The 288,358-nt window shown below is 42.4% G+C and overlaps 4 protein-coding genes across 16 annotated transcripts; 2 read left to right on the forward strand and 2 right to left on the reverse strand.

Annotated features, from left to right (window-relative positions):
• Nucleotides 1-86,514: 86,514 nt before the first annotated feature.
• On the forward strand, nt 86,515-132,265 carry RFFL (ring finger and FYVE like domain containing E3 ubiquitin protein ligase; the record flags this gene model as incomplete). 3 transcript variants are annotated; one of them, XM_084236800.1, is made up of 7 exons in its annotated part: nt 86,515-86,611; nt 116,710-116,897; nt 123,985-124,398; nt 127,230-127,313; nt 128,226-128,436; nt 129,618-129,641; nt 132,084-132,265. In XM_084236800.1, 7 exons carry the CDS (start codon nt 86,515-86,517, stop codon nt 132,263-132,265), a joined length of 1,200 nt encoding a protein of 399 aa, XP_084092926.1. The 3 variants fall into 3 exon arrangements, with proteins under 3 accessions (XP_084092926.1, XP_084092927.1, XP_084092928.1); XM_084236801.1 differs by lacking the exons at nt 86,515-86,611; nt 127,230-127,313 and having other exon boundaries at nt 116,718-116,897; nt 123,982-124,398; XM_084236802.1 differs by lacking the exons at nt 86,515-86,611; nt 127,230-127,313 and having other exon boundaries at nt 116,718-116,897.
• Nucleotides 132,266-137,506: 5,241 nt separating this feature from the next.
• Nucleotides 137,507-155,233, reverse strand: LIG3 (DNA ligase 3; the record flags this gene model as incomplete). Of its 10 annotated transcripts, none has more annotated exons than XM_084237650.1 (19): nt 137,507-137,833; nt 138,887-139,011; nt 139,407-139,599; nt 140,090-140,236; nt 140,682-140,756; nt 141,069-141,211; nt 141,758-141,881; nt 142,172-142,249; nt 142,614-142,701; nt 143,939-144,018; nt 144,303-144,434; nt 145,918-146,073; nt 148,013-148,175; nt 148,626-148,703; nt 149,002-149,168; nt 149,841-149,992; nt 150,614-150,811; nt 152,300-152,443; nt 154,672-155,233. In XM_084237650.1, 19 exons carry the CDS (start codon nt 155,216-155,218, stop codon nt 137,600-137,602), a joined length of 3,024 nt encoding a protein of 1,007 aa, XP_084093776.1. The 10 variants fall into 10 exon arrangements, with proteins under 10 accessions (XP_084093776.1, XP_084093781.1, XP_084093780.1 ...); XM_084237655.1 differs by having other exon boundaries at nt 138,893-139,011; nt 144,366-144,434; nt 154,672-155,218; XM_084237654.1 differs by having other exon boundaries at nt 138,893-138,969; nt 154,672-155,218.
• A 15,728-nt stretch (nt 155,234-170,961) lies between these two features.
• Nucleotides 170,962-172,357, reverse strand: ZNF830 (zinc finger protein 830; the record flags this gene model as incomplete). Its single annotated transcript, XM_084237183.1, has 1 exon — nt 170,962-172,357. One exon carries the CDS (start codon nt 172,355-172,357, stop codon nt 171,248-171,250), a length of 1,110 nt encoding a protein of 369 aa, XP_084093309.1. The 3' UTR covers nt 170,962-171,247.
• A 178-nt stretch (nt 172,358-172,535) lies between these two features.
• CCT6B (chaperonin containing TCP1 subunit 6B) lies at nt 172,536-196,757 on the forward strand (the record flags this gene model as incomplete). Of its 2 annotated transcripts, XM_084238778.1 has the most annotated exons (14): nt 172,536-172,672; nt 174,486-174,549; nt 175,102-175,236; nt 181,303-181,476; nt 183,663-183,766; nt 188,573-188,683; nt 188,829-188,988; nt 190,782-190,864; nt 191,255-191,351; nt 191,645-191,792; nt 193,404-193,537; nt 194,077-194,179; nt 196,146-196,218; nt 196,685-196,757. In XM_084238778.1, 14 exons carry the CDS (start codon nt 172,536-172,538, stop codon nt 196,755-196,757), a joined length of 1,596 nt encoding a protein of 531 aa, XP_084094904.1. The 2 variants fall into 2 exon arrangements, with proteins under 2 accessions (XP_084094904.1, XP_084094905.1); XM_084238779.1 differs by lacking the exon at nt 175,102-175,236.
• Nucleotides 196,758-288,358: the final 91,601 nt, after the last annotated feature.

Consider the following 288,358-nt stretch of genomic DNA (forward strand, 5'->3'; position numbering starts at 1 on the left):
TGGTATGCAATATTATATAGGTTTCAGATGAACATCATTATAAATCAAATATGTATGCTACATAATGTTCACCACTAAAAATCCAATTACATCCTTCACCATACAGTTGACCCCTTTTACCTGATTTTCCCGCCCCCTTAGCCACCCATTAGGTCTTACATCCAATTTAATCTAATCTAGCTTGTTTGGGGTTTTGTTGTTGAATTGTTGCTGCCAGTTCTTGTGTACTCCAGCATCTAACATTGCTTCAACTCCCTTAGGCCATGAGCACAAGTTCTGGGTGGGACACAGTCCTGGGCAAAAGTATAAGCCCACACCCTGCCCTCACCCTCCACACCCTCACCTGGTGACCTCATCTGTTTACAGAAGACATTAGAGTAGGCAGTTCCTAAAAGTGAGCAAACTTAGACAAGTGCCTCAATGAATGCGCAGTTCTGAGTTCTCCAGCACTCTGAGGAACACTCCCAAGTCTTGTGGGCCTTGCCTGTGCAGGATCACTCAGGACCCGCCCCCCCCCAAACCCTAAGGAGCCCCTCTGGGCCTGACTCTGACCCTCTGGGTCTGGAGAACCAACTCCCAAGGTTGTGAGAATCTGTACCTCACTGCTAAGGAGGAGGAGAGTGAAGACTAAACAGCCAGCCTGGGAGCCTGCAGAGAACCTGCATCCACCACTGACAAGGACAATGGCTCAGGGTGAGGAGCACACTCCCTCCCCGTCACTGACAGAGCTTTCCAGCCTGACCTGAGGTGGTGTCCTAGCCCCGTGGCCAGTGACCCCCACAGTCAGGGAAGGACAGCGCCTTTGCTTGTCCCTATTCAGGGAAATGGCACTTGGAACCTGACTTGTTGACTAGTTTTAAATTTTATAAGTAAAATAATTACATCAAATTCCCACAGACTTGTCATAGACAACTATACTTTCTCTAAAGGAATAAACGCCATAAAAAATGTCTTTGAGTTTTGGGTTGTTTTAAAAGAAAAAATACAAGTAAATGAGTGCAAATAAAATCTGCTCAGACAAAAGAATTTTTGAGTTTGCTGTGACAGAAAAACGATACTAACCTGACAGAACCTTTTGCTGTTTTGACATGTCATTTTACCATTTCTGATAGTCTAACCAACTTTGTGAATGTTGATTGCCTAGAAAAAATGAATTAATCAATTTATTAAGTTCTTTGCTACTTTTTCAGTGGCTAAGAAAGAAATATATGTGGAAATATCAAAGGTTGTCGTGACAAAGGTCATAATTTTTCCTAAGATTTATATATGGTGTATATACACAAATATGTATTTCTTGATGTTATAAAGCACTGAATTCTCCTTGAATATAGGTTTTTATGTACTTGACATACATTATACAACTTATTTGAAACCAAAAATATTAAGTATTATTAAAGAATGGATAACTCTTACTGAATAATTTACCTTTATGCTTTTGTCCTGAATATGTGTCATATTTGGTCTCTGGAAGGGAGTAAATTTAACATGGTTAAATTCTAAAGCACCCAATTCTACAAAATTTCTATTTGATTTTTCACTTTATAAAGTCTCAGCAGGCCCTAGCACAGCTCTGCACTGTCACACTGCCACCTAGTGGCCACATAGCTTCATCACAAAGTAACCGAAAATAATAAGTTCATCATAGTCATAGATCTTTTTACAATCGTGACAACCATTAAAGTTATTGGATGCATATATGTAATCTACAAGAAAAGATACAAAGAGTTGGATGTTTATATCCTTCGCACACATAAAATACATTTTAATATTTTGTGATGTTTGTATCTTTACATTTCTCAACTATCTAAAATACTACATTTTCTGATGTTAAATTCTGAGGGGTTTATAAAAGAAATCAAGTCACATAGAAAAGTATGAAATACCACCTCTTAATCTTCCAACTAATTTGACCTTCTCAGTAATCACCTAAGGTAGTATATGTCTGTGTGTGTGTGTCTTAATGACTGTTGTTTATTATTTTTATATATATGTATGTTTTCATTTTAAAACACTTAGAAATTACAGAATTTTGATCTTCTCATTCCAAACCCACCAGACACATTTCCTGTGTCAGCAGTGGTGAGGAGGGATGATTTCAGTGTCCAGGACACTGGGTCTCTTTCTTTGTGTGGGTCACAAGACCCTGACAGACCCACAGCGCCCTCCCAGCTCCCCTCCAACAACCCCCCTGCACCTATGCCTGGACTGGGCTATCAGTAAATGAGAAAGGAGGGTGGCTCCACAATAGAGAGCAGGGGTTACTTCACCTGTCAACCCTAAACTTTGGGGCAGTTCAGACCTACGCAAGACAAGGAATCCAATTCACTAGATATGTGCTGAGGTTCTTACAAAATGCCTGGCATTTTGTCTGGAGGGGTAACACATTTGTGTCCTTTTTTTATTAAGGATTCCACTGGCTGTGCATAGTCTTTTGTGGTTCCATCCTTGAAAAACTTATTGAAATTTTGATAGGGATTGCGTTGAATCTATGCATATGTCTTTCGGTAAAAAGCCCTTTAAACAGTGTTAATTCTTCCATTTAGAACTTTGACTTCCTTCATCAGAGTTATGTATTTTCTCTTAGAGATTTTTATATACAGTTTATTAGATTTATGCCTAAGCAGTTCATTTTTATCCTGATATAAATAATATTGATTTCAGTTTTAAATTCTAATAATTTATTTCATTATATAAGGAAATAATTGACTTTTTAAAATATTTTTATTAAAGTAACATAGGTTTGTAACATTATATAAGTTCTGATACCTGTATATTCTACATTATACTCATGATATTACATCATGATCACCACCAAAATTCTAGTTTCCATCCACCACCTTACAATCAATCCCCTTTTCTTGCTTCAACCATGACTAGCTCTTTCCTCCCTGGTGACTAGCTGTCTGTTCTCTGTATCTAAATATTTGTTTTTGTTTTACATTTTTTTGTTCACTTGGTTTAGTTATTTTATATTCCACATGTGAGTGAAATCATATATATATATATATATATATATATATATATATATATATATATATCAACTTTGCTTCCTGCAACCTTGACACACCACTTATTAGGTCCAGGAGATTTTTGGTTTCTTCTTAATTTGGGGAGGATTTGCTCCATAGACAAACATATTATTTGTGAATAAAGGTAGTTTTATTTACTATTTCCAATCTGTATACCTTTTATCTCCTTATGTCTTACTACAGTTGATATTTTTATTGCATTTTTGTTGTCATTGCATTTTATCAAATGATTTTTGCTGCCACTATGGGTTTTATCACAGAATTTTTCTTCCCTAGTTTATTGATGTCGTTGATTACATTAATTGAATTTTGAATGTTGAACCAGTCAGAAAGTTGGAGAGACCCACACATCTGTGCTCTGGAGATGGGTGGGTTGGGGCTAATGGAATTGTTGGAGTTAAAGCCAGGGAGATAGTGGGACTAGCAGGCCAGAAGGGAGACGACATAAACAACTTGGACACCCACCCCCTAGACTCCAATGATGCCTAGTGTGGTAAAGGAGGAAAAGCTTGCCATGCAGACAAGGTCCTTGTGGGCCTATCGGCTTGGCAGCAGTGAATGGGACTACAATCCCTTCTTCCATTCTTCCCATCATAAGGAAGTCTGTGCTCCATACAGAATCAGTGGCCCACCACACAGACCCGAAGTTCTGAAGCAGGAAGAAACCACAAAAGCTGTGTGCACAGAATTAAAACGGGCAAGTATTCATAGGAAGAAGGGGTATCATGGTGGCTGTATACTTGTGGCAGCCCAGTATGTTCCGATTGGAAAAAGAGAAACCTAAAAGTAAAGCAACAGTGTCACCTACTGGGCAAATACGAAAGGCACCGATTTACTCATTTAGTATTAGATAAGCAAGTGCATAGCAGGAGAGCATATTATCAAATAATCTGTAAAAAATCACAGCAACATGGAATAATAAAAAAAAAGAATGATAAAGCTCCAGAAATAAAACTTAAACACATAGAATTTTGTGGATGTAGAATTCAAAATAGCTATCATAAAGAAATGCAACAAACTAGAAAACAAAAAATAAAACCAGAAAAGCAACTCAATGGGCTTAGGAAGGTAATTAAGGAGTGTTAACAGACCTTGACCAAGGATACTGAGTCTATTTTTAAAAATACTTAATATGATAATTTTACATGTATTTCACCACAATAAAAAAAATAATGACTACTTTCAGATACTGATATCAGATTAATAATGAAGTTACATTCTGTGACTGAAAATAATTAAAGGTATAAATTAGTGCCCCCCCAAAAGAAAATAACTGCATTCTATAAAATAACAATGAACATGCAGAAACCAGAATTTAAAACATAACACCATGTACAAATACTACAGAATAATTACTTAGGTACATATACTTTATATATATGTATATACGTGTGTGTATATGTAGGGTAAGGAAAAATGTCAGGCTTTTCTGCCCTCTCGCCATCAGTATAGATGATGGATCCTTGTGGTCCTGAATGCATGCCTGATGGCGGGCACCTGGAGTAGAGTGTGGGCATCGGTAGATGGGATTCACCTGGGCTGAGACTGGGCCTGTAAGGGAGGCATCATGGGGATGCCAGCAGAAGCCAAAAGAGAAGCCAAGAAAGAAGTGGCAGAAGCCAAGAGAGAGGAAAGAGAAGCAGAAGCCGAAAGAAGGCTGGAGAGCCCAGAGTGAAGACTTGTTGGGGGCTGGGCGGCCTGCCAGCCTCCCGGCCCCCCAGCACCCCTGCCTGCTGTGTACCTGGTAATCCCAATAAAAGACCTGCAAAAGCCACTAAAGACTCTGATTCCTCCTTTACCTGGTCTGCTGGATCATAGGAAACCTGCACTGTGTCCATTACTGGCCTCTTACAATATGTATATACATGTGTGTATATATAGATACACACACACAGAAGCTATATGCTGAAAGTTACAAAAGAAATGGGAGACATACCTTGTTCATTAATGGGAGGTGTCAGCATGTTAAAGTTGTCAGTTCTTCACAAATTAACACCACTTCACCAATAAAGAACAGAGAAACCAGTTAGGAAGGTATGTAGGTATCTCAGGGAACAGGAGCTTAAGGAAAAATAGATTCCTTATGAGCACACCCCCTCTCATCACAACCTACACCACCTCGATTCTTTCTTTGCTGTAAAAACTCCAGAAGCTTGTCACTTTTCCTGCATCCAGAGAAGAATGTCAGTTCTCAGCAATGTCAGCAAACCTCCAGCCATGAAATATGGGGAATGGGGGTTTAATGTGGTTAGATCCTTAATCTAGCACTATCAGATGCACATGTTAAGTCCCAGGAGTACAATTAGTGGGTGTCAACTGAGAAATAATCAAGTTATTAAATAATCAACAAAGTGTTCGTTCAACACTAAGCATCATGATCTGGGTTCACCACCAAGGGGCAGCCCTAAGATGTGTTCTACAAGGGGCAAGAAGGGGGATTTAAAAGTAAGGAGTTCGTCTAAACTTAAGTCAACTGCTTTGAATTTTTTGGGTTGGTTCTTGGTAGACAATAGTCTTCAGACAGAAGGCTGCAGCCTGTGGAAACTATTGTCAGATGATGTCCTGTTTCTTTTGTAGTCACCAATGAAGGAAAAAACAGCCAATTGCTGGGTTAGGCAATTCACCCAGGACTCAACACGGCAGCTGGAGACAAGGTGGAGTCTGTTTGATTCAAAATAAGTTCTACATGGTCAGGGCATGGGAGAGGGGGATCACTTTAACTAGTGGAGAATTTCATGGAATTCCTTCTAAATTGAATGTCTGACTTCAAGTGAATAAGAATCAAAATCCAGGCTTTTTGTTATTAGTTTAAGACATAACCATGAGTTTACTATTAAAATAAAATCTCCATTGACTGTCACTTTCACAGAAATCTCCCAAAATAAACTAGTTTTTGTCAGATAAGACATTAAAAGATTTTGATCATTAGTGATTTTTTTTAAAGATTTTTAAAGATTTATTTATTTACTTACTTATACAAGCACAGTCAGAAGCAAGGGAGGGTGAGAGAATTCACCAGAGCCAGAGCAGGGAGCAGAACAGGCAGACTGACTGAAATGCACTGCTGAGGGGAGCAGCTGGCAAGACAGGAGAGGTCTGTCGCGCCATGTGGAACCCTCCCCGGGGGCCGGGGATCAAACTGGCACTGCAGAGGCTGAGGGCAACTTCGCAGCCCAGCGTTCAACCACTGCACCACCAGGGGAGGCCCTATTTTTATTAGACAAAACTAGAATTTTTTAGAAAAAAAATCAAAAGCAACTCAATGCATTCTGTACACAGAAATACCTCAGCATAAAATATGTGCCCGGAACAAAGTAGATTTTTCAGTTCTTCGGCATGAGAACAGATAAGTCTTAGGCAGGGTTGTCATCTCTGACTCTGATTCTTCTTTAAAGCAAAGAGGGAAGAACAGGAGAAAAGCAAATTAGAAGAATATTTCATAATCTCATGCTTGAAATTAAAACACCTCTGCTTCACCTTGGAAATTTTATTTTGCTGAAAATTACTAGTTTAGATGTTAAAAAGTAACTATGCTACTATAATTACTTTTGAAAGGCAAAGAATTATATTGGTAACTTTCAAGGTAGTTGATTCATTATGTCCAGTTATAAACTTCGTGAAGAGAGAAAAATAGTTATTAAATTCCTTGCAGGTTTTAAAAGTATTATGGGGGGGGGAGCAACATGGCGGCGAGGAGACGCTGCGAGTAAGATCTCCCATTAAAAAAAGTTAATAGGGGGCCTCCCCGGTGGCGCAGCGGTTGAGCGCTGGGTTGCGAAGCTGCCAAGGCCTCTGCGGTGCCAGTTCGATCCCCGGCTGCTCCCAGGCCACCGGAGGAGGGTCCCACATGGTGCGCAGACCTCTCCTGCGGCCCGCTGCTCCCCTCAGCAGTGTGCTTCGGTCCTTCTGCCTGCTCTGCTCCCCACTCTGGCTCTGGTGAATTCTCTCACCCTCCCGCGCTTCTGACTGTACCCAGTGCTTGTATAAGTAAATAAATAAATCAATCTTAAAAAAAAAAAGAATTAAAAAAAATAAATAAATAAAAAAAAATAAAAAAAGTTAATAGGGAGGAAAAGCGGCAGGTCCCAGTGAGAACTGGGACACGGAAGATAAACGGACGACTCCTGCAAACTGCCCAAAGAAGAAACTTGCCATAAAAGAGGACCAGAAGGGAGGAAAGCGCAGAACCCTGCTCCCCTCCCCTGCCCACAAAGTCGGCACTCTCCAACCAGCAGAGAGGAGGGAAACAACAAACCAAAACGGCCAACAAGAACAAACAAGATGCAGCAAGCGGGACTGTGAGTGGAAAGGAACTATTGAAGCCACCACACCCCCTGAACGGGAGCTGAGGCGAACCCTGCAAGATTCGCCGCGGCGGTGAGCGAACGGCTCCGGGCGCCATTAGAGAAGAACAAAGACCCCGGGAGACGCACACACAGCCCGGGCTGCCGGTAAGCTGGCACAGAAAAGCGGCGCGCTGGGCACGTGACGCGGCTGCCCAGGTCCCCGTGCCTGCGACCTAAGCTTGCGGGGAGACTCGCGGAGGTCCTCACTGAGGTGAAGGTCCCTCCCTGAGTAAGCAGGAACCAGGCACCCAGGCACGGGAGCGGTGCAAAAGGCGCCATTCCCGCGCCACTGAACTGGGCTACAGCCCGCGTCCTGGAACTGAGGGCTTTGAACTGAGACCCGGGGCACGAAAATTCGGGGTGTGGGTTCTCCACGACGGTGGGGCACAAGGCAGACACAGCACCCCAAAGCTGTTGAGGTGTACCCTACCATTCCCGCTCTGTTCCCTGTCCCACGGGGTGGGAGGAGGCGAAAAACAGCCCCCCAAGGACAATAGGAGAGATCTCTGGCGCCACCTAGCGACCAGGAAAAAAAAAGTCACTAACACCCCATAGAACAGGAAATTTCTTAAGACTGCTTGAAAAGGGCAGAAGGCTTCTGGAGGACCCAGTGGCCAGCCGGGAAGTTATTCCACACCAGGCCCCTTCCCACCAGCAGTCTGAGCCCAGAGAGGGAGCAGGCACCCACGTCCGGGGCACACCGGGTGCGCAGAAGAGTGTGCCTGAAACCGGAGGCGCAGGGACTGCATCCCGCTTCGCCATTTTCTTCAGTAAAAACTGCCTAAAACCAGCAGAAAGCTCCCCCAGAAGACAGAGATGGCTCCTGGAAGAGCCAGAGGGGAGCGGAGAAGGTCACCCAAGATGCCAGTCAGTCCAAGCAACACAGTGTCCCAATGCATACGACAAATTAGAAAACAGACAGTAGGGAGTAGAAGAACCACATGCAAACTAACAACTCCTCAGGAAAGAAGCACACCACAAAAAGAAAACCACTCCCCAGATTGCAACGACAGCAACTTGGAAGAACTTCTGAGCCTTCCAGAAAGAGAATTTAAAATTGCCATGATTAAAAAAGTGATAGATCAGAAGAATGAAATTGAGTCCCTAAAGAGGGAAGTAAAAGAAATGCAGGAAATCAAAGAATTAATGGAGGAACTAAAGAACTCCGGGAAAAGCAAGGAAAGCAGAATAGATGAAATGGAAGAACGAATAAGTTCTCTTGAAGACACAGAAATAAAAAGAACCAAAACAGAAAAGGAAAGAGAAGTACGAAGGAAAAAGAATGAAGAAAGACTTCGGGAACTATCTGACTCCATGAGGAAAGGAAATATAAGAGTTATAGGAATTCCAGAAGGAGAGGAGAGAGATGTAGGAACAGAGAAAATATTCCAGGAGATAATTGAAGAGAACTTCCCAAATGCAAAGGAGCTGAAAATAGATATACAAGAAGCAAGAAGAACACCAAACTTCCACGATGAAAGGAAAAACACAGCAAGACACATAATAGTAAAGCTCCCAAGAATCCAGGACAAGGAAAAAATAATGAAGCTGACAAGAGGGAAGAAACAGATAACATTCAAAGGAAAACCAATCAGGCTGACATCAGACTTCTCTGAAGAAACACTACGGGCAAGGAGAGAGTGGAGGGACATAGTCAACAGACTCCAAGAAAACAGATGCCAACCAAGAATACTCTATCCCGCAAAGCTCTCTTTCCTCCATGAAGAAAGAATATGGACCTTCCCAGACAAAGAGAAACTCCGGAATTTCATTGCAACTAAACCCCCACTCCAAAAAATACTACAAGGAGTCCTAAAGCCAGAACCTCAGAGGGACGAATAACAACGAAAGAAAACCAAAAAAAAAAAAAAAGTTATTAAAAGAATAAATAAAATCAAAGGAAAGACAAACATAATGGCAAATACAGATGCTAACATATCAATATTAACTCTAAATGTAAATGGACTAAACTCTTCAATAAAAAGACACAGAGTTGCAGCCTGGATTAAGAAACAAAACCCAACCTTTTGCTGTCTCCAGGAAACACATTTAGCTACAAAAGATAAAAATAGGCTCAAAGTCAAAGGATGGAAAACAATCCTACAAGCAAATGAGCCAAAAAAGAAAGCAGGAACAGCTATACTTATATCAGATAAAACAGACTTCAAACTCAAAAAAATAAAAAGAGACCCCAATGGTCACTACATTATGATTAAGGGGACAATACTTCAAGAAGAAATAACACTCATTAACATATACTCACCAAACGAAAGAGCACCAAAATATATCAGACAACTGTTGTCTTCTCTGAAAACAGACATCAGAGAAAACACATACGTAGTGGGAGACTTCAACACACCACTATCAACAATGGATAGATCAACAAGACAAAAAATAAGTAAAGAAACTAAAGCTCTAAATAAGGACCTAGAGCATTTGGGCTTAACAGACATCTATAGAACACTAAACCCAAAAAAAACGGAGTACACATTTTTCTCAAGCGCACACGGATCATTCTCCAGGATCGATCACATACCGGGGCACAAGACAAACATCAACAGATACACCAAGATTGAAATCATACCAACCATCTTTTCTGACCACGAAGGCATCAAACTAGAAATAAATCATAAAAAGAAGGCAAGGAACTATCCTACCTCATGGAGATTAAAAGCCACACTACTGGAAGACCACTGGACTAACGAGGAGATCAAAGAAGAAATTAAAAAATTCTTTGAATTGAATGACAAGGAGGACACCAATATCCTAAATGTATGGGATGCAGCAAAAGCAGTAATAAGAGGAAAATATATAGCAATAGAAGCTCACATCAAGAAACAAGAAAGAACTCAAAGAAACAACCTAATCTCGAAGCTCAAAGATCTAGAAAAAGAACAACAAAAAAACCCCAAAACCAGTAGAAGAAAAGAAATAATAAAAACCAAAGCAGAAATAAATGAAATTGAAACTAAAAAAACAATCCAAAAGATCAATGAAACCAAGAGCTGGTTCTTTGAAAAAATAAATAAAATAGACAAACCCCTAGCCAGGCTCACAAAGGAAAAAAGGAAGAAAGCACAAATACACAGGATCATAAATGAAAGAGGAGAAATCACAACGGACACAGCAGAAATCAAAAGAATAATCAGTAACTACTATGAACAGTTATATGGAAACAAGTTCAACAATCTAGAGGAGATGGACAAATTCCTACAACTCTACAATCACCCAAAGCTAGATAAAGAAGAAATAGAACACCTAAACAGACCAATTACAAGCAGCGAAATTGAAATGGTAATCAAAAACCTCCCCAAAAACAAAAGCCCAGGACCTGATGGATTTACAAATGAATTCTACCAAACATTCAGAGACAAATTAGTGCCTATCCTTCACAAACTCTTCCAAAAAATTGAGAAGGAAGGGACAATACCAAACACGTTCTATGAAGCCAATATTACACTAATACCAAAACCGAATAAGGACAACACAAAAAAGGAAAACTATAGGCCAATCTCCCTAATGAACACTGATGCAAAAATCCTCAATAAAATTTTAGCTATCAGAATCCAACAATGTATCCATAAGATAGTTCACCACGACCAAGTTGGATTCATTCCAGGGGCACAAGGATGGTTTAACATCCGAAAATCAATCAACGTTATCCAACACATCAACAAAAAGAAATATAAAAACCATATGATAATATCAATAGATGCTGAGAAAGCTTTCGACAAAGTGCAACACCCATTCATGATAAAAGCCCTTGAAATTCTTGGGATACAAGGAACATACCTCAACATCATAAAGGCCATCTATGACAAGCCAACAGCCAGTATCATCTCAATGGTGAAAAGCTGAAAGCAATTCCATTAAGATCTGGAACAAGACAAGGATGTCCTCTCTCACCACTGCTTTTCAATATAATACTGGAAGTCCTAGCCAGAGCAGTAAGACAAGAGAAAGACATCCAAGGAATCTAAATAGGAAAAGAAGAAGTCAAACTATCACTATTTGCAGATGATATGATAATATACATAGAGAACCCCAAAATCTCCACAGAAAAACTAATTCAACTCATCAATCAATTCAGTAAAGTGGCAGGATACAAAATCAACACGCAAAAGTCAGTAGCCTTCCTATACACAAACAATAAATCTGAAGAAGAAGAAATCAAAAAAACCACCCATTTTATTATCAAAACAAAAAAAATCAAATATTTGGGAATAAATCTAACAAAAGTGGTAAAGGACCTATACAAAGAAAACTATAAAACACTGTTAAAAGAAATAGAAGACGACACAAAGAAATGGAAAGACATCCCCTGCTCATGGATTGGAAGAATAAACATTATTAAAATGGCCATCCTACCAAAAGCAATATACAGATTCAATGCTATTCCAATCAAAATCTCAATGGCATTCTTCAAAGAAATAGAACAATTATTGATGAAATTCATATGGAATCACCAAAAACCCCGAATAGCCAAAGCTCTCCTGAAAAAAAAAGAAGGAAATGGAGGCATCACACTCCCAGACTTCAAACTATACTACAAAGCCATAATCATCAAAACTGCATGGTATTGGAACAAGAACAGACCAATGGAATCGAATAGAAAATACAGAAATAAACCCACAGATTTATGGTCAACTAATCTTTGACAAAGGAGCAAAGACTATGCATTGGAGCAAAGAAAGTTTGTTCAATAAATGGTGCTGGGAAAACTGGGTCGCTACATGCAAAAGAATGAAGCTTGACCACTACCTCACGCCATACACAAAAATCAACTCAAAATGGATTAAAGAACTAGACATAAGACCTGAAACCATAAAATCCATAGAAGGAAATATAGGCGAAACACTACGGGATTTGCACATCAAAGACATCTTTACAGACACATCACCCAAAGCAGTGATAGTGAAGACAAAGATCAACAGCTGGGACTACATCAAATTAAAGAGCTTCTGCACAGCAAAAGAGACAATAACAAAAACAAAGAGAAACCCCACCAACTGGGAGAACATTTTTGCACCCAACACTAATGATAAAGGACTGATCACAAAAATCTGCAAAGAGCTGATGAGACTCAGCAACAACAAAGAAAATAATCCAGTCAAAAAATGGGCAGAAGAGCTAAAAAGAAACTTCTCTGAAGAGGAAATGCAAATGGCCAACAGACATATGAAAAAATGTTCAACATCACTTGTAATCAGGGAAATGCAAATCAAAACTACCATGAGATACCATCTCACACCAGTGAGAATGGCACATATTAAAAAAACTAGCAACAACAAATGTTGGCGAGGGTGTGGAGAAAAAGGAACTCTTCTGCACTGTTGGTGGGAGTGCAAACTGGTCCAACCACTATGGAGAGCTGTGTGGAGATTTCTGGACCTACTAAACATAGAGCTTCCATATGATCCAGCAATTCCACTCCTAGGTATTTACCCAAAGGACACAGAAACATCAATTCCAAAGAGCACCTGCACCCCTATGTTTATAGCAGCACTATTTACAATAGCTAAGCTTTGGAAACAGCCCAGATGCCCAAAAATAGATGACTGGATCAAGAAGATGTGGTACATATATACCATGGAATATTACTCAGCATTCAAAAAAGATAAACACATGCAATTTGCAGCAACATGGATGGCGCTGGAAGAGATCATGCTCAGCGAAATAAGCCAGAAAGAAAAAGAAAAATACCGGATGGTCTCACTCATAGCAGGAATCTAGAAATCTTAAATAAGGGACCAGGAAATTGAATAACTATAAGAAAGTGAAAATCAACAAAAATTATGAACCAGAGACACTTTTTGTGGGGTGGGGGGAGGGAGGGGAGGGATTGGGGTCAGAATGGAGGGGTTGAAATTGTATGGGGAATATAAAAATAAAATTTATTATTAAAAAAATAATAAAAAAAATTAAAAAAAAATAAGGGGGTTGCAATTGTGTGGGGAATATAACAATAAAATTTAAAAAAATAAATGAAGAACAAACTTCAAAAAAAAGATTTATTTATTCATGCATACAAGAACTGGGGTACAGACCAGGTGCACAGGAGGGTGAGAGGAATCACCAGAGATAGAGTGGGGAACAGAACAGGCAGACTGACTGAATACACTGCTGAGAGGAGCAGTGGGTGAGACAGGAGAGGTCTGCCGCGCCAGGTGGGTTACTTGCCGGCTGGCCAGGATGGAACCCATGTTGCAGAGGCTGCGGACAGCTCCACAATGCTCTGCTCAACCACCTGCGCCACCAGGGGAGGCCCTTTATGATAGTTCTTTAATCCATTTGGAGTTGGCTTTTGTGCATGGTGTGAGGTAGTAAAGCTTCATTCTTTTGCATGTAGCAACCCAGTTTTCCCAGCACCACTTATTTAACAAATTTTCTTTGCTCCATTGCATATTATTGACTGTAAATCTGTGGGTTTATTTCTGGATTTTCCATTTGGTTCCATTGTCCCATGTGTCTGTTCTTGTTCCAATACCATGCAGTTTTGATTATAATGGCTTTGCAGTATAGTGTGAAGTCTGGGCGTATGATGCCTCCATTCCCTTTTTTTTTTTTCAGGAGAACTTTGGCTATTCAGGGTTTTTGGTGGCTTCATATGAATTTCATCAGTATTTCTTCTATTTCTTTGAAAAATATCATTGAAATTTTTATTGTAATAGCACTGAATCTGTAAATTGCTTTTGGTAGGATGGCCATTTTGATAATGTTAATTCTTCCAATCCATGAGCAGGGGATGTCTTTCCATTTCTTTGTGTCTTCCTCTATTTCTTTTAACAGTGTTTTATAGTTTTCTTTGTATAGGTCCTTTAACATTTTTGTTAGGTTTATTCCCAAGTATTTGGTTTTTTTGTTTCGATAATAAAAGGGATGGCTTTCTTGATTTCTTCTTCTTCTGATTGATTGTGTATAGGAAGGTTACTGATTTTGCGTGTTGATTTTGTATCCTGCCACTTTACTAAACTGATTGATTAGTTTGATTAGTTTTTCTGTGGAGTTTTTGGAGTTCTCTATGTATACTATCATATCATCTACAAATAGTGATAGTTTTACTTCTTCCTTCCGTATTTGGATTCCTTGTATGTCTTTCTCTTGTCTTATTGCTATGGCCAGGACTTTCAGTATTATATTGAAAAGCAGTGGTGAGAGTGGACATTCTTGTCTTGTTCCAGATCTTCATGGAATTGCTTTCAGCTTTTCACCATTGAGAATGATATTGGCTATGGGCTTGTCATATATGGCCTGTTATGATATTGAAGAGTGTTCCTTGTATCCCGAGAGTTTCAAGGGCCTTTATCATAAATGGGCGTTGTACTTTGTTGAAAGCTTTCTTAGCATCTATTGACATTATCATATGGTTTTTATATTTCTTTTTGTTGGTGTATTGGATTACACTGATTGATTTTTGGATGTTGAACCATCCTTGTGTCCCTCGAATCAATCCTACTGGGTCATGGTGAATTATCTTATGGATACATTGTTGGATTCTGATAGCTAAAATCTTATTGAGGATTTTTGCATCAGTGTTCATCAGAGATATTGGCCTATAGGTTTCTTTTTTGTGTGTTGTCCTTGTTCGGTTTTGGTATTAGTGTAATGCTGACTTCATAGAATGTGTTTGCTATTATCCCTTCCTTCTCAATTTTTTGAGAGTTTGTGAAGGATAGGCACTAGTTTGTTTCTGAGTGTTTGGTAGAATTCATTTGTAAATCCATCTGGTCCTGAGCTTTAGTTTTTGGGGAGGGTTTTGATGACCATTTCAATATCACTGCTTGTAACTTGGCTGTTTAGGTGTCCTATTTCTTCTTTATCTAGCTTTGGGTGATTGTAGAGTTGTAGGAATTTGTCCATCTCTTCTAGATTGTTGTGCTTATTTGCATATAACTGTTCATAGTAATGTCTGATTATAATTTTGATTTCTGTTGTGTGTGTTGTGATTGCTCCTCTTTCATTTGTGATCCTGTTTATTTGTGCTTTCTCCCATTTTTCTTTTGTGAGTCTGGCTAGGGGCTTGTCTATTTTATTTATTTTTTTTGAAGAACCATCTTTTGGTTTCAGTGATCTTTTTTTTTTTTTTTAGTTTCTATTTCATTTACTACTGCTTTGATTTTTATTATTTCCTTTCTTCTACTGGTTTTAGGGTTTTTTGTTGTTCTTTTTCTAGTTCCTTGATGTGTGAGATAGGTTGTCTCTTTGTGTTCTTTCTTGTTTCTTGATGTGAGTCTGCATTGCTATATATTTTCCTCTTATTATTTTGCTGCATCCCATACATTTAGGAAATTGGTGTCCTCCTTGTTGTTAAATTCAAAGTATTTTTTAATTTCTTCTTTGATCTCCTCATTGGTCCAGTGGTCTTCCAGTAGTGTGGGTTTCAGTCTCCATGAGGTAGGGGGGTTCCTTGCCTTCTTTTCATGGTTTATTTCTAGTTTGATGCCTTCATTGTCAGAGAAGATAGTTGGTATGATTTCGGTCTTGGTGTATCTGTTGATATTTGTGTTGTGTCCCAGTATGTGACCAATCCTTGAGAATGATCCATGTAAACTTAAGAAAAATGTGTACTCAGATTTTTTTGGGGTATAGTTTTCTATAGATGTCTGTTAAGCCCAAGAGGTCTAGATCCTTGCTTAGAGCTTTAGTGTCCTTACTTAATTTTTGGGTCATTGATCTATCCATTGTTGATAGTGGTGTGTTGAAGTCTCCTACTACATATGTATTTTTTCTGATGTCTGTTGTCAGAGATGATAATAGTTTTCTGATGTATTTTGGTGCCCCTTTATTTGGTGAGTATATATTAATGAGTGCTATGTCTTCTTGATGAATTGTCCCCTTGATCATAATGTAGTGACCGTCTGGGTCTCTTTTTACCTTTTTGAGTTTGAAATCTGTTTTTGCTGATATAAATATAGCTGTTGCTGCCTTCTTTTTTGGTTCATTTGCTTGTAGGATTGTTTTCCGTCCATTTACTTTCAGTCTATTTTTATCTTTTGTAGTTAAATGTGTTTCCTGGAGACACCAAACAGTTGGGTTTTGTTTCTTTTTTTTTAAGATTTATTTTATTTATACAAGAACTGAGGTACGGGACAGATGCGCGGGAGGGCAAGAGGATTCACCAGAGACAGAGTGAGGAACAGAACAGGCAGACTGACAAAATACACTGCTGAGGGGAGCAGCAGGCTAGACAGGAGAGGTCTGCTCTCCATGTGGGTTGCTCTGAGGCTGGCAGGGATTGAACTGCACTGTAGAGCTGCGGACAGCTTCATAGCACTGCACTCACCCACCTGTGCCACCAGGGAAGCCTGGGTTTTGATTCTTAATCCAGTCTGTGACTCTGTCTTTTTATTGAGGAGTTTAGTCTGCTTACATTTAGAGTTAATACTGATATGTTAGCATCTGTATTTGCCATTTTGTTTGTCTTTTCTGTGGTTTTATTTTTTGTCTTGTTTCATTCTTATTCATTTCTCTGTTGGTTCTGGTTTTATCACTCCTTGTAGTATTTTTTGGAGTGGGGATTTAGTCGCAATGAAATTCTGCAGTTTCTGTTTGTCCTTATTCTGAAGGTCCTTATTCTTTCTTCATAGAGGAAGGAACACTTTGCAAGATAAAGTATTCTTGTTGGCATTTGTTGTCTTGGAGTTTGTTGACTATGTCCCTCCACTCACTTCTTGCCCATAGTGTTTCTCTGGAGAAGTCTGATGTCACTGTGATTGGTTTTCCTTAGTATGTTATCTGTTTCTTCCTTCTTGTCAGTTTCATTATTTTTTCCCTGTCTTGAATTCTTGGAAGCTTTACTGTTATATGTCTTGCTGTATTTTTCCTTTCATCATGGAAGTTTGGTGTTCTTCTTGCTTCTTGTATGTCTATTTTCAGCTCCTTCTTCATGCTTGGGAAGTTATCTTTGATTATCTCCTTGAATATTTTTTCTGTTCCTGTCTCTCTCCTCTCCTTCTGGGATCTCTATAACTCTTATATTTCCTTTCCTCATGGAGTCAGATAGTTCCCGAAGTCTTTCTTTATTCCTTTTCCTTCGTACTTCTCTTTCCTTTTCTGTTTTGGTTCTTTTATTCCTGTGTCTTCCAGAGAACTTATTCATTCTTCCATTTCATCTATTCTGCTTTCATTGTTTTTTCCAGAGTTCTTCAGCTCCTCCATTAATCCTTTGATCTCCTGCATTTCTTTCATTTCCCTCTTTAGGGACTCAATTTCATTCTTCTAGTCGTTGATTATTTTTCCCATATCATTTTCAACTTCTTTCAGTTTTTTAATCATGGCGATTTTAAATTCTCTCTTGGGAAGGTGCCGAAGTTCTTCCAAGTCGCTGTTGTTGCAGTCTGGTGGTTGATTTTCTTTTTGTGGTGTGTCCTTTCCCTGAGGACTTGCTTGGTTGCTTGTAGGTTTTCTTCTCCCTGCTGCTTGTTTTCTGATTTGTCCTATGCATTGGGACACTATGTCACTGGTACTGGCTGGTATCTCTTTGGTGAGCTCTATCTGGGTTATCGGAAGCTCTGACTTTGGGGACAGCCCTTTCTCAGTTCCACACAGTTTTGGTGAGGTCTGGATGCGAAGCTCCCTGTCTTAAAGATGATGCATCTGGGAGGCACTCCCCTGCACCCTCAGTCTGCTCCAGCTGTGGCCGGATCAAACGTTGGGCTCCAGCTTGTGGCCAGTCCCAGGGCCTACCTTTGGACAGCAGATTTTTGTGCACTGATTTATACTAAACACACACAAACATTCTGTACACACACACACACACACACATAAACATAAAAACACAGAGCAAGAAAATAAACAATTGACTAAAAAATGTCTTAATAAACATCACATTGAATTGGATAAAGAGGTGGTGTTGCAAACTTTAGATAAAAACCTTCTATTCTGAAATTCATATGGCAATGGAGAAAATTAGGAAATTAACATACTCAAATTTAAATGACAACAGCATTTTAAAAAATCAGAAACCATATTATTCCCATATTTGCTTGATAAAAAGTATTCTCCCTTTGAAAAGTTTACCTCATGTCTATCACTTGGCTCACAACAACATTGGGTTTCAAGTCTTTTTCTTCATCCAGTTCATACAGGAAGATCTTGAAGTCACAAACAATAGCCAATGCTCTCTGCCACCCTCTTTTCACTCCTGCTTTCTTTGGGATCTTTTGTTTTGGTTTTTTAAAAACAAATAAAAGCAATTCAAGATGAAACATCCAATTCTACCCATATGCCAAAATAATCAAATTAGGACAATTTGTTATAAATCTATCATTTACCTTGTTAGGGATATGAGTAGAAAGATAATAGAATGAAATTACAAGAACAGGCAAGGCTGCAAGGGACGAATGACTCATATTTTGGAAATAAGATTTAAGTGTTAAGTTTCAATTAACACTTAACAATTCATTAAGATGACAATTACAACTTGATCTCTCTGCATATTAAATTGAAATTTGGTAGCATCATGCCTCAAATTTAATGTAGATTTTAAACATTTCTTAAGAAGATGTTTTCATTTTTAGTCTCACACATTATTACTGACTGGAAGTCAAAGTTGTATCATTAATGGGGGTTTCTCTTTTTTAATTAAATTTTTTTATTTTCTTACATTGTTTATTTTTGTACAATATTTGATTTCTCCCCTCAGATGTAGTCCCCATAAATCTCTCACCACGACATTACCTGTGAACCGTTCTTATGCTTTTCCATCCCATTTTGACCCATCTCCCTCCCCGACCCCTGCTGTGTGGCTCAGACCTATAGTTTGCCTACAAGTTTTGCCTCTCTTTTTTTTTTATAAATGCCCAAAAGCAAGTGAATGGGTCAAAAAGATGTGGTATATATGCACAATGGAATTCTATTCAGCAATCAAAAAAGATAAACCCATGCCACTTGCAGCAACATAGGTGGAATAAGTCAGAAGGAAAAGGAAAAATGTCAGGTGGTTTCATTTTATCAGAGGAATATAGGGAAGTCAAACATAGGGTCAAAAAAAATGAGTTTGGCTTTCAATATATGGTCATCACAAAAGGTCTAAATAGGCTTTGGGACATTTCAAAATATTTGGAAGACAGTTAATTTTCTTTTTCTTTCTTTTTTTTTTTTTTTTTAGCCCAATCACTTACTTTTATTTATTTTTTATTTTATATATATTTTACATCATTCTTCATTTTTGTAACAATGTATGCTTTCTACTGTCAGGTGTAGTCCCCAGAAAATTCCTACCACCAATTGACCAGTGCACCATCACCATAGTCCCTTGTGCTCTTTCCTCCCCTGTTTTCATCCCTCTCCATCCCCTTCCCCTGCAGAACATCTCTTATTTAGAGTTGTCTGTTGATTTTGTTTTTTAACTTATTACAATTACTTTTTCCAGATCCCTTATTTGGTTCCCCCATATTTCTCCTATAAGTAAAACCATCAATATTTTTCTTTTTCTTTCTGGCTTATTTCACTGAGCATGATCCCTTCCAGCTCCATCCATGTTGCTGCGAATGGCATGAGTTTATCCTTTTTTGATTGCTGAGTAATATTCCATTGTTTATATATACCAATAATCTATTTTTGGGCATTTGGGTTGTTTCCAAGTTTTACCTACTATAACTAGTGCTGCAATAAACATAGGGGTGCAGGTATCCTTTTGAATTAATATTTTTGTGGAGGACAGTTAAATTTTGTTTTTAAGAAGAAATATTCTTCTTAAGATGGAACAAAAATTTTCAATTTTTGTAATTTGTATAGCATGCTATATATATCTGTATATATGCATAGATATGTACATATATGTATATATCTTTCTTGCAAATACAATTTGTGTTGACAGATTGAGAGGTAATAAATTCTCTAAGAGTGTATTTAACCCCAATATATTGACACTTACCCTGATGTGGCCTTCATAGGCTATCCCCATGCCTTCCTGAGATTCTAGACAGAGCACACCTTTCTTCTGTTGAGAAGGCACTGGACAAGCCCTTGGAACTTTTTCTACACAGGTTGTGTGATATGAGAACCCACATGGTTTTTGAAAAAAAATAAAGAGAGATGATTGTGCTGGAGACACTGGTTTGACTCCCTTTATCCTCTTTACAATTCTGTCTACTCTTGTGGAGATTAAAATGTTAAAAACTCTTTTCCTTAGACTGCCTTGCACTGTTTCAGAGCTGCTTTTGTAACAGGGTGGTCCCCAGGAAAGGGGGAGGTTCCCTGCCCCACCCAAGGGAGGGTGGAGCTGAGCAGGAAGAGGAGAAGCTGCAGAAGAGACTGAGGAAGGAAGCAGGATGGAGCCAGGAGACCTGGAAGAGGCGCATGGAGCCTAGAGACACGTGAAGAAACTGTGCTTGTATTTTGGTCGTGGACTGGGTGACACAGATGTGGGTGAGACCCATGGGGAGGTGACAATGGCAGCTTTTATCTTGATGTTGATTTTGCTCTTTTCCTTCCGGGCTTGTCTGGTTGTTTGTGACCCTTTTCTGTGGGTCCCCACTGGAAGATGCTTTAGACTTGTGGCAGGCTTTGGGGCCTTGTTCTGGGCCGATCCCATTTGGGGATGGGTAACTTTGGGTGCTTCATTTAGAAACTAGACTCTTTGCCTTACCTGTATTGTTTCCTAGTTTTATTAAAGTTCCTTCCCATTAAAGTCTCATGTTTTGTGTTGATGCGGCAGATGGCAGAACCCATTTAGAATAGGCAGGTTTGGGGGGTTTGGGCTGCCCCTCTCCCTGTCCTATAACACTTTAACTTCCACTAATGATAAGACTTGTGCTGAGCCATGCTGGGAGAGAAGCAGATGAGAGCCACACGCTAAAATCCCTACTGCGACAAGCTGGAAGATAATATAATCTGTATTGCTGGTGGCGATCCTGACAGAGGGATTTGAGGTCGCAGATGCAGAGACAGCTTCCAGGTTTATAGGGGAGTTCTCTAAACTTTCAGGTAATGTCCTAATTCTGCAGACTCTGCAAGAGCAAGGTCTTGTCTGATCCCAGCAGAAGCAGCATATACTGAGGCTTGGGCTTATAGTAATGGTGGTAACTTCCTGTGATACGTAACTTCCGTTCTGTGACATGGGATGCAGCTGTCCCAGCTCAGCAGAGACCACAGTGCTGGGGTCAGGAGATGCTCTCAGGAACTCAGCTCAGAGTCAGTCTCAGCAACCCTAGGACTTTTATAAGCACTTAATTCCTCATTTTTTTTTAGAAGATTTATTTATACAAGCACTAGGCACAGTCAGAAGCACGGGAGGGCGAGAGAATTCACCAGAGTCAGAGCAGAGAGCAGAGCAGGCAGACTGATGAAATACACTGCTGAGGGGAGCAGCGGGCAGCAGGAGAGGTCTGCGCGCCATGTGGGACCCTCGCCCAGCGGCCAGGGATTGAGCCGGTGCTGCAGAGGCTGCGGGCAGCTTCACAACCCAGCGCACAACCGCTGCGCCACCGGGGAGGCCCTAATTCCTCATTTTTAATCCTGTTTTGTTTAGTGTGTTAGCACACATTTTTGCTAAGGATATCCAGCTGTCACCACTCTGAGGCAGGAAAGTTGTCTTGTTCAGCGTCATGTCCCCAGTGAGCACTCAGCACAACAGGATGAGAAAACCAATGAGTCGAAAGACTACTCTCTAAGCTGAGGAATGAGATTGTGCAGCACAGTGGTCCACTGGTATTTCAAAAATATATTGTTTTCTTTCAACAACAGTTACCGTGATAAGTGAAATGGGGGAGAAGGGCAGGAAAGTATTACAACCCAAAGATAGCAATTCATTTTCCTGTCACAAAAGCTACTGGACTTGATCTTCACCCTCGACTAGTGCTATAGACAACAAAATGTATAAAGAACATTTTCTTCATAAATGTGCCCCTGCCAGCAGACTAGCAAAGACTGGCTCCCAGAGACCTGATTCACATAGACTGGGAGGGGATAAGACTATGCAGTTGGAGCCCCCAAAATGTTCCCAGTGACCACTCTTTCCAATATGAATCAGATTCAGCAACACTTTCATTAATGTGATCAGTCACACTTCTGTAATTCAAAGACACGAAAATCTGTGAAATGTTGAAATCAAAACCCCCAATATGACAGTACACAGAGGGTGGGCCTTAGGGATACACTGAGGTATGGGATTAGTGCCCTTATAACCAATACCACAGAGCCTATTCCCCTTTTGCCATTTGAAGACACAGTGAAGACAACTATCTGAACCAAGAAGGGCACTCTCACCAGACACTGAAGCTGGTTCCTGGATCTCAGACTCCCGAGCTCCAGAAATAGGAGAAATAAATTTCTGTGTTTACCAGCCACCCAGTTTATTAGAGCACTTTTTTTTTTAATAATAAATTTTATTTTTATATTCCCCCATACAACTGCACATGCCCCATTCTGACCCCAAACCATCCCCTCCCGGCCCCCACCCCCCAAAAAGTGTCTCTGGCTCATAGTTTTTTGTTGATTTTGATTTTCACTTTCTTATAGTTATTCATTTTCCTGATCCCTTATTTAAGTTTTCTAGATTCCTGCTATGAGTGAGACCATCCGGTATTTTTCTTTTTCTTTCTGGCTTATTTCGCTGAGCATGATCCCTTCCAGCGCCATCCATGTTGCTGCAAATTGCATGTGTTTATCTTTTTTGAATGCTGAGTAATATTCCATGGTATATATGGACCACATCTTCTTGATCCAGTCATCTATTTCTGGGCATTTGGGCTGTTTCCAAAGCTTAGCTATTGTAAATAGTGCTGCTATAAACATAGGGGTGCAGGTGTTCTTTGGAATTGATGTTTCTGTGTCCTTTGGGTAAATACCTAGGAGTGGAATTGCTGGATCATATGGAAGCTCTATGTTTAGTAGGTCCAGAAATCTCCACACAGCTCTCTATAGTGGTTGGACCAGTTTGCACTCCCACCAACAGTGCAGGAGAGTTCCTTTTTCTCCACACCCTCGCCAACATTTGTTGTTGCTAGTTTTTTTAATATGTGCCATTCTCACTGGTGTAAGATGGTATCTCATGGTAGTTTTGATTTGCATTTCCCTGATTACAAATGATGTTGAACATTTTTTCATATGTCTGTTGGCCATTTGCATTTCCTCTAGAGCACTTTTTTATGATAGCCCATGCAAGCAAAGGTATAAAGATACAGTTCTAACTCCACATAACCCTCCTCGGGTCTTACCATCACAGATGCAGCCCTGCCTTATCAAACCCAGCATCAGAGACGTGCATTGGTGACACTTGGTGGGAGCAGTAAAGGACGTGAGGAAAAACTGGTGGGTCTTATTCTACAAATCAGAAAGACCAAAGACGCATAAATGGTTAAATGACTGAATAGGTGGTTCTGGTGATTCCTTCAAGCCATCCTGCACAAAATATTTTATAGATGAGGAGAAGGAGCTCGCCTGCTTTACCACTGACATTTAAGATTCATGTCCCTTAATTTCTTTATAATTGGGAAATATTGAGCAAGAGATCCCAACAACTAAGAAGAAAAGAGTGAGGAGGTGGGGGGGATTAAGTTGTAATCAAATATTGACTAATATTATTTGGAAGCAATTACATAAAGCATGTGCTTTATTTGTCCTTATACTGCTGAACTTTTGAAAAGATTCTTTCTAGATTAGGAAATTCTTCAAATGGTTCTTTAACAGTGGATGGAGTGAGGACAATTGTCATGTATACATATTTTTATTGGGGATCGGTAACAAAATATAATGTGGCTTTATGCCTTCTTTGTAAAGAAAGAATAATTTCAATTATATTTCATCTTTATGGCAAATTATGAATTACTTTTTTTTTATATAGAGGCATGTTTTCTTTCTTTATTTGTTTGTTTTTGTTTATACATGCACTGGGTACAGTCAGAAGCGCGGGAGGGTGAGAGAATTCACCAGAGCCAGAGCGGAGAACAGAGCAGGCAGAAGGACCGAAGAACACTGCTGAGGGGAGCAGCGGGCGGCAGGAGAGGTCTGCGCGCCATGTGGGACCCTCCTCCGGTGGCCGGGGAGCAGCCGCGGATCGAACCGGCGCCGCAGAGGCCACGGGCAGCTTTTGCAACCCAGCACTCAACCGCTGCGCCACCGGGGAGGCCCATGAATTACATTTTTATTGATACTTTATATTTCCATCAGTAAAAGATAATATGCCTTATGGGTCAGGACCTTCTATGAAGCAGACCATATTACACTCAAGACAAAGGACATCCTGAAATTTCTGACTGAAACCCCAATAACTAAAACTGAAAATGTCACAAAATTATAAACAACCTGATATTCCACTATGGATTTTCAAGTTCTTAATCCTGTCTCTTTCCCTCAAAATTATTGTTGTCATAAATTACCAATATGCAAATTGTAACAAAAAGCTGACTTTACCAAACACTAGTTGGCAAATATTCTCACATCTTTGTGTCTGTTTTCTTATCTGTGAAGTGGGTAGTGAAATGGGGATCTCCTATGGGCATTATGTGTGTCAGGCTACTCTTTCCTTGTATAGATCTTCAATGTATCCTGTTTTTAGCACTACACAGCCCCTCTGCCCCCTGAGGGACCTGGGAACTCTAATCCCTATGTCCTTATGGGCTTTCGAGATGCTGACTGTCTCATGACTTTGGCAAATCCTCTCTAAGTCAGGATTCTCAGCTCCACTGTCCCCTTGCTCAGGCCTTCCATCTTACCAAATGTGTTCACATTTGCCTGTTTTTTTTTTCTTTCTTTACTGTATTTCATTAGAAAGCAGAAATGTATGCATTTTTCAATCCACAGTGCTTAACCAGAAGTCCCCAAGAAAAAAGGTTAGGGAGAAAAAAGAATGAGGGAGAGAGGAGTGGAGGAAGGAAGGAATAAAGGAAGGAAGCACTTGAGGTTATAGCATCTTATAATCATACATTATTTTTGACAAGATAGAATGTTTATTATGTGTGTTTTCTTCATTTTCTTTAACATATGTTTTTATTGATCTTGGTGTATAAATATTTTCTTATTTCTTTTCTGAGTATTCATTATATGATAGAAATAGCATTCATTATTTTATATATTTATTTATATCCAAATTATCTTATTAATTCTAGCAATGTTTTTAAAAGCATCAATCATATTATGAAATAGTGTCATGTTCCAATGTTTATTAAAATCATTTACTTTCCACTTTGCACATCTTAAAATAGTCAAGAAATTGCTGAATAAGATAGTGATATTTGATAATTTTATACCAGTCCTGTTTTTAAAAGTTTTAATATTTCATCATTTAGAAAAATATTTGATACTAGATTTGAGAAAACAGGCTTTATTTTACTTGTCACTTTTCTTTTATTTCATTTCTTTTACTTAAGTGTTTTCAACTTTACATTTAAAGTGTCTTTAGAATTTATCTGGGGGTCAATTATGAGCTAAAGACTCCTCAAGTTGATATCGGAGAAAAAGTTGTTAGTTCACCACCATCTATAAATTTGAAATAGCACTTGTAGAGACAGGCTCAATTTGATAGTGGTGAATAGTAACAGATATTTGGTAGTACATGTGGTGTGACATACACATGCATTAAGCTGTGAAATTATACCCCCGAAACTTACATAATTTTGTAAATCAACATTAAATCAATTAAAAGGGAAAAAATAGATAGAAAAATATCAACAGGGCCTCCCTGGTGGCATAAGGGGTTAAGCACCGCACTATGAAGCAATCTACAGACTCAGTAGCACAAGTTCAACTTCTGGACAGCCAGAGAGAAACCCACATGGCAAAGCAGACCTCTCCTGTCTCGCTTACTGCTCCCCTCAGCAGTGTGTTTCAGTCAGTCTGCCTGTTCTGTTCCCCACTCTGTCTCTGGTGAATCCTCTCACCTCCCACATCTCTGGCCTGTACCCCAGCTCTTGTATGCATAAATAAATAAATCTTAAAAAAATAAAGAAGGAAAAATATCAATAAAAAACAAATTTCCTGAAATTGTCACTAAATATTTGACTCTTATTTTGGCTGTATTCCAACTCTAAGAAATATTTACAGTAGGATATTCTGTTGTGGTTTTCTTTAATTAATGTAAATGCAAAAAATTTTTGCTAAATGTCAAGGTAATAACAAAGAGCAAAAACAATTCATTCTTATTTATTAAGGAATTTTCTAACTAAATCAAGTACCTTAGTTGGAAAAAGGATTCTACTATGATAATCCTTTCTCTTTATTGTTGGTGTGTGAACTGGGAAATGAGCAGAATCTACAATCTGAACCAAAGAGATAAAAATAAATGAAAACAAGTCACATTTATCTCTAAAATATCAAGAAGTAATTTCTCAAATAAAGGAAAAGAACTATACTTATTAATAATAAAAGCACATTAAAACTAAGATATTCAAGTTCTCCCTGGTGACCCAAAGGGTTAAGTCTCAGCACAATGAAGCTATTGGCAGCCACTGCAGCAGGAGTTCGGTCCTTGGCCAGGGAGCTACTCACATGGCACAGCAGACCTCTCCTGTCTTGCCCATTGCTCCCCTCAGCAGTGTATTTCAGTAAATCCACCTATTCTGCTCCCCACTCTATCTCTGGTGAATCCTCTCTCTCTCACACACACACACACCCACCTCTGGTCTACACCCCAGTTCTATGCAAAAAGAAAGACCAAAAAAAGAAGTTCACAGTGCTGAAAATATACTTAGCTAATTTTAAAATTTGCCTGCATTTTCTCAAAAAAAATGCACATTTCAATTTAGTATTTTAAAATAGTACTTCATAGCATTTAGATTACATTTTAAAAAGAAAAGTAGTCATAAATGTATCTAAAGGAGACATTTTAATAATTAGATCTGTGATAAGAATCTTCAAAATATTTTTGAGCTACTTATTTTATAAGTTAGAAAGAATTTTATGGTTTAAAAATATGTAGAAACATGTTAATATTAATTGTAAAGGATTCAACAAGATTTGTGAGTACTAATAATCTAAAAGTAAACCCAGGTAATTTACATTACCTTCATGTAATTGAACTTCAGCAATTATATAAAATTTAGCTGTTTATATGAAATAAAACTTTTCTTTCCTGGGAACTAGCAGACAACATTTTTTTAATGGAAATCAGTGAATTCTAATAGATGTTACTGGGCAATAAAGTTTGATTTTAAGTAAGATGTTAAGCACTTGAACAGAACATATAATTGTACAGACTTGGAAAATGTCTTATATTCCAGGGTCCTAAATACCATGGAAGAAGAATACAAAAAAAAAAAAAAAAAAAAAAAGCTGACAGTAAATGCAGAAGATTGAGGACATTGGCTAAATTTACAAATAAATTCTTAAAAGTTGATGGCATTTTGTTGCAATATTACTCTGCATCCTAACAAATAAACTTTTCATACAAACATATAAAAATGAATATAACAAAGATTCTTTCTTAGGAATCTTAGATTGTATTCATTCATGATTTAACTCCAATTTTAGTTTTATTTGTTGCATTTACAACATTTCTTTATTTTCTTTAAAAGTCTTTTTATTTCAAAAAAGCCTTATTTAAAAAGACTTCAGGCTGAAGAAGAAAAATCACATAATCATATCAATTGGTACAGAAAAAAATTTGACAAAATTCAACATCCATTCATTATAAAACTTTCAACAAACTAGGAATAGAAAAACTTCTTCAACCTAAAATCTTCTGCTGGGCCTCCCTGGTGGCACAAGGGGTTAAGCACAGCACTATGAAACTATCTGCAGCCTCTACAGCCCAAGTTTGATCCCCGCTGGGCAGGGATCTACCCACATGATACAGCAGACCTCTCCTGTTGTGCCTGCTGCTCCCCTCAGCAGTGCATTTCAGTCAGTCTGCCTGTTCTGTTCCCCACTCTGGTGAATCCTCTCACCCCCCCACACACACACCTCAGCCTGTACCCCAGTTCTTGTATGCATAAATAAATCTTTAAAAAAAGGCCTCTACAAAAATAAACAAAGACACACAAATATTAACGTGAAGAACTAAATTCCTTCTCCTAATAATGGAAAAAAGACAAAATGTCTACTATCAAGCACTCCTATTCAATATCAGATGGAAAGTCTTAGCCAGTGTGGCAGGTAGAATAAGAACTAATAAGCATTCAGAGGAGAAAGGTAGAAATCAAACCATCCTATTTCAGATGTCATGATTATATAGAAAATTATCAGGGATGTTTACATAGTATTCCATGTTATACACCATATCTTTTTTATTCCTTCATTCCTTGAATGACATTTAAGTTGTTTCCATCCTAGCTGTTGTAAATGATCCTGCTGTAAATATTGTAGAAAATAAGGGTTTTTCTATTTATGGTTTCATATTCCTTGGGTAAATGCCCAAGAGAGAGATTGCCCATCTCATGAAGCATTTTTAATTTTTTTAAGGTAAACACAGATCAGATTGCTTTAAATAATGGTTTTACCAGTTCAAACTACCACTAACAATACAATAGTGTTCCTTTTTCTCCACATCCTCATAGGAGTTGAAGGAACTGAACAACAAAAATTATAACACATGTGTTAAAGTAGAAAAAGAAAGAAGAAAGAAAAAGATACAAGTAATGGAAAATTATTCCCTCATCATAGATTGGAAAAATTTACATTGCTAAGATGGCCTTCTTAATTGAAGCAATATACAGATACAATGTAATCTATAACAAAGGAGTCAAGGGTATACATTGGAGAAAAGAAAAGTTCTTAAATAAATGGTGTTGGGGAGGGCCTCTCTGGTGGAGCAAGGGGTTAAGACCCAACCTATGAAGATATCCACAACCATTGCAGCACAAGTTTGATCCCCCCACGGGGAGCTACCACATGGCACGGCAGACCTCTCCTGACTCACCCAGTGCTCCCCTTAGCAGTGTATTTCAGTCATTCTGCCTGTTCTGTTCCCCATTCTGTCTCTGGTAAATCCTCTCACCTCCTGCACCTCTGGCTTATACCCCAATTCTTGTATGCTTGAATAAATAAATCTTTATAAATACATAAATAAATAAATAAATAAATAAATAAATAAATAGTGTTGGGGAAGCCGGACAGTCACATGAAAAGAATGAAACTAGACCATGATCTCACACCATGTACCAAAATCGATTCAAAATGGATAAAAGACTTGGATGTAAAACCTGCAATTGTAAAATAGAAGAAAATATAGGCAAATCATTCCAGGACATAGACTTTAGTGATGTTTTTGTGAATTTGTCTCCAAGAGCAAAAGAAACAAGAGAATATAAAAAATTGGGCCTGTATCAAACTAAAAAGCTTCCACACCGAAAAAGAAACTATCACTAAAACAAAAAGACACCCTATTGAATGGGGAAAAAATATTTGCATACAATACATCTGACAAGAAATTGACATCTAAGATTTAACAAAGAAATACAATTCAACTAAAATGATCTAATTTTAAAAAGGACAAAAGAATAATATAGTCATTTCAACATGACTATACAAAAGAGCACACAAGCACTTGAAAAAATTTCTCATCATCCATTATCATCAGGGAAATGAAAACCAAAACCTCAATGAAATATTACTAAATGCCTGGAGAGACTGGTCCTTCTTAAAAAAATCAACACACAACAATCAGCCTTCCTATATACGACAATCAATCTGAAGGAGTTATCAAGAAAACCAGTCCTTTTATAACTGAAACAAAAAAAAAATCAAATACTTGGGAATAAACCTAAAAAAAGAGCTGAAGGACCTACACAAAGGAAATTATAAAACACTGTTAAAAGAAATAGAAGAAGACACAAAGAAACAGAAAGACATCACCTGCTCATGGATTAGAAAAATTAACATTATTAAAATGACCATCCTACCAAAGCAATTTACATTCAACACTATTCCAATAAAAATCTCAATGACATTCTTCAGAGAAATAGAACAAATATTGATGACATTCATATGGAGCCACTAAAAACCTCAAATAGTTAAAGCCCTTCTGATGAAAACAAGGGAGAATGGAGGTATCACACTTCCAGATTTCACTATACTACAAAGCCATAATAATTAAAACAGTGTGGTAAATGGAACAAAAACAGACACACAGACCAATGGAACCAAGTAGGAAGTCCAGAAATAAAGCTGCACATATATGGACAACTAATCTTTGACAAAGCAGCAAAGAATATGTAATGGACCTGGATAGTTTGTTCAATAAATGATGCTGGGAAAATTGGACCAACATAAGCAAAAGAATGAAACTAGGCTACTACCTCACACCATGCACAAAAATCAACTCAAAATGGATGAAAGATCTGAACATAAGACCTGAAGCCATAAAGTATATGGAAGAAAATATAGGTAAAACACTACAAGACATACAATGCAGTGCCATCTTTAAAGACTCATCCCCTAAAGCAATGAAAGTGAAGGAAAAGATAAACACCTGGGATTACATCAAACTAAAAAGCTTCTGCACAGCAAAAGAGACATTAACCAAAACAAAGAGACACCCTACTGATTTGGGAAAAAACTTTTGTATACCATACAACTGATAAGGGACTGGTCACAAAGATCTACAAAGAACTCATATGACTCAACAAAAACAAAGTAAATAAATTAGTCAAGAAATGGGCAGAAAAACTTAAGAGATGCTTCTGCAAAGAGGAAATGCAAACGGCCAACAGGCATATGAAAAAATGTTCAACATCCCTTATCATAAGGGAAATGCAACTTAAAACCACATTGCGATACCACCTTACACCAGTAGAATAGCACATATTAAAAAAAAAAAAAAACAACTAGCAACAACAAATGTTGGCAAGGATATGGTGAAAAAGAAACTCTCCTACATTGCTGGTGGGAATGCAAACTAATCCAACCACTATGGAAAGCTGTATGGAGATTCCTCAGACTACTAAAAATGGAGATACCATATGACCCAGAAATTCCACTCCAAAGGACACAAAAACAATGATTCAAAAGAATACCTGTACCCCTATATTTATTGCAGCACTAGTTATAGTAGGTAAAACTTGGAAACAACCCAAATGTCCAAAAATAGATGGATCAAGAAGATGCAGTATATATGCACAATGGAATACTGTTCAGCAATCAAAAAAGATAAACTCATGCCTTTTGCAGCAACATGGATGGAACTAGAAGGAATTATGCTCAGTGAAATAAGTCAGAAAGAAAAAGAAAAATATCAATGGTTTTACTTACAGGAGAAATACAGGGGACCCAAATAAGGCATCAGGATAAAAATAACAATAAAAAACACAACACAACAAAACAAAAATAAACAGACAACTATAAACCAGAAACATTCTGGTTTACAGGGGAGGGAGAAGGATCGGAACGAGGGAGGAAAGAGCATAGGGGACTGTGGTGATGATTTGGTGGTAGAAATTCTTTGAAGACTACACCTGAGAAAAGAAAGCAAACACTGTTTCAAAATGAACAATGATGTAAAATATATATAAATTTTTTAAAAATGACCAGACACAAGTGTTTCAAGGATGTGGTCCAGCCCCTATGGAAAACAATACAGAGATTTCTCAAAATATTAAAAACAGATCTACCATGTGTTGCAGCAATTCCACTATTACATATCTACCTGAAGAATGTAAATGTGCTATTTGAAGGGACATACAAACTCTTGTTTATTGCAGCACTATTTATAATAGCAAAGCTATGGAACAATCTAAATGCAAAAAAGAGCAGAAATGACATCAAAAATTATTAGGAAAATGATAGTCAGTAGATGTTACTGGGACAACTAACTCTCATGGCATTAAAAAATAGATTCCTATTTCAAAGAAAACAAAAATATAATCATCTGTTGATGCAACAACCTGTGAAAAGTAAAACTTTATATCTTTTAGGAACTTTTAAAATAGGATAGGAATGGATTTCTTGGAGTCAGTCAAAAAGTGCAAGCAATAAAAGACTTATGGATTTGGGTGTGTTATAATCAAAAACCTCTGCATAACAAAATGAGAGCAATAATTAGATATCAACTCAAATCTGTTAGAATTGCAAAATTTCAAATATTAGTAGCAGCAGATGTCAACATGGATATAAGGAAAAGAGAACTGTTTACATCTGCAAAATAAGTGTGGAAATATTTTAATTGTATTTTTTTTTCATTCCTAGTCTGGATGAGAAGAGTGTGCACATTAAGGCAAGGCTAGGATTTTGACACCAAGACTAAGTAGTGTGAGAAGGCATTGGTTACCTATAGGAATGAGAGATTAATTACAGAGAATAGAACTGAGAAAAAAAAAAAAAGGCAAGTTTCTCACTGTAACAGAAGGGAGTTACAAATATGGAATGAGGAAACTAGCACGAATCCTATGTTGCTGGATTCAGACATATCGTAGTGTCTGAATTCATAAAAAAGATAGATTTATTTTTACAGATATATCTATAGATATGTATATAAGTAGATACACAGATGATTGTCGATAAATACATAGAAGAGAGAGAGACATTTCAGTAGATTGACATAAAAACATATATTTTTCTCTAGTCTGTCCAATAAAATGACTTCAAATAATGGCACTCCAATAGCAATGAGCACACCTAATACCCAGATCTTAACTTCTAACTACCATTCCCCACTAAAAACATCTATTTGAGTCCATGAATAGTACAATACAAATGAGCTCATATTCTTGTTCTGCCAGACAGAAACAAAGCGCTAAAAGAATCATGGAGATATGTCAAAAAAATACAGAAGCAAACCCCAGGATTGTAATGTGGGCAGCACAGAACCCTAGCCCAGATTAATCAGGGTGAGTAAGATGCAGAAAAAGAAGGAAGAGGGAGAAGGTAAGCTGAGAGATAACCAACACTTAGACTTCTCATATTAACATAAAGGGCCAATAAAGTCTTGTCTTACGTGGAAGATAGAAAATTATGCCCAATTTAATAAGTTCAGTCACAAATGTATTTTTATACCTTATTAATTATATGTAACACTAGACCTGACATTGTGATAATTATATGCCTATATGAAGTGTTTCTGCTATAAATAACTTCTTAATATTAATTAAAGCAATGTACATAATGATGGTCCAGACTGCCAAACCCATGTCCTCCTGGCCTACACCGTAATTCTATCAACCATTTCATAATTCACACAACTGTGCTTTCTTTGAAACTGAAGCCCCCCTCACAAATCTCACAAACTGCAGGGCATCACCAGCTCCCCCACCCCCAGCCTGTGGTCATTCCCTTTCCCCCAATGCCAGCTGATTTGTTTGCCGAGTCCCTGAGGCTCCTGCAGGGTCTGCCTGAGCAGCAGTGAGTGGGCATTTCCCCATCTGCCATCCTTACAATGCAGCCCTGGGGCTCCAGCTGCAGGTCTGAGAACACTGCAGGTCTGAGAATGCACACACACTCTGAAAGCAGCCTGCAGAGGTGGCAAGCAACAGTGGTACCCCTACCCTACCGCCCCAGGGCTGCATGCCCTCTGGCAGCAGAGACTGCCCTAAGCCCTGCAGGTTTGGGGTTGCACAGAGGAGTGTTTGGCCCCACTAGGGCAGCTCCAGTGCTGCTATTTCCCAGAATCACAGGTGGTAGAGGCCCCAGAGTGCCAGGCCAACATGTTGGGCTCCCAGCAGAGCCCACCCTGCAGCAACTGGGACCCATGACCCAGTGCTGCTGCAGGTCCCCCTCTCCTCTTTGCATTGTTACACCTGACCCTGCTGAAGGGGCAGAGGTAGTGTGCTTCTGGTTCCACGGAAGCCAGCTCCAGCTATGGCTCTCCAGAACCCACTGGCCCAGAGCCTATCCTGACCTCAATACAGGTTGGATTTGGGCAAGCACTGGGGTTTTCCCTTTTCTATCGGTGCCAGGATCATAAATAGACCAGTCAGGTTTGAGGTCTCCAGCTGTCAGTCAAGGGCTTAACCTCATTATGCAGATTGAAAAGTCAACAAATTGATTGGTGCTTAATGACACTATCAAACACTTGGGATCAAAAAAAACTGGGGTGGGGGACCCTGAAGAGAATATAAGGCAGGACAGAAGTCAGCTTGATTCAATCAGCAGATGGCCTCAGAAGAGCCAATACATATTCAACAGATGGCCTCCAAAGAAGCTGCAATGAGTCGAAGATTCCCATGAGATTTAGCCAAACTTCACAGACTCCAAGACCTCTGCAGAACTGAAGACCTGAGTAAACTTCCAGACCTCTGCAGACCTTCGCAGAGACCTGGCCACTGCACTGCCTATAGCCCTGCCTCTGACATCATATGAAAGGAGCACCATCAGCTTCAGCCCAGTGTCTCAAAGAGTTGTTGACTATTAGTTCATATCAACAGCTCAAAGAGAGCTGCAACACTGGTGTCTGTGACACTACCTCCTGGTGAGTACTGACCAGTTACAGTCACTCTGTGTGTGGACACCTTTGAAAGCTTTCCACCTCTTCTTCAGCATCACCTCCCAGTTCTTTTGCCTCTATTGCTGTCTGGTCTGGCATGCAGTGCTATCCATCCTGGTCTTCAGACTGTTGCTATGGGCTGCTGCAGTGCTACCTCAGCAGACCCACATGTGAGCACCTCCAGCTGCCACCATAAGTTGGATCCTGGTCTACTCCTTATACCAGTCCCAGGCCCTCATTGATGGGACAGCACTGTCTTTCATGAGAGGGCTTTGGAACTACTGGAAACTGTAGACACAGTCTGGGGTGAGACAGCCAGTCATTTGTGGCCTTAGAAACTCTTGTTTCCCCAAGCTCATTTTTATTTAAAAAAAAATTATAAATAGTCGCATCATAAGCCTGAGTAGTCTCACAATTGTTAACACACAGGTGAGATCCCACAGAGAGTGACCTGTCCTCACCTTGGCACTGTCCTTTGGCACTGATTTAGTTCTGCTTTAAGCACTGTTCTTAGCGCCATTTTATCTGCTCTTTCAACTCCTTGCTTCATCATACCCACCACCATTAATCTCATTGCTCAAGTGCAGAGAGGATTTTTATCTTCTTTCATTGATTTTCAAGAAGGGTGTTCTCATTTGAATTTCAAATCTTCCTGTGTTAACAGTTAAACTTATTTTCTAATAGACTGCCTAACTGAGGAAAGTATTTAATTAGGGGTGAAATATCCCTCTGTTTCTAAATGGAATCCATTCCCCCTTTAATCATAGGAGGCCAAAGATACCCCAGCCAGGTACCTTAACTGGATCAGCTTCATCTCCATTGTGTGAGGATAGAGAAGTGGATCCAGAACTAATGTAAAACTTGATCTTCAGATTCTGCTCAAGTATGCTCTCAACTGGATCAGTATAGAAAAGTAAGTTAGGGAAAACAAAAATTCAAAATATCACTGTAGAGAATTCACATTTCCTAGTTTAAGTCATGAACATTGCAATATTTCTCAGTAATAGGTAACAAGACTATTTAATATTTTTGTTAGACACATTCCAACATACTTAGCACATTGCTCCACCATGGGCAGAGACAATGCAAGGAGAGCCCCTTTGGCATGCACTGAGCACTCCAGGTGGATGTGCCATGACCTCAAAGGAAATTCAGCATAAAATTCTCCCCATCTGGCCTCCCTGGTGGCGCAAGGGGTTAAGCACTGCACTATGAAGCAATCCGAAGCCTCTGCAGCACAAGTTCAATCCCCGGCCGGCGCAGCAGACCTGACTCGCCTGCTGCTCCCCTCAGCAGTGTATTTCAGTCCATCTGCCTGTTCTGCTCCCCACTCTGTCTCTGGTGAATCCTCTCACCCCCTGCATCTCTGGCCTGTACCCCAGCTCTTGTATGCATAAATAAATCTTTTTTTTTTAATAATAAATTTTATTGTTATATTCCCCATACAATTGCAGCCCCCCCATTCTGACCCCAATCCCTCCCCTCCCGCCCCCGCCCCCCTAAAAGTGTCTCTGGTTCATAGTTTTTTGTTGATTTTGATTTTCACTTTCTTATAGTTATTCATTTTCCTGGTCCCTTATTTAAGTTTTCTAGATTCCTGCTATGAGTGAGACCATCCGGTATTTTTCTTTTTCTTTTTGGCTTATTTCGCTGAGCATGATCCCTTCCAGCGCCATCCATGTTGCTGCAAATTGCATGTGTTTATCTTTTTTGAATGCTGAGTAATATTCCATGGTATATATGGACCACATCTTCTTGATCCAGTCATCTATTTTTGGGCATTTGGGTTGTTTCCAAAGCTTAGCTATTGTAAACAGTGCTGCTATAAACATAGGGGTGCAGGTGTTCTTTGGAATTGATGTTTCTGTGTCCTTTGGGTAAATACCTAGGAGTGGAATTGCTGGATCATATGGAAGCTCTATGTTTAGTAGGTCCAGAAATCTCCACACAGCTTTCCACAGTGGCTGGACCAGTTTGCACTCCCACCAACAGTGCAGAAGAGTTCCTTTTTCTCCACACCCTCGCCAGCATTTGTTGTTGCTAGTTTTTTTAATATGTGCCATTTTCACTGGTGTAAGATGGTATCTCATGGTAGTTTTGATTTGCATTTCCCTGATGGCAAGTGATGTTGAACATTTTTTCATATGCCTGTTGGCCATTTGCATTTCCTCTTCAGAGAAGTTTCTTTTTAGCTCTTCTGCCCATTTTTTGACTGGATTCTTTTCTTTGTTGTTGTTGAGTCTCATCAGCTCTTTGCAGATTTTTGTGATCAGTCCTTTATCATTAGTGTTGGGTGCAAAAATGTTCTCCCAGTTGGTGGGGTTTCTCTTTGTTTTTGTTATTGTCTCTTTTGCTGTGCAGAAGCTCTTTAATTTGATGTAGTCCCAGCTGTTTATCTTTGCCTTCACTATCACTGCTTTGGGTGATGTGTCTGTAAAGATGTCTTTGATGTGCAAATCACGTAGTGTTTCGCCTATATTTCCTTCTATATATTTTATGGTTTCAGGTCTTATGTCTAGTTCTTTAATCCATTTTGAGTTGATTTTTGTGTATGGTGTGAGGTAGTGGTCAAGCTTCATTCTTTTGCATGTAGCGACCCAGTTTTCCCAGCACCATTTATTGAACAAACTTTCTTTGCTCCAATGCATAGTCTTTTCTCCTTTGTCAAAGATTAGTTGACCATAAATCTGTGGGTTTATTTCTGGATTTTCTATTCGATTCCATTGGTCTGTATGTCTGTTCTTGTTCCAATACCATGCAGTTTTGATGATTATGGCTTTGTAGTATAGTTTGAAGTCTGGGAGTGTGATGCCTCCATTCCCTTCTTTTTTTTTCAGGAGAGCTTTGGCTATTCGGGGTTTTTTGTGATTCCATATGAATTTCATCAATAATTGTTCTATTTCTTTGAAGAATGACATTGAAATTTTGATTGGAATAGCATTGAATCTGTATATTGCTTTTGGAAGGATGGCCATTTTAATAATGTTTATTCTTCCAATCCACGAGCAGGGGATGTCTCTCCATTTCTTTGTGTCTTCTTCTATTTCTTTTAACAGTGTTTTATAGTTTTCTTTGTATAGGTCCTTTACCTCTTTTGTTAGATTTATTCCCAAATATTTGATTTTTTTTGTTTCAATAACAAAAGGGATGGTCTTTTTGATTTCTTCTTCTTCAGATTTATTGTTTGTGTATAGGAAGGCTACTGACTTTTGTGTGTTGATTTTGTATCCTGCCACTTTACTGAACTGATTGATGAGTTGAATTAGCTTTTCTGTGGAGTTTTTGGGGTTCTCTATGTATAATATCATATCGTCTGCAAATAGTGATAGTTTGACTTCTTCTTTTCCTATTTGGATTCCTTGGATGTCTTTCTCTTGTCTTATTGCCCTGGCTAGGACTTCCAGTATTATATTGAAAAGCAGTGGTGAGAGTGGACATCCTTGTCTTGTTCCAGATCTTAATGGAATTGCTTTCAGCTTTTCACCATTGAGAATGATACTGGCTGTTGGCTTGTCATAGATGGCCTTTATGATGTTGAGGTATGTTCCTTGTATCCCAAGAATTTCAAGGGCTTTTATCATGAATGGGTGTTGCACTTTGTCCAAAGCTTTCTCACCATCTATTGATATTATCATATGGTTTTTATATTTTTTTTTGTTGATGTGTTGGATAACGTTGATTGATTTTCGGATGTTAAACCATCCTTGTGCCCCTGGAATGAATCCTACTTGGTCGTGGTGAATTATCTTATGGATACATTGTTGGATTCTGATGGCTAAAATTTTATTGAGGATTTTTGCATCAGTGTTCATTAGGGAGATTGGCCTGTAGTTTTCCTTTTTTGTGTTGTCCTTGTTCGGTTTTGGTATTAGTGTAATGTTGGCTTCATAGAACGTGTTTGGTATTGTCCCTTCCTTCTCAATTTTTTGGAAGAGTTTGTGAAGGATAGGCACTAATTCGTCTCTGAATGTTTGGTAGAATTCATTTGTAAATCCATCAGGTCCTGGGCTTTTGTTTTTGGGGAGGTTTTTGATTACCATTTCAATTTCGCTAATTGTAATTGGTCTGTTTAGGTGTTCTATTTCTTCTTTATCTAGCTTTGGGTGATTGTAGAGTTGTAGGAATTTGTCCAATATCTAGATTGTTAAACTTGTTTCCATATAACTGTTCATAGTAGTTACTGATTATTCTTTTGATTTCTGCTGTGTCCGTTGTGATTTCTCCTCTTTCATTGATGATCCTGTTTATTTGTGCTTTCTCCCTTTTTTCCTTTGTGAGCCTGGCTATGGGTTTGTCTATTTTATTGATTTTTTCAAAGAACCAGCTCTTGGTTTCATTGATCTTTTGGATTGTTTTTTTAGTTTCAATTTCATTTATTTATGCTTTGGTTTTTATTATTTCTTTTCTTCTACTGGTTTTGGGGTTTTTTTGTTGTTCTTTTTCTAGATCTTTGAGCTTCGAGATTAGGTTGTTTCTTTGAGTTCTTTCTTGTTTCTTGATGTGAGCTTCTATTGCTATATATTTTCCTCTTATTACTGCTTTTGCTGCATCCCATACATTTAGGATATTGGTGTCCTCCTTGTCGTTCAATTCAAAAAATTTTTTAATTTCCTCTTTGATCTCCACATTAGTCCAGTGGTCTTCCAGTAGTGTGGTTTTTAATCTCCATGAGGTAGGAAAGTTCCTTGCCTTCTTTTTATGGTTTATTTCTAGTTTGATGCCTTCATGGTCAGAAAAGATGGTTGATATGATTTCAATCTTGGTGTATCTGTTGATGTTTGTCTTGTGCCCCAGTATGTGATCGATCCTGGAGAATGATCCGTGTGCGCTTGAGAAAAATGTGTACTCCGTTTTTTTGGGGTTTAGTGTTCTATAGATGTCTGTTAAGCCCAAATGCTCTAGGTCCTTATTTAGAGCTTTGGTTTCTTTACTTATTTTTTGTCTTGTTGATCTATCCATTGTTGATAGTGGTGTGTTGAAGTCTCCCACTACGTATGTGTTTTCTCTGATGTCTGTTTTCAGAGAGGACAACAGTTGTCTGATATATTTTGGTGCTCCTTCGTTTGGTGCTTATATGTTAATGAGTGTTATTTCTTCTTGAAGTATTGTCCCGTTGATCATAATGTAGTGACCACTGGGGTCTCTTTTTATCTTTTTGAGTTTGAAGTCTGTTTTATCTGATATAAGTATAGCTGTTCCTGCTTTCTTTTTTGGTCCATTTGCTTGTAGGATTGTTTTCCATCCTTTAACTTTGAGCCTATTTTTATCTTTTGTAGCTAAATGTGTTTCCTGGAGACAGCAAAAGGTTGGGTTTTGTTTCTTAATCCAGGCTGCAACTCTGTGTCTTTTTATTGAAGAGTTTAGTCCATTTACATTTAGAGTTAATATTGATATGTTAACATCTGTATTTGCCATTGTGTTTGTCTTTCCTTTGATTTTATTTATTTATTCTTTTAATAACTTTTTTTTTTTTGTTTTGGCCTTCTTTCATTGTTATTCGTCCCTCTGAGGTTCTGGCTTTAGGACTCCTTGTAGTATTTTTTGGAGTGGGGGTTTAGTTGCAATGAAATTCCGGAGTTTCTGTTTGTCTGGGAAGGTCCATATTCTTTCTTCAAAGAGGAAGGAGAGCTTTGCGGGATAGAGTATTCTTGGTTGGCATCTGTTTTCTTGGAGTCTGTTGACTATGTCCCTCCACTCTCTCCTTGCCCGTAGTGTTTCTTCGGAGAAGTCTGATGTCAGCCTGATTGGCTTTCCTTTGAATGTTATCTGTTTCTTCCCTCTTGCCAGCTTCATTATTTTTTCCTTGTCCTGGATTCTTGGGAGCTTTACTATTATGTGTCTTGCTGTATTTTTTCTTTCGTCGTGGAAGTTTGGTGTTCTTCTTGCTTCTTGTATATCAATTTTCAGCTCCTTCTTCACATTTGGGAAGTTCTCTTCAATTATCTCTTTGAATATTTTCTCTGTTCCTACTTCTCTCTCCTCTCCTCTTGGTATTCCTATAACTCTTATATTTCCTTTCCTCATGGAGTCAGATAGTTCCCGAAGTCTTTCTTCATTCTTTTTCCTTCGTACTTCTCTTTCCTTTTCTGTTTTGGTTCTTTTTATTTCTGTGTCTTCAAGAGCACTTATTCGTTCTTCCATTTCATCAATTCTGCTTTCATTGCTTTTCCCAGAATTCTTTAGTTCTTCCACTAATTCTTTGATCTCCTGCATTTCTTTTACTTCCCTCTTTAGGGACTCAATTTCATTCTTCTGATCGTTGATTATTTTTCCCTTATCATTGTTTTCCTTTATGACTTCTGTCAGTTTTTTAATCACGGCAATTTTAAATTCTCTTTCTGGAAGGCTCAGAAGTTCTTCCAAGTTACTGTCGTTGCAATCTGAGGGCTGGTTTTCTTTTTGTGGTGTGCTTTTTCTCTGGAGAGTTGGTAGGTTGCGTGTGGTTCTTCTCCTCCCTACTGTCTGTTTTCTAATTTGCCGTATGCGTTGGGACACTGTGTAGTTGGGACTGGCCGGCATCTTGGGTGAGCTTCTCTGCTCCCCTCTGGTTCCTCCAGGAGTCATCAGTCAGTTTCAAGCAGTCTTTATTGGAGAAAGGTCCCTGTCCTAAAATGTCGATGTGGGGACACACTCCCCTGTGCGCCTGGTCTGCCCCGGCGGTGGGTTCCTGCTCCCCCTCTGGGCTTGGACTGCAGGCCAGAGGGGGTCTGGCGTGGGCGAACTTCCCCCGCTCACCTCTGGCTCCTGAGGAAGCCTTCTGCAGGTAGTCTTTACTGAAGAAATGTCCCTGTTCTAAAATGGTGATGTGGGACACACTCCCTGCGCGTACGGTGTCAGGCACACTCTTCTGCGTGCCTGGTCTGCCCCGGCTGTGGGTGCTCGCTCTCCCTGTGGGCTCAGACTACTTGTTCGGAAGGGGCCGGGTGTGGGCTAACTCCCCAGCTGGCCACTAGCTCCTTCAGGAGCCTGTGCTGGCTTCAAGTCGCTAGGTGGCGCCAGAGATCTCTCCTAGAGCCCTTGGGGAGCTGATTTTCCACCCCGTGGGACAGGGAGCAGAGCGGGGATGGTAGGGTACACCTCAACGGCTTTGGGGTGCTGTGTCTGCCTTGTGCCCCACCGTCGTGGGGAACCCACGCCCCTAATTTCGTGCCCCGGGTCTCAGTTCCAAAGCCCTCAGTTCCAGGACGCGGGCTGTAGCCCAGTTCAGTGGCGCGGGAATGGCGCCTTTTGCACCGCTCCCGTGCCTGGGTGCCTGGTTCCTGCTTACTCAGGGAGGGACCTTCACCTCAGTGAGGACCTCCGAGCGTCTCCCCGCAAGCCTAGGTCGTCTCCCAAGTCTAGGTCGAAGGCGCGGGGACCTGGGCAGCCGCGATCCTGGTCTGCACTTGCTTTTCAAGCGAGCAGAGCGCGCCACTTTCTGCGCAAGCTTACCGGCAGCCAGGGCTGTGTGCGCGTCTCCCGGGGTCTTTGTTCTTCTCTAATGGCGCCCGGAGCCGTTCGTTCACCGCCGCGGCGAATCCTGCAGGGTTCGCCTCAGCTCCCGTTCACGGGGTGTGGTGGCTGCAATAGTTCCTTTCCACTCACAGTCCCACTTGCTGCGTCCGTTTTTCTTGGTGGCCGTTTTGGTTTGTTGTTTCCCTCGTCTCTGCCGGTGGGAGAGTGCCGCCTCTGTGGGCGGGGGAGGGGAGCAGGGTTCTGCGCTTCCCTCCCTTCTCCTCCTCTTTTATGGCAACTTTCTTCTTCGGGCAGTTTGCTGGAGTCGTCCGTTTATCTTCCGTGTCCCAGTTCTCACTGGGACCTGCCGCTTTTCCTCCCTATTAACTTTTTTTAATGGGAGATCTTACTCGCAGCGTCTCCTCGCCGCCATGTTGCTCCGCCCCTGCATAAATAAATCTTTAAAAAAAAATTCTCCCCATCCAGAGTGGATAAACTAGAAACTAAAGATAAGACTCCTGTTCCTGAGGTAAGGGTTCAGAATATGTCACCCCAAAATATGTCCCTTTGTATTTTGATTACAGTTGACTCTTGAAAAAGCTGGGAGCTAAAACTCTGACCCGTTTGTTGAAAATCCACATATAACTTATAGTTGACTCTCCTTATACACAGATTCTGCATGCATGAACACACCAACTAACATCCATGATTGGTTAACTTCATGAATATATAGAACCCATGGACAGAAACAATTCTACATATAGGTGGACCATTTTGATCTGAAAAGATGCTTGGTATCATTTTTATTTTCATCTATTTTCTGAGGCATGTTTTGTGTTCCAGCCTATGCTCTATATTTTGAGAATGTTCCATATGCACTTGAGAAAAAAGTATATTCATTTCTTTGGGGACAGAAATCTCTGTAAATGGCCATTAATTCGATCTGGTCCAACACTTCAGTTAGAGCTTTTATTTTCTTGTTAATTTTCTGTCCAGATGATCTATCCATTCACATCAGTGGTGTGATGAAGGCTCTGATAATAATTGTATTTTTGTCAATATGTTGTGTTTTAAGTCTGTTAATGGTTGCTTTGTATAACGAGGTGCCCCTGTGTTCAGTGCATAAATATTAATAATAGTTATAGTGTCTTGATGAACTGCTCCCTGGATCATTATGTAGTGTTCATCTTTGTCCCTGATTATCTTTCTTTTGCAAAAATCTAATTTATTGGATATGAGAATAGCAGTTACTGCCTTTCTCTTTTCATTATCTGCTTAAAGCACCTGCTTCAACCTTTCAGCTTAAGTTTATTTTTGTCTTTTGTTTTTATATGTGTGTCTTCCAAACAAAGATAGATAAAACTTTTAACCCAAATATTTCATTCTGTGTCTTTTATTTCGTGTATTCAGACCATTGCATTTTTGGTGATTATTGATATATGGTGCTTATCTACTGTCATGCTGGTTTTTGTGTGGTTTCTTTTTCCATTTGTTTCTCTCTGCTGTTTTATTTGGATGACCTTCCCAAGTATGGCTTTCTTTCACTTTTTCTCTTTTGTTTCTTCTTCTGTGTGCCTCTACTCTAGACTTTTGGTTAGTGACTACCAATGGGGTTACACCAAATTTACTACCAAACTTGCTATGTATAAAAAGCTCCTTTTGGGGCCTCCCTGGTGGCACAGGGGTTAAGTCTCAGCACTATGAAGCTACCTGCAGCCACTGCAGCACAGGTTCAATCCCTGGCTAGGGAGGTGACTCACAAGGTGCAGCAGACCTCTCCTGTCTTCTCCTGTATTCTTCTTTATACTTCTGATTTTGAATCTTTTTTTTTCAGATTTTTTTATATTTTATTTGTTTATGTACACAAGAGCTGGGGTATAGGCCAGAAGTGTGGGGAGGGTGAGAGGATTCACCAGAGACAGAGTGGGGAACAGAACAGGTGGATCTACTGAAATACACCTCTGAGGGGAGCCGTGGGCGAGACAGGAGAGGTCTGCTGTGCCAATGGGTAGCTCCCTGGCCAGGAATTGAACTTGTGCTGCAGAGGCTGCAGATGGCTTCATAGTGCTGAGACTTAACTCCTTGTGCCACCCAGGAGGCCCCTGACTTTGAATTTTTATTATCACTTTGTTCAGGGCTCATGTTTTGGTTTTTCCTTTCCTGTGGTCAGCTACTTTCAACATAGGCCAACTCTGGTGTTGATAAAGTCCATTAGCTTCTGTTTGTCTGAGAAAAGCCTTTATTTTGCCTTCATATTTGAATGATAATTTTGCAGGTCAGAATATTCTTGGCTAGCAATCCCTGTCAATATTTCATTCCACTTTTTTCTTGCCTGGAGAGTGACTGCAGCAAAAGCAAAGTCTAACTTGTATGTCTTTGCAAATCACCTCCTTTTTCTGGGGTTCATATAAAAAATTTCCTTTTCTTTCATTTTGGAAATTTTAACAATGATGTGTCTTGGTGTAAGTTGTTTTGTATTTGGAAATTTGAGTGTCCTCTAGCCTCCCTAGTAATTCATGCTATTTCTTTCCTTAGATCTGGGAAATTCTCAGCAGTTATTTCTCTGAATAGGCTCTCTACTGTCTTCTCATTCTTCACCCTCTGGAATTATACGTGGGTATATTCTAATTGAGTCTGATATTTCTGATAGAGTTTTTCTTAAGTCTTTTTTCTCTCTCTCTTTCATCTTGGGTGGTTTGTACATGTAAGTCTTCTGTTTCAGAAATTCCCCTTTCTGCCAGTTTAATTCTATTTAAAGCACTGTATTTTTCTTCATTTCACTCAGACCCTTTTTGTGTCATTTTAACACTTTCGAACTCACTGATGAATTACTCTTTTTGTTCCTAGATCTCCTTTCTAAGATCTTACACCTGCCTATTTGTCTTTGACTGAAACACCTTCCACTTGCTTATCTAGCATTTTTCATATTACTGTTTTAAAGTCTTTGTCTGATAGGTCCACTGTTTCTGTATCCTCTATGTGTCCTAGAATTTCTAGTCTTCTCTTTTTGTTTTTCCATTCTGCATTCAGATGCCCCTTGCTTCCTAGACATATGTTTTGCCTTGTTTGTTTTTTTGTGGTTGGGGATCTATGGATTTAGTTTTGCCTGTTTTTTATTTTTTTTCTGTTTACTTTCGTGTGAGATGTCAGCAAGAGTAGAGGCTGGTCTAAATACCCAGTCTCAGTCTTGTTGAGGAGTGAGGGCAGTCAGCTCTGCCTCCTTTCCTCCTGTTCTCTCCACAGCAAGCTCCATTCAATGCCTCAGCTGTCCCACCTTCCTGCCCTTCAACCTTGCTGTTCAGTTCTGCTGTAGGTCACTGTCCACCAAATTTGCATCTCAGCAATGGAGCTAAGCATGGTCCACAGATCTTGGGCTCCAGAACTCAGCTGTCCCTGGCAGCCAGGCGACACCTGAGTAAGTTGTGTCCTTTTGCCCAGCAATGCAATGGCTGTAGACTGTCAACTCTGCCACCCTGCACACTGAGGAAACTGGACTGCAAGCATTGCACATCCACTTGATTTTTTGGAAAAGAGAGATGAGATCTCTCTCTCTCTCTCTCTCTCTCTCTCTCTCTCTCTCTCTCTCTCTCTCTCGTTCTTCCCTCTGCTATTTACTCAAGTCTTTGCCTGCACAGGCTGCGGACTACAAGAGACCTAGGTAAGACGTGTGCCCAAGTGTAACAATACTCCCGTTCCAAAAAATCCCTCAGTGACATTCACCATGCCCCAATGCACCCTGTCAGGACATTGAAGGCCAGCTCCCAGCCTGTTCTGCCAGCTGGTTTCTGCATCCTGCATCCTGCATGTTCCTCTGCACTTCCTTTCTCTCCTCTCCTGAAGCAAGATACTTGCCTTAGTGCAAGTCATCTGTGGAAAAATCCTTGGACTCTGTTGAGGAGCTTCCTATTCTTCCTTTGAGCAAATATTTTTTATTGTTGTTTTTGGAAGAGAAGGTGACCCCAAACTCTCTATTCCACCACGAAGTGTGTGGAGTGGCACATTTTCAAATCTTTGCGTTATCCTCTGTGCTTGCCCCAGGACATAGTATCACTTTTGCTCTACTATCAGTTTTCCCTTGCTGAATAAAAAGATGACCACACACCTGGCATCCTAAAATAGTGTCCATTTATTATCTCCCAGTTCTTCATGTGAGAAGTTGAGCTCAGCTGCGTGCTCTGCCCAGGGTCCTCTGGACACAGACTGCTGGGTCTGCTGCCTCACAAACTGAAGTCAATGTGTTGGAAAGGTCTGCAATCTTACCTGAGGCTTGGGCTCTTCTTTGAAACTTTCCTGGTTACTAGCGTAATTCATTTCCTTGCAGATCTAAAATTCATGTTTGGGAGGGGGCATCTTCAACAGATGTGCTCAACAGATGTGTCTGACCCTCAACCACTTATAAAGAGTTCACCTGATTAGGGCAGGTACACCTTTTAATTAACTCAACGTTAATTGATTAGTTACCTAACCGTAGTCTACCTAATGATAGTCTACCTAATTGTCAGTGATCTGGATCACACTTAAGGGGTTTGAGATTTTACAGGATGTGTACACTGGGTGGCAGGGATCTTAAGAGTCGCTTAAAATTCCACCTAGCAAACTGTCCTAGAGTGGAGATTTTAGGACCTTATTTGGTTCTTCCTCCCACAAGATACTTCCCTCCTCAGTCCATGAACGTCATGAATGGCTCATTTCAGTTTTTGAGTATGTTTATTCCTTTATATTTAATAACCATGGAATTTGTCGCAGATTAGGTCCATGAACACACGGGTTCACTGAGATAGTTACAGGGGAAACTATCATTTACCACCATGTGTGATATAATCCCAAGCTGACTAGAGAACAATAGTGGGATCTGAGGGTCCCAGGAATTAGCATCCCTGATGGGCCAGTATTTACAATCTCTGAAGTGTCTGTTTTTTTTTCTCCTGCCCAGTGTACAGTGACAGTGACTTTCATTGCCTGCAGTGTCCTCCCTCTTCGCAGGACCTGCCTGGCCTGGTCTGCTGTTTCCTCCTGCACCCCACGATGGCACATCAGAGATCTGGCATTCCCCTCTACCAAGGTGGGATCCTGAAGTCCTTCCCCTTAGTTTTGTTTCTCAAGCCCCCAATGTGGTGGCTGCTCTTTCCAGTTGCTGCCTCTGCATTAAAACTGTTTTTTGCTCCTACAGTCCTCCAATGGTTGTATAACCAATTCTCTGTTTTGAAATGCTTCTAGTATGGGTGAACTTGGAAGACACGCTAAGTGAAAGACCCCTGTCAGAGAAGGACAAGCAGGGCATGATTCCTCTTACATGAGACATCTAAAACAGCAACCATCAGAGAATCACAGAGTGAACTGGTGGCTGCCAGGGAGCTGGGGGAGAAGGAAACGGGGAGATGTCAGTCAATGGGCATAAAGTTTCAAGTATGCTAGAGGAACACACCCTGTAGACCTGCTGGACAACAGCGCTTATAGTTAACAACAGTGCCTTATGCACTTAAAAGTTTGTTAAGGTTTAGCTCACATCAAATGTCCTTACAACAAAGAGGCACAAGGAAATACTTGGAGGAATTGGTTATATCTATTGCCCGTAGGGTAGTGATGGTTTCATGACTGTGTGCGTATGACCAATGTTATGAAATATAACACATTAAACATGCAAAATTTCTTATATAGCAATTGCACCTCAATAAAGCTTTAACTTTTAAAAGCTTTTTAAAAATTAACTGAAGGGCCTAGGGGGTAAGTCACAGCACTCTGACAGCTAAGGCTGACGTTTGATCCTGGCCAAGGAGCTACACACAATGTGCAGCAGACCTCTCCTTTCTTGTCCGCTGCTCCCCTAAGCAGTGTATTTCAGTAGATCTGCCTGTTCTGCTCCCCACTCTGTCTCTGGTGAATCCTCTCACCCCCTGCACTTCTGGCCTGTACCCCAGTTCTTTTATGCAAAAATAAAAAAATTAATTGACAATCTTTATTAAAATAACTGGTATAGGACCTCCCTGGGGGCGCAGGGGTAAAGACACAGCGCTATCAAGCTGTTGCCAGCCACTGAAGTACAGTTTCAATCCCTGGCTGGCCAGAGAGCTGGTCCAAGTGGCACAGCAGACCTGCTGCTCCCCTCAGCAGTGTGTTTCAGTAGGTCTGCCTGTTCTGCTCCCTACTCTGCTGAATCCTCTCACCCCTGCACCTCTGGCTTACTCCCCAGTTCTTGTATGCATAAATAAATAAATCTTTAAAAAAAAGAGTATCTGAGGAAACCCTTTTTAAAAAAATAAAAAATTAAATGAAAAATAAAATAAGTGGTTTTATTTTTTTCTGTTTTTCTTACTGGAGCCAGACACATACCCAAAGTTTCCTCAACAACAGGTAAAAATAAATACAGTATATTCATATCATGAAAAATTATAAAGATATACAACTGAATGAATGAAATATGAATGAAACTCATAGAGGACATTGTGACACAAACATACGCAAGATGATTCCACTGACACACTGAAACTAAAACCTACAATTCAGGGATAACTGTAACAAGTATAAAATCATCACAAACAGCAAGAAAGGCAGGACCATGAGCAGCAGGTTAGCAGCTGTGCCAGGGAGAGGGAGGCTTGCTTTCAGAGGGAAGGGCAGACTGTGGGTACCAGGATGTTTTGATCTCCACTGAATGGAGGTTACCCAGGTGTTTGATTGGCTTTCCTGTATACGTGACATAGCTCACAGTGCATAGTATTTTGTTAGCTATTTTAGCTTTAATAGAGATGATTTTACAACTCATATAAATGTTCAGCTTTGTTCCTTTCCTATGTGTTTCTGTCAGTCCCTCAGTTTTCTCACATGTAGTTAACAAAACAGGTTTTTCCCCCTGTTGCATTTTAACTTTATTTTTTTGCTATTTTTTTGTTTATATATATTTTTACATCATTTTTCATTTTTGCACAATGCATGCATTTTCATCTTATAGTCCCCATACAATTCCCACCACCCTTGTTTTGATCCTACTCTCTTCCCCCCTACGCCCGTAGTGTGTCTCTAGTTTATAGTTGCTTGTTGGTTTTGATTTTTATTTTATTATAATTAGTCTTTTTCCTGGTCCCTTATTTAGGTTTTCTAAATTCCTGCTATAAGTGAGACCATCCGGTATTTTTCTTTATCTTTCTGGTTTATTTCACGAGCATGATCCCTTCCAGCTCCATCCATGTTTTAATGCAAGAGGAAAGTGATGTTTTGAGAAGATCAGCGACTTCTGAAGTGGCTTAGAACAAACTCCAGAAGCACAGTACTTATGTCATGCTGAGTCACAGCGTTGGTGGTGGTATTAAAAAGCACCAAGGAAAATGAACTTGGGTCTTGTTGCATGATACCTAGAAGACAAAGGCAGACATTTTTAAGTCAGAAAATTGAAACTTGTAGTTGTGTCTTTTTAGGTTTTTTTAATCTGTTTAAGATTGTTTTCAGACCCTATTTCACAGATTCTGATTTATCATGTATACACATTTATATCAAAATAAGTTTATGAATATATTTAATACATCTTAGCATTCTGCATGTCGAAAGAAACTTTTTTTTTGTGGGACCCTCGCCAGAGGCAGGGGAAATGAACCAGCGCTGCAGAGGCTGCAGGCAGCCTTGCAGCCCAGCACTCAACCGCTGAGCCACCAGGGGAAGCCCTCAAAAGAAACTATTTTGAGAAATTAATGTAAACTTATAATGGAAGCATATAAATAAGTTACAAAATATTTCATGAATTATTTATCTCCTATTTGTCAGATCATTGCTGTTATTTCCCCACTAGCATTTCATTTAAATAAAACTTGAAACATTTTTGGAAGATCCAAAAGAATTATAGAAAACATAATCATGTAAACAAAGGCTGATTTTTCTATACCAGTCTGTCCCACACTAGGATTCAATTTAAAATTACTCCTTCCAGGTACCTATTATGTACTTCTTAGCCTAACTTACATGTGATAAAAAATAAATAAACACATAAAAGGCAAATATATTTAATTTTACCAAAGACTTTTATCTTCTTAAAAGTTAACATTTATTTAGACAGAATAAAGTATCTGGTCACAGTGTTGTTCCCTCAGAAAAATTTTAAAGAAATTCCATACTTTGTAATCTAGTAATTCAAATATATGGTATTCAAAATAGAATCTTGAAGTATGATTATAATTTTATTCAAATATTAAAAAAAGCAGAGATAGTTTCTATATATCCCACATGTAAGTGAACCATCCAGTATTTCTCTTTCTCCTTCTGACTTATTTCACTTAGCACAATCCCTTCCAGCTCCACCCATGTTGCCACAAATGGCGTGAGTTTATGTCTTTGCTGCAGATTATTTGATCTTAAATATGTGGTTTTATTTTGGGCCCTCAATCCTATTCTATCGTTCTCAATATGATGTCTGTTTCTGTTCCAGTACCATGCTGTTTGAAGTCTGGAAGTGTAATACCATTGCTCCCCTTTTTAGTTAGGAAAGATTAGCTATTTGAGGTTTTTGAGGTTCCAATTGAATTTCAGTAACATTTGTTCCATTTCTTTGGAGAATGAATGCATTGATATTTCTATTGGGATTGCATTGAATCTGCAAATTGCTTTGGTAAGGTGGCCATTTTTGACAATGTTTATTTTTTCAATCCATGAGTAGGGACTGTCTTTCCACTTCCTTGTATCTTCAATTTCTTTCAATGTTTTATAATTGTCCTTGTATAGGTCTTTCACCTCCTTTGTTAGGTTTCATCCCAGGTATTTATATCTTTCTTGTGAGATTAAATGGAATGCCTTTCTTAAATTCTATTTCTTCTAGCTCACTGTTTGCCTACATTAAAGCAACTGATTTTTGTGTGTTGATTTTGTATCTTGTCACTCTGCTAAACTGGTTTACCATTGCATTAGTTTTTCTGTGGAGTCTTTGGGATTCTCTATAAATATTATCATATCATCTGCAAATAATGATCGTTTTACCTCTTTCCCAATTTTGATTTCTTTTATTGCTTTCTCTTACCTAACTGCTCTAGGTAGGACTTCTAATATGATGTTGAAAAATACTGGTGAGAGTGGATATCCTTGTCTTGTACTTGTACAAGATCTTAGTGGAAAGACTTTCAGTTTTTCACCATTGAGAACGATACCAGTCGTGGATTTGTCATATATGGCTTTAATTATGTTAAGGTATGTTTCATTTATCCCTGGTTTTTCAAGGGTTTTCATTATAAATGGGTGCTGAATCTTATCAAATGCTTTCTCAGCATCTATTGACATAATCATATGGTTTTCATTTTCTTTTTTCTTTATGTGGTGAATTACATTGTTTGAGTTTTGGATGTTGAATCATGTTTGTGTTCCTGATAGAAATACCATTTAGTCATGCATGTCAAAATCTTTTTAATGCATTGTTGCACTCAGTTTGCTAAGATTTTATTGAGAATTTTTGCATCTGTGTTCATTAGGGTGATTGATCTGTAGTTTTCTTCCTTTGTGTTGCCTTTATTTGGTTTTTGCACTCATCTAATGTTGGCCTTATAAAATGTTTGGAAGTCTGCCTTCTTTCTCAATTTCTTGAAAGTGTTGAGCAGGATATTATTTAGTTCATCTTTGAAAGTTTGGTAGAAATTGCTTGTGCAGCCATCTGGTCCTGGACTTTTGTTTTATAGGAGAGTTTTGATTACTGTTTCAATAACTTTGCTTATGATTGGTTTGTTCAGGCTTTCAATTTTTCCCTTTTCAGTATTGGATGATTATATAATTCTAAAAACCTGTCTATGTTATCTAGATTATTGAACTTGTTTGCATATAAGTATCCATAGTAATCTCTTATTATCCTCTGAATTTCTGCAGCATTTGTTGTAACCTCTCCCCTCTTGTTGTTCATCCTATTTGAGTTTTCTCCCTTTTTTTCTCAGTAAGCCTACCTAGAGTTTTTTCTATTTTACTTTTCAAAGAACCAGCTTTTTGTTTCTATGTTCTTTTGGGTTATCTTTTTGATTTATATTTCTTTGTCATCTAATTTTTATTTTTTCCTTCCTTCTACTGCCTTTTGGAATTTTTTGTTCTTTTTCTAGTTCCTCCAGATGAGAAACAATGTTGTTTATTTGGGCTGTTTCTTGTAACTTGCTGTAGGCCTATGTTGCTATATACATCCTTCTTAGTACTGTTTTTGCCCATTATTATGAAAGGTTGTGCTCTCATTGTCATGTGTCTCGAGGTATTTTGTGATTTGTTCTTTTGTTTCCTCATTGACCCAGAGATCTTCCAGTAGTGTGTTTTTCAGTCTCTGCATATTAGATGTTTTCCCTGCTGTCCTTTTGGAGTTGACTTTTTAGTTTGACACCTTTATGGTCTAAGAAGATATTTTGTAAGTGTTCATTTCCTGAATTTGTTAATATTTGTCTGTGACTCAATATGTGGTCAATCTTGGTGAATATTCCATATGCACTTGAAAAAAAATGTATATTCTGTGTTTTGGAGGGTTTTAGAGCCCTATAGATGTCCATATGATTGAAATCTTTCTTTAAAGCTATTAGGTCTCCATTCACTTTTTTGTCTCATTGATTTGCCCATCAGTGAGAATGGGGTGTAAAACCTCCTACCACAATGTGTTTTTCCCAATGTTTGTTTTCTGAGTTGATGATATGTTGGAGCTCCTTCATTTGGTGAGTATATGTTAAAAATTGTTATGTCCTCCAACACAAAAAAAAGGAAACTACAGGCCATTATCTCTAATGAACACTGATGCAAAAATCCTCAATAAAATTTTGGCTAACAGAATCCAAAAATGTATACATAAGATAATTCACCATGACCAAGTAGGATTTATTCCAGGGACACAAGGATGGTTCAACATCCAAAAATCAATCAATGTAAATCCAACACATCAACAAAAAGAAATATAAAAACCATATGATAATATCAATAGATGCTGAAAAAGCTTTCAACAAAGTACAACACCCATTTATGATAAAGTCCCATGAAACTTTTGGGATACAAGGAAAATACCTCAACATCATAAAGTCCATATATGACAAGCTCACAGCCAATATCATTCTCAATGGTGAAAAGCTGAAAGCATTTCCATTAAGATCTGGAACAAGACAAGGATGTCCACTCTCACCACTACTTTTCAATATAACACTGGAAGTCCTAGCCAGAGCAATCAGACAAGAGAAAGACATGTAAGGAATCCAAATAGGCAAGGAAGAAGTCAAAGTATCACTATTCACAGATGATATGATAATACAAGTAGAGATCCCAAAAACTCCACAGAAAAACTAAGCAAACTAATCAATCAGTTTAGTAAAGTGGCAGGATACAAAATCAACACACAAAATGAGTAGCCTTCCTATACACAAACAAGCAATCTGAAGAAGAAATCAAGAAAACATCCCTTTTATTATTGAAGCAAAAAAAAAATCAAATACTTGAGAATAAACTTAAGAGGTAAAGGACCTGTACAAAGAAAACTATACAACACTGTTAAAAGAAATAGAAAAAGACACAAAGAAAGGGAAAGACATCCCCTGCTCATGGATTGGAAGAATTAACATTATCAAAATGGCCATCCTACCAAAATCAATTTACAGATTCAATGCTATTCCAGTAAAAATTTCAATGTCATTCTTCAAAGAAATAGACCAAATATTGATGAAATTCACATGGAGCCACCAAAAACCCTGAATAGCCAAAACCCTCCTGGGTTTTGGAGGGAATGGAGGGAATGGAGGCATCACACTCCCAGATTTCAAACTATACTACAAAGCCATAACAATCAAAACTTCATGGTATTGGTACAAGAAAGACCCATGGACCAATGGAACTGAATAGAAAACCCAGAAATAAACGCTCAGATTTATGGTCAACTAATCTTCAACAAAGGAGCAAAGAGTATGCACTGGAGCAAAGAAAGTTTGTTCAATAAATGGTGCTGGGGAAAACTGGGTCGCTACATGCAAAAGAATGAAGCTTGACTACTCCCTCACACTATGCACAAAAACCAACTCAAAATGGATTAAAGAACTAGACATAAGACCTGAAACCATAAAATATTTAGAAGGAAATAGAGGCGAAACAATACATAACAGGCACCTCAAAGACTTCTTTACAGACACATCGCCCAAAGCAGTGATAGTGAAGGCAAAGATAAACAGCTGGGACTACATCAAATTAAAGAGCTTCTGCACAGCAAAAGAGACAATAACCAAAACAAGAGAAACCCCAATGACTGGGAGAAAATTTTTGCACACAGCACTAATGATAAAGGACTGATCACAAAAATCTGCAAAGAGCTGATGAGACTCAACAAAAACAAAGAAAATAATCCAGTCAAAAAATGGGCAGAAGAGCTAAAAAGAAACTTCTCTAAAGAGGAAATGCAAATGGCCAACAAGCATATGAAAAAATGTTCAACATCACTAGCAATCAGGGAAATGCAAATCAAAACTACAATGAGATACTATCTTACACCAGTGAGAATGGCACATATTAAAAAAAACTAGCAACAACAAATATTGGTGAGGATGTGGAGAAAAAGGAACTCTCCTGCACTGCTGGTAGGAGTGCAATCTGGTCCAACCACTATGGAGAGCTGTGTGGAGATTCCTCAACCTACTAAAGATAGAGCTTCCATATGATCCAGCAATTCCACTCCTAGATATTTACCCAAATGACAGAGAAACATTAATTCAAAAGGGCACCTGCACCCCTATATTTATAGCAGCACTATTTATAATAGCTAATCTTTGAAAACAGCCCAAATGCCCCAAAATAGATGACTGGATCAAGAAGATGTGGTACATATACATAGTGGAATATTACTCAGCAATCAAAAAAGATAAACTCATGCAATTTGCAGCAACATGGATGGAGCTGGAAGGGATCATGCTCAGCAAAATAAGCCAGAAAGAAAAAGAAAAATACCGGATGGTCTCATTCATAGCAGGAATTTAGAAAACTGAAATAAGGGACCAGGAAAAGGAATAACTATAATAAAGAAATTTTAAAAAGGGTGTGGAGAAAAAGGAACTCTTCTGCACTGTTGGTGGGAGTGTAAACTGGTCCAACCACTGTGGAAAGCTGTGTGGAGATTTCTGGACCTACTAAACATAGAGCTTCCATATGATCCAGCAATTCCACTCCTAGGTATTTACCCAAAGGACACAGAAACATCAATTCCAAAGAACACCTGCACCCCTATGTTTATAGCAGCACTGTTTACAATAGCTAAGCTTTGGAAACAACCCAAATGCCCAAAAATAGATGACTGGATCAAGAAGATGTGGTACATATATACCATGGAATATTACTCAGCATTCCAAAAAGATAAACACATGCAATTTGCAGCAACATGGATGGCGCTGGAAGGGATCATGCTCAGCGAAATAAGCCAAAAAGAAAAAGAAAAATACCGGATGGTCTCACTCATAGCAGGAATCTAGAAAACTTAAATAAGGGACCAGGAAAATGAATAACTGTAAGAAAGTGAAAATCAAAATCAACAAAAAACTATGAACCAGAGACACTTTTAGGGGGGCGGGGGCGGGAGGGGAGGGATTGGGGTCAGAATGGGGGTACTGCAGTTGTATGCGGAATATAACAATAAAATTTATTATCTAAAATAAATAAATAAATAATTAAATAATTAAAAAAAAATCAACAAGCAACTATAAACCAGAGACACACTATGGGGAGGGGGAGGGGGAGGAGAGGAGGGACTGGGGTCAAAATAAGGGGGGTGCTATGATATGGGGAATATAACCAAGATGAAAATGCATACATTGTGCAAAAATGAAAAATGATGTAAGAAATATATGACATAAAAAAATTGTTATGTCCTTCCGATGTATTCTTGTCTTAATCATTATATAGTGTCCATCCCTGCCTCTTGTTATTTTTTTTTTTAAGGGTGATATAAGTGTGGCTGTCTGTGACTTCCTTTTGGTCCTATTCCCTTGTAGGACTATTTTTCAACACTTTACCTTGAGTCTATATTTATATCTGGAGCTCAGATGGACAGACACAATTTTTTGCTTTCTCTCTATTCTTTGTATTTCCTGTAAACTAATAGAGCTAGATTTTTAAAAAATTGCCTTTCTCTGAGAAGCATGACCTTAGTAAGTGATATTTCCAGAAACATGAGTTTTCAAATATAAATCACTCCCTTGATTGCTCAATGGCCAAGAAAGAAAGTGTGTTCAGAAATGCCACATCATGCTCTTAAGGATTTATTGCTCTGCAGTGCTCAAAGAGAAAAGCATGGTAAAAAAAATAAAATTGTGTTAAAGTGCTAATTTGTAAATCCGTGCAATAATATATGGGCTTTCTCTTTTAGGTTCCTTCTTAAAAAATGTCGTCTATTAGTACTCCCCTTCAATCAATTTTTGGGACCCAATGTACTCCATCCACAGGTGTTTTATGGTGAGCGATGCTCTGGTCTAGGCTTCTTGTCAGAACATCTGCCTCTAGATCCACAGCCATCCGAGTGCTCTGTATATCTTATCCTCCATTTAGTGCCATCTTACATCTTTTTTGAATTAGAACTTGTCTTTTTTTTTTCATTTTCAGAAAGGAACTTGCACTCTCTTCAACTGTTGCTTCTATCCTCCAAGAAAATCTCCACCCATCCTTATTAGACAGCTGGTATTTTCTGGAGTTTGCCTATCCTGACTGCCTTGTTTTCCCATCCTCCGCCTTCCAGAATATTCCTCAGGTGGTGAATGCCCACCCCACTCAGATGCAGTCCAATGTGAGCCACAGCAATAAGAATGAAAAGAAAGGGGAATCCAGACACAGAGAAGATGACTCACTAACTAATTTATAATTAATTATTGGCCTCTGTAAATAGAATACTCCTTAGTTTAGAAGATAACATTCACAGTTTATTTTATTTAATAAATTAATAAATAAAATTAATAAATGACACTTAATAAATTTAAGTGTCATTATTAATACCCTAATAATGAAAGAAGACTTAAGAAATTAATGTATTAGGAAGTATGGCCCTATCGTAGCTTTCAGATTCATGGGAAAATGTTGAAGAACTCTTGTTGGGAAAAGGAAAATTAACTAAGTAGTTGAAAATGACGTAAAGTAGGAAATCCAAGCATTGAAAGTGGAAGGTGTTCATCATCATGCCAGTGTGACTCTGAGTACTGAGTCTCCACCACTGAACAGCATTGCTGTGAAGCCCCCTCGTTGCTCTCTGGGGCCAGGGCAGCAGGCAGCCCCCAACACACAGATACATCCCCTCGGCCTCATTCAGTTTGAACAGCAGCGAGCGGACTTCCACCATCACCAGGGTGGCTTTGTCTCATGCCGTGACACAGGGACCATCCAAAACTGAAGTGACTGGGGTAAGAAACACATTTTTCTAAATGAGAAAAATGTCTTTATGAAATGTATCATGATACTCAAATAGGTGGTTATACTTTAAAATTTTTGCTTTCACTAGGATAGAAAAGTATCTAAATTATGTAAAACAAAACCAAACAAAATGGATCTTCAAATAGTTTGACAAATAAGAGTAGACACCGCACACACACACACACACACACACACACACACAAACACAGACACACTAACCCTGGGCTCCAGGCTGCCTTATAAGAGTTATTCTCATACTTGTAGAAAATTGGCTGAAGGTAATTGTGGCTAACTGGACCCACATAACCGGGGTGCACAAGTCCTTATTTATTTTTTTATTTTTTTAAAGTCCAAGTAGGCAGAGGCATTTTATTTTTTATTTATTTATTTTTAAAGATTTATTTATTTATTTATACAAGCACTGGGTACAGTCAGAAGCGCGGGAGGGTGAGAGAATTCACCAGAGCCAGAGCGGGGAGCAGAGCAGGCAGAAGGACCGAAGTACACTGCTGAGGGGAGCAGCGGGCGGCAGGAGAGGTCTGCGCACCATGTGGGACCCTCCTTCGGTGGCCGGGGAGCAGCCGGGGATGGAACCGGCACTGCAGAGGCTTCGGCAGCTTCGCAAGCCAGCGCTCAACCGCTGCGCCACCGGGGAGGCCCACAAGTCCTTATTTAGACAACTATTAACCCACACCATTTTGTGTCTGAGCTCCTCACCCTTATTCAAGTGTTCAATTTCTAACCACAGGTCGGATTGGTACTTCTTTTTGGCTTTCAGTTTACTAAAAGAGACAGAAAGAAGGGAAGATATCATTAAGCATTAAAGTGTAGGAGATTGACCTATAATCAACCCCACATTACTCGACTGTGGGGCTAATGGCATTAGAATCCTCGTTCAAGCAGAATTTCATATTTAAAATATCCTGAATAAAAGAGAGTTGACAACTGCAATAGGGGTTGTTACACAGGGAACCAAAAAAGTACAGCTGACAATATATATACCTTTTCATCTGATTCACATGTTGGCTTTTGAGCAAATGTGCTAACTAAGATGCCCTGATGATAGGATGAAATCACATGCTTTTTTTCTGAAAGATTAGATGGATTTTATTCAATAGCGCTTCACACCATATCATTCACATAGTGAAAAATGTCTTTTCCTGTTCACATTAATAAAGTATACTGCCCTCATACTTGGATCATTTGCATCGTATAAAACTTTTGGCATTAAGTACTTCAACTTCTTGCACTGAAGTTGGTCTAAATGCTAGCAGTAATTATAATTAGTGAATAAGACTTTACACACCAAAAGTGGCCCTCACTTATTTTTCTTCTCATATCACTAAATTACTCTTTTGAAGCACATTTATGTAAGAAACATATGTCACCTCTATTTTCACCCTGACTTGAATTTTTCTGGTTTTTTTTTTCCCTTTTATTCTCCAATAGTACAGCATCTCGCCTACACTGGCTCATTCATTAGCCACAATCATTGTCTGTATGATCTTGTTATTCACATTGTTGGAGTTTACTTCACTGTAAGTGCTTTGTCACCAGCTTACAAATCACACTGAAAATGTTATTAGTCGGGCTTGCCAATCTACAATGACTGGAGAGACCTCTGGGAGGGTCTGTCTGGAAATTTGCTCTCGGTCCAGTGCCGACTCCAATTTAAGCATAGCTGACATGTCCAGTTTATCAAATGGCTCCACTGCCCCCAGCATTCTCTACAAAATCATGTAAGTAGGTTTTCATTTCCATCTTGTATTTGTAACACTTTAAATCACATCCAGAAAAACTTGAGAGGTACCAGAGACCATTACATTTCTTGAATAGTAAATTGAAATTTTCTCTTTAAACTGTATTATTTTTCATTCAATTGAGGATAATATTAAAAATTCATAAAAATGGCCTTATTTTTATACTTGTCACCTTGATAGCTGCCGGTTCCAAAGGAGGACTGACTTCTTATGAAATGACTTTCCATAGGTTGAGACCTAGATAACCTGATGTAATTTGGCAACACTATTTTCATAGTTTCAGCTTTTCTGTTTTCCAATCTATAAGCCTTCTGAAATTGTGGTTGACACTCACTCTTGCTCCTGTCACCAAGTTGGAATTTCTTAAAGACTCCACTTCTTTGGTTATTTCTAAAGTCAAGCCCTGTGCATTCTTTTCACTAGAATATAAAAGTAAAAGACAGACATATAATGCAATGCAAAAGAATTAAATCAACCTAAATAAGGATCTAATAAGATACACGTAAGACAGTATAAAGGGTCATAAATGAAAATGTGTAGACCTGATTTTCACAAAGTTCTGGGAAAGTGTGAACATCTCAGACACGTTGGGCAGGAGTAGAAATAAAAGACCATGTAGTTGAAGAAATCAACAATTCTTACAAGGCAAAAACAGTTTTATGGACTTAGGAGAGTTCACTATTCCAGAACTTTTTATCTCAGAGATCAATTAAAAATTCCTGTAAACAATGAAATTCAGCATGATGCTCCTTAGTGAAACTGTTTTCTGGCAAGTGTTATGTATAATGCACACTACTTATTAATGTGACAGCAGTAAGCCTGCTCCCAGGAGAGTCACCTAGACACAGGGAACGTTTGCCCCATCACTCCTTAGCAAGCACCGAGGCTGGCAAATGAAAATTCAGATGTAACAGCAAGCCAAACACAATTTCAGACAGAGATAGCAACGGCACTACACACAGACTTTTCTGAGAGAATTCTGGAAGAATTCTAGTACACACGAGAAACAAACTCAAACAAGAGGGACATGTAGGATTGAAGAATTGTGGCATGAATTATAGTTAAATCTAAAATACTAACAGTAAGTAATAATATAGATCTAAAAGTCCCAGTGTTAGAACTGGGGTGGATCTATCAGAGTTCTTGACCAAACCAGGTAGACTATAAGAACCCTGCTCTCAATGCCTCCAGGGCCATGTGCTCTTTGAGAAGGCAGTAGTCCTGGGAGGACAGTGGCTCTTCTGTATCAAAACCAACTCCTGCCATGAAATAAGCAAATTTCTTGAGCACCTTAGAAAAGCTGTGCCACACAGAAACCAATTGCACAATTTTAAGTATTTTCCTTTTTTTTTTTTAAGACTTATTTATTCATTCACACAAGAACTAGGATACAGGCCAGATGTGAAGGAGGGTGAGAGGATTCACCAGAGACAGAGCGGGAAACAGAATAGGCAGAGTGACTGAAATACACTGCTGAGGGGAGCAGCAGACAAGACAGGAGAGGTCTGCCACACCATGTGGGTATCTTCCCGGCCGGGCCAGATGGAACCTGCACTGCAGAGGCTGCGGACAGCTTCACAGCGCAGCACTCAACCACCTGCGCCACCAGGGAGGCCCAATTTTGAGTATTTTCATTTCTAATATAAACATAGAGCAACTTGTGTCCTTACCAGAAGGGGAAATATCACAGATTCTCATATAATTGAATGCAACACACTTGGAAAATATATTTATTCAAATCTCATCTATAGAAACATTGTTGGACTGTTATGATGTTTTTATGTTATATGCAGTTGTGGTGGAATTTGTTGAAATGGGCTGCATCTAAAATATACTTAGATGTGACACATGATATGAAGCGTTTGGGGGAGAAAAGTATTTCTAGTGTGGGCTTTCCCATATGTTAATAATCAAAGATGAAAACTGGGATACAATTCTTGAAAAAAAATTCTTGTGGGAAGTTAAAGAAAATAAGTGCATACAATAAGTAGCAGTCAGATAAGACAAACACAAGCCAAATTGTCTATGGGGGGGGGAATAACAGTAAATTCATTGTGCAAACCTTGGGTCACAGAGTCCCAGGGACCAATGCATTTCTTGCTCCTAGGAATCCTGTAGCCTAGGTATGTCACAAAGCATCTCAGGACCGAAAGGGTGAAACGGAACTAATACATATTTAACTGCTGGAGTAGTTCAAAGTTTCCAAAAGATACTTGTACATACATCATGTGTGTATGTGTTTGTGGGAACACACATCAGGAAATGACATGTGTATCCTCAGATGACTGCTGTGGGCACAAAAAATTTTTTGCTGTGAGATACACAACAAAAAGGAGTTAGTTTACAGAAATTGTTATGATTTCAAACCTCTATGACAACCTCAATCTTGATAAACCAGGAAAACAAGCTGGAGAATGTTTATGAACATTAAACCCAGTTAATATCCTAATTCATTACCTTAATGTATTTTAAACATAGTGCTACCTGTGTTTCCTGAAAAAATATAAACTTATCTTAACAATAAAGAAATATTTGTTTGAAAACAGGAACTCTGAGACCTAGCTATAAGTACAGACACTATCTATTACATACTTAAAAAGCATACTTGTATTGTTATTGGTAAGTTATAAGAGAAGTAACGGAGGGCCTCCCCAGTGGAGCAGCGGGTTGAGCACAGGGCTGTGAAGATGTCCACAGCCTCTGCAGCATGGTTCGATTCCCGGTCTGCCAGAGAGATACCCACATGGCTCAGCAGACCTCTCCTGTCTCGCCCACTGGTCCCCTCAGCAGTGTTTTTGGTCTTTCTGCCTGTTCTGCTCCCTGCTCTGTCTCCAGTGAATTCACTCACCCTCCTGTGCCTCTGGCCTGTACCCCAGTTCTTGTAAAATAAATAAATCTTTAAAAAAAAAAGAAGTAACGAGGTTGTGGGATCCTGTACCTTCCTGAGATATACTGCAGAATAAGGATCCTGTACCTTCCTGAGATATACTACAGAATAAGGGAGTTGTCTTTGCTCATAACTGCATGAACACTTCAAGGGTTTTTTTTTTTTTCCAGGCAGGAAAAAGATCCCAGTGTCCAGAAGGCCTGAAAGTCTGGTTCCTGGTGCTCCTGAAGTCTAAAGGAGCTGCTAGTGTTAGACCAACTGCCGCTCCTGGGCTGGAAGGGTCCTGCCACAGGATTCCAAAGATAGCTCTGACCAAGTGGCATTTAAAGCAAAGAGGCAACCATGCAGATGCAACCATGCAAACCCTTCCCTGGATGGTAGGGCGGGGAGAAATAAGAAAGGGCCTTCCGACGATGGAATTGACACATGATCACTGAATGCAGTCTTTGAATTATGGACTTTCACATATGTAGCTAACACTTCGCAGCCTCTAATTCGACGCAGCTATTGGACCCTGAACAAGCTGCGAACCCTGATGGACCTGGGTGTCCTCGATTGTAATTTGGGCAACCATCACCTGCTCATAGCATTGCTGTGAGGATCAACAAGGAAGTGGGCTATCTTTCAAACTTTCGTTACGAGTTCAGAGGTGGTAAGGGATTCGCTCAAGGCCACCAGATTGGATCACAACCCAGTTAAGTCCCCGACTTGGAGCATCCACGCCTCCAGCTCAATTGAGTAAACAAGACCACGACCAGCAGGGGGCGCCCTAACACCAGGGAACCGACTCTCGCGGGCGTGCAAGCTCCGCTGGCTCCGCCGCCGGCGGCCTCGGCTCCGCCAGGGGGCGCGCGCGGGAGCCGCGCTCTACCCCGCCGCGCGCCTCGTTCCTCTCTATGGTGGCTCGTGCGCCGCGAGCGCGCGCTCCCGAGGGCGGGCGGGGCCGCGCGGGGGGCGGGGCCGCGCGGGGGGCGGGAGCGGCGGGGCCGGCGAGCTGGGCATGGGTGGGGGGGCCAACTTCCTGGGGCCGCCGGTGAGGATGTCGCGACCGCCCCCCGGTACCCCTCAGCCCCGGAGACGCCGCCGCGGCGGAACCCGCAGCCCCTCAGCCTAAGGCGTCCGCGGCCCGGATCCGGCCCCTCCCTGCCCTCCCAGGTGCGGGCTGGGCGGGAGGCCGCGGCAGGTGAGGAGGCGACGGCGCCGCGGGGGTCCGCGGGGCGCGGGGCCGGGGCGGGCACCTGGAGGGCACCTGGGGAGGCCGGCGGGCGGCGCGCCGCGCGGCCTCCAGTCCTGCCAGCTCTCGGTGTGGCGGCAACTCCGTGCCGGGCGCGGCCTGGGGCTCCCTTTGCCCCCCTCGTGGAATGGGGGAGGACTCAGTGAGGTGCCCGCACCTGTCCCGGGGAAAGTCCCCTCAAAGAGAGCATTTCCCCCGCGGGGGCAGCAGCAGGAAATGTGTGTCCTCAGGTGGCTTTCCACTTCGTAGGGGCCGGCAGATCCAGCTGGTTTGTGGGGGAAAGACTGCTTCTACCGCAGAGGAAACTGAGGCAGGACGTGGCGGCCTGCTCCCCCCTTCGAAGGAACTAACCTGCCCCTGCTGCCTCGTGGACGGGGCTGCGGGCTTCTGGGAGGAGGGAGGCGGCTGGAGTTTGGAGGCTGGAGGGAGAAGTTTGGGAATGTGGTTCTTCGCCCTGCCTCCACTAGTCCCTCTTCAGGGAGTTGTCTGTGTTCATTTGAAGTGGTGTGTGTGAGGTCGCTGCCGTGCTGCAGCTGCCCCGAGGGAGCGGGAGTGGGCCCTCTTTGGTTGGGTGCCCAGGAGACACATGCCCAGGTTAGGGGCAGTCTGGCTACACTGGGGAGCCAGGGCCTCCCTGGCATCTGTCTGCTCAGAGCTTGATTTCGGGCTGGCTGAAAGTATAAACAGCAGCATACTTTCTCCTTTTTGTTGTTCTGTCTTCTATTCCAGGGAGAAAAGACCTGTTTGTGTAATCAAGGAAGAGTGTAGCATGCTTCTTCCAGCCTACCCCAGGGAAGGATTATTGTTAGCTTGGAAATAGGACTTTGCCCACAACTGGCACTTCTCACTGGCAAGAGGCCACGGCAACCTGATGAACAAACATACCCAGGTGCATTTGGCCTTCTAAGAAAGCAAAGTTCTTCTACATCCTTTTACAGGTGGTTTGAAGAACAGAGAAGATTTCTGTCACCCCTGTTGCTGTATCTATTTAGGGAGTCTTGTGGTTTATCCAGTAACAAAGTCGCTGATGTGGTCAAGACTGTCCAGACTGACCATTTATTGTACCATTTTTCTACAGAATTCTAGGCTTGGCTGCCGGCAGGGATACTTCTATGCATTCAGGGGATTTCAGGTTTTACAACTTCTTGACCCTTTTTCCTGGTTGCATTCCCTTCACATTGAAGGAAATAAATGATGACAAATGTTTCTGGAACTTTATGGCAAATTTCGTAATGGTTCTGGACTTCAGAATACAGTTCAGAAGTTTTAGTTTATTTAGAGTAGTTATTTCCCTAAGTTTGAAAACTGTAACACGATTGTGGATTGATGTGGCTACACTAGTATTTTGATGGTGCTTGAAGAAAATTTCTGTGCAGTCAAGGCCATACACATTTAATGTCTATGTCTAATTACGAAGACCAGCCCACTAAAAACTTTCATATTGATCAGGTAGGCAGCTATTACTCTATTTACATTGGGACCAGGGGTTGTAAATCCTCTAAATTGACTTAATTAACCAGTTGGTAAAATAATACACACAAAAAGAGACAGCTGTTCTCAGAAAATTTAGAAATTGGTTTTTAAAACTTTTTTACAGCCACATCAGTAAAGAGTAACTGTGCTTTGCACCATCTAATAGGAATTTCTCTTTAAGACTCTTCAAATAGCAGTGAAAAGAGGATTTTTCAGTTACCAGCATTTGAAGAAGACAAAACAAACAGCAACAATAACAAAAGAGGGCACAGTTCTGTCTTAATAACATGGTCACTGTAGTGTTTAATACCCATCTCTGGGAGTGTTGTGCCTCAGACTTTCTGAAAATACCTACATAAACCTAAGTGTTACAGGAATTAGCTCAGGACATCCTTTCCCCCTAACATAAGGACTGTTAGACTAATTCAATTCTTCCGTGTAGATTAGAGAGTTATATCAAACTTGTACTGACTCTACTTTTTGTGTTTTGGGAGGAAAGATTTAACCCCTGTATTACCAGAACTAAAATAAGATTTAGAGTTTAATACGAAGTCTACATTGCTGTTGGTGAAATCTCAAGGGATGAACTGCTTTATTACTGTTGTTGCTGTTAGGTAGTGGTTAGTGATTTGATCGTGGTCGCTGGTTATTTTTGTTCAGTTGCCTGTTACTGGTAATGGTTACTTGTGTTCATGCAAAATATTGTCAATTGTCAGGACACATCCAAACATGTAACCCTTGATTTCTTCAATAGGGAGATGGACGGGTTGCCTACCTATTTACTGACTTTATTATTCTTGGAGTTTTAAAAATCCTAAAACTAGTTGGGCTCTTAATAAGATATCCTGTTAGATCCCACTTGAAAGCTCTCCCAGGTAGGTAGGGATCATTGGCCTCAAGAATTGACAGAAATCTGCTTGTCCTGTATCTAGGATTTAAGTTTCTGTGGTCAGTAGTTTTATCTAATCTGGTAATGCCATTCTTCGTTTAAGCCCACCATCCTCCTTTCACTTCACTAAGATTGTTGGGTTGAATATTCCATGTTTGATGCATTTGGGCCTCGAAACAGTTGCTAAGTGTCCCACTGATATTCTTAAACAATGTCCTTTTACAAAGCAAGCAGAAAATCTTTGTTTCATGGGGGGTGGGGTGGGGGGCAGGGAAATCAGCTCTTTGAATCCTATAGAAAAACAAAAGCTGGTTTTTCCAGCTTTCTACCAATACAAAATCTTCTTAACCTTTCCTTATTTTCTGGTTTGACTAGTGCAGTCACTGGGGACTCGTAGTAGTAATTGATGAACCAGAGGTTTGGGGAGATCCTGGAAGTCTCCTGAATCATCAGAAGGAGATCACATTGTTTTCAGTGCAGCCTTAGCTTTCTTCGTGTGCTCTATTGCAAGGAGTTCCCCCAAACCAATTACTACTTGAAAGGTGGGGCACCTGATAGTTTGCTACTGAGTCATGGAGGTATTCTTTGGGAATACAGAGTTCCCAGTCCCACCTCCTGGAGGCTTTGATTGAGTGGATAAGTGATGAGCGAAATCTGCATTTAAAGAAACCGCCCTGGCATCCCTTTCCAAAAAATCTCCCCATGTGATTCTTCTATGCAGCCCGGTTTGGGAACTGCCATTCTATTGCTTTGAAATTCTTTATAAATTGGTAGTCCCTTTAAAAGCATCCTTCTGTTACCCAGGATGTTTGACTTGCTGAAATTGCCCATTTCCTAGTCCTGTCAGATAACAAAGAGCTTTTATAACTTTAATGTAAATTACAGAGCGCCTCCTCCCCATCTGCCCCCCTCCCTTTGCCCCCCGGCTGTATTATCTATCTGGAGTCATGAGGGAGGGTTGGTGAGAGAGTAGCTTCTTTTATTTCCTGAGTGGACAAATAATGGACAAATGAATGATAATGTGGAAACCACTGGAGGTCTGAATAGGGCAATCCAATGTAGTTATGATCAGTGTTGGATGGGAAAGAATTCTCTGTATGTAGGATTTAAAAATAAAGCCAACTTGCCAGATGTTTCTTTTCTACAAAGCTGAAGCACTTCTTAAAATAATGGATTCTCGGTAGTCAACAGAATTTGGCCAGGTCCTTTGCTGATTTCATGGAAGGAAGAAAAATGGCTGCGATACAGAACCACTGGGGTTAAAACATAATCAGGGCCCTAGAAGTGTTAATGAGGTAATTAAACTTGGAAAAGTCTAAGATTTAGGAAATAGGCAAACCTGGTTTTGAATCCCAACTTCTCTACTGCTTGGCCTTGCTACCTCAGACAAGTTTGTTAGCCTCTGTGAGCTTCATTTGCAGAACGAAAGTAACATCTGGTAGGATGTTTAAGTGGATTGAAAGAGAAAATACGACGTTTGTACATTGTAGGTAACTGTGAATTTCTCTTCTCCCACTTTCTCATAGGATTTTTATTCTGTAGACTTCATATGTCTTTCTAAATCTGGCCTTCTCTGTATCTCTTTCTGGGAATATCTGTCAGTTTTTTTAGGAAATGTGTGAATGAGTGAGGACTAAAGTTAAGAACTAGAGGATATGTGTAAGAAGAATGAGTCATGGGATGCTTAAAACTTTTTTTTTTTTTTTTTTTTTTAAGAATGAGTAGAGTGTGGGCATATACCCAGAGTTAATGTCTGTGGTAATAAATTTTGCCTTATGTTTTGGGGTGGTAACCCAGGAGCTCAAATTAGGCTAGGCAGCTTTGAGGGTGGCCCATTAAGTAGCACCTGACATCCATTTCTTTCCTCATCTGTGTTTCAGTCTCTTTTGTTTCTATTCTCTGTTCTCTCCTTCCCTCTTTCATGCTGCCCTTCCTTTAGACTTGCCAGTCATGCCACAGTAGTCCTGGAACTCTGGACCAAAAGGGGTTTCTAACACCTGTCTCCCAGTCAAATAAATAGGTTCTTTTGTGGGCTGGATGTTAAAAACGCTGATTAGTACAATGCTGCTGATTAAGGGACCCATTAATGACATAGCATATGTAAATCACAGAGTGATTTAAAGCCATTTCTACATATATTTTTTTATATTGAACTATGATGTTGTTTAAGATTTTGACTTCTAAACCATGAATCTCTTTATTGTCCAAACAGACTAATTTCAGTCATATTGATTGGGAATCTTTTATATTCTAAAGAAGCTTCAACCCTTAAGGGCCTTTGCATTGTTCTGCAATTGTCTAACTAATGTGTAATACAATTAAAGTTTTGTTCACTGCCCTGCTGACATAATTAGTTTAATTTCTCCTTATATATTTCTGTTGGCAGCTGGGAAATTAAAATACTAGATGTTGCATAAAACTGCTTTACTGAGGGGTGATTTTATTGTCAGTTGAATGGACTTAGGCCCCAGGGTACATTTTTTAAGATGTCTTATTCAACTTTCCTGTAATAGTCTCTTTCTCTCTATAGAATTAATGTATTAAGACACATAATTGGCTATTTAAGCATTGAAAAGAGACAATGTTTGGCCTTTACCCCATGATTATATTTTTCCCTACATCTCTTTTCAGGAATGGAAACTCCTAAGTATATTACAGTTACATGATGAGCACGTGAACTCTTGCAAAGACTAGAGAATGGAGTGGTTTTCTCTGATAAGCTGTAATATTTAATTCTCTCCCCAAATTGGTGCTCTGTTCTTTTTAGATCATAGCATTTGCAAACCTAATGTAAAGTGGAAAAGCCAGGATGTCTGGCAAATCCTCTTCACAACGTTACAATGATATGTTTCATTGAAATGACTCAAGTCTTCAGGTACCAGGAGTTGTGCACAAGGAGACTCTACATTTAATTATTCTACTCCACACTTAATTTCTGACAGGATTCTTGGAGAGAGTCTCACCAGGCTGCTGATTTCATAGAGTTATGACCTATACAGGTTTTTATCTGTTAAGGCTGCCCTAATCTTTTTTTTTTTTTCCCTTAATGGAAAATGACATTAGTCTGGTATCCTTTGTCCTCTCCTCTGAAAAGATACAGCAAAACCTTCTTGCTCTCACAGCAAGACTATTCCCATGTGTTGAACTTAAAAATTTTTTTTTTGTTGTTGAGCTAGTGTTACTTGGCTTTTTAAAGTTGCCCCTCTCTTAGTTTGACATTCACATGCCTTTTCTAGAATAACATATAAAGATATGGTTTCATTATCTCTGGGTTGTGGAGTGGTCAGGGTGCCCTGTGACATTCAGTCTGAATTGTAGGCAGTGCTTGCACCCAATTCTGAACTATTTGGAGCCAGTTTCATTTGCTGAGACATTTTTATTGTCTTTGTCTTCCTTAAAGAAATGCTGCCTAGTCATCCTGAAATTTAGCGGGAAGTTAAGCCAACTGGAGCCTCTGCAGGCCTCCAAGTGGGTAAATGTAATTTGTTTGTAATCAGCACCATTGTTTATTTGCAACTGCTGGATTATGTTAAAAAGACTTGGGGAAAAAAGCTTTTCTTAAGTAAATGGAGCATTCTCCTTTCCTATCCTATCCCCTTCTTTGTTACTCCTTTTCATTACTTTGTTAAATCTTTCCAGTCTTAGCTTAGTGGCACACAAATCCACATATTTGATCCTAAAATACATAGGAAAGAATGTTGTTCCGCCAGCATTTTCTGAGAATCTTCCTATTTTTTTTACTTTCATAATGGGAAATAATCAAGCCTCATCCTTTTTTGATTTCTAACCTTTCCATAGATCTTGAATCAGTGGGTCATAGCCTATTAATGATAACCCCCCCTTTGGCCATGCTGAATTACTGTTGTACATGTATGGAAGGAGGTTTAATAAAGGTGCTTAAGCCTTTATTAGAAATGCTGAGTAAAGGAGAATTCTAATTTGGGAAAAGAGGAAGAAGTGTCTTCTAGGGCCTGAAGTTAGCTAGTTTGAAGAATCCTTATGTTATAGGACAGGGAGAGGGGCAGCCCAAACCCCGCAAACCTGCCTATTCTACATGGGTTCTGCCATCCGCCGCATCAACACAAAACATAGGAGACTTTACTGGGAAGGAACTTTAATAAAACTAGGAAACAATACAGGTAAGGCAAAGAGTCTAGTTTCTAAATGAAGCACCCAAAGTTACCCGTCCCCTCGTGGGTAAAAGTCCATCCAAATGGGATTGGCCCAGAGCAAAGCCCCAAAGCCTGCCACAAGTCTAAAGCATCTTCCAGTGGGGACCCACAGAAAGGGGTCAGAAATAACCAGACAAGCCCGGAAGGAAAAGAGCAAAATCAACATCAAGATAAAAACTGCCATTGTCACCTCCCCACGGGTCTCACCCACATCTGTGTCACCCAGTCCACGACCAAAAGACAAGCACAGTTTCTTTACGTGTCTCTAGGCTCCATGCGCCTCCTCCAGGTCTCCTTCTCCATCCTGCTTCCTTCCTCAGTCTCTTCTGCAGCTTCTCCTCTTCCTGCTCAGCTCCACCCTCCCTTGGGTGGGGCAGGGAACCTCCCCCTTTCCTGGGGACCACCCTGTTGCAATCCCCCCTTTTAATTTTTATTCCACCATATCTATGGTGGCACAGATCTCATGGTGTAATCTTAGGAGACAGTCTTTTTTTTTTTAGGGTTACAATGTTTCTCCTCTTCCTGCTCAGCTCCACCCTCCCTTGGGTGGGGCAGGGAACCTCCCCCTTTCCTGGGGACCACCCTGTTGCACTTAGTCAAGGGTGATACTCTGGGAGAGTGGGGGATTGTTTCGGAATTAGCAGTTTGTGTTGGGGCTCAGATTTTTATGTAGGGACAAAGAGGAACATTTTGGGGTTCAAATGTTGTGCTGGGGCATGGGTGGGTAGGAATAGCTTCAGGGAGTAGGATTTGCCCAGTCCACAGTGGGTTCTACTGTAATAGGGTGGTCCCTAGGACAGGGGGAGGTTCTCTATTTCTAACTTTTGGGCATGACTAGATTCAGGTCCCATTCTTGGTCAATTTGTCTAGTAGTGATGGAAGAGTTTGCACAATCATCCTTTGTCAGAGGCATAGGTACCTCTGAGTTACTTAGCCAGTTTTCCTGCAGAATGGGTGGGGAGGGTGGCGCCAGAGTATCCCCAGAGGTTGGCAATGAGCCTGACACATTCCCTGCTCTGGCCACATGGTTGAACCAAGTGCCCCAGGTGACTCTGAATCATCACAATGCCTGTTGATCTAATTCAGTGTTTTCTAGCTCTTTTAACTGTTGCTACAATTGCAGACCAACAGTTTGAGGAAGAGTGAAGTGAACCAACCAGTAGTTCTCAGCTTCATTTCCAGATGATCGTCATCAGCTTCCTAACATTTATTATTTAATAAAATGCCCTATATAGCACATCAGAATGTCTTTCGTACTACCAAACCTAATTGTGAAAATGAAAGTATGTTGATAAGTACATCTGATAGGTTTTTATTTGAGATATAAACTGTCCATATCTGTACTTCTCTTTGTGGAAATGTTCACAATGGCAGCCGAGATTGTTCTCCTTGTCTCATGTTTCTAGAAACAACACAAACATAAAAATGAGTTACCAGGCTTTATTTTTAAAAAAGATTTATTTTATTTATTTATGCATACAAGAACTTGGGTGAAGGCCAGAGGTGTGGGGGGGATAAAAGGAGGCCAGAGGTGTGTAGGGGTATGAAAGGAGTCACCGGAGACCAAGTGGGAAGCAGAACAGGCAGATCTACTGAAATACACTGCTTAGGGGAGCAGCGGGTGAGACAGGAGAGGTCTACTGTACCATATGGATAGCTCACTGGCTGGGGATAGAACTGGTGCTACAGAGGCTGCTGACAGCTTCATAGAGGTCTGTGCTTAACCCCTTGTGCCTCCAGGGAGGCTCCACATCATTTTTAAAAATGGGGAAAGGTTGGAATTTTTTGTTACACATTATAGAAAGCTTATTGAAATTTGCTTTCTGTAAGTTTTAATATACTTTTTTTTTTTTAAAGATTTATTTATTTATTTATGCAAGCATAGGGTACAGTCAGAAAGCGAGGGAGGGTGAGAGAATTCACCAGAGCCAGAGCGGAGACCAGAACAGGCAGACTGACGAAGTACACTGCTGAGGGGAGCAGCGGGCAGCAGGAGAGGTCTGTGCGCCATGTGGGACCCTCGCCTGGCGGCCAGGGATTGAACCGGTGCTGCAGAGGCTGCGGGCAGCTTTGCAACCCAGCGCTCAACCGCTGTGCCACCGGGGAGGCCCCAGTTTTAATATACTTTTATAATAATTTTTTCTGAAGTAATTTAGTGAGGATTATACAATTGTGACTTTTTTTTTTCATTCCTAAAGGCAACAGGTATCAGATTTTAGTATGCATCGTAGTCCCCTGGGTGCTTATGAGAAATTCAAATTCCTGCTTCCTAGCCCAGACTTACAGACCTCACCCAGAGTCTCCAACTAGTTAGTTGACTTGCTACAGATCATAAGGCCTTCTGTTTCCTAGTGAGGTTTTCGTTCCATTAGATTACCTCACAGATCCTCCATTGGTTTTTCTAGTTAATCTTCAAATCAGGAGCTATAGGACAGTGAGGGCGAAGGTACTTTGATTCCCTCAAAACAATAAATGACTGAATTGGCACTTCATAATGTGAAAGCATAGTGCATCTCAAATTAGCCATGGTGAGGAACCTGCTTTGGTCTTCCCTGGTGGCCTGGGGGTTAAGTCTCAGTGCTGTCACCACTGTGGCCTGAGTTTGATCCCTGTCTCTCCTGTCTTGCCTACTGCTCTCTATATTTCAGTAGACACGCCTGTTCTGCTCACCACTCTGTCTCTGATGAATCTTCTCATATCCCGCACATACATCTGGCCTATTACCCCAGTTCTTCTATGCAAAAATAAATAAATTTTAAAAGATCCAGTTTTGTAAATGTTCTCCCAATCTGTTACCAACTAATACTTCGGTCAAGTACAAAAAATAAATAATTATCAGGAGAATCAGGCACTTGCGTGTCCCAGCAGTGCCAGCGTGTATACCCCTTCCTACACCCTTGCTATGAGTCATTATGTTTATCTTGACTTGGACTTCCACCAAGAATCTGCAACTACACCCTTTGAATAGCACTGGGGGTTCTGAGAACATCTTAGCAACTTGATATCAGAGGTCCTTGATCATTTTCTTAAGCTACTTGTAACTGAACCAGCTGAGAATTTCCGTTCCTGCCAAGGGGGAGAAGTTCCGTCACTGGATGATTTGCTAAGATCACAACCGCAATGTAATTCTTGATTGTTAATACTTAACCTTTGTTTTAGAATACATTGAAAGAACTTGAGTTTGTTCCCGTATCAAGAGGGATAGTTATCTCTTTAATTTTTATATAATTTATATATATATATATATATTTTTTACATCAATGGTCATTTTTGTACAATGTTTGCTTTCTCCTCTCTGATGTAGTCCCCATAATTCCCACCACCAATTCACTTGTGCACCATTGCTATAGACCCTTTTTATCGCTCTTGATTACGCACTAGGGGGAAAATTTCAACTTTAGGCCTATAACTTTACTCACAGTTAAATATAGTCAAAGGGCCAAGGAGCAAGGCAGAAAATAAAATTTGGGGGTATAGTTTCTTTGAGGCATTTCAGCTTGTGTTTGCTTGTTAGAAGCCTTTTTATACATAGTCTAGGTGCAAACATTAGTTTTTGTGGCTATAATTTCAAAGTAAGTGTTGATTTGGGCAGAGAAAAAAAATCTTACTGTTCATGCTTTGCATCCTTCGTTGGATGAAATGTCAATATTAATAGATTATTGAAGCTGTTATTTTGGTGGTTAAACAGTAATGAAACCATTTGGGTGTTATCAAGGAACTGTTTTGTGTCTGGACTTTGCTCTGGAGGAGGTTTCAATTATTCAGAAGCACTGCTAGTTTAACAAATGCAGCTTCTGTAACTCCTAGCACGGCTGTCTAAATTACTAGTTATGTTGGAACCTTGGGCAAGCATTGTTTAAAACTTTTGGAAAACTTTTGGAAATTTGTGTTTCTGATTCTGAAATGTCTTTGGTTGTTCCCTAAAATAGTTGGGAAACTTAGAAATGGGAGAAAGTTATTACATGTATCTAGATTATTCAAGTCAAGCTTTTTTTCGTTACACATCTCCAGAGCAAACTCCAGCTTTGTAACTGGATCCAGGCTAGAGGAGGTTTTTCAAGCACTGTTGTTGGTTTACCAGGCCTTTTCTAGTTAATGACTGTTTGGTAGGATAACAGTGTTGTCAGATTGTGTGCCAGCTGTCACCAGACTTGGGTATTACAACCTTGATTAGGAAAGAAGGATGGGGGGCGTGAGTGGGTGTACAGGTGTGTTTGAAAGCCTCTCTGCCTGCTTTGCAAAGTTTTGACTTTTTACTTTGAATATTTCATTTGGTGAACGATGTTATAAAATTGTCTTTACAAGAGAGATCCCCTTCCTACTGAGATATGTTGCCCATAAGAGCTTGGAAAATGAGGTATGTCCCAGCAGGATTTGTTCTACTTACTGCACTATGTAAGAAGTTTGCTTAATGATCCTTTTTTCTGAATGAAATTGTGTGGGTACTTTGGTGGGAATTAAGAGAAGGCTTATATTTGTCCGTAAGTTTGGGAGAATTTTATGTAAGACTGAACAAAAGACAGACATTTCTTTTATTGTGTGAAACTGTGCCATGTTTTGCCTGCATGAACAGCTAACCAATGCTTTAACTGTATGTCAGGGACTTTAATCATCTCAACAATGCTGTGAGATATAGGTACTCTTATCTATGTTCCACGGATGCAATAAAGGCTGCACAGAAATGTTGACGTACAATCCAAGGGCACAGGGGTTTGAATCCTACTTGTCTGGTTAGAGATGCCCAGCTCTCAGCCACCAGGCTATGGCTTCTTCACATTCCGTCAACTCATCTATTACTTTTATTTTTCAGAGTAGGACTTTAGAACTAGGTTCCATTTCATACAATGTGGGCTTAAAATGATCTGTGGGCTTCCTCGTGCAGAATGTGATTTAAAAATGGGCCTCCCTGGTGGCACAAGGGTAAAACTCTGCATTATGAAGCTTTGGCAGCCACTGCAGCACAAGTTCGATCCCCAGCCAGGGAGCTAATCCAGATGGTGCAGCAGACTTCTCTTGCCTCGCCTACTGCTCCCCTCAGCAGTGTATTTTTTTTTTATAATAAATTTTATTTTTATATTCCCCATACAATTGCAACCCCCTTATTTTGACCCCAATCCCTCCCCTCCCACCCCCCTACCCCCCATAGAGTGTCTCTGGTTCATAGTTTTTTGTTGATTTTGATTTTCACTTTCTTATAGTTATTCATTTTCCTGGTCCCTTATTTAAGTTTTCTAGATTCCTGCTATGAGTGAGACCATCCGGCATTTTTCTTTTTCTTTCTGGCTTAATTCGCTGAGCATGATCCCTTCCAGCGCCATCCATGTTGCTGCAAATTGCATGTGTTTATCTTTTTTGAATGCTGAGTAATATTCCATGGTGTATATGTACCACATCTTCTTGAACCAGTCATCTATTTTTGGGCATTTGGGCTGTTTCCAAAGCTTAGCTATTGTAAATAGTGCTGCTATAAACATAGGGGTGCAGGTGTTCTTTGGAATTGATGTTTCTGTGTCCTTTAGGTAAATACCTAGGAGTGGAATTGCTGGACCATATGGAAGCTCTATGTTTAGTAGGTCCAGAAATCTCCACACAGCTCTCCATAGTGGTTGGACCAGTTTGCATTCCCACCAACAGTGCAGAAGAGTTCCTTTTTCTCCACACCCTCGCCAACATTTGTTGTTGCTAGTTTTTTTAATATGTGCCATTCTCACTGGTGTAAGATGGTATCTCATGGTAGTTTTGATTTGCATTTCCCTGATTGCAAGTGATGTTGAACATTTTTTCATATGCCTGTTGGCCATTTGCATTTCCTCTTCAGAGAAGTTTCTTTTTAGCTCTTCTGCCCATTTTTTGACTGGATTATTTTCTTTGTTGTTGTTGAGTCTCATCAGCTCTTTGCAGATTTTTGTGATCAGTCCTTTATCATTAGTGTTGTGTGCAAAAATGTTCTCCCAGTTGGTGGGGTTTCTCTTTGTTTTTGTTATTGTCTCTTTTGCTGTGCAGAAGCTCTTTAATTTGATGTAGTCCCAGCTGTTTATCTTTGCCTTCACTATCACTTCAGCAGTGTATTTCAGTAGCTCCGCCTGTTCTGCTCCTTACTCTGTCTCTGATGAATCCTTTCACCCCTCTGCACCTCTGGCCTGCACCCTGGCTCCTGTGTGCATAAGTAAATAAATCTTTAAAAAAATAAAAAAATTAAAATAGTCGGGGCCTCCCTCGTGGCACAGGGGTTAAGTCTCAGTGCTGGCACTGCTATGACCTGAGTTCATCCCCAGCCAGGGAGCTAACCCACAGGGCACAGCAGACCACTCCTGTCTCACCTGCTGCTCCTCTCAGCAGTGTATTTCAGTAGATCCTCCTGTTCTGCTCCCCACTCGGTCTCTGGCAAATTCTCTCACCACCCCCATACCTCTCTGGCCTACACCTCAGATCTTGTATGCATACATAAATTTAAAAATAAAAGCTTTTTTTTTTTTGTTAAAGATTTATTTATTTATTTGTTTGTTTATTTATTTATACAAGCACTGGGTACAGTCAGAAGCGCGGGAGGGTGAGAGAATTCACCAGAGCCAGAGTGGGAAACAGTACAGGCAGACTGATGGTACACTGTTGAGGGGAGCAGCGGGCGGCAGGAGAGGTCTGCGCGCCATGTGGGACCCTCACTGGAGGCCAGGGATCGAACCGGCGCTTTAGAGGCTGCGGACAGCTTCGCAACCCAGCACTCAACTACTGCGCCACCAGGGGAGGCCCCTAAAATAAAAATAAAATCTTTTTTAAAAAATGGTGTTAGTAATACTTGATACTTGTTTTAGTTGTGTTAGCAGTTACTAATTCTAAAATTGTAAGTAAGTGTATTTAATGTATAAGCAAGTTACTTTAGAATCTTTGACTAAATAGCTAAAGCATTGGGGAAGAAGAGAATTTATCGGTGATATTGTTTGTTTGTTTGGTATTTCCTATTTGTCAATAGGCCTTTCCAATAAATTGGCTTCTACATAAGATGGGTAAGTGTTGATGTCCCACAGCGCCACCACACACCCCCTTTCCCGCTCCCCCCGAAGCCCTGATTTAAGCCCTGATTTACAGCTTTGTAATCTAGGTTTGAGACAAGGTACATGTATGGCCCTGCAAGGACTGCCTTGCAGGATCACAGAGGAAGCATCATTTTTTTTTTTTTAAGATTTATTTATTTATGCACACAAGAACTGGGGTGTAGGCCAGAGGTGTGGGGGGTGAGAAGATTCACCAGAGACAGAGTGGGAAGCAGAACAGGCAGATCCACTGAAATACACTGCTGAGAGGAGCAGCGGTAGAGACAGGAGAGGTCTGCTGAGCCATGTGGGTTAGCTCCTTGGCTGGGGATCAAACTCAGGCCGTGGTGGTGATAGCTTGATGGCACTGAGACGTTAACCCCAGAGCCACCAGGGAGACCCATCATTTTAATTTTTTCCATCAACATTTCTCCCACGTTTTGGAGACTACTACCTAAACTTTTGTAAGAAATGCTGTTTGCAGCAAGCCTGACACATGTGAGGTGCCCAACCTGGAAGCCACATATTTTATAGTTTTTCTGATTGCTGCAGTTTTAAGATGTTTTTTGTATCAAACAGGACACTTTTGGCTGAAAGATGAGCTGAAATTGCAGTGAGAGTTCATTCTGTATGTGTTACTTCGGCTGCGTTCCTATTCATTCCTCATGGCTCTGGGCGAGCTCTGACACAAGTGCCAAAAGGGATGGGGCACAGGTTAACACTTGAAATGTATTTCTGTTGATTAGGCCAGGACTCGATCCATGCTTCAAGAATTCTTTTTTCCTTAGAATAAGTCTCCATTGATTTATAATGATGTACACCTGAAACTTATATAATATTAAGTGCAAAGTCACTCCAATAAAAATATACTTAAAAATTTAAAATACACACAAAAACATTAAAAACAAAGACTCTTTGTTTCTGATATAGTGGGAACTGTGAAATAATATGAAATGTGCTCTAATTTGTAAATTTTTCACCTTCCTTAGTTCCCCATAGTGGTTGGACAAAGGAATGAATAATTACACTTTTAGAATTACGCACATCCACATCTCTGCCATCATCTGTTCCCTATAATTTTATCATTTTTTAAATGTTTTGGATGCAGAATCATACCTGTGTGTCCTTCTGATACTTGGCATTTCTTATTCAGCATGATGCCCTCTATCCAAGTTGTATGTAGTGCTAATCCATTCTTTCTTGTGACCAAATAGTATTCCATGGTATGGGTGTATCACAGTTTTGTTTTGTTTAGCCATTGATCCATTATATTAAAGGACATCTAGGTTGTTTCCAGTTTGAGCTATTTCACATAAAGTTTGGTGTTTTTTTTTTTATTTAAATTTCATTTTTATATTCCCCATACAATTACAGCCCCCTTATTTTGACCCTAATCCCTCCTTTCCCCACCCCCCACCCCCCATAGAGTGTCTCTGGTTCATAGTTGTTTGTTGATTTTGATATATTCTTTCTTATAGTTATTCTTTTTCCTGGTCCCTTATTTAAGTTTTCTAGATTCCTGCTATGAGTGAGACCATCCGGCATTTTTCTTTTTCTTTCTGGCTTATTTCGCTGAGCATGATCCCTTCCAGCGCCATCCATGTTGCTGCAAATTGCATGTGTTTATCCTTTTTGAATGCTGAGTAATATTCCATGGTGTATAAGTACCACATCTTCTTGATCCAGTCATCTATTTTTGGGCATTTGGGTTGTTTCCAAAGCTTAGCTATTGTAAACAGTGCTGCTATAAACATAGGGGTGCAGGTGTTCTTTGGAATTGATGTTTCTGTGTCCTTTGGGTAAATACCTAGGAGTGGAATTGCTGGATCATATGGAAACTCTATGTTTAGTAGGTCCAGAAATCTCCACACAGCTCTCCATAGTGGTTGGACCAGTTTGCACTCCCACCAACAGTGCAGAAGAGTTCCTTTTTCTCCACACCCTCGCCAACATTTGTTGTTGCTAGTTTTTTTAATATGTGCCATTCTCACTGGTGTAAGATGGTATCTCATGGTAGTTTTGATTTGCATTTCCCTGATTGCAAGAGATGTTGAACATTTTTTCATATGCCTGTTGGCCATTTGCATTTCCTCTTCAGAGAAGTTTCTTTTTAGCTCTTCTGCCCATTTTTTGACTGGATTATTTTCTTTGTTGTTGTTGAGTCTCATCAGCTCTTTGCAGATTTTTGTGATCAGTCCTTTATCATTAGTGTTGTGTGCAAAAATGTTCTCCCAGTTGGTGGGGTTTCTCTTTGTTTTTGTTATTGTCTCTTTTGCTGTGCAGAAGCTCTTTAATTTGATGTAGTCCCAGCTGTTTATCTTTGCCTTCACTATCACTGCTTTGGGTGATGTGTCTGTAAAGATGTCTTTGATGTGCATATCATGTAGTGTTTCGCCTGTATTTCCTTCTTTCACATAAAGTCTTCATGAACATTTGTGTACAGGCACTTGTATGGACACACGTTGTAACCTGTCGGGGTGTGTGCCCAAGTATACAGACTGGACCATTTTGCAGTCTCACTAGCAATGTGGGAAAATCAGTTTCTCTGCATCCTTGCCACCATTTGTTATTGTCACCATTTTTTATTTAAGCTTTTCTAACAGGTGGTGTCTGTTTTGTTTTTTTTTGTTTTTTTGTTTTTTTGTTTTTTTGTTCATCAGATTAGTGATCATCAGTAAGACTGGTTTGACTAACAGTGATCAGAGATTTTTGAGACATGTGCAAGTTAGCCCTTCATGGGCTGCCTCCACAGTGTTCAGAGGTTTGGCTTTTTTTTTCTTCCACTTTTTAAGCACCCTCTCCTTGCCCTCCACTACCATCTCCTTTAGAGGAGGAAGACTAAGACTAACCTTGGTACGGGCAAGAATTATGAGCGTGAAGACTCTTACCTGCCAGTACCTAGTACAACACAACCTCCAGTGCTGCCAGTGCTAGTGAACAAATGGACTAACAGCACCATTCCCAAAATGGAATTTGCTGTTAATTCTTTATAAATTTGCCCCAATGGATAGAATTTGGCTCAGAATGGCCCTGAAAACTTGTTGCTTTTTGTCAGGTAACCTTGGGTGCTTTTTTTCTGACATTAATTAGCTTACACTGTTCATTTGAACACACTAAAAAAGCACAAGAGCATATATAAAACAGGAGATGAAACCTCCATCCCTTCCAGAAGTAACCACTATTAAGTGTTTTTTGACTTTTAAACGATCCATTTATATCTCTAGCGCTCCATATGTGTATATGTGTATGTTCTGTGTGCATACTTTACCTACTCTTCTGCAGTGCTTATTTTTCAATTGATAATGAATTTTTTCCTGAGACTTTTTTTAAAGATTTATTTTTTATTTATACAAGAGCTGAGGTATAGGCCAGAGGCACGTGAGGGTGAGAGGATTCACCAGAGACAGAGTGGGGAGCAGAACAGGCAGGAGGACCGAAAACACCGCTGAGAGGAGCAGCGGGCACGACAGGAGAGGTCTGCCTTGCCATGTGGGAATCTCCCAGGCCGCCGGGAATTGAACCCACGCTGCAGAGGCTGTGGACAGCTTCACAGCGCTGTGCTCAACCTGTTGAGCCACCAGGGAGGTCCGAGATGATTTTTTTTTTTTTTTTTTAAAGCATGAATGCCTAGGGCAGAACTTTTGGTTTCTCTAACCCTTTTTTGTTTTCATATAAAAGGAATAATAGAGATCTTTTTGAAAGGCCTAAATTGTATTTTATTCCTGTTACATAGACTTGGGTAGATATAAGGTTGTAGTTTTATTTGCAAGTAAATCAGTAGAATTCTGATTGTTAGGGAGTATCTATCCATTTTATTATAAATAATGCAAATCTGATTATGATGTGATCTCTTGCAGAACCTTGAGGGAAGCAAGAACTGTGAGCACAATAATCTTTAGAGAATGTGCAGTCCTTTGGGTATTTGTCTACTCATCAGCTGCTTTAGTCAGATGGAGTGTTTTCTTAAGTGCTACTGAAATGTACAGTTCAGTCTTTAGTTTGAAATCTCTCCTTCTGTCTTCTTTCCCTTTTCCATTACTTTGATTACCTTGATGGGACATTCAAGCTGTGCAGTCCCATCCTTTTATTTCCATAGTCTACAGAAGTCAGTTTGAAGATTAACTGTAGATGAACAGCTAACCTTACCTACTTGGCTAGAAATCACCCATCAAGATGGTAATACATGTCACAAAGGCCTCCTATAGTTGTGTGGAGATAATCTTGTATTTTTAGAGGAAACAATAGTGAAAATGTGGGAAGTTTGACATACTAAAGGCAGGGCTTGAGAGTTAAATTGGGGGGGGGGGTCATGGAGAAGGGAGAAATAATCTGGGAGGAAGAAAAATCCAGAGATATCAATATACAGTAAAGAATTATAAATTCAGGAAATTATTCAGGGTCGAATTTACAAAATATTTTTTCTGAGAGGGTTGTTACCAAGGCGTAGAACACTTACTGGTCCTATAAAGCTACTGGAGTTGTTTCGGTGATGGAATTTGATGACAAGGGCCTTTCCCCTGACCTGCTTCTGTATTAGCAGCTCAGGGGAGGGAGGGGAAATGAAGAAATAGCTTTGTGCAGAAAATTACACATGGGGTGGTCCCAAGATTTCTATTGCCAGGTTTCTAAAGTGATCATGTCACTGACTTCCTTTCTCCCAGTCTTGTCATCAAGGCCTCAGACTGTCCTCTCAACTTTGGAGTCGGCTTTCCCTATAAGCTTATTCGTTTTAAAATTCCTGACATTTAGGAACCTAGTATTTCATTGTGCCTGAAGTAGGCAGTTGCTGTGCTCTTGATATTGGATACCTCTCTGAACTATGAAGTTTTACACCGGAGAGGATAACAAAGCACCCACAATTACATTATACAACAGTCTGGTAACTGCACCTGCGGCACAGGCTCAGTTCGCATGCCTTCATCAGCCTATGGGTTGTGGGCCAGTGGAGTACAGTGAAGTGGGTTGAGCTTAATGCAGTGCCAGTCCCTACATCTGAACATGAAAGTAGCTCGTAAAAGATTAAAGGGACGGACTGCCTGGTCCTTCTGGCCCCGAGATGGAATGATCTCTGCCATGGCGACAGCCTTTGTCTCCCAGGAGAGACCATTTTATACAGCTGGTTGTGCTTCCAAATGTTACAGTAAGCTTGCATTGGCTGATGCCGTGGTGATAAGCTGGCATTCGGGCACTCTCCGGATACATGAGCTGCACAGCATCCCATGGTTTGAATTTCTGAGCAGAACTGCCTCATCAGGAAGTCAGAAGTCTCTGCTGTAACTTGTGCCTGGTTGGGGGCAGCGAGAAGAGGGAAGGGTTTTTTCCTTTGTTTTATTTGACTGTCGAGTCAAGCGAACTTTAATGTTCATAGTCATATAAATTCCATTCTGCTCCTTGTACTGCATCCCAGGTGTGAAACTGTGTCAGTGTAACAAGTCTGTGGGTGACAGCTGAAATCTTTTAGAATACTTAAGGTAATTATCTCTGGAGGCTTGAAGAAAGTAATGGTCCAACCAACAAAATACAGTTCAGTCGTCATATTCTTGCCAGTTGAGTGTGAAGGGACTGATGTCTAAGACCTTCTCTGTGACTGTTCAGTTTGGGGAACTTTGAAGAAACTTCTTTATTTTACTGTGGACAGTGGTTGGGACCATAGCTATGCCCTCTCTCAGAACATTATCTAAGGCACATCAGTATCAGAATCACTTGGGAGAGGGAGATGCTTATAAAAAATGCAGATACTGGGGCTTCCCTCCACTTCTGCTAATTCAGAGTTTCTGAGGGACTGGGTGAGAGGTGATCATATTCAGTAAGCATTGCTGTTGATTCTTGAATATTCTAAAGTTTACTGCATGGTCTTTTTTTTTTTTTTTGGTGTGTTTTTTGCTTAGTTTCTGTGATTTATTAGATGGTGTTTGGTTGACACTCATTGTCTATTTTGGAAGTATATATACTTCAGTTTAAAAAAGGTTTTAAGATCTTTGAACACTAAAGATTAGAATTTGGCTATGTCTTGAGTTACCACCAAGGTGAGATGGCCTCTAGTTCCTGGAAATTTGGGTTTATCAATTTACCATCTGCAGTGTCAGGATAGGCCAGAGCAGGATTTCTTGAACCTATGCAGACAGGTAAAGAGAGTCCTGGAGCCCTTGGTGTCTTTTTCAGGCTTTTATTTGGATTTTACCAGGTACAAGGCAGGCAGGGGGGCGGGGCAGGGTAGGGTTAGGGGTGCGGGGCCAGGAGGCTGGCGGGCCTCCGAGCACCTGGTGAATCTTCACTCTTTCTGGGCTCTCCAGCATTCTCTTATGGTGTCTGCTTCTTCTGCTTGTTCCCCGTGATGCCACTCTTATGAGCCCAGTCTCTCAGCCCAGGTGTACCCACCTACGAATGCCCCCACCCCACTCCAGGTGCCCACCATCAGGCATGCATTGAGGACCGCAGGGATCCATCATTAATCCTAATGGTGGGAGGGCAGAAAAGTCTGATAATCACTTACCCTGCGTCATCTTTTCAATCAGAAAAAAGCATGTGGATGTAAGATACATTTTGTTGAAAAGAAGAAATGAGGGCTTCCGTGGTGGCGCAAGGGGTTTTAAGATGCAACCTATGAAGCTATCTGCAGCCACTGCAGCATGAGTTCAATCCTCAGTCAGGGAGCTACCCACATGGTGCCACATACCTCTCCTCTCTCACCCGCTGCTCCGCTCAGCAATGTATTTCAATCTGCCTGTTTTGTTCCCCACACTGTCTCTGGTGAATCCTCTCAACCCCCACACTTCTGGCCTGTACCCCAATTCTTGTATGTATAAATAAATAAATCCTTGAAAAAAGAAATGAGCAGTGTCATTTAGGGTGTTGTGTTGTGAATGGGAAAGTGGGTAAGAGAGGTGTTGAGGAAACAGTGAGGAGAAAAGATTAAAGCTTATTAAAAGTAAAGTATTTTAAACTTGAACCAAATTTTAAATTACCAATATTTGAACATACCTTTGTTGTAAAGAAAATTCAAATACTAATAAAGCCAAAAATACCTCCTTATTCTGCTCCGATTGCAGTTCTCTCCCTATTTTGTATATCCCTCCATATTTTGGTATGTGTTTGGTAATTTTCTTTGGTTTTGAAAGACTGCAGAATCCTGAGAAATGAATATTTTTATTCCTCTTTTGACACCTGCTACCTACTTATTGTTTATGATGTTAAGATCTGTTGCAAAAAACAAAAATGAAAAAAAAAGTGTGGGCTATAAAATGCATGGCATACTTCTGTTCAAGTAAAACAATGGATGTGGGTGTATGCAAATCACATACATGCATACGTGATACATAGACATAGTAAATGAGTGTCATGACTACCCATAAAAAATAAACCTATAAATAACTTTGGGCGGTAACTTACTTGTCTGAGTTTTGAAATGATGTATTGAACTACCTTGAGCCCAAGCCCACAATTACTTTCTCATTTCTCACAGTCTCATGTTCTCATAGTTTTCATGCAATCTTGTAAAACCTTAAGTGCCTAAAGCCATTCGTTCAAATTTAGCATTTTTTTTTTAAGATTGATTTATTTATACAAGCACTGGGTACAGTCAGAAGCGCGGGAGGGTGAGAGAATTCACCAGAGCCAGAGTGGGGAACAGAACAGGCAGACCGACAAAATACACTGCTGAGGGGAGCAGTGGACGTGGCAGGAGAGGTCTGCACGCCATGTGGGACCCTCGCCGGTGGCCGGGAATCGAACTGGCGGCGCTGCAGAGGCTGTGGCAGCTTCGCAGCCCAGCACTCAACCACTGCGCCACCAGGGGAGGCCCCAAATTTAGCATCTTTTATAAGCTCTAAATGTGCAAACCATCAGCTTTGCTGGTCTAAAAGAAAGAAACTAGGGTGGAGTATGGTCATATTTTGGGAAAAGTCTTGGAAACTATACAAAATCCTAATAGAGAAGTGATAACCTGTGATAGCTCTCCTCACCTGCTAAATAGTACTTACTTCAGCATAATTAGGAAGTCCTGATACTTCTGGCTCTCTTGTTACTCTTCATGTAATTTACATTTATATCTTGTGCACAGTACCATCTGGATTTTCTCTTCTTTAAAGTTTTCTAATGCAGAATAAACCAACAACTTCTGATAGAGCTCCATACTGTACCTTATGGAGAGTTGTTCCATATTAGAATGCTTGTGACTTATCATCAACTACAGAAATATTTTTTTAAAGTGTGGTCCATGAGATAATGGTTGTCAACTGCTGTAAAAATGCTTTCATCATTTGAAAAGGACTAATTAACACATACTGTAGGACAATGTCTTTAAACACACAGCTATTTTCTGCAAAAGAAAACACTGAAGGGGAATAAAAGAGGGAACATTTTATAAAACCTTATTAAAATAAAGCTTAGTGTAATTATCCAAGGTGTGGTTAATATAATTGTGAAGGATTAAGTGAGTTGGATAAATAACATTTTAAAACTAGTCCCTGGAAAAGGAATATAATTTTTTAGATGCAAGTTCTGATGGTCTGCTCATGTATTTTAATTAACCTAATATTTATTGAATGGCAAACTAAGTTGACAGCTATATCTGGAGATCATGCTATGTGAGGCCTACCTTGAAGGATGGACAAGAAGGTGGCCTCAAATGCTCTTGCTGAGAAGAAGCTGATGTGGCTGTGGGAAATTTTAAGTTGCGATCAGGAGGATTTGCTGTGAAGTTTAGTTTCTTTCTTGTCAAGTGAAAGCTTATAGACAGCAAGGACTTGATCTTTTGTTGTTTTTGTATAGCACCAGTGCCAGCTCTAGTGTGTCAGGACAAACTCAGTAATAATAGCTGTTGATGAGCCAATGATTCTAGAATTGACTTTTTAATAAGCTGTCCAACAAATGAGAAACAATATAAATTTAGGGCTTTTTCTTTTAAAAGCAAGTGTTACTGTGTTTTTTAACAGACTCCTTTATTTCTTAAGCATCTAGTAGGTGTAGTGATGGATAATTTTAGCGTTAGCATGGAGAATATGGCAGCAGATTAAACAAAAAAAGCTTCCAGCATTTCTGTGTTAACTAGCAAACCAGAGCTAAGAACATAAAGAGATCTGAGAAGGCCTCCTAGAAAAAAAGATCAGTGAGTGTGTTCTCCCTAATATTTTGGCCAGCTAGCTAGCAACAACTAGGCAAAATCCCTGAGTGCTCTGACCCCAATATTGTAATTTGTAAATGGAAAGTGACTTCTTTATCACCCTCTTGAGGAAATCTTCTGAGCTCTGAACCCCCGCCTTCAGAAATCTTGCTGCCCTGAGCCCCAGGTTGTTCTCAGATGAAATTTCAGAAAGTGACCCATGGAGATTTCCAGGTAAGGGCTGCAGTGGCCACTGAGTAACCAACAGTAAGGGAATGAGGTTTACCTGTCCCAAGTAGACAGCCCTCAGTTTAAAAAAATCAATGGAGCGCCTCTTCCAGGTCACAGTTGACTGCAGTTGGCTCTGGCAGAGTTGTTTGGGAAATTCGAGTTTTGCCTAGCATGAGTCAGCACTGCCCTGGGTAAACTGCCTGCTCTGTTGCAATCTTGCTTACCAAAGATACGTCCCCAGGCGGCACCATTCACTCTGCCTGAAAGCCGCCAGTGTTGGTTACTGAGATGATCTCATCTGAATATGGCTCCAAGGACCTCAGCGGCAGGAACTGGAGGCAGCTTGCTTTCTGCCATGGCCATGTTTTGAAACAGGCAAAATCAGGTAACCCCAGACTATTATCTCTCAGCTTCATTAGCTAGACTGAGCTGCAGTAGACACTGGGAAGAGCCTTAGTTTTCAGAGTGAGTCAATGCCTCATCAATTAGCTATCTTAAAGTTAGTCCTCAGCTCTTTGGAGGGGGTTTTAAGGGGAAAGGTTTCATTTCTTTTGGAATCTGAATGTGGCTTTACACCTAATTAGACTGTTTATTGTATAAATCTTAGCGAAACGTTTAGAGCTTTACACATCTTTTGCTTTTGCTTATTTTTGGCCCTTACTGTGTCTTGTGAGACATAGTTTAGAGCAAACAATTGTTAAGGGAAGAGAAAGAGGCAAGCATATTTGCTTATCTACCTAATAATTGTGAACATTGAATTGTACATAGCACTGTCTCACCAGCGAGTTTACCTCCCCTCGTCCCTAATTCTGTTCAGGTTACTACCTTCTCTCAAACTTTTTAACTTCAGATTCAGTTTGCTAGGTAGTTGCCCCCCTCAAAGTTTGCTCTGCTGCTTTCACTTATCCCCAGGTAGTCCATGGTCTCTTTCGCCTCAGGACATTGCACAAAAGAGCCTTCTCTGAAATACCCCACCCTGGCTTAACCTGGCCAACTGGCTTCACTTACTCCATGAAGTCACTGCTTACTCAACCAAGACTGGAGGAGTGCTCAGGAGAGCCCTGTGTTTATTCTAATCATAGGCTGTATTGAGAGTCAGCATCTGTTATGTTGAAATTGTATCCATGATACCTGGCACATTGTAGCTTCTCAGTAATGATAGAATCAGGAACAGTACTTCTCAACCCTGATTCTCTTATCAACCCTTTGTTATTTTGGCTTCTACCCCCAATTACCTTTCTAGTGTTTTCCTGAAGATTACAAGTAGGCTCCTAATTACCTAACTCAATGTCCTGGTTTCAGCTTCCATCTTACTTAATCTCTGCCCAGTGTCTGGCACGGGTGAACCATTCCCTTCCTGACCACCCGCCAAACAGCCTCGTTATTTAGCTATTGAGGTGACCTTGTCTCTTCTGAATTTCCAGAGTAGCCTTCCTTTATTTCTTCTCATATTTTTCTATCATAAGTGTTGAGATGCTCCAAGACTTTGCTTTAGATATCTTTTTACTCTCACTCTTCCTTCTTCTCCAAGGATCTCAAATATGCCCATTAATTAAACTATCTTCAGTGTGTATTACCAGCCTGTCTTCTTAAGAAACTTCGGGTCCTTATTTCCAACTTGACAACTATCAATAAGCTTTGTCAGAATTGACAAGCCTACCAGGGTGTTTGAAAAGTCATCTTAGGGCCTCCCCGGTGGCGCAGCGGTTGAGCGCTGGGTTGTGAAGCTGCCCGCGGCCTATACCCCGGCTGCTCCCCGCCACTGGAGGAGGGTCCCACATGGCGCGCAGACCTCTCCTGCCGCCCGCTGCTCCCCTCAGCAGTGTACTTCGGTCCTTCTGCCTGCTCTGCTCCCTGCTCTGGTGAATTCTCTCACCCTCCCGCGCTTCTGACTGTACCCAGTGCGTGTATAAACAAACAAACAAATAAATAACATGCCTCTATAAAAAAATAAAAATAAAATAAAAAAAAAGAAAAGTCATCTTAAGTTCAACATGTACCCGTGTACACAACTCATTATCTCCCCCACTCAGTATCTGTTATCGCTTGTATTGCTGTATGTTTGAACTCTGTTAATTATAGCTACCAAATCTTCCTATTCATTCTTTTTATGCCTCATATCCTCTAAATATGCTTTATTTATAGCTGCTAAACCCTTCTGATGTATGGGAGTACTATTTCATGTGGTTTTTCTTCATTCCCACTGTATTGCCTTAACTTTCCAGATGTATAAAACAAGACATCAAATCAATCTATAGCTCAAAATTTTGTGTGCATTCCTTTTAGATAGGGCCAGCATTCTTCAAAAATTACAAATACTACCATTCATCAAAGTGTTACTCACAAAAGATGACACATTTTACCTGTTTTGCCTACAGGAATTTGATTGGTACCTTATGGTTCCAAACCTTAATCAAAACTTTGACTAGGCTTCTCCACTATCTGTCTGTGCTTCAACTTTTTCCATATTGTTGCCAAAGTTATCTTACAAAAGTCCACATCTACTCTTTTTAATTTTAGATTTTCAGAGTGCCATTGGTTCCCTGTTTCCTACTTAAAGTTCTTCATAATTTGACCCTGTCCTACCTATTGTTACCTCCCTTTATCTCACTCTCCTATCTCCAGCCATTTCTTTCCTCTTCGACCTTACTGGACTCATTTTTCCATGAGTTTTATGAGTCAGCACATAACTCCCTTGTTATGCCATGTCCTTTTAAGACCACGTGCCTATTCTTAGTTGTCCCCCTATCTCTGACCAGCACAGTCCTCATCCCCCAAAGACTTAGTTCTTGTGTTAAACCTCCTCTGACTTCCTTAGGTAGTGTTATTTTTCCTTATTAGCGTTATTTCCTAGTCTTGAGGCACTGTCCCTTCCATTGGAGTGTTGAGTTTCTTCCCTGGATCTAGTCCTATAACTTAGAATCATCAGACAGTTGTTGAAAAATAGGTCTTAGGGTCAAACTACTAGTCCAAACATCTTGGCAGTAGCAGAAGATTCTTCAGCTCCCTTGTAAGATGGCGTATTTTTTATTTGATGAACTTGAATCCATGGCTGCCTGTTGTACATGTCACGTGGAAACAGAAGGTAACCATTCAAAGTTAATTTGAAGGTTTATAGGGCTTGCTGAAACCCTATAGTTACAAAATATCACATAACATTTTTATAGTACTTTACAAAATTATTTCACTTGTATCATTTTATACTATACCTCTAGTAACCCTGTGATGGGGGTAGTCTTTATTATCCCTATTTTACTGGTAATTATAAAGCTACTTCTGACATTGAAGTATACATTCAGGTTAAGACTCAGAGAAAACCTGTTCTTACACTGCATCGAGAAGTGCTTTGTCTCTTTGTAGTTAAATATACCCTATTTGGTTCTACAAAAGGGTGCCTTTGCTAAATAGTCACGTGCTAAAGATCTTGCCTTTGCAAGGCTACGGTATCATCAAAGAAGAGGAGAGGAGTTTGCTGATTTATAGAATGACCTCGACCATGGTTAGAGACCTTCATTGACATTAATGGTGCATGCAATGCAACCTTTTAAAACTTTCTATTTTGCTTCAAAATATCTAGAATTTGTTAAGCCCTACTGTAGTAGTTACATTAGACCAGTTGATGAGTGAAGGGAGCCAGCACAAAACAGAATGAGCTGATTGTTGAAAGCAAAATAGTTTCACAGTAATTCTAGTGATTAAATTGTAAGGTACGTCACAACTTGCCATATTTTGAACTATGCAAAATTTGATTATAGAAAGATGGACCATAAGGGCATCTTTCTGTATTATATTATTTCCCATAAGGGAAATAATCTGTTAGATAATGACACATGACATCCAATTTTAGCCCCCTCGTACTTAGGAGAAGATAATCAAAGATGATTAAAAAGTTAAAAAATAAATTCTGTGGGCCTCCCCTGTGGCGCAGCAGTTGAGTGCTGGGTTGTGAAGCTGCCCGCAGCCTCTGCAGCGCCGGTTTGATCCCCGGCCACCGGGTGAGGGTCCCACATGGCGTGCAGACCTCTCCTGCCACCCGTTGCTCCCTTCAGCAGTGTATGTTGTCAGTCTGCCTGTTCTGTTTCCTGCTCTGGCTCTGGTGAATTCTCTCACCCTCCCGCGCTTCTGACTGTACCCAGTGCTTGTATAAATAAATAAATAAATCTTTAAAAATAAATAAATAAATTCTGTTATTTTAAGTTAAAAAAGAGAGATTTTAGCCTAGAGAAGGAAAGTTATGGGACAGCTTTGATGGCTGTTTTCATGTACAATAATAGTTTTTGCCAGGGGGACTTTTATTATTTTTCATGTATTTCAAAGATTTAAGAGCAAATGGGCTTAAACTGAAGGAGTAATTTTGTTTTGTTTTGTTTTCTAATTTTATTTTTATATTCCGCATACAATTGCAACCCCCTTATTTTGACCCCAATCCTTCCTTTCCCCCTCTCCCCGCCATAGTGTGTCTCTGTTTCATAGTTGTTTGTTGAATTTGATTTTTTCTTTCTTGTAGTTATTTTTTTTCCTGGTCCCTTATTTAGGTTTTCTAGATTCCTGCTATGAGTGAGACCATCCGGTATTTTTCTTCCTGGCTTATTTCGCTGAGCATGATCCCTTCCAGCTCCATCCATGTTGCTGCAAATTGCATGTGTTTATCTTTTTTGAATGCTGAGTAATATTCCATTGTGTATATGTACCACATCTTCTTGATCCAGTCATCTGATTTTGGGCATTTGGGTTGTTTCCAAAGCTTAGCTATTGTAAATAGTACTGCTATAAACAGAGGGGTGCAGGTGCTCTTTGGATGAAGGAGTGATTTTGATAGTCAAAGTTGGGAAACATTTCAATGACTAGAGTACTGGAGGATCCAGCATAGCTTCACTCAAATATCTGGGTGCTAGTGTTTGTCTGGGAAACCCTGGTTCACTCTGTGAGGTTCGTCTCTGTCAATAGGATTCCTTTTACATGGTGTTTGACTTCTAAGAGGACCTTAATGAAAGTTACAGGGCCTGTTAAGGATAGGTCTGGGAGTCAAACATCACTTAGGCACCATTCTTTTGTTAGAGTAAGTCACAAGTATGTAGCCCACATTCAAGGGGAAGAGACATGGACCCCTCCACCTCTGGGAGGGTAAAGTGTTAGAGTCACACTGCAAAGGGGCATGCAGTATGATCGGAATTATAATTTGGGGAATAGTACTTTGGGAAACAATTTACCACACTAACCTTATAGGTTTTAATGAGAGAATAATCAGTACATGTCTATTGAATGGGGAGTTTGAGCATATGAGTTACAAGAATAACTCTGTTAGCATCATCTGGTAGCTTTTTGTAAGTATAGACTCCTTAAGTGCCAAACATGTGAATCAGCATGGCCAAAGGGTGCTGGCATGTAAGAGACACTCTATGTCCTTTCAGGTAACTGTCAGTAAAAGGAGAATGGGGCTGGGGAAGGGAACAAGACAAATCCAGATAGGCATAATACTTGAAGGTAGCATATTTAAGATAGACCTGCTGGTCCCTGTGAAGGGTTCAGCTGACCCCTTTGCCTGGCACGTTCTACCCTCCCATTGTATAGAGGTCTCATTCAATCAGCACATTGTCTAAATTACTCACCTGTTTTTCCTCATAGTCTCTAGCATTTTTTCCTTCTTAGACATTTTTTTAGTTTATAATCAAACATTTGTATGATTATTTGATGTGTAATAGACAAATATATCTGCTTTGCTTTCCAGTATCTAACATAGTGCCTCATAAAAGGCACTAGGTAGGTATTTGTTGAATGAATAAGTGATTGATTGAATGCATGAATGGATATTTGAATTCAATTTTAAAGGGTGATTAGAATTTTGGAGCAAATGATGGGAAATTCAGAGTTCTGAAGTGGAAAGTGGATTGTTTTGCTCACGTGGTTTCAGAAAATTGAAAAAAAAAACCTTTTTGGGAGAAGGTGAAAGGTTTGGTTTTGAGTGTACTTGGTATACTAAATTTGAGGTGTGGCCATCTAGCAGGCAGTTAGAAATGAGGTACTTAAACTGAAGGGTAAGATTCAGTCCAGATATTTAGATTCGGAAGTTAACCTGATTATTCATTCAGCAAATACTTACTGAGTCTCTGCTTGCCTGACAATGGAGTTACAGGGAAAGGGAGCTGAAATTTGGCTGATAAGAAGCCAACTTGGAGGGGAGGGGAAACAACTGTGGAGAATGACCCATAACCACAAGTCTGCTAGGCCTGAGGCAATAAGTAATATGTTATTTTTGAAAAACGGAAAGGAGACCACCAAGGGATCAGAGTGAAGTGAGAGGGAACAATATAAGGCAAAGTGGGGAGAGATGCGCACATCACATTGGGCCTTTGTGGAAAAAAAGCCTTGGTAGGTACAAAAGGGGATGATGGAAACCATCGAAACCTCTAAAACAGGAGATTAACAAGCAGTTTACCTTGATGACTTCATGGAGAATGGAGGTAGCAGATATAGGACCAATAAATAAGGAGGTGTTTGCTCTAGTTTTTGAGGATATAATAGCATATAGGGCAGGATATGGCAGTGAGCAAAGTGAATATGGGGTATTTGCAGGCTATATTTTAAAGCCAATAGAATTCACTAGAGAAGGAATGGCGGAATGCTTAGTGCAGAGTCCCAGGACAATAGTTAAAGGGCAAAAGGAGGAGTGAAGAAAGGAACTGGGAGAAAGACAAATCCTTGAAGTCAAAGGACAGTTAAGCCATTGCAGTTGTATTGGGAGCTAAAGAAGAGGGAGCCTGGAAAAGAGACTGAAGCACCCACCTGGTAGGTCATCGTAAGAGGGCCTGCAGGGAGGCCTTGAAGGTTGAGGACTTAGGAAGCCGCCATGCATTTAACCATCGGGATATCCCTGGTCACTCTGGAGAAAGGGCTTTTAGTAGAGTGAAGTGAAGTGAATGATCAAGTGTGTGATGTGTGAGGAAATCAGAGTACCTACTACTCGCTTGGGAAAATTGTTAATGCAAGAGAAAGGGAGACCGAGCAGAGTTCACTTTGCACACACGTGTGCAGAGAAGCATGTCTGTGAAGATTAAAAAAAGAAACAAATTGTGATGGATTAATATTTACTGAGTGTCTACTCTGTCAGTAACTGTGCTAGGAATTATACCAAAACTGTTTATCCTTGTTTATCAACAGTTTGTCATAGTGTAATGACCTCCCAAATGAATTTTGAAGTTCAAGGACTATATAAGACCTTCCTTTGAAGTGTGGGAAGGAAATATTACAATTTAGTTTATGTATATTTTTAATCTTACCTTCCTACTCTTATATTTGAGAGCTCAGTATTCTTGTATAGTATTATCTAACTTGCTGTTAAATATAGATATATTGGAAATTGCTAGTTTCTCTTTTTTAGACTGATGGTCTGAGTTCTCTACTAGTCTAGTAAATGAGGGAGAGCTTTTGAGTTGGAACGGAAAAAAGAGATAAAGAGGAAAGGAAATCAACTTGCCAAGTAGGCAGCACTCTGTTTTAAACCCCCTTGAGAACTTTGTGAAGTTATTTTCCCCATTTTACAGATAAGAAACTGAGGACTAGAGATTTTAACTTGCCTGAGGGCACACATGGTTAAGTAGTAGAACTGGAATTTAAAACTAGGTCTGTTTTACTAGAAAGCCTTATCACCTTATTCTTCCCTCCTCTTTCTCTCCTCTCTCCATGCTTTATCATATTTTCCTGATTCTCACAGCAATTCCTAATTCTGTCTGCTTTGCAGTGGTCAATGCCTGGTTCATAACTATTTTGCGCACCAGTGGGACTTGTTTCCGGTGCTCTACCCATGGTGCCACCACCTCTCAAAAGAAACAGTTCAAGGGCCTCCCTGATGGCGCAAGGGGTTAAGCTTCAGCACTATGAAGCAGTCCGCAACTACTGCAGCACAAGTTCAATCCCCAGCCAAGGAGCTACCCACATGGCACAGCTACCCACATGTTATATCCCGCTGCTCCCCTCAGCACTGTATTTCAGTCACTCTGCCTGTTCTGCTCCCCATTCTGTCTTGGTGAATCCCTTCACCCCCTGCACCTCTGGCCTGCACCCCAGCTCTTGTATGCATAAATAAATGAATCATTAAAAAAAAGAAAGAAACAGTTCAGGTAAAAGAGGTGAGGAGACTTCTAGCTTTTAGACAAAGAAGGAAGGGAGTGGAAAAGGGCATAGGGGCTGGAAGATAAAGTAGACAAAGTGGAAAACTGATGTTCCCCTTTTTTGCATTTATAGGTTTGCATTAATCACCTCATTTCTACTTTACAGATAAAAAGAATGAAGCTGAGGAAAGTTTAGCACCTGGACAGGGGTCACGCATGAAGAAGACTATGAGTTCTGACTCTAGGCCATATTCCTTTGGAAAGTCGCTATGGAGACATCAAATAGAGATGAACAAAAGATTTCAGAGCACAGGGATGGCTTGTTCCCAGTTATATGTATTTGTCGTGAACCAAGTATATATCTTCTGACTTTTCTGTAATACCTGGTAGCTCTAATATGGAGAGTTTGGGAAGGGTAGCAGAAGAGGGAAAGAAAAACGTAGAGTAAGAGGTCAGTAACACAGCAGAGGGCCTCAGAGTACAGGATGGCGGATTGCAATGGATTGTGTTGTTAAGGAAAGTAGTGTTTGAAGTTCTGTTTAAAATATTTATTGTGATTCTATTTCGGTATATTGGGAGGTAGAGGGAGGACTGTAAAAGTGGATGTGATGGGTTCTTTGGCTTCCAGAAGGTTAGAGAGGGGAAGATAAGTACTTCTCTGTAGCACACTATTGAAGGGCATGCACGGCGGGAAAGTGAAATATGGGAAAGAGTTGTACTAGTTGGCTTGTTGTAGCTGGAGAGTGGTGTTAGGTGCTGTCTGGCTTCTTAGGAAGACCTCTTGGAAGGTTTTGGTCACTCTGTTTTTTCAGTCTGATTCTCAGGCCACTCAAAGACTCATTTTTGTTGGTACCTGGAAATGATTGATTTTTTTGGAGACAGGACTGTGTTCAAACTCAAATGATTCTGTTCAGAATGGAATGCCAATTTATTATTTTAGAGTGAAGTATTCCTTTCCTGTTACCAGGATTCTGGATTTTGCTGGGATTTTTTTTTTTTTTTAATTTCAAGAGATCTAAAAAATGAAATTTAGTAATGTCATGCTTTCTTGGTGAGCATGGAATAATACAATAGATTAGTTTGGGGGGGAGAATAATAAAGCCAGAAAGGCTTAAGATTACAAAAAAAGATTATTACAAAATCTTTTTTAAAAAAATAACTAAGATTATTGATTGCTTACTATGTGACAAGTATTGTGCTAAGTCCCTTGTGTATGGTAGGACACTTACTTAATTTTTCAGTGGTTCTCTTGCAAGACAGGCACAATTTTCTTCAGTTTGCAAATGAGGAAAACAAAAGCTCTTTCTAAGCTGGTAAAAGTCTGGAGAGAGATTGAAGCAAAATCCCTATGACAAAGACGCCATGCCATCCTAACTGCTACTTATGCTTTTCCCATTTAAACTTCATGAAAGAAACTTGTCCCACTGCAGAGAAGATGGTATGTTGCCTCACTCCAGTGTGGGCCTCTCTGTTCTTTCTAGGTTTTTGGTGGTTTTTTTTTGTTTTTTGTTTTTTTTAGATTTTGTTTATTTTTACGTAGAAGAACTGGGATACTGACCAGAGGTGTGGGGAGGGGCTGTTAGAGGATTCACCAGAGACAGAGTGAGGAGAACAAGCAGACTCACTGAAATGCACTGCTGAGGGGAGCAGTGGGCGAGACAGGAGTAGTCTGCTGCCCTATGTGGACTGTCTCCCTGGCCAGGGATCGAACTCTTGCTGCGGTGGCTGCCCATAGCTTCATAGTGATGAGACTTAACCCCTTGCACCACCAGAGAGGACCTCTTTCTAAATTTTCTTAAGTTTCTTTGTTGACCACATTCTGATCTTGTCCTTTTCTTGTTTAATTATATAAATAACATCACCCAAACCTTTTTGTCCTCTTGTTGTCTTGCCTTTGGTTGGGAAGGCCTTATGTCCCTTTGGAGGGACTTTACATATCTGTGCATACTGATTTTGTGTTGATTTTATTATGTTTACTTTGTTGGTCAATTTATGAGATTCAACCAGTGCTTGTTTGTCAGCCTTCCCCATCCCCAACCCCTTGCCCAGCCCTTCCTCTTCCACTGGATTTAGATTCAAATTCTGAGACTGGCTTTGGAAAACTTAGTCTAGCACCAGTCCAGCTGTCCAATTTGGCCATGGCTCTTTGGCTTTCTGGATCACTAGCTGTCCTTTCCCTCATGTCCACTCAAATGGGTTTATCCACTGTGCCTTATGTCCTTGATTTCCTACATGGGTGTCCTTGTTCCTGTTGTGTTTAAAACTGTCTTTCTTCTTATGATGCCTCCTTGTCTGATCCTTCTCCAAGAGTAATCACCACCTCTTCCTGGGTTGCATAGAGAAGAGTCTCTTTTATGTCTCCTTTATGGCATAATATGCCTTCTGTATAATTCAATAGTTTGTGTCCATGTCTTTATCTCTTCTAGTAGACCGTAAGCTCACCAAGCAGAGCATATCTGTCTGGTTGACCTTTGTAGCAGCATTCGATATCTCTTGGATGAATGGATGGATGGATAAGCAGAATTTCAATTTTAAGTTTCTGCACACTGATTTAGGTCCCCCCCCCTCCCCCTTTGCTTTTCTTCTTTCCCATTTCCTTTTCTATTAGCTTTGCTGTCTCACCTAACTGTCTTCATCACTCCCTTCTTTTATCCAGATTTGCCTCATTCTTTCTCATTAGCAGTCATCGTGTGGGAGTGCCACATGCTGCTGGTCAGATTTTCTCCATCCTTTTGAGATTCTGTTTTCTCTGGAAATCATATGACCAGCTTGGGAATCTGGTGGTGAACAAAAAGAGCATGTGTGAAAAATAATCCTTAAGATTTATTAGTATATTGCTTTCAAGTGGGAAACCCCTTGATCCACCTTTTAAGGGGAAAGTCCTTAGGTGCTTGGGAGATAATGTCAAGGCATATATTTACACAGTTCGATATGAGATGTTAGTGGCATCTTATTTCACCGAAGAATAATGCAGGAAGCTACAGAAGCTTCCACTGTTAGTGTTGAATTCCAGAGTTTTTTGAAGCAGCTGGAAGAAACATTATAGATTATGTAGTTCAGCTCTCTTTTTTTCCAGATCAGAAAACAGACCCACGAAGGCTAAGTGATACGTCTATTAAAACTGGAATACTCATTGCCCTTTACTTTTAATACTGAATGTGGTCTGGGGAAATCTCTAGCTCTTTGAAAACAATGGAAGTTTCACCTGAAATGGAAACTTTGGGTCTCTGAAACTGAAAGAAAGCTTTTGCAGTGCTGAAAAGTAGCCTTTCATTGGTAGCAGGTTGGATTTGAGGACACTGTTCACTGGAAGGGCCCCTTTTAACTGTTGGTCGCTTGGGGTGTTCCCCTTCTGGGAGACTGCTCAGTAAGGTTTGGCTGAAAAAGGGCCAGTGTTTAATAATAAAACCATTTGCAGTTTTTTTGTGTGTTCTTTTTCCCACCCTGCATATTCCAAGTTTTGTTTCAGGCTTAATTTTTTTTACTCTCAGCAGTATTTATGCTTTTTATTATTATTTACTCATAGAGCCTATATCAGTAGGAACCTGGGAAATCCAGAAAGCATCTTAGAGCCTCAGGATTAGTTTTTGATGTATCTTAGGTGACTCTTTTACTATCTCATAGAATAATATATTTTATTATTACTAATATACAGTGTAGTGAACCAGTTGCCAATGGATATAGAATATAAAAGGTTACCTATTTGTGACTAGGGAGCAGCAGTATAGAGATCAGGCAGCTTAGAACAGGAAGTTGAGTGCAAACAGGATGTGCTTGTCTTTTCTGTGACTTGTGTGTTTGTGTTTTGAAACCTGGTGTGGTTATAGAGCTAGACTTCTGTAGTACTTGAGCTTGGTGGGAAAAGACTGTTTCTTGTTGAAAAGGAGCTAAAGCAGCCATTCCTTCATTGCCCTTGCCTTCTTACACAGGTGCACGTCTTTTAGGGATGAGGCCCTTCTTCAGGGCATGGTGTTTTTTTCCTTGCTTATACCATATTGCATCCACATGTTTTATAAAATGAACCACCGAATGGTCTGTTTCTCTTGGTAGATGTGGGATTCAAACTGTGATTGGCTGTTTTTGTTGTTTTGTTTTGTTTTTATTCGTCATAGCAATAGGAAACCTTAGCCTCTAGGTCACTAGCCTTTTAAATTACAGGTTCCTCATGTTGGGTTCCAGGATTTCTAGCATACCTTTTGAGTATTTCCTGAGGGTAGTAGTTTGCAAATTACCCCTGGACCTTTTTAGTCTTTGCATTGAAAATCTCCTTGAGTATTAGAGGGTGGATCTAATGCTCACTGCTCAACTCTTTTTACCCCCTAGGTGATTTCTGAAGAAGCGATTAAATAATTTGCTTGGGAGTCACTCAACTGGTAAACAATCTTAGCAACTTCTATTTTCTGATCCTTCTTCTATTCCTTACTGCTTCCTACTGTGAATTGTGTTCATAGGACAGGTTTGGGTGTAGAATAACAACTATGGAGAATAATCTTGGGATCTTACTGGATTGTCGTAACCGCTTAAGTTATTCCAGAACAGTCCATTCTGATGGTCTCTAAACTGTAAACAGATGAATGGGGGCAGGTAAAATAAAGGCCTGGGTATTGTTTTTTGTGCATTCTATTCTATATCCCTGCCACATTGAAAAGAAGACTGTCATTCCATTTTGAAATTCAATGGGCAAATAGGTAAAGTAGCAGAACATCTCAACATCAGCTAGAACAGTACTACTTCCTGATACCAGTACAAGTATCTTTGCGTAAGTCTGCAGTGAATGGTGAATATGGGCCAGTTTGCACTTTGTTGTGGGATATGTGGGCAAAGTGTAAATCCTGAAACTGGGTTAAAGACAGGTGTACTTCACAAGGAGAAAGGATGGTGAGAATACAAAGGTTTCTTTGTGGCACTAGTGAACTAAAAATCTCCGTTTCTGCTTTTTGGTGTATATACTGGGCCTATCATATCCTGACAGGAGCAGAAAACATTTTAATATATTTTTTTAAAGATTATTTATGCATACAAAAACTGGGATCCAGGCCAGAGGTACAGGGGGTGAGAGGATTCACCAGAGATAGAGTGGGGAACAGAACAGCTGCCTGACTGAAATACACTGCTGAGGGGAGCAGTGGGCGAGACAGGAGATGTCTGCTGCGCCATGTGGGTTAGCTGTCTGGCCGTCCGGGGATCGAACTCATGCTACAGAGGCTGCGGATAGCTTCATAGTGCTGTGCTTAACCCCTCGCGCCACCAGGGAGGCACAGAAAATATTTTAGAAAGCATAATTTTCAGACTGAGATCAAACATCCAACCAAGCGAAAGGTCCGTAGGTGAAGGGGGCACTTAATCTGTATTCATCCTGGGATAATGACAAAATCCCATCTAAGGTGCGGTGCAAGCAGTTAGGAGCACCCATGCGAGCCAGGTGTTCTCTGAATTTGGTGGTTAGAGGAGTTGAAGAACTAAGGGAGAAAATCTAAACTGGCTGGAGTGTGGGAAAAGTGAGACTCTTTAGCAGTGGTGTAGAATTGGGAAGAAGTGTAACAGCGAGGGCTGCACAGATGATACACCACTCTTACCATCTCTGAGAGAAATTATTTGGGGATTGTTAAAATAAAAGCTGGTGGGAAGAGCCTGGGATCATTTAATTTTTGGAGGATCATTGGGAAACTAGTTTGGGCCTGATTAAAGCTATCAATTTTATTTATTTATTTATTTGTTTGTTTTTTGAGGAAAGTAGATAGGGGATAGAGTGTCTCTTTAAAGAAACTTAAAAAATATTTATTTCTAGCCTATATTTATTGGACACATTTTATGTGGCAGGCTCTGGAGAAATGCTTGGCGTGCATTAATTTAATTCTTTCAGTTAGCCTTTCAACCGGTTCCATTGTTTTTGTGGAAAACAGGGATTAAATAACACTGGAATCTGGAGTCCTTGTCATCCCACACCACAGTACTTTTCACTGCAGTAACTTTTGTGGCGCCTACTTGGGCAAAGGTAAACTGCATAATTTTCATTCTAGATTGAATTCCTCTCCTGAGGGGCTAGCTACCTTTTTCCAGAGCATAGGAGTATAAGAAACCCTCTGGAATCCTGAATGTGTTTTATCCTGATTACCCATTAGTCAGTCGCTGTGGTAATATCTCCTGAAAGCTGCTTCAATCAGAAGGTCCCAGAAAATCTTATCTGGTAAATCCTGTTTCTTGTGCAAGAATACAGGGGGATCAGAGTCTCTTCATTTTTGATGAGCTTTGTCATCAGATTTGCTGGAAGGACTGTGTGGTAATTAAACTGCAGGTCTCTTTATTCTGTTTTCAGCATTGTTAGACGAATTTACTCCGCACCGCTTGCCTTCCTGATTGACTCACCCTTTGGGGCAGAATGCCTGGGCTGAAATTAAATGTGTAGGTTTCTCTACTGCAGTGTTCAATCTGTCATCTCTCTTAACCGCCATTCTCAGAAGCAGCCATTTTAATTGGTCAGACCCCCAGGGTGATATTTGGCACAATTCCATTGGTTAGAATTACTTTTCCTGAACTTCATAGCAGATGCTGAGGTCCCTCTGCAGATATTTGTCATAGACTAGTTGAAACCAGGGAGTTTCCAAGTACATTTTTAACTTGTGATTATTATGTATGCTTTTCAGTTGTTTACAACAGTTACCACTTCAGGAAAAAGTTCATTTATTACTAGGTGAAAGTGAAATCTCTCCCCTTTCCTCCTTAGTCATATTGTTATTTTAACAGTTTGTATTCCAAAACCTTCTGCTGTTCTCTCATGCCTTTTTGTCTCTTTGTCTGCTTAGGCTGTGCCACTTAGTAGCAGCACACGGCGCCCAGCTTAGACCTGGTGCATCTGGTAGACGGCTGTTACTTGATTACTAGTGTTTGCTTGTGATTTTACTTCTGTTTGTTGTTTTCGATTTTACTTGTGTTCTTTGCAGCTCTCACAAATCAAAACCACTGGGAGGGCATTGAAACCTGTGCCTTTGGACACAAGACAGGGACGGAAGTGATGATTTTAGTAATCCTCCAGACACTCCCTTCCTGATTTTCTGGTGCAGTTGTAACTGACAATTTTAACATGTTTCTGTTTCTAACCCGTCTGTTACCATTCTTTTATTTTTCAGGTACTCTTGGAACTTAAAAATTATCTTTAGTATGTTTGAAGTGGAGATGTTAATATTAGACCTTTCCTTAAAGGTGTTGCTGTGGTTATATGGGTTCAAAATCCTTAATTTGCTAATCACCTTGGAACCATGATTGTGGTTATTTTCAAACATGAGGTCTTTCCCCCCACCCCCTCAGCCCAGTTATCTTAGTTATCATTAGTGCTACTTCAGCAAATACTTAGTGATTGCATTTACCTGGCACTAAGACTGGGAATAAAGCTACAAGGTAGACTGTGGTTCTTGTTTCCTGTTTCACTTTCTACACCCTCACCACTGGAGAATAATACTTTAAAAATAATTATACAAATTGTTAGACAATTGGTTAGACACAGTGCTGCTAGAATGCTCCTTTCCTCAGAATGTCATCACTAGCCATGCGAGGACCTTGTCTGGCTTTGTTCCTTTTGGAATCCTCAGCAACTAGAGAAGGGTGGGCAGAGAGGAGTGCTTAAAAGATAATCAGATGAATGAATTGAAACTATGGGGAGGTGTACAGATGCAAGGAGGACATAGAAAAGTCTTCCTTGAGGAAATGAGGAAGGTATGGTGGGAACAGAAGGTTCCTTAAGTCCAGATGAGCTTGGCATTTGAGGGACTGAAAGAATAGTACAGCTGGAGCTAAGAGCAAGGTCCTGAGCACTAGGATTGTTTCATTATCTATTTAATGGTTACGAGTGAAAACAATAAGAGGGGGGTAATCAAACATTAGTTGTAGGTGAGACAAGTAAAACCTTCCTCAGCAGAAACAAAGGTGGGCAAAAATAGAAATGAATATGTGTAAGGCAGGACAGGACACAGTGCAGGTTTTCTGATCCCATGCAGACCGGGTAAAGGAGGAGTCAGAGTCCTCAGTGGTTTTGCAGGCTTTTATTGGGATTACCAGGTACATGGCAGGCAGGGGTGCTGGGGGGCCCGGAGGCTGGCAGTCCTCCCAGCTCCCAGCAAATCCGCACTCTCTCTGGGCTCTCTGGTGTTCTTTGCTTCTCTCTCAGCTTCTCTTTGGCTTCTGCTGGCGTCCCCGTGACGCCGCCCTTAAAAGCACAGTCTTAGCCCAGGTGAATCCCGCCTACCTATGCCCATACCCTACTCCAGGTGCCCGCCACCAGGCATGCATTCAGGACCACAAGGATCCATTATCTATTCTGATGGCAGGAGGGCAGAAAAGCCTGACATTTTCTTTACCCTACAGTCCACCCCCTCAGGGTTTTCTGCCATATAGTCGTTGTATATACAATTTTCTTAGCAAACATAAACAATGCAGCCATGGCCCACCAAAGCAAATACATCACAATATAACAACAAAATACAACAGAACACAAATAAGTCTAGGCAAGGCTGAGCCACCAAATCTGCTGCTGAAGGCACTGCTCATACAAGGGAGGGGAATCACTCACGGCATCTACTGTAACACGCCAGGAGCCCGTCAGGCTTCCTGACCATCTCTGGCTGTAGTTTCGGCTACAAGCCACACACCGCATCCACCCCAGGATGCACTCACTCTGGGATTGGCGATTCTATTCTGTTGGGGGTAATCGCCAACCCTCAGGGTTTCTGTCTGCAGTCACAACAACATTCGGCCTTCATAGACACCCATGCGATTCGCAGACCCCTGCATTCAGGCCAACCCACTGCACAAGCTCATGGGTGGGGGGTCCAAACTCTACATTTGGCTTGGGCTCCACCCCCAGCCACGTTCCCCACCCGTCCCTGGGGGACGGGTTCCTCAGCTCCTCACCCTCACTTGACAATAAGCAGGGCATCACCCACAGGTGATTTTACGAGACTCACAGGTCTTCTGCATACTTAGGCTGCTTAACAGCTGCTCATGGCTTCCCAAACTTAGCATCAGCACCAGCTTTTGCCTTCTCAGTTGGCTTTTCTCCTCTGCCTGGCTGCTGGGAATACACAGGCTGCTTTTGGCCATCAAGGCCCACTGGCCACCCCCAGATTCTCAAAAAAAAACATAACCTACCAAGGTCCTCCGCCTTCTGGCGGGATTGTCAGTCCAAGTTCATCAGTCCGAGTCCATCAGTCCAAGTCCATTAGGCCAAGTTCATTGGCCTCTCCCTGAATCAGCACTGGCAAGCCCCGAACCGTGGTACTCTCTTCGCCGACGATTCTGCTGCCTCAGGGGTTGTTGGCTGGTCCTTTTGGGTGTCGTTGGCTGGTCCTCTCAGGCGTCTCCTCCTCCAGGCATGGTCTTATTCCGTAGCTCCCGGACCTTGTCCATCAGTCCCTCCAGGTCTTTGGAGGGCTCCATACCCATCTGCATGGATCATCTTGCCGACTTACGCCAATTGTAAGGCAAGACTGGACACGGTGCAGGTTTTCTGATCCCATGCAGACCGGGTAAAGGAGGAGTCAGAGTCCTCAGTGGTTTTGCAGGCTTTTATTAGGATTACCAGGTACATGGCAGGCAGGGGTGCTGGGGGGCCCGGAGGCTGGCAGTCCTCCCAGCTCCCAGCAAATCCGCACTCTCTCTGGGCTCTCTGGCGTTCTCTGCTTCTGCTTCTTTGCTTCTCTCTCAGCTTCTCTTTGGCTTCTGCTGGCGTCCCCGTGACGCCGCCCTTAAAAAGCACAGTCTTAGCCCAGGTGAATCTCACCTACCTATGCCCACACCCTACTCCAGGTGCCCGCCATCAGGCATGCATTCAGGACCACAAGGATCCATCATCTATCCTGATGGCAGGAGGGCAGAAAAGCCTGACATTTTCTTTACCCTACAATATGCAGTTTAAAAATCATTAAGGTCATTATCTTTAGACAATAGGGGGACAGCCATACCACTGGTTCCCTGAGTTACAATAAGTAGAAAATTCAGGAATACAACAAGTAGGAATGACTTATTGGGCATATAATTAAAATTCTGGATTCCCAGAGCCAGTTTTTCTGTCTACTCTACCTTTTATAAGGTGCTCAAGTATTGAGTTGATAGTTACCCCTTTTGGAGGCCCTTAGAAGGAAGTAGAACTAGTGTTAAAAACTTTCTCCCTGCTCGCTGCATTAGGTGATTTCCATTGTCTTCTACTGTCAGCCCATTAACCTTGCTCTCCTGGAGCACTTGAATTGCCAGTGAGAGGGGTAGGGAGCATGGGTGGTGAAAGTGGCCCTCTCTTTCTGCAGGGCCATACATTAATCAAAGAATTTGAATTTGAACACCCTCTAGCTGTGTGATGCCTGCTCAGCTGCCCAATCCTCTGTGCCAGCCTCTTCAGGTACAAAATGAGCTTTTCAGTTTTGATTTTTATAAATGAGACTGTAGATACAAACATAACAACTCACTTGGTACATGTTCAGTGTTTTATAGTTTTTTAGTTTTTCCTTAATAACATTTTCATCATCTGAGAAGAAACATCAACACCCTGAGTTTGACTTACTCCTCCAGTTTCTCCCTTGTCTACCCTCTAAAATAATAGCACAAGAGAGTTCTCTCTCTCACCTAAAGCTTTGGATTAGAGATGTGAGCCCCAGTGTCTTTGAAGTCTTTGACAATCTCACTGTGAATAGAGGGACTGCAAGCTGGTTTAGAGAGGCAAATATTTAATCCTCATTAACCCTGTGACTTATTATACCATCTACCATTTACTGCTGTCTGCTATTCATGTAACATTGAAAAACCTGGTCCAGGGATGTGCCCTGTTTACACTGAACTGGGCCACTGTGTTCAGCCTGTGAGATGTTAGGTAAATTTATTCCTGTCATGCTGAACTTCAGAGAGGCAGCTTTTTCAAGATCATTCCACTGCTCAGTGTTAGAACCAGGTTTTAAGGTCACGTGTAACTGAGCCAGCAACCAAAATAAAATGTATTCAGGAACTTTTTGTTTGTTTGCTTTACTGTTCTGTTTTCAAAAACCTTAGCCCTAAAATAAAATTTTTATCTAGGAAATACGCATTATTCATTACTCACATTCAAAGGGAAGCCTTAGAGGATGGAAAATGTGTATTAGGATGTAATGCCTTTGGAAACGCTTTGCCCCACTGGTGAAACATCCCTTATGTCCAGCCCTGTACACCGTTCAGTAGGGCTCTTGATCTAGTCAGTCCTTGAGTTCTGAAGTTCCACAATATATTCATCTCCTTGGTCACTTAGGTATTCTGAATTCTTTATTCTAAAATATCTCAAATACTATGCAGAGAAGGTGCTTCATTGTCCCACACCCAGCAAGTGAGACCAGCCAATAACATGGTTTACTCTGCAGGTTGCTTACTTAAAAATGCAACAGTTACCCTATTTTATGCTCATTGTGTTTTCACCAGCATTTTAAATCACTCCCAGCCAGGGTGGATGCCTCAGACAGGTTTACTGGAAATTTTCACTTGCAACTCTGAGGTTCTGTTTTAAATTAAACCGTTTCAAGGGAGTTCAATTTTTTTCCCCAGACCAGCTTATTTTTTTCAGTAAGCAGCCTTCTAAGTTGAGAGATGATTTTAAATTTCAGGTGAGTTCTCAAGATAATGATGATTCTTTAGTGTGTGGGTGAACTCCCACCCAATCCTATTCTTTGGGTAAGAAGGAACTGAAGCTTGGGTGACTAGAGGAGATGGGAGGAAGGCTGTGCAGGGAGTGGGGCAGGGAGTGTGGGGGGTGCACAGACAAACATTGGATTTTGCAGCCAGGTGTTACATTGAACATTAAACTGTTGTCATTTTAGAATTGTAACTTTAACAATAATTTATTTTAATGTGCTATTTATCAGGCACTTACTATAAATTGGGCAGTCTGTTATTTCTCATCCCTACAATTATTCCAACAAGGGAGTAATTATCCTTTTTATACAGGCCAGGAAGCAGACTCAAAAGTTTAAGTGACCTGTCCAAGGTTAGCTCCCTTTGTTTTTGATAAAGGACTTTTACATCATCACTTTATATCTCTAGTACTATAGATAAAACGTTTTGCGTCCTAAGGAAAGGGAAGTAACTGCATTTGCTTTATTGATAAAATACAGGGTGTTCTTCTGACCTCAGTTTGTTCATTCCATAAATTATTTGAGTGCCTATTGTGAGGTGGTACTTTGCTGGGCAAGCAGATAAAAAAGTAAAGACAGTGAGGTGCCTCTCCTTGGAGTTTACAGTCTATGGTAGATAGCCAGTAAAGAAATATAATTATAGATTATGCTGGTTCTCATGTAGGAAACCAAAAGTGATGTGTGTCTGTTTGTGTGATGGGAAGGGTGGCAGGGGGCGGCGACTCCTAAATAGGTGAGGTTTGGGTTGAGACCTGAGGATGAGAGGGAGCAATAACTGCATAGGGACCCTGAGGTGGGAAGCCTCTTGGTGTGCTTGAAGTGTACAGTGAGTGGTGAGAACAGTGGCATGGCATGAATTGAAGGCAGGGACTGGTGGCACATGCAAGGTCTTTAATCACATAAGGAGTTGGAATTTTAATTCTAGAAGGCAACTGGAATCCATTAAAGGCATTTAAGTGTATATATTGGGAGTAGAGGAAAGTAGATGATACCTTGTGGGGAAAAAAAAAAAAAACCTGAGAGAGAAAGGAACTGAAGCTGAGAAGCTAGTTAGAAGGCTGTTCATTTGTCCAAAAAGCCTTTCTAGACTCTGAAAATATGGTCGATCACAGAGTCACTGCCCTTGTGGAGTTCTTATTCTAATTAGAAAAGGCACTTAACAAAAGATATCAGCTAATAATTAGGGTTATGCGTGAAATTACAAAGTGACATTTAAATTGAGGGATGAATGACAAGGAGCTAAGCATGTGAAGTTTGGGGAGTCCAGGCAGAAAGAATACACAGCAAATTCAAAGGGCCTGAGGAGGGAAGTATGAGTAATAGATGAGTGAGGGCAGTTAGACCTCTGTGTGGGCAGAGAAGATGAATATAGGAAGGTGTTACTCTTCAGCTTAAGAATTGTATTTAAGTCACCCAACTGGGGTCTTCTCAGGGGAGGTAGAGAGGATGGAGAAGACAAAGGGCAGCAAGAGACAGTCAAAGTGTTATAGAGCAACCCCGATATTAAACGGGTTCCTGGCTGTGGGTCCTCACCCGCGCGCTTTAAAGGGACTTACGAATACTCCACTACAGGCACACACAAAAGGTTCATAAAAGGTTTATTTACAAGGGAAAAGGAAATAAGGAAAATGTACAACTCAGGGAGAAAATAGGGAAATAAAGTCTTTAATGCGTCCTACCCGATCCGAAGACCTGGAAACCCAAAGTCACCCTCAGAGCTGGCCGGACCCTGTGAGCTGGCCGAGAGCCAAAATGGAGAGAGCCCCCAAAGCCCACGTGTCTGCCTTTTGTATCCACCTGGCTGCTTAACCCCACCCTCAGGTCCCAGCCACCTTCCCTTTGGTGGTGATGGGATTTGGAGTTCCCAGTGTCTTTGGCTTTGACCTGGGGTGGGGGTGGAGTCCACAAAGCCTATATGGAATTTGCTTTGGGACATCCTTTTCCCCCTAACAAAAGCACTCCTAACATTTAAGAACAGAGGGAAGAGGAAGAACTAGCAAAGAGGCTTTGAGGGAGCGGAAAACCAAGGGTACAGAGTTCTGGAAGCAAAGAAATGATTAGAGGGGCTGTGCAGCTGCGGGAACAAATAAGTTACCCCAAATTGAGAAGGTAATTGAGTCCAAAGAACAAAGCAGAGACACCCATTAATCACATTTGAAGTTTATTAAGGGCAACTTCCATATAGGGGGTCCTTGGTCCAGAGCCCCAAATGGACAGGGCTTCAGGTGGAAACAGGATGTACACCAGCCCCCACACAGAGGCCATCTTATAGCCTTCTTAGTATGTGTGATTATTCTGGTGTGAGACTAATGATGCCAGATGCCGGGGGTGGGGTGGGGAGACATGCCATGTGCATCTTTGTTCTAAGATTAATAGAGTCACATGTAGATCACTAGTACGGGTTAATACACATGAAAGAAACTCTGGGGAAATTGGCTGTCCTCCCAGGGTAGAGCAATTATTGGTCACAGGCCCATGATGGTGTTGATACAAGATGGAGTCATTCCAGTTTTTGTGTGTAGGGAAAAGGGTTTCAAAGAGGAGAGAAGGGTCAGTGGTATCTGTACTGCTGGGAGGTTGAGTAAGGTGAAGCTAGAGGAGTGTCAGTTGGACCTGGCCGCTTGGAATTTCTTGATGACTTTGAAAAGAATTGATGGAGCGGAGTGGTCAAACTAGACTGGAGAAGGTTGAAGAGTGAATTAGAGGTTGAGGAAGTAGAGTCCAGTATTTGGAGAAATTATGATGTAATGGAAAGAAGATAAAAGGACGTGGGCTCAAAATGGGTATTTTGGTGTTGTTTTTCTAAAAATTAAAAGTATCTTACTAGATACAACTCCCATCTAAGCTTTTTTTTAAGCTTTAAAAAAAAAAAAAAAACAATTAGCACCCTACATTGTGTTTTGACTCACTGCTTTTCCTGGGAGTTAGTTAATCAGCAAATGGTGGCAGGATGCTGGGCAACAGGATAAACCGTAGAACACCTCACAAATTTGTATCATCCTTGCACAGGGGCTAGTCTTTTCTTTTTTTTTGTTCCAATTTTTAAAATATGTGCTGCCAAAGCTAACACTCATGTGAACTTTTTTTTTTTTTAAGATTTTTATTTATTTATTTTTAAAGATTTATTTATTTATACAAAAATTGGGGTACAGGCCAGATTCAAGGGAGGGTGAGAGGATTCACCAGAGACAAAGTGGGGAGCCGAACAGGCAGACTGATGAAATACACTGCTGAGGGGAGCAGTGGGCTCGACAGGAGAGGTCTGCTGCGCCATGCGGGAGCCTCGCACGCTGGCCAGGAACGAACCAGCGCTGCAGAGGCTGCAGACAGCTTCACAGCACTGTGCTCAACTGCCTGCGCCACCAGGGGAGGCCCTACATGAACTTTTAATAACCAGAGAAGTATACAGATTTTAAGTGTACGGTTTGGTGAGTTTTCATAAAGTAAATCTGGCCTTCCATCTACTGGCCTACCCCTTAGGGAAACCACTACCCTGATTTCTAATTCCATAAATCGGTTTGCCAGTGTTTGAGTTTTATATAATTCTGACCATTTAGTACATATTGGTACCTGTCTTTCAGACTGTATTTATAAGATTCATCTGTCCTTTTTCATATAGCGTAATTTGTTTATTCTCGTTGCTGTTGCAACATACTGTAATTTACTTCTCCATTGCATTGATGGACACTTGGATCATTTCTAGTTTGACTCTGACAGTAGTATGGCTAACAATGTTACTGTATACTTCTTAGGGGGAATGTATTTCTGTTCTATGTGCCTAGAAGTGGAATTGCAAAACTAAGGGGTATGCGTGTGTATGTGTATTTTCAAAGTGGTTGTACCAATTTACACTCTGGCAATGTTGGAGTTGCTCTGTCTCCTCAGCAACACTATCTAGCCTTTGTCTTTCATTTTAGCCATCCAGTGAGTGCTGGGCAGTAAAACACTGTGGTTGTAATTTGTATTTACCTTATGACAAGGGAAACTTTTAAAATCTGGTTGACTCTGAAGTATACCTGTGTGCTAATGAGAGTGTCATTGGAGATGAAAGTTTCAGGGGATGTGGGCTGCAGAGTAGACAGATTTTTTTTTTTTTTTTTTTAAGAATCGGGAACTCTCCTTAGAGCTTATGAGTATAGGCTTCAGGGATTAAGCAATCTAGCTTTAAATCCTGGGTTTGCTACCCTCTAGCTCTGGCCTTTAGCAAGTTACTTCTGAACCCTGGTTTTCTCCCCTAAGAACAGGGAGAATTAATCTATCTTGCCAGAATTGTGAGGATCATTGCAATAACACTAAGTAGTACCTAAAAATCATTCTTCCAATGGAGAATGACCACTTTCTCCTTTACATCTTAAAATATGTAATTACTTATCAATTATTTCAAAGAGGCGTAGCTAAGTGATATTGATAGACATTTTCACAGCATGACCTTCCATAGCCATTGCAGTTGTACTTTAATTGCTTTTTAAGGATAATATATAAGATGAAACAAAGCCCATTGTGTATTAGTGATCAATAATGTAGGGTACTTTCCTTTATGCACTTACAGCATACATGCTTTTAACAATTCCAGGAATACAGTAGTCGCAGTAAGCAAACTACCCCTCAATACACTGGAGGTGATTCTGTAAGCCTTGACATCTAGCAATTTGTGATTTATCGGTTCTTTCAGAACTGTGGCATTGTAACCAGGTATTTTTAAAGGATTTTTGTAAAGTCTATAGAGCGGGCATAGGTTTGTTACTTCCAGGATGTTGCGCCTGTGCACCTACAACAATCCTGTTGTTGCTGCAGTAGTCACCTCACAGAGTTGCTTCAGTGAAAACAGATTGGATGGGAGGCTTGGGATTGACATTACCACCTTAGTTTTTGATGGTTAGCAGTTAGCAAGGTGGTTTTGGAGTTGCACTGCAAAGTGTGTCTAGTTTTAGTGGGACATGGACATTCTGACCCTTCTACAGTGTGAGACCACTCTGACCCTTCCCTGGATGGAAAGCCCATGACAAACTTTGATCTGCTTAAAAGTATTTGTCTTGGGCAAATGAACAAGTGGAGAAGTGATTGTTTTTTAAAAAATTGCTTAGGATTCTTGGACTTAATAGGGGAGAAATCACATTATCTCCTCTCTTTCCTCTCTGACTGTACTCAGCCTGCTGGGCTAGGCACTCACCTTACTGTAATGTTCCTGCTCAGCAGAGCTCAGTCTCCCAAGATGTACCAGCTAATAGAATTCCATGTGCTAGCTAGCCATTCTTGCCTCATTACTAAGGGACTAGTAAATTATCTTGCTCATTTCAGCCAGCCCTATATCTCCCATCATTCTCCCCTCTAGGCAGAATGGAAGAAGAGAGCCTGGCAGGTTTCATACAAACAGTAAGAGAGCAGTCAAAGACTGTTTGAGAACTAAGTTGCCAAATCCATCTTTTCTGAAGAGGGTGAAGGAATTTTCAAGCCCTCAGTGAAGATTTGTCAATGATTTTCTTTCAAGATCAGAAAGAGATTTGTAGATCAGTGAAGGTACTCAAAGGAGTAACCTTAGGGAGACATGTTACACCCACAGTTCGTTCTACTTTCAACCCCCTAGTAAAGTAATCTGATGCCATGTGTGCATGTTTACATATCTGAGAGATGAAAAAAATATTTCCAAGAGAAAAGTGTTTCGTTTGTATGGCAGTGTTAAAATTACAAATTCTTTCATTTTATTCCCTGAAATAACCCCAAGTATAGTTGTTATTTAGGCTTAGAATGTTCCATTTTGTTAAGAGTGTGGTTTTACTGAAATGCTTCTTTTTGGTACTTAAATATATGTCAGAAAGAATAAAAGCTCAGTTTGCTGATTTTGCTGAACCTGTTCTGTGAAACTGAGCAGGACTTGGGCATTGTAGCACCAGGGACTCTTTCCATCTGTTTTTACATAACTCCTTCCCCACATAAGCACATCCTCAGGATAAGACTCCATTCTCCACCAAAACCTGGGGCCCATGAAATAACAGAATGGCAGTTTTCAAATCTACTCCCAAAGCCAAGCCCTTGTACGGGTAGGTAATTGCCTCTAAAAGAAAAGCCAGCAGTTTTTCTTTCAGAGCTGTTCAGAGCAGGCAGTTAAAATTAGAAAGCAAGTTGAGAAAATGAAAACAGTGTTGAGAAAGGTAGGTTCTGTGGACACCTAGCAAAGAAAGATCTTGTACCAGTATGGCCAAACTGAGCAGTGGTGCCTTACTAGCCCCAAAATCTCCTGTGGGCAAGGTCCTGATCCAAATCACTTTAGTACGCCCGTGCCCATCTCCTGCTTTCTAAGTGCTCTTAAATCGCTAATCACTTCAATCACTAAGTGCTAATAAATTTATACAGTATACTGCTGGCCAGTTTCTCTCTACTGATTGTTACTAAAGGGGTCTGTCCATCATGTGGCAAAGTTCTTTCTTACCTGTTAGAGGAAAATTACAACATGTAAAATTGTAACATGTAAAAAATTGCAACTCGCAGACTTCTTATGAAAGAAAAGTTTTCGTCTTGTAGTTAAATATATCTCCCCTTATTTCATTCTTTCACTTTTCTCTGCTATAAGTTTATATAGTGCTGGAAACTTTTGATTACATGTCTTCCACTTGGTACCACTCTCTGGTGAAAAAGGTAACCTTCCTCCCGCCCAGGGCCCAGGAGTAGTTCAACTACTAACCTGTCACATGACCACTTTTTTTTCCCTACTCCTGCCTCTTACGCCCATCATTTTTTGCCACCTTCCCTTTCTCTATAATCTCAGTCTTTGGGGGTTTCCTCTCCAGCCTAATAAATAAGTTCTACATTTATCTTAGTGACTCTGGATCCTCTTCAGCTACTGCCTTCTCTTTCCATTAGTCAGAAGCCTCTCTCCTGGTCTTGGCTCACACCCTCACCTCACCTGTGCCTGATGTCTTTCCCCAGCCTCCAGATATCTTCCCTGCCCAGGCATTTGGCTCGCCCCTTCTCTGCTCACAGTCAAAAGTTTGTTGAAAGAATAATGCCCATATCCTTCCTTGGATTCTTTCAAATCCTCATTCATTCACTTGCTAGTCTGTGGTTATCAGTCAGCTTGTCTTCCTAAACTGTTCAGACAAAGATCATACACACATTTTCCTAAAACTGGGTGTTTGGCTTCCTTGTTGAATCTACTCTCTGGATCGCTTGACAGCCTTGATGATTTCCTTTTGAAACTCAAAATACTCTTCAGGTTCTCCCACCTCTGAGCATTCTTCCTTCTGCTGCTGCTGGCTGGCTTTCCTCTGCTTGCCCTTCAGACCAGGGGTTTTCAGGGTTCCCCCCAGGCATTCTATCTCTTCTCTTCTGATCCAGACTGTCTAATCAGTCTTCTGGCTCTACATACTTCCAGAAGGCTGAGGGTTTTCAAACCCTTATCTTCAACTGATAACCACCCGACCCCCCCCCCCCCGCCCCCAACCTTGTACTGTATATTCATGGTTATGTCCCACGGGTTCAAGACTCATGTTCTTAACCTCCCCGACCCCCATACCTCCTCCTGAAGCCTTTATCCTAGCTTAAAGATCACACTCTCTTTCCTATTGTGTAATTCAGAGACCCTGGGATTTTTCCAAGACTGTTTTCTCTTCTCCTTCCCCAACCTCTTTGGCCAATTAACAATCTTGCCAGTACTGTCAAAGATCTATGACATTTCTCTTAGGCTCAGGCCTCATGTTTGCCTCTTGACTAATTGAAAGTGCCTTTGTTAAAAGATGTTAAGCTGGGAGGAACTAAGAAGCCAACTGGCTCCACCTTGGTCATTTTATAGAGGAAAAGAGAGGTCCAGCAGGGGGAAGCAACTGCCTGGTCCACATGGCTCCAGCCCGAGGCCTTTGTAGCTTCCTGTGACAGAATTCACTCACTTCAGTGGGTGTGTCTGAGTAACACCTGTATTCCCTCTCCTGGGACCCCCCACGGGAACGGGAACCACCACAGTCACTGCCGTGCCCGGCAGGTAGGTGGCCGTGCTCAACAGGACCACTGGATGAATGAATCACACAGTATTTAGATCTTAACTAACCACTTACTTGTTCCATTGCCTACACACCAAGAACATTTCCCTCTGACTCACTATTACTTGTCTGAAGACTCAAGTTCCCAGAAGACAGGGACCTAATCTGCCTTACTTGCAGTTAATAGTTCACATGGATTAATAAAGCAAAGAACCACTAAATAAAAGAGTTTCTTTGTTGGCAAGGTTATTTATTGGCCACAACAGTGGAGCAGGAGCCCTCTGAAAGAGGAATTTTATAATTCTTTGCATCTTCTGTTGACAGGAGCATCTGACTTACACAAAGAACGTAGAATCTGGAATCAAAGGACCCGGGTCCCAAGTCCTGCTCTATAACTTATAAACTGTGTGTTGCTGACCTCTAACAAGTCATACCCTTCCTGTACTTCATTTTTCTCATCTGGATATTCTCCAGGCTATGAAGCACTAAATGAACATAGTGGCAGCTACCAGCATTGTAACAGTGCTTTAGTTACAATTTCTCGGGGAAGGCACAGGTAAAATGTAAGGAATTTCACCACAATTATTATTTGGCTTTCTGGCCTTGACCCCAAAAGAGGTAAATAGCTCTTTCACAGAATTAGCAGGATTTGTCAAATAACTGTATGAAGTGGGAGGAGGGAGGAGGACTTGACCAGCCCTGAGACAGAATTATGAGTAATTCACTAACTCCTGTCAAAACTTGTACTCATTCATGCATCCAACCTTTATGGAAGCCATGTCTTGCTGTTGCCAGTGCCAGGTGAATGGGTACATACCCCCAAGAAGGGGTTGATGGTCTAGGAGGGGAACTAGAAATGTAAAACCAGAAATTGAAATTTTAGGATAATCAGTGTGTGTTAATATGCTTGTACAGTGTGTGGGGGTTACAAAGATGGAAGTGATCAGCTCCTTAGAGGTGGAGGCGTAAGCGTAAGATTTTCCAAATGAGATGGCCACACATATGCTGATATGAGGATATTTTGGAATTTACCAGAAAGCCAAGAATAAAGGAAATTTTCAAGAAAAAACAAACAGCATGCACCATTACATTAAAGAAACTACAGAATGTTTGGATGGAACAAGAGTAAGGGCTAGGGATGGGTGAGGGTACAGCAAATAAAGAAGCAGCCATTAAAAACCTTGTACTGCATGGGAAGGAGTCTGGACATTCTCCTGTATGTAATGGGACTCTATTAGGGATTCAGGCCATGAGGTTTTGTGATCTTACTTGCATTTTTAGAGAGGGTGCTATGACATTAAGTGCTGTGGAGAACAAAACAGCAAGGTGTGGGCTGGAAACAAATGGGTAGGCAATGGAACAAGTAAGTGGTTAGTGAAGATCTAAATACTGTGTGATTCGTTCATCCAGTGGTCCTGTTGAGCCACCTACCTGCCGGGCACGGCAGTGACTGTGGTGGTTCCCGTTCCCGTGGGGGGTCCCAGGAGAGGGAACACAGGTGTTACTCAGACACACCCACTGAAGTGAGTGAATTCTGTCACAGGAAGCTACAAAGGCCTTGGGCTGGAGCGTTGTGGACCAGGCAGTTGCTTCCCCCTGCTGGACCTCTCTCTTTTCCTCTGAAGAAGCCAGTTGGCTTCTTAGTTCCTCCCAGCTTAACATCTTTTAACAAAGGCATTTTCAGTGAGTCAGGAGGCAGAACAGAAAGTATCGTTATTTTGTGTGAACTGGTTATTGAGTAATAACTCCTAAAGTTATATTTATTATCTCTGTGCAGTGAGTTCAGGTTCAAAGTGTCCAATATTGCCTGCCTTGGTCTACTGAGAAAAGCACACTCTTACTTTATCACAACAATGCTTGGCATTTTAGTGGACCCTCTTGCCATCTTTATGTAACTCTAACATTTGAGGGATTGTATCCTCTTTGTTCCTAGTACTTGTATTTGATATGTAGAATGGGGATAATAATCCAAAATCTCTTAATAAGCCCACAGAGGTACTGATTCAGCAAAGACACAAACATTTGCTGAGTATCTGCTGTGTGCACCACTCTGCCAGGGTGTAGTGCAGACATAAATAAGAAGTGGTCCCTGCTCTGAAGGAATTGATGGTTCAGTGGTAGAGAACAAAGGGTAAACATATCTGTGCAAGAAACTGTTACAGGTGCTGTGAAGGAACTTAGGTAGGATTGAAGATACAAATGTAAGAGTGCTGCCCACAGAGGAGGGAAAGCCAAGGGGCAGGTGGAATAGGGAAAAGAACATCGAGGTTTAGAGTTAAAAGGCCTGCGTTTTCAGAATCTCAGTTCTCTATTCATTAGCCTTGTGACCTTGACTTCTTTGAGCCTGAGTTGTCTCGTCGACAGAAAGGAAATAATGCCTCCGTCCATGGCCAGAGTGTGTGTATAATAAAGTTCTGTCTGAATTTTAAGGGCAAAGCCAGGTTCCAGAATAAAGTGAGTGTTAGGCTACTTGTAATTGGTGGGGCAGGAAAAGATTTTCTTTGACGTTAGATCTCAGATTAAACCCGGAGATCAGCAGCCTTTCCAACTTAGTGTGCTAACTTGGCAGCCGGTGTTGTCCTCACAGCCTAGGTGTCTATACTCACCTCTTAAGTGCAATGGCAATTGTGGTGATAGAGGAGGGGACTCTCGCCTCAGCTCTGATGCAGGTGTGGATTGAGTATCCCTGCACACCTATGCCCTTGGGAGTTAAACAGCACTCGAGGTGTGTCTTAACTCTAGCCTTTTCCCCTTTCTCCCTTGCATCAGATTTTATCATGTGGGCAACCTGCTGCAACTGGTTTTGCCTGGATGGACAGCCTGAGGAGGCCCCACCACCCCAGGGAGCCAGGACACAGGCCTATTCCAACCCTGGCTACAGCTCCTTCCCTTCTCCATCAGGCTCAGAACCAAGCTGCAAGGCCTGTGGGGCCCACTTTGCGAACATGGCCAGGAAGGTAAGTGTTGCCTATTTTGGTGCTACAGCCTCAGGCTCTCAGGTAAGCCTGCTGACTCCCTCTCCAACTCCTGCCACACTGCCTTTGCTGAGCAATGCTGATTATACAGACCTGTTCTGTCAGGAAAGTACAGAAGAAGAGCTAAGTAAGCAAAGCCCAGGACCTCAATCTTGATTTGGAGCTAAGGAGACCTAAATTCAGATGGCAGCTTTTCTACTTACTGTGGGATTTGACCTCTTGAGGTTCATTTTCCCCATCTCTAGAGTGATTGTACCCATTTCATAGTGTTGCAAGAATAAAATAAGCTGTGAAGGGTGTCCAGCACAATGCTTGGGTAATGACAGGCACGCAGTGTTAGCTCCTTTATTGGTTGCCACCATGAAAAGCCTGACTGCAGGTTAATTTGTTCTTCTTGTCAAAGGCAATGTCAGGGATGCCTCAGGTACATCAAGACCCTAACAAGTCGAAGACTGGAGCCTATTTACAGTAGCAGATTTTACTCGAGGCCAGCAGCTTTGCTTTCCAGATTATCAAGGCAGAAGTGAAGTGACCACCATTCTCTATGGTCAGGAATGACTGGGGCTGAAGGTAAACCCTGAACTAGAGAAGGAATTCCTACATTCTGCATTCTTCTGCAGAATGTGAGGCTTGCAGGTCAGAAAGTCATGTTAAAATGGTGATAATGGGAAATTTGAAAGAAAAAAATACACTTTTTAGACCATCTACTATATACCAGGGACAATTTAAAGCATTAATTCTGATGTAGTAACTCCATGACATTGGTTTTAGGGTCCCTAGATTTTCATTTTATATCTGAGAAACTGAGACTTAGAGTAGCAGTTAAAAGGGAAAAACTCTCTGTGTCAAGTTCCTCACAAATAGCTTGAGAGACATTAAAGATACTCATCCTTATCCTTCTACTTAGGTAGTGCCCCAAGAGCACACAGTTATTAAATGGCAGGTCCAGTTTTCAAACACAGTTCTGAGGCCCAAAGCTATCTCCCAGAAGACATTCCGCACATCAGAATTTCTGCAGCTTGAAGCGCTGACCTCCCACCCTCTTTACCAGGAAGGTGGTGGAGGACCAGTGCATTGGCATTTTGTCTGTGGGTGGCATTTGGCCTAAGTGTCATTAGTGCTGTGAAGGTGGGCACATTGCTATGATTTACCTGGCTGCCCAGTCACTATGAGAACTCAACTAGAGTAGTGGCAGGGGGCCCTGGATCTATAACTTGATGGGCTGAGGCGCCCCTCTGAAAGATTGAGTCAATAGGTCGAGACTGAAGCAGAGGAGAAAGCACGAGGTACTTCATGGCCATTTAGCCTTTTCGATGAGGCAGCAGGTGGGGCATAGTTATTGGGTACCTGTCATGTGCTAGGCACTGAGCTTGGCATTTCAAATGCATAACCTTATTGAACAGTCTGTGAAATACGAACTGTTGTTTGTAAACATATTACAAAGAAATTGTTCTCTTTATCTAAGTAGTATTTTCAAGGCCTCCTTAGGTACATCAAGAGTTTGTTGAATGGCCAAGGGCTGGTTGTTTTCATTATTTTATGCTTGAGAAATTCTAGGAACAACTGCTGGTAAAAGTGGCAAAGTCGTTGTTCAGAAAGGAATACGAAAGACCCTTTTTTAAATGAGGCAGGTGAATTTGCACTAGGTTATTTGAACCTATTTTCTTCAACGTGAGTTGTGCCCTGGAATGGAGATGGTAAAAGAGCAAAAAGGTGTTGGTGGTGATCCAAACTTGGGGCTCAGCTTGTCAAACATGTTGAAAATCTGAGAGAAGGGGGACTCCCTCATGGTGCAAGGGGTTAAGTCTCAGCATTATAAAGCTACCAACAGCCATGGCAGCACGAGTTTAATCCCTGGCCAGGGAGCTAACCTACACGGGGCAGCAGACCTCTCCTGTCTCGCTCACCGCTTCCCTCAACAGTGTATTTCAGTAGATCCGCCTGTTCTACTCCCCACTCTGTCTCTGGTGAATCCTCTCACCACCACCCCTGCACCTTTGGCTTACACCCCAACTCTTGTATGCATAAATACATCTTTAAAAATAAGAAAAAAAAAGAAAATCGGTGAGAAGCAGGGGTTCTAGCAATTTCTTGACACTGCTAAGTTAGAAGACAGGATGTGAATAAGAAACCTTCCCCAGAGAGAAGAGAGTAACAGCTAGGTCTGGTGGGGAACATACTTTATTTTTCTTTATAGTGATTATCACCACATCATACATACATGTTTGTTTTTTTGAAGATTTATTTATTTGTACAAGCACTGGGTACAGTCAGAAGTGCGGGAGGGTGAGAGGATTCACCAGAGCCAGAGCAGGGAACAGAACAGGCAGACTGACGAAATACACTGCTGAGGGGAGCAGTGGACGTGGCAGGAGAGGTCTGTCGCGCCATGCGGGACCCTCACTGGTGACGGGGGATCGAACCGGCACTGCTGAGGCTGTGGGCAGCTTCACAGCCCAGCGCTGAACCGCTGCTCCACCAGGGGAGGCCCCATATATACATGTTTGTGGATTGCCCATCTTCTCAAATGGTACATAGCATCACTGATTTTGTCAGTTTTGCTTACAACTTTGTCCCTGGTGCCTAGAATAGTGACTGACATATAGCAAGTAGAAAACAGAACTTTTTATTGTAACCTTATTGGACAGTTGAGTTAAGAACAATTCAAATAAGAATAGGCAGTCCAGACAGTTTCTCTTTTCAAAGTGGGAAGATTCCATTTATAAAGAATCAGGTACTAGCATTTGGAGGCATAGGTGATAATTCTTGCTAGACGAACAAAGCTTGAGTTGCAAAGCAAAAAAGTAAAGGCACCAGATGTAGGACAAGTGTGGGATACATTTGTGAACTGTGAGTGGCCTATGTGAACAGAGTGCAGGGTGCTTGAGAAATTAGGGTCGGGTTGGGGTGAGGCAGTTACGGGCCATGACTGCCATGGTAAAGAGTTTGTGGACACCAGACCACAAGGAACCTTCAGGAAGATTTTGAACAAAGGCAGGCATGATCATTTCTGTTTCAGGTAGAGTGATGCAGCTGCAGCAGGAGGGAGTTGGGGTAGAGTGGTAGGAATAGCACTTTGGAAGCCCTTGTGCAGCTGGTGAGTTCTCCACGCCTGGCCTAGGGTGGTGACTGACTGAGCCATGTAGCTACCACTTAGTAAGCACCTTTTCATGTCTGCTCCTGTGTGTAGTATTTGTTCACCCATTTTACAGATGAAAAATCCAAGACTCAGACACTAAAGTACTTAGCTACGAAGATATAAGGACATACAGCAATGAAAACAGGTGAAATGCACGAGAAGGAGGTCAAGTGAAGACGACAGGATCACCTCCCGGATGCTAGAAGAGGGTAGTGATTTATAATAAGGAAATTCCCTCTATTCCTTGGAAAATAAATTATTGACTCTCTACTGTATATCTAATGTATGTGGTCCATTGCCTGGGCTAAGGAGATGGAGATGGAAAAAATCACGGAGCTTGCAGATGGGGCAAATATGCAGTAGTACAGAGATTAAAAAGCTTCTGTAGCAAGAAGCGCTCTTAGGGTGAGAGGGGAGTTCCAATTTGGATGGAAAGGTGGTCGTTGTGATACTATTTTCTTGCCAGAAATGTGTGAATTCTGTGCGGTTCACAATGAACTTTGTGAATATTAAGCATGTTGTCTCCTATGAGAATTTTTCATTTGTAATTTCATGCTTAAGTGGATCAACATTCTTATCTTAAGGGTTTGGCATTTAACAGCTGCAAGATTTTAAAATGTCTTTTCTAGAAGTGGTTGAACTGAAATGACTACATGGATTCTGCTGTCCTTTTTTCTTTGCTTCATTGTGGTCAGTATTTTGTGAATGCTCTTTGAGTACAGGACACAGATGGCATTAAGGACTCTACAGAGAGAACATCCCCTGCTGCCTTGGAGTTTCTGGTCTTGGAGAGAAAAGGCAGGCTGTAATTTTGCCACAAACAAAATATCTATCTGTTCTGGTAACACCTACACGTGGTTTAGCAGCAGCCTTGCCAGATTTGGAGGCAGTTTGGCCCTCGCCTCTTTAGTTGTACCAGTTTGAGGAGGAGGAGGAGGCTGTGCTTGGAAACATGGAAGAGACACCAAGATCCGGGAGTGGGGAATGGAGAGTGGAGAGTGGAGCGACTCCTAGGACCAGTGGAACCTCTGAGACAGGTGACAGGGACAGGGACAGATACAAGGTAACTGGTGCCTTTTCTTGAGTGCCCACCCTGTGATCTCAGTGGACACTTCATCAGTCCTTAGAGGTGGGTTGACCGTCTGCCTTCAAAGATCTGGGAGGTTACGTTTTACACTAGTTCCCTTAGCCAGGAAGTGACTGGCTGGATTTACTCCTAACCGTGTCCTTTCCCAGGCTGCCATTTTCCCTCCCAGCGGGCCACAAGAAGGAATGCCTGTAGAAGAGGCTGTAGGGTATGAAAGTGAGCCAGGTCTGGGTTAGGAAATATGTGTGGAGAGGGCTCAGGAATAAGAGAAGGAAAGGTTGGCAAAGGGGAGCAAAACAGGCAGGCCCCCTGAAGGGCACTACCTCCTGGACTTTTTGATGTTGGCAGTGCAGTTCTCCTGGCATTTCTGCAGGCACATGGTTCTGCTAGTTCATCTTTCATGCTACCTTGTTACTGAGTTTGTTTGCAGCCTTTGCTGGAGTTTGTACATAGGTGTTCCCTTTGTTCATTCAGCATATGTTTGTTGACAACTATTTTTTCCCCCTTTTTCCTTTTTTCTCTCCTTCCTCTGCAAACTGAGCTTTTAGGGTGTGTTTCACATGCAGGCTTACTTCAGAGTCCCCGGTGAGCTGGGACACCAAGAAGCTGGGTTGCTGTCATTGCATTCTGATCTTCATCCACTAAACCTCACATGTTTGAAGAAAGAATAGAGAGTTGTTTAAATCTGACTGATTGAGCAACGTGGGGCTTTTTAATTGTGTCAAGCTATGTCTTTTCAGACTGCAGTGACTGAGGCAGTGTTCCATGTCAGGGCCTACAGCTTTATGGCACCGAAGCCTCTTCATTTCGCTATCATTCATCCTAAACACATTTCATTTCCCGATAGAAAAGCTTTAGATATGAATAAGCCCCCAATACCTCAAAGCATCTATTTCCACCTGGGTGGCTGCTAGTCCCAGAACCGTTATGTTGCCGGTGCAGCCATGCATCCTTTCAAGTTAGTCTCTGAACATTTTATTGTGTGGTTATATCTGTGTAGAGAATGAGGATGTTTAATATATATTGCAACGCCTTCTAAGTATTATTAGGCAAACTGGGTGGTAACATGCTGTCCGTTTTCCTTCACTTACACAAGTGACACAGATAAAACTCAATAGACCTCTTGGCCATGCAGACTTAACACCTCCACCTCACACCAGAGTACCTGTGAGCTCTACTATGGGCATACAAGTCTCTTGGGCATTCTTTTTAGCTTGCATAGCTTTCTATACTTAGAAAAGGGGGAGCAGAAATATGTAATGTCTATGTCACCATGGGTTGAAAAGTGTTTCTTTGAAAGATTAGTGAGTGTGCCTCCCAGGATCATCCCAGCATGCCTAGGAGTTACTTCTGTGGGAACATGACCAGTCTTGGCCAGAAGAGCCCCCAAACAGATGTCACTGCTCGCTCAGTCTATGGGGCAAGAGGCTGGGGATAGGCTTCCTGTGAGTTGAGTAAGCCTTGCAGTGTTGTATTGTCTATGATTGTGGGAGTAGTTACTGCCAGGCAGTACCAGCTTGCCTGCCAGGCACTCTTGTCACCCATCTGAGACACTTTGTACTTTTACAAATGAGAATTCACTAATCATGTCCAGAGGCCTCCTGGAGCTGTCTAAATATTTGTCTTGGATATGCTCTTCTGTACCACTGAATTGCCTTCCTGGGATGGGGGAACCTGGACACCAGCTCCTGAGGATGGGGCATTGGCTCAGGAGTTTGAAGATGGAGAGCCAGGCCTTTGACTCACTAGAACTGCATCATTGCAGGGGCTGAATTAGGAAGCGTGACCCAGGGAAAGAGCATGATTGTGGGCACTGAACTCCTGCAGACCTCATCCCCTGCCTGCCCTTGAATAAAATCTCCTTAGGCCTCTGATGCTTTGTGATGCTAAGTACTTGAATACTTAATTTGAGGGGTTTCTTTGAGAAGCAAATGGCAAGCTAAGTATCCTTCTACCTATAGTTGTGCCTCAGTAAATTTAATTAATAATATTAATTGTGACTACCACCACCACCTGCTAACCTTTATGTATTTCTTTTTTTTTTTTTTTTAAAGATTTATTTATTTATTTATACAAGCACTGGGTACAGTAGAAGCACAGGAGGGTGAGAGAATTCACCAGAGCCAGAACAGGGAGCAGAGCAGGCAGAGGGACCGAAGTACACTGCAGAGGGGAGCAGCGGGCGGCAGGAGAGGTCTGTGCACCATGCAGGACCCTCCTCCGGTGGCCGGGGAGCAGCCGGGGATCAAACCAGCCCTGCAGAGGCTGCGGGCAGCTTCGCAACACAGTGCTCAACCGCTGTGCCACCAGGGAGGCCCGCCTTTATGTATTTCTTGTCTCAGCAATAAAGTAGAAAGAATCATAGTTTAGAATTTGAGTCCTGGCTGTCATCATTAGCTTGTTTTTCCTAGCAACAGTAATAAAACATTTAACACTCAAGCAAGGGTGTTGTCTGTTAATTTACAACTATCCAAAGAGTTAGATAACTGTTGTCACCCCCATTTTACAGATGAGGAAACTGAGGACCAGAGAAGCTAAGTTACTTCACCAAGGTGATACCACAGGAAATGTAGGAGGGAGACTTAATACAGGGCTTTTTGATTATAAAACTGATGATAGTCATAATTAATAGCATTCATTTTTCCTGTCAGTAAAATGAATAAAATAAGCCTCCAATGGAAAAATAAATGTAGCATCCTGTACATGGATACACAGGTGCTACTCACTCAGAATGTGCAACACCACAGAGGTCTCCGTAGGTTTGGCAGCTGTCAGGTCCCATCCCATTCTTTGTCTTGTTCTCACAATCTGACATGGTGTCCTGTGCCTCTTGCTCTAAGCAGCAGACCTGCTTGGACTGTAAGAAAAATTTCTGCATGATCTGTTCGAGCCAAGAGGGGAATGGGCCCCGTCTCTGCCTTCTCTGCCAACGATTCCGAGCCACGGCCTTTCAGCGAGAAGAGCTCATGAAGATGAAGGTGAAGGACCTGCGGGACTATCTGAGCCTCCATGACATCTCTACAGACATGTGCCGGGAGAAAGAGGAGCTGGTGCTCTTGGTGCTTGGCCAGCAGCCCGTCACCTCCCAGGAGGGCAGGACTCGTGCCCCCACCTTGTCCCCAGACTTCCCCGAGCAGCAGGCCTTCCTGACCCAGCCGCACACCAGCACAGCGCCTCCTACCTCACCCAGCCTCCCCGCCTCCTCACCGGCACAGGCCACCTCTGTTCCCCTGGCCCGGGCTCAGGAGAATCAGCAGGTATGTCCCTTTGCACTCGCTGCCAGCTTGAGGGCTCGTTTCCTCTCCTGCCTGCCTTGTGGGAGTAGGGTGTGAGGTTAAGAGTCTTGACTGTGTGAGGCGTTTCTCCTTACTGATGATGAATGAATGATGTTTTCTGGACACTAGAATTATGTTTTCGCTTTTTTCAGAGATGATAGTACATGGTGGGGGGGGGGAGAGCAGGGTGTGTGTGTGGGGGGGTGGAGATGTGTATAAGAAATACACAGCCCAGTCAGACATTTCAAAAAAAATTCTGTTTCAGACATATTTCAAAAGAACTTATCATTAGCATTCCAAATTTAGTTCTATTCAGCTTGTCCTCCAACTTACCTTTGTTGTGGCCTGCCTTAGCTGGATATGCAACTTGGTTCCTTAGTTATTTATCATCATAGAAAGAAGAAGGAACCTGGAGGGGGAGGGGGACAGGCCAGTGGGGGGACACCGTGATGAACATGGAGGCTGCTTCAGGCAGCGCTTAGCTTAGTGTTGGCAGTGAGCTGCCCTACCCTCCCAGGAGGGCCTGCTGATGGCAACGCCTGAAGAAGTACCAAGAACAGGATTTTCTGTCCTTAGAAAGTCCTTGAAGAGGAAAGGTGGGAATGCAAAACAACTATTGGATTAGAGCGAGGCCAGAGGGTTGGACCAGCTGGCAGGGTCTCATGGATGCCCTCAGTGCCTTAGTGGCCCTATTGTTAGATGGCTTGGCAACACAGGGGAGGCCAGGACCCAGAAGATACGGTTCCCCACTGGCTCCATGGTCACCTTGGGCAGACTTTGAGCCCTCCATGATAGATGGAATTAGTCCTTCCACACCACTTTTCCTCTTGCCAAGTTGTTAGGACAGTTGGCTGGCGTGATATACCATCTAATGAGCTCTGAGCTGCTTAGAGCTGGCATAGTGCTCGTGTTGTCAGTCTGCATGCAGGATGTGGGTGGCTGCTGCCTGTCGTTCGTGATCACCTCCTGGGCCAGGACCGGACCCCCTGATTCAGCTCCTGGCAGGCACCACGGCATAAAGGCCAATGTAACAGTCTAATTTATCTGCTGTAAACTCATCTAGCTCCCTGCTGACATGTCTTCACCCTGCTGCCTTTAGCTCTTTCCTGAGCTCTCTTATCTGCCAGGTAGGCTTTACCTCCACTATGGCTTCTCTTGGCTTGGTTCTTTTGAATACGCCTCACTGATCATGGGCAATTAGAAGAGGACCTTGGGAAAATAGTTTTTTCCCTGAAGAACCTTCTGGTGAGTTTTTCAGCGAAAGGAGGTCACAAACTTCCTGTCATTAACCAGAATATTCCAGACTGTACCTACAGGTCATACTCCATACCAGCTTACAGTGGGTACTTTTCCTCTGATGTTTTCCAAGGGCCTTCATGTCAGCTCACATGCCCTGTTCTGCTGAGACCTGCATTTTTTCAAGGCAGAGTAATGGACATGGAGAAGTGAAATACTTTGTGTAAGGATCCCTGAAATTCCTCAAGTGAGCTGTACCTAGAATACATGCAAGTCTTGAGGTGCTTGCTCTCCCAGGGCACTTTCTTTTATCTTTAATGCCCTAGCAACAGTTGCTAGGGAAGCAAGTGTGTGGAATAAGCAAAACTGAAAAGAATTTATTGAGTTTCCTTTAGCCTGTTGATAAACTGAAAAGAGAATGCTTTGCAGCATGAGGAAAAGGGATATACAAAAGTTGTCTAAGGAACAGGTTAGGTGCTGCAAATCTTTTTGTGACTTGAAGATGATACTATTTTGGAGGCTAGAGGGTACAGCTTACAAATAGCTAAGAGAAAAGTAGAGGTGTCGATGAGGACGCTGTGTTGGGTGCTGCAGCCCCAGACACGTGTGCTGTGCAAGTGAACTCACCATCATCTGACAATCGTTGGACTTGGTGGTGGTGATTTCTACTCTTCTGTTGTAGCTGCTGACCTCTTCTTACTTAGCTCCAGTATCTGGGGTGACTGGTTTCCCAGCCCCTTTGGAAGGAGCAATGGGTGGAGGAGCCTGGTTAAGGAGTTTGTGACTTAAAAGGTGATGGGATTAGGAGGCTCACAGTTGTAACTACTCTGGCAAAACCTGAAGAAGTACCTAGGAGGACGCTTGAGAATTAGAATCCTAAGCAGAATGAAACTCCTTAAGCAGAGTCATTTGTCTTTTATAGTCTTAGGCTAATAAATTCTTAGATGCATGAAAATAATTTTTTACTAGATTTCAAGACAGCTCTTTTTGTAGTGTGCCCCTCCGGTTGAAACCCATTTCGAGGATGTGAGGACAGAGACTGGCCAGAAGAGTGGGAGTAGGGTAGTGTGGGTCTGGAAACGTCGTCTCATCTGGGCCAGATGAGGAAGTCAGGGAGATTTAGTGAGGAGAAAGGGAAGATGTGATATGAACAGTTTGCAAAAAAATCATAGACTGAGGGGAAGGACTGGAGGTGGTGGGTGGAAGTTACAGGGAGGACAGTGTTGGTCATTGTCAAGAAAAATTCTTGAAGTTAAAAGCAGTCCCGCAGTGGAGTGGACATGTGATTTTCTTTACTTGGAGCGTTCAGGCTGAGACTAAATTGACAGTGTGTGGCTAATGCTATCCTGGTGGTGGACAGAATTAATACACTTGTTCTAGAGTTGAAATCCATTTGTATTGTTTTTCTTTCTGACAAAGTCATTAATAAAGCACAGGCGCTACAATGCTGTTGTATGAGACTCCAGATCTCTGGGGGAGACGGGAAGGCGTTTTGGACATGGTATGTTCTGGAAAGAGGCCCACGCCAAGCCCTGGGACATCTCTGTGGATGTGATGGCACCTTTCTCTTCCCACAGGCCAATGGCCATGTGTCTCAGGACCAAGAGGAACCCGTCTACCTGGAGAGCACAGCCAGAGCACCTGCTGAGGATGAGACCCAGGTGGGGCTCTGCTCATGTCTGCTTTTGCCTTTGCCCTTTCACTGGTGTTTTGACTGTTATTCGGAACAGCTCAGCAAACTCAGAAGTGGAGAGAGATCCACCTATGATAGTCGCAAGATGCTGCATTCAGGGGTGGAGTTTAGTGTTAACGTTCCAGATTAACCTTCAAAGTTGTCGGGGTGTCAGTGAGCAGCTGTGAGCTCACAGTGGAGACCAGGGAGCCTCCTGGGCCATTATGTTTCCAGTCTTTTGTTTTTCTAAGAGCCGCCAGAAGGCAGGTTCTTAGTGCCACTGTGCAAATCTTGTCCTTTTCTTCTGCTTCTAGCACACAGTAACCATTGTCAGAGGAAGGAGGTCGGACAGGAGGAAAGATGAGAGGGAGTTCAGGCCTCAGCCCTCTGGGCCACAGAGATAGGGTCGAGGTTGCTTACGAGGGACGTCTGCTTCTTCCACAGGAAAGCAGAACTCGCTAGAGAGAGGCCAGCTCCATGCTAGTGGTTTCTTGTGCTGCCACATTTAATCTTCATAGGATTGTGTGCAACCTGTGTGGTGGTATTGCTCTCTCTGTGGAGGGGCAAACAGGCTCAGAGGTAAGCCGCTTGCCTGGTGTTACTCAGCATTAATCAGTAGAGGAGTCAGGATGCAAAATGAGGGCCCTTGGGCCTGGACCCATGCGCCTCCTACTCTGTTGTACTGATAGGTTGGTTTGCGGCTGGCTGTGCCTGAGCACAGAACTGTGGGTGAGGAAGAGACTGCTTTGCAGAGTGCCATGCCAGGTGCTCTTCTGCCTCCACACCCACTCTTGAGGCCAGTCACTAAAAGTGCGTGGTGTAAAGAGTGCTCTGGGGTCCTGGGAGCGAGAGTTTGAGGGCAGGGAAGCACTGAGCCCACCGATCTCATCTTTCTCTGCAGTCTGTCGACTCAGAGGATAATTTCGTCCCGGGCCGAAGGGCTTCTCTCTCTGATCTGACTGACCTCGAGGACATTGAAGGCCTGACTGTGCGGCAGCTGAAGGAGATCCTGGCTCGCAACTTCGTCAATTACAAGGGCTGCTGTGAGAAGTGGGAGCTGATGGAGCGGGTGACGCGGCTGTACAAGGATCAGAAAGGACTCCAGCACCTGGGTGAGGGGCTGTCTGGGGGGCGGCTGCACAGAGTTGTGGAGTGGTTGCTGGCACTCTAAAACACAGCAGCATTGATCTGACTACATACCTGTATCTTTAGCTGAGGAGTGAGCTACCTTGCCTGTTGGCACCATCTACCAAGAGCTGCGATTTGGAGCGGCGTGCCAGGACTGGTGGGCATTGTAGACATGGGTTTAATCCTCACAGCAACCTATGAAATAAATATTTTAAGCATCCCCTTGTGTGTCGAGCCAAGATTGGAAGTGAGATAGTCCTGGTCTGAGTCCATGGTCTTTCCCATCAGAACATCATTCCAGCCTTACTCACTAGTACCTACAATGATACTTACTCTGGCCAGTTGGGAGATTAGGAAGCAAACCTTGGCACACACAGGATGAGGAGAATAGATCTGTTCTGCCTGCTCTTTCTCATTTCCCAAAGCATTCTACAGGCTGGTATTTTCACTTTGATATCTAGGTTTATGGTCAAATGATTTCAGGAAAAAATACATTATATCCTGTTACTGATTCATGTTCAATATTATAGAAAAGGCGGAGAAGTCTTGCAGAAGAGAAATGTGTTTGGGTGTTTTGAGCTCAGCATTTCCAGAAATGATTTTACCCAGAACCTTTTCTCTTTCCTCCCATCTCAGCTGATTTGGCTCCTACAGATGAACATTGTGATTTCCTTCATTCTAACAATAGCTGAGGTCAGGTTTCAGGTTCTCTAAGTAGCTCAGTTCGGGTACATGTGACTATTCACCTGATCACAGACTCACTCTGTACTTTGGGATTGTCCCCAGAATTGCCCCAGAGTTGTGAGGACCTGGGGGGCAGAAGAGCTGGCTCCACCTGGGAATTTCATTTAGACTTTCCCACTGACAGGAAGACTGTTCTTGACTCTAGTGCTGGCTTCAAAAGCAATAGAAAAGGCTGTCATGCTTAGGCGGTCTCCTTCCTCCCTAGCAGTTCTGTTCGTGTGAACCAGTAATAACACCAGCTGCTGGTGTGGGTTCTGAGCCCGAGAGCAATTGAGTAGCCAGGAATTGAGTCGGGGTGGGGGTGGGGGAGGGCTCTTGGTCAGCCTGGTTCCCACCATGATGGGGTTCCCTAAGTGACACGGGTGGTCAGAGACTAACGTCGTGTCATGACTTCCTCAGATGTCTTCTCTTTTCTTTTCAGTATGTGGTGCTGAAGACCAAAACGGTATGTAGATGTTTGTGTTTGGGGAGGAGCTGCGGCTCTCAGCTCTGTGTCCTGTTCCTCCTCCCTCCCTCATTCCTGCTCATAGTAAGACTTGTTAGCAGATGGGTGCCCTGAGAGAGAGGGCGTGGGGGCCATTCACCGAGCACCGGGGCTTCTCAGCATCTCTAGAAATTCTTGTTCTACCCTCCCTGTGAAAGAAGAAGCATCATCTTAACTAGGTGCAGGCTGAGGTGCATGTCTCTGAGCCAGAGCTCAGCCGCCTACATTTGTAAAATACTAAATGCAAATATTTGACACCCGCCATGGTAGCATGTGTTACAACCCTGGTACTTGGTTCATTTTTTGACACTTCTGGTTTGAAGGCATTCCTTCCTGTCAGTTCTCACTCACTTTCTGGTCCAGGTGGGGGAGGACTTCTGTGTGCACCTTCAGCAAAATCAGTTGGGGTATTTAACAGTTTCTGATACTGACCAAGGTGGCCTGAGAGTTTTATTTGTAAAGGGCGGCCAGCTGTTGAGCAACTCTGGGGACAGATTAGGAAAGATGTCATGTCTGGTGCTCTCTGGGCCGAAGGTACATTTCTCACCTCAGCTGCCACACCTGTCTGTGTTAGAGGTTATCATTGGGCCTTCTGCTGCCCTTGACAGCACATGGGACTCTAGCAGCATCTGCTCAAGGCTGTGTGCTTATGAGTTTCTCCCCAAGAAAATGTTCTCAGTGTAGTACAGGGGCCTGCAGAGCATTTTAAAACTTTTTTAGAAGACTCCCACAATTATTGAGTAAAATGGTCTTTTGCCCACCGTGGGGCAGTCACTCCTGCTGACATTCTCAAGAGTTGAGTTCTTGGTTCCCCTAACTATTTGGAGTTTTGGACCCAACCAGTCACCTGATTGCAAAATCAGGCTCATCCTCTTGATGTGTCCTTTTTTTCCTTGACTCCCTGGGAAAACTCAGCAACTCAGCTGAGAGAAGTAATTAGTAATTGAAGTTTTATAACTTACTCCAACCCATTGGAGGTATTTGTGTGGTTTAGTCCTTTTGAAACCTTCCCTATTAGGGCCCACAGATCCTCATAGGGTAAACAAATGGTTTTTAGTACCTTTTACAGCCAGAACACCAAGTGTTTCTTGAACTTTTGAATAGTCCAGGAAGCTAAAAATTTGCAGATGCCACAGAGTACAAGAGTTCCCTGTGGAGTGGCAGAGGTGAGTGGTACAAGGCCAGTTACCTAGTTCTGCCTGCCCACTTGCTTCACACCACCATTTAAGATACACAGGGGATACTCGGATTTTGGACATGAAAGTTTTTCTGTTACTGCACCTAAAATAGGAGAATACCACCCGGTGTGTCTCACCGCTCACAAGGCAGTTAGCTGTCATTGCGAACTAGCTGTGCACTGGGCAGTTATTACTGGCCCTCAGGTGGCCACCTACCTGGCTTTGGGTCCTGTTCCTCTGCTTAGCAGCTGTGTGCCCTTGGCCAAGCCACTTACCTCTGATTTCAGTTGCCTCATCTGTGAAGTAGGAGTAATGAGAGCTCAAACTTTGTATTTTTTTTTTATTCGGTGAGTTACTCCCAGCAAAGTTCTTAAGGACCCTGCCTAGTGTAGTGCCTGGTTAACGTTCAGTAAGTGCGAGTTAGTTATCATTCCATGGAGAGACCTTCTCTTGTCAGACATTTAGAAAGTGCCCACCACGTGACTGGAGTTTTAGGAATTCAGAGATAAATATCAGAGCACATACCAAATGCTAACTATATAATTATAGAAATTGGTTTATTTAATTAAGGAAAGCATAGTCTATTAGGGGGAGGAAATAAGTAGGCAGACTCAAAAATTCTAATCCAATGGGGATATGAGGAAAGTTCTGTGGTGATGGTCCAGAAGACAGAGCTGTAATCTCTGCTAGACTCTTCCACCAGAAGAAGCCCCCAGGGGGAGTTAGTAGGATAGCATAGGGGGCCTCATGACCCTTGGCTTTATTAAATTGGAGATGTGTTTACAGGAAACCTTGTGATCCTTAATGAATCATTCATGAGTTTTATTTCTATCTAAACTCTGCTGAATCAGTTGTCTTTTCAGTAGTTTCTGCTGCAGGGGATACTGAATCCCTAAGTGCCACTCCCTTGGTATGATACACCTGCAATTGTCTGAAAATTTTTTAAGTTTTGAGGACTCTGCCTTGTTTAGATGATGTGTTCTTGGGATGCGTTTGATCCATCAGTACTATACTCTTCAAATCTGTAGCCTGGCCAATGGATGTGTGGATTGAACAAGCAAATGGAATTGGTTACTGGGGAAATATTTTTTGGGAGGAATTCTAATTGAGGGAAGTGTGGATTGGGGAAGAGAGGTTTAGTCACAGTGTGTCCTCCCACCGCCATTCCCCCACCCCATACATGTAAGTCTCCTTACTCTTCCCTCTGTCCCTCTTTTCTGTTCAGGGGGAGCAGTACCACCTACCCTGGAGGATAACTTGTGTAGGATCTGCATGGACTCACCCATTGACTGTGTTCTGCTGGAGTGTGGCCACATGGTAACCTGTACCAAGTGTGGCAAGCGCATGAATGAATGTCCCATCTGTCGGCAGTACGTGATCCGAGCTGTGCACGTCTTCCGATCCTGAGGGCTCATTCCAGCTTCTTCAGTGCCTTACAGAGACAGAGCTCAAAGGTGCCTGGGCTCACCTTGGCGAGCTTGCAAAAGGGCAAGCTAACAAGAAAATGTGGTGTCCCCAAGACCAAGGCAAGCAAAACTGCCATGTCATCTCTGGGTATGCCTGTTTTGCCACCAGAGGTGCATTTGTTGGCTGTCAGTCAAGGCCAGTAGAAACTGGTACAGATCACATTGGGAAGTCCCTGTTTCAGTGGTCTTGGGGTGGTGATAGTAATTAATGAAGAGGACTTTCCAGAACTTGAAGTGTATCTTCCTTTCTCCAAGAACCTAGCGTTTCATCCTTCCACCTGCAACCCAATCCCTTGAGCTGCTTGCCGCTTATGTCCCACCAATCAGAAGTCTTGGTAGAAATAATTCTTTCTCCCTAGCACATCTGGATTTCTGGTCTCTTTCTGTGCTTTAATCTACTTTGCTAAAGGTAGAGTGCTAGATTGCCTAAAAATTCCGTTTTCTTTCCCAGACCAAAAAGATGTTTACCAGACCAACAGTGGCCCTTTTTCGGACAAGTAAACTTATCTCTGGTGAGAAACACAAATGCTATTGGAAAATTTCAAAATCATAGGAGTTGCTTCCTTAAGTGCTAGGATTAGAAGCTGTCAGTCCCCTTACCTGCTCCCGGGAGCCAACAAAGCATCTGGCTCTTAAACTGCTAAGAAATTCTAGTCTGGGCAAGAAATGACGTATGCATGGATCATCTCAGCTGCTGCTTCTCTTGGGGCTCAATTTTGTACCATTTAATTGACAAGGGTGAGAGTAGCAGGTGAAAGCAGTGACTTAAGACTTCTCCAACATTTTCCCCTGAGAATGAAGTGCCACCTTTCCTGTGGAGGTTTTAAACTTGGTCTCATTGAAGGCATATTTAAGCAGAAAGTCTTGCTTTTCTCTAGCCAGTCTTCTCATGAAGTTCCTGTAGACCAAACATGTAAGTAAAGCACCTGAAAGATCTCAGAAGGTGCTGAATAAGGCTGGATTCAACCCTTGAGCATACAGCTAGAAGTCTTAATTCCACAGGATGGTGAGGACTCCCTTCTCTAATTTCCTTTCTCAGCCTACCTTTTGGGGAGATCAAGAAGCATTCTTTAGGTCCATTAAGGATCATGTGATATAATGAGTAGGTGCCGGTCTTAGGATCTTGACACACCACTGGAGGAGCCAAAGAGCTTAAGAAAGTTGGTTGAAGCAGCTTAGCCAAGCACAACTATACATGCAGTCAGAAGAGCTGTGTGCTGCCATTCCCAATGGATGAACTATGCAAACCCTGAACACTGAAGACCTTGGCAGACCCCCTACCCCTATGTAGCCAAGATCTCAAACTACAACTAATCATGACTTGGAAGGCAGTGTAGGATCTATTTATTGGTACAGACTTAATCATACTTTTCCTTCATCAACCACTAATCCTCTTTGGGGTGGGGGGGTAATAAAATAATTTCCTACAGTTGTCAGCTGAACACTGGGCCACTTACCTCAACATTATACCAAGCTCTGGATGTTCTGATTCCCGGCCATAATAGCCTTTGTAGAATTAGGAGAATCAGAAGATTTTCCTGTGGTGACATGGTGACATCATCACTTACCTTTCTGCTGGACAGTAAATACTAGTTTACAATGACTACCAGTTTAGGGAAGGATTCAGCTTGCCTCAACTTCACTGTGAAATAGGCGTGTATATATATATATATATATATATATATATATATGCAACTCAGTTACCATCTGGAAGTAACTTCAGAACAGAAGCTGGCTCTCTACTTAAAATTTGCTTTCTCTGCTGGGGCCTTACCTTTTCCTACTTCCCAATTTCCTTCCTAAATGTGCTAAAAATATAGTCAGTAAGACTTAGAACTGATGTCATCTACTGGTTTTGGAGAAAAACCTTGTCTTGGGTCATCTAACCTCTTTTGGTGAAAGATTCCATGTAGGTAAAAAAGGTGTCAAACAACGAATTTTTTTGTATCTTTATTTATACCAAATAAAAGTTGAAAATTCAAGATCCCTTCCAATTAATATCTAACCCAAATAGAAAACTTGATTTTTATCCTTGAATCTTCCCTCCTGCTCCTCATGGATCCTTGGTCTTTATTATCATGGAGATATCTAATTCTTCATTATTCTGTGGCTTTTGCTGTGATTGTGCAGATTTCAGTTGAGACTTATTGAAGTCTTGGAGACCTAACTGGTTTATAATAAATTGGAATAGTGGGGGTCTAAACTAGTAAGAATAAGCTGTACAGGAATTAATGCTCAATATATATTGTATAAATTTATTGAAATCTTTTGGATGTGAATGTGTTACTTCAAGTGGCTTATATTCTCTGAAATTTGTTTGGGTGTTAAAACCAACCCAAATGTGTATTTTTTTGTTACAGAGCGCTGCTTTATAATTTTGTAATAAAGTTTCAATATAGATGCCTGTCCCATCTGGTGTAAGAATGACAGATTGACAAAAGAATTTGCATGATCTTGAGGTTGCATTATTTCTGGAGATTGTTAGGCCATATGGCCTTGATCAAGATATCCCTGTTCAGTAGACAAGAAATTAAAGCTTAGTGTTGTTGTGACTTATTGAAGATCTCACAATTAGGGTGGCAAGGCCATGAACATAGAAGGGGATGGGGGCTATGTAGGAAAGGACAAAATCCTAACACCAAGTAGGAAGGAACACCTATTCCACTGATGTCAAGAGATGTGCTTTGAAGATGTGGGTAGGGAGAAACCTGAGCATAGCCAGGTGTGCCCTTTTATTAATGTAAGGTCTCCAGGTGAGCCTAGGAGATGGGTGGTGGCTTTGGAGGCTGCCATGGTACAGGTGGAGTGTGGCTCAGAGGTTGGCCCAGCCCTGTAGAGAGTGCTGTGGGCAATGTCACAATGGGTGACAAGGGGAGGGAAGAGCAGTCCTGGATTATGTGCAGATCTGCCCTGTGACTGAGAAGAAATCTTGCACAAAGGGTGTAAAGGCCGAAGGTTGAGCCACAGCACTTTGTTTTCATAGTTGTCAGTGGCCAACCCATTGAGCACCCAGAGATGACCTACTGTCCTGTCTGCTGCCGGTCAGCTGCAAGTAATAGCTCAAAGGAGAACACTGCTTGGGACTGAAAGGATACAAAACTATACAGTATAATCTCAGCAGAAAAAAAAAAAAAAACAACCAGGCATCAGAACGATTGGAAGGAAACAGACAAAATGTGTGAACCTTGAATTGCAGATAACACCCAGCAAGGCAGGGAAGGACCATAGGCTGAATACAAGTTTTGCCAAACTTGAGAAGCATTTCTAGGGGGAGTTTTTTAAATACTTTAGAATGGGCAGGGAAGGACCAGCTAATAAGGATTAGCTTATTCCTGAGATGATCCCCTGCAGCAGGCAGGGCCCTCTGGCTGAGGGTGCAGGCTGAGCACAAGCAATCAGTGCATGGGGGAGGAGCTAGGTCATCCAGGCCATAGGGCAGTGCTGGTGTCCTCTGACAGAACCCCAAGGGCAGAGCCTTGTTCTGCTGCCCTGTCCTGTTACTTGGCCTGAGGGGGGAGGTGGAAATCTACGTAGGTCAGTGCTCTGAGGAGGAGCAGCTTTTCATCCCCACAGAGGACAGAATAGAGTATCTTATTCTCAAAACTGAAGCCAGCCTGGCGCGTGTTCAAAATCAAATGTCCTGAGTAATCAGGGCTATCCCTCCCCTTCCTCCCCAATATATTTTCACCAACAGACAGAAACCCAGATTTGGCTAGCACTGGCCTCCAACTTGACCAGCGAGCAGAGTACCAGTTAAGCACAGCAGAAGGCTGGGGGGAAGTGGTGAGCCTTGATCCTGTAGGCTCAGACACTCAAGTTTGTTCCTGAGGTTGAATCATGTTAGCCCTACTCACAGGTAGACAAAACACGCCAGTCTGTGACCAGATGTTGACCTGACAATTTGCACTGGGACCAGTGTGAGCTGTAACAGGCAGACGTAAGCCTGTAGAAGGGGGTCTGACACTTCTGAATGGGCCACCCCCCCATCCCGGTAGGGTCTGGACATGTACGCCAACAGACTTCCCCAAGTCTAGATCTTTGCTAGGCTGTTTGCTAAGAGCTTTACATAACACATCTGAGTTCACTTAATCTTTACCACAACCCTGTGATTTAGGTACAATTTGTATCCCCATTCCTTTTGGGGGAACAGAGGCTCAGATGTTAATAACTTGCATAAGGTTACAGCTATTTCAGTTCCTGGGTTCAGATTTGAACCAGTCTGTCTACCTGCACTGTCCAATGTGGTAGTCACTAGCCACATGTGACCATTTGAAGTTAAAATGAAAGCTTCAGCCCCTCACTTGGGTTGGCTGAGCTTCAGATTTCAGTGCCCAGCAGCTGAATGTGCCAAGTTCATGTTGGCCAGTGCAGACTTAACAGGATAGCTCCACTGCTGCAGAAAGATCTATTGAACAGTACTGATCTACACTAAACTGTTTCCCTTTTATTAACATATTATCAGCCGTGGCAGCACAGGAACTGTTGTCTGTAAGCAGGCTGTGTATATTGGCCCTCAAATGGGTTCTTCTCTTGCTTTAGACTTGGGAGAGGCAGATCCTCCTAAAGCCCTGCACTCCCAGAGCAGTCGCCCAGACAGTCCTTTTCCTTATAAAGGCTCCATTTTCCTACCTGATCCTGGTTCCCTCCCTCCAGGACTCAAACTCTAGAACAGGAGAACACAGAGACTTAGGTCATAAAATGCATCTTGTTTTCTTTCAAATTAGGCTTTTTTCCTGGGGTCAAAAAACAAAAACAAAAACACAGGTAAGGCTGAATTGAATACAAGTTTTGCCAAACCTGAGAAGCATTTCTAGGGGGAGTTTTTAAAATACTTTAAAATGGGCCTGAAAGCAAAAGGGTCAGGCAAGGAAGGAGACATATCAGGATTGGCTATCTGAGGAACTTCAATTGCGCAGTCTTCACTCCTTAATCACTAGGGAAATTACAGGGGGTAAAGGCCAAAAATAAAGTTGAAGGACATATTATCTTAAAAAATAAGCTTCTTTTTAAAGAAAACAAAAGGACAAAAACCAGCACCCAGATCTGCAAGATCTATGTAAACCAGGCAAGAGAAACTGACTTCACTGGTGGCACCCACAGCAACTAACCCCTAGTTCCGAACAGATGGCAGGTTTTAGAAGATGTACTACTTGCAGAAGAAAGCCTGTCTCCATCCTGTTCTAGCCCTCACCCGCCTGCCCCATGCCTCAGCCCAGTCTGGTGACTAGCAACAGGGTAGGGAAAGAATGATCCAAAGGTGGGGGAGGCAGCACCCCTAGCAGGGGGCTACCAGTCTCCGTTTCCGGATACACGCCCAAATCCACTCTGGAGAGACCTGCTGGGCCTCAGGGTTCTTGTCCCTGCTACCCAGCACATGTGTGGCTGAGGCCGTGTCAAATTCCTGCACCAGGTCCCCGTCGAATGCCACAAAGTAGCGTCTGAGACGACTGAAGTCTGGTGTAGAGGGTGGCAGGTAGAGCCGCACCCCAGTGAAGATGTCCAGCAGCACCTGCAAAGGGCACAGGGGTCAGGCAGGTCTCCACCCAGTTGAGCACAGGCCAGAGGTAGTAAGGAGATTAGAACAAGAGCCAGAGATGGAGCCTAGTGGTATGGACAGGAGCAGAGAAAAAGACATCAAAATCTCCCATTTCTAGAAACTCGGCATTACACAGACTGACTGACTCTATCCCTGGTGGGAGGAGGAACAAAACTGGGGACCTAAGGAAGGGACGAGTCTCCAAGAACCATGCAGTGACCAGAAGGCCAGGCCACTGACTCTCAGATACAGTGATGTTGCACGATGGAGGCCATCTTGGGGGCATGCCCTGGGGGCCAGAAGCCCTGCTGTCACTGTAGATGGGCTCAAGGGCTTCAGGGAGGGAAGAGGGACAAGGTCGTACAGGTCAGCTGGGGTCTGGATTCAGGGCCTGAGCTGCCAGCAGGTGGGGACAATCCCACTATATAGTGATCATTTACTTTGCATCTGCCCTTTGGGCCTCAGCCCTCCAGGACTGAGTTAGTACTAAACTTACTTCCTGGCCTCAGGAGGTGCTCCCTAGCTACGATGAACCAGTAACTGTCAAGGAAGTATGAAAGGGAAAGGGTAGTCAGAGGTAGTCAGAGGGGTGGACAGTCACCAAGCCAGTGCCCTCTCCCCCTCCTTGCTGGCTGTCCTCGGTCCCACCCTGAACATAAACTCACGCTGCCACACGCCCATACCCAGACTGGGATTTCTCCCCTTTAATGTAAATTGAGACTTAGGACCAGGAACCACATAGGTCCTGTGGCTGTCTTGCTAGGCGGGGCCGTTCTATCTCCTGCCTGCTGGCACAGCTCTCCTTCCTCTCTGCTCACTGGCCGGCCGCCTCTGCAAGGCAACAAGAGAGAGCACAGAGTGGAGCAGAGGCATTGCCGGCCCTGCCCACAGGAGAGAAGCAGCTGCAGGAGTGGAGAGATTTAGCCCGAAGTCCCCAAAACACCTCTGCTCATCTCAGAGTTCATGTGCTGCAGGCTGAAAGGAGACTGTAGGCAAATTGAGCCCCTGGGGCACTGCTATTCTCACCCTCACCTTTGTCTGGCAAGGAGTCTCATCAGGAGCCTTCCGCTTCTGCCCTACTTTCACAGGAGACTTCATAGCCTGCTTCTCTCCCACTTTCACAGGGGAAGGCTTTGCAGTCAGTTTGTTGCCTGCAGAAGAGAGGTTGGAATAAACTAAGAGGTAGGGGAGGTCCCTGAAGTCAGCAAAGAGAAGGCAGGTTCTCCCTCTGCTATGAGCATGGGTGAGAAGAGAGGGAAGCGTTGGGAAGGTAAGTCTTTCAGCTCAAAAACACTTTATCCCTGAATCAGATGCACTCCCCAGTGTCCTGTCATTCTGGTTTACTGTGCAGATAAAGGGTGCCCAGCATAAGGGCTTCTGGCCCACAGTGGGACACACAATAGGAAATTAGTATCAGCTTCAGGGCACAGAGCAAATCACTGGATCACAAAGGAGGAATGTGAAATCAGGGTCTCCATCCTTCAATCCCTTCCCTTTTGCCACACCCTTTATTACCCAGCACCCACCCCCAAACACTTCTCCTTACCGCCTTTGCTGCTGGGGCTGGTCAGCTTCCCTCCTGCCTTCTTGGCAGTGGGGGAGGTTCCAGAGGCCTTGCGAGAGACAGCAGTCCCTGAGGTACCCTCATTCTCTCCACTGCTGCTCCCTGTAGTGGAACTCCCCTCATCTCCAGCCACTACAGTGAAGTCTGCCCTTTCCTTGGACAGCTGGTACAGTTCCTGAGGAAGGGGAAAAAGGAGCTGTGATCAGAGATAGGTGTATGTTTTAGGTGCATGTGTCAGAAAGCGAAAGGCAAATAGCAAAAAAAAGAAATTGGTTTCTTTGGTGCTTTTCTAAACTTTGTCCTTGTTTCTTTTTTTTTTTTTAAATTAATAATAAATTTTATTTTTATATACCCCATACAATTGCACGTTCTTGTTCCCTAGTTCTTATCAGCAAAGTAGAAACTAGCCTGGGGCCAAACCCTCACCAGGAGGCTCTGAGAGCAGGAACTCTGCCTCTCGTGGACCCAGAGCTGCTCAGGGCTCTCTCTTCCAGATGTGAGGAGGCCTATGCGGCTGCTCCTGGCCCCTAAACTGCCCTGCTTGCCTGTCTCAGGGTAATGGGAGAATGGGGAAGATAGAAGACATGTGAACAGATCAGACGCCCGAAATCCTTAAGACTGGGACAGTGGGCTAGAGGACACCACATGCAGCTAAGATCAAGCACCTTGAGTTGGGGGAGGTTGGTGGCAGATTTCCAGTCCTTATCATCACGGATTCGGGTGCAGCGAGGGAATCGGATGGAAATCCCATCAGCGGTGTGAGCCTCGGATTTAGAGAATTCAGCCCCTGTGATCTCCCACACAGCAGCTTTCTGTCAGGAGTTACATCAGGTAGGTCACTCCCTGATTAAGAATAAAACATCTCCCAACCAGTTAAAAACAGTACAGGATAGTTAAAATGAAAAAAGCACTGCCTAACAGTGGGAGGCAAGTTCCAGTCCTACTTTTTGTGGCTGGTGCTGTATGAATGACCTCAGGGAAGTCGTGTCTCTTCTCTGGGTCAGTTTCTTTGTCACTGCAAGAAGGGACTAGGCCAAGTTACTTCTAGAATAGATCCTTTGTGACTAGGGGATGGTAGTGCTCATCTATCGAGGATGATTCCTCAGTGTTGACTGGCAGTATCTGTCGTTTGGTTGAACAGCCCCATTTCTCTTCCCTAGGTGGACTGTCAATGAGGTTGAGATGGGGACTCTGTGGTTCTAGAAAACTTTCAAGCTGATATTGTGGCTGAAGGACCCCAGGTCACTGGGCTGATACCTTTGGGTCTGGGACGATGAAGTCAGGATAGTAGATCTTGTTGATTTTCAGCCAGCTGGGTATCTTGCTGGGATCCTGAAGGAGAAAAGATGCTGTCCAGGGCTGCTCCTGAGCCATAATAAGACTTAAACACCCTCATGGGCATCAGTTTCTGAGAAAAGGTAATTTAGCACAAAAGGCTAACAATTCTTACCCTCAGGGATCCGCCCTGCCCAGAGAGTAACCTAGAGGGCACACAGGTCAGTTTTTGTAAGGTAAGCACTTAAAGACTTTGGAGGCCTCCCAGGTTCCCATGGCCAAGTAGCATCTTTCCTTTGGGGAGACAGACAAAACGCAATGTGCAGCCTATCTCAGTAAGGATGGTCAGTCCAGACACCAGGGCCTCACCTTGCTGATCTTCACCATGTCCAGTTCCTTCTGCAGGCGGGCAAGTGTCGCATCATCGTGGCCTCCAGCACACTTGGTGACTGTGCACCACTTCTGGCTGCTTGGATCATAGCAACCCATGAGGAAGATGGACATCATGCCGCCTGGGAGGGGGGATGGGCTAAGTTGTGGGTGGAGGGAGCCATCTCTGCCAGTCCCACGTGCCCAGTGAGAGAGCCTGGTGGAGAGGAAAGGGCCTGGGCCTTGGCGTCAGAATGCCAGAGTTCACCTGCTGATCTACCTTACTAATTTTGACCTTTATGAGCCCAAATTTCCTATTCAGTAAAGATAATCACACCTAACCTGTTGGATTCTGGTAAGGAGTAAACGGAATAGTACCTGGCACATAAAAGCACTAGTTCCTTACTCGCCAGCTTTTCCCCTAGTCAATAAAAAGAGATTTGTTCCTCGAGGAGACAGTTACCAGGCTACCACAGGGTATTCATGCCAGGCCATTTCATTTACAAACCTGCCTAGGTTTGTAACTCTGATATCCCCACTCTGAGGTGACACGGGCCAGACTACGGCCCCAAAACTTCAGAAATGTTGATTGGCCATGTGGGTAGGTCAAGCCGGCAAAAAGGCCAGCTTGTATCTTAAGCAGTGCCTTCCAAAGAAGTATCATCCCAGAGCCCAGAGGACATCCTGACCTTTGCTTCCTTGTCCATAGAAGGCCCCAAGGACCACCAGGTCAGCTGTGTCAGCCATGGCCCCTTCATTCAAATAGTCTTTCTTCACTTTCAGCCAGTGCCGCTTCCCAGGCTCATAAGTACCCTGAAGGGAAGTAAGAGATGAATGAGAATGGACACTTCAAGAGAGTGGAATTTACCAGATCTAGCAGGGTGCTCAGATTCTAGGTAAGAGCCAGAGACTCCAGACATTACAAAGTACATATACCTATCCTTCAGTTCTAGAAAGAACAAACTTGTCCACACCCTGAAAAGGCTCTCCTCAGCAGCCATCCTAAGAACCTCAACCCACCACTGCCATCTCCTGGTCAAGGCTGGAAAGGCTTCGGGAGAGAGGGCTCTGCGAAGTGTCTGCAAAGGTGGTGGCCATCTTACCTTCACGTCCTTCAGCACCAGCCCTTCCAATCCCTCCCGGATCACCCGGTTTATCATGTCAGCCAAATCTGAACCTTTCTGAAGGAAAATAGGAGAGAAAGAAATGGGTGTGAGAATAGACAGTGCCCTGGGATGAGTGGAGGTAGTTTCTTTCTGCATACTAGTCAAGTGCCCAGTAGAAGCACTCCTTTGATTACAAAGAACAAAATGCTTTCAAAGTGGGGGACACCCTCAACCAGGGGGCTGCTTCGGTTTTGAGACACAGCTCACATAGGAAAGCTGTTTGACGCCCTGCCCTCCTATGTGGAGACTAGTAGAGCACATATACACAGCAACCCCCATGGGAAAATAAGACACTTTCTCCCAATCACATCTAGTGTAGGGGTTCTCTGCTCTGCTCTGAAACCACAAGGATGCTGCCTACAGTGGGGTCTTTGCTCACCGTGACTTGCTTCATTTCTGAGAACATGATCCGGTTAGGAATTTCAACCATGTTGTCATGAAGAAACTTTCGTCGCTCACACAGGGGCCTAAGGGGGACAGGAGGTTGCTGTCAAGCCAGGAGTTCTGAGGTGGCAAGCCCTATGACAAACTTACTTTATAGCGGGTGTGTCATAGCTTAAAGCCCTGGTGTCTAACATTTTTGCCTGTCAAAGCCTGTAAAGACTCTCTAACTGAAAGACAATTGTTAGCCATGGCATAGAGCCACTCCAATGTTATAGTTCCTGTTTCTACTTAACCAGGTCACAGGAAAATTGGTCACTGGTTCAAACAGATTGTATAAAATTTGGTTCTACTTGAGAAATTACTCTGATACTCCTTTTTTATCCCCGGCACCCTGCCCACCTCAGGCCCAAGGCTGGCTGGTTCATCTTGGGTCAGCAGGCTGAAGCCCAAACCCCAACTCCTACAATCTCCCTAATTCCTTCCCCTTCCACAAGGACATGGGCCAGTGTGGGAGAGGTGGAGGTAGGGAAACTTAAGTGTGCAAGGGGCTAATACTGGTTTCTTGGGTCCAAGAATTCAGATGCAAATTAAACATTCTAAGTTCTAGTTCTCCTTATGATGGCCCTACCCACAGCCCTCATTACAATCACAAATTTCTATTGTTAGCCTCTTTTGAAAGAAAAACCTTTGACTTTTTGAAAGCAAAACCATTTGCTTTATGCCCTGTGGGAGATACTGGAGAAATAAACTGAAACCCTTCTGCATTCTATAGATCTGCAACACTCTATTTTGCTATTGTAAAAATGACTTAAGCTCAGGCCTCCCTGGTAGTGCAGGGGTTAAAGTATCAGCACTAGCAAGCTATTGCCAGCCACTGCAGCATGAGTTTAATCCCTGGCCAGGGAGCTGACCCACATGGCACAGCAGACCTCTCCTGTCCTGACTGCTGCTCCCCTCAGCAGTTTATTTCTGTAGATCCACCTGTTCTGCTCCCCACTCTGTCTTGGTGAATCCTCTCACTTCCCCTCCTACCACCCCTTGCACCTCTGGCCTACACCCCAGTTCTTCTATGCATAAATAAATAAAGATAAATTTAAAAAATATATGACTTAAGCTCTCAACAATGAGATGCAAATCTTCCTAACACTGAAAGGAGGGGGAGGTGACTGCAACAACTGTGCTATCTCTCAGCTCCCTCCTGCCACTCCCCTGTCCCTGCCCAGTTCCTAGGCACAAAGGTATATTTGCCAGACTTTTTTTCTCCCTTTCGAATCTGAATCCCCTATCTCCTAACCCAGGAACTGAAAATAGATTCCCCACCTGTCCATCAAGCTGACATCATTGAAGTAAATACAGTCAAAAACAAACAGGCAGACATTAGCATCCTGGAAGGCAGCTTTCTGTAAGGAACATGAGGCAGTAGTTAAATGAGGGACGAAGGTAATGGGAAGTACCAGTCAATTTCTGGAGGCTCTCTGATATATCTGATGTAAAAGTGCTATTTATGCTCTAAAGCCCCTGAACCATGTAAGAAGGAACTGAGCTCAGAGCTAAATTCACAAACAGTTCAAAAACAAAGAATAAACCCTATCCTAAATAAGCGATATGTTCTTCCCCATTTAGATGGACAGCACATGCACATATATGCATGTTCATTCTTGCACATCCGGCCCTGAGCCAGTACCTTGTGTACTCCCAGAGTTCCAAAGGGCAATGGTTTGCCTGTCTTGTTGTCAATCAGGAGCACCTCCGAGTCCAGAATCATGCTGTGGCCCCCAGGGAAAGCCTGGGGGATATAGTCCTTAAAGTGGGCCACCTGAAAGTAGAAAAGTCACTTAGGTGAGGAGGAATAGCATCTCAAGCTGAATCACAGAGAACAAAACACAGGCTCCAGAAGAAACACAGAACATCAACATCTGGAGGCCCATGAGCAGATCCTGGATGCAGGCTTTGCCTGCCACCTAGCCAAGAACAGAGTATCTGCTTCAGTACCTATGTCTAGACCCAGCAAGAGATTAGCCTGTGTTGAATCACTCTCTATGGACTGCAGAGAAAGTTGAGGAAAAAAGGTTAGAAACAATATGGGGCAGAAAGGGTCAAAGAGAAACATGGAAGGGAGGCAGGAAAGGTAGCAGATTTTTGCCTATGGCAGAAGATGGGTGGGTATCAGGCTGTAGAAGACTGAGGGAGAACAGGAAAGAAGACAGAAAGGAAGAAACAAACCCCTTTAGGAGCAGCAAGGAAATGTGAGGAGGGTCTTTTCTAGAGCAGCTGATCCTAGAGCTATCTTCAGAATTAGTAAGAAAGGATGCTTGGAATTGGATTTTTCTTAATCAAGGCAGAGCCCTAGTCTCTGTTAGTTCCAGACAGGAAGAAATTCCACTGTACCCCAAGGCAGTCCCTGCCAAATGATGCCACCAATGAGATCTAGAGAGCATGACTGTGGTCCAATTCCTATCCTGGAAGAGATATGCAGACCATGATTACCTGTGATGTTTGGGGCAGGGACAGGAAAACCCTGCACAGCCACATTTCCCTTCAATCCCCAAGCACTGACAGGTAAGCAATTAAGGAAACTTTGATAAGGGAAAAGGCTCTAATTCTGGAAAGTTGTGCTCAAACTTCTTCCTGGGGGGTGCCCATTGAACATAAGCCTTACCATGAGGCAATTCCTTAGCAGTTTACTCTGCTCCCAGAGCAGTGAGCCTGCGCTAATGGGGGAACCCACCGCTGAGCTCTCCTCTGCAGTACCTGAAACAGATGGCCTAACTGCTCTGTCCCCAGCACCGGAGCACGGCTGAGGTAAGGATATGAGTCACACATAGCCCCTTTACACTGGGGGCTCTGAAAAATGGAGTCCAAGCTAAGACAGAAGGGGTAACAAGGGTAGGAATCTACTCAAAAGCTACTGAAGCCAGGCGTTCAGCTGCTTTCCCCTGAAGAAAACACCAAAGGCACTCAGAAACCCTGGGACTGAGAGAGGATAAGGATGGAGGTTCTCAACGCCCCTTATTTTAAAACAGGAAATAGATTCCTATTTTCAGTTCCTGGGTGAGGCGAAAGGAGATTCAGAGTCCAGATTTGGGGTTAGTCAAAACAGAGCTTCAGGGGGCAGTAATGCTACTGAGAAGCAATCATGACTGGAACACTCCATAAGTAAATTCATTCATTCATTCAACAAATATAAAACAAACCCCCTAAATACAGACCAGAGCTGAAACAGTTGTGGACTTCTATCCCTGAGATTCTTAGAGACAGGAAGGGACAGACAGTCCTAGTGAAAAGGAAAAAACCAATACCTTGTGAGGCAGGACAGGCTTGAGACTGCGGCTGAAGTAGCTGAAGTGGTCCCCGTTCTTATGCACCTGGACTCGCTCCCCATCGTACTTGATTTCAGAGAACATGCCATTGGGACATTTCTTCATTGCATACTCAATGGATTTGCAGGCCTCAGCCTTGGGGTGAGGAAAGAAAATTCTGGAGACTTAAAAATGCTCTTCTAATGAGAAGCAGCTTAGCCTAAAAATCCAGGTCCTGGGAACTATCTGCCTAAGCATACCTTCATGGCAGGCTTTTGAAGAGGTGAGAGGAATGGAAAAGGCTAGGCAGTGTCCTATTCTGAGTATGAAAGCAGCACCAGAGCTGACATAGGAGCTTGGAGGACTATGAATGCAATTCATTCATTGTAGAGCAAATAAAATTTCACTGAAATAGCATTTCATTTTTTTTTCTCAGTAATTTAGATCATGCAGGCCCTCTGGCACACATAGTTTATCCTGGTACCAGAGGTATGTAGAGATTAAGACCAAAGGGTATAGATGACAGTGGGGCTGGCAGTGATGAGGATTTGCTGGATAAGACATCCAAGTCACAGGAGTGTTTCTTTACCTTTCTGTGCCACCCTGACTCAAACAACCTGTACATGTCCGATCATACACACAAATTCATTTTACCCGTATATGATACTATTATCATTTCACAGATGAGAAAACCTGTTCAAACAGGTTAAGTACTTACTTAAGGTTACATAGCTAGTAAATGGCAGGAATAAAATTTGAAGCTAGGCCCAACTGCACAGTGTAGCTAACCACTAAGCTATATAACCTATGCCATTCTTCAAGTGACATTTTGTAAAACAGGCTCCAGAAAGAATTTTTAAAAATTCAGGAAAGGGGGCCTCCCTGGTGACTGCAGCCTGAGTTCAATCCCCCACCACGGAGCTAACCCACATATGAGACCTCTTTGCCTTACCCGCTGCTCCCCTTAGCAGTACATTTCAGTAGATCTGCTTGTTCTGCTGGGGAATGTGCTTGTCTCTGGTGAATGTGCTCACCCTACCCACTGCTCCCCACCTCTCTATGCCCCAGTTCTTCTATAATACACATATAAATAAATAAATAAATAAATAAATAAATAAATAAATAAATAAATCCAGGGGGGAAAGTCAGAAAGGTCACTGCTGCAGGTGACTGTGTTTCTGTCCCTGGGATAGAGATCTCACTATTTGGTGCTAGTTATTCCACACACTTTTTTTTTTTAAAGATTTATTTATTTATGATTACAAGAACTGGGGGTACAGGCCAGAGGCGTGGGAGGTGAGAGGATTTACCAGAGACAGAGCGGGGAGCAGAACAGGCAGAGAGACCGAAGCATGCTGCTGAGGGGAGCAGCGGGCAAGTCAGGAGAGGTCTGCTGCGCCATGTGGGTAACTCCCTGGCCAGGGATCGAACTCGCACTGAGGGGTAGAACATGTCCCTATCCCAAACACAGGATCCCAAATAAGGCTTTAATGTATCATTCAAGATTGTTTCAAAAAAGCACTCACACCACTGAAACAACCCAAGGTATCTCAAAGCAGATATGGCAGCATACATATCCAGTTGTAAGGAAAACCAGTGCCAGAGAAGAAACAGGTTTTCTCTTGAAATGAACAGAGGCCAAGATGATCTCTGTCAGAGCTGGTCTTCATTCCTCAAGCTTCCTCAATCCAGAAGAAAAGGAGACATAAGTCACCCTGTCACAGGAAATCTGTCTCTGTTTCCAACTTAGAGTTACTATGGGTATATGTAATCTACCTGTGTTCTGGTAAGATGATAAATACACCATTATAAGTAGATGCTTCAGAGGGTTTACATGTCTGTAAAGACTAAGAGAGGCAAGTAACTCATCTAAGATTTTGTAGCTGGTGGTGGCAGAGTGGGTGGGGACAGAAGTTCACATCATTCCACTAAATCACACTATGTTCTTTGCTTTACTTCTCCATTGAGAAACACCCCTCTGCATCTTCAGTCCTCCCCCAAACTGCAAGGGCTATCAACATTCATACATTACTAGGTCTCAAACAGAAGGTCAGAAACTTGGAGAAATGTAACAGGGACAGAACAGCATCCTTACCAGCATGGGCTGCACGGGAGTCATCAGCGAGGCCTGAACACTCAGAGTTCGCCTCCCGCCTGGCTCCTTCTCCTGCTCGTTGCGAAGGACCCGCTCCACCACATCCTGCAAGTTGCGTGAGGCTTTGAAGGCTTCATAGGCGTTGGGGTCAAGGGCATCTAACCTGCCAAAGTGAACAGGATTGAGGAAACAACCACTGCCTGTGACTGACTGCTTTTCACAGAAATCTGTCCTCACAGAGAGTAAGCATTTCAATATAAGGAGGGGTTATGTTCTATTGTTCAAAAGCTTGTAACGGAGGAGAAAAGTTCTTGGAAAATTCAGGTTTTTTTGAGATATGATACGGTGGCATGGATGCCACCGTAGCAAAGAGGGAGCTGGAGTGGGCAAGTAACCCATATTAAACTTACCGAACATATGGTAAGTAAAAGGTATTGTTGTCTCTATTTTATATGTGGAAAAATGGAGACTGATGGTTAAGTGATATATCAGGTCCCACACAGGAAGAAAGTAAAATCAGGATTCAAATACATAGTGGGACTCCAAAATCCTGATATCAGCAGGCAACAAAGGAAAACTGGCAACTCAGGTTGTCAGAGGAACAGATACTTACACATGTTTTGCACCTGAGTTCATCTTCAGATCATGTTTGATCAACCTGATGATGCACTTGAGATCATTGGCTGTACACCTGGGGAGATGAGGCACATTCAGCTTGGTCTTTGAAGAGCTGTGGACTTTCAAATCTTCCTTCCCAAGTGATTCCATCTCTCTTTTTTATGTAAGATTAGCCAGAAATTGCCAAACCTCCAAAATACTATGTAAGCAAATGTAGTGTAACTCAATTTGTTTTCTTTTTCCTATTATTGTATTAATTTTTAAAAAATAAGTTAATTTTTTGAAACTGAGGTAACACTAGGATCTACCGATCCACTTCTCCCCTCAGATTCCATCTCTCCAAGCCCATCCCCACTACGCAGCTCCCCTACCTGGAGGCAATGTCCTGCAGGGCCTGTTGCTGCTCATCCTCTTTGGTGAGCTTGGAGAGCTTCAGAAGGAATTCATCCACCTCCTGAATGGTAAGAAGGCTCTTGGCAGCTGGGGGGAAAGACTTGCTCTGCTCAAAGAAGACTCTGATTGTCTCTGACACATCACCCTGTGTCCAAAAACAAAATGCCACTGCTCTAGCCCCAGAGTGGTCAAGCATAACCCCAAACCCTTAGGAGTAAAGATGAATGACTGAGATTTCAACCACTTCTATCTCTAACTCACACACATTGACCTGACTTCTTAGAGGATCCATCCCACCCATTGCTCCTGGCAAGGGCACCTCAATCCACCATTGGATCTGCCCACATCCCTTATGTGAGAAGGGATGCAAGAACTAGTCCAGGACTGAGTCAACTTGATTCCCCTTATAATTTGAAGTAGAGCCAAATATGACCATCAGATAATGGGCGTGCTTGGTAAAAACTTGCCATGGTGCCAAACTGAAGTCATGAACAAACTAAGGCTGAATGGTAAGCTCATGTTATGGGGAGAAAAAGTAGAGTTCAAAATGAGAGCCCTAGGAGAGACAGCAGCAAGTCTCAAATAATGATACTTTAAGATCTGAGCTTCCCATGGAAGCAGCACGATTTTAGTTCTCAGAAACTTGTGAAACTAACAGATGTAGCCTCACATTCAGCTTCCCTCATAACAGAAGCCAGTTCAAATGGGTTTCAGTTTCCTAAAACAACAGTGCTCCAACCACAAAAAAGAGTATGCAGGTGCTGGCTTGGCAGAACCTGCCCTGGAATGTTGCCTACCCTCCCCCCACCTCTCTGACCTGCTCTAGGTCTCGTGCCATATCATCTGGGTTGCAGTTAAAAATTCGGCTGAAAAGCTTCACAATCTGCTTATCATTCAAGTTGTAAACACTCTTAATAACACCTGGCAGCAGCAGCTTCACTGTTAGGTACACATCACCGTGAAAACCATCTGAAAACAGAAGAAAGGAACCCTTCTTGAGAAATGGAGCTTAACAAGTAAGTACATAAACTCAAGGAACACTACCTGTGTTCCCACAGTACCCTATACATTTCACCTTTAGTAGAGGCCACAGCACTCAGTGGCTGGTGCTTTATGTGTCTGTCTCCGCTTTAGCACATGGATGAATCACTGCAGGGTGGAGTCATGACTTTCACTTAAGTGTCCCCAGTGATGAGTACATTACAGATGTTTAAGAATGATTTGTTAGATGAAAAAGAGTTAGAAGATTCTATTCCAAGCTGTGCATGTGGGTCACAAAAACCTAATAAAACATGCATGCAGTGAATCTGGTTAAATGGGAGGGCTCCAGCTTCTAAGAGTAGAATAAGGGCAAAGGAAGAAAGATGCCAACATAGTGTTGGCATAACTGTAGCATGCTTCACAGAACCCGATGCAAAATGAAAATGCAAGGCTCCTTATGCAGTATTATTGAGAATTTCAAGACCACAAGAGGAGAGCATTAAATCCAGCATAGGGCCCTGTGCAACTGTACCGTGCACATGTCCACGAGGCCATTATGGGTATGAGCTCTCCAAAGGAAAAGCCTATCTAGGAGGCTCTAGTCCCCACCTCCTGCTGAACCTTTCCGTAGGAAGTCTTGGATGATCTGCGTCTTTGTGTTGTAGCTAGGATTTTCAGCCACGCTGGCACACAACTTCCGAAACACTCGCAGCAGACAATCCTTGTGCTTGGGGTCACACTTGCTTGAGGACAGACTTGTCTTAGGGGTAGGGCTTGAGTGGACTTCCCCAGAGTTGTTGGGTTTGGCTATTGGAGAGAAAAAGGAAAAGTGAAATAGCAGAGATGATTCACTCTGCCTGGTTGAGAAGGAAGAAAGAGAAACTAACACGTATACTGGTGGTACTTTATAATGCAGTCACTTAATCCCCCAAAATAGCCCTTTGAATATTATATTCATTTTTCAGGTAAAGAGTGGAGATGAAGCAACTTTCCCAATCACACAGTTATTGATGGTAAACAAAGTGTCCTCACACCCAAGCAGAGGACCAGTTAATGTGTTAAATTACTTTAAGTTAGAATTTCAGGAAAGAATAAAGATCTCCTTTGTGCCGAAGTGGTCAGGAGGATCTCAAAGTGATTGTATAGCTGATTCCAGAAAAGTTGGGATAGCGAAGAGGGAAGAAATCAAGGAACATGTTGATCAATGTGAAATAACTGCTACTGCAGATTGCTGGACTTGGAAGAAACTTTAAAGATAATCTCTTAAAGTTCAATCTCTTCTTACCAATGAGAGACCAAGGTCTGAGAAGATAAACTTCTAAGATGATCCTCAATGGTGGCAAAGCCAGTATAAGAACACTGACAGCCAGATCTCACTAGTGTGCTCCCAACTTCCCAGGCCCTGATCACGTCCACCCCCCCACCTCCCCCATTACTGCTTTCTTACCTTTCTTACTGTCAAATTAAGTTAGTCAATGAGCAGGGCTTTCCTCTGGATGCCAAAAAAATAACTATGTATAGTACAGGTCCTTGAAAAACTTTGGTAAACATTGTTTTGTTGTAACAGCAAAATCTATATAATATCAGTCTTAATTAATATAAAGATTACCACCCACCCTCTCTCTTCGGTTCCCACCCTCCAAATTATTTTCCCTTTCTGAAGTAGCTGTACTGTATAGGTAGCTATTATGTACTATGAATAAACAAAAAATTAATTTTTTCTGGCTGTCCATCTACTTTATTTCCAATAAGGAGAAATATATTTGAATTTTGTATAAATACATCTAGTGGTGACATTTTTTCAATTTTTTTTTTTTATAATGGGGTATAGTACTACATGTGGTAGAGCATTTTTCTCAAACCGTCTAGTGTAGGGCAAAGAATGAATGAAACAAGGAAATTATATCTGTCAAGGACCTGGCTTTGCAAGGACTTACTTACAACGTTTAAGTGAGGATTAGCTGTACGACTCTTTCATGATTCCCACTTAGCTGCATGCAGGAGACCATTTACAAAACATTTCATTCCAAAACATTTCATTCTGCAAGCCTGCAGCAGAGCAATTGGCAATCGAAAGGCCATGAATGCCATCACCTTCTTCTGTACCTCCATCTCCAACTCAGGCAAGTTTAAGGGTAGGGTTTTGCAAAATTCTCTCAAAAAATAAGGATATAAAGGGCAGATGACAATAATAACCTGTCTGACCCAGATAACTACTTCAAGGAGAAAAAGTCTTAAAACAACAAAATAGGAGCCCAAAATGGGATACCAAATTAAAAGGAGAACCTAACTTACCTGAAAAGCCAGAAAACTTCCGGGGATTGGTGTTGGTGACAAATGAAGTGCCTTTTGCTGGAGATGTCACCTGGCCAGTGGCTGTCAACTTAGCTTGGACAACAGCTTTCTTCTTTGGTGTGCTCGCTGATTTAGAAGACAGATCTATAGGGCCCCAAAAGAAGGGGAAATATCTTACAGTGAAAGATGCCTGAGAAAATTTCCCAAGAATCAACCAATTCTTCTTAGGACTTTGTTTGGTGAGTTACTATGATGGCATTACCCCAAGGCTGAGTGGTGGTTGACCAATCTTTTTCAGTGGAGGTGGTAGATAATGGGGCTTTGTGGGAAGGGGCGTTTTATGGATAAGAGACCCAGTTACTCTTTATTTCCATTATTAACCTTAATTTTCAAAAGTATTCTCTACCTCTTATCCCATGCATAATAGCCTCCAGGTTATTTGGGAATCAGAAATCACAGCTCAGTGGACAAAACTTGGGGATCCCAGCTCATGAAATGAGCAATAATTTTATAAATGAACAAAAAAAAAGTAAACGAAGATGGGTAACTGCGCATATGGGTGTGGCATAGGCAGGAATTTTTCCAACTGTTAAGTTATTTGAGCTATGTGACAGTTTAACTCTACCTTCTATTTCTCTTTCTCTGAATTGAGATGGGTCAAGAAGTAACAAAAGCTGAGACCTGTGAATAAGGCAGGGCATGGTAAGGCAGGATGGGAAGCTTCAGAATGGAGTATATAGAAAATAGTTTTCTTTTTTTTTTCCTCTCAAAGAACAAGGATAGAGTCCACCTTCAGAGTGTCCCTACAATGACCAGAACTATTGTTAACTGAAGCTGTGGCTATTACTTTTAAGGACAAGGACACCAAAGGTCATAAAAGACTAATTGGAGGGCCTCCCCCATGGTGCAGCGGTTGAGCGCTGGATTGCGAAGCTGCCCGCAGCCTCTGCAGCGCTGGTTCGATCCCTGGCTGCTCCCAGGCCACCAGAGGAGGGTCCCACATGGCACGCAGACCTCTCCTGCCGCCTGCTGCTCCCCTCAGCAGTGTACTTCCATCCTTCTGCCTGCTCTGCTCCCCGCTCTGGCTCTGGTGAATTCTCTCTCCCTCCCGCGCTTCTGACTGTACCCAGTGCTTGTATAAATAAATAAATAAATAAATAAATAAATAAATATTTTTAAAAAAATGAAAAAAAAAAACTAATTGGATTTGGAAGTCTCAGTATAAGAATTCCAGAATGCACACATATGTGGACATGCATGTATGTGTCCGTAGATATGTATCTCTGGGTGTGTATATGTGTTTTGTGTATATACATAGCAATCTTCTTGCTCTGTCTGTTAAAAGGGCTTAGAAGCACAGACACTTAGGTCAACAAGATACATAAGCATACAGATTTTGGTCTCTAATACCATTTCCCCACTAACAGAAATCAGGACTATTCTAAGAAATGGCTATCAGGGCTAGGGCAGGATACATACAAGTTAAACTTAAGAGCATCCTGTTATGTCAGAGTAAGTAAAAATAAAATAGAGTAAAAAAAGTAAAAATACTTATTTTCATTGATGAGGGCATATAGAACATAGAATTAAGCTTGAAAGGTCTTCCAACTGGCCAAATATGGGATAATTAAGTAGCAAATTAAGTACAGCAACATTATAAGCCACTGGGAAAAAGTAATAATTCATGAGTCCACACAGATGATAGCTTGATAGATAAAAGGGGGTGATGGGAGGTACTCTGTTCTTTAGAAATGTCAATGTCATAAAGAAAAGACTAGGAAATGTTCCAGATTAAAGGAGGCCAGAGATATGACATCTAAATACTATACCTGACTCTAAATTGGGATTTTCTACTAGAGGAGGAAAAAAAACTATTACGATATTATTTGATCAATTGACAAATCTGGAATACAGATGGTAGATTAAGGTATCATAAAAAAGATAAATTTACTAAAGTTGATAGCTATATTAGAGTCATGTAAAAGAATATTCCTATTCAAGGTATATATCCTGAAGCACTGAAGGCAAAGAGCCATGAAATATGCAAATTACTCTCAAATGGGTAAGGAAAAACTGCATGTGTGGAAAGAGTAATAGAGAGAGAAAGAGAATGCATGCACACACATGAACACAAATGATAAAACAAAGAAAGTACAATGTTAACAACAGGTAAGTCTGGGTAAATTCAACAATAGGTAAAATCTGGGATTAGCATTCTTTGTACTATTTTTATTCTTGCAACTGTTCTATGAGTTTGAAATTATTTCCAAATAAAAAATCTGACAAAAATTGGAACAAAAAAAAAAAGGACTCTACTCTCCTTTTTTTCTTTCAACACCAGTAAGACAAGAAAGCAGTATTCTCCACCCCACCTGCAATGTGCTGACTTATCTGTGCCTTCTCATTATCTTCCAGCTCCTCCCAGCCTTCCAGTTCTGTGAGGTCCTCGATTTTCTTTGTGGTGGCCCGGGCGCGTTCCAGTTTCTCAAACATGCACTTAATGTGGTACCACTCCTTCATATCACCCCCAGACTCTGAGAAGGGGTTGGGTACCACTTTGCCAATTCGGCATATGCCCTTCACAATTTTTTCCTTGCATTTTTTGCAGCCAGCTGTGCCACGTTTGGCATAGTCCACACAGAAGCGCTGCTCAGCCATCTTACCGGGACCACCGCACAGTCCCACATGCGACCCTGGCAAGAAAACAAGGCAGGAGACACACGACCTTAGGTTGCCTCCCTGGAATGACAGAACAGGCTTTCTTCTCTGGAGGAGGCAATGCCCCTGAAGCAGATCAGTTTCTGACCACTGACTGAATTGTCTTATGTCAGGCTGATGATGTTTTCGGAATAGGCAGGGTTCTTTTCGGCTGAAAGCACGGAGGGCTGATGGGAAGAGTATCTTCAGAGCCAAAGTCATACAGCTGTATAAAAGGGTGGGAAGCAGAAAACGATAGATATATGAGGTTTCCAATTTCTTCAAAGGTGAAAATCCTATATAGTTTATGTTGACAAATTAAACACCTTCCAAAGTGTTAAAGGTCATTGCCTTTAGGATGAAATTCCAATATAGGAAAACTCAGTTTGCAGAACAATGTTCAATTAGTCAATGTATAGGCATGTATCTAGCAAATCACAACCAAGAAAATTCAAATAGGGTCTCCCTGGTGGTGCAAATGGTTGAGCACAGGGCTGTGAAGCTGTCCCCAGCCTCTGCAGTGCCGGTTCAATCCCCGCCAGCCTGGGAGCAACCCACATGGCAGACCTCTCCTGTCTCCTGTCTCAACTGCTGCTCCCCTCAGCAGTGTATTTCGTCAGTCTGCCTGTTCCATTCCCCACTCTGTCTCTGGTGAATCCTCTCACTCTCCCGCACATCTGACCCCAGCTCTTGTATAAATAAAATAAATCTTTAAAAAAAAGAGAGAAAATTCAAATAGCATCACAGCTTTTCTCAAGTCATATCAAAACCTGATTATTTAAAATGGATGATGACCCTAAGTATTACAAGATCCAGAAGTTTCGCTTTACTCTCCAAGAAAAATTACATTATGTTCAAGAACTTTCAAATGTGACATATAGTCAGTCCTCAGGAAATAAATGTGATTGATTTAATCATAAGCCCTATTTTGAGAATTAAAAGGTGGCAAGAATCAGACTGTTTGGGTTCAGATCCTAGCTGTGTGACCTTGGTAGGTTACCTCTTCATTCCTCAATTTCTGCGTGTAAAACTGTGTCTAATAATACCTAACTTGAGGGGTTGTTCTGCTAAGAGTAAAGCCTTTGGAACAGAGTTGAGCACAGTAGGAGCTCAATACCTGTTAACTCCTATTATCCTTTAAGTAGAGGCTCCCCATGGATTGGATCTTCTTATTTTCTAAGATGTCTTCACAATTGTAATTTTAAATATACTGGAAATTATTTTCAATCTGCACACTGCTTTGTAGTGAAATTGCTATTGGGTTAAAATGAAAAACAGACTTTACTCACAGTAGTGCAACACCATGCTGAGGAAGCAAATGGATGGGCATCCGGGATGGGGGTGCAAGCGCCGACTGTAGTTTAGTGACTATATAATCTTTAAGAAACCTGTGAGTCTCTTCTTTTTTTTTTTAATAAATCTTTTTCTTTTTTTTAATATTTATTTATTTATACAAGCACTCGGTACAGTCAGAAGCGCGGGAAGGTGAGAGAATTCACCAGAGCCAGAGCGGGGAGCAGAGCAGGCAGAAGGACCGAAGTACACTGCTGAGGGGAGCAGCGGGCGGCAGGAGAGGTCTGCGCGCCATGTGGGACCCTCGCCAGGTGGCCGGGAACTAACCAGGGCTGCAGAGGCTGCGGGCAGCTTCTCAGCTCAGGGCTCAACCGCCGCGCCACCAGGGGAGGCCCTGTGAGTCTCTTCTTATTTGTAACACAGGGAAAATAATGCCTACCTCACGGGATGGGAAAAATAAAATCTGGCTGACGGGGGGCTCTGAGTGCTCTGAAAATGTCTACAAAACATGCGTGTTCATCAATGTGTTGGGGGGGAGGCGTGTTTCTCGTGCGGGTCAGAGTCAGCTTTATGGCCTCCAGAAGTTTAAAATCCGCGTGGGTCTGTGAAACTACGGCAGGCCCCAGAGAGGGGCTCGGACACCAGCGGTCTCAGCACTTCCCAGACGGCAGCGGCTGAAGAGGCGGCGCAGGGCGCCGGCGCGGGGAGGGGCGGGGATGCCGACCACGAGGAGGCACAAAGCCGCGGCGGGGAAGCCCGCGCACCGCGCAGCCCCCGCCGGCCGCAGTCAGCGCCGCAGCGAGGGGCCGGGAGGGCACCGCGGGCCTGCGCGCCCCGCCCCGGGGAGGCCCAGCGGCCGCTTTCCCGGGGCCCCCCGCCTCGCCGCCGGAGAGCGGCCAGCCAGCCGAGCGGCGCGCGCCCGCACCCCGGAGTCCTCGGCCGGCCAGGCCGGGGCCCCGAGAGCGCGAGCCGCAGCCGAGGACGGGGTGCGGCGGCGGGAAGCGCACGGCTCCCGCACTCCCGGGGAGGCGCTCCCACTCCGCGGCGGCCAGCCCGCGGACGAGCCCGGGCCAGAGCCGCCCGGGGCGCGGGGGCGCGCTCGCTCCGGCGGGCAGTGGGGTCCCCGGGAGCAGCGAGCCACCCACCGCGGGCTCCCGGGGGGCCGCCACGTCACGGAGGGTGTGCCCGGGGGCTCCGCCGGCGGGCGGGCGGGCGGGGGAGGAGCCGAGGGGGCTGGCTCCCCGACCGCGCCGATCCCCGGGCCGCGAGCCGCCTCCCCCCGCCCGGCTCGGCCCCGCCGCGCCGCCTCTCACCTGCCTTCCCGGTCCCGTTACGCTCCACAGGCCCCAGGCCCAGGCCCCCACAGGCCACCGGCAGCCCGCGACGGTTGCAGCGCCTGTCTCTTTAAATCCGGGTCTTTGCGCAAGCGGCAGCGCGCAAGCGCAGAGATCCAGGCCCACGCTGCACGAGGTGTCCCCGCCTCCCACGGGCCCCGCCCATCACCGCCGCCCCTTCGCCGGCCACGTGGCTCGAGGTTGAATTCAGGCTAGGGATCCCCTAGGCTCCTAATTTCCGTGAGGGTTTGGCTTCCTAGCTGCTGTCGGGACCCTGAAAGCCAGGCTACAAGGACGTGTTGGTGCCCAGGGATGCAGCCGTGCCTGAACTTCCAAGGACACCCCTCCGCCCTGATTTTCTCAGTGTTAATGATTAGCCTGTCCTTATGGATATAGGTTGAGAAACTATAGTGTAATGAGCTGGGAGAAGGCAAAGATCGGGGCATTCACCCTTTTTTTCCTGCATTCCCTCTCTTGTCTGCACAGTCCCTAGCAAATAGTAAACAATCAGTAAATATTGAATTGTATAGATAGGTAAAGGAGTGATGGGGAGAGGAGCCTCTGCATTGTGGGACTTACAAAATACCTCAAGTCAGCTTTTTAAGAGGTTAGGATAACCGTTTTTACAAAAGAGTAGCAGGTTCAGAGAAGGTATTTCAACTTATTCAGGGTCTAGGAACGTCAGAAAATTGGGGCATTATTAGAAGCAATAAGCAAAGATCAGATTCTGGAGGGAATTCTGTAATATGTGGGAAATAGTTTCGCCTTCTTATATAGAGAATGGATAGCCTTGAAGCATCTTCTGGAATTGTAATTGCTGTTGAAGCTGGGTAGGAGACACTGAGGATACAGAACCCATTAAGAGTTTTTTGTAAGTTACCCATGTGTGAGGTGAAAGTGGCCTGAACAAGCTCTGTTAGTTGGGATGGAAAAGGTGCATTTTTAGTAGGCATTTAGTTTTAAATTTTTTCTAGATAAAGTTCTCATTTATCTAATGATGAAATGAGGATGACTCTAGCGAGCAGGTAGATAGATGATAGTGCCATCAACTGAAATGGAAAATGAGAGGTGGGGAGGAAGTATTTGGGTTAAGAGATGAGTTGTTTGGGATATATTAGGTTTGGTTGGCTGAGGCCAACCACAAACCCACTGTCTCAAGTAGAACATAGTCTAATGTCCCACAGAATGAACATAATCTTTGTGAATGGAAGGCCCCTGGATGCTTACTGACAGTTGAGTGATCCTGAATATATCTCTGTAACTGCATTTACACATCATTTTGAAAATCCCCTTGACTGTATTTCTCTTGTTCCCTAGCCCTGTGCTGTCACCACTAGCACATATGGCTATAGAATGCTTGAAGTGTGCCTAGTCCAGGTTGAGATGTAAGTATAAAATGAACACCTTTTAAAAATGTGTAACCAGGGCCTCCCCGGTGGAGCAGGGGTTAAGGTCTCAGGGCTGTCAAGCTATGCCATGAGTTCAATGCCTGGCCGGGAGCTAACCCGCACTGCACAGCAGACCTCTCCTGTCTTGCCCGCAGCTCCCCTCAGCAGTGTTTCTCAGTAGATTTTCCTGTTCTGCTCACCTCTCTGTCTCTGGTGAATCCTTTCACTCCTCCATATCTGGCCTGCACGCTGGTTCTTATATGCATGAATAAGTAAAAATAAATCTTTAAAAAAAATAAAAATGTGTAACCAAACAAAATAACTGCCAGGTATCTTACTTGGTAATATATTTATATTGATTACATTTTTAAGTAATATTTCAAATTTGTGGCATTAAATAAAAATACATTGTTAAAATTAATCTCACTGCATGTTTTCACTTTTTTGAAAATGTGGTGAACTAGAAAATATAAAACCGCATGTTTGACTTGCATTATATTTCTAAGGACAGCACTGCACTATACATCAAAACTGTTTATGGCAGGTGGCATCAGTGCCATATGCATCTTTTTATTTCCAATGCCTAGAACAGTTCAGTCCCATAGTAGGCATTAGCTAATATTAATGAGAAATGAATGAAAATCATGAGTGAATAGAATGCATGAAACTCTGAAAATGATAAGCTTCCTCATAAGGGTATTCATTGCAGTTCTTTGACAATGTTTGATATAAATTAGCAAAAAGACTTAGGCTTTTAATGTTTGTTTTGCTTAATTAGAGCTCCAAGGAACACCTAATGATCTGTTTGACTGAGACCCCAACTGTGAAATGGGTGAGGTTTAGCAGTTGCATTTCCTTACAGAAGTGGAAACTGCTACCAAGCAGAATGAGGAAATGTGAGCTGGGAATAGCAGGCTTTGGAATAACACAGATTTAGGTTTGAATTATGTTCACCACTGGCTTTGTAAACCTTTTTTTTTTAAAGATGTATTTATTTATGCATGCAAGAACTGGGGTGCAGGTAAGAGGTGTGGGGCATGAGAGGATTCACCAGAGAAAGAGTGGGGAGCAGAACAGGCAGATGGACTGAAATACGCTGCTGAGGGGAGCAGCAGATGAGGCAGGAGCAGTCTGCTGCACCATGTGGGTTAGCTCCCCAGCCGGGATCGAACTTGTGCTGCAGTGGCTGCAGATAGCTTCATAGTGCTGCATCTTAACCCCTTGAGCCACCAGGGAGACCCAGCTTTGTAAATCTTACCTGTTCTCTAGGCTTCAGGTTTTGTGGTGATAAAAATACCTCTTAGGATTGTGTGCTAACTAAATGAGATGTCAGATTTAAACTTGCAAACTACTTGGCACTTAGAGGTATTTCAATAAATGTACATTTCCCTCCATTCTCCAACCTGGGTACATTCATACCACTGCAGAGTCAATCATTCAGTCGATCATCAGTCAAGTATCTATTAAGTGCCTACTCTGTGTCAGGCACTATTTCAGTAACTGTGAATACATCAGTGAAAGAAAACAACCAATTCTGTCCTCATGAAACTAACACATTAGTATGGGAGCAAGAGAATAAGCTACTAAGTAAAAATGCATGGTATATAAGATGGTGATAGATGAATGGAGAAAACCAAAGCAGAGAAGGAGGATAGGAAGTGCCAGGTAGGGCCAAGTTTGTGGTTCTGTTTTAGTTTTAAATGCAATGGTCAGGAAGACCTCATGGATAAAGTGACAAATGAGTAAAAGAGTGAAGGAGGAAGCCACGTGGAGATATAAGGTAGATACAGGCCAGGATGTGTCTGTTACGTTGGGACTCAAGGAGGATGGTATGACTAGAACCACAGGAGTTAAGGTTGAAAAGAGATGGAGGTGAGGTCAGCAGGGTATCTGGAGACAGGTCCTGTATAGTCCTTGTAAAGATGTTGGCTTTTCTTGCAAGTGAAATGGGAAGCTAGTGGATTGCCCTGAGCAGAGACCATTATCTGTCTTAGGTTTTAACAGGATGGCTTATCACCTTGGCTGGCGCGTAGAGAAATTGGGAGATGAGTTAGGTGACTACTGTGAAAACAATAGGGAGAAAATGAGGGCAGTTTGGGTGGTCACAGTGCAAGTAATAATGAAGCCCATGTGTGCTGTTAATTTAGCCCTTGAACCACCACAGGTTCTTGTCCCAAGAAGCCATAAAAAGGAATTCGCAGACATTTCAGATAAGCAGAAATGAACTTTGTTCAACAAAATTTGTTTGGAGACAAGAACAAAAGCAAGGACTCCCAGATACGCTGTACCTGGAAGGGGTAAAGAATGGGCCTGTGGGGCTTCCCTGATGGCGCAGGCGGTTGAACCCAGCGCCGTGAAGCTGTCCCCAGCCTCTGCAGCATGGGTTCGATTCCCGGCTGGCCAGGGAGATACCCACATGGTGCCGCAAACCTCTCTTGTCTCGCCCGTTGTGTGTTTCAGCAGTGTATTTCAGTCAGTCTGCCTCTTCTGTTCCCCGCTCTGTCTCTGATGAATCCTCTCACCCTCTCGCACATCTGGCCTGTACCCCGGTTCTTGTATGCATAAATAAATTTTTAAAAAGGGGGAAAAAGTAAAACAAACAAACAAAAAAGAATGGGCTTGTTGCTAGGGAATATTTATTTTTTTAAAGATTTATTTATTTATGCATACAAGAACTGGGGTACAGGCCAGAGGTGCAGGTGGTGAGAGGATTCACCAGAGACAGAGCGGGGAACAGAACAGGAAGACTGACTGAAATACACTGCTGAGGGGAGCAGCGGGGACACGGGAGAGGTCTGCTGTGCCATGTGGGTAGCTCCTTGGTGGGGGATCGAACTTGTGCTGCAGTGGCTGCAGACAGCTTCATAGGTTGCATCTTAACCCCTTGCGCCACCAGGGAGGCTCTCTAGGGGATATTTAAACCTTTTTCTATATTCTAAAATCTCATTATCGGGCCTCTCAGGTGGCGCAGCGGTTGAGCGCTGGGTTGCGAAGCTGCCCGCAGCCTCTGCAGCGCCAGTTCGATCCCCAGCTGCCAGGCGAGGGTCCCACATGGCGCGCAGACCTCTCTGGCTGCGCCCTCAGCTCCCCTCAGCAGTGTACTTCTTTGTAGGTCTGCCTGTACTGCTCTCCACTCTGGCTCTGGTGAATTCTCTCACCCTCCCGCACTTCTGACTGTACCCAGTGCTTGTATGAATGAATAAAATAAATCTTTAAAAAAAAAAACAACTCATTATCCTGGTTTGTGACTGGCTCTTTCTGTAATGGCTGTACTTCTCTATTCGGCTGTGCCCATCTTCCCAGCTCTTATCTTAGAGGTTACCTTCCCTGTCCAAGGTCTCTTAAAATTTACTGCCCTCATTAGTTTTAAATTTTAACCCTAAAATTTACTGGCCCCATTAACCCTCCTGGATTTCTGACTTCATCTCTTGGGTATGTTTGGTTAGCACCTCTTGAAATTTACTGTCCTTATCTCAGAAGCCTCTTTTAACTCTCCTTAAGTTCCTGTCTCCTCCTTCCCTGAAGCTGCCTTTCAATAATCACCAGGCAGAAATTATTATGCTCCCAATTTTGTAATTGAGGAAACTTGGGGTGAAGTAATGGCTCCAGGTCAAACTGTTAGAAAGTGGTAGACTATAAAGCTGACCCTAACTTGCCCTAGGACTCAGTAACACATAACCTGGGGCTCGTGATCTCCCTTGGAAATTATGGATGGGCTCAGGGATATCCTTGAACCACTTGAAATTTTGTATCTTTGTGTGTGAGTGCAATGTTTGGATGGAGAGCTTTTAATGGCAACTCAAAGTCATTCCCTGACCCAAGAACTACCTTCTAGGAGAAAAGCTGGATCTCTCCTGCTGCTAGCAATTCTAAGTCCCATAATGAACTTCTTCCCTCAGACACTGACCTAAATCCTCCAAGGTGCTGATCCTGTTGTGAGCCTCGCAGAGCTCCTGCCACCCTTTTTGACTTCCCTGACTTCCAACTTAGACTCATCGGGATTGTTCAGGGAAAAAAAAAAAAAAAATCAAGGGAAATTCTATTCAGTTTTTTATGTTACTCACCATAGAAACTTGGAAGCCACAAGCAGAACCAGGGAAAAGGCATCACACCTTCCTAGAGAGGGTACAGGACACTTGTATGGCTAGCTTGCATTCAGTAGATTCCCTTTTTAAATAATTTCTGATCTATAAATCACATAAATCTCAGCACTGAGAACCAGTTTTATGGTTTGATTTGCTAGTAGTCACAGCATTAAAATAAGTTGTAAAAAGCAGTGCTGATTTTTGCAGGATAAATATTTAAAAGGGAACAGCTGTAGGAAGATGTAGTGATTCAAGCCAGCTCATGGCTCCTTTCTCACTAAAGGCTGTGGAGGTTGGGTCTTTCCTCTAAATATCTTTATGCTGCAGCTGTCAGGATGAGGTAGGACAGAGCAGAGAGGAGTCAAGTGTACCTTTGGGAATAGTAGATCCATGGGACAGAGTCAGGGGCAGGGCTGAAAAGTAGGCTGAAGTCCTACATGTGGTGTGAGGGAGACTCAAAGTTGCTGCCTTCTTCCCTGAACTTCTAGGTTGGGTTTTCTACTGTGAAGTTATGGTGGTCATATTTTTTGGGAGGCAAATTAGTAAATTTCAAATTAATTTTAGGAGGCAAATTTATAACTTTCAAGGGGGAAATTTATTTGACAAAGAGATGAGCCTGTTTGGGAAACAAACAAGTTCTGTCACTTCTATTGAACTCTGAGCTGATTGACAAGTTAGGCTGATGGTTAGATGTTCAGTTTTGGTACAGTAGCAGGGGTTGAAGACTAGGTCAAACACTTCCTATTTGTCTTGTTTTTCATGCCATTTCCTTTGTACCAGGAGAGCCCCTACTCCTCTCCTCCCACCCAAGCCCTATTACTGAAGTCTTCCTGCCATGCAGCCGCTGCGCTCTCACTCTCTTGCCTTGGTGATTAGAAAAGAAAAATTGTTTTCATATATGTTACTACATTTTCAGACACAATGGGATCTGAATATTAGTAATAGTAATTTAGTAATAGTAATATCATGAATAGTAATAGCATCGATGTTACTATTAAGAGTAATTAGTAATATTTCTCACACCAGATGTGTGGGTTTTCCACACATCAGGCAATTCGCAACAGCAGCAGGTATCCAACCATTTAACTCAATTCGGATACTGTCCATAGTTAGCATCAGAGCTCATAGGTTAATGGCTCAGTCCCACATGGTCCTCTCCCCACTTTAGATTTCAGGTGCCAGTCTCAAGCCCAGGGAATCCAAGTTTTTTAAAAAAGCTAACGCTTAGTGAGTGCTTGCCATGGGCCATATGCTATGCTAAAAGTATTTACATGTATTTAACTCATTTAATCCTCTCAATAATCACCAGGTAGAAATTATTATGCTCCCAAATTTGTAATTGAGGAAACCTGGAGTGAAATAATGGCTCCAGGTCACACTGTTAGAAAGTGGTAGACTATAAAACTGTTGTTTCTCAGCTGGAATATCAGAACTGAAGTCATGGATCTTGCTCCCATCAGAGACCAATAGGACTAACATTTATTTTAAGATTTATTTATTTATGTGTAGAAGAACTGGGGTGTGGGTCAGAAGTGCAAAGGGTAAGAGGATTCACCAGAGACAGAGTGGGGAGCAGAGCAGGCACTTACTGAAATATACTGCTGAGGGGAGCAGTGGGCAAGGTGGGAGGAGTCTGCCATGTGGGTTAGCTCCCTGGCTAGGGATCGAACTCAGACCATAGGAATGGTAGTACTGAGACTTAATCTGTAGGCCACCAGGGAGGCCTGGACTAACACTTATTGCTGATGAAATGTGGGTAACGCAAGGCAGTGTGGAGAAACTGTAATAACTTGAAGAAATATGGCTTCCCAAGCTTGCCAAGGTCTTGGAACAGCACTCAGTTCCCTTCACTGACAGTAAAATTCTCTAATCTTAATTCTTGCTATTTGAGGGGACCCCCCTCCCATTTTCTCCATCTGGACATTAAAAAAGAGTACATATGTTGGGGTGGGAATGTTACTTCTAGTTTTACTTTAGCAAATAACTTGCTGAGTGACCTCAGATAAGTCACTATCTAAAATGGAGATATTAGTTGTTTTACTTCCCTAGGGGTAGTTGAGACAAAGAAAATAGATGTGAATGTTGATTAAAAAAAAAGTCATTATGCAAATATAAGTTCATGTTAAATAATAATGCAGGGAAAGAGGTAGGACAAGGATTTTGAGATTGTTGCCTTGAGCAAATTATTTTACTTCTGAGTATGAGTTTCTGCATCTATAAAATGAAGATATTATATACTTTACTGAGTTGGTGTGAGGATTAGACATGGTATATATGAAGCCCTAGCATAATGCTAGGTACATGGTAGGTATCCAGTAAATGGTAGCTATTATCAATAATAACCTGACAACCTGGCTTGGTTAATACTCTATTACAAACACATTTGGCAAAACAACAAGCAAACAACCAAAACACACACACATCACCACCACCACCATCACCTACCCAATCACCATGGTTCTCCAGCTTCCCTTAAAGGTGACCGCTGGCTCCCAAGTGTACTTAAAGCCTGCCAAATGCTATTAGCAAAATGGAGGTGCAGCCAGATGGAACTCCTTTCCTCCTCTGAGAGGCTGGAAGTGATTTCAATGAAGGATGGCTGTGTGCAAAGACTGATTCTGAAATAGCTTTGACTGCCAAGTGACAGAAGGTGTGAGCCAAATGAAATGGTGATGGCAAAGGAGGGGATTTAGGGCTGAGAGCAGCTGGGAGGTAATGTGTACTTGCTAACTCTTTGATCTCACTCTGTTACTGAATCACCTTATTCCTTTTCTCCACTTAAGAGGCCTATAGGTAATCAGGGCTGCCCACTAGCTCCAGCTGATATATGGATATACCTCTTGTTTGGTGTCATGAGGAATTCTTATTAGCTGCTAAATGTGGAGGAGGCCCATTACTCTCCAGAGACTATTGTGGATACCTCCTTGTACTATCTAATCTCAGAATAGGCAAGGACTTCATGTGACAGGAAGGGAGACATAGGTTGGAAAAGAATTACTTTTTTTTGCATAGATGAACTAGAGTGTAGACCAGAAGGGAGAGAAGATTCACCAGAGACAGAGTGGGGAACAGAACAGGTGGATTTAGTAAAATACACCGCTAAGGGGAGCAACAGGAGAGACAGGAGAGGTCTGCTGTGCCATATATGGGATAGCTCCCTGGCCGGGGATCTAACTCAGACCATAGGGGTGATAGCACTGAGACTTAACCCCTAGGCTACCAGGGATGCCCCATATTTTACCACTTTTCAAGGCAACTTACTCATTTAACAGATATTTATCAAGCCATATTATGTCTCTGATTATTTTAGGTTGTGAATAAAACAGATGAGCTCCCTGCCCTTGTGGAGCTTATAGTCTGGTGAGGATAAACATACGTTATGGAAAAATAAGCACCTCCCTGGTGGTGCAAGTGGTTAGGCACAGCACTATGAAGCTATCCACAGCCTCTGCAGCATAATCCCTGGCCGGCAGGCCAAGGACCTATGCACATGGCCCAGCAGACCTCTCCTGTCTCGCCTGCTGCTCCCCTCAGCAGTGTGTTTCAGTCAGTCTGCCTGTTCTGTTCCCCACTCTGTCTTTGTTGAATCCTCTCACCCCCCACCTCTGGCCTGTACCCCAGTTCTTGTATGCATAAATTTTTTAAAAAAGAAATGAGCTTAATAAATTCATAGAAAAATGTGATACAATGATGAGGGGTCGGGGGATGAGTATCATAATCTGAGGAAAAAACATTAAGGCTGAGAACTGAATGAGAAAACTTCCTAGTTATTTGAAGACAGCTTCTAAGTGGCAGGAAATACAAGCCTACAGAGTCCGAAAATGGCATGTTTGAGGAACAGAAAGTTAACCAGTGAGAACTGGGACATAGAGAATAAAGGGAAAGTATGTAGCAGATGAAGTTAGATTCCAAATTGGGGGCCTATACATTAGTCCGCAAAGTATGAGATTTCTCTTAAAAACTAAAACTTTATCACACCAAGTTGTAATCCCTAATAGGTAACAATTTTCCACGTGGAGTAGTATGCTCTCCTGCCCCCTTACATTCCCCCCCTTTTCAAAAGATTTATTTATACATACAAGAACTGGGGTACAGGCCAGATGTGCAGGTGGTGAGAGGATTCACCGGAGACAGAGTGGGGAACAGAACAGGCAGACTGACTGAAATACACTGCTGAGGGGAGCAGCGGGTGAGACGAGAGGTCTGCTGCGTTGGGTTGCTGTGGGTTGTCTGTGGGTTGCTCCCTGGCTGGCCAGGGATTGAACTTGTGCTGCAGAGAATGCAAATTGCTTCAAAGTGCGGTGCTTAACCCCTTGCACCACCAGGGAATTAGCAACCACTGAGCACTATTGTAAGTTTAATAAGGGTCTGATTTCCCCCTTAGTGTGATGGAAGCATACAATGACCAGTTTTAAGCAACCCAGTGACTTGATCCAAATTATTAAAAGATCACAGTTTTGTTGATAATAGATTATGGCTAAAGAGGGGGACAAACAGAACAGGCAACAATTAATGCATGAGTGGTTGGCGGCTAGAACCAGTGGAGACAGAAAGTGGACATATTCTGGGCATATTTGAGATGTACTGCTGCCAGGACTTAATACTTTAGATTTGGGGGATAAGAAAAGGCAATTTCAGAAGACTTCAAGGAGAAAGGTCAAGGCTGGGGATGTAAATTGAGAACCAACTATATATATAGTTATATATATATGTTGTACATATATACACATATGTGTATGTGTATATATGCGTATACATATGTTATACATGTATATGTTATACATGTGATATTTAAGGTCATGGGAAGGGATGAGATCACTGAGGGAGGAAATGTAGATGGAAAATAGAAAGCAAAGTTAAGGGACTTTTTTTTTCCTTTCTGAATTGAAAGCATCTAAATTCCCATTATCATACAGGCTGCTAGATTCTTAGAATTAAAAAGCAATCTAAGGTCATCTAGCCACCAACCCTCCCCATAAATTTACTCGAATCCCTCTATACAACATAGTAGTCAGTCAACTGGTGCATCGGTAACAGGAAATATATACTATGTCTATTAAGACATTTTATTCTTTATTAGAAAATGGTCTTCCTTCACATCAAACTTTAACGTAAATATCTTTCCAAAAAAGAACACTGTTGAGAGTGAAAGGGAGCACTATTCAAAATTACACAAGACAATTAGAACCATTCTGGGCAAAGCTTTCAGTAAAAAGTAACAAAATTTTAATCATCTGTCACTACAGTCAACCAAATGATTTCACATCTTTAAAAGGTGAGATACCGGGCCTCCCTGGTGGTGCAAGGGATTGAGCACCGTGCTATGAGGCAATCTGCAGCCTCTGTAGCACGAGTTCCGTCCCCGGTCTGCCAGGGAGAGACCCACATGGCGAGCAGACCTCTCCTGCCTCGTCCACTGCTCCCCTCAGCAGTGTGTTTCAGTCGGTCTGCCCATTCTGTTCCCCACTGTCTCTGGTGAATCCTCTCACCCCCACCCCGCAACTCTGTCTTGTACCCCAACTCCTGTATGCATAAATAAATCCTTTAAAAAAAAAAAAGGTGAGATGCCATTTGTCTTATGGCAAAATTAAGGATTGGTGTTAAAATCTAAAAAAAAAAATCTGTCCTAATGTTCTCATTTTAAAGGGGAAAGTGAGGGGCACTAAATTACTAGCCTAAGATCAAGGTAGCAAGTTAGTAGCGCCAGGTAAGGGATAAGATACTGCTGTAGAAATACTTTAACTCTCCTTTCACACACGTTACTGGACTCTCACCATACTCTGAGGAATCATTTTATGAATTGAACTAAGGTTCCGAGAGATGACCTGCTCAAACTGAGTAACTATCTGCAATGATAGTTCAGGAGCAGGATAATAGGCAATCACTCAAAAAGTATTAGATAACTTCTTCTAGCTATCCACAATTAAAAAACCCAATCCCCTGAATTCCTTCTTTATCCATCCAGTTATTCTTCTTCCACTTCTAAACTCTCAGCTCTTCCTGTGAAATTGTTTATTCATTTCCTCTTAATCCATACCTAATTACTAAGTGACATTGCTTTAAAAAAAATTAGTTTAGGGCCTCCCCGGTGGCGCAGCGGTTGAGCGCTGGGTTGCGAAGCAGCCCGCGGCCTCTTTGGCACCGGTTCGCTCCCCGGCTGCTCCTCGGCCACCGGAGGAGGGTCCCACATGGCGCGCAGACCTCTCCTGCCGTACCCGCTGCTCCCCTCAGCAGTGTACTTCGGTCCTTCTGCCTGCTCTGCTCCCCGCTCTGGCTCTGGTGAATTCTCTCACCCTCCCGCGCTTCTGACTGTACCCAGTGCATGTATAAAACAAAACAAAACAAAACAAATAAATAAATAAAACATGCCTCTATTAAAAAAAAAAATTTAAAAAAAAATTGTAAGAAATAAAGTTGATTTTAAAAAAAAAAAAAAAAATTAGTTTACAATCAAGTCTCCCATCTACTTTCTCCCTCATGTTCATTCCATGCTATATACTATAATTTAATCTTTCACTTTTCCCACATTGCCTGCAGGAATTCTTTCATCTAGCATTCAAGGCTTTTATATACTTTATTTCTCTTGCAAAAAAACTGGTCTTTAGAGAAACTGGACTGAATTTCCATAAAACACTTAGAACCCTACCTGGCCTCATACTGTAAGCACTACTTTCAAGTTTCAGCTATTATTACGGCTCACTTTTATTTGAATACACTGTATGCATTTCTATCCCAAGAACACTTCTAACTCCTTTTTCCTATCTGAATACCTCTATTTCCAAGGGAGAAATAGTGACTTAAAATGACCAAGGATGGGCACCCGTCAATTGTTACTGCTGAAGAAAACAACTTGGCCTTCCGACAATAAGTAGAACTTGTAACCATAAACCCTTATTTACCACAGAGTGTAATAAAATTTAAGGCTGGCTGGGATATAAATAAAAGTATATTTTATTCAAGGGGCCTCCCCTGGTGGCTCAGGTGATTGAGCACAGCGCTGTGAAGCTGTCTGCAGCCTCCGCAGCGTGGGTTCGATCCCGGCCAGCCGGCGAGATACCCACATGGCGCAGCAGACCTCTCCTGTATCGCTTGCCCGCTGCTCCCCTCAGCAGTGTATTTCAGTCAGTCTACCTGTTCTGTTCCCCGCTGTGTCTGGTGAATCCTCTCATCCTCCTGCACATCTGGCCAGTATCCCGGTTCTTGTATGCTTGAATAAATAAATCTTTAAAAAAATATAAAAATAAGAGTATATGCTGAATAAATTTTAAGAAAAAAGGTATATTTTATTCAAGACAGTAAGCTTATGGAGCATATAAAGGACAAAAACCCTGAAAAATAATAAATGGGTCTGGATTTAGGGTAGTGGCTCCTCAACTTTGGTACATATTAGAATAACCTGGGAAGCTTTCAAAATACAGATGCCTATACACAACAACAGATTTACTGAATCTCTCTATTGACAGGGCTCAGGTTTATCATTTTTTTTTTAAAGCTTCTTAAGTGATTCAGGTGGACATTTTAGAAAGCTTCATAGGTGATCTTCATGAGCACCTACACCTCAGAATCACTGGGTTTCATCAAGAGAAACTTTGGAGCAAGGAAGCTGGTCATGTTTACACATTTTTTTCTCCATGTTCCCAGAAAGCCTGTTTTTGAAACTGAATACCCAGTTACCCAGCTGATTAGCTCAGTCTGACTTATATGTTTATGAGTAGTGTTCTTACCAAAAAAAACCCAAGCCAAAAAAAATCTCAAACCCTTTGGGTTTGATTTAGGGCGTCCAGAAAAGAAAAAGTCATAAATATTCCCACAGCACACTTGGTAGTCAACTAAAAGCTTGTCTGTTGGTCTGACTTCTATGTATATATAAATTTCAAAACAAACTTACTTAAGTAAATATATATTTAACTTTGTACAATATTTACAGCTTGCAAACTTTACAACTCAGAATTATACACTCAAATCTGTAAATATGTTAAAAAAAAAAAAGTCGGCATTTCAGTATATAATACTTCAAAAATTTCCAAAACAGTACCTCAGAAATTTCCAAAGTGCAATCCCTCACAGGCTCACTGTATTTCACCAACCCAGACAGTTAAACAAATGCCAGGCATGGAGTAATCTGTATCATATTGAAAACATTTTTTAACACTATAACAAAGCCCCTTTCACCCGCCAATCCTGAGATAACAAATCCTGTAGTTCTCCCTCATCATCACTGTCAACATTCTCCTCTTCTTTTTTCTGCAGTTCTTTAATGGTGAGAACCTCTTTAAGTTTATTTTTTATTTCATCCTGACGATTCCGCAGCTTTTCCACTCGCCGGTAACACTCTATCTGCTCATCAATCTCCCCAATCTGCCGGTCCAACCGTCCCTCCTCATCTTCCTCAGCAACTATGGCTTCAGAAATAGTGTTGACTTGTCTCATAGCTTTTTGAAATTCGTCCCACTCTTTGTCCATTTGATCCTTGGGGGCATCAACCTTTCGTACCTTCGCATCTATCTCAGGGTCATCAAAAAAACCTTCCGGTAATGCTTCCGCGGTGTTTTCTTTCCTTTCCACGATTTTTTCGTGTATTTCTGCTTTCTCTATTGACCCTGAGTGAGGAATTAAAGGGGCCTTGGGAGGATTTGTATCCAAGAAATCGCTTGGCAGCTTATTATTCGTTGCCTCGCGCGAAGAAATTGAGTGTTCCTTGCCCAGTGGGTCGAGCGGCAGCTTGCTTGCTTCCCCCTTTTTTCCTTCTCCTCCCTCTTCCTCCTCTTCCTCCTCCTCCTCATCATAATCAGGGAGTAAACCCAGAGCGGAAGACTTGCTGAGGGTCGCTCTTGTGGACTCCTTCCCTGCTTTGTCAAAGTTGGTGGACAAACCGGATGTGGAGGGTTGTACCTGGGGCACCGGAGAGGCCTTTGCTCTTTTGGCGTCTTGGCTGTCTGTGTCGGGAGCCTTCCTCTTCACGTACTGAAGCACTGCGCTGGCGGAGCGACCTTGGGCGGCTTCCTTTGCGCCTTTCAACTCGGCCACTCTTTCCCGGTGTTGCTTTCCCAGGACGTGAGTCTGCCACAGGAGCTCATTCTTAACCGGAGTGTTACAAAGGGCACAACTCAGCTGCCCCAAACGGTTGTACTTGGCGAATGGAGATTCTATCCGTTTCCGATTGGTGCTCAGACGCTGCTTCTCCTTCATCAGCCGTCGGAGTTCATCCTGATTCACTACTCGCTTCCCCGCCGATGTCCGAGCAGAGGCGGAGGACGCCATCTTGGAGGCCAGAGCGTAGTCGTTCCTGGCTCCCGTCGGGGCGATGCCCGATCACGTCACTTCCGCTCATGACGATGATTGGCTGATGCTCAGGAGCGTGCGCCTTGGCGACCGGTTTCCTTCAGAACCGCGGCCGAGGCTGTGTTTGGCCTGGGCTCGCGCTTTCAGCCCGGCTGCTATGGCTGCGATAAAAGCGGCAAACTCCAAGGCTGAGGTGGCGCGGGCCCAGGCGGCTTTGGCTGTCAATATATGCGCCGCCCGGGGGCTGCAGAATGTGCTGCGGACCAACTTGGGTCCTAAGGGCACCATGAAAATGTGAGAAGACGGTTGGAGCGGCGGTTTGGGCGCCGGGGGGTTGGTGTGTGTCTGGGCGCCCTCCGTGTACGTTCTGCGAATAGATTGGGGCGGTGTGGCCGCACTTCTGGCTCTGGATGCCCTTTCTCATGCCTTTTTTTTTTTTTTCCAAAAAAAATTTATTATATATGTATTTTATTGACATAAAATCTAGTGGTCATTTTATTTATTTTTATTTTCTATATGTTTTACATCGTTTTTCATTTTTGCACAATGTATGCATTTTCATTTTGGTTATATTCCCCATCCAATTCCCACCCACCTCTTATTTTGGCCCTAATCCCGTCTCCCCCCCCCCCCCCCCGCCTCGGCCCCCCCTCCCCCCAAGAGTGTCTCTGATTTATAGTGCTTGTTGATTTTGATTTGGTCATCGCTAGCTTGTGGGGGGAGATTGAGCAAAGAACCCTGCAAGTGAAGCTGTGACACCTCCTCTATACCCGCTTTTTTGGGTTAGGGGTCCTATACAGTTAGAAAGTTCATGTAGTGTCTGCTTAGAAACACAGCCGTTTGACACCCCTGCTCTTTAAGACTATGTGCCCTTAACTTGATTTTTGTTTGGCAGTGTGTTGTAGTGGGAAGGGTACAGGTTGTGGAGCCTGGCAGTCAAGGATTCAAATCCAAGATCTAGCTGTGGCTACTTCGGCAAGTTATTTGAATGCTCTGTGCCTACGGTTCTTCATATTTGTTTGTCCTTTCAACATAGATTTACTTAGCACCATTATGTTCTTCAGAAGAGGGCGAGGGAAAGAGATGAGGATGAAAAAAGGTGTAAGACTGTCTCAGGAGTGAGCCAAGTAAATTAATATTAACAGTAAAAGGTTATTTATGTACTAGCTGGGCTACTTGAACACAGATAACTGATACAGTTTAGATCTAATACAGATGTATGTTCTGTGTGTGTGGGGAGGGAACGGGGATGGTTTGGAGTGGGGCTGATACTGAGGGAAGGGACTAATTATTGATGGGAGAAAAACCTTTCAGATAATAGATTATTTTTGATAAGTCTTGAAAGAGGAAGGAGAAAGCCCAATGATGTAAATCCAACAGAAATAAAGCCAGTATTAAGAGAACCACAAAATTTGCACGCAATCTCACTTGGTAGATGAGGCAGGAAACACAGACATAAGCTAGACTGGGAAAGTTCAACTATGTTATTGCTAAATAGTTTGAATTTTACCTTGACAGTGATGAAAAACAAAAATCTTTTAAGGATTTTTGATCAGGGAACTGACTGAGTCACATTACCTTTTAGAGAAATTTAGTGTGGAGGGTAGATTCAAATCCAGAGATATCTAAGTAGTCCACACTAGAAATGCTGATGACAATGAAAATGAAAGGAGTAGGTAGATTCAAGAACCACTTAGGTTGTAGAATTGACAGAACTTGATCATTAGATCATCAAATACAGGGATGAGGGAAGAGACTGAGTGAACCAATGGTAACATTTCACCAAAATAAAATACCTGAAGCAAATTAACAAAGTTGTAGTTTACAGACTTCAGATTACTCTTTGACCAAACCACTGTTCATTACTCATTAATTGCTCTGTCCTTAAACTTGTAGATATTTCATTTAGAATGAAATTGCCATATTAGTCCTTCTAGGGAGAAGTTATTCTATGGGCAGCAAATGGTAATTACCATGTTATCTCCCCATGGTAGAGATGGACATTTTCTGAGCACAGTTCCCATTATTAAATAAGGGTAGTGGAGTGGTAAGCACTGGCCTTGATTCCTGCCATATGAGCTTAATAAGATCACTGTTTCCTGAACAGGCTTGTTTCTGGTGCAGGTGATATCAAACTCACCAAAGATGGCAATGTGCTACTCCATGAAATGGTAAGCTTATGTTGCTGATTTTAATACACCTAGAAAAAAGCTTAATTAAAAACATTGTACTTTTGTTACAGTATCTTTAAACCAAGCTTATCAGCTAAATACTGCAGTCATGGCATATGTTTGTTGAATTAAACTTCACCAAACTCTTTTCAAATCTTTGAATATAATCCGAATAATAGTTTAGGGACATTTGCAAACTATCTTTTAAAGATACTGTATTATATTCTTTGTAATCATGGAAAAATTTAAAAATCCTTTGCAATTTTAGTGAATATATTCATCTTCAAAATTGAAAGATTTAATCTTATTTTGGAAATGTTACATTTGAAGCAAATACTATTATAAAATGTTCAAACCGCATGAATTTTTTCTGTTCTTAAGTTTTGGTCTTAACATTTATTTAGTATTGATGACATAAAACTTGTGGGCTGGTAGAATGAAGCTCATTTCACTTTGTAATTTTACAAATGACCCTTAGGTTATTTGTTTTGGGTAGACTATTTCTTTATCTCACTCTTTCTCGTTTTTTAATCTTTTGCTTATATTTCCCAGCAAATTCAACACCCAACAGCTTCCTTGATAGCAAAAGTAGCAACAGCTCAGGATGATATTACAGGAGATGGCACTACTTCAAATGTTCTAATTATTGGAGAGTTACTAAAACAAGCCGATCTTTACATTTCTGAGGTATTAGAGTTTTGTGGAATTAACATTTATATAGTACTTTATATTGAATGGGAAGTACTTTTTGGAAAGCATTTTTTTTCAGGTATTAAAAGTTTATTTTATTATCTAAACTTTGCATTTTCACCTCCTGAGAAGTCCTCTGATTCAAAATACACACCCACACCGACTGAAGAAAAAGAGGGAGCATTTTACTGAATAAATTCACAATATTGACCCTGCTTTGACCCAGTTGAAGATAATAACTAAGTGGATGTTTTGCATATATTTTTTCTTTTTTTTAAATTTTATATATTTCTTACATCATTTTTCTTTTTTTTTTCTTTTTTTTTTTCTTTTTTCTGTGGGACCCTCGCCGGTGGCCGGGGAACGAACCGGTGCTGCAGAGGCTGCAGGCAGCCTCGCAGCCCAGCGCTCAACCGCTGCACCACCAGGGGAGGCCCATCATCATTTTTCATTTTTGCACAATGTATGCATTTTCATCTTGGTTATATTCCCCATACAATTACATCCCCCTTATTTTGACCCCTATGATTTGATTTTTTCTTTATTATAGTTATTCTTTATTTTTTTAAGATTTTTTTTAATAGAGGCATGTTTTTATTATTTATTTGTTTGTTTGTTTTGTTTATACAAGCACTGGGTAGAGTCAGAAGCATGGGAGGGTGAGAGAATTCACCAGAGCCAGAGCAGGGAGCAGAGCAGGCAGAAGGACCGAAGTACACTGCTGAGGGGAGCAATGGGCGGCAGGAGAGGTCTGCGCACCATGTGGGACCCTCCTCCGGTGGCCAGGGAGCAGCCGGGTATTGAACCGGTGCCGCAGAGGCTGCGGGCAGCTTCGCAACCCAGCACTCTACCGCTGCACCACTGGGGAGGCCCTATTATAGTTATTCTTTTTCCTGGTCCATTATTTAGGTTTTCTAAACTCTTGCTATGAGTGAGACCATCCGGTATTTTTCTTTTTCTTTCTGGTTTATTTTGCTGAGCATGATCCCTTCCAGCGCCATCCATGTTGCTGCAAACTGCATGTGTTTATCTTTTTTGAATGCTGAGTAATATTCCATGGTGTACATGTACCACATCTTCTTGATCCAGTCATCTATTTTTGGGCATTTGGGTTGTTTCCAAAGCTTAACTATTGTAAATAGTGCTGCTATAAACATAGGGGTGCAGGTGCTCTTTGGAATTGATGTTTCTGTGTCCTTTGGGTAAATACCTAGGAGTGGAATTGCTGGATCATATGGAAGCTCTATGTTTAGTAGGTCCAGAAATCTCCACACAGCTCTCCGTAGTGGTTGGATCAATTTGCACTCCCACCAACAGTACAAGAGAGTTCCTTTTTCTCCACAACCTTGCGAACATTTGTTGTTGCTAGTTTTGTTTTGTTTTTTAAAAAAGATTTATTTATTTATTTATACAAGTACTGGGTATAGTCTGAAGTGCAGGAGGGTGAGAGGATTCACCAGAGCCAGAGCAGGGAACGGAACAGGCAGACTGACGAAATACACTTCTGAGGGTAGCAGCGGACACGGCATGAGAGGTCTGTCACACCATGTGGGACCCTCGCTGGTGGCCAGGGATCGAACCAGCACTGCAGAGGCTGCGGGCAGCTTCGCAGCCCAGCGCTCAACAGCTGCGCCACCAGGGGAGACCCTGTTGCTAGTTTTTTTAATATGTGCCATTCTCACTGGTGTAAGATGGTATCTCATTGTAGTTTTCATTTGCATTTCCCTGATTACATGTGATGTTGAACATTTCAAGGACCATTTCAGTAAAGCATAGACTGGCTAAAGTGCTAATTATTACTTTGTGTTTCGTTTAGTAATGGGAGTTGTGTGTTCAACGTCTGTTACTTTATCTTAACTTTTGCCTGTAGAGAGTAGAAACTTAGCTAAAATTAACAATAAAAAAAAAATTATCTCACGTAATTGAACATAGAGAAAGCAGGTTTCCAGGGTTGGTTGGTTAAAAAATCACTCACCAATATCCGTATACTTTCTGGCTCTCACCTCTTCCACTTAAGGTTTAGTTCCATCCTGAATGTAAGGTTCTACTTCTATGAGAGGGCTCTCTGTTTCCCTTCAAAACACTCAGCAGGACAGGGCCTGAGAAAATATGGAATATAAATTCTTTATATAATTGGACCAACCTTGGTCTTAGACAATCCCATGCCAATACGAGTTTTTAGGGGAACTCACTTAATCTAATCAGGTTTCTACTCTTGAACTAGGTATAGAGTCAGCTTCCTCTGAAGCACTGGAAAAAGAAAAATACCTAAACAAAATTAGGGGTGGATTAAGAAGAGAGAAATTCAGGAAGGGAGAGATGCTGACAGACGTTGACATAAATATGAGACTGTGTGGCAGTACTGTGATAGTGATAGAGTGATAGAGCTAGGAATAAGATATTGTAGAAATACTAAGGAAGGTGGGGTATCCTAATCTAGTCTTTCTGGAGGAAACAAGGCCCAAGCTAAATATTTAGGATGAGTAGGAGTAAACCATTCCAGGCAGAAGAGACAGCATGAGTAGAGGCACAGAGGAAGAGAAGCAACATCATAGTATGTTGAGTTACAAGTAGTTTGGTGTTGGCAGTGTTTAAAGTGACATGGATAGTGGTGATTAGCCTGGGAAAGTAGTTGGTAACAACATCATGAAAGGCATATGGTGTACTAATCAATGATGTACATTAGTACATCATTAATGTACTAATACATTAATAAATAATGTGGCCAGATTGACATTTTAAATATTTGGGGAACAGTTTTGAAAGATTCAAGGCTGGAGGTTCTGAGAGTAGTCCAGATGAGAAATTGTGAGGTTCTAGACTGAAAAAATATTTTAAAAATAATTAACACAGGGCCTCCCTGGTGGTGCAGTGGTATCGCACTGGGTTGCAAAGCTGCCTGCAGCCTCTGCAGGGCCGGTTCAATCCCCGGCTCCTCCCCGGCCACCGGAAGAGGGTCCCACATGGCGCGCAGACCTCTCCTGCCGCCCGCTGCTCTCCTCAGCAGTGTACTTCAGTCCTTCTGCCTGCTTTGCTCCCTGCTCTGGCTCTGGTGAATTCTCTTACCCTCCCATGCTTCTGACTGTACCCAGTGCTTGTATAAATAAATAAATAAATCTTTAAAAAATAATAATAATTAACACAGGTCTTTTGGGGTTAAATTTTGCCAGCCAGTTTAAGGCAAATTAAATTTTCCCTTTAAGCTTCAATTTCCTCTTCTGTAAAGCAGCAATAATAACAATACTCATTTCATGGTATTGAGAGGGCTAAGTTAGATAATACATGTAAAGCCATTTAGAATAATGTCTGGCACAAATGCTCACTAAATGTCAACTTTTCACAATTACTATAAGGGCCTCCCTGGTGGTACAAGGGGTTAAGACACAACCTATGAAGGTGTCCACAGCCACTGCAGCACAAGTTCTATCCCTGGCGAGTGAGCTATCCACATGGCACAGCAGACCTCTCCTGAGTTATCTGCTGCTCCTGTCAGCAGTGTATTTCAGTCAATCTGCTTGTTCTGTTCCCTACTCTGTCTCTGGTGAATCCTCTCACCCCCCGCACCTCTGGCCTGTACCCCAGTTCTTGTATGCATAAATAAATAAAATCTTAAAAAAATTACTATCAGGGCCTTCCTGGTGGCTCAGCGGGTTGAGTGCAGCGCTGTAAAGCTGTCCACAGCCTCTGCAGTACATGTTTGATTCCCAGCTGGCCAGGGAGCTACCCACATGGCGTGGCAGACCTCTCCTGTCTTGCACGCTGCTCCCCTAAGCAGTGTATTTCAGTCTGCCTGCCTGTTCTGCTCCCCATTCTGTCTCTGGTGAATCCTCTCACCCTCCCGCGCCTCTGGCCTGTACCCCAGTTCTTGTATGAATAAATAAATAAATCTAAAAAAAATTACTATCAGATTGATGTAAAGAAATGAAGGAAGGGAATAAATTAGACCTAGTTCTAACTTTCAGTAAATTTGTATATTTTAGAATAAATGATACTGATTTGAAAAAGTTATTATATGAGACCCATAGAAAAGTTGCAGGAATTTTCCAAAGAATAGCATTTCTTTTCCAGAGATATATGTGTATAGAAATATGTATGTGTGTAGGGCCTCCCCTGGTGGTGCAGCGGTTGAGCGCCGGGCTGCGAAACTGCCCGCAGCCTCTGCAGCACTGGTTCAATCCCCAGCCACCGGTGAGGGACCCACAAGGCGCGCAAACCCCTCCTGCTGTGCCCACTGCTCCCCTCAGCAGTGTATTTCGTCAGTCTGCCTGTTCTGTTCCCTGCTCTGGCTCTGGTGAATTCTCTCGCCCTTCTGCACTTCTGACTGTACCCAGTGCTTGTACAAATAAAATAAATAAATTTTAAAAAAAAAGACAGCACATTTAAAAAAAAAAGAAATATGTATGTGTGTAGTAATTTTTTTTTTTTTTTGTATAGAGGCATGCTTTATTTATTTGTTTGCTGGTCTGTTTGTTTGTTTTTTGTTTATACATGCACTGGGTACAGTCAGAAGCGCGGGAGGGTGAGAGAATTCACCAGAGCCAGAGCGGGGAGCAGAGCAGGCAGAAGGACCGAAGTACACTGCTGAGGGGAGCAGCGGGCGGCAGGAGAGGTCTGCGCGCCATGTGGGACCCTCCTCCGGTGGCCGGGGAGCAGCCGGGGAACGAACCGCAGAGGCCGCGGGCAGCTTCGCAACCCAGCGCTCAACCGCTGCACCACCGGGGAGGCCCTGTAGTAATTTTTTTTTAATGAATGATATAATAGGCATGATGATAGAAACATTTCTGTGTGTATTTCGTAAAACCAGGGAATTCTTTCATATAACCATGGTATAGTGATCAAAATGAGGAAATTAATATTAACATTGACACAGTACTATTATCTGATCTTCAGATTTTATTCAAATGTCATCATTTGATCCAAGTGTCTTATAATAGTGGAAGAAGACCTAAGTTCACGCACTGTATTCAGTTCTCATGTTCCTTTAGTCTCCTTTAAGCTAGAATTGTACCTGAACCATCTTTTGTGTTTCATGACTTTGCTGCTATTAGAGCATAGGCCAATTATCATGTAGTAAGATCCTCAATTGGGATTTGTCTGTTTCCTCCTGATTAGACTCAGGTTATGAACTTTTGGCAGGAATACCACAGAAGTTCTATTGTGTTCTTAATACATCATATCAGGAGGCACCTGATGTCTATCTGTCCCTTTACTATGATGTTAACTTTGATCATTTGGTCAGGGTGGTATCTGTTTTTTCTCAAAATCAGTGCTGGACTTTCCCCTATGCATTAAAGGGAGTCTTTTGTGCCCATTAGAAGGGCACCACATGACAATTATGTATCATAATTTTTAGAAGGTAAAAGGACTTTTGTAGTTTTTATATTGGATTTAACAATTTTTCTGTAAGTTTGAAAATGAGAAAAAAAGGACAGTAAAGTGCCAAATTCTGGCCTGTAAGATCAGGGCTTTTATCTTCAAGAAGCATCTTAAATAGAGAGGAATTCAGTGTTCTAAAGTGTGGTAAATAAGAGATATAAGCAAAAAATTCAGAAATGTTAACATGGAATGTTAACATACTTTATGGAAATTGGGCAAATGTGAAATTCATGTATTGCTTTGAAATGACTTTTTCAGATCCAACATTGTAATTTAGGAGTTTAAACATATTGCTATCAAAACATTAAATTTTTTCCTCACAAAACAATTATGTTCTCTGTATAGAGGGACATAAAGACATGGAAGAAAAATGAAAACCAAAAACCTTTCTTTTTGAAGTGGGAGAGGAATAAGATTTGAAATTTAAAAATCTCTGCAGTCATTTACATTATAATCTTCCAATCTTAGGAATGATTTGCAAAATGCTGAGGAAAGGCATAGAATCACCTAAAAATTGAGAAAAAAATTAAGCACTGCAAAATGACTTTTATAAATTACATAATACATTTAGTGGCATTGATGTTGTTATTATAACCTGTTTTGGGCATACCTATTTATAGAAGAGAATAGTTGCTTTTACTTTTGGTGATTTATTTTATAATTTATAGCTTTATGTTGATGTAATAGGGCCTGCACCCTAGAATAATAGCTGAAGGATTTGAAGCAGCAAAGATTAAAGCACTTGAAGTTTTGGAAGAAGTTAAAATTGAAAAAGAGATGAAAAGAGAAATCCTCTTAGATGTGGCTAGAACATCTCTACGAACTAAAGTTCATGTTGAACTGGCTGATGTGCTAACAGAGGTATGTGATTAAACTTTTGCATTCAGAATGAATAGTGCCTAACATACGGTGATATTTTTTCTTTCTTTTTTTTTTGCCTATAAGATAATCAAGTGGTTCTTTTTGAATGTAAAATGAAATATTGCAATTTGTATTCCATGTGTTTGTGCATGTAAAATAAAATATGGAAGATAAACACTTATAGACTTATAGACTAGATTTGATTGGTAACATTTTTCAAAGGTGTCATGTTAAGCCTTCTTTTAAGGTAACATTAAAATTACCTTACATAAGGATTGTTTCCTGTGTGGAAGCCATTGGGGTGGATGTACTCACTCTTTAAACCTATAGTTCTGTATTCATTATGTGAGGTGACATGTGGGGAAGTTGTTTTTGCAATGTGCGTTGTACTTAAGATTACCATTTCAATAAAGCATAATTAATCTGACAGATTATATATTCACATCTGGAAAATGCATATTTGTTTTGCTTAATCCTGAAGGTATCAAGTAATATAAGGATAATATTGGGTATATTTGGATGGATTTTTATCAGGTGGCTATAGTTTGATCATATTACTATTCCTTAGCTTTGCTGTTTCTTGAATTTATTAGTTTATCAAGAATGACAAATTAATTACAACCAAATTCACAAGATATCAACATATGAATTACAATGCTATCTTACTTGCTTTGAGAAATATAAATGCCAAATGGATTAGAACACTGAAGTTGTTTCTTTTCTTTTTTTTTAAAGATTTATTTATTTATGCATACAAGAGCTGGGGTACAGGCCAGAGATGCGGGGGGGTTGAGGCGGGGGGAGAGGATTCACCAGAGACACAGTGGGGAACGGAACAGGCAGACTGACCGAAGTACGCTGCTGAGGGGAGCAGCGGGCGAGATAGGAGAGGTCTGCTGCGCCATGTGGGTTGCTCCCGGCCCCGGGGATCGAACTTGTGCTACAAAGGCTGCAGATTGCTTCATGGTGTGGTGCTTAACCCCTTGCGCCACCAGGGAGGCCCCGAAGTTGTTTCTTTTTCTCCTTAAATAGGAATACCTACTTGGGAAATCAGATTATGATTAATCAATTTCTTTCTTTTTTTTTTCTTTTACAGTTTATATCTTTAATTCACCAGGGTATTTCTTTAAAAGAAATATATACACAGCTGCATATATCTTGGGAAAACCTTAAACCAGTATGCTCCTAATTTCTCCTTACTGTCTTTTGTGCTGTTTCAATACATTTTAATTTGCATATGTCCCTCAAGATTAGGCAATTTCTTACTGATCAGATACAAATAAATACTTTGCTGTATTTTCTACTGTTGGAATACATGTATCAAGTAGATCAGAGCCTTCATGTAATCTGGTTAAGGCCTCCATTTTCTTTTGGCAGGGAAGAAACAATGATAAAAACAATGATTATCTCATTCTTCAGTGGTGGTTCTCATTTTTCCCTGTTGGACTCCAAACCAAATATCAGGTTTATTTGTATTTTAGGACAGTTATAACATAGCACGATTTCAGTAGTCAGTTATTGTCCTTTTACTACTTTCTGAGCTAATCAATAGGGTATATTGTGTTATGTTTCTCAAAGTGCATATTCCTGGGAATATGTAACAAAAAATGAGACCCATCTTTCTGGAGTGTCAATTTTACTTTGTAATCTTGGAGGAGAGCATTACTTTCACATTAAAACAACCACGTGTATATTATGGCATGACATGGAAACTTTTCATATACGGTAAAGCAAAAGACTTAAAAATTTCCTGTTGTTATAGCCAGCAAAGTTGAGCTGTTCCCTTAGACTACATTTCCCTCTTTTCTACGAAGGTGTTCCTTCATGGAAAAGTTTGAGAATTATTGAATAGATGGAGTAGTGGAATGACAGTCAAAGAGATCTGAATTTTAGTTCTGACTTTGCTACTACATGTTAGATTTTGTCTTAAGACCATAAATTCTTAAAGGTTTATCTTTATTTCCTTATCTGTAAAATAAAGGATTTGGACCTGATGATCTTTAAAGTCTCTTTCGTCTCTGAAGTATCCATTGGCATTGGTTATTATTAGTGCCATGACAAAAGTGACACTTTTTCTCTTTACCTTGTATTTTGGAGCCTAAAGCCTTTCACCTACTTGTTTGGTGATGGATTAGTGGGACCAGTGATTTCTTTTAGTAATTTACTGTTCTTCACTTCTCTTCCAGGCTGTGGTGGATTCTGTTTTGGCTATTAGAAGACCAGGTTTTCCTATTGATCTTTTCATGGTAGAAATCATGGAGATGAAGCATAAATCCGAAACAGATACAAAGTAAATTACATAAAGTTTGACAATACATAGATTCTGGAATATATGGGTATCTTCAGATGACCTTTTAAATGAATTTCTAATGAACTTTATTTGTTGCTTTTTTCAATCTGTTCATTTAACATGCATTAATTGGATATTACTATGAACCACTCACTGTTTTAGATACCAGGAATGAATAATAAATAGAATTTCTTTATCTGAGAAGTTTAGTTGAAGGAGATGATAAACATATTATAATATACTACAAAGAGGCTAGTGTAACATTGCATATGAACATGTGTATGATTTTAGATGGGTCAGGAATTCATGTGATAAGAAACTGAACTGGAGAGTTAAAGAGGTCTCTGAAGAAACAAGGGAGCTAGCCATGTGACTATCTGGAAGAAGAGGGTGCTAAGCAGAGGGAGTAATAGGTTGAAAGGGCCCTGAGTAAAAGTGTGCTGGGGTGTTTCAGTATCTCTGGAACATAGCAAGAGGAAAAAGGAGTAGAGGTTGTGATTAGAGGGGCCAGATGATTGACATTAAGTGTGTTGCATCTTGCTGCTTTTTGTATTTGACTCATTTTAACATTTTATTATGGAAAATTCTGTCTTTATCAACTTTTAGTGGGTGGCCCATCCTGTTTCCCTTTATATTCCTTAATGTACTCTTCTTTCCTTCCTTCCTATTTCAAACCTGCATTTTTTAAAGTCAATTCAGATATCATATTCCATCTGTTAATACTTTATTTTTAATATATGTGGGGTTTTTTGTTATTTATAGAAAATCTATTTGGGTCTTCTGAAATCTGCCATGTCACTTTTTTAAAAAAATATTTATTTATTTTTATACAAGATCTGGGATAGAGGCCAGAAGCACAGAAGGGTGAGAGGATTCACTAGAGACAGAGTGGGGAGCGGAACAGGCAGACTGACAAAATACACTGCTGAGGGGAGCAGCAGGTGAGACAGGAGCAGTCCACCACGCCATGTGGGTATCTCCCTGGCCAGCCAGGAATCGAACACATGCTGCAGAGGCTGCGGACAGCTTCACAGCTCTGTGCTCAACCCATTGCACCACCCGGGAGGCCCTGCCATGTCACTTTTTATGGTTTCCTGTTCCCTGCAGATCTTTCCAAACTTGTTCTTTATTTCTTTAAACATATGGGTCACCGCTGTAGTTTTGGTTTGCTTAATTTTGGTGTTTATTATATTTTGCTGATTTTCACTCATTGTGCTTTGTTTCCATATGTGCCTTTCATTGTGTTTGAAAAAGTATTTGTAGAAATAATTTGAGACCTAGGATGAAGGTATCTTTCTGTATGGAGAATTTGAATTTGCTGTGGTGAGGAGCCTAGGCACTACTTTAAATTGATGCCTCAGCTTGAGGTCTTGTGTTTCTCTTCATTTTTTTTTCTTTAATATCCAGTTGTGAATTCTAACTGCAAATCCATATGAGGATTGATTGCTTCAAGTTCATCCTGTTGGTTTCTATCCTGAGTATATATCCCTTTGAATACCAGTTTAATGTGAACGGGTCTTCCATTAGATTCTACCTCAGATGAATTCCAAACTTTTAATTGTGTCCTCATCTTTGAAAGGTAATTGAAACTAAAGTTTAGAAATGCCTGACTGTCAAATGACCTTAGGATAAGAATGCTTGTCATCCCCTGCTTACATCTTGGAGTTTCTGCTTTGTTTTTGTGTTTGAAAAGAAAATTATTTCCTATTTCTTTACTATTTCATATGATCCTCCAATGTTTTTTGAGGTTTTTTTTGGTATTTTTAAATTTATTTACTTATATATATCTTGCATCACTGTTCATTTTTGTGCAGTATTTGCTTTCTCCTCTCAGTAAAATTCAGAGGACTAAAATATGGGGACAAAAATTTAGTCCCTATAAAATTCCTACCATCACCTGTGCACCATCACCATACTCCCTTATGTTCTTCTCTCCCCTGTTTTCCCTCCCTCTCCTTTCCTCTTCCCTGCAGAATGTCTTGATTACAGTTGTCTGTTAATTTTGATTTTTTATTTATTATTGTTATTTTTTTCCTGATCCCTTATTAGTTCCCCTATAGTCCTCCTATAAGTGAAACCATCTAATATTTTTCTTTCTCCTTCTGACCTATTTCATTGAGCATAAACTGTTTTTAGAGTTATTACTTTTTTAACTTAGCAGTTTTTTTGTTTTTGGTAGTAAGATTGGTTCAAATTAACCTATCATTGCTGAGGGTAGCAATTTCTAGATTTATATTTCAGAAGCATATCTGGTTGTTGAATGGAGACTTCACCAAGGAGTGGCATGGGAGGTACAAGGGCAGAAACATACCAGTTACAATTTTTTTTTAAAGATTTATTCATGCATACAGGCCAGAAGTATGGGGTTGAGAGGATTCACCAGAGACAGAGTGGGAAACAGAACAGACAGACTGACTGAAATACACTGCTGAGGGGAGCAGTGGGTGAGTCAGGAGAGGTCTGCTGCACCATGTATAGGTAGCTCCCTGGCTGGGGATCGAACTCATGCTGCAGTGGCTGTGAACAGCTTCATAGGTTGCATCTTATTGTGCCTCCAGGGAGGCCCTACAATTTTTTTTTTCCTACAATTTATTTTAATACAGGTGAGAAATACGCTTTAGGTCAGGGTCTGCTTAGAAAGGAGAATAGTATTTGTTGATGGGTTACAGTATATAACAGAAGCAGGAATCAGGGACGTCTCTTGGGTTTTTGCATGAGAAACTGAAAAAGTAGAATTGCCATTTCTTGAGATGGAAAAGACTGGGAGCTGTAGGTTTGGAAAAAATAAGTTAAGAGATTGATTTGGGGAATGTTACATGCCGATTAGCTATCTATGTGGAGATGTTGAGATGGGAATTAGAGAGGTGTGTCTGGAGTTCAGAATAGAGATCTGAACCAGAAATATATATATTTAGGAATCATTAGTGTATGGGTAACTTAAAGCTATGGGAGTCAATGAGATCATCTGGGAAGTGAATATAGATAAAGAAAAGAAGACGTTTAAGGATTGAACCCTGGAAACTCAATGTGTAGAAATTGAGAAAATGAAGATTCAGCAAAGGAGAATGAAAACGGTTGGTCAGTGAGATTGGAGGAAAGGCAAGAGACAGTATTGTTGCAGAAGCTAAAAGAAAATAGTATTTCAAGAAAGAATAGTCATGTCATATACATTGTGTGAGCCAATTGCTCTGAATTGAAAATTGACCAATTTGGAAAACATTTCATTTTTTGGTTGATTTAATGAAAGTTGATTCAGCAAAGTGTATGAAACATTGGACTTGAGAGAATGTTTAAGAAAGAAGTGAGGATGCAAATATAGATGACTTAGGAATTAAGCTATAAAGAGAAACAGAGAAATGGGATAGCAGTTAAAAGGGAATATAGAAATGGGTTTGAAGGAGAAGAATGAATTTCTGAGGCAAGTTTTTATCCTGAAAAGAATGCTTCTGTGAATTCAGACAATTGATGTGAATCCAGAGAATTCATGGTATATGAGGCCATGCAGGAGCATAGAGGGGAAAGGGAACACAGCACCCAAGTGCAGAGGTTAACCTTAGAGAGGAAGCTGTTCAAGTCAAGTGCAGGTGCTTTGGTAGAGGTAGTAATGAAACAGTGTTTCTGTTTTCTTGGGGATGCAAAGTCATTTATTCAAAGTGAGGAGGGGCCAAGTAAAAAGGAGGCTTGAAAACAGAATATTAAACATAGTTTGCTTGTTTCTTTGTAAAATAAAATATTTTCACATTCATTTAGGATTTAGATTACACTTTTGAAAACTTCTAATTGTGTTAAACTATTTAAAATTATTTCCTTAATGTGTAACAAATATTGGTTATAAAAGATTCTTAATTGGATATACATGAATTTTAAAGGTTATAAAAATATTTATTGTGGAAAGAACATTTGGAGAATGAGTAAAAGCTCTCCCCCTCACCCTACAATTACTTGTATTCCTACCATCCAAGCATAACACTACTTTTACTTTTCTTCCATTTTCTCTTTTCAATGCCAAGGTGCATATATTTTTAAAGAATAGTTACCGTTGCTTTGCATGCAATTTGTCATTCTGTGCTTATCAGCTACCCCTGAAACATTTTCCCATCTTAATACATAGTTTTCATGACCAATAAATAGTTAGGTTATTACTTCTGAACAAGAATCTACTGTTGGACATTAAGCTAACAATTTAAGCTATTCCATGTAATTATTTTGAACAGTGTTCCTAAGAAGCTCATGTATGCCCACTTTTTATTATTTGATCAGCTGTCACTATGCTTGAGCCACATAACTTAGAGAATAATTCATTTTAAGCTGACTCTGTTGTGATTTCACAGTCATGTTGTGTTAAAGTAAATTCTCTTTACTAATTTTACTAATTAAGTATTAGGTTTGAAATTGATGTGAGAAAGCAGTGTATGCCCTAGCAGTTCTGTTACAACTTTACGAGTATAAATTCTAATTTTATTTATTTATTTTAAAAGATTTATTTATTTATTTATACAAGCACTGGGCACAGTCAGAAGCACGGGAGGGTGAGAGAATTCATCAGAGCCCGAGCAGGGAACAGAACAGGCAGACTGATGAAACACACTGCTGAGAGGAGCAGCGGTTGCGGCAGGAGAGGTCTGCCGCTCCATGTGGGACCCTCACTGGCGGCCGGGGATTGAACCGGCGCTGTAGAGCCTGCGGACAGCTTCGCAGCCCAGCGCTCAACCGCTGCGCCACCAGGGGAGGCCCTATAAATTCTGATTTTATACTAAATTTTAGAGTGTATATTCAGAGTAAGAAACATTATGTTATTTTTAACAGATTGGTCAGAGGATTAGTTTTGGATCATGGTGCCCGTCATCCAGATATGAAGAAACAAGTAGAAGATGCATTTATACTTACTTGCAATGTGTCACTAGAATATGAAAAGACGTACGTTATGTCAGTTTTTTCATTTTTTTCCTGAAAGTGTTTTAAAATCTTTTTTTTTCTTTCCCAAGTGTTTAGTGTAAATCCTTTTACCTTTTCTTTCCCACCAACCACCACCTTTATTAGTTTGTTTTTATTTCTCTTTTAGAGAGGTGAGCTCTGGTTTCTTTTATAAGACTGCAGAAGAGAAAGAGAAGTTGGTAAAAGCTGAAAGAAAATTTATTGAAGATCGAGTACAAAAGATAATAGACCTGAAAGACAAAGTCTGTGCTCATTCTAATAAAGGGTTTGTTGTCATTAATCAGAAGGTGAGAAAGAAATTTTAGATTTTAACTCTTTTTAAATGTTCTTTAGTGTTTGTCCAAATATGGTCCATGGACCCTTGGAAATCAATCCCTAAGACCATTTCATGGAGTCCATAGAGTCAAAACTTTTTTACATTAATAATAATAATGCCTTTTACATGTGTTGACATGTTCAATGATGATGCAAAAACAACAGTAGGTAAAACTGCTGACATCTTAGTACAAATCAAAGCAGTAGCACCAAATTGCTTTATTAGTCGTATTTCTTGTCACCACACCACCACACACTAGCAGTTAAAAAAAAAAAAAAATGGCAGGGCCTCCCTGGTGGCACAGGGGTTAAGCTGTGAAGCAATCCGCAGCCTCTGCAGCTATGAGTTCCGTCCCTGGCCACCCTGGAAGCAACCCACATGTCGAGGCCCTCTCCTGTCTCACCGGCTGCTCTCCTCAGCATTGTATTTCAGCTGGTCTGCCTGTTCTGTTCCCCTCTCTGTCTCTGTTGGATCCTCTTACTCCCCCACCCCCGTATCTCTGGCCTGTACCCCAGCTCTTGTATGCATAAATAAATAAGTCTTTAAAAAAAATGGCAGATTCATTTAAGAATTTTTTTTTTGATGAAGTGGTAAAACATTAATTTTATAAATTTTGATCCTTAAATGTGCATCCTTTTATAATTATGTGTGACAAAAAGTGAAGTATGCACAAAGCACTCTTACTGCATGTCAAAATATGGTTATCTTGAAGGAAAGTACTTGTGTAATTGAATTGTGAACTGGAAATCATACTTTTTTTGATGGAACATTATTTTTTACTTGAAAGAATGACAGACAAGCTATGATTATTTAGACAGAGGTTTTGATAGATTTTTCTCAAAAATTAATGAAATATTCCTGTCACTTCAAGGAAAACAAGGAGCAACAGTATTTGTTGCTCATAATACCATTGGAACTTCACAAAATTCGAACTTGGGAAAACTTGTATATGCCACTGTGAACTTGACAGCTTTCTAATAGTTAAAAGGCTTTGCTGATAATATTGGTGATAGTATTAGCAAACGTGATACTTTTGACACTGTATAACCATGAAATATGCCAGCATTTGAAAGTTCTACCTAATTTAGTGAGTTGAAATTTTCTAAATGACTAAAAGATTTACAATCTAACAAAATTATGCATGGGTAAAGAATTCATTCAAAGTGCAAAAAGATAGACAAATGGATTTTTAATGTGAGTGTTCCACAGATATGCTTCCATAGTCCACATTGCAACTGACTTTTAAGAAGCTATCATTTGTTTGTAGTATCAAGTAAGTATATCCATATTTATACGAAAATACTATTAAGCTGTTCTTCCCTTTCTCTATACTTACCTGTATTAGATCAAGTTTTTTCATATATTTCAACCAAAATAATATATTGTGCCAAATTGAGTGCAGAAACAGATAAGAGATTCTAGCCATTTTCTATTAACACAGATTTTAAAAGTATTTGCAGAAAATGTGAAATAATGCTACTACCCTCACTGTATATTTTTATTTTTTGTTTAGGAAAGTGTAATACATTTTCATTTCAAAATGGTATTCATAGTAACATAAACTGTTTATTATTTTAAATGGTTTAGTAAATATTTTTGAAATTTCTCTATATTCATAATATGATGTATATTATAGATACAGTTCACATAACAAAAATCTCTGTGAGTTCTTAATTTTTGAGTCTGAAACAGTGCTGCAACCAAAATGTTTGAGAACTACTGGCTTAAAACATGCTTGTAACTTTTATGCTAATTTCATTATAGGGAATTGATCCATTTTCCTTAGATGCTCTTGCAAAACATGGCATAGTGGCTCTTCGCAGAGCAAAAAGAAGAAATATGGAAAGGTAAAGTTACAGATAATTGTGTGTCCCAGTTATTTCTGACAGATTAAATTGAAATCATCCCACTTGTTTTCTTGTTAGCTTATATATACATGTTGAAAAAAATAGTGGTGTACAAACTCCAAATTTTATTCTTAATTTTTTCTTGAATTTTCATATACAAAAGTCAAAATTTTAAAACTCAAGGTTTTAAAATTTTCAAAATGCAAGATTTTAACCTACTTCAGAACTTTGTTGAAATACAAGGAAGGTTTTCATCTTCTTAAAACAGATTTTAAAACCAATACAGTATAGTGACAATGCACTCTTTTGTGTTAGATGTCTTTTCATCTTTAAGAAATTAGTCTTTAGGTTTCCATAATTTAAGCTATAGTAATATATATGTAATTTCAGACTCTCTCTTGCTTGTGGTGGAGTGGCTGTGAATAGTCTTGAAGATCTCAGTGTAGATTTCTTGGGATATGCTGGTCTTGTACATGAGTACACATTAGTGAGTATTTCTGTGAGCAGTGGGTATAAAGAGAACAGTAAACCTTTTGTGTTTTTAAATACTAAACTTTTAAATTCAGGTTTTACATTTTGAGATATGAATAATCCACAGAGATTTCATACTTTATTTCAAACACTTGTTAAGAGTTCAAATATAGCTTAACTGTTTTTTAACATATTTAATAATGCTTGATAAGAAAAATTCACCTGAAGATTGAATTCTGACATTATTATCTCGGTCTTGATTTCATAAATATAACATACTAAAGTTATATCTTCTTATATTACTTTTAGGGTGAAGAAAAATTCACTTTTGTAGAGAACTGTATTAACCCTCGAGCCGTCACCTTGTTAGTTAAGGGGCCAAATAAGCATACTCTCACTCAAATCAAGGATGCTGTAAGGGATGGACTTCGTGCCATCAAAAATGCCATTGAAGATGGTAGGTTCTTTTTCATGATAGATACATATTTTTAAAGTGGTAATAAAAATATCATGGTTTGTAACATATCTTAAAAAATATGAAGAGTTACGTTTCTCTCAATATATTTTGGGCAATTTGTAGTCTAAAAAAGTGTTTTAAAAAATATTCTTAATAAGGAGCCTTCCTGGCGGCTCAAGGGATTAAGCCAGCACTATGAAGCTATCCACAGCCACTGCAGCATGAGTTCAATACCCAACCAGGAAAGTGACCCACATGGCGCCGCAGACCTCTCCTGACTGGCCTGCTGCTCCCATCAGCAGTGTATTTCAGTCAATCTGCCTGTTCTGCTCCCCACTCTGTCTCTGGTGAATCTTCTCACTCCCCCACACCTCTGGCCTGTATCTCAGTTCTTATATGCATAAATGAATAAATCTTTAAAAAAATATTCTTAATAATATGCTGCCATTTTGATTAATTTATGTTTATGAAATAAACATAATGCTATAATATACATTTAATGCTATAGTATCATCTTTAAATTTTTAGACTTTTATTTTTTAAACCTGAAAAGCTTTTACAGCTTTGAATTCATTCCATTACCTCAAATGTGGTGTAAATTTAAGGAGGATTAGGAAAGAATATTAACATTTAATATTTATTGATAATTTACAACCATATCCCTTCTAAAAGAAGCTAGGGTAGATAAGTACATAAAAGTACACATTTCAAATAGAATAATAAGTGCATGAAAGCTCAACATCTTTAGTCATTAGGGAAATGAAAATAAAAACCACTATGAGGTACCATATCACAATTGTCAGGAGAGCTATATAACCAAAAAGCTGGATAATAATATTGGCAAAGATGTAGAGAAATCAGAACTCTCAGACATTGCTGGGGCACTTTTGGATAACAGACAGTTCCTCAAGAAGTTAAACATTGAGTTACTTTATGACCCAAATATCAGCTTTTTGATAAATTCACAAGAGTTAAAAACATATCCACACTGATCTTGCACACAAATGTTCATAACAACTTTTTATTCATAATAGCCTAACAGTGAAAACAATCCATTAGCTGAAGGGTAGATAAATAGAATGTGGTGTATCCATATATGGAGTTTTATTTCACCACAAAAAGGAATAAATACTGATATATACTATGACATGGATGATCTTGAAAACAGTATGCTAAGTGAAAGAATCTGGATTTTACAGTTGTTGATACTTCCAGGTGGGACCAAAGTGAGGTGATGGGGTAGAGCCTGTTAACTCAGCAAAAATTAGATACTATAATTAGTTTCCTGCCACTATAAATTATAAATAACCAGTTTTTTAAAATGTAGTCATAAGGGAATCAGGTGAAAATGGAAGAAATGTCTACTCTTATTTGCCATGGATAAGCAATGAAAAAAGCTGTTTGTATCCATTTGTCCATACCAGGCTTATTTAATGGCATGTAACTTCAGGATACTTCATCTGCTCATGTACCTATTTTATTTCTTATATATTTGAATACATTTTTGACATACACAAGTAGACTTGAATACCTAATTGCTTTTATCTCTGGTTTGATTTTTTTTTTTTTTTGGTATGGCTTGTTTTGCCATTAGTGTTTCTCTCCCAACAGGCTGTGTGGTTCCAGGTGCAGGTGCAGTTGAAGTGGCGATAGCTGAAGCTCTTGTTACCTACAAGCACAGTATACAAGGAAGAGCCCGTCTTGGAGTCCAAGCTTTTGCTGATGCTTTACTCATTATTCCTAAGGTACAATAATTTAATAGCCAAAGAACAACTGGTTAGACATAAAGGTGTTGAATTAGAAGTTGCCCATGTTATATATTTGCATTTCTTCATGCAGATTTTTCGAAGATATTTTATAGCTAAAGTAGGGAAACGTTTGGCATAACAGCTGAGAATCCTTATAGAAGTTTCACAGATAGCCACTTTAGCATCTTGTTTCCTTCTCTGAGCTCTAAAAGTTGAAGTAATTCCAAAAATTTCCCTCAAAAAACAGTTCATTATTAACTAATTATATTGAAGTATATTTTATAACTTAGAACTTAAAATTTAATTAGATTTTAGGGTAAACTTATTTTATTGATGGTCAAAAGTGTTATCACTTTACATTGTGGAATGTAACAACTTCAGGTTATTTAGCACTTCCCAACACTAGTTTGCATTTGTCATTGTCATTATAATTCCTAGAAAAGAAGAAAAAACATTTTTCCATGTATCAACACTTGATATTCAAATATATATGTGAAGGCATTTCACACATATTTATTACTTTTTTATTTCTAAAGGTTCTTGCTCAGAATTCTGGTTATGACCCGCAAGAAACGCTAGTAAAAGTTCAGGCTGTGCATTCAGAATCAAAACAACCTGTTGGCATAGATTTGAATACAGGTAAGGTGAAAAATTCACTAACACAGAATTTTGCAGTTCACTAACTCAGAACTTATAGTAACAGAGTAGAAGTTTAGGTGACTTTAATATTTAGTTTTGGGGGGCCTCCCTGGTGGCACAAGGGGTTAAGACGCAACCTGTGCGGCTAGCCGCAGCCACTTCAGCACAAGTTCGATCCCTGGCCAGGGAGCAACCCACATGGCGCAGCAGACCTCTCCTGACAATCCCGCTGATCCCCTCAGCAGTGTATTTCAGTCATTCTGCCTGATCTGTTCCCCACTCTGTCTCTGGTGGACCCTCTCACCGCCCGTACCTCTGGCCTGTACCCCTGTTCTTGTATACATGAATGAATAAATCTTTTAAAAAAAATACTTAGTTTTGGGTGCCTTTAGTTTACTTTTGAACTTCTTGAAATATTTATTCATCTAGGAAATAGAGTGTTATTTGATTTTTGAGATTCACATAAAACAAACATAAAAATTTTGCTTTTGTGAGCTTATGTTTTATTGGGGAAGGACAGGTGTTAATACCAACCTTAACAAACAAATCCCTTTCACATTTTAAAAAGTAGCAAATTCTGTGGGGGAAAATAAAAGAATAGAATGGTTGTGAATGCTAGCACAGGGAGGTGGAAAGAGGTCTTCAATTTAAAGATTGTGGTTATAGGAGGCCTTATTGAGAATATGTCTATTGAAAAAAAAAATCAAAAGAAGTTAGCCATGTGGTTAACTAGAAAAAGAGTTAACTAGACTAACTGTTAACTAGAAACAGAGGAAACAGTCAGTCTGATGTATTTAGGGAGGTGGAAGGTGATATAATCATGTACATCATACAAAGACTTATCAGCCAGTCTAAGAACTTTGACTGTAGTGTAATAAGAACAGTTTTGAGCAGAGGTGTGACATGGTCTAAAGGATTACTGTGGCTACTTTGGAGGGAAGTCATACTGGAAGGTTGGGATTGTCATTAACTATATTGGAGAAGACCACGGTAGAGCAGGTTATGATAGTGGTGGATCCGTTGAATTTTGCAAAGTTAAGTTTGAAGTGTCTATAGACTTTCATGTAAAATAGACAGATGGAACTCAAGAAAGAGGTTGCCTTGAAGATAAAAACTTGAGAGTCACCAGAGTGTACATGTGTAGGATAGGTAAAAGGTATAAGGCTTTTCTGCTCTCCTGCCATTAGGATAGATAAGGGAACCCTGTGGTCCTGAATGCACGCCTGATGGCGGGCACCTGAAGTGGGTACACCTGGGCTGAGAGACTGGACTTTTAAGGGAGGCATCATGGGGATTCCAGCAGCTGCAGAGAGAGAAGGAGAAGCAAGAGAAGCAGAAGCCAAGAACGAAACAGAAGCAGAGAAGCCGAGAGCAGAGAAGCAGAGAGAACGTCAGAGAGACCAGAAAGAGTGAAGACTTGCTGGGGGCTGGGAGGCCTGCCAGCCTCCAGGCCCCCCAGACCCCAACCTGCCATGTACCCGGTAAATCCCAATAAAAGACCTGCAAAAGCCACTGAGGACTCTGACTCCTCCTCTACCCAGTCTGCTGGATCAGAAAACCTGCATTGTGGCCCTTGGTTTAAATCCAAAAGGCTGGATGAGATTATCTAGGAAATGAATGTTGAGAAAAAAATACAGGCCTGAACCTTTGGGTACTCACACTTTAAGGGCTCAGGGAAGAAGAGAAAGAATTAGAAAAGCAGACAGAAAAGGAGCCACAAATATAACAGAAAAAAAAAAAAAACAGCAAGAGTGATGGAATACAAGTGAAGAAAGGTAGTTAGGAGAGTGTAATCGTGTGTTAAGCAGATGAGGCCTCAGAGTTGACTGTAGACATCAATGGAGGGCTTTGGTGACCTTGACGATGGTAGTTCTGGTGGAAAGTAAGTATAATTAGAATTTACATCCTATATTAGTAGAATATATCAAGAATGCAGTATTAAAAATAGTTGTTTTTTACTTTGTAGGTGAACCAATGATAGCAGCAGATGCAGGAGTTTGGGATAATTATTGTGTGAAAAAACAACTTCTTCACTCTTGGTAAGTTTGTATTACTAAAAAGAAAAAGACTTTGGGGCATAATTGATATAGTTAAGTATAGGAAAAGGCATAGTATCCAGCTATTAAAATAGGATTCTGTCATTTTACAGTGCTTTTTACATTTTAGTTCTAGCAGTGTAAGTTGTAGGAAATTCTAACAGTTTATTCTTACAGTTTATTCGAGGAAGAGGGGAAAGAAATAGAACAACATGTTTAGTGGGAAATCAATCAAACAGTGTGCTGAAAATGAATTCTGTTTTGCTGGAATTAAAGTCAGGCTTTTTGTTTATCAGCAAGGAGTAGAAATTATAATACAAGGGGTGATGTTTGTGTTTATAATAGCTTGTCTCATAAAATCTCACCAACATCATTAAAAAACAAAATACATTTATAACTAAATATTGCTAGGGGTAAAGGATAAGAATGTGGTGGGAGGCTTTACTCACCCTGTCATCTTTTTTCTTAGCACAGTGATTGCCACCAACATTCTCCTGGTTGATGAAATTATGCGAGCTGGTATGTCTTCTCTCAAGGGGTAATTGAGTTCAAAATCTAGAAGCTGAGATATATAGCACATCTTATATCTAGCTATCATTATAAAGCCCAGACCATTGTTAATTTTTACATAATAAATAATTTAAATTTATTTGTCTTAGTGGTTTCAAAAATTACATCAAAGTATACAAAGATCATACATCAAGACTAAGTGAAATTTATCTCAGGGATGCAAGGATGGATTTATATACATAAATCAATCAATATACTGCTTTATATTAACAAAAGAAAGGATAAAATTCATGATAATATCAATAGATACAGAGAAAGCATTTGACAAGACTCGGTATCCATTTATGATAAAAATTCTGAACAAGATAGGACAAAGGCTATAGATCACAACTTATTGCAAACTTAATACTTTTAAAATAGGTAATATAATTGTATTAATTTTTTAATTTTAATATATTTATTTTTTATTGTTATTCATTTTTGTACAATGTTTGATTCCTCTTTTCAGGTGTAATCCCCATAAAAGTCCCACTACCAAGTTCACCAATGGTAAACCATTACCATAGTCTCTTGTGTTCGTCCCTCCCATTTTGACCCCTCTTCCTTTTCATCCCCCTCCCCTGCTATATGCTGTATGCCTCAGATCTATAGTTTGCCTGCTAGTTTTGTCTTTTTTCCCTGATCCCTTGTTTGGTTTTTCTATATTCCTCCTATAAATGAAATCATTCAATATCTTTCTTTTTCCTACTGGATTTTTTCACTGAGAATAATCTCTTCCAGCTCTCACCATGTTGCCGTGCATGGCATGAGTTTATCTTTTTTGATTGCCGAATAGTATTCCATTGTGTATATAAACCATATCTTCTTGATCCAGTCATCTGTTTTGGGCACTGAGGTTGTTTCCATATCTTACTTATTGTAAATAGCACTACAATAAACATAGGAGTGCAGCTTTCCTCTCGAATGAATTTTTGTGTCCGTTGGGTAGATTACCAGGAGTGGAATTGCTGGGTCATATGGTAGATCCATTTTCCGTAGTTTGAGGGTCTTCCACACAGCTTGTAGTGATTGGACCGGTTTGCATTCCTACCAGCAGTGTAAGAGGGTTCCCTTTTCTCCACATTCTTGCCAGTATTTGTTTTTGCCCCCTTTTTTTTTTTTTTAATATGGGTCATTCTCACTGGTGTGAGGTGGTATCTTGTGATTTTGATTTGCATTTCCCTGATTATAAGTTATGTTGAGCATTTATTGCATACCTGTTGGCCATTTGTATTTCCTCTTTGGAGAAGTGTCTTTATCTCTTCTGCCCCCCCCTATTTTTTTAAGATTTATTTTTATTTATTTATGCATATAAGAACTCAGGTATAGGCCAGAGGTGCGGGGCATGAGAGGATTCACCAGAGACAGAGTAGGGAGCAGAACAGGTGAATCTACTGAAATACACTGCTGGGAGTGGTGGGCGAGACAGGAGAAGTCTGCTGCACCATGTGCGTTAGTTCCCTGGCTGAGGATTGAACCCACGCCACAGTGGCTGGTGATATCTTGATAGCAGAGACTTTAAGCCACCAGGGAGGCCCTCTTCTGCCCATTTTTTGATTGGATTGTTTGCTTTGTTTTTGTTGAGTTGTATGAGCTCTTTGTAGATCTTGAAATCAGTCCCTAATCAGTTGTATGGAGTGCAAATATTTTCTCCCAATCAATAGAGTATCTCTTTATGTTGGTTATTGTCTCATGCTGTAAAAAAGCTTTTTAGTTTGATATAGTCCCAGCTGTTTATCTTTTCCTTCATTTTCTTTGTTCCTGGAGATGAGTCCTAAATGATTTTTCTGAGGTGTATGTCATAGAGTGTTTTGCCTATGTTTTATTATATATATTTTATGGTTTCAGGTCTTATATTCAAATCCTTTATCCATTTTGAGTTGGTTTTTGTGCATGGTGTGAGGTAGCAGTCTGGTTTCATTTTTTGCATTTGACAGTCCAGTTTTCCCAGCACCATTTATTGAACAGACTATCCTTGTTCCATTGCATATTCTTTGCTCCTTGTCTTAAACTAGTTGTCCATATAGGTGTGTCTTTATTTCTGGGTTTTATATTAGATTCCATTGGTCTGTGTGACTGTTTTTGTTCCAGTACTATATTGCTTTAATTGTTATGGCTTTGGAGTATAATTTGAAGTCTGGGAGTGTGATACCTCTGTTCTCCTTTTGAGTCAAGAGAGCTTTGGCTATTTGAGGTTTTTTTGTGATTCCATATGAATTTCATCAGTACTTGTTCTATTTTTATCAGAATTGCATTGAATCTGTAAATTGCTTTCAATAGGATGCCATTTTGATAATGTTAATTCCTTCAATCCATTTCTTTGTGTTGTCTTCTGTTTCTTTTAATGATGTTTTATAATTTTCTTTGTATAGGTCTTTCACCTTCTTTGTTAAGTTTATCTCCAGGTGTTTAACTTTTTTTGGTACAGTTGTAAATATGATGGTTTTCTTCATTTCTTCTTCAGACTGATTGCTTGCATATAGGAAGGCTACTTATTTTTGTGTGTTGATTTTGTATCCTGCTACTTTACTAAACTGGTTTATTGTTTTGATTATTTTTTTCTGTAGAGGTTTTAGGGTTCTCTGTATATTATCATATCATCTGCAAATAGTGATAGTTTTACTTCTTTCCCTGTTTGGATTATTTGTATGTCCTTATCTTGCATAATTGCTCTGGCTAGGACTTCCAGTATTATATTGAAAAGCAGTGGTGAGACCAGACATCCTTGTCTTCTTGTAGCTCTTAAAGGGAAGACTTTCAGCTTTTTACCATTAAGAATGATATTGGCCTTGGGTTTGTCATATAGACTTTTATTATGTTACGCTATGTTCCTTCTATTCCAAGAGTTTCAAGGTCCTTCATCATACATGGATATTGGACTTTGTCAAATGCTTTCTCAGTATCTATTGATATGATTATATGATTTTTATTTTTCTTTTTGTGAGTGTGTTGAATTACATTAATTGATTTTCAGATGTTGAATCATCCATGTGCCCCTGGAATAATTCTCACTTGGTCATGGTATATTATCCATTTGATGCATTGTTGGATGGTTTGCTAGGATTTTATTGAGAATTTTTTCATCTGTGTTCATTTGGGAGATTGGCCTATAGTTTTCTTTTTTTGTGTGTTGGCTTTGTTTGATTTTGGTATTAGTGTAATGTTGATTTCATAAAATGTATTTGGTAGTAGTCCTTCTTTCTCAATTGAAAGATTTTTATAGGATAGGTACCATCTTTGTAGGATAGGTTCATCTTTGAACATTTATGAAACCATCTGGTCCTGGGCTTTTGTTTTGGGGGAGGATTTTGAATCCTGTTTCAATTTGTTGCTTGTAATTGGTTTGTTTAGTTTTTCTTCTTTATCCGGCTTTGGGTGATTGTATAATTTTAAGAATTTGTCCATCTCTTCTAGATTGTTGAACTTGTTTGCATATAAATGTTCATAGTAATCTCCAATTATTCTCTGGATTTCTGCTCTGTCTATTGTTATTTCTTCTCTTTCATTTATGATCCTATTTATTTGCATTTTCTCCCTTTTTTTCTTTGTGAGCCTGCCTAGAGGTTTGTCTATTTTGTTTATTTTTTTCAAAGAACCAGCTTTTGGTTTCATTGATCATTTGGATTGTCTTTTTAAAATTTCTATTTCATTTATTTCTACTTGAATTTTTATTATTTCCTGTGTTCTATTGGCTTTTGGTTGTTCTTTTTCTAGTTCTTTGAGATGGGAGATTAGATTGTTACTGTGGGTTCTTCTTGTTTCTTGATGGTGACCTGTATTGCTATATAATTTCCTCTTATACCTTTTGCTGTGTCCCATACATTCTGGAAAGTTGTGACCTCATTGTCATTCATCACAAGGTGTTTTTTAAGTTCTTCTTTGATTTCCTCATTAATCCAATGGTTTTCCAGTAGTGCGGGGTTCAATCTCCATGAAATAGGAGGGTTCCTTGTTTTCTTTTCATGGTTGATTTCTAGTTTGATGCCTTTATGCTCAGAGAACATAGTTGGTATGATTTCAATCATCATGTATCTGTTGATATTTGTCTTGTGGCCCAGTATGTGGTCAATATGAAGAATGATCTGTGTGTGCTTGAGAAAAGTATGCATTTGGAATTTTGGGGGATGCAATGTCCTATAGATATGTGTTAGACCCATGCGGTCTAAGTCTTTATTTAGGGATATTGTGTCCTTATTTATTTTTTGTCTCGTTGATCTGTCTGTTGGTAAGAGTGGGGTGTTGAAGTCTCCTACTACATGTGTATTTTGTCTAATGTCTGTTTTCAGAGATGATAATAATTGTCTAATGTATTTTGATACTCCTTCATTTGGTAAGGATATATAAAGGAATGTTATATCTTCCTGCTGTATTGTCCCCATCATCATAATGTAGTTACCATCTGTGTCTCTTTATAACCTTTTTTGTTTGAAGACTATTTTGTCTGATGTAAGTATGGCTGTCCCTGCCTTCTTTTGGGGTCCATTTGCTTGTAGAATTGTTTTCCAACCCTTTTTCTTTCAATCTATGTTTATCTTTTGCAGTTAGGTGTGTTTCTTGAAGTCAACAGAAGTTTAGATTCTTTTTTTTTTTAATCCAGTTTGCTGCTCTGTGTCTTTTTTATTGATGAGTTTAGTCTGTTTACATTTAGGGTGATTATTGATCCATGGGAGTCTGTACTTGCCATTTTGTTTATCATTTTGTGGTTCTATTCATTGCCTTATTCTGTTCTCCCTATTCATTCCTCTGTTGGTTTAGAATTTAAAGCTTCTTGTTATATTTCTTGGAGTGGGGGTTTGTAGTAATGAATTTCTGAAGATTTTGTTTGCCTGAGAAGATCCTTATGTTTTCCCTCATAGAGGAAGGAAAGCTTTGCAGTGTAAAGTATTCTTGGCTGGCATTTTTTGTCTTGGAGTTTGTTGGATATGTCATCCATTCTCTTCTTATCCATAGTGCTTTTTCAGAGAAGTCTGATGTCAGCCTAATTGTTTTCCTTTATAGATGATCTGTTTCTTCCCCTTGTCAGCTTCATTATTTTTTCCTTGTGTTAGAGTCTTGAAAACTTTACTATTATGTGTCTTGCTATAGTTCTCCTTTCACTGTGCTAATTTGATGTTCTTCTAGCTTCCTGTATGTCTCTTTACATTTCCTTCTTCATGTTTGGGAAGTTCTCTTCAATTATTTCATTGAATATTTTCTCAGTTCCTTTGTCTCTCTCTTCACCTTCTGGAATTCCTATGACACTTATATTTTCTTTCCTCATGGTATCAGATAGTTCTTGAAGTGTTTCTTCATTTTTTTCCTTTGTACCTCTCTCTTCTTTTCTTTCTTGGTTCTTTTTATAGCTTTATCTTTGAGAGTATTCATTCATTCTTTGATTTCTTCTCTTTTCATGGCTTTTCCCAGAATTCTTTAGTCCTCCATGGAACCTTGAACATCCTGCAGTTCCTTTATTTTCCTCTTTAGGATTCATTCTCATTCCTTAGTTCATTGATTATATTACTCATATCATTCTTTGCTCTTTCTGCATTTTCTTTTAACGATGTAATTGTTTTTATCATGCTAATTCTGAATTCTTGATCTATCAGCCGGAAATGTTCTTCTGTGTTTGTGTTGTTGGTTTCTGGAGGCTGACTTTCTGTCTGTGGCGTATTATTCCCTTGAAGGCCTGCTTGATCACTTGTACTTTTTCTTTCTTCCCACTGTTTGCTTCCCACTTGCTCTAGTTGTTGCACCCCTGTACCACTTGTGCTGGTGGTTATAACTTCTCTTGCCAGAATGTGGAAGTATCTGCCTAGTGCCTGAGCTGCTGTGGCTCATGGGTAGAGGTAGGGGTTGGGGCTCCTGCTGCTTGCCCCTTAGATCCCCTCAACTAGACCATTGCTGAAGGCATGTGGGACTTCCAGTCACTCTTCCCAGGGTTTTGGGGGCCACTGAAATTGGCAGTTGTGGGTTTCCTGCAGTTCCTGCCTGGGTATGCATCTGCCAGATAGCTGATGTCAGTGGTGGCTCTTCCAGACTCTCCTATGGGGTATTAGGGAATACTGTCAGGGATGGGTGGAGCTTGAGGTGGGGGCTTCCTGTATCGCCCACCTGAACACATTTCTACTTTGGCAGATGATGTTGTGAGCTGTGATTTGCCCCAGGAACCCCTGCCTTCCCAGCTCCCACTATGCAGTTTGGGATCCAGTATCTCAGCCTGGGGTTGTCAAGAGTCTTGTGTGGAGTGCTGCACTGCCAGTCACAAACTGAGGCCCAGTCTGCTGAGAGGTGCCTGCAGGCTTAGTGGGATGTACTTCTCTATTGAACTGTTAGGTCCCTCAAGGTTGTGGCTCAGAAAAGCAGAAATAAAGGAAGAAAATAAAGAGAGAAATAAGATAAAAAGAATGAAAAAAGAAATTAAAAAGAAAAAAGAGAAAGAAGAGGAAGGAGGAAGAGGAAGAAGAAGGAAGGGACAAGGGAAAAATAATTATAACAGAGAGAAAAAAGAAAAATAGAAAAACCAAAAACAGAAAGAAAAAAAAAAGGAGGGGGGGATTCCAACTCTGGACTCTTGGCTTCCAAGGAGCTAGTGGCTACTGTTTTAGTCTGGTCCGCTGGGGCGGGGTGGGGGGGGCACCATAAGGCTGAGTGGGATAGTCTTTCAGGGGTCAGCTATCTCCTTTGAGGTATAACTCAGGGAAACAAACAACAGATAAGAAAATGAAAAGGGAAAAAAATGGGGTAAAGAATCATTAAAAAGAAAAAAGAAAAAAATGACGAAATTTGTGCCTTAGGGCTCTGTCCCCTCTCAGAAATTACCACCAGTGTAGGGTTCTGGGAGAATGAGTGGGATGTACCTCTGAGTTAAGCTCTTCATGTCCCTCCTAGATAGCATCTCAGAGGGGGAGGGGAGAGAGAAAAAGAGAGAAACAAAAAGGACTCTAGAATAGTTTGTAGTTCAGTTTCTTTCCTCTCCTAGGATGCAGGCTGCAGACATTGGTGTCACAGTTTCTCACCTATGAGGTATCCAAGGGTCTCTCAGGGTCTCTGATGCAGATGAGAGCCCAGGGCTGGGGTCCAGCTGGGGTCTGGTGGTGGCAGTGGCTATGATGGTGGTGGCAGTGGCTCCAATAACTCAATTTAATGCTTAATGGTGAAAAGTGAAAGCTTTCCCTTCATGATTAGGAAGAAGATAAGGAAGTCCATTGTCACCACTTCTGTTTAATTTAGTATTAGAGTTTTAGCTAGAACCTTAATGTCCACTGATAGATTATTGGATCAAGAAGAAGTTGTATTTCTATACCACAAAATATTATATAGCCATAAGAAAGGATGAAACAGCCATTTCCAAACAAATGGGAAGGAATTTTTTTTTTTTTTTTGGCAAAGTCCAGAGTTTACTTTCGGGTTCATTCTTGGTGTTGCACCTTTTTTTTTTTTTAATAAATTTTATTTTTATATTCCCCATACAATTTCAACCCCCCCATTTTGACCCCAATCCCTCCCCTCCCTCCACCCACCCCCCCAAAAGTGTCTCTGGTTCATAGATTTTTGTTGATTTTGAGTTTCACTTTCTTATAGTTATTCATTTTCCTGGTCCCTTATTTAAGTTATCTAGATTCCTGCTATGAGTGAGACCATCCGGTATTTTTCTTTTTCTTTCTGGCTTATTTTGCTGAGCATGATCCCTTCCAGCACCATCCATGTTGCTGCAAATTGCATGTGTTTATCTTTTTTGAATGCTGAGTAATATTCCATGGTATATATGTACCACATCTTCTTGATCCAGTCATCTATTTTTGGGCATTTGGGCTGTTTCCAAAGCTTAGCTATTGTAAACAGTGCTGCTATAAACATAGGGGTGCAGGTGTTCTTTGGAATTGATGTTTCTGTATCCTTTGGGTAAATACCTAGGAGTGGAATTGCTGGATCATATGGAAGCTCTATGTTTAGTAGGTCCAGAAATCTCCACACAGCTCTCCATAGTGGTTGGACCAGTTTGCAAATGGGAAGGAATTTAAGAGAATTAATGTGTCACAAAGTTAAGCCAGAACAATAAAAACAGTTTACATTTACATGTCAGACAATTCAATAATGTAAAACACTTTCAAAAAACAGTGGACGTCAATAAACATCCTGAGGACTCCGAGTTTAAGAAGAAAGGGGGAAAGTAAGGGATGGGGATAAAAAGGATGATGGTGGAGAAAATATAAAAAATAAACAATACATATATGTGAAGAAAAAAAGAGAAATGTAGAGCAAAAATGAATCAAAATGAAACAGACTCATAAAAAATTCATCTTAAAAAGATTAGAAATATTTTCACAGTAAAAGAACAATAATGAAAATATTTTTTCCTAAGTGTTCTAACTCCCTACTCTTTTAATGTGTAATTTTATGATATAATAAGCAATATATATTTGGTCTTACTCCTCAGTTCCTAGCACAAGAACTTCTAAAACCTTTGTAATTTCTTGAATAATAGCCATTATAGGAGTATTTTTTGTTAAAATTTTTGTTTTTAGTCCCCAGTTCCTGAAATAAGAACTTCTGAGACACTTGGAATCTCTGAAATTAATGAGTATGTTTTTTTTTTAATGCTAATTAAGTGACTCCTCCTGGACCCCTAAACAGCTTTAGAATGGAGGCTGGTTGCCAGAGGAACCGATTTTCTGTGAAAAGGTTAGAACTTTCAGCCTTCCCAATCCCCACCTCTAGGGAAGGAAGCGGGGCTGGAGATTGAGTTAAATAGTCGATCATGCCTCTGTGGTGAAGTGTCTGTAAAATCCCTGGAGAGCTTCCAGGTTGGTGAACACATCCACATGCCAGGAGGGTGGTCCACTCCAGCTCTGTTGGGACAGAAGCGACTGTGCTCAGGACCCTCCAGTACCTTGTCCTATATGTATCTCTTCATCTGATTGTCATCTAATCCTATATAAGAGCTGGCAAATGTATTTCCCTGAGTTCTGTAGACAGAACACATTATTGAACATGAGGAGTGGATCATGGGAACTCCTGATTTGTAGCCAATTGGGCAGAAATGTGGGTAATATGGGGACCTACTACTTGTAGGACACACAGTTCGTATCTAGAGAGTTGGAGAAGTAATTGGTGTGGGAAAACCACATTTGTGTCAGAAATGTGAGTACAGGAAACTGTTTTTCTTTTGTATGATATAGCATACAGAAAATTATTTTTCTTAGACCTTTCAGACAACTTGTAATGAACAAAATATAGAGCATAGGCTTTAGAGTACCCAAGTCAATTTCCAGTTTAGCTTATCAGAGGATATAGCTGTAACTGGACAAAATATTTTATTCTTTCCAAATTCCTTCAGTAACTTCCAGCTGCCACTCTTTCCACTGATAATAAATCACTTGGTAGTATGGTTTTGAGTTTCATTGATACCTGACAGTTTATTTTGCATATAGTTTGCCTGGTTCTTTGGTATATATGATAAACAATGTATGCTATTATGCTAACTCTGATTGCTCTTTGAGTGGTTAGATAGAGCAGGTCTCATCTGGAAATGTGGGGATTCTTGATGCAAACAGGGAAATACTGTTTTGGGCTTTGAATGCAGCTGTGCCAATCAGTATTATAGCAATATCTTTCTTGTTCAAAATATTAGAATTACTCTACTATACCATTTGTTATTATTAGGTTCTGTATAATTAACTTCTTTCCATGGATTCAAGTTGATAAGAGATTAAAATATGGCAGGTCCATTAATGGAATTTCTGCTTTTTAATGCATATAAGAGAAGGTTGTTTAACCATTTAATAATGGTTTAGTTGAAAACCTCTAATTTTATAGCCTGTTTTTTTCTATTTAATATGTTGTCAACTTTCTAAGTTAATAACCCATACTTCTGAATTGTAATTTTTTTATGGTTACATGACATTTCATTGTATGCCTATATTGCAATTTTCTTAAAGATTTATTTTATGCATATAAGAATTGGGGTACAGGCCAGAGATGTGTGTGTGGGGGTGAGAGGATTCACCAGGGACAGAGTGGGGAACAGAACAGGCAGATGGACTGAAATACACTGCTGAGGGGAACAGTAGGCAAGTCAGGAGAGGTCTGCTGCACCATGTGGGTAGCTCCCAGGCCAGGGATTGAACTCGTGTTGCAGTGGCTGGGGATAGCTTTATAGGTTGCATCTTAACCCCTTGCACCACCAGGGAGGTCCCTATATTGCAATTTTTTTAACCACTTCTGTTTTCAGTTTTCCCATTTAAACATTTTTTTTTTTTAAAGCTTCTACCCTACTTTATAAGATTGGTCTTTTAAAACAGCATCTGTGCATATTGTCAGAACTTTTCTATGTGAAATGTTTAAATTTTGAAATATTTTAAACAAATACAAAAAGGACAAAAAGTAATATAGTAAAAACGCCTTTGTCCCCACTACCTAGTTTTAACAAATAGTAACATTTTGTCATGTTTGCTTCATATTTTCTTTTAAAATTTTTTTTAAATGTACCTCTTTTCTTATGTCATTGTTAATTTTTAGATGATATATGATTTTTTTCCTTCTTCAAGTTTTCTTAAATAAAAATGTGGGCCTCCCTGGTGGCGCAGGCGGTTGAGCAACGCACTGTGAATCTGTCCGCAGCCTCTGCAGCACACTGGCGAGAATCCCACATGGCGAAGCAGACCTCTCCTATCTTGCCCACTGCTCCCCTCAGCAGTGTATTTCGTCACTCTGCCTATTCTGTTCCCCACTGTCTCTGGTGAATCCTCTCACCCTCCCATGCATCTGGCCTGTACTCTGGCTCTTCTATTAATAAAATAAATGTTGGGCCTCCCCGGTGGCGCAGTGGTTGAGCGCTGGGCTGCGAAGTTCTGCAGCGCCGGTTTGATCCCCGGCCGCTGGGCGAGGGGCCCACATGGCGCGCAGACCTCTCCTGCCGCCCGCTGCTCCCCTCAGCAGTGTACTTCCTCACTCTGCCTGCTTTGCTCTCCCCTCTGGCTCTGGTGAATTCTCTCACCCTCCCAACCCACGCTTCTGACTGTACCCAGTGCTTGTATAAATAAATAAATCTTTAAAAATAAATAAATAAATAAAACAAATCTTTTAAAAAATTTAAAAAAAGAAATAAAAATGTACAGATAGTAAAATTACCTTCTTCTCTCCACTTCCCATCATATGTTTTCCCCTACTTTCTCCCTAGATAAAGAGTACCTAGAGATAGTCTCTGATTTTTGATATGTGTAATCCCCATCCACTTAAAAAAATTTTTTAAACAGGGCAGAAAAGCTAAAAAGACACTTTTCCAAAGAGGAAATACAAATGGCCAAGAGGTATATGAAAAAATGTTCAACATCACTTATAATCAGGGAAGTGCAAATCAGAACCACCTTCCACCAGTGAGAATGGCACATATTAAAAACAGTAGCAACAACAAATATTGGCAAGGATGTGGAGAAAAAGGAACTCCCCTACACTGCTGGTGGGAATGCAAACTGATCCAACCACTATGGAAAGCTGTGTGGAGGTTCCTCAAACTACTAAAATTGGAGCTACCATATGACCCAGCAATTCTACTCCTAGGAAGCTACCCAGAGGACACAAAAACATTACTTCAAAAGGGCACCTGCACCCCTATGTTTATAGCAGCACTATTTACAATAGCTAAATTATGGAAACAACCCAAATGCCCAAAAATAGATGACTGGATCAAGAAGATGTGGTATATATACATAGTGGAATATTACTCAGCAATCAAAAAAGATAAATTCATGTTGTTTGCAGTGACATGGATGGAACTGGAAGCGATTATGCTCAGTGAAGTAAGCTAGAAGGAAAAAGAAAAATATCAGATGGCTTCATTTATAGGAGGCTTCATTTATAGGGGAACCAAATAAGGGTTCAGAAAAAAAATAAAATTAACGGGCAACTATAAATCAGAGACATTCTGCAGGAGACTGGGAGGGAGAAGGATCAGAATGAGAGGGAAGAGCACAAGGGACTATGGTGATGGTGCACAGGTGAATTGGTGGTATTTTTTTTTTTAAGATTTATTTATGCACACAAGAACTGTGGTGTAGGCCAGAGGTACAGGGAGGTGAGAGGATTCACCAGAGACAGAATGGGAAGCAGAATAGGTATGTTGACTGAAATACACTGCTGAGGGGAGCAGTAGGTGAGGCAGGAGAGGTCCACTGTGCCATGCATGCCAGCTCTCTGGTGGGGGATCAAACTCATGCCCCAGTGGCTGCCCATAGCTTCATAGGGCTGAGCCTTAAACCCTTGCACCATCAGGGAGGCCTCTGGTGGCTGGAATTTTACGGGGACTACACCTGAGAGGATAAAGCAAACACTGTACAAAAATGAACAATGATATAAAAAATATATATATACATAAATAAAAAAATTTTACTATCTCAAAAAAACCCTTTAACATAAATATGCATATGCCTGTAACAATGTAAATTTTTTTTTGTTTTAAGAGTCTGTAAGATATGTGCTTTTGCTGCTTTTATTTGCGACGACATATTTTTGAGACTTACCTGTTCATTCATGTTAGTTATACGAGTATTCCAGTGTATTATATACCATAATATATTTATGCTTTGATGGACCTTTTGGTTATTTCAAATTTTACATTATTTTAAACACCACAGCACTGAATTTCTGTATCCACATCTCCTTAAGGCACAAATGTGAGAGTGTTTCTAGAGATTATACCTGGAAATAGAACTGCTGGGTTTTAGGGCTTCTCATCTTTATAGTTCCTGTTGTACATGATTATACCAATTTACATTCTCCCCTACAATGTGGAATAGTTCCATTTTCCTACAGCTCTACCAAGTCTTCGTAGTTTTAAACTTTAATTTTTGCCAATGTGAAGGGTAAAACATAATGATTTCATCTTAATAGCAATTACCTATATTGTTAGTGGAATTCAACAGATTTTTCATAAATCTATTAATCATTTTCAGTTCTATAAAATTGCCTATTCGTTTTGTTGCCCTTTCTTCTTTGAATTTGTCTTTCTTATTGGTATCTCTACCTATAGTTCAACATATATACTACATATATAAGTGTGCAAGATATATATTTGTCATTTCTATATGAAATAATTTACTAGATCATTGCAATTCTAATCAAAACATATAATTCAATAACCTGATCCTAAAATTCATATGGAATAGAGAAAAAAGGTGAGATCCTGAAATAGTCAAAACAATTTGAAGAAAATAAAAAGGGTGTGTGTGAGTGGGTGTACACACATATATGTATTTCTCCAATTCATAAATATTTTATGTCACATCATTTATCGTAGTTCTTACTTTTTTATTAATGTTTTGTCTTCAATAAAGTTTTAAGTGTCCTCTATAAAAACATTGCATCTTTGGCTAGATTTATTCCTATGTATCTTGTTTTTGAAGTTATGAATTAGGTCTTTCATAAGCATTATATTTTTCTTTGTTGCTGTAGTTTGGACCCTCTGTGGAGTTTTATATTTCACAACCTTGCTGAACACTCTTATTAGTGCAACAGTTTGTAGACTATGTTTTGGTTATCTGGGTTATAATAACTGTTTAGTTTTTTTCTTTTCCTTTTCTTGTGCTACCTCTACTATTTTTGTTTTTTATTGAACTGGCTGAGACCTTTAAATAACATTTACTAGAAGCAATGATAGCAGCCAACTTTATCCTGTTCTTTTCTTTAAAGGGACTGTTTCTAGTATTTTACTGGTTTGTTTTTTTTTTTTTCAATTTTGTTTTGTGTTGTTTGGATGTGAAATGATGGCAGAAGGCAAGCTACATAAAGTTAAGTCTCTTTTCTGCTTTGCCAAGAGAGTTTTTTAAAAATTATGATTGTTTAATTTTATCAAAAGTTTTTATGAGAGTTTTATTGAGATTTTTTTCTTTAATGTAGTGACCCATTTTAATAGATTTTCTAGTGTTAAACTATTCTTGCATTCTTGAGATAAATCTTATTATTCCATGTTTATTGGTAGTCCTTGTTTATTGATTCTGAGACAGATTTTTCACATTTCTGTAATAGATTGTTTTCTAGTCAGTGACATCTCCTAATTGCTCTTGAATTTGATTATCTGCAATTCCTTGATGTTTCAGTCAACAACCATTTAATGATCATTTGAGTCTTGATTGTTGCTGAAAATTTTCTGTTATCTTCTGTAAGTTAAAGAAAATTTCAGCAGCAAAATGGGTGTCAGTGACTTAGAATTCCATAAGAGAATGGTACAGAGACTGTTTCATGAACTGTTGCACTATAATGTCTTGATGGCAAGAATGAATATCGAAGACTCTGAGTTGAAAGTGATTTAGAAGAGTTGATCTTGGGGTGCAAGAGGTTAAGTTGCAGCACTGTGATGCTATCCATAGACACCTCAGCACAAGTAGTTTGATCCCTGGCCAGGGAGAAAACCAACATGGCCCAGCAGACCTCTCCTATCTCACTGGCTGCTCCGCTCGGCAGTGTATTTCAGTCAATCTGCCTGTTCTGTTCCCCACTCAGGTGAATCCTCTCACCCCCCATGCTTCTGGCCTGTACCCCAGTTCTTATATGCATAAATAAATAAATCTTTTTTTTTTAAAGAAGAGTTGGTCTTTTAATATGAAGGTCTTATTTATTTTGCCTGTTTTCCTTGTTATAAATGCGTAAGAATTTTTCATGATAAAATCTGAGTGAATAAGCCTAAAAATTCCTTCAGTAAGAATAAAATAACTATAAAGTGACAAAGTATTATGTTATGGTTGAAGTGACAACATTTTTCTTTCCTACTATATAAAGTAATGGTTTGTCTTATGAGCAGTGACATTTTAGAGTCCATGAAACATCATGTCAGTTTTTATTTATTGCTGGACTTAATGCTAATACTCATTTAGATTTTTGCATGTGTTCATAAGCTGAATTGGCCTGGAATTTTTTTTTTTGTTGTACTATTCTTGCATATATTTGGTATGTGTGGAGATTCCTCAACCTACTAAAGATAGAGCTTCCATATGATTCCAGCAATCTCCACACAGCTTTCCATAGTGGTTGGATCATTTTGCATTCCTACCTGCAGTGCAGGAGAGTTCCTTTTTCTCCACATCCTTGCCAACATTTGTTGTTGCTAGTTTTTTTTAATATGTGCCATTCTCACTGGTGTAAGATGGTATCTCAGAAGAGCTAAAAAGAAACTGATCCAAAGAGGAAATGCAAATGGCCAGCAGGCATATGAAAAAATGTTCAGTATCACTTGTAATCAAGGAAATGCAAATCAAAACTACAACGAGATACCATCTTTCCTTCCTTCTTAAGACTAGATAGCATTCAACTACATGTTTATATACCACATTTTGTTTATTCATCTGTTCTTGGGCACTTGGACTGCCTTTTAGCTGCTGTGAATAATGCTGCTATAACCATATATACAGTAAGTCCTCACTTAATGCCATTAATAGGTTCTTGGAACCTGAAACTTTAAATGAAACAAAAGAAAAGTAGGTCTTTGAATAATATCATTTCATTCAGTGTGGACCAGGATTCATTTTTACTTACTGATGTTAATCACAAAATGACATTGTTCAAGGACCTGCTATGTAAAAATATCTGTACGTGTCCTTATTTTCAGCTTTTTGATATAGACGCAAAAGTTGGATCATATGATCATCTGTGTTTAATCCTTACATACCAGCCAGCAATGCACATAAGGGTTCCAATTTCTCTGCATCCTCACTAACTCTTGTTATTTTCTGGTATTTTGATAACAGCCATCCTAATGAGTGTGAAGTGGTAGCTCATTGTGAGCCATATAGTTTCAAGTGTGCTGCATTTTATCTGGCAGATTTCTGTTTGTGAATTGAGGGTTAGGTGGAAGGTTGTCTACATTTGCTAAATCTGCTATATGCTACAACTGCCAGACCTATCTATTTTTAATGCAAATTGCTTAACTAATTTTTTTCTTTTATGGAGAGTAGCCAATTTCTCATGACAGTTCCCTTAAAAATAAAAAAAAGACTTTATCCTAAGATTGTCTCGTAAATCTTTCAGTTTCAGTTAAACTATCATGAGCCAAGACTCGTTATCCCCCTGTCTGTCATTCTCCTAACAGTTTGTTTCTTCCCTATCTTTTTTTATAGTCCTTTCCATAACAATAACTATTTCTTTGAGATCACTTTATTGGTACCATCACCATTGCTTTATGTTTTGATCCTGTCTGATAGTCATACATTACTACCCTCCCATCCCAGTGTTTTGCTCTTGAACATAATTCAGTTTAATATCTGTAAGTATTAAGACCTTGTAACAATTCATTCACTCTTCCTTTACAGCTGCCTATATAATTGTCAAAGAGATCTAGGGGAACAAGGATATTGTTATTAAAGATATCTCCGGTGACTCTGTAAATAGTCTTGCTTTCCTTATCCTATTCTAGATTGAGGTCTTTAAGCTTATCAATGAGGAAATCAAATGCCTCATGAATTAGATTTACTCTTTAATCACACTTTTCCTGGCCAGATATTTAGGTTATATAGGAAAGGGACAGGGATGGGAAACTGGACTGTGAGTATTTCAGTGTTTAAAAGATCGGCGATTTAGTGCTTTAGTGAAAGATAGACATATGCTGCTAAGCTATTTATAAAGGTTAGCTTGCAACATAGACTTGATTATGGATTCTTGACTATGCTGCTGTTTGTTTCACAAATATTAGCTTTCTTTTAAAAGGAGGCTTAGAGGCTTGTGTTGGAGCCTTTATTGAGAGGGCATTATGTTTAAGGACAGAGAAGGGAAGTGCCAGCGTGCTGGTTATTTCCCTAGAGCCCACAAATGGTAAGAAAGGTTTTCCCATGATCCCACTTGTCATCTTATCTATGCTTAAGAGCCCTTGATAGTATAGAGCTGATGACAGTCATAATGAGCAATGACCACAGTTTCCTTCCTTTCAAGACTTTCTCAATATTTTTCAGTTGCTTAGTCCAAGAATCAGCAGGCTCCATCCAGGCCCAGCCCTGTGTCTACTCTTTGCCTGGGCCTCAGTGTAGCCAAGTATCTTGTTGGACATATAACCTATGGACCAGAATCTGGCTTCTGCCTATGTGTTGGAGATAAATCTAGATTCAGAATTTGAGACACAGGTTTGGGCCATATGCTTGCCTGGCAGGTGCTTCACAAAAGCTCAAGATGCATATGTTAAGGCTTCAAAATCATGGAGCTTAAAAGAATCTCTTCCTATTGCCTCTCATGTAGCCTTGTAGCTATATACAGAGGCCATTTTGTTATGCACTGTTTGTTGGTGGGGGTGCTGTTGACATATGGGAGGCACCATTCATTGTGTTGGCTGTTCACATTCCTACAATGGATATAACAGTGCTCCCAGGCACTGAAGGCCAGGACCATCCCTTTATCCCTTCCAACCATGAAAGCCAAGAATTCCCCTGCATTTCCAGATGTTCCCTGGAACATGGTACTACTAAGAAAACTTTTTTGAAATCTACCCACCTAAATATCATTGTTTATCATTACCTTGTTCTTTGTCTTTACTAAAGTTCAGCCTCAAGAAGTACTAGTTTCTGTCTCACTCCTCAACCAGGTCAAAAAATGTGATTGACTCTCCTAAGGGGAGAACAATGCTAGAAAATTCCTCTGTCATGGATAGTCTTTGTGAAGTGAGGTTGTGCTCACAGCAGTTGAGAATGTTGGCATGGGATCATATGTCATCCCTGCCATCTGTTCACTGTGTGATCTGGGGCCAGTTACTTAACCTTAGTTTTCTCATCTGTACAAAGGGGTAACATTGTACCTATCTTTGAGGATTATTGAAGGGATAAGTCAGTGTGAATAAATTGCTTCACATAGTGCTTTGTTCATTTATTACCATAAATGTTGTGCATCAGAGAAGGGTTAAGGGTGCAGTTTGCGACATGAGTAGGGTAAAATGAACGAGTGGTGATAAACTTCATTCCCTGGCTGGTGGAGCTCAAAAAATATCAACATTACTTTGATTATAGAACAAAGATTATACTGCCTGGAGGCAGGTTGAATGTGTGAGAGTACACAAAAAGGATGTGATAAAATGATTGTGCTTTCCTGCACCTCCGTGCAGGAAACCTCTACTCCATACTGTGGCTGATGAAACTTGTGCAGTTTTGGGGGAGCCTAATGTTGCTGACAGACCCCAAAGTCATTTTCTTAATGGGAACATAACTTCCCAGTGCAGGGAAAATATTTCTTCCCAAGCACTTTATGACTTGAACTGAGAGTCCTTTTTTGTGACTCCAAATTAAACTTTGTAGAGATGCAGGCCTGACCTTACACATACACGTAAGTAAGCTAAAGTATGGTTTCAAGGCACCAAGAATGTCCTGACACTCAAGCCCTCCTCCCTCCTGCAGCCTACATTCCAACATTGGCATTTGATTCTTTTGTAGTAAGAATTGTCTACTTTCTGAAATTGTTGTTAGAGGAAAGAGTTAACATGGCAGGCCTGACTGCTTTTCTAAGAAAGTCCTGCCTACAACGTAGGTCTTTGGTTGCATCTGGTAACTTGGATTTCAAGTATGTTTGTTCCCACTGCATTAATTGTAAGGAGTGACTCACTCACTGTGCCTAAAGTGTCAACAATGTAGTTTATGCTGAACATTTGCTTTTCTTTTGGGTGTCTGAAATTTGGGTACATGTCAGGCATAGGTGCCCATGTGACTAGCCTCCAATAAAAACCCTGGACACTGAGTTGTTAATAAGCTCCCTAAACTGGCAACATTTCACACATGTCACAATTGGTTGCTGGGGAAAGTAAGAGCATCCTGACTGATTCCACTGAGAGAAATCCCTTGAAAACTTGCACCTGGTTTCCTCTTAATCATGGGGACTTAATATCATATGCTTTCTCCTGGGCTGATTTTGCTTTGTATCCTTTCTCTGTGATAAACTGTAGCCATGAATATGAGTTTATATTAGTTCTTTGAGTTTTCCTAGTGAGTCATCACACCCGGTGGTGATGAGGATCCCCAAGACCTATAATATTCTTGACACTACAAGAAAACTACTGAACATTTAAGCAAAATCCTCAGTAAAATAATAGCACAGAACCCATCCCTTTTATAAGTGAAACAAAAAAGATCAAATACTTGAGAATAAACCTAACAAAAGAGGTGAAGGACCTATACAAAGAAAATTATAAAACATTGCTAAAAGAAATAGAAGAAGACACAAAGAGATGGAAAGACATCCCCTGCTCATGAATTGGAAGAATTAAACACTATTAAAATGGCCATCCTCGGAAAAGCAATTTACAGAGTCAATGCTATTCCAATAAAAATTTCAGTGACATTCTTCAAAGAAATAGAACAAATATTGATGAAATTCATATGGAGCCACAAAAAACCCTCACTAGCCAGAATTCTCCTGACTAAAAAGGAAGGGAATGGAGGTATCACAAGCCCAGACCTCAAACTATACTCCAAAGCCATAATAATCAAAACTGCATGGTACTGGCTCAAGAACAGACACACAGACCAATGGAATAGAATAGAAAACCCAGAAATAAACCCAGAGATTTACAGACAACTACTCTTCGACAATGGAGCAAAGAATATGCAATGGAACAAGGAAAGTTTGTTCAATAAATGGTGCTGGGAAAACTGGGCTGCTACATGCAAAAAAATGAAGCTTGACTACTGTCTAACACCATGCACAAAAACCAACTCAAAATGGATTAAAGAACTAGATATAAGACCTGAAACCATAAAATATATAGAAGAAAATATAGGCAAAACACTACATGACATACATGTCAGTAACATCTTTAAAGAAACATCACCCAAAGCAAAGATAGTGAAGGAAAGGATAAACAGCTGGGGAGACATCAAATTAAAGAGCTACTGTACAGCAAAAAAAAAAGACATTAACAAAAACAAAGACACCCCACTGACTGGGAGAAAATTTTTGCACACAATACTAATGATAAGGGACTGATCGCAAAGATTTACAAGGAGCTGGTGAAACTCAACAAAAACAAAGTAAACAACACAGTCAAAAAATGGGCAGAGGAGTTAAAAAGACACTTCTCTAAGAGGAAATGCAAATGGCCAACAGACATATGAAAAAATGTTCAACGTCACGTATAATCAGGGAAATCAGAACCACAATGAGATACCATCTCACAGCAGTGAGAATGGCTCATATTAAAAAAACTAGTAACAACAAATATTGGCAAGGATGTGGAGAAAAAGGAACTCTCCTATACTGCTGATGGGAATGCAAACTGGTCCAACCACTATGGAAAGCTGTGTGGATGTTCCTCAAACTGCTCAAAATGGAACTTCCATATGATCCAGCAATTCCACTACCAGGCATCTACACAAAGGACACAAAAACATTAATTCAAAAGGACACCTGCACCCCTTTTTAAAATTAATTAATTTATTAATTTATTTAAATTTTATTTTTTATATTCCCCATACAATTAAAACCCCCCCTATTTTGACCCCAACCCCTCCTTTCCCCGCCCCCACGCCCCATAGAGTGTCTCTGGTTTATAGTTGTTTGTTGATTTTGATATTTTCTTTCTCATAGTTATTCTTTTTCCTGGTCCCTTATTTAAGTTTTCTAGATTCCTGCTATGAGTGAGACCATCCGGTATTTTTCTTTTTCTTTCTGGCTTATTTTGCTGAGCATGATCCCTTCCAGCACCATCCATGTTGCTGCAAATTGCATGTGTTTATCTTTTTTGAATGCTGAGTAATATTCCATGGTGTATATGTACCACATCTTCTTGATCCAGTCATCTATTTTGGGGCATTTGGGTTGTTTCCATATTGGGTTGTTTACCTATTGTAAATAGTGCTTAGCTATTGTAAATAGTGCTGCTATAAACATAGGGTCCACCCCTATTTTAATTGCAGCACTATTTACAATAGGTAAACAACCCTATATGGAAACAACCCAAATGCCCAAAAATAGATGACTGGATCAAGAAGGTGTGGGATATATACACAAAGGAATATTGCTTAGCAATCAAAAAAGATAAATTCATGCCATTCATAGCAACATGGATGGAGCTGGAAGGGATCAGTGAAATAAGCCAGAAAGAAAAAGAAAAATACCAGATGGTATCACTTTTAGGAGGAATTTAGAGGATCCCAATAAGGGATCAGGAAAAAAAAGTAATTATAATAAAGTAAATATCAAAATCAACAGGCAACTATAAACCAGAGACATTCTATGCTGGACGGGGTGGTGGGAGGAGAAGGGAGTAGGATCAAAACAGGTGGGAAGAGCTCAAGGAACCATGGTGATGGTACAGGGGCGAATTGGTGGTAGGAATTTCTCGGAGACTATAACCAAGATGAGAAAGCATACATTGTACACAAATGAAGAATGATATATAAAATAAATAGTAGCAAACTGAAACCAACATCACATAAGAAGATTATATACCATTACCAAGTAGAATTTCTTCTTGGAATGTTATGTTTTAACATCCCAAATCAATTAACGTAATACACATTAACAGAATAAAGGACAACACACACAAAATCAATCAATACACACAAATCATGTACAAAATTCATGATACAATTCAATAAACTTAGAGGGAAACTTCCTTAATCTGATAAAAAGAGCATTTATATAAAGGAGATATAAATGACTTTAGGGAAGTCATACTTCAGTGTGAAAACCTGAATGCTTCCCACCTAAGATCAGGAACAAAACAAGGATGACTACTCTCCCCTCTTTGATTCAAGAGAGTTCCTGAGATTTATTCTAATGCAGTCTTGAAAAATAAAGGCATCCAGTTTGAAAAGGAAGAAATAGGATTTTTACTCCCAGACAACATTATTTGGTATCTAGTAAATTCTAAGGGATGAATTAAACACTAGTTTCCTTAGAGAAGACGTATTGAGAGCACATTACCAAGTTTGCATGAGAATGAGTTTGGGGGACTTCCAGGAATCTTGAAAGAGCCTGGCAGTTTGGGACTTCTAGGTAAAGGGGATGTTAAAATGGACATTAAAGAGGTGCTTGCTGCCTGATGTGTAGTTAATTTATCTCCTAGAGTGCATAGATAAGGAGGAAGATGATCTCCTCGATGTACATCTCAGAGATAAGGGTAGGGGATGTGGAGATTGTCAGCTGTAATTCCTGTGCCACCTTATGATTCACTGAGTGAACCAAAGGAATGGGAGGCGCATGACTTCTGGAACCAGACAGACTCAAGTTTGTGTCCTGTTACTTAGCTGTGGGATTCAGGGCAACTTGCTAACCTAAGTTTTCAAATGGAGATGATGGTAATAACTACTGTATTGTTAAGCATTTGAACTGTCAGCAACTAAGGTCAGCAATAATAACTATATTTAAGCAATATGAAAGTTTATATCTTCCTCGCATATAGAAGAAGGGAAATCAGGGTTCTTCAGTATCATCTGGGACCCAGGACTCTAAATTTTTTTTTTGTTTGTTTCTGCTGTTGGATGGCAACTCGGGTACATGTTTTCCAGCCTCAAAGTTGTCTTTATGATCCATGATGAATGTTGGAACTCAGCCACTGAGTTCCAGGCAGGAAGCGGGAGAAAGGGGTCAAAGGAGGTCCCTACAGAAATCTCTCTCTCTTTTTTTTTTTATACTTTAAAATTCCTATAAATTTATTAGTCAATTTTTTCTCATTGAAGATGGAGGGGAGAAGAAATGGAATCTAAAATATCACATGCCATGATACTTAGCATAAAGCACTAATTCAACTTAAAAAAAAAACCATGAATTAACATAAATATTCAAAACATAAGAATTGATTATTCTAAGTGTACAGAAATGAAAATCTTAAAAAAAAAATCTCTCTATATTTTAAGGAACTTTTGCTGAAGTCCTGCACAATGACTTCCTCTACATTTCATTAGCCATAACTTAGACTAATTGGCTAGCCCTAATTGCGATAGAGGCTCTGAAATGTAGTATTTAGGCAGGCACATTGCCACTCTAGATGCACCCAGGGTTCTCATGTTGCAGGCTAGGGAAGCGTGATGCTAGGTGGGAAACAGTCTGAGCTACATGTATCCTGTTGGTTTCATGGAAGGGCTCGGGGATGCATGATGAGCCCAGAGCAGGAGGAGCACAGGGGTGTTCTTCACAGCCTCTTTACTCCCACCTCCTCCCCTTACCTGCCTTAGGTTGGAGGAGTAAGATGAATGCTCCTTCTGGACTAAGTGACAGGGGCACTAAGCAGAGGATCCTTTCAAGGGCAGTGTCTCTTTCCCATGTCTGAACACTTAGTTCAATGTCTTCCATTTCACAGGTGCCCATGAGGCATTTTTAGATGCATGCGGGAGCATGGGATTTGAAGTCAGGCAAACCCGTATTTGAATCTTCTCTTTGCCACCTCCTAGTGAAGTCATTTAATCTCTCGAGTCTCAGTGTCATGATCTATAAATTGGGGATGATGATAGTGCTGACTTCGCAGTCATTGAAAAGATCAAATAGGAAAGTGCTTTGGAAACTTCCCAGCCACTGAGTGGATTGCATCACCATTGAGTGTGGGGAGAGAATATGCGAGAGGGTATGCCAGGCAAAATTTTATCCCCTGAGCTTCCCTCCGCCTTGCCCAGCCTGCTTCTCTTTAAGCCATCTTTGTCCGGTCCCTCTCCCGAGTATCCTACGCAGCTGAGAGCATGGCCTCGGAAGCCACCTTGCCTCATTGGGTCTGTGCTGTGACTTAACCTGGTTGACTCTTTCAGTTAGTTACTTAACTGCTCTCTGCCTCAGTTTTCTCATCTATGAAATGAGTATCCTCAGGGGCTTTGGGGATGAGAAAAAAACAATGTAAAGTTTTAAGAACAGTGCCTGGCACATGGTGTTAATTGCTATTATTATTCGGCATTCTCTCTTTGCCTACATTGTCTACACTTTTGTTTTTTCCCTTCCCCGCTAAAATTCACATCTCCTGAATCCTCACGAATAGCGCAGCATCTCTCCCTCAGTCCCTGCAGCCATCCATCCAGCCTGCCCTTCCTTGCTAGCCCGCTTCTCTTTGGCAAAGCCTCTGTGGATGATAAATGGTTTGCCACATTTTTGTCCTTGCAGAACAGTAAGCAGGAACAGAACATGAGCTTGGCAGGGTGGGAGGAGGAAGGTCCTGTCAGGAATCATCTCCTGTGTCCCCAACTCCTATGCTTCACAGTGGCCTAAGAGATCTTACTCTACTCCACCCTTCCTCTGTTCTCATTTAGTACCACCTGCCCCATCCCTTCTCCCCAGCCACACTGCTTCCCGCCCTTGCTCTTGTCAGGCTTATTTCTGTTTGGGGACTTTGCTTTTCTCTTAGTTTAAAACACTCCTCCCCCAGACTCTTGCATGGCTCACTCAATTTAGTTACACTGCCATTTTTAGCAAAACACTTTGCCTCCTGCCTTGTTATATATGGTCTGCTTTATCTTTCTCTAGACCACTCATCACCACCTGAGATTTAAATGAAATGCTGATTTGCTTATTGTTCATCTCCCCTGAGCTAGAATGGAAAATGCTCTCTGTTCCCAGCTGAACTCTCAGTTCCTAGAACAGTCCTGGCACAGAGGAGGGACTTCCGGAAATTTTGTTGATGGAGTAATACCCATTAATGTGGGGCCCTTTCTATCACCATTTTCCCTTGGTTGAGCCCTAGGGGCAGGGGTGAATTCTGGGGTGGGATAGGGATTGGGGAGGCTGTGTCTCACTTTGTGGGCCTCAGTAGAAGGCTTGGAATGCTGTTCTGTGACCCTACCTTGGCTGATCCCTACTTTGTCCTCACCTGGCTCCAGATCACCTGCTCCCAATCAAAATCAGTTATAGCCAATGTACCAAGCAACCTCATATATATGATCTCTTCCTAGATTTCACAGTGATCATATTTAACTAAGGCAGGCAGATTCTACTTTATTCTAAGGAAGACTTCTAACAGTCGACTGCAAGTAAAGCCGGCCACTGTGTGATTCTGGAAGCTATGAAACCTCTGGCCTTCGAGACCAGGTTGCCTCTTGGTAGATATTCAAGCCCTGGTGGTTGAATTGCATGGACTTTATGATCCTTTTGAGCCTGTTTTTATGATTTTTCAATCCTTATCTTCCCCTTGAGAATAGTAAGGCTCAGAGATAATAAAGACTTATTCAAGGTGGAGATCTGGGGAGATGGGGCCTTTTGATGAGAGAAGCATAAAACGTCCTAAAGCAAGGTCTGCAAAGTCCCATCAGGTCTGTCTGACTTGTAGAGGTCTTCCACCATCCTTTCTTTCCTGCATGCTGGTGCAGGACAAGGAATTCAGGGTGCAAGACTTTCTTATCCTCAGGGCTGCCAGGACAGGACGGTCTCAGGTGCTGCCTGCCTAACTGGCCAAGGAGGAGAACAGGGCTGAAGGACAGGGCTCCCTTCCGGACTCAGGCGTCACCCCCTGGCCCAGAGCCTGTTCAGGGCCAGCTCTGCCCCACACCTTCCCAGCCTCCACATTTTGCTGCAGGCTATTAAGGGTCCCCATCTGCACATCTCTCATTAATTAAAAATGCTACAAACCATCTGTTTGAAAGGAAGCTTCAGAGAGGGGCTGCCTGCCTGAGGCAGCATTCTCTCATACTTCTCAATTTTAATTGAAAACTTATTTTTAGAATAAAACCAGGCCCATAAACCCTCTTGCTGCTAGTGGCAATGATGATGGAGGGTGTGAGCCTGTAAGTGACAGAGGCTCTGAAGGCAGGGACAGTGGTGTTGGGCAGAATTTAGGATGCACGTGTTAGAGGGGCTGTCAGAGATGGTAAAGACATGGAAGCTGAAGTTCAGAGGAGAGAGGAGCAAAGGCTGAAGCTGGCAGCAAGAGGGGCAAGGGCAGAGATGCGGGTAGGAATTCACCTTGTCTCCTGACTGCCCTGACTCGTGTGGGCCAGGGTCACTTCCCCAAGTTAGTTACTTAACCCTTCCTGGGAGAAGAGTCAGGATGGGCCTTTGGCTTTCTACATGGGATGCCTTAGAGATGGGGATACACTCGAGGACCCAGATCCACTATTGGACACCCCCTACAAGGAGAGTGGGCAGACTCCTGGCTTTTACCATTACTCTGCTTCCTGGGTCTATTTTTCCATTTTCCCTGCTCTGCTTGTCTCTGGGAATGTTTAAAGGCCTTGACTGTCAATTATGAGATGGGGGCAGGAAGTATTACAAGAGTTCAGCCAAGGCTTGCCCCTTTGTTACTCTGCCCTATGGCTGGATTTCTTAAGAGATGGGCAAGGCAGCTCCCTGGCAACTGAAAAGATGGCAGTCCTTCTCCCACACCAATACCCAGAGGGCTGTCAGGTTCCCTCATTACATTCTTTTCAACTGCCCCCTAGCAGGACCCAATAGGAATTACCATCCTCATTTCCTCATTTTCGGGGGTGGAGAGGTGAGAAACAGATGACTAGAAATAGAGAGTGACTCGCCCAAGGTCACACAGCAAGTAGAGTCAGACCTGGCTCTGGATCCCAGGTCCCTGACACCAAGGCCGATTCTCTTTCTGTCCTGTCTCACTGCCCCTTTTCTTCTCTCTCCTCTGGGTTTTGGAGGAGAGGGGATCATGGAGGCAGGGCTGTGTGCTCCTGTCCTGACCCAGTGAATAGTGAGAACTGTTTGCCCTTGATTTTCCCGAGGGCGACTGTGTGCCAGCATGAAAGCAGTTAATTCATCTCTGTGTTCCCAGTGCCCACTGCAGAGCTTAATATGGTCCTCAGTCCTGCGTACTGAGTGAAGAGGAGAATGAGTGAGTGGATGAGGGAAAGAAGGAAGGAAGGAAACTCATCCTGTCTAAGGCAAGCCGCTCTGACAGCCTCTGAGAGGTATCAGAGCAGTGCGAGCCTGGAGAAATCAACCAGCGGATCTAGACAGGGTCAACCCACTTAGTTTAAAGAAGAGGCTCACCCAGGAAGCGACATGCCCAAGGTCACTTTAGGAGTCAGGCCTGGAACCCACTCTTCTCTTTTGCCCTGGGTAGGGATCAAGGACAGGAAGATCAGAGCCGGTTAGAGTGGGCTTCATGTCAAGTCACACCAGCCTCTCTCCACCTAATCTCCCCAAATCAATTTGCAAAACTTCCATTAATACTGTCAGGAAATCTGCAAGCTGTTTAAAGCCAGGGCACTAGAGTAACTGCTGGCATAATGGCTACCTGGGGGGAGAGAGACATTAGCGGCATAATTAAAGATTAGTGTGGCCTTGGGCAGTTCAACAAAATTTACTTTTCTCAGCAGCCAGTGATGGAGGAAGGTGGAGTGGTAGAAAAACTCCCACTCAGGAAGGGTTGGGCCTTTCTTTGCACCTCTTTCATTAACACTCTGCTTGCCCCCAGGAGGCTGGGGGGACTTCTATGGAGAGGGACAGTGGGGCTGCCACTTGTTGTGTTAGGTAGAGTGAGACTGATGCGGAGTGCTGTGATAGGGCAGGACTTCTCAAACTGACAGGCAGCCACATCTCTGGGCAGCCTGTGAATGCAGTTTCTGATTCAGAAAGACAGGGTTGTAGGCCTGAGAGGCTGCATGGCTAACAAACTCCCAGGTGATGCCCATACTGCTAGTCCTTGGAACACAGAGTGAGTGGCAAAGCTGTAGGGTTTTTATGCACAGAAAGATTCAAGGGACAATTGGCTTTTGAAATACTTAATTTGCTAATTTTATACATTTTATAAAAACCTAATTTTCCTTAAGTTTTGAAATTTAGCTTGTTATTTAATTTTTAATTTTTCTATTTATAGGTCTACCAAAACACTTTGGGATGGTGTTTGTTCCATTACAAACTTAAACAACTTCAACTGTCGTTTGATAGATATAATATATTTTAAATAGTATGCTTCATTACCTAATAAACCTTCCTCGGTGATTTAGTTCTTATAAACCCAAGAGAATTGTAAATCTAAGAGAATCTTTTTCTTTTTTTCTTCTTTTTGAAGATTTATTTATTTATTTATATAGGCACTGGGTACAGTCAGAAGCGCGGGAGGGTGAGAGAATTCACCAGAGCCAGAGCAGGGAGCAGAACAGGCAGAGTGATGAAACACACTGCTGAGGGGAGCAGCGGGCGCGGCAGGAGAGGTCCGCGCACCATGTGGGACATTTGCTGGTGGCCAGCAACCGGCACTTCAGAGGCTGCAGGCAGCCTCGCAGCCCAGCGCTCAACCGCTGCGCCACCGGGGAGGCCCTCTAAGAGAATCTTAAATCTAAGAGAATCTTAAGTCATCTTAGATGCTCCAATATTGTATATGAATTTAATATGATTTTTCAAATTAAAATCACAAATATAACTTGATCATTAAATTATATTTTAGATGGGAATTAAGGGCTTATTTCTATTCAAATAAGCCAAATTCTCAAACATTACAAATACTGGGGGTACTAATATCACAGAAACTTTAACATCTAAAAATATTCATCTTGCTGGTTTGAGTTTCTCAAACATTTCTATATTTGAGGATGAAAGATCTTTACCCATTAAGGAGATGATTACTCCTTGCCAAGTAGTTTTGGGAGTCACCTCATCAGATGCCTGAGGTTGTATAATAATCAGTTTTCAGCCACAATACTGACTAGATTTTTATCAGTAGCATTGATGGAACCCACTAAATCCATATCTAGATGCTTAATCAGGGACTCCATAAACTAAAGAAGGAGGGGGGGGGGTGTCACACAGTCCACACCCCAGTATCTGAGTCCCTTTACTACTCAGTTCTTTATTCTCTTACAGAAAACCAGCAACTCATTCCCAGGCCAATAAGTTAATGGATTTCACTTGGTCTCTTCAGTCATTTGACTGAAATATTCTCCTATTTCCAAGCCTCCAAAACCTTTGACCTTGCTACTTCTTAAAAAGTTTATGTTCTTGGGCCTCCCCGCTGGCGCAGCGGTTGAGCGCTGGGTTGCGAAGCTGCCCGCGGCCTCTGCAGCGCCAGTTCGATCCCCGGCTGCTCCCTGGCCACCGGAGGAGGGTCCCACATGGCGCACAGACCTCTCCTGCCACCCACTGCTCCCCTCAGCAGTGGACTTCGGTCCTTCTGCCTGCTCTGCTCCCCGCTCTGGCTCTGGTGAATTCTCTCACCCTCCCGCGCTTCTGACTGTACCCAGTGCTTGTATAAACAAAACAAACAAGCAAACAAATAAATAAAGAAAAACATGCCTCTATTAAAAAAAAATCTTTTAAAAAAAAAAAGAACATATCTAAATTATTCCCTTAAAAAAAAAAAAGTTTATGTTCTTTCTATTTCTTAGGGTCACATTTCCCTAGATACTAAAATGGCATCCTTTGGACTTCTAGTTCTGTCTCATGGTTCAGTTTAATGTTGTAGCCACAACTCTTGGGGTCATGCTCTGATAAGCCAGTGTCAGCGCTAATTTACTATTGTTGACACTGATCACCTTAAAATGAAGATGAGGGTGAAAGGGGGTTGGAGGGCTGTAGGGTAAGGTAAAAAAATCAGGCTTTTCTGCCCTCCTGCCATCAGGATAGATGAGGGAACCCTGTGGTCCTGAATGCATGCCTGATGGCGGGCACCTGAAGTGGGTACACCTGCGCTAAGACTGTGCTTTTTAAGGGCGGCTTCACAGGGACGCCAGCAGCAGCAGCAGCAGCTGAGAAAGAAGCTGAAGAGAAGCCGATGAGAGAAGCAAAGAAGCAGAAGCAGAGAACGCCAGAGAGCCCAGAGAGTGCGGATTTGCTGGGGGGCTGGGAGGACTGCCAGCCTCCCGGCCCCCCAGCACCCCTGCCTGCCATATGCCTGATGAACCCCAATAAAAGACCTGCAAAAGCCACTAAGGACTCTGACTCCTCCTTTACCCGGTCTGCATGGGATCAGAAAACCTGCACTGTGGTCATTTCCTGCCCTTTACAATTGGCGTAAGTCGGCAAGATGATCCATGCAGACGGGTATTGGAGCCCTCGGAAGACCTGGAGGAACTAAGGAGTGACAGACTTTTCCTGTGATGATGCTGGAGGCGCCATGGTGGCACAGAAGGTGGACACCGCCCGGGAGCTGTGGGATGAGACCTCAGCTGGAGGAGGAGACGCCCGAGAGGACCAGCCAGCGACCCCTGAGGCAGCAAGAATCATCGGCAAAGAGAGGACCAAGATTTGGAGCTCGCCAGTGCTGATTCAGGGAGAGGCCAAGAGACTTGGACTGATGGACTGACAATTGAACTTGGACTGACAATCCCGCCAGAAGGCGGAGGACCTTGCAGTTTGATATGTTTTGGGACCCTGGGGGTGAAACAGTTTTGTTTGTAAACCCCAGGAGATAGGAGTCTGGGGGTGGCCAGTGGGCCTTGATGGCCAAAAGCAGCCTGTGTATGCCCAGCAGCCAGGCAGAGGAGAAAAGAAAACTGAGAAGGCAAAAGCTGGTGCTGATGCTAAGTTTGGGAAGCCCTGAGTGGCTGTTAAGCAGCCTGAGTATGCTGAAGACCTGTGAGTCTCGTAGAATCACCTGTGGGTGATGCCCTGCTCGTTGTCGAGTGAAGGTGAGGAGCTGAGGAACCTGTCTTTGGGGGACGGGTGGGGAATGTGGCTTGGGGTGGAACCCAAGCCGAAGAGGGGACCCAAAAGAGGCCGAATGTAGAATATGGATCCCCGACCCATGTGCTTGTGCAGTGGGTTGGCCTGAGTGCAGGGGTCTGTGAGTCGCATGGGTGGCTGTGAAGGCCGAGTGTTGGAGCGACTGCAGACAGAAACCCTGAGGGTTGGCGATTACCCCCAACAGAATAGAATCGCCAATCCCAGAGCTAGTGCATCCTGGGGGTGGATGCTGTGTGTGGCTTGTAGCCGAGACTGCAGCCAGAGAAGGCCAGGAAGCCTGACGGCTCCTGGTGTGTTACAGTAGATGCCGTGAGAGATTCCCCTCCCTCGTATGAGCAGTGCCTTCGGCAGCAGATTTGGTGGCTCATCTGCTGGTACCAATAATTGTCTTTTGCACTAGGTTGGGGCCCTGCCTGGACTTATTTGTGTTCTGTTGTATTTTGTTATATTGCGGTGTATTTGCTTTTGTGGGCCATGGCTGCATTGTTAGTGTTTGCTAAGAAACAAAGTTGTGTACGTGTGGATTATATGGCAGAAAACCCTGAGGGGTGGACTGTAGGGTAAGGTAAAAAATCAGGCTTTTCTGCCCTCCTGCCATCAGGATAGATGAGGGAACCCTGTGGTCCTGAATGCATGCCTGATGGCGGGCACCTGAAGTGGGTACACCTGCGCTAAGACTGTGCTTTTTAAGGGCGGCTTCACAGGGACGCCAGCAGCAGCAGCAGAAGCTGAGAAAGAAGCTGAAGAGAAGCCGATGAGAGAAGCAAAGAAGCAGAAGCAGAGAACACCAGAGAGCCCAGAGAGTGCGGATTTGCTGGGGGACTGGGAGGACTGCCAGCCTCCCGGCCCCCCAGCACCCCTGCCTGCCATACGCCTGGTGAACCCCAATAAAAGACCTGCAAAAGCCACTAAGGACTCTGACTCCTCCTTTACCCGGTCTGCGTAGGATCAGAAAACCTGCACTGTGGTCATTTCCTGCCCTTTACAAGGGCTAAAGGGCAAGACTGGGGCCAAGGGCTCTTAATAGGTGTCACCGCCTCGGGAGCAGTGCAGGTGAGGATGAATAGGCTAGGTGGAATATGCCCAGGCAAGAAAGAATTGGTGGGGTTGGGGGCTCAGAGAATATACGGGAGAGAAGAAGCATCCCCTGGGGTCAGCCATTCCAGCCCCCACCATGCAGCTCTTCCTGATTGCTGCTGCTGGCCTCCAAAGGATGAGGAGAAGCTTCCAGCAGCCAACTGTGGAGGAAAATGTTGAGAGGTTTTGTAGGTAGCCAGACAGCTGAAACTGTTCCCACCTTTGCTGCCATTACATCCCGGAGGGGAAGGTGAGGGCCTGGAGCTGGACCCTCACTGAGCTATGCAGATGTGGGCCATTTGTTGGGTCATTTGACCGCTGCTGCCTCCAGTGTTGCTTGTCTGATACGCTCTGCTGTTGCCTCGCACATCTTGGTGGCTCCTGTGAACATTTTCTGCTGTTGTTGCGAGTTGGATCCCCGCCTGCTGCCTCTGGCTGCCATGTGCTCCAGGCCCTCAGTGGCGGGAAGAGGCCATTTTGGAAGTGTGGCTTTTTGTTTGGAATATGTGTTGCAGGTCTTCGGCGTGAGGAAGACGCCATCTTGGACACCATTCTGTTTAGGATTTCTAAACACTGGACACTGAGTGGGGTGAGGTAACCAATCACTCGTGGCCTCAATGACTCTTTGTTTCACCCTGTTTGTTAAATCCCACATTGTTGTTCCCTGAACCTGAGTGGTCTTGCAATTGTTTGCATGGGTGAACTCACACAATGAATGGTAAAGTATTTGGGCCCTGTCCTTGGCTAGTTTTAGTGCCCCTTATTGCCCTGGAACAGTTGATGAGCTAGTAAGGCGGGGGCACCCATGATTAACCAGCCCAAGGTTCCTCAACTTGTGTCAGTTGCCTTAAAGTGCAGCACAATTGCAAGATCCTTGGCAGGAAATTTGGAAATTTGGAAACTTTTTTTTTTCGGAAACTAGTCATGGGTTCAACCATCAGTTTGGGTGGTTCTGCTTCCCTTCCATACCCTGTTCCTTCTATTTCTTCAATCATAAATTTTGAGTTGACAAATTTTGTCAAGTCTGGTATTGACAAATTAATGTCTTTATTGCTGGGTATTAGTAATGGGGATCAGTAACTTTGGGTGTTTCTTGTGTAAACTATCCTATCTTTTCCCTTCTCTTTATTGCACATTAATTGTATTAATGTTCCTTGTCATTAAAGGTTTTGCATACTAGATTACGTTGTGTCTTAATGTAGTGGATGGCAGAATCCATTTATAGTGGGTAGGTTTGGGGATCCTGGGATGCCCCTCATCTCTCCTGATAACAAGGGGACTCTGCAGAACCATGGACACCCAGGAGGATGCTGTACAGTGACTCCCAGTATCCTGGGTCTTGACTTCCTATTACTCCTCTTCTGGACATTTATGGATCAAAGATATGAGCAGTGGCTCAAGAGATACGTCAGACATCTTGGGCAAGTAACTTCACCTCTCTGAGCCTCAGTTTCCTCATCTGTATAATGGGGATTATAGCATTTCCTTTGATAGCGTTATCAGGGTAGCCAATGAAATGGACAATATAGTATGTACATGGACACTGTAAGTGCTACAAAAAGTTATGTCCGTTACCTCCTTATTCATTTTCATTCAATCCATTTTCAAAATGGCAGTTGATTTCCTATATATACACACGTACATGTATATGTACATATGGACACATGTATATATACCCATCATTATAAGGCAAGAAAAAAATTTTTTTTAAAGATTTATTTATTTATACAAGCACTGGGTACAGTCAGAAGCACGGGAGGGTGAGAGAATTTACCAGAGCCAGAGCGGGAAACAGAACAGGCAGAGTGATGAAATACACTGCTGAGGGGAGCAGCAAGCATGGCAGGAGAGGTCTGTCGCACCATGTGGGACCCTCACCAGCAGCCGGGATGGAACCGGCGCTGCAGAGCCTGCGGGCAGCTTCGCAGCCCAGCGCTCAACCGCTGCGCCACCAGGGGAGGCCCGGCAAGAGCAAATTTAAGCCAACAGACCAGACATCCTTTTCTTCAAAACACTAACCATGTCCATTGTGGCTATGACTGCTTGACTGAGTGAGAGTGTCACTTCAAGCGCAGAGGTGCTCTCAGCTCAGGCCTAGTAATGTGTGTGGATTGACCTGGGGGTGTAACTCACCAGTTTCAGGCAGCCTTGGCCATTTGTATGCAGGCTTCCTTAACCCCACCTGAGACCCACTACACCCTCCTCTGTGGCATTCTTCTCCTGGGGAACAAAGCAATAACCCCAGGATTGTAGAAGGAGCTCAGGTTTAAGAGGCAGACAAACCTGAAATTCACTTCTAGCTGTGTTACTGACTGGTTGTGGAAACCCATGCAAGACATGTCACTTCCCTGGGCTTCTGTTTCCTCATCTGCAGTGTGTGTGTGATAGAATAATTCTACTTCACAGGATGGCATGTTGTGGGTGCAATAGCACTTTGCAGACACTCCGGCCCTGTACATGCAGTTCCTATAAGGACCATTGCAGTGTTGAAATGCCTCTATGTGACATTTTCTTCCTTCCTTCCTTCCTTCCTTCCTTCCTTCCTTCCTTCCTTCCTTCCTTCCTTCCTTCCTTCCTTCCTTCCTTCCTTCCTTCCTTCCTTCCTTCCTTCCTTCCTTCCTTCCTTCCTTCCTTCCTTCCTTCCTTCCTTCCTTCCTTCCTTCCTTCCTTCCTTCCTTCCTTCCTTCCTTCCTTCCTTCCTTCCTTCCTTCCTTCCTTCCTTCCTTCCTTCCTTCCTTCCTTCCTTCCTTCCTTCCTTCCTTCCTTCCTTCCTTCCTTCCTTCCTTCCTTCCTTCCTTCCTTCCTTCCTTCCTTCCTTCCTTCCTTCCTTCCTTCCTTCCTTCCTTCCTTCCTTCCTTCCTTCCTTCCTTCCTTCCTTCCTTCCTTCCTTCCTTCCTTCCTTCCTTCCTTCCTTCCTTCCTTCCTTCCTTCCTTCCTTCCTTCCTTCCTTCCTTCCTTCCTTCCTTCCTTCCTTCCTTCCTTCCTTCCTTCCTTCCTTCCTTCCTTCCTTCCTTCCTTCCTTCCTTCCTTCCTTCCTTCCTTCCTTCCTTCCTTCCTTCCTTCCTTCCTTCCTTCCTTCCTTCCTTCCTTCCTTCCTTCCTTCCTTCCTTCCTTCCTTCCTTCCTTCCTTCCTTCCTTCCTTCCTTCCTTCCTTCCTTCCTTCCTTCCTTCCTTCCTTCCTTCCTTCCTTCCTTCCTTCCTTCCTTCCTTCCTTCCTTCCTTCCTTCCTTCCTTCCTTCCTTCCTTCCTTCCTTCCTTCCTTCCTTCCTTCCTTCCTTCCTTCCTTCCTTCCTTCCTTCCTTCCTTCCTTCCTTCCTTCCTTCCTTCCTTCCTTCCTTCCTTCCTTCCTTCCTTCCTTCCTTCCTTCCTTCCTTCCTTCCTTCCTTCCTTCCTTCCTTCCTTCCTTCCTTCCTTCCTTCCTTCCTTCCTTCCTTCCTTCCTTCCTTCCTTCCTTCCTTCCTTCCTTCCTTCCTTCCTTCCTTCCTTCCTTCCTTCCTTCCTTCCTTCCTTCCTTCCTTCCTTCCTTCCTTCCTTCCTTCCTTCCTTCCTTCCTTCCTTCCTTCCTTCCTTCCTTCCTTCCTTCCTTCCTTCCTTCCTTCCTTCCTTCCTTCCTTCCTTCCTTCCTTCCTTCCTTCCTTCCTTCCTTCCTGATTTATTTATTTATACAAGCACTGGGGTACAGGCCAGAGGCAGTGGAGGGTGAGAGAATTCACCAGAGACAGAGCAGGGAACAGAACAGGCAGAGTGACGGAAATAAACTGCTGAGGGGAGCAGTGGGCGAGGCAGGAGAGGTCTGCCACGCCATGTGGGAATCTCCCTGGCTTGCCGGGAATTGAACCCACACTGCAGAGGCTGTGGACAGCTTCACTGCACTGCGGTCAACCCGCTTTGCTGCCGGGGAAGCCCCTCTATGTGACATTTTCATTCCGTGCCACCTGTCTGGTGAATTTCTGAGGGCCACCACAAATGCCCCATGTGCTGCAAAATCTTCCACAGCCACAGGAAAACTCTGATCCCTGGCTCCCTCAGAACCCAAAACTTTCCCCGTGAGAGTTTGTGAAATGCCGTAATTCAGCAGGTGGCTTATAGGTCAGTGTCCCCGACTACATGGTGAATCCTGTGTCTTTCCCTTTTCTCTCTGTGCAATATATAATAGAGCCTGCTGCAACGAATACTAGTTGAGTGAAAGAATAATTAATTTACTAAGGGCATAAGAGAGCAAACTGTGCCCTATATCCCCAAGAATTTCATTTCCAGCCGTCTTCCCCTCTGAGTCTCTACCTACCCTCCCTCTGCCCCTCCCTGGCCTTCTCCCTCTCTCCTCATTTCACGCATGAGACTAGATGTGTAGCTCCTGTTCCCTGCCTGAAGGATTAAATGCAGTGATGAGAAATGTGTTTTCTTATTGTTTTAGGAAGCTGAGCAGGGCGGGGGCGAGTGAGGAAGAAATTGAATCAGAGGCAACAATTTATCTTGTGCTAAAGGGACTACGAGGATTCCAGGAAGCCGGTGCTCTTACTGAATACCCCTTCCCCAGTACTGGCGCCCTCCTTTATTGGGGAGGTAACTAGCTAGGACAACTGGCAGCCCATATGAGCCTGCCCCTGTGTGGGAGGCTGGGACTCACTGGCCTTGAAAGGAATGCTGATTCTGTTCAGAGGCCTCTTGTCGTTATGGGCACACAAAGGTGGACCCCACTTCGCCCTCTCCCTCTCTGCCATCAGTCTGCCAAGATTTCTTAGGGGAGATGCAGGAAGGAGACAGGGTGACCTGGCACTGCCATTGCTGGATGTGCCACTTCAAGCCAGCTTCCTTCTCTAAAAATAGGAGTAAGGAGAGAATACACTCCTGAGAATGCCTGAATGGGTCCCCTGACCCCATCTTGACCTTCTGGTGCTAAACTCTATTTTGTCCTTATGCTCAGAGAGATCCTACCTTTGGGGCCAATTCATACTGACAGATACATGGAAGAAGCAGATAAATATAAGCCAGAATGCTACCCCGTGGTTTACACTGAGAAATGCAGCCACCAGGTGGATGGAATGCCCACCTGGGCAAGGCTGATGCAACAGAGACCCAGGCCCAAGTGTGGGCCCTGCTGCTTGGCCACTGTGTGAATCCTTCCAACTGGGGCCTCGGTTTCTTCTTCTATAAAGTGGGAGGAATAATAATACTTACCTGATAGAGTGGTATGAAAAATAGCTAATTCTGTTCAACTTTCCCCAATCACAATGCTAAATTTTCTAAGAAAGGAGGAAAAAATGGCCAATAGACTTGACCAAAATACCCCCTCTCAGGGCGAGAGCTGGGAGGACACTGTCAAGGCGTGCTTCCGGGAGAGCCATTTTTTTCTGTTTCCATTGCTGACCAAGCTTCTGTGGACATTGGCAGGACACAACGCATTGACTGGGTTTTACCTCCTCAGTTACAGTCACCATTTCAGTTTGCCTACCAGACATGGCTCCTTAAAGGGAGATGACTTGGCTATTCCAACTCACCTACAAGATCAGAGTCAGTTTCTAGGTAGGGTCTCGTCGGGGACAATTAGTCATAATAATGCTATGAACAGTAACATGAAGCCCTCCCAACCCCCAGGTGTCCACACCAGGGACTTTGCATCTTTATATGACACAACAGTGTCTGAGGCAGGGGCCGTTTTATCCTTACTTTACAGGTAAGGAAATGGAGGCCTAGAGTGGCTAAGGACCTTTGTCCAAGATGCCACATTTGTTTAATTTTCCCCATGTGGGATTTATTATAGAACAATGATATCCTTGTATGTAAGTCACGTTGCACAAGTAGAAAGACATCAATAGGATGAATTCCTAGAAGTGGATGTCCTGGGTCAAATTTTGCTAGGTTACCCTCCATGCACATTTTGTCATTTCACATTCCTACCAGCAAAATGGGAAACTTCCTGTTTCTTCAAAAGAGTATTATCAAACTTTAAAATTAAGTTTTCTCCCATTTTATTGAAATGGAATTGACAATTTCCCCCCCAGAGACATATGGAAAGCCACAGAGTGTGAGCTTCAAGTTTTGTGTGTTTCCTTGTTAATGAGGTTGAGGCTCTTGTCTTATGTCTTAGTGCTATTTTTGTTTCCTTTTCTGTGAATTGTCTGATTATATTCTCTACCTATTTTTTAAGTTGGGTCTTTGGTATTTTCTCTCATTTCCAGTTCTTTAAGAAATTAGGACTTTTTTCTGAAAGATGTACAAAGGTATATTTTTCTTGACCTTATAATTGTGTTTTAAGTTTGGTTGTAATTTTTTTTTCACGTAAAACAATTTAATGTAGTTTACTTATCCATCTTTTCTGGTTTCTGGTTTTGTGTCCTAGTTAGAAAGGTGTTTTGCCCACATAAGATTCACTTAAATTTATGGTTTCATTGTTTATATTTAAATCTGAGATCCATCTGGAATTTATTTTGGTGTGTAGAGTGTGGCAAATATCTAACTTAAAATTTTTCCCAGATGGCTAGTTCCTCAAATATGAGGAAATGGAAGTTCTTCATATTTGAAATCAAACCCAAACAGATCAGAGGCTGTGATTTGTTTGGGTACTCACATATCCCAGGCCCACAAAATTCTGGGTCATCCTGGACACTGAGGGTCTGCAGTAATGAACATGTCCCCAGAATGATGCCCCAGGATCAAGAGAGGGAACAGGCACATGCGACAGGAATTTTCCTGGCAACAGACCAGTGGTGATCTGTGATTACACATCCGTAGGACCTAAAGGCAGTTAGCACAGAGCACTTACCACTTACCCTTAGTGTTCTGGGTGCCTGACAAGTATTTACTCATTTAATCTTCATTGCACCACTTTTTGGGAACTATTTTTATTTCTATTCTCAGGTTACAGAGTGAGGTTTTGACTTGCCCAGGCTCTCAGAGCGGTGCCCCTGACATGGGGTCTGCTACCTCCCATGGGGTGTGGGCTTTGATAGCACCCAAGAGATTAGCCCAGAGCCTTCCAGCCAAGTGAGGGCTGGCATGAGGGCTGGAGGCCCTGTCCTCCTGCAGGAGCACAGGGAGGAGTTATCACAAGAAACAGTAAATTCAGCGTTAAGATTTTGGAAAACACAACAACAAAAATACCTCTATGTTTTCATAACACAGATCCCAGAAAGAATGTGCGATCCTAATGTTGCTTCTTAAACAGGGGCATATATTTAAAAGTATATATTAAGAAACACTGGTCCAAAACCAAGTTGCTAATGAGAAACTAAGGTGGAAAGAGTGCCGAAGGTGTTGGGAAGCACCTTTGGAGTCGGGGGGCGAGTGGGCAAAGTCGTGTCCTACTAACTGTGTGGTTTGAGGGAGGCCCCATTATCCCTGTCAGGCGTGTCCTCTCCTGTAATGTGGGAAGACCACCCGACTCTCAGGGGCTGCAGAGTAATGAGGTTTTGTAAGTAACGTGACTGGTCCAGCTGGCGATGCACCTGGCCTCTGTTGCTGTCCTGCTGTCACCAGAGGCAGAGGTGGCCCTTTATGCCCTTTCAGGATGCATTGTTGGCACTGTCTGTCCTTGGCTGGATGGGTATGGCTGTGTGAACCCTGAGGGACCGGCCACCTGGTTCTCTTTTCTATCTCCTTCCCTTGCTCTGACCCCTACCGCTGTAGCACCCCTGCCCCTAGAGTGAAGATGGGGGGTTGCACCTCCTCTGTAGGGGTGGACAGAGGGGAGGCCCCCTTCCCTGCTGCGCTGACTGAGGAGATGGTCATTGGAGGTGTGAACCTGCCTGGTTGCCGCTCCTCAGCTGCACTTCCTGTTTGGAAATATAAATTGCAGCAAATTCGTCATCTCTGGAGAGAAATTGCATTTGACAATTTCAGTGTTTTTTGGCTTTGATGCTCCCATCTGTTTAAAGGGGGAGGGGGAGAGTGAGGAGGGAATTGAACTGGGCCTTGGTGAATGGGAAACGGAGGCTGAAAAGTGAGCAGGAAAAGCAACTGAGGGACCGCACTGGCTGTGAGGTTTAGGAACATGTGCTTCTCCCAACCTTGGTGGAGTGGTCTGCGCTGGGGTCTGAGGCCTGTGGGGTGGGACATCTACTAGCCCTGGTTGTGACTGGGTTGTGGTCTGGACACAGCGTGACTGTGTTTGCAGAACATTACTAGGTTTGGACCAGTGGCCAAGTCTGGCCCTTTCACCGCCCTTTGCCGGTTGACTTGGCCATAGGTAGGAGATTGGGCCAGATGACCTAGAATAATAGTGCAACAGGCTTGAAAGGCCTCAAACCCAGGGTTCGCCTTCCCTCAAATGGTAGATAAATAGTAGGTAACAAATACTTTGATGATAGCACTTACTCTGCCTGGCACTGTGGTAAGGCCTTAGGTTTATTAACTCTTAAACCTGCCAGCAGCTCTATTAGGAGGTTACTATTATTTCCCCCATTTCATAGGTGGGAAATGAGAGACTGAGAGATTAAGTGGCTATCCCAAGGTCACACAGGAAGTCTGCGACAGGAACTCAAGTCTCTTGACTCTTAGTCCTGGATTTGTTCCCAAGTGTCACGTGAGGGAATGTGGTGGGAAAGTAACCGGGATATTCTAAATCAAGGAGGATAGTAGGAACCACTGAGTTAATCATGGGGGCTTCCCAGAGCAGGAGAGATTCTGGAGCAGGTTTACCAGGCTGATGTGGAGGGCACACTCGGCATATGACCCAGGGTGGTCTGGGAAACTGCAGCGGGATGACTAGGCAAAGGGGCAGGCAGTTAAGTATCCGGAAGTCTTGTCTGAGGAAGGAGAGAAAGAGACACCAGTGGTCAGTGTTAGCACCTGGGTTCAGTCATTCATTCACCAAACATCTCTGAAGCCTCTTTGTGGCAGGCCCTGTGCTGCATGCTGGGCATGTAGAAATAACTAAGACCCAGACCTGACCTTGGAGTTGATGGCAGGCTTTGCAAGACAGGCTGTAATAAAAGCAATTATAGTATTATGTGATAAGGGCTTTTGTAGTTGGAGGTACCAGGAGACCTGGAGCTCAGAGGAGGAGCATCTAGCCCAGGCTGGGGCTGGAGGGATGGGTAGGGAAGGCTTCCTAGAGTTGCTGACTTCTGAGCTGCGGCATGATGAAAAGCAGTAGTTCCACCCGAGAGCCTCGAGTTGGCATGATAGAATCTCCCTGGGGTACTTTAAAATGCAGATGCCCAGGCCCTGCCCAGACTTACTGAATCACAATCTCCTCTGGTCATTCTAATGTGCAGTGAGAACCACTGAACTTTGGGAAGAAAGAAGAAAAAGACATTCCAGGCTAATGGGGAGGGGGATGACAGTGAGACAAGGAAGGCGTGAAGGTGGGAGCGAGGGTGACCTGTTCAGGGAACTGCAAGCCAGAGGCAGGGACTGTGAAGCAGGGGCAGAAGGATGAATGCAGGGAGAACTCTGAGGGCTGCTGGCTGGGGCAGGGGATGGGGGGTTTCAGCACACACCCAATAGCCCAGGTCCTGGCAGTCTCCCTATAACCAGCCTACCGCATGCCCTGCGCCTGTCCTGGGGTGCCAGCTGCCTTGGTGAGGGGCAGGCTTTCACTTAAGACCACTGTTCCCATCACTGCTTCTCTGTGGAGCCACCAGCCATGCTGCCAGCTGTGTGTAGAGCCCTACCTTCAGAATGGTACTGGACCAGTAATAAAGAGCCCTGGCTCTCAGAGGCAGCTTGGACTTCCAGGAGGGCATGGACATCTCAGACCTTGGGACTTGGAGGAACCCTTGGAGGGGACCAGTGACTCACCACCACAGCCCGGGGCTACTGGGAAACAGGCCATGGGCCCTGGAGGGGAGCGGAGGAGAGGACTGTGCGGATTGCTGTGCACTGCTCAGGCAGGTGTTTCCTGTGGCATCGAGCCTGTGGGTGCTGGGCGCTCTGCAGGGGCCTGTATTTTGCAGGCTCTGTCTCACAGGCTCCTGGCACCAGCCCTGAAATTCCTGTGTCCTGGGTGAGACACATCTGAGTTCTGACCCGAGGACTGCCAACCATCTGCTCTGATGGTGGGCAAGGGACCCTTTCCCTCCAGGCCTCAGCTGTTTTTTCGGTAAAATGAGAATGGGGGTCTTAACCTCCCCGGGTGTGTGGCGAGACTGCGTGTGTGGGATGCTCAGCACGCAGCACAAGCTCAGCAAATGCTTCGCTCACTTTTCCCTGCTCTGCTCTTAATTTCCCCAAACACTGGCTCTGGCATTTAATGGCTTTGGGTTTTCACAGCTGTGCCTTCTGAAAAAAGATTGCAGATGATTCTGGATCTGCCCGAATAGCTGGGTGGTCTCTGTCCCTTCTCCCTTTCCCAGGGCTGGGTCATGCCCCCCAGCCCCTACGCCCTCATCCTGTCCAGCCCAGGCCAGCTGCCCCTCCTATGGATCACCTTGTCACCGAGGTCCCAGCAATGCTTCCTGTGGTTCTCCTGGTCTGGGAAGGCTCTGAGGATGTGTGAGGTGTGGATTTCCAGGGAGGGCAGCTCTAGCCTTGAGAGAGGGTGATGGGGAACTATGGAGGGCACTGCTGAGGTGCAGGCTCTTGCCGATTTAGGAAGGATTCTGGAGAGATTCTTGTTGCTAGGTGACCAGCAGGGCCTGTGGGGAGAGGTGTAGCAGGACTGTTGTGGAAAACCCTTTCTCTTGGCTTCTGTGTGAATTCTTGTCCCTTCTCAGGGCCTGTCTTCTTGCTTCTCCTTTTCCCTCCTCCCTGGCTCCCTCATCCAGTGCCATCAAAAGTAACGTGTGCAAGAATTAGCCAGAGTCTCTGGTTGCCAGGCTGAGGTTATTATTTTCTTCTCTTTTATTGCTATTTGCCATATGTGCTGTGTGTGTTTGTGTACATGGGGATGCGAGAGGGCATGTTTGTGTATGTGGGGTGTGTATGCATGTGCACACATGTGTATGTGTGTGTGAATACAAGAATGCGGTTTACAGAGGGGTGGCCGTGATAATTGCATTCCCATATTTCATGCTTGTCATGTGCCAGCACATACTCCATCCTTTTACCTAACTCTTTCCCATTATCTTCCTGCATCCTCCAGCCAGCCTGTGAAGTAAACATTAGTGCCCCCATTTTACAGATGAAAAACAGACTCAGAGTTTAAGTGGGCTTGTCAGAGGGGCCTCAACCTGGAACCGGGAGAGCCAGGCTCTGAACTTACACTTGCCTGTGCACCAGAGCACTGAATGATGCCCTGCACAGGCGGGGTTCCCTAGCTCAGTGAAGCCAGGAAAGACGGGTTCAGGGGAAGCGCCCTGGTCTAGGACTCAGCTGGTCTGAGAGCTGCTCTCCAGCCTGTCAGTTATGACTCGCTCTGACTGGAGCTCAGCTCCTCGTCTTCTCTGAGCCTCTCTGTCCTAACCTGCTCGTGGCCCTGTGGAGTTGACGCCTTCCTTAGGAAGGGACCCAGGTCCCCACCAACCCTGACTCCTGTAGAGATAGGTGCTCAGAAGGATCCCCTTGCACAAGGACAGGCCACTTCTGGGGGATCCCCAGGACAGAGTCCTGAAGATGCCCTGCATTAGCCAGGCAGAAGTCCACCTCTCCTGTCCTCCTGCTGGTTCCTGAGTGTGATTGATCAAGGGGTCTCAGAGCTGGGACTTGGCATGTGGTGAGGGGTCTGAGCTGCAGCCAGGGAGCTTACTCATCTGCACAACACGGGGAGAACTTCCAGTCCTTGGGCCCACCTTGCTTCTGCCCTGATGAGGAGTCAGGGACTCTGACCCTAGAATTCAGGGCTCTGAAACACAATGGGTATGACTATCTGGATGGGGAAGATTCAAGCTGGAGGGTTCATTAGGAAACCCCTCATCTGGCTTCAGAATTCCTTTGAAAATATTGGGGTTCCATGATTTAGCCAAAAATTGGTTGACAGTTATCTGGTTACCAATAATTCTTTTTTTTTTAATTTATTTATTTATACAAGCCCTGGTGTACAGGCCAGAGGCGCCAGAGGGTGAGAGAATTCACCAGAGATGGAGCAGGGAGCAGAACAGGCAGAAGGACCGAAGTACACTGCTGAGGGGAGAAGTGGGCGAGACAGGAGAGGTCTGCTGCACCATGTGGGTATCTCCCTTGCCAGCCGGGAATTGAAACGGTGCTGCAGAGGCTGCAGATAGCATCACAGCACTGCGCTCAACCTGCTGCGGCACTGGGGAGGCCCTGGGTACTAATAATTCTGACTGAGAATAGACCTAAATTACACCAAGAGCTTTTCCACATGTGCCTTCTTTAACTGTAACTGCAGCCTGTGGTGGGCGTGTTAATCCCTACTCCACAGATGAGGAGACTGGGCACACAGGGGCTAAGTAAGGTATCCAGGAACTGTTGGATAAATTGGCAGAGATGACTGGAATCCAATCAAGGCCTTCCCTAGTGTATGGAGACCAGAGTATGTACCTAACTTTATGTTAAAACTTTATGAAGCAATACCCTGTATAAATCCTTACAAACACCAAATGAGGCAGGAATCATTCTCCTTATTTTACAGATGAAGAAACAGACTCAGAGAGGAGGTAGTGGAGTTGGGACTCAAATCCAGGCCAAACCAAGAAGAAACAGCCCCGTCAAGGCCCTGACCGGCTGGTAGGGAAGGCCTGCTCCAGCCCCTGCTCACACCTGCTTTTCAGCGCTGGCTGGCGGTGGGCTTATCTATTGGGTGGGCTCTCGAGCCTCACTGCACGCATGCTCCAACAGGGTGAGAGAGCAGTGAGGATAATGTCCTTACAGACGTGGGGCTCTAAACTAAGGGCAGCAGAGGCAAATGTCTTTAGGAGCTTTGCTGCCCTTGGTCTGAAGCTGCTGGGTATAGGATGAAGCTCTGAAGGCTGAGAACCAGATTGTGGGCGGTGAAGGGAGTGGTGGTGGCACATGCCTTTGACCCTGTGCTAGGGGAGGTTCTGGCTTTGCTATTCTCTGCCTGAGTCCAATACGCATTTGCTGGACTTGGAACTCTCCAGCACCCTCCTCCCACTTTGAGCTGGCTCCTCATATCCTTACCCCTCTTCTCTTATACTTTTAAATGGATTTCTCCCAGCCTCAGGGTTTGGGGGTGAGGTTCAGTGTTCCAGAGACAATCCAGCAAAGAAACAACACCTCTGATTACTTTTCTCCACACTTACATAGAGACTTCAGGTTTTCGCAGCAAAGCAACCTCCTCTCCTGACTACCTGTGGGGGGCAGCCTTACCCCACGCACCCTCTGCAGCGCTCTGTGGCGTCCAGTTGCTTTAAGGGTTAGGTGGGGGCTCCAGGAGGAAGAGGCAGAAGAGCTCCATTCCCCTCCTCCCTCCCTCTGGGCCTGCGGGGCGGGAGAAGAGGGAAGATGTGGCCTGAGGGGAGCCAGGGCTGCTGCTGGCTATGTGGGTAGGGCATGGGGAGCTCTGAGAGCCACTTGGGCTGGCCAGAGAAGAGATTCTTATCACATTCCAAAGCCCTTCAATTTGAGGCTCTGGTCATGCTAGGCCCCCTCTGCAGGTGGTGGGTGTCCTGGATAGCAGTCTGGATGGGGCAATGGAGAGAAAAGGTGGGTGCCCAGCAGATGGCTACCTGAGCAGGAGCCGTGTGGTGGGAAACGTCAGGCAGATGTGGCCTATGTCCAGCCTGATCTTATTGTGCACCCCCCTAGCCACTCAGGGTGTCAGAAATGCAGAGGGTGGCAGAGTTCCTGAGGACAAGCTTGGGGTAGAGTGAAATAACTGGGACGGGGAAATAGGAAGACATGGTGCAAATCTCTACCAGCCAGGAGACTGCACGCTTTCTGGGCCTCCATCTCCTGGTGCACCAAATGGGGATGAGGGTACCTGTTCCCCAGGGCTGCAAAATTGAGAGGTGTTTGGCACACAGTAGGTGCTCACCAAAAGGCAGCTCCCACTGGCCATCTTGTCCAGAAAGGCCACCTCCCTCACCCTCTGTCTCCCCCTCAAATGGTAGCACAGAGAGAGAGTGTGCATGCCCCTGAGTACCTAAGGTCTGGGACCTCCGGTAAGCCAGGCCCTGGGTCCTGCGCAGGTGAGGAGGGCTCCTCTTCCTCCAGGTTGCCCAGGGTTGGCCATTGATGCCTCTGGGTTTGGTGAAAACAAGAGGCAGTTTTAAGGGCCGTGGTTCAGGAAAAGGACTGTGGCCCTGGGTGGCTGGAGCAAGGGGAGGGCAGGGTGAGATGGGCCTACAGGGCTGAGTTGGGAGTTTCAGCTCCCTCAGAGGTCCTGGGTTCCCCTCCTCACTCCTTTTTTTTTTTTTTTTAAAGATTTATTCATTTATTCATACAAGCACTGGGTATAGGCAGAAGCGAGGGAGGGCAGGCTCCTAAGCCTTTGTACCTCTAGCACTGCACTGGTCTCAAGAGCAGAATCCACCTGGAGCTGGGCATGGGGTGGGCATTCAGAGCACACACAGTTCGATCCCTGGCTGCCTGGCGAGGGTCCCACATGGCGCGCTGAGCCACTGGGGAAGCCCTCCTTTTTTTTTTTTTTTTAATAAAATTAAAGTAACATTGGTTTACAACATTATGTAAGTTTTAGGCATACAGCATTATGATTCGACATCTGAATACACTTCACTTTAATTATCATTTGCAGGTGGCTGGGCGCCTAGGGTAAGGGCTTTCATATGCCAGGTGAGGCTTATCTCCCAGAGCGGGAGAATTGACTCTGTAATTGACCAGGATGATTTACCTTTGATGGTGTCCCCTAGCAGCTGAGTCCTGGCATGGGGTATGGGGAGGGGATGCCGGATGGCACTGTCGCTCTCAGCCGAGTCTTCGGACCTCCCAGTTGTGGACTCACATGGAGCCTCAAACTCAAACAAGGGGGCACTGTGCAGTGGAGGTGGGGTGTGAATACCCTAGGGACAGGTGTGGGTCTGAGCCTGCACTCCAGGGTCCAGGAGACCTGGATGGAGTATGGGCTCTGCCATTTAGTGGTGTCACCTTGGTCAGTTCAATTAACCCCTTTGATCTCTCACTTTCCCATCTGCAAATGGGGCTAATGGTGTCTCTGTGACATAGTTATTGTGTGAGGTAAATAGGATAATGGGTGTAAAGTGCATAGTGCAGCACCCAGCACCCTGTAAGTGGCCGATTGAATGTTGATTTTATTCACAGTTACATAGTCTACTGTGTGTGCTCTGAATGCCCACCCCATGCCCAGCTCCAGGTGGATTCTGCTCTTGAGACCAATGCAGTGCTGGAGGTACAAAGGCTTAGGAGCCCACCCTTCCAGGGGGCTCCTAGCCCTCAGGAATGACAAAGTTCTCCACTCAACTTTTACTAAGTACCCACCATGTGCTGGCACTGTGTGCTGCACTAAAAATCTTCTCTGCTGTCAAGGTGCTTAATCTCCTGAGCCTACAATTATATCACATTATGATGAAGAAGGAAAAAGGGGATGCATTGTAGAGGGCTCTAAGCAAGGAATGATGAAACTTGGGGTGACTAGAGGTGGTTTCACAATGTGCTGAACATAAGAAAGTTTTGTGGGCAGGATATGTGGAGTGGTTTTCTTGACAATGAAGATGACATAGCATTTGCAAAGGCCTGGATATGGAGAGTCTAGGCCGCTCCCCCACCCTTCCAAGAATGCTCTGAAAGATTCCACCTACCTTGAAGGGACACAACCCAGGTTGGGGGATGCAGAGTTGGGTCGGGCTGTTCAGGGAAGACTTCTTGTTGTTTTTTTTTTTTTAAAGATTTATTTATTCATGCATACAAAACTGGGATACAGGCCAGATGTGTGGGAGGGTGAGAGGATTCACCAGAGACAGAGCTGGGAATAGAACAGGCAGACTGACTGAAACACACTGCTGAGAGGAGCAGTAGGCGAGACAGGAGAGGTCTGCCGCACCATGTGGATATCTCCACAGCTGGCCGGGATCAAACCGGCGCTGCAGAGGCTGTGGACAGCTTCACAGTGCTGCGCTCAACCACCTGGGAGGCCCCAGGGAAGCCTTCTTATAAGAGGCATGGAAGCCCAGATATGACAAGACTGGGGATAGACTGGGGTCTCAGGAGGTGCTGCCTCTATCTGAAAGAAGGAGGTTTATTTAAACAAAACAGTAGTGGAAAGGTGAGCTTAGAGTAAGAAAGCAAGACTAGTTTCCTCCTGGGCTAGGTCGGGGAGGTGAATGTTAAGAGGCTGTACCCAGTCCCTCACCCTGGGGTGAGGGTGGGCAAGATGCTAAAGAGAAACTCACCCCAAGTGGCAAAGAGCCCACTGCCAATATGAGCCCAGAAACTGGTCTTCAGGGGAGTTTAGGGCCCCCTTGATGAGGTGGAAGAGCCTTTTAGTTTTACATTTTGGCAAGATTCTCCTCACTGGGTCCAGGGAAGGGGGTGGAGGAGACGAGTACAGCCATCCAGAGAATTGCCCTAAGTCCTCATGCCTGTGGCATTTTCCTGGGTACTGACTTTCCCTCTTGCCTTTGTCTCCCCTGGAACAGGGACCCCCCCCTCCAGGATCAGAGATGCAGGACCAGAGGAGAGGTAGGGCTAGGGTGCTGCCTGCCAGCTGTAGACACTGGGTGGTTGTTTGGAGGGCAGGAAGCATGAGGCCGGGCTGCCACATATTTCCAGCTTGCCCTCTTACTTGGGCATGCCCTTTAAGCATATTGAAATTGCAAAGTGGGGCAGTAATGCCCACTATCCAGAGCATTTTAAGGACAAAATAAGATGTACATGAAGCCTCTCGCACAGGCTTGGCACAGACCAGTGTTCAGCTCTGACACTTGCTGGCTTGGACATCTAGAAGTGCGGATGAGGGGTTTACCTTGGTGAGGTCTGTTAGCCAGAAGGTGTGTTCTGAGATAGGTTCATCATCTGTGGAGTACGTGCCTCAGTTTTTAAACCTGCAAAGTGGGGTTAATAATAGTACTTCACAAGGTTGTGAAAAAATTGACTGTATTATATATAGTAGTACCTGGCTCATATTAGCCATTATTACTGATTTTATTACTACTATTAGTAAGCTATTGAGGCCAGTTCTCAAGTTCAAGGATTTGATTGTAGATAGCAGAATGGGGGCCAAGAGACTTGGCTTCAGGAAGGAGTTAGGAGGCCACAGAAACCATGAATTGGAACCTGGGACTAGGTGAAAATTGGATCCTGAAGTTCATGTGAAGGCTGGGAAAGGTTGTCAAGTGTGTGTGTGTGTGTGTGTGTGTGTGTGTGTCACTGAACCCCCACCCACCCCTTCAGAGTTCCCCCAACATGCTTCTTGCACATCTTGGCTTCCAGCTGGAAGCATGGTGCATTGCAAGCACCCTACATGCCAGACTTAGAGAAGAGCAGGCCCAGCCCTGGGGGAAAGGTCAGGTCAGAGCAGGAAGCCATTCCTTCCATCTTTGGCTGTATCACTGAAGGCTGCTCCTTTTCTCACAGCAGGGAGTGTCCAGGAGATGCACATATGGGCTGCCAGTCAAGACTGAGGAGGGATATGGCACCCTCTGGTTCACTGAGGCTCAGCTCTAGCTGGCATTTGCAGTATGCCACTTCTTACCCCAAGCACCTGTGTGCATTTGCTGATTCCAGGGGGGAGAGTAAGACTTTGGCAGGGGTGGGGGGTGAGTGGGGTTAGGTAACACAAACCCTTGACTCTGTCCACAAGTGGGGTTATATATTCAGAGTTGTGTCTGCTAGACCAAAGGAAGTGACTGTGGAAACCAGGATGCTGGGGGATAGTGGGGTCTCTGAGAGACAATTCATCATAGGGGTCAGGTCTTTTTATTTATTTATTTTTAAAGATTTATTTATTTATTTATACAAGCACTGGGTACAGTGAGAAGCACGGGAGGGTGAGAGGATTCACCAGAGCCAGAGCGGGGAACAGAACAGGCAGACTGAAATACACTGCTGAGGGGAGCAGCGGGCAGCAGGAGAGGTCTGCGTGCCATGTGGGACCCTCGCCGGCAGCCAGGGAACGAACAAGTGCTGCAGAGGCTGCGGGCAGCTTTACAGCCCAGTGCTCAAGCGCTGTGCCACCAGGGGAGGCCCGGGGTCAGGTCTTTTTAAAAAAATTAATATAATTGTTATTTTTAGACATTATTTGATTTCTCCCCTCAGGTGTTGTCCCCGTAGGTCTCCCATCATCATAACCCTTGTGACCCATCCCACCCCATCCCTTGTACTCTTCCCTCTCTTGTCTTGACCGCTTTCCTTCCCCTTCCCCTGCTTGATGCCTCATATCTATGGTCAGCATGCAAGTTTTGTCTTTTTCTTGACCCTTTGTTTAGTTTCTCTATTTTCTGCATATAAGTGAAACCATCCAATACTTACCTTTTTCCTTCTGACTTATTTCCTCATGACAATCCCTTCCAGCTCTATCCATAGTGCCACAAATGGCATGAGCTTATCTTTTTGATCATTAAGTAGTATTCCATTGCGTATACATACCATATCTTCTTGATCCATTCATCTGCACTGGCACATTTAGGTTGTTTCCATATCTTATCTAGCGTATATAATGCTGCTACATACAGGCCTAATAAACATAGGCATGCAGGTCTCCTTTTGAGTTAGTGTTTTTGTGTCCTTTGGGCAGATTCCTAGGGGTGGAATTGCTGGATCATAAGGCACAGGAGTCTTGAGGGCTGGCTGTTGTAGTCTGCCTGAGGGCTGGAGGGACAGTTGTTCTGGGTACAAGGGTGTGACTGGTCATCAAACGCTTCCACACCCAATTATATTGGTAGCCTGAGGGTCCCCAGAGAGGAGGAACCTGAAAGCATCTCTTTATGAACTTTCTAAGCCTTTGGGGGCTCAAACAACACTGGTACCTAACATAACATGATCTAGGGAACATTCTTCCCACCGTGCAGGGGAATGCCGCGTTCTTAGTGCAGTGCCTGCTGCAAAGCAGGTGCTCAAAGATACTTGGATAAAGTAATATTGAGATGAAGATGAAATAAAACAAAACACACCTCACTTAGTGAAGGGTTTTTATCATAGTAAATTTGCAGAGCAATCAAGTGAACGGAAACCTCAATCTAGTCATGGGTGAGATATTCCCAGGAGCCGCCTAGATTCAGGAGGGGGTTTACGAAGGCAGATAGGTGCTTGGAGCTAGTCACATTTGGGTGTTAATAATGTCATCCACCCCCACGTGCTGGGGAAGAAAGAATTATTTCAGTGTTTTCTGAAGGAAGGAACAGAGGTTTTCTGGCGGGTGAGTTGAGATCTGCGTGGAACAATGGAAGTTGCTTGGTAGTGCTGGTGGTAGCTTTGCACCTTTATGCCTCTGTGTTCACTCCCTTTCCTGTTCTCTTCCCTGCTCGGCTACTGAGGCACTAGTCCAAACAAGCACATGCAGCTTTCTATGTTGGAGGTGAGGGGGAAGGTCCTCCAGTGGGGAAGGGTGAGCCAACTTTCCAGAGTCCAGACTATAGGAACCATCTCCGAGGAGTCTCGACAGGCCAGAAGGGAATTTCCCTCTCCTCCTTTCTCATCTTCAGGTACCCACTGCCCTCATGGTCTTCTCCCTCTCCTCCTTAGCAATATAAAATCAAAGAATGTAAATTATTCATTCACAGTTGAGTGGCGCACATTTCAGAGCGAGGGCTGCTCTCAGTAGCCGAAGGTGAAGGCCTACATCTTTGGTCCACCAGTCACAGCCCTGAGACCTGGAGCCAGTCATGCCTGAGCCCTCACTTTCCTACCTATCTGATTTCCAACCCAACTTTCTCCTGTTCAGATTCTCCTGACCACCTTATGCCAAAGAAGACCCTTCTCAGCGTTACCACCCTGGTCATGTAGGTGTTGGCTGTGGGCTCCAGGCCCCCTGCTGCTCACACCCTCCAGGTTGTCCTTTCAGGTGGGAGCAGGGAATCCACATATTTCAGAGAGTACCTGTGATGTGCCATGCGCTGGACCCGTAATAGTGCTGCTTTCGTTTGTAGCATATATTCTGTAGGTGTGTCAGGCATGCTGCTTACACTTCACATGTAGTGTCCCCCTTGAGCCCATGACTGCCCTGTGGGGTAGATACTTTGTCCATTCTGACTTCAAAGATGAGGAGACTAAAGCTCAGAGAAGTTTAACAACTTGTTCAAGGCTGCACAGCCCACAAGTAGCTAAGCTGAATGCTAGTGGTCTGATGCCAGGGTGTGTATAACGTGCCCCTCTGGTAAAACACATGCGGGTTCCTTTATCCTGACAACCACCCCTCATATAAATGGGGAACCTAAAGTTTTGAGAAGATAAGTGGCTCTCTGTCAAGTAGCTTTTGAGTGGGAGAGACAAGATTTGAATCTAAGACATTTTAATTCCGCATCCGTGTTCTTTTGACCAACGTCCCTGAGACTGATGGACACAAGCATGTCATTCTACATGGCGCTATGAAGGGAGGGATGGAAGAGACACACTTGCAGGCCAGGAAGCCTCAGCCTGGGGGCCGAGTGGCCGGGCAGGGACGGGAGCAGCAGGCACCTCTGACTGAGGGATCCAGGGTCTTCGGAATTCCCAAGAAGGCACTTCAGAACACCTGTCTGTGATACAGATTCAGTCTAATGCCACCACCATTTAAAGATTCAGGACTGACAAAGGAGAAAAACATAAACACTTCCTGACTGAGCAGTGGCTTACCATTGAGTGTTTCCCTCCAAGTAGCAGAATGAGCCTAACACACAGCACCCACGTGTGGCTGATTAGCTTTGTTGTAAGTTTTATTTGATTACAACATGAAAGTCTGCTCATGACTTAGGGGGCCGCTCTATGCCTGCTTGCTTATAGCTGAAAAATAGAAGTAGAGGGACCAGTAGGGTCCAGGAGCAGCAGATAATGAGGTCCGTACTTTAAAAGCATGTTCATCAACAGAGACCATTAATACAGCCCTGTCCAGGGCGCAAGGGCACTTGCCATGTCATCTGAATGGACTGTCACAGCAGCCTGGGGCTTCTTCCCACAGTGGCAATGGTCAACAGTTTTGGTCATTCACAGAAGGCAGGGCGAGGGGAGTAGGATGGAGACAGCATTTGGTTTATATAAAAACTGTGAATGTGGGGGCTGGAGGGTGTGTGTTTCATTTTTAAGACAAATTAGAAAACGCAATCTTGTCTTGTGCCTGAACTTGAATAATACTAATCTTATTTATGTTTTATTATTTTTTTTGAGTATTTACTATGTGCTGGGCACTGCGCCAAGTGCTTACAGAGCAACCTTATCAAGTAGGGAAAATTATTAACTTCATTTTACAGATGAGAAAAGAGAAGGAGAGGAAGTGGGTGGCCCAGGAGCAGTCAGAGGAGGAGCTGGGATACAAAGCAGGACATCTGATTCTGACTGCGCCTCTCTTGCCATCCTGCAGGACAGCATATCTCCGTGACCCTAACTCCCCCCTCCCCCGGGGGCCAGTGGGAATGAAGGGCCCTCTGGCAAGAGGTGGGACTTCAGCTGACCTGCTCAGCTTCTCTGGGGCCTTGTAGGGTAAATGAAGTAAGCAGGCTTGCCATCCTGCTGCTAGCATGGATGTGGGGGCTGCACGCTCATGACTGGGGATACCTGGGCCCAAAGAGCACCGGGGCAGGCATGTGTAAAGGCTCACACCTGTGCCTAGGAGAGGGCTAAAGGCAGTGGGGGCAGCATGGTGAGGGGACCACTCTGAGGTGAGACCATGAGACAACATGAGACTGAGAACTCCAGAGATAAGGCCAGAGAGAGGCCAGAGAAAGTGTGCAAAGATTCATGGGGGGTTGTGGGCTTGGTTGCCTGCCTGCCTTCCAGGCCCCCTGTCTGGTCTGTGCCTGCCTCCTCACATGCCAGCCCCTCTATGTGGTGTGCTTGTGTATCTAGTTCCCTGCTCCAACATTAAAGGCCTGTAAAAATCTAGTGAGGGCTCCAGGACTCTCTTTATCCTTCAACCCGAATTGACAGTGAACGTGCCTTACGCATGCTGGCATGCAAGGTCTCCAGGGCAGTGGTGGTGGGAAGCAATACAGGCTCTATGGGAGAAGATTTGGCTTGTCCCAGACTATTTGTCACTCAGTGTGAAAAAGCACACTTTTTCACCTCTAAAATAACATTTCCTGCTCCATTTCACAGGATAACTGCTTGTCAGTTATGAAACACCGTTCACCTATTCATGGGTAGGAGTTAGTGGTAAGCAGGGCGGAGAGAGCTCCCCACCTCTCCAATCCCCCAAGAAGAGATAGGCTGGGACAAGGTGGGAAGCAGGTAACCTGAGACATGTGGCCAAGGCTTGGCCTTTGCACATGCTATTCCCTCTGCTGGGAATGTTCTCCTCTGCTCTCTTCCCATGACTGGGTTTTTAAAAACTTTTAATTGTCAGGTTAAGTGTCATCTCAGGGACCCTCTCTCTCCTACCTACCCCCGGGTGGACTGGCCTTGGTCTCACTTTTGTCAGCCCCGGGGGGCTTCCTGTGTCTCCTCTGCTTCATCCCAAACCTCCCTCCAAGACCCAGTGCTATCTGTGTCTGAATTATTCAGGTACAGGATGAGGGTTCATTACAGGGACAAATATTCTAGCAAAAGCCATCTGGCTGAGGCGGAGAGAGTAGGGGGGCACTTATTGTCAGGAAATGATTTTCCATGGTAATCAAATGCTCACATTTGTGTGTGTGTGTGGGTATGGGAGTGTAGGGGAGCTGTATTTGATAACTCTCCCTCTCCCCGGGTCTAATTTACTGTGTGTCACACCAGAATCCTGGATCTAAGCAGAGCAGCATCCCTCCTCCAACTTGGGGGAGGAGGGGTAGTGTCAATTGATGTTTTTGATTAAAAAAATAAGAATGAGGGTCTCCGTGAGGTTTCATGAGAAATGGTTGGAACGGTAGGTCAAGGGGGGTTGATTATGTAAATGTGTTTAAGCTTTCAGCTGGGGATGGATGGCTTCCATAAACCTGCTGGGGGGCCAGCACCCCCACTGCACTTGCTGGCTCAGATGCAGCTGGGGGCTGTTTCTCAAGTTCAAGGAGGAAAGGATGAGTTAGGTGCTCAGGATTGGGGCCACCTGTCGGGTGGGGAGGGCCGTGGCTGGGGAGGAATTTGTGGGAAGGGCTTTTTCTCCTCTGGAGCACACACTCAGCCCCTAGCCACACAGGGCGGCACTTCATTGGACACATTCTAACCTGGCCTCTGCTCCAGACATGCTGCATGCCCTGAGCTGGTCCTCTGGTCTTCTGCACTTGGGTTTTCACCTTGTAAAATCAGGTAGAGCTCTGGAGATGGATGGTGGGTGGCACAGCAATATTCATGTAATGGCACTGAACTGCCTGCTTAAAAATGGTTAAAATGGTGAATTTTGTTATGAATATTTACCATGGCCAAAAATCCCTTTAAATGAAATCAAGTAAATCTGAAGTGTTGTTGTTGTTTTTTTAATAACCCAATGCTGTGTGGATTGATGATCTTGGATTCAAAGAAATGCCAGAGGCCTTATTTCTTTTTCTTTTTTTTTAAACTTATTTATTTATATATATTTTACATCATTGTTCATTTTTGTACAATATTTGCTTTCTTCTCTCAGGTGTAGGCCACATAAAATTCCCACCATCAGCTCACCTGTGCCCCATCACCACAGTCCCTTGTGCTCGTCCCTCCCATTTTGAGCCCTCTCCATCCCCTCCCCCTCCCCTATGGAATGTATCTGATTTATAGTTTCCTGCTAATTTTGTTTTTTTATTTATTATTATTATTATTATATTTTCCTGATCCCTTATTTGATTCCCCTATATTTCTCCTATAAATGAACCATCTGATATTTTTTCTTTTTCCTTCTGACTTATTTCACTGAGCATAATGGCCTTATTTCTTATTCACAGAGATTCCAGGAACAAGCTGTTTGATTTCTGCTAAGTCCACTCCTCTGTTCCCGCCACTTCTGGTAGCTTCTCCAAAACTGGCCAGGTGCTTCCCCTCACTGTTTTCTGTAAGTTCCCTGCCATGACCCTGGAGTTTCTCCTTCTCGAGAGACTGAATCCCCCCTTTCTGGTGCTCCCATCGTCACTTGTCTCAGTCTTTAGTGGATTCCACGAGGGGCTGAGGGGGACCTCTGCTTGGCTGTTCACTGAGCCATTGAAAATTTCATGGATAATTCAGGAACACAAATCAAACAGGAGGTTGGAAACTTTGGATTTATGAAGAAAAGTGAGTCAAATTTGGCAATTTATGAGCAATTCAGAATAGCAGCATGGTGGAGGTAGGGAGAGGCTGGAGGACTGTCTGAAGGATAGGCATAGTTGGGGGGCAGAGGTGGGGATGGGACTGGGGAGAACAAAGGACCCCAGCCTTAGCACCAAGACCGCTAGTTTTATAGAGTTATCTGTGCCTTGGACAAATGGGGTAAGTCAAGTTCAGTGAATGGCAGGGATTCCTCAGGCATCGGCTTGGGGGGGCGGGGTCACCTATAAGTCCTAATTTGATTTCCCTGTGGCCTGGGCCTTGGCTAGGTACCAGGGAGAAGAGAGGTGAAACAGGGGGTATTTATTCTAGCCTTGGGAGGCACTAGGTTAGAATTGAGAGGTTTAGTTGGCAAAAGAGAGCTGGGGAAGTGAGGGAGATTGTGAGACCCAGTTGTTCAAGAGGCTTATTTTTGAGGAGGTTCCATCTCCCTAGCGACTCTTAGTTTGAGAATGGTGAGATACTCTGCATAGATCCAGTTCCAGGAACCCAGAGGAACATCCCAAAGGTCATCCCCAAGTCAAGGTCACACAAATGTATGGCTTTCAGTACAGATGGGGTAGGAATATAGCTGACATTTCTCCCATAGCTAACCAGTAGTGACTGGTCTCTGCCACTTCCCCAGCATGGTTCCTTCTGGCTAGTCCAGTTTCCTCTTCCTAGAATGCACTCAGGAAGCATATTCCTAGGTAAATAGTCTAATAGGAATGCCTCTGCCTGAGAATTGGGATGGAGAGAGCTGGGATGAGCCCTGAGTAGACATTGCTTGTCAGGATGTCAAGAAACAAATCACATCACAACTTAGGGATCATTTTTCTTTCTTTCTTTTTTAAGATTTATTTATGTATTTATACAAGCACTGTGTATAGTCAGAAGCGCGGGAGGGTGAGAGAATTCATCAGAGCCAGAGCGGGGAACAGAACAGGCAGACCAACGAAATACACTGCTGAGGGGAGCAGTAGGCGGGGCAGGAGAGGTCTGTTGCACCATGTGGGACCCTTGCCGGCGGCCGGGGATCGAACTGGTGCTGCAGAGGCTGTGGGCAGCCTGGCAGCCCAGTGCTCAAGTGCTGCGCAACCAGGGGTGGCCTGGGATCAGTTTTCTTATCTGAAAAATGGGAATGCCATTCCCTTTCATTAGTCATCTCATATCCTTACTCATACAGCTCATAATGCTATATATTATGAATAAAAAAATTATGAATAATATGTACTCAGTATCCTCTAAGGTATGGTGTCAAGGTGGTGGACTCTTCTTTTAACTTTCCATGGGAATCTACCCCCTTCACCTCTCCTTCCTGGGCTTCAGATAGCCTGTATCTGAAATGAGGATATTAGATCAAGTCACTTCTCTGTTCCCCTTCCAATCTGAACTCATCTGATCTTGACTATCTTGGCATTTCAGTTCCTGATCAATATGTTCCTAGTTGAGCCCAGGGCTTGGAGAATACAGGAACTTGTTTCTTTCTCTTAATCTCTTCCAGTAACCTACTGAAGATGTAGCAATTCAAATGACTTTATGGGTGTGGCTGTCTCAGAAAACATCAGAACGATTTCCTCAGACCTTGGGTCATGCAATGCAAACCACTTCAACTTAGGAAATGAAGGAGAGGGAATGTCAAGAGGCTTACAGACTCCTGAAGTTGGGGTTTAAATGCACCATTGACTTGCGAATCATTATTTAAAGCCAACAGATAATTATTGAGCTCATGCTATGTATTGTTCCAAGTACTGCTCCAGACACCTTCATGTTCATTATTTTGTTTGGTTTCATAGTAGCTTTGGGAAGAAGTTACTGTTATTCTCTTTTGGTACCTGAGGAAATTGTGGCTCAGAGAAGTACAGGAACTATCCAGGGTCACGCAAGTGGGAGTGGTGGAGCTGGGACACAAATCCAGCCCTATCTAATCTCAGAGTCACCATGTCTTCTCACCATTGATCCCACTGATATCTCTGAGTTTGGTCACATTTTTCTGTGTCTTCATATGTTTAGTAATTTTGGATTGTGTCCTGGACATTGTGATGATATACGGGAGACTCTGGATTTTATGATATGCCTCTAAAGAGTATTTATTTTGTTTCTAATTCATCTGAACTCAAACTCCAAACTCTGTCTCTGCTTTGCTGGCAACAGTTGAAATCTCAGTTCAGTTCTTATGATCTCAGCTGGGCTACTTGGAGTTTTCCCTGTGAATATAAGATGAAGAATCAGTTTTACACAAAGTTTATAGATAAAAGTTGGAACTTAATCTCTGTGGCTCTCTCATTTCTGGGATTTCTGCCATCACTTTCCAGCTGCTGTGTTCATCCACATTTTCTCTGATTCAAACCATTAAGGCTGTGGGTTTTCTATAAATTTAGCTATCCTGTGTGACATTGACTGTGATCTGCCCGCAGGAGAAAAGCTTTAAAACACTAAATACACCCATTGCTGTTCTTCCAAATGTCAATTTCCCTTTAATTTTTCCTGCCTTTTGTTTTACCAGTGCCTTTAGGTAGTTTTAAAATATCTTACCCAGAGTTGATTGTTGTCATCTGTGGGTGGACAGGTCTGATAGTAGCTGCTTGCCCATCATTAGAAGTCTTGGTCCAGTTTTCAGCACATGGTTCCTCCTATAGCTCTTACCAGGTAGGGTATATTGTTCAAGCTACACCAGGCCTAGCAATCTGGTCTTCAATATATAATAGTAGGTATTTATACCAAGACAATCGTGTGTTGTAAATGATTCCTAGAAGTATTGTGCACTGTGTCCAGCACCATCTTTAGGGTGGCTTTGACTCATGCGCATGTTTCCTTCAATATCACTTTCCCTGGGAAGCATTGCCTCTAGGCTGGACAGGGCATCCAATCTCAGGACACGCTTTCAGATACCAGCATACAGAGCGGTGGAGAGATGGACGATGGACTTTGTCTCTCTCTCAAGCATGCTTTTGGCAAAGTCTCCATTGGGAAAAGAAGTGTGGTTAGGAGGGAGAAGGAAGAAGATTCCCCAACACACCAACGCCATCCAAGTGTATGTCTCTTTAAATTCAGCCTTAGGGAGTTTGTCAGATGGCCTCCACCTGTTCAGGTTTCCCCAGACACCTTCTGCAGCTTCAGGTGTGTGCCAAGGGCTGTAGAATATTGGCTAGTCCCCAAAGTTCTTCTCTCTTTCATTGGTGATATCAGAAAGGCCAGAGCATGATGGCAAAACCTGTGTGCTTTTTAAAAATATTCCCGCTTCATAGAGGGAATATCTCCCCCTTTTTTTCCTTAAAGAAATCTCTTGTGTGTCAGAAAGATGAAGCCAGAACAGAAATGTCCCTTTGGTGGTGAAGAATTATTGTTTTAAAGGATTTATTTAAGCTGCTCTTAACAAAACTCAAACATCTGGCTTGTTGTGTTTGTGTGCCAACTTTCAGCTTGAATGGAATGCATGGAGATGGCAGGCTCCCAGGCAGGGGGGAGGCAGGAAAAGCTCACGGCGGTGGCCTACTAGGCTGTCATGGCTGCTGTGGCCACTGTCTGTGCTATGCCTCCTCTATGGGGCAGGGGCAGACAGGAAACCATTTTTTAAACTTAATTTTTGTTAAATTTTGATTGAGGTACCATAGGTTTATTTTATCAATACCATGTAAATTTCTGTTATCCAGCATTATGATTCTACATCTGTAAACACAATGTCATGATCACCACCAAAAGTCTAGTTTCCACCCATTATCATATGCTTGACCCCTTTACTCATTTAACCCACTCTCCAGCATCCTTCCTCTGGTAACCAAGAGGGGAAGAGTTTATTTAAGAGTTTGTTTTGTTTGCTTATTTGCTTTGTTTCTTTATCTTCTACCTGTGACTGAAGTCATACAGTATTTATCTTTCTCTGTCTGACTTATTTCACTTAGCATAATACCTTCTATGTCCATTCATGTTGTCACAAATGGCAAGATGCCATCCTTTTATATTGCTGAGTAGTATTCCACTGTGTATATATACCACATTTTCTTGATCCACTCATTTGTCTTTGTATACTTGTACTGTCATGAACAGAAGGGTGTATATATACCTTTTCAACTAGAGAAAAAACACTCTCTTGAACATGTCTTTATGATGAGGCATGTTGCTAAGATGTTGCTAAGATGAATATATCCAGGCCCATGTCTTAGAGCTGAAGATCTGAAGAAGAATCAGGACTTTAACCTAAGAGAAGTTGGGCTGTGGGAAAAAGGAAGAGGAATGGATTTATCCAACATATACTCTGTGCCAGGTATTTTCATATTCATTGGCAGGCTCAGTTCACGTACTAACTCCATGGAGGTAGGTATTGACATCCTTTCATTTCAGATGAGGAAACTGGTTATAACTTGCTCAAATTTACCCATTTGGCAGTGGCATTCAAGAGTGAGCCTCAAGGTGGGGGCCTCTACAGTCTGGGTTTCTTCCATAGTTTCTGGCTGCTTCTCACATGAGGCCTGAAATTTGGCTTCCGAGAGTAACATGCTATCTTTTTCTAACACGGGTGAGGCTGTTTTATGGCTAGGAGGGGTGGGTGAAGGTGGGGGAGAGAAGGGGTGACCTCTCACAGCATATGACTTCTCTGATGATGCAAATGCAACATGCACTGTTCCAGATTGGAATGCTGGCCTTGCCAAGCAAGGGCTGTGTGATGTTGAGCAAGTTACTTAACTTCTCTGACTCTTAGATGTCTCAGTTAGGGATAAGACTCCCCACTGGGAGGATCCTAACTAGAAATGTGTGTGAAAACCTGTGGGTTTTGCTGGGCTCAGAAATGTTTAGCAATTATTTGTCTCTCTTTTCCTTTCTCTAATTGTGAGAATTCTAAGACCCAGCCCCAGAAATAGGAGCTAAGATGCTGAGAAACTTAGGAAAGCAAAGGAGAGTAGCAGTGGCGGGAACACCTTGAGGGGCTCAAGCTCCCTTAATTGATTGGTCAGAGGAGACAAGTGTTCAACCTGGTGAGGGGGGCTGGGTGAGAGGGGGAGGCTCAATGTGGGGCATCCCTATGTGACTTTTACCTGGGGGGTCCTGGGTTCAGCTGGAGTCTTCTTGCTGGAGAGGTCCCTCAGAAACCACACATCCGGCTTTCACACTTCACAGGCAGGGGAACTGAAGCCAGGGAAGGAAAGGGACTTGGCCAAGTGTCCATAGCAGAGAGGAGACAGAGCCAGTACTTGGCCTCACCCTTCAGCTCTGAAGCCAAGGCTGGGTGGGAGAATGTAGAGAGGCACCACCTGAAGGCACCAGTGCTCTAGCCCTCCGGAAACTATGCCTCTTCTGGGGCCCAGCAGCCCTTACCCGAAGCCAACAAGAATGGTAAAGCATATCTCGAGTAGCTCCTGCTCCTTCAATGTGTCTCTGATCTGTCTGTGAGCATCTGTTCACCTGCTTTCTGATCACTGTGTGGGTGGAATCTGCCCATTAGTATTTTACACCCAGGGACTCAGCACAGCCAGGCAATTAGGAGGCCCAAGATCTGAATCTCTTGCTGCTGCCTCTAAATGCATGTAAGAAGACATTCTCATTTTTTTCTTGGACCTCAATGGTTCCAGTTGTAAGATGGAGAAAGGGGAGCTGCCATGGAGGAAAGGAGTGGGCTGAAAGACCATCTTTGTCTAAGTTTCTCAGCCTTGACGTTTGGGATGGGGTGATTCTTTGTTGCAGGGCTATCCTGTGCAGGGTCAGATGTTTAGAAACATCCTGGTCTATATCTACTTGCCAGTAGTACTCTCTCCCCAGCTGTGACAACCAAAAATAGGGTCAAATGTCTTTTGGCAAAAAATACTACTGGTCTAGAAGGGAATTCCAGGCAAGAGCAAAGTGCAGAGGTGAGAGCCTGCCTGGTACATCCATGGAACAGTGAGGAGGCCAGTGTGGCTGGAAAGGAGGGAGCTCAGGATAGAGGAGGAGCAGAAGAGGTGGAGAGATGGCAGATCATGTAGGACCTTGTAGGTCATTGTCAGAATTTCGTCTTTTGACTCCAAGTGAGAAGGAAACCCTCAGAGGGTTTTATGCAGAGATGATATGATCTGACTTATATTTAACAGGAATTCCTCTGGCTACTCCTTCACAATGGTGATGGAATATTAAAAATGAGGTTTCTGACACACAACAGGTGCTCAATAAATGAGCTTGTCATCTTCATGAACAGGTGGAGTATGCCCTTGGTTAGCACTGGAGGTCATTGTGCAACTTGGCTACCATCCCATCCTTAGCAAGTTAGAGCTGGAAGGGACTTTCAGGACATTGGATCCCAAACCACTTGAGAGAAAAAACTGTTTAGAGAAGGGATCGACCTGGAAGAAGTTAACCCATTGTTGGCAGTGCTAGGGTTAATAACTGTAGATCTGCTCTTTGGGAAGGGAAGTCTTTGGTGGCGACCTAATTTGTGCCTTCTTATTTTTTTTTAATTAAAAAGAGACATAAGGGCCTCCCCGGTGGCGCAGCGATTGAGCGCTGGTCTGCAAAGCTGTTCGCAGCCTCTTGCATCATCGGTTCGATTGCCGGCAGCCGGCGAGGGTCCCACATCGCGCGTAGACCTCTCCTGCCGCCCGCTGCTCCCCTCAGCAGTGTACTTCGTCAGTCTGCCTGTTCTGCTCCCTGCTCTGGCTCTGGTGAATTCTCTCACCCTCCCGCACTTCTGACTGTACCCAGCGCCTGTATAAATAAATAAATAAATCTTTTAAAAAAAAAGAGAGAGACATAAAATTCAAAGACAAGAACAATATGCTCAAGGCTGGATGGGCTCTTGCACAAATAAAGGATTTGACTGGAAAATTAGTCATAAAATAATAACAATCAAAGGATGGGCATGGACCCTATCTTCCTAGACAGGAAGCTGGATTGCCATATCAGCACCTGGTAGTAGCTTCTTTCTGAAGCTGTGGGGCTATCATTTTGTTTCAGCAGAACAGGTAGAAGGGATAGTTGCTCTGAGACCCACTTGTCTTGGTGTTTTCAGTCTTGATAACATTTCTCTAATCGACAAGTCCAGTTGTTAGATGGGGAACAGAAGCAGAGATAGCCTTGAGTTTGAACCCATTGACTGGATATTCATTGTGGGGTAGACAGAGCCCAGATGTTGGGCCTTGGGCTCTATTTGATCACCACTATCTGGCTTTGTCACCTTGGTCTAGTCATATTCTGGTAACTCTGTGTCCTCATCTGTAGAGCAGAGACAATTTTCCGTCTTTCCCAGGGTGACCTAAAGAGAAAAACACCTTATCTTTCAGTTTTTCAGTTCAATGCTGTTACAGATTAGTTGAAGGAATGAATATTTATAGAGAAAAATGAGGTGATATGTGGGAAATATTAAACTGGAGCATGAAGGACTTTGTAAGAATCTTAATACTCTTGGCTGAGCTCCTGATCTCTGGTAAGTTGAAGGGTCCTAGAGTGAGAGTTACCCTTTATCCATCCACTTACCACACTTCACGCTGTATAGAAACTTCCCGCGGGCAGAGATTCTGTCTTTAGGCCTGTGGGGCAGACATGCTGAGTGGTGGTTGAGGAATCAGCGCTTGGGACAGGGAGCCGCCATTCTGTTGCCAGGACCAGTTGCTATGATCACGCCCCACCCTATGGGCAGCGGGTAGGAACGAGCATTCTCCCAGGGCTCAGGAACCTGTACCAATTCAGGCAGAACCGCAGGAGACACAGTCCCTGTTCTTGGTGACTTCCTCAGCTGCTCAAAGTTAGCTTTGGCTTCTGCAGTCCTGGGTTTGAATTTTAGCTTTGTTTGTTACTATTACGTGTTCTTGGGCAAGTTGCTAAAACTCCTTCTCAGTTTTTTTCATACATAAAATGGGTTATGGTAAGAAACAAAAGAAAAAGTAGATAACATAGGCACATTAAAATGAAAAACCTTTGTCTTCAGAGGACACTATCAAGAAAATGAAAAGACAATCCACAGAATTGGAGAAAGTATTTTCAAGTCATAAATCTGATAAATGACTTGTATTTAGGAGGTGTGAATAATCCTTATAACATAATAATGAAAACACAAATAACCGACTAGAAATGGCAAAGGATCTGAATAGACATTTCTCTAAAGAAGATGTACAAATGGCCAATATGCACATGATAAGGTGTTCAACCTTATTAGTTATTAAGGAAAGGCAAATTGAATCCATAATGAGATACCACTTAACAACAGCAGGATGAATATAATAAAAAAAGACAGATGATAAGAAGTGTTGGCGAGGATGTGGAGAAGTAGGAACCCTCATGCACTTATGGTGAGAATGTAAAATAGCGCAGCTCCTTTGGAAGACAGTTTGACAGCCCTAAAAAGCTAAACATGAGTTACCATATGATTCTGCAGGTGCACTCTTACTTATGTACACAAGAGAAGTGAAAACATTTATCCACACACAAACTGCACACAAATATTCACAGCCACATTATTCATAATTGCCAAAATGTGGAAACAAACCAAATGGCCATCAGCTGATGACAGGGTAGCCAAAACACAGTGTATCCGTGCAATGAAATGCTGTTCAGCAATAAAAAGGAGTGAAGTACTGGCACATGCTACAACATGTATGAACCTTGAAAACATTATGCTAAGTTAAAGTCAGGCACAAAAGACCAGCTATTATATGTCCAGATGATAAAAAATATTCTAAAATTGATTATAGTGATAGTTGCACAATTCTGAGACTATACTAAAAACCATTGAGTCATATCTGCACTTTGATGAATTGTGCAACATGTGAGTTACATCTCAACAAAGCTGGTACCAAAGAGAAACAGGACTGTTAACAGGTCTACCTCTCAGTTTTGTTGTGCAGGTCAACGAGATAAAGCACAGCATCTGGTATATAATGAGCTCCCATATATGCTAATTATTTTATTATTAACATTATCACAGGGCTGTAGGAGATCATAGGAGATCAGGTGTGAAGAGCTAGCATACATACTTACGCATACACACACACACACATACTACACTCATACAGACACACACATGCCCTATGTGAAACCAGATCCCTGAAACTCTCTCCCTGCACTAGACCTTATTGTGGGGAAATAAAGAAGTCAACTTTGCTTTGGCTACCCTGTCATCAGCTGATGGCCTGACACGTAATTGGTGATTGCAGTGTTGCCTATCCCTTTCTTTGTGCAGACGAATCTGGGAGGTGCAGGGAGCCACTCACTGAATCCAAGACTCTGGTCATCTCGCCTCTTGTAGCTCCTTTTGGGAGACCTTTCAAGGGAAGCAGGCAGGAAATTTTGGTTTTAGCCCCATGGGAGGGTTTGTTAAAACTGCAGACTTTTAAGTTTCTCTGGAAAAACTCAAATGCACATTAGTGGTTCTAGCCCAGTCTGTTAACCTGTCCCAGTTTCACCTCTCCTGTCCACTCCTTGCCCACTTAGGTAGGGACTCAGCAATTTCTCCTCTTTGTTCAGGATTGCTCAGGAAGGAGCTGAATTATTGTTTTTATTAATGGGGCCCCCTGAGCATTTTCAATTTGAATCCTCCCTTCTAGCCTATGTCTTTCCCCTCAACTTCTCTTTGTAGTGCAGATTAGCTACTCCAAGGATATTTTACATTATTTTGCTCCCAGGAGGGATGCAGAAGATAGGCCTGAGCTGGGGGTTGTGGTGGGAGGTTTTGGTGCAAAGGTGCTAGTTTTAGATATACCTGCCATCTTTGGTCCTGGGCAGAGTCTTGTTATTCACCCCCCTTTCCCAACCTCTCCCTCTCTATCCCACCCTTTACTTCCTGTGGTAGGTGGGAGGGTGTTACACAGCTTGAGGGGAACAGCATGATGTCAACTTCATTTCCCCACAGTAAGGTCGAGTGCAGGGAGGGAGTTTTAGGGATCTGGTTTCACATGGGGCAGGTGTGTGTCTAAGTGAGTGTAGTGAGTATGGATGCGTAAGTATATATGTGTCTAAGTGTGTGTGTGTGTGTGTGTGTGTGTGTGTGTGTGTGTGTGTGAGAGAGAGAGAGAGAGAGAGAGAGAGAGAGAGAGAGGCTAAGGACAGTGGTATAGTGATGTGGGATGCTGTGCTGCTTCAGCGAGGAATCATCATTCCCCCAGTTGATGGCTCTCAATGAGAACAGCAATAGCAGAGTTGTTCTCTGGAATTGCTTCAGCCAAACAAGAGCTTTGGGCTGGTCTGCACCCAGTTACTGCTCAGTGAGGGGAGGGAGGTCTGAGGGTTCAGTGCCTTCTCAGAGTTGGACAGCAATGACTGGCCCTCTCAGCTCCCCGGCTCTCTGCAGGATCTGCTCAGCCCTTTCCTATGGCTTCATCACAGTTCAGTTCCTCCCTTCACCCAATCCTGCTTCCTTTACTCCTGAGGAAGAGACAAGCAGCTCTGAGGAAGCCAGGAGTATGGCCAGGCTCTGCTCTCATACTTAGTCCTGTAAAATAGTCTTACAGAACACGGGATAAGACCTCTGTGATAAGGAGTAAAAGGAGGCAAAACCCAAAACAACTCTGTGATCTTGTCTCAGCAAAGACAGAGCACGCTCACTGTCCAAACCACAAAATGCCAAATATCCCCCTATTCGGACTAATGTGATGAATATTGCTTCTTTACCAACTACGGCTTTAGCCTCACTTTAGCCTTTCTTCCTGCTAGATAATATTTATTAAGACACCTGATCATAGAATTAGCCTTGCTTCCTAAGAACAACCAGTTCAGAGCAAAGTTCCCCAAATCAGCTAACATGAAAATTCTATAAGTGCTTTTTAACACTGTCTTAATGAGACTTCCCATGGGTCTCCTTGGTGTCTGACCTTCCTCACTGTAATGAGCATTAGACTCAGCTTGTTTATCTGCAGAGGTATTTCTTGAGCCTTCACAGGGAGGGCATTGACACTCCCCCAAGGGTGTCAATCTCAAAGAAATTCCCAGTAAACTTTCTGAACATAAATCTCTGCCTCAGAGTTCACCTAAGTCAACCTAAGAAAATTAGTCCCAGGAGAGGTCCAGGGAAGCAGCCTCTATGATGATCTTGGAATTGAAGGGCAGGAAAAACTCAATATGAAACCCCTTCAGCTATTTCAAATCAAAGTCAGAACAATGACCGAAGGAGTGGGGCACTGAGACTTGCTATGGGACCATCTGCATCAATGCACTCGAATAGTTTGAATCTTCGGATCCCCTTGTCCTTTTGGGCCTGCTCCAGAGAACTTGGCCAGTTGTCTCCCGCTCTCCCTCTTGGGAAAGATGATGCGGTGGCTTTGGACAGCACTCTCTATCCTCAGCATCTGCTCCTACCTCTTCTTTGGTCACCAGACTGATAACTAGGATAAAGTTAATACATAATCTGACTGGTGAAGTTTGGCACCTCCTGGAAAAGGAACGGGACTATGTACCCTAGAAGGGAACGGGACTATGTATCCTAGATATTGGGGGACGCAGGCAATATGTATCCTGAAGGAGTGAGTATGTGTAGGACTGGGTCCCATAAATGCAGGGGGAACTCCTTCCCCCACTGCCGGGAGGGCGAGCAGCCGATAGGTCTCAGCTGAGTCCTTCCATTATTTCCCTCATCTGAAGAGAGCTACTTAGCCCAAGAGCATATCCTGCTCCCCAGCAAAACCTATACTCAACAACAGAACAATGGGATGGGGAGGACAAAATTCCTGCTCCCTTTCCTCAAGGTAGGATGATTCTAGAGGACCAGTCCAACTTCAGAGTTGTCTTGGGGATCAGCTGAAGCCTTTGTTGCAACTGCATTGCAATTCATCTCCTCTCTCAGCCCATTTCTATCTCCTTTACCCTCCCTCAGGGTTGATCTTGGGGACACTCCCAGAAGTGTCCTGTGTATAAATTTCTTTCCAGTCTTCACTTCCCCAGGGAATCTGACTTTAGGCAATGAGAAAGAATGAAAAGAAAGATGACATCAAAAGCAGGAATAATGGAGGTGTGGATCCCTTCTGGAACTTCAACCAAGGCTAGGTGTCTCAGCCCTCCACTATGGCGCAGAAGGCTCTGCAGGGAATGGGAAGGATCCACCAAGGGACATACAACAGTGGCTGCCATTCACAATCAGGAGGGCAGAGTAGAAAAAGAACAATTAGAAAATAAGATTAAACACATAGAAATAAAAAAATATGGACACAAAAATGTTGAAACAAAATTTAACACAAGGCGTGGAAGACAAAGTTGAGGTCATTACTCAGAAAGTAAAAGAAAAAGTGAAAAAGACAAACATGAGAGGAAAAAAAAAAACTGATCCAGAGGAACCCTCCAGGTAACTGAGTGACAGGAGCTCCAAAACAGAAAACAGAGAGGGGATTATTAAGAGATGGTGCTAGAGGATTTCCTGAAGTTGGAAGATATTAATCTATGTATTAAAAGGACCGATAAATACTCAACCAGTTGGATAGCCATATAAAAAAGAAATTATCCTTAATTCTGATCTTACAGCATACACAAAAATGAACTCACCTAAATGTAAAAAGTAAAAGAGTAAAATTTTTAGGAAAAAAAAAAAAACAAACGAGGAAGAATAGCTTCATGTTTTTGGTTTGGGCAAAGATTTCTTAAGCAGAATTCAAAAACCACTAATCAGAAAAGAAAATGTTACTAAATTTAAACCTTATCAAAATTAAGAACTCTTCAGTAGAGACAATATTAAAAGAGTGAAAAGACAAGCCAAAGACTTAGAGAAGTATTTATAATAAGTATACCCAACAAAGGAGTTGAATCTAGAGGATATAAGGAAATCCCAAAAATTCATAATGAAATTTTTGCTTTAACAAATGGACAAAAGATTTACAAAATACATCAATAAAATAAATCAATAAAATAAATACAAGATGATTAATAAACATATTCAAAGGTACTCAATATTATCATTATCAGGGAAACACTAATTAAAACCATCATACAATAGCACTACGCCCCTACAATGAGAGGTCTGAAAGTATTGGCCAAAATGTTGAACAACTGGAACTCTCGGACATTGCCACTGTTTGAACTTAAGCAACCACTTTGGAAAGCTGTTGGGGTATCATCTAAAAAAGCTAATTATATGCACACTCTGCGATTTTTACCTCTAGAAGTAGAGGTACCAAGAGCCATATAAAAATGACATGGAAGATTGTTCAAAGTCACTCAAAACTGGGGACAATTTCAAATGTCTATACCACTTGTTTAAATAAGTTGTAGTATAGGCACACAATGGAATTTTACACAGCAATGAAAAATGACCAACCACTCTTTTCATGGAATAACATGGGTGAATGTCAGAGACAAAATGTAAAGCAAAAGAAGCCAGACACAGAAAAGTATGTAATGTAAAAGTCCATTTATATGAAACTCAAGAAAAGTAAACTAACCTATGGTGATAGAGCAGAGAATAGTGATAGTTTTGGAAAGCTATCAACTCTCAGGTGGTGTGAAGGAATTTGGGTACTAGAAATGTATCTTAATAGATATACCTGTGCAGTTTGCAATACGCAAGCTACAAATTTTATTTTACATGTAAGTTCCAACTAATGAAATAAAAAAGGGTACAGTGCCCAATACAACTAGTAAAAAGAATCTACTTAAACTTGCACATCATTGTGAATCAGTAGAGCAACAAAAGGAAGGAATATTCTAAAGATTTTCAAGAGGGAAGTCAGATCACTTATAAAGGAACAAGAATCAGACTGGCATTAGATTGTCATCAGCAGCATTGGTTGCTTTCAAATTTCCGAAAGAAGTGATTTTCAACCCAGGATTTCTATAGCCAACCAACCCATCACTCAAGTTGCAAGGACTCATAAAATTTCCCTCAATAAATCCTTTTTAAGGAAGAAACTTGAGAATGTGTTACAATATGTGAGGGAGTAAACCAGGAAGGGGGGATGACTGGGAAAGTAAGAATCTATGGATAGAACTCAGTAAAGCAAGGAATAGTCCAGGGTAAGAGGTCATGCTTGGAGAACAAACAGTCCAGATTTCAGCAGGACGACCAAGGGCCTCAGTGGGGAGGGGTTGTGGTCCCCAGTGAAAAGGGGGACTGAATAGAATCCGCTTTATAAAGATATTGAAAAAGAATTGGGAATGTGATAATGACAAGTAGAAAAAAGATTAAAGGAAAGGCTACTTGAAACTTGTAAACATACACTCACATACACATAATTGTACACATAACACACCTGACTCCTTAGTGAATAGTCTTTTTCTAAGCACAATATTGTATGTACTTTAACACATTAACACATCTTTAGATGTAATGTATACTTTTCTTTGTATATGTACATAGTTCAACGTACACAAATCAATTAATGTGCTATAACATCAATTAAAAAAAGATAAAAATCTTATGATGATCTTGATAGGTGACCAAAAAACATTTGACAAGATTCAACATTATTTATGAATAAAAACTCCTGGTATAATGAGTATAGAAGGAACGTACCTGAACATAATAAAGCGATATTTGGCAAAACCATAGCTAACATCATGCTCAATGTTGAAAAACTGAAAGCTTTTCCTCTAAGATTAAGAATAAAACTAGGATGTCCACTCTTGCCACTGCTACTTAACACAAAATTGGAAGTCCCAGCCAGAGAAATTAGGCAAGACAAGGAAATAAAACATATGCTATTTGGAAAAGAAGAAGTAAAACTATTACTATTTGCAGATAAAATGATAATCTACATAGAAATCCCAAATATGCCACTAAAAATTTATTAGACATAATAAATGAATGCAGTAAAGTGGCAGGCTACAAAGTCAATATACTAAATTTTTTTGCATTTTTATATGCAAGCTATGAATTAGCAAAAGAGAAATAAAGAAAGCAATCCCATTTACAATCACCTAAGAAAGAATAAAATACCTAAGAGTAAATTTAAACAAGGAAGTGAAAGACCTGTATACTGACAACTATAAGACACTGTTGGAAAGAAATAAGACACAAAGAAATGGAAATATATTCCATGCTCCTGGATTGGAAGAATTAATATTGTTAAAATGGCTACCTCATCTAAAGCAATATACAGATTCAATGCAGTCAGATCAAAATCCAATTATATTCTTCACAGAAATAGAATTTAAAAATTCTAAAATGGAACTTCCATATGCTCCAGGAATTCCACTCCTAGGTATCTACCCAAAGGACACAAAAACATTAATTCAAAAGGACACCTGCACCTCTATGTTTATTGCAGCACTATTTACAATAGGTAAGATATGGAAACAGCCCAAATGTCCAAAAATAGATGACTGGATCAAGAAGATGCGGTACATACACAATATTACTCACCAATCAAAAAAGATAAACTCATGCCATTCACAGCAACATGGATAGAGCTGGAAGGGATCAGGCTCAGTGAAATAAGCTAGAAAGAAAAGGAAAAATACTGGATGGTTTCACTTATAGGAGGAATGTAGAGGATTCGAATAAGGGATCAGGAAAAAAGTAATTATAATAAAATCAAAATCAACAGGAAACTATAAAACAGAGGCATTTTGTGGGGTGCTTGGGGTATGGAGAAGGGAGTAGGATCAAAACAAGGGTGGGAAGAGCACAAGGGACTACAGTGATGGTACACAGGTGAATTGGTAGTAGGAATTTCATGGGGACTATAACTGAGATGAGAAAGCACATATTGTACAAAAATGGAAAGTGATGTAAAAAATATATTAAAAAATTTAAAAATTCAAAAAAAAGGAAAAAACAAAAAATTTATTTCTTCCTATCAAAAGGGTGCACAAACTGCAAGCTTTGGTTGCTTCATGGTTTGTATATCACTGTTTATGTATAAAATTAAATTTCTTTTTTTTTCTATTAATGTAAAAAAATTAGCTTGTAACAGAATATCTTACATATATGGCAATATTTACTTTTTTGCAATAGAAATGTTGTAATGTTGTAATTTTATAAAGTCAAATATGTCTTTTATGGTTTGTGAGTCTCCTGTCTTTATTATATAGTTCTCCAACCCTTAATATATATATACTAATTTTCTTTTTTTTTTTTTAATGGAGGCATGTTTTATTTATTTGTTTGTTTGTTTGTTTGTTTGGTTTATACATGCACTGGGTACAGTCAGAAGCGCGGGAGGGTGAGAGAATTCACCAGAGCCAGAGCAGGGAGCAGAGCAGGCAGAAGGACCAAAGCACACTGCTGAGGGGAGCAGCGGGCGGCAGGAGAGGTCTGCGCGCCATGTGGGACCCTCCTCCGGTGGCCGGGGAGCAGCTGGGGATCGAACCGGCGCCACAGAGGCTGCGGGCAGCTTCGCAACCCAGCGCTCAACCGCTGCGCCACCGGGGAGGCCCTATATACTAATTTTCTTAAAAAAAATTCTAAAGTTTATTTGGAACCATAAAAGACCCCAAATAGCTAAAAGTAATCCTGAGAAAAACAAGAAAGGAAATATTATACTCCTGGATTTTAAACTATGCTATGAAGCAATAGTAATCAAAACAGTGTGGTCTTGGGATAAAAATCAGAACACAGATAATAGAACAGAATTGAGTCCAAAAATAAATCCATATTTATATACAAATGATTTATTATAAAACAGTCAAGAGCATATAATGGAGAAAAGGAAATCTCTTCAATAAATGGTCCTGGGAAAACTGGACAGTGATATGCAAAAAAGGAAACTAGACCACTATCTTAACTATACACAAAAGTTAACTCAAAATAGATTAATATTTGAATGTAAGACTAGAAACAATAAAACATATAGAAGAAAATATAGAAGGTAAGCTCTTTGACATTGACCAGAGTGATATCTTTGTGGACTTAACTCAAGGGCAAGGGAAATAAAAGCAAAAATAAATGAATGAGACTACATAACATAAAAAGTTTCTGCACATCAAAATAAATCATCATAAAAATAAAAAGGTAACCTCTTGTATGGGAGAAGATATTTGCAAATCATATACCTGACAAGGGGTTAATATCCAAAATATATAAAGAACTAATACAACTCTGAAACAACAACAACAACAACAAAAATAAACAACCTGATTAAAAAGTGAACAGAGATCTGAATAGACACTTCATTAGAGAAGACATACAGATGACCAATAGGCTTATGAAAAGATGTTCTTCACTATTTATTATCAGGAAAATGCAAATCAGTGAGATATCACTTCACACCTGTGAAGATGGTTATTATCAAAAAGACATGAAACAACAATTGTTGGGGAACATAGGGAGAAAAGGGAACCCTTGAACACTGTTGGTAAGACTGCAAACTGGTGCAGTCCTATAGAAAACTATGGTAATTCCTAAAAAAATTAAGACTAGAAGTACCATATGATCCAGTCATTTCTGCTTCTGGATATTTATCTGAACAATTCAAAAACACTAACTCAAGGAGATACAATCAGTCCTCTGTTCATTGCAACATTATTTACAATAAACAAGATTTGGAAACAACCTAAATGTCCATTAATGTATAAAGAACACACAAATGGAATACTGCTCAGCTATAAAAATAGATGAAATCTTGCCATTTGCGACAACATGGATGAAACTTGAGGTTATTATGTTAAATGAAATAATTCAGATGGAGAAAGACAAATACTGTATGACTTCATTCCTAAGGAGAAGAGCAACACAACAAATGAACAAACAACAAAACAGACAAAACAAAAACAAATTCTTATAGACTATAAGAACAAAATGATGGTTACTAGAAGGGAAGGGAAAGAGGGATATGTTAGGTAAAATGGGGTCCATCATATGGTGGAGAATGGAAACTAGTCTTCTGGTGGTGACCATAATGTAGCATGTGTACGGATGTTGAATTATAGTACTGTACCCTTGAAACCATATAGTGTTACAAACCAATGTATTTCAATAAAAATGAAAAAGAAAGGCAACTTGATAAACACACACACACATAGTTGTACCTGAAAGAAAATGTAATAGTAGTACAATCCTTGAGTACAGTGACTAGCTACATAGGTACACAAGGATGTGGGTGCTTTTCAGTGGTTTTCAACTCAACATCAGTCTGAAAGACCTGTAGTTATAGAATAGATGTAATGTAAATATTATCAATATAAAAGTATAGGTGATGTTTCTAGAGGATGAAAGATCAGAGAAGTAACCAATGGAAGAACTAAAAATAGAGATATGGCAGGAGGTGGTGGAGGTGGTATGAGGGAGATAAATCCTCATCTATTACACTCCTAAGTCAATAGATTGTGTCTAAAATTGATGAATCAAGAAATATCAGAAGAATCATATTATCTAGAAAAACGGAGGTAACTATAAGAAGAGACATTTAAAAAAGTTAGACATGGCTGCCTAGAGGGAACAGAGCTGGGAGTAGGAAGTAGTGTAGCTGGGTACTCTATTTAACCTTGTGCATATATTACTTTGAATAAAAACAATTTTGTTTTAATAAGAAGACAGACATAGTTCAGGTCCAGGAGGGGATAATAAAAACCTTTGTCTTTTCCTAAGGACAATCAAGGCATCAAAGAGTACCAGGACAGCCCCCGCCTGGAATAAGACTTGGAGTCATCCTTTGACATCTGGGACTGAATTCGTTCACTCTTTATGGGAGCAGGGATTTGGGGACTTTGAAATGTCACTAATTTTCTTGCCAAGGCTTCTCTGTGATAAACTTCATCCCCTCCTTCTTCCCCCTCAAAAATACAATTTTCAATAAATAGCAAGCTCATAAATAACACAGAGCACCACAGCTTCTAATGAAACAGTGACAAATGTTATATCTTCATGGGATCAGGAGAAATAACAAAGGGGAGCATGGGGAGGGGCCTGGAGCCCCCAGAGCTTGGGAGATTTTATTAAAAATCCTTTAAGTTTTATGCAGCCCATTAAAGCAATTCTCCTGCAGAATAATTAAATATCATTCAGAGATGTTGCTCCTTTATTAGGAGGATTCAGAGCCTGAGGTTCTGTGAGTGAAGGGTGGACTTCATGTCTGCCCAAGAAAGGTGGGTCCTCATGCTGGTCTGCTGCTGTACCAGCTAGGGGAGTCCCTGCTACCACCTGGGGCTCAGTCTCTTCATCTATAAAATAGGTGAGCTGGACTAGATCTCTGTTCCTAATCTGTTTGGGGTGGTAGATTTTTCTCCCTCCACAAAATACAGAGCCACACATGAGAGTTTGTAAATAATTTTAGAGGGCTCACGGCTCCTTGGTGCCCTTGTGTAACCCTCTAAAGTCATTTAGCTTGGATACTCCAGGATTCTATTCTTTTCTTTCTCTATGGCTTATGACCCACAGTAACTGGCTTCAGTCTTAATCAGACAGATTTTTAAAAACAGGGTGAAGCAGACCTCTTCATGAAATTTCTTGCTCTCTGCCACTTTTCACTAAGCACTGGATGGTGGTGCATGCAGTCTCCCCTGTGTTGCAAACCTGTGACTTAGGAATATCCCGTATGATTGGTCAGACAGTCATTGCTGTCTACAGCACTGGTTCTCCTCGGGTCCCTGTGGAGGGGGGCAGCATCTTGGAACCTAAAATCCCCACCTCCGAGGGAGGAAGTCCCAGCCTTCCTCCTGAGCTGTGATGGGTTCCTGGACCAGCAGCTGTTATTCTCTCTTACTCCATGTCTCAGATGCTCCCTGTCATGTTACTTTTAGAATCCAACTAAATATATAATTTTCCCTACTTCTCAAGCAAATTCCTTCAGACTAGGAAGGTCACACTCTTTGTCCTCTGTCCCTACCCTGTGCCCAGACCATCTGTCTCCCTGTGTAAGCCTGACTGCTCATTAGCTCAACATCTCTCTTAGGCCTTCAGTCTATTAATAACTTGTAGAAGAATAAGCACCATTTCTTGAGCACTTTCTATGTGCTCAATGCTAAACACAACATCCCCACCCCTATGGTTACAGAGGAGGAAACTGACAACTCAGAGAGTTTAAAAAATGTGGCCTAGAATACACAGTACTACTAGGCAGACTTGTGAGATGGTCCTGGTGATCCCTACTTCCTGATGTTCATATCTGGTATTGACTTGCACTCGTGCAATTCTCTCCCCTTGAGTGTGGGTTGAACTGAATGATTTGATTCTAAGCAAAAGAATATAGCATGGGTGATAAGAGGTCACTTTTATGATTAGGTTACCGAAGATAGTGTCATCATTCTTTTTATTGCCCTCCGGGCTTGCATATTTTGATGAAGCAAAATCCAAGCTAGGAACTGAGGTCCTTATTACCACAGCCTGTAAAGAACGGAATCCTGCCAACAGTCACACGAGTAGCTTGAGAATGCATTCTTTCCCAATCAGACCATCAGATGAGACTGTAGACCCCAGCTGACAGCTTGATTGCAGTCTGATGAGAAACCATGGCTGGCAGGGGAACCAGTTTGGCTGTTTCCAAATTCCTGACCTCCATGTTATTTTAAACTGCTAAGTAGTTTTGGGGTAATTTTTGCACAGTAAACAAAAATTAATATAATGGCTAAGTTGGGATTTGAAGCCAGGTCTATCTGGTACAAACATTCTGAATTGATTTTGTTGTGTTGGGCCACCTTTCTCTCTCTTTTTTTAAAAAAAAAAATTATGCATACAAGAACTGGGGTGTAGGCCAGAGGTACGGGGGTGGGGGGGGAGAGAGGATTCACCAGAGACAGAATGAGGAGCAGAACAGGTGGATCTGTAACAGGGTGGTCCCCAGGAAAAGGGGAAGTTCCAGGTGCCCTGCTCCACCCAAAGGAGGGCAGAGTGGAGCAGAGAGGAGAAGAAGCTGGAGAGCAGACTGGAGAAGGAGGGAAGGTAGATGGAGAGCAGGAAGGAGATCCGGAGGAGGCACATGGAGCAGAGAGACATGTGAAGAAACTGCTCTTGCCTTTTGGTCCTGGACTGGTTGAGACAGATGTGGGTGAGAGAGCCGTGGAGAGGATAACAATGGCAGCTTTTATCTTGATTTTGATTTTGCTCTTTTTCCTCCCAGACTTGTCTGGTTGTTTCTGATCCTTTTCTGTGGGTTCCTGCCCACTGAAAGTTGCTTTAGACTTGTGGCAGGCTTTCAGGCCTTGCTCTGGGGCAATCCCATTTGGGTGGACTTTTACCCATGAGGGAATGTGTAACTGTGGGTGCTTGATTTAGAAACTATATTCTTGGACTTTACTGTATTGTTCACTAATTGTATTAAAGTTCCTTTCCATTAAAGGTCTTATGTGTTTTGTCTTGAGCGGCAGATGGCAGAACCTATTTAGAGCAGACAGGTTTGGGGGCTCTGGGTTGCCCCTCTCCCTGCCCTATAACAGATTTACTGAAATCTATGGGACTGAGGGGAGCAGCAGGCGAGACAGGAGAGGTCTGCCGCACCATGTGGGTCAGTTCCTGGCCAGGGATAGAACTCTTGTTGCAGTGACTGGTGATAGCTTGATAACACTGTGACTTAACCCCTGTACCACCACCGAGGCCCCAGGCTGCCTCTCTTGACCTTTGCCCTTTAGCCCCAGTGTGGAGGTGCTCTGGCAGTTGGCAGGCCCTGCAGCACATCAGCTCCCAGCTGCAGGGATCACATATGAAGTGGGAGATTGTGGTAACATAGCTCAGTCTGGAGGCTGGAGGGATGGTTGGTGAAAGAGAACTGGATTAAGAGCCATGGGGATTCAGTTCTCATTCAAGCTTTACTCCCAATGAGTCTTGTGGGGTCCTCAGGCCTTCTACTCTGTGTCAGTGAGTTTGCTGGGGGAGAACATTGCTAATGTTCACTCCTGTGTTGGCTCTTCTGAGTTAGAGATGAACGCTTTGGCAGCAGGAGCCCTTTCCAGGCAGCCCAGGCCCCAGGGTGAGTGTGACCTCAAGGGCAGGCAGGGGCTCGAGGGGTGGAGCTTTGTATTTGGGGAGGGTGGTAATTTTAATTTGAACCCCTGGTGGGGGGGGGATCCTACTTTTGCCCCTGAAATTCCTAACTACCATTTCTTGGAGTTTTTCAGTGACCACCTTTGGGTGGTGGCGGGGAGAAGCCCTCAGGGTTAGAAGCCCTATTCCCAGAGCAAAGGGCAGCAGTGGGGCTGTGTGTTTGCCACAGAAGTGGGTGCTATGCACTGGACTTCAATAGGGGGCATTTATTATGGACAGCAGGGGGATGTGAAAAATGAGGGTTGGTTCTCCTGTCTGTCTTAACTTTAGTTTCCTGGCTCTGTGGTGATCTATGCAACTGCTTTCATGGTTCTGGGAAGCTAAAACAGAAAATGTATTCCACTTTCTTCTTCTTCCCTTGCCCTTTTCCATGTCTAAGCAGGGACAAAGGTGGGAAAGTTTTTTGTTTTTTGTTTTTTCCTTTTTCAACCATCTCCTGTAAATGATAATTTTGGATACCCACACACCCTCTCTGCTGTTTTGGACCTGCCTAGAGTCCCTGGGGTCCAGAGAGAACTCCTGTAATGCTCCAAGGAGACAGAAAAGCAGAGGGCTTAGAGTGTGGGCTTGGGGGCAAACTGCTGTGTCTGACTCCTAGCTTCACCACCTACTAGCTATGTAACCTCAGGCAAGTAACTTAACTCCTCTGGGCCTCAGCTTCTTCAATCCATAAATGAAAATAATAGCACCTTATCTTAAGAGTTGTTCCAAGTACTGACTGAGACATGTTAGGGGCTCAGCACAGAACTAACAAATGGTAAGCTGTCAATAAATGTTAGGGTCTTAAGATGTGGCCGGCTTGCTGACCTTCAGGAGGCCCTGTTACTAGTTGCCTCTCTGTCGAGTTCTGATGACTCTCTGAAGTCAGTAGCTTGGTTCTAGTTTGACCCCATTTTCCAGCTGCATCTTTAATGTGTTCCTAGTCTTTTCTTGGAGGCAACAGGAATGGGAGGAGGAAGAGAGAAAGAAGAGAGTATGATGGTGGAACCCAGAGACAGGAGGTTTCTGAAGCCCTTCTTTGACTATCTATGTGTAACTCACCAATAGCTGTAAGATTCTTCACCCCCACAACCCATCTGTAGTATAGGGGTAATCAACCTGTGTAAGGTTTATTTTCACTGACAGAAGAGAAAATCTAAGACTCAGATAAAGTGACTTGCCTAGGGTCATACAACTGGAAAGATGCAGAGCTGAATTAAAATCTAGACATTTGTTCCCAGATGTAGGCCCATTACCATTTTCCCAGGGTTTTGGGCTTTGGGTGGGCCTGGGCAAGGGTCTCTAACCCTCAGATCTCTTGCTTGAAAATGAAGTGCTGGGCTCAGATCATGTCTGGTGGCTCTCCCAGCCCGGGCTAGGTGGAGCCCAGGTCTGTTCTGGACCTCAGATGGGAGAAACAAACTTCTTGAACCCTGCCTGACTTGGCTGCTGATGGAAAATTTCTACCTCAGCTTCTCTGTGCCTTTTGGAGTCTTGGGCCCTGGAAGCTGAGTGTTGTACTTAATTATTCAGAAACCCATATATTCTCTATAAGCAAGAAATCCACTCCGACAGGCGAGAAATGTCACAAATTGTTTATTGCTCTTTGCTTCAAATCTGGAGTGGGAAGCAGGGGTTGGGAGGATCTCTGGCTACAGGAAGCAAATACTCATTCACTTTGAGGCATAAATTCTCCCATCTTATCCAGTCATGTTAAAGGCAGTGTGGTCCATGGGTCAAGTCAGGGAGGCAGTTCTATGGCCCAGCTCACCATTCTGCCATAAACCTGCAAAGTGGTTATCATCCCCCTTGGAGTTTTGGCTTCCTCATCCAAGAAATGGGTTCACATAGACCTGTCCTATGAACATAGATCATAGCACAGTGAGGTTGTGAGGATCACTCAGGACTGGAGAGAATACCTGAATTTATGGACTCCGACAACACCAGTGGTGGGCTTCATTTGGCCCTGTGGTGGCCAGCCAAGGAGGGGAGTGTAGAGAGCTGCAGGGGAGTGGGCAGCGATTGCTGCTGTCTCAAAAGTTTTCAGGGAAGTAGGATCTCAGCCACCCCTCTCAGGATTTCCAAGATTTCTTCTTCTTTGGGCTCTTGGGGTTAGAATTTAAAGATTCCATCTTAATATGGGGTCTTTGGGTCCAGATGACAGGAAGTGGCCTTTGACACTACAGGCCAGGCAGAAAGAAAGTCAGATGAGAGAAATGAGTGTTTATCAAGTATTGGTCACTGTGGACTTTGCCCAAGTTTATCTAATCCCTTTCAGGCACTTTGTGTGGCATGGATTATTTTGTCAATTTTACAGGTAAAAAAAACTGAAGCTTAGTAAAATTGTGACCTGCACTGGGTCACATAGTGGCAAATGGCAGAGCAAGGATGTGAACTGAGATATGTACAGTCTTTAGTAAATTTTCCCTTCTGATCATAGGGCATCATGATTTGGAAAGTCAACTTTCCAGGTAGACACATCTTGAACGGCATCTCAGCCCTGGCTGGCTGTGCAGATGTAGCACAGTCAGAGCCAGCTGATGGTCCCTGGGCCACCATCCCTGTCTCTATGGTTGTCCAAGCCCAGGTCATTGTCTGTAAATCAGACCTTGAAGATAGGCTAGAGCGCCCCTCATGGTGGCGGTGGTGAGTGTTCCATGCAGTCTCACCATCCTGGAGACCTCTAAGACACTTCTTCCTCTCCTTCCACAGGCCTGCCAATGCCTGGTCACATATGGCCATTGGAGCTGGGCAATGTGTCCTATGGGACAAGACCAGGAAAGAGAGACCAGCAGGTAAGTGACAGGGGTCTAGACTAAGGCCTGAGCAGAGGTAAAAGCTGTGGGTGCTCTGCCCCGACCCCTTAGAGACTCACCATTTCTGTGCACCATTTCTATGGCTGCTACTGGCTACTGGAATCTTCTTGGTCATCCCAGTTGGGTGAATGCCATCCACTAGTGGTTGACAGGAGCTGGTAGATTCAAAGCCAAACTTCTCTCATTCATTGGGCAGGATTTCCCTGAGGTGCATCTCTACCATGCCCAGAGTTCCCTCGGCTGCCCTGCACCTTTGTTGGCTTTTGACTTCCCTGCTTTCTTATTGAGGCTTCTGAGGTTGCCTCCTAAATAAAAAGTCACTCGAGCTCATATCCTTGTTTCTTCCTAAATAAATAGGCACTTGAACTCAGATCCTTGTTTCTGGGTAACCCAACCTGAGACTAGGGCAATGAAGACAATGGACTTGTATTTGGCCAGATGTGGGTTGAGGTCTGCTGTTCTTGTGTTATCACAATTTGATCTTGGGCAACTCACTCAATCCTCTGAGTGTCAGTGCTCTCCCCTGTGAGTCATGAGTGATGGTCAGGCCTTGGGTGGTTTTGAGAATTAAATGAGCAAATGCCCCTGACCCAGGGTAGACGCAGAAGAAATGGAGCTGTTATAATTATCTGATTGAACAAAATTGGAAAGCAACCTAGCACAGTGTCAGTGGTTATGGGAAGGGGTGGTGGAAGAGGTGGACGTGGATGCTTTTTAAGGCAAGTCAGAAAGAGCCAGAAAGTGGAGGGAGAGGTCAGTTGCCTGCACTATTGGGTTCAGGCTCCACAAACGTTTGGTAGAGCTTGGTTCTAGGTGGGAGGGACTGAATTTTCCAGAAATGGTGGTCGGTTTGGGGGGGGGGGGCTTTGATGCTATACTTGGCTGATTATCCTGAAAGAGATTCTCACTGCATCATGAGTATCCCTGGTGCCAGGTTTCTAGACCCCTGAGACTTGGACTTGCTCAGCCCCTACAGGCCCCTGGCATGAACTTGAACCCCAACACTCAGTCATGGGGCCTCATCTGATGGTAGCCAGCCCCGCCCCCCTCCTTGTGTGCCCAAAGCTTCACTGGAAGTATTTATTACACGTCAATGTGATAAATGAAAAGTCATATTTTACTGTGAATTATCCCTAGCCCATGTGAAGTGCAGATCTATAGCCTAGAGAGTTATTAAGTGCTTACCACGGAATGCTATAAAAACCTCATCATTTTCCCCTAGGACCTTTCCCACCAGGGAATGGGGAGGGAAGGGGAGTCGGGAGAGAAGGGAGACATGGGGTGACTGCCTCAGATGTAGAGAGGGACTGTGAAGGATGCCTGGGGCCAGTTAGGTTGCTCTGCTCAGGGAAGGCACCCTGGGGTGGGATACTGGAGTTTCTGGGTCCCTGTGTTTGGCTCTGACCTTAGGTAAGGTTCTAGGGGGCCTTAGTTCCCTATTTGTAGATGAGCAGGCGTGAGCGGCAATGGATTCAAAAGTTGTGAGCCATAAGTTGCATCTGATAATGGCTGACAACATAAAGTTTAGTACTATAATGAAATAAAACCCATGACAAAGTGAATCTAACTCACGTTTCATGGAACTGCTGAATTAACTGTATGATGTAGAGAGGCCATATAGCTTAATTGTTTTATCTGATTAGGAGCCCCCGGTATCAGCTAGGATCCCAGCAGGAAACAGATGGCACACTCACATTAGGGCAATTCCAGGAGGGTTTTAACAAAGGAGCAATTTACAAAGGTGTGGGCAGGATGTGGGAAACCACACGGGGTAGTTCAGAACAGCTACTACCTGCCTGTGCCCCAGTGTGGATTGTGGGGTGAGAGAAGGGAGCAAAAACCAGAAGCCAGAGGTAGTCGTGCTGTGGCACAGGTTGCTCCAGGGCTGGGGGCTTTGACCTTCTGTCCTGAGACCCAAGAAGGCCCTTGCAGGAAACTCTCCTCTCTCCCATGCCTGGCCGGGGCGCCCATTGGCTGGACTCAAGCAGAGATGCGGGGAATCAGGCCGTGATGGGGTCCATGCTGGTCAGCCTCCTGGTGACAGCAGGCGAGGGTGGTGAGTGAATCTGAGAAGTGAATGGGAGGGACCAGCCAGCCTCTGTTGCAGATGGCCTGGGCTTGAATATTGCAGAACAGGATGCTCATAGCCTCCCTGAGCAACACTTCACACTGTTGAGTAGCCCGAAGTGCTAGGAAACTTCCTTTAACGAGTCCTGGTCTGCTTCTCTATAAATCCTCCCCATTTAACAACAAATACAATAGTTATTAGGTTGCATATGAGGGGAAAATGGTAAATAGTAAGTGTGACTACAATTAGGATTTGTTGTTCACTTTACATGACCTACCCACCTTTTTATAGCTTTCTCTTTTTGTCTTTGTTGATTTTCCTGTGCCTATAAACAACAATGCTGGTGTCTCCTGCTGATTCTGCATACTGCTAAATGCTCAGGGAGGGTCTGTGCTCTCACCGGATCCACTTCTGAAAGCCTAATAGAATAATGGGTCCAACATTACAATTTGCAAAGTTCCCTCTGGCCTTGTGAACTTCAACTTCCTTTTATTCCTGGCAGTTTTCTGCTCCAGGACCTGAACCCGAGTGGCCTCCGGTATGGCAGACCAGACACCCACTTCTTCTGAAGCAGGGAAGAAACCTATTCCAGATCCCAGAGTGCCTGCCAGGCACACCCACAGACAAGTTTATCCTTCAGATGCTGGCGGGGAGGACTGGGGAGGAGCGTGGGGAATACCTTCACCAACTTCTCTTTCTACTATTCCCTGTCACTCCAATTTCAATGACTGAGAAAATCTAGGAATGGGGGCACCTCAGAGGTCTGGCTCTCTTTCTGATGCATACATAACACGGAGCAGGCCAGGATGGTGGCCTGGTTCTTGTTGAAATACCTCCAGGGACAAGAAGCTCTCCACCTTTGAAGGCAGTCTGTGGACGTGTTTGGAGCTCGGACTGCTGTCCAGTTTTGGAGTCCTGGCTGTGTTAAGGGTTTCACTGATGATGGTGGAGGGAAAACCGATGGGGTCAAAGAGAATGGCAGCCATGTAAGAGACCAGGCTGTTGCCTCCATGATTTTGGCTCAGGCCGGGAAGCCCACTGGCTTTCCACTCCCTCCGCAGCCTGAAGCTCATTGGACTCCTCCTCCTCCCATCAGATCAAGAGCTCCCCAGGGCTCCTGGACCACGAGCTCAAAGGCTGTCATTGGGGTATAGCACTGGGGTAAGGCTGTCATTGTAGTCACCTGGATCAGCTCCAGGTAGCCTCTCCCCTCGTTCTGTGGCCACTCCACTTGTCTGAGGCCTTCCTTCCTCTGGAAAAGCCCCAGCGTCACCCTCCAAAGCGCATCTCTCACAGGATGCTGAGCTGCTCCACCTTCTCCTCACTGATTTCTGTCAGGCTGCCGTGGGCTTCCAGTGGGCCCCTTTGCTTCTATGCACTGGGAAGGCATTGGGTCCTGAGGAAACTGGATTGCAGGAGATGGAGGAGGAGGGGACCCCCCCTAAGTTAGTCTTCATAGTAAATGCATTGTCCTGTCAGGGAAGAAACCGCTCCTCTTCTCTCCACCCCCATCCTGGCTGAACCCCCTTCCCCTTACCTCCATCCTGGCTGAGCTATTCCTCTGTCCTCCCCACCCCATCCTGGAAAAGCTCCCTCATCTTCACCTTCACCCCACCCTGGCTGAGCTCTCCCACCTCCATCCTCTCCCACTTCCTGCATCCTGTGGCTGGCCCACCTTCTATCTCCTGCCCACGCCACTCTGTTAAAATTTTGATGTTTTTACCTTATTAAAAAAAAAAAAAGCTCTTGAAAAGTTCACAGATAATGCAAGTTATTGCAGAAGATTTAGAAAACATAGGTTAAGTGTAAGGAAGGTAAAAGTCATCCACAGTCTACATCTTAGAGATAAGCATAGTTGAAATCCTGGGTGTATATCTTTCCAGACTTACATAAAGATATTTTCCCTCTACAAGAAAGGCATCATACCTAACATATTATTTTGCAACCTGCCTTTTCACTTGAAATATATGTGAACGTTTTTCCACGTCAATAAATATCCTTCCCAAGATTATGGCTTATGACTGCACAATGTTCCATGTATGCTTGGGTCATGATTGGGGTTTTAATTCTTAGGGTGCTGGGAGTACAGAGTGGAGATTGTCCTCCCTTCCTCCAGGTGCAGTCTGCCCTCCTCAGCCCCTTTTTGCCCACCCTAGTCTGTTGGCAACTGCACTGCTTCCCCTTGCATTTTTTTCTTATCTCGTTTCTAGAAGCTTAGCCAGAGCTTGGTTTGGAAAGTGTTTTTATGCTCCCCACCTTCCCCCTCCCACTTTGCCACCCATCCTTTTTGTGTGCTCTATCCCTGCTGCTGTTCAGAGGCTGGCCTGGGTTTGGCTGCATGGTTGGTGGTGTTGGCAGGGCTGGGGGGTCAACTGCTGTTGGTATTTTCAGCTAGTAGTTTTTCTTCTCCTTCCCCCAGTGCCTGCACATTGCCCCTGTCTTTTAAAAGCTCAGATCAGAAGCCATCTCTTCCAGGAAGCCTTACATCCCGTGAATGCTCACAGTATATTATCTTCGCACTTACCCTGGCCCTGCCAGTCACTAGCTGTGTGATTATGAGAAAATTCCAGAACCTCTCTGAGTTCTAGTTTCTTCATCTGTAAAATGGGGATAATAGTAATATTTATCTCACCAGGCATTTGCCTGGTGAGCGGTAGGTGCTCGGTGACTGTCAACTGTTAGTGTTAGAAATCTTAGCTCCTTTACTAGACTGCAAGCTCCCTGAGAGCAGGCTCTGTGTCTCATGATCTCCTGGTCCATCCCCTGGGACCTCATAGAGTGCCTGGTACCTAGTTAGCAATCACTACTTGTTGCATAAATAAGAGATTAGACCCCAAATCTCCTTTTGCACATAAGGAAACTGAGAGCCAGAGAGGGGCCATGATTGACCAAGGTCATACAGCAGGTTGGTGGTAAAACCCAGGGTTCCTGCCTTTTGGGGCACTGCACTTTCCACTGAATCTTCTCTACTTGACTAGCTCTGCAGTGATCTCCTTTCAACAGAGGTTAGAGGAGCCAGTGCTGAGTACAGAGCTATTTCAGAATGATCTGTCTGAAGGATCTGGTGGCTGGACAGCTCCTCCCAACAGTCTGATGCTGTGGGCCCAGAAAGCGATGTACCCTTCCCCACCCCAGCTTCCCTTATTCCCCTGATCTTTAAATCTGCAGTCTCCCCTCCCCCCTTCCCCTGCAGGCAGGAGAGAGGGATGGAGCCCTTGCCCCTCCAACTCCCTGCCCTCCCCTCCGACTCTGCACCTGTCTCCTGGCGGCTGAGGCCTACCATTAGGGGATGCAATTAAATTGCACACTTCATTACACGAGACGCTCATGAGGCAGGAAGCTGGGGGCCAGGAGCTCAGCAGGACTGTGGGCACAGCCTGGCATGGCAGAGCTGGGGCAGCAGGGAGAGACTTGCTCTCTAGCCCAAAGATGACTGAACTTCCCAGAGGAGCTTGAAGTGACTGATGCAGGCTGCCTAGGTGTCTGGCTCAGAGCTGAGGGGAACAAAGGGTGGCCGGACTCCAAGAATCTCCTGGGATCAGGACAGGTGGTGGGTGTGTGTGTGTGTGTGGGGGGGGGCCTATGTCAGCACAGCTTGGGTGTGATGGCTCACCTGGTTCTGTGACGGAAGGACCCACCAGACTGTATAGTGGGGCTTTCCCATCAGTGGGATGATCCCATGAAAGACTATGTGCTTTGGAGTTTGAGTCTTGGCCCTGTCATTTCTTTGCTGTGTGATCTTGGGTGGGTCATTTGTGATCTCTGAACCCCAGTGTTCTCATCTGTAAAAAGGGGATAATAATAGTACTGACTTTATAGGGCTGTGAGGATTGAATGCAGTTATCTGTGTGCCTAGCTAAACCTCAGTTTCCTCTTACCTCCTTTCCACTTTTTGGCATTTCCCTCCCTTCCTTTGGAGACCAGAGTTCAAAGGAGATCATGACTGCCATGTCCTCAAGGTCCTGTCTGCCTCCTGCCCAGCAAGATTTCACCAGCATGTTCTCCACTGAGCCAGACTAGGATCTGAGAGCTTAACCTTTTGAGCCTACTCTTGGCCTGCACCCCTCTTCCCCCACCCACCAGCAGGGACTGGGCTATAGGTTTATTCATTCTCCCAAGAAATCAAAGGTTTTACCATGAAGCAAGTACCAATTTTGGCTGATGTCTTGGGGCCTTAAGAAGACCAGAATAGGGCCTCCCCTGGTGGCGCAGGCGGTTGAGTGCAGCGCTGTGAAGCTGTCTGCAGCCTCTGCAGCGCCGGTTCGATCCCGGCTGGCTGGTGAGGGTCCCACATGGTGCGGCAGACCTCTCCTGTAGTGCCCGCTGCTCCCCTCAGCAGTGTATTTCATCAGTCTGCCTGTTCTGTTCCCCACTCTGTCTCTGGTGAATCCTCTCACCCTCCTGCACATCTGGCCTGTACCCAGATTCTTGTGTAAATGAATAAATAAAATATTTAAAAAAAAAAAAAAGAAGACCAGACTAATTACCCAAGGTGAAGAAAAGACTCTGAGATGAATCGTAATAGCCCAGGACTGGTAGAATTGACACCACCAGCCCAAGACACACACGTGCTCAGCCCTCAGGTGGCCAAGCCCTTATAGAGGTGAGAGTGAGGGCCAGGGTAGAAGAGCAGGGACCTGCAACTAGCATTCCCAGTGCCCTTCTTTATGCAATGTACCTGTTTCCTGCTGCTCTCTGAACTCTGGAAGGTTAGGAAGCAGGCCCTTAGCCTTAATTTTAACCTTCTACTTTGAGGGGTTTGGTATCCAGGGCTGTGTGTAGGGGTAGTTGGAAGTGTTATAGATTGAAATGGGTTTGGGTTTATGGGGTTCACCAGATTTGGGGCGGATGGCTTTTCAAAGGTGGTGGAGGGGTTTTGGGGAGTCCTTAAGTCCTTCCTTCAGTGGAGCACGTAAGGTGATTTCTAGTTTCAGGGAGCTGGAAGTGTTATAGAGCAACCCCGATATTAAACGGGTTCCTGGCTGTGGGTCCTCACCCGCGCGCTTTAAAGGGACTTATGAATACTCTACTACAGACACACGCAAAAGGGTTAATAAAAGGTTTATTTACAAGAGAAAAAGAAATAAGGAAAATGTACAACTCAGGGAGAAAATAGGGAAATAAAGTCTTTAATGCGTCCTACCCGATCCGACGACCTGGAAACCCAAAGTCACTCTCAGAGCTGGCCGGATGCTGCGAGCTGGCCGAGAGCCCAAAAATGGAGAGCCCCCAAAGCCCACGTGTCTGCCTTTTGTATCCACCTGGCTGCTTAACCCCACCCTCAGGTCCCAGCCACCTTTCCTTTGGTGGTGATGGGATTTGGAGTTCCCAGTGTCTTTGGCTTTGACCTGGGGTGGGGGTGGAGTCCACAAAGCCTATATGGAATTTGCTTTGGGACATCCTTTTCCCCCTAACAGAAGTAGGGTGGGACGAGCTGTTTGGTATAGTCCCCAAGTCCAGAAAAGCTCAGCTGATATTACAGAACTCCACCGTCTGTGTCTCATTCCAGTTCAGAAAACATGAAAATAGCTCTACCTCCTCACCCCTGGCCAGGCTGAGCATGCAGAGGGGGCAGACCTAATTCCCCACCAACCTGCCTGCTGCGTGGGTCCATGTGGCATGTTCTATTTCTCCATCTTCAATCACCAGTGGTTTTTTCACCCTCCCCTTGGACTAAAGGTTTTTAACCTTTCCTATATAGCAGGCCTAATGCCTGGGTCACCCTATGAGATTTAGCATGAACTAAGGGCACCAGCAAAAAGGAGCCGTTTAGCTCTGATGATGTGCCTCGTGGGAGCTTTGTGTTTGAGTAGATGATGCTGTTTTTACTTTGAATCACATGTGGTGGGTGCAGGTAGGCTGGCACTGCAATCTTTTCGGTGTTCAGCGCATCTAAAGATCTCCCTTTGATGTTGAACAGATCCACGTGAGGATCACTTGCAAGCTATGGACCTGCTTTCCAGAAAATTGCAAATATGTACAAACATTTTGCATGCACTTCCAGACTTCACCATGTCTTCCCTTGTTTAGAAGCTGTAGTCACATTGCCTCCCCTGCCTTCGAAAGCAGGGTGAACTGACCCACCAAAGAGATAGAGTTGAGGAGGCAGGCTCTTTGTCCTTAGGAGCACTTGGATTGATGGGGGAGATGTGCCCTGCCCTAGGGGAATCCTGGTTTGATGGGGGCGGGGCACTGATGGGGCCAATGATCATGGAATAAACAATTCCATGACAATTATAGAATGATCTAAACTAACTGGGGCCTGAGAAAAGCCAGAGCTTGAGATGAAGGGCTGGAAAATAGATGAGCAAAATCTGGGAAGACTTCCGGGAGAAGGCATGAGGCTGATTCACAGTGATCTATGATATAGGGAAGTCAGAGGGAGGTGGTCAAATGGTGGGGAGATGTCAGTGTGCACACCTAGATATTAAGGTAAAAACTAACCCCAGCCATGTTGCCACCAAAGGCATGATGCACCAACTCATCTGCTCTGATTTACATGGTTCACCTTTGTGAACATCTGTTCTTTTTCTCTCCTGACAAAGGAAAACAGTTTCAAACATAAATCCCAGAATGGCTTGGATGGATTTTTCCACCCGCCTCCCCCTACACTGCAGGGCCTGAGGGTGTCTGAAATGTGTTGTCTTGTGTTTATCACAGCCAAGCAGAGCTTGGGGTGGCAGGCCTGACAGCCTGGTCATGTGGAGGTGATCTACAGGGCTGGGGGGCGGGGTTGGGAGAGGGCCTTGGATAGGAAACTTGGCATTTGTCCTTCAAATGCAAAGTCATGCTATTTATTTGTTTGTTTGTTTATTTTCTGTGTGGGGAGAGCTTGCTCACAACTCTGCTGTGGGGGCAGGAAGCACAGGCTGGGGCAGAGGGGAAGGGAGGCAGGAGGCCTGCTCACCTAGCATCCCCAAGAAGTCAAAGACCCCCCACCCCCAGGTAGGTTGAGCCTCTATGGCCCAGCAGAGGCTGACCCAGCATTCCTTTGGGGTGGAAGGGGAGAACCCCCCATCCCCCCAGCCCACCCCCACCCCAGACTGTTCTGTACTTTTAACTTTCCTGTGACTGGAATTCAATGCTACTGCAAACTCACGATGGAGGCTGGGGTCTTTAACTTAGGATAGGAATAGCCTAGCTCAAAAGGCTTGTAATTTGTTTTTTTAATGAAACCTGACTTCCATAGGTTACCTTTACCCTGTAGTGACAGAAGGGATCCATTTCTTTCTCATATTGTTCTGGGAATCTTCTCTAGAAGAAGGGGAAGGGAAACCTCCCACTGTGAAAATCATCTGCCAGGAAGGGGAAAACCCAACTTAATATTCTCTGAGAGAGGCACCTCAGAGTAAAACCCACAAACATCTTAATTTTGAACTTCACTGCATGGCTCTAGTACAGACCCATTTTTTTCTCTTTGTGACTTATCAGGGAGTTGACAGTGTCCTACTGGGCACCCCGTCCCCACCATGGGGACTGCTGGCTTATTAAGCCTGGTTTTCAGTCTCCACTCAAGGGTTAGGGGCGCATTGTGAAGAGGCTTTGGGAGCAGCACTCACCGCATTGTCGAGCAGCCTCACTGTTCGGGAGTCCACTTTCTGTGAAGGCAGTCGGCCCTCAGTTCTCCAAGTTCCGCATCTGTGGATTCAACCAACTGCGGATCAAAAACGCATAGTATGTAATTAGCCCCACAATCGTGGCGGCTGTGCTGAATGTGTTCAGACTCTTTTTCATTGTCATTCATTCCCTAAACAATACAGCATAACAACTATTTACATTGCATTAGGTATTGTAAGTGATCTAGAGATGATTTAAAGTATACAGGAGCAAGTGTGTAGGTTATATGCAAATACTACGTCGCTGTATATAAGGGGGGCCCTGGAACCAGTCCCCTGTGGATACTGAGGACAACTACACACCTCTTTTCTTATTAGCACTGTGAAGCAGTTACCTCCTAAGTCCTTTATTTAACAAGTCCATCATTTAATACTTTTGGGAAAATATGAGGCAAGAGAAGCCAAGTTATGCCATGGTAACATAGCCTGGAAAGCTTTAAAAAAAATCCAATTTATTTTTATTGTGTTGATTGAGGTAATGTTGGTTTACAGTGCTGCGTATGTTTTAGGGGTATGTTCACACCTCTACAAATGTATGTTGCCATACCACTCCCACCACCAAAGCCCCCAAAATCCTCCACTCTAGTTCACTGGGTTGCCTCTGTTCTCACCCATCCCCTGCCCCTCCATCGCCCATAGCCTATAGCCACAGATTTTAAGGGTTTGTTTTGTTTTCTTTTGGTCTGTCCCTTGATCAATGGCCTGAAAGTCTTACAGGTATAACACAACTAAGGTTGACCTCTGCAAAGTCAGCTGTGCAAGTCCATCAAGTGGCATTTGGTACTCTGGGCTGCCTCCATATCACTCAGTTCCACCTTCTCGCCACAAGGCCTTCTTACCCACAGCTGAGGAAGAGGCAGCCGAGCAGTCACGTACCATCTCTTCTGTACTTCACTCCAGAAGTGGCGCACATCCCTTCTGCCACAGCCTATTGGCCAGAGCTAGGCATGTGGTCTCCTCTTACTGCAAGCGAGTTGGGGAGTGTAGGGTTCCCTAATGGGCTGCTTGGTGAGCATCAGTTTGCCAACTGTCCCTCTGCCCACTTTCTCGCCATTAGGCAGCCCATGATACCCACAAGGGACTGAGGCAGAGTCCCCCAGGGGACTCAAAGGAGATCCTTCCCTGGATAACCCAACTAGAGTGGGTGGGAGCTGGAAGGACCCTCGAGAACATCTAGACACGTTCCTCCTCAGCCAAATTTGATAGATGGTTAAAGTGCAATCCAGGGACGTTCAGGACCAAGTCATGGTCGCACAATAAGATGGAGGTGGGGCTTGGCCCTGCCAGGGTGTCCAGGACCTACTAGTTTAGCATTCTTATCCCACACCCTTTCACGGACTGGTCCAGTAGTAACTACTTTTCTGTGCTTGGGAGCACAGGTGGGGCACCTGGAAACTTGCTGGGACTGTGCAGCTTGGGGTCTGAGGGCCAGTCCTGGCTGGCCTCCACTGCCTGACTCCATTTATCCTGGGCATGATGGCCAATTAGTCAGCGCGCCCCATTATACTGCCTTAACAACTGCTTTAGATGCAGCCAACACAGGCGTTGTGTGGCAGCTGCGATGGACGGCAGTGGTTGTAATTAGCAGAGAAAATCCTGGAAGGACAAATGTGAGGCTTTTATAGTCAAGCAAACCTCAGAATTGAAATAACTGTGCTAATTGTGCTTATTAACATGACTT

Source organism: Talpa europaea (assembly GCF_964194135.1).
Source record: "Talpa europaea genome assembly, chromosome: 7".
Classification (NCBI taxonomy): Eukaryota; Metazoa; Chordata; class Mammalia; order Eulipotyphla; family Talpidae; genus Talpa; species Talpa europaea.